The sequence below is a fragment of the Bubalus kerabau genome, chromosome 21 (genome assembly GCF_029407905.1).
Source record: "Bubalus kerabau isolate K-KA32 ecotype Philippines breed swamp buffalo chromosome 21, PCC_UOA_SB_1v2, whole genome shotgun sequence".
Taxonomy (NCBI): domain Eukaryota; kingdom Metazoa; phylum Chordata; class Mammalia; order Artiodactyla; family Bovidae; genus Bubalus; species Bubalus kerabau.
The window spans coordinates 60,746,208-61,025,709 of NC_073644.1; the positions used below are offsets into that span (position 1 = coordinate 60,746,208).

Sequence of the window (279,502 nt, forward strand, 5' to 3'; positions counted from 1 at the left end):
GAAGCCAATAATAGGGGGAAATATGGAATGGGGGAAGGGGCCATACCGGACGTGTCCATACTTTCCACTCATTTTCATACACTTAAAACGGCTCTAAAAATAGTCTGTAATTAGTAACAACATGCTGCTGGGGCCTGAGGCGTTCTCACTCCGGGCTGAGACACCTGTCTTCAGAGCATCTCCTCTTGCCCAATGGGGTCAGCGGGAGCCATTCCGCTCCAAGTTGGGCAGGACCCAGACTGGCAGGAAGGAGCCCACTTGCCACCCTGCCCCCATGCCGAGAACGAGCCCGAGGCGCTAGAACCCTGTGAGCTGTGTACCCCAGCCAGGATTTGTACGCATCTTCTAGAAAAATCCCACAAAGGGCAGGCAGCCCTTGGATTTAGAGAGCAAGGTAGAAAGCGCATTAACCTGGAAGCAGTGCTTATAAGAACTGGGAGAAAACACAGATGAAAATAGTTTGTGCTCCAGTAGACATATTAGGAAAGTACTAAATTACTAATCCTGGGGGAAGGCGAAATACAGCACAAATTCTGAAGAACAAGTGTCTGGGTGAATACATGCATCTTACACTTTGTATCTAAAGATGAGTTTAATTAAACAGAACGTTATAACGGGATGTGTGAGTGCTGATGGGAAATGGCCTGACGTTTCGAAAGCCCCCTCCAGCTACAACAGCATCGTCTCCGTCAGCGCGACAGCTCGACCCAGTGACGGAGTTCACGTTTCCTGTGGATGTAGCAGTTGGATGCGTCTGGAATCCTCGAGGTTAGAAGGCGGTTGGCAAGGGACAGGGCTGTGGGCAGAGTCTGCAGGGGAACAAGTCTGCCACACGGCAATCACGGCGATATACAGACAGACACATAACGTGAGGGCGTGCAAAGGCCACAGAGAGGACTTCTTTGAGACTGACAGTGGATCCAGTCTCCCCTAAGTCTGGTCGCCAAGCCGGCTCTGAAACCATCTCAGGGGAGACAGCAGGTGATGGTTTTGGAAGCAGCTCGGAGAACAGGCGGTAGGGAAAAAGACGGTCACGTCACGCTGCAGGCTGTGCGTTCTCTCCGGGGTGTTTTCCGATTTCTCCCCCACGAGGCTGTGTGCTGCCAGCCAGGGACCATCAGTTAATAGGAGACGTTAGCTTTTCTTTTCTGCCAGGCTCCCGGAGGCCGCCTTCTTCACGGCTGTGGCGCTGGGCTGAATCTTGCTCCGCCCGATGCTTGGCTTCTTCTGCTTCTGGCTGCTGCCCTGAAGCGACTCCAAGCCCAGCATTTCACAGTACTTGTTGCATTGGTGGAGGGCTTTAAACTGATCGATGAAGGTCATGGAACAGTTGCCTTTAAATCCTTTGTACCTGTGAGTTTGGGTGGAAGGAAACAATTCTTTTAAAAAAAATCAGGACCCTTCACCAGTATTAAAAGAAACATTTCAACGGGGAAACTCATGGTGTGCAGAAAATATATTTTATTTCTGTGTGCATGTGTACTGAGTCACTTCAGTCGTGTCCGACTCCTTGCGACCCCGTGGACTGCAGCCCGCCCCTCCTCGCCGTGGGATTCTGCAGGCAAACAGACTGGAGTGGGTTGCTGTGCCCACCCTCCCGGGGATCTTCCCAGTCCAGGGATCGAACCTGCGGCTCTTAAGTCTCCTGCACTGGCAGACAGGTTCTTTACCACTAGCGCCACCTGGGAAGCCCATATTTATTCCCACCCTAGGCCAGAATGGCCAACGGCTGACATGACTATTAATAGAAAAAAACAAAACCTGTGCAGTGAAGACTGCGAGCCGTTGGCGTGGGCAGTAAAGACCGAAGATTGTGACGAGACGGATGTCCTAGGGGCTGACTGTTCTGTTGTGTCAGCATCTTTAAGATTTTAATTGGACGATAATTGCTTTTCAATGGTGTGCTGGTTGCTGCCGTTGGGACACCAATCAGCCATGAGCATAGGCTTATCCCCCCTCCCTCCCACCCCCATCCCCTCCCCTCCAGCTCATCAGAGGGCAGGGAGCTGAGGTCACCGAGCTGAGCGGCAGCTTCCCACGAGCTCTTTCACAGGCGACAGTGTACGCATGTCCATGCTACGCTCTCTGTCTGTCCCACCCTCTCCTCCCCTGCTGTGTCCACAAGTCCATGCTCCATATCTGAGTCTCTCTACTCCTGCCCTGCAGTTAGGTTCATCAGTGCCATTTTTCCAGATTCCATACAGAGCCCTTTGCTTTTTAATCAAAGTGACCAGTGCTGGACCATCTCCATAAAAATCTGAAAATCTCTTGATGATCTGAATCATCCCTCCATCCCACCCAGAGGTTCTGAATGAAGCCATCTTGGAACTTGGGCTGGAAGAAATTCAATTTAGACCCTGGAGAAGGAAATGGCAAGCCGCTCCAGTATTCTTGCCTGCAGAATCCCATGGACAGAGAAGCCTGGCGGGCTACTGTCCATGGGGTCACAAGAGTCGGACACAACTTAGTGACTAAACCACCAACCAACTTGTCACTGAAGGAGTGCAGGCTGGGCGGCCAGCCCAAGGCAACAGAGCAAGTGGGTACGGCCCTCGGAGTCTCCCCGCTGCAGACAGGCACTCTCCTGCGATGCTGCGCCTTCTCCCCGGGAGGAGAAGAACCTGCGCCTTTGTGTCTGGTGGCTCCCAGAGGGACCATGCTAGCCTCCAGCCTGGGGTGGTCTTGGGGCTCTTCCTTTTAGCTGGGACATTTCATATTCAAATCAAAGACTATGCTCTCACAACTCGATCGTGGGGGGTGAGTGTCCTCCTGGATGGACAAGTCCCCAGGCCCCCACAGACCCCGAAGATCCAGCAAGAAAGTGGGCTGAAGGGCTGCTGAGAGGAGGATGAACGGAGAAAATCCACACAAACCACCCAGGGCAGTGCGTGACATGCAGAGGATGCTAGTCCATTGATGGCGGCCAGGCTGTGTTATAATCGTCAGTGTTCTGACTGGTGCAGCTGGTGGGGCTTTGTGTGGAGGCGATGCTGGAGCTGAGATGGAAAGATCTGAGATTTGCTGAGGGAGGCAGGGGCGTGGGTGGCATAGCAGACCATCAACAATTCGCAGGGCCCAGCGCAAACTGAGAACACGGGTTCCCTGGGCAGTAATTAAGACTTTGAAGATGGCAACAGCGGAACGTGTGTTAAATGAAGCTCGGCGCCCCTCTGAGTGCGGGGACTTGCACAACTGCACAGGCTGCCTGCCTAGGGAACTGGTCCTGCTGGGTGTGAGTGAGTTCTGGCCGAGTTTGATTAATCGGGCCAAACACAGATCGGCAGAAGGAAGCCTGCAAGGGCTGGCTTCGTGCTGAGTCTGTAGCTAATACGATTCAAGAAGCTGGGCCTCCTTCATTTGCCGGCAGAAACCATAAAGGGCAACAAACGTGAAATGAATGGGCTGGGATGGTGTGTTCTTCCCCAGGACATCCAAGCTGGGTTTTAAGCTGTTCAGGGCGTGAGAGGTTTCTTTTTATTTCTGAAGCTGAAGCATCAGTGAGTCGTTCCATCCAGCCTGCCCCTTCTTCTTCCCTGTGGGGGGACCGGTTCTTCCCCGCCTCGCTGGGGGCCCACAGTCTATTTTCTTGTGAAAAATGACTCAGTTTTTAAAAGCCAAGCTCCTCCATTGGAAGAAAAGTCAGCGCAAGACAGGTGCTGACTCTAGCCGGGTAGGAAAAAAAAAATGCCACTGCCAACCATGTCATCCGGCCTGAGTTTCCACGGCGCCTGAACATCCATCCCCTGGAGGGACGCAAGGCCCCCTGGGCCTCTGACTGTCAGATGGGATGCTTGTCTCATGCTGATAAACTGAGCTTCCCAAACTGGGATGATCAAAGCCAAGGGTAGCTTCCCTCGTTAAGCACGTTGGAAGCAAGTCACAGCCATCTGTCTAAGGCTGTCTCGAGGCTTGCTTGTAAACACTGACAACACCTACTCTCTGCAGAGAAGAATCACTAATTCATACCGTGACCTCCCAGAAAATTCGCTAGTCGCTTCAGCCCAACCTGGCAGCCAAGTGTGTGATGCTGTGTAACAAGCAAGCCCTTATAGCGATATAGTGGTTCCCACCTCTGAAATGGGAAATGGCTGAGTCTGAACAAAGGAGCTGGACTTCTGGGCAGCCCGGCTCTGTCGGCCTTCTAGAGCAGCCCCTGGGAGCCCAGCTATCTTCCCAGGAATGTCTACCCTTCTTTAGAGTCCTCGGGGAAAGTTGGAGTAGGAAGCAGAGACTGGGGCTGATTTTATTTGCAGAAGGCCACGTGCAGGCAGGGCACGACTCTAGAGTGAAAGCAGCTTTGCTCAATCAAAGAGCCCCTTACTCAGCCCCCAGAACCTTTCAAGCCCCAGCTTGAGTGCACGTCTGTGGAGCCTCCCTGGCCCTCTGACACCATGAGATGACATCTCTCCAAATTTTCCTTCTATCTCTGTGAGAACTACAACCAGTTCTCAGAATTCAGGGTATACCTTTCTGTGTACAGACTCTGATCTCTCCCAGGACACTAGTTTATGCTCAGAATACCTGTCCAGTGGAGGCTTTCCAATAAAGGTCCAGGGGACAGATGAATGGATGCTGGCCCCATCCTCAGAGCTAACTGACCTCAGCCCAGGGCGTCTCCAGATTGCATTGCTAAACTTCCCATTCTCTCTCCATCTAATTTTGGACCCTCACCTGGGCCTCCCAGGTAATAGAGGATGTCCCACCCCTAGCCATCTCAGTTCATCTATTTTTGCTGCCTAGCATCTGCAGGATTAAAAGCCTGTCTCCTTTCACAATTTGGTCTCTATCTCAGCCAGGGATGCTGGGCTTCTATTTGACCTCTTATTCTTTCAGATCTAGTTTTTTAGGAGAAAAATAAGCAAAATAAAAAAAATAAATAAGACTTAGTTGCTTAGGGGAAAAATAGGGCCACATTCTTTGTGTTTTTAGACTGCTGAACCCAGAGTTTTTCAAAGGACACAAGTTCAATCACTGCAAGGAGCTATACCCCCAAGAGGTAGGAAGTACAGGCTCTTCTGCGTGTGGTCCACCTGGCAGGCCATGTGCGCCAAACGCCCCCCTCGGCACTGGGGGGGCCACACCTCTCTCATCACGACAGCTCCCTTGTCAGGTCCCCGGGGCAGACACTCGCCACTGTTGTTCTTACTGGGTGGATGTAGTGGGGTAAACAGTATTCCCCAAGGTCATGTCCTTCCTAGAACCTCAGGATGGAGCTTTATTCAGAAACAGTGGCATCGCAGATGCCATTAAGATAAGGTCATTCTGGGGAAGAGCGGGACCTTGATGCAATATTCCTGGTGTCTACTGAGAAGATAGAGACACACTGGGAGAGCAGCAAAGGACAAGGCAGGCAGAGATGGGGGCCGCACGCCTACACGCCAAGGAATGCCAAGGACAGCAAGACTCGGGACCAAGGAGAGAGGAGGGGACACTCTCCCTCAGGGCTCCGGGAGAAACCAGCGCTGCCGAAGCCCTGATTCTCAACTTTCAGCCTTCAGAGCCGGGAAAGGACGCATTTCTATTGTTTTAAGCTCCCAGGTGTTTGGTTGACTCATTATAGAAGCCCAAGGAATCTAACACAAAGGAAACAATAACCACCTTGCATTTGAGAACTCTCTCACACATTTCTACTTTTAGACACCTTAGTCCTATTGAATTTTATTAACTGAATCTTTTTTATCCTTATCCTCAAATCAGTATAATTTTCTAGTCCGTCACTTTAACTCATCCATCTTCTCTCATGATCTCCAGGCATGGAACAATTAATTTATTCTGCTGAACACCATCCGATAGAGTCTTTTCTTAAATATCTTGCCCCTTGGACAGAAGTGGGGCATAAAGATCACTCAAGAGCCGTGTTCACGAGCTGGTTTGGATTCAGTAGGTCTGGGGTGGGGTCCGAAATCCCGTGTTTCTATTAATAACTAGCTCTGAACTCCCACTGATGCCATTGGTCCCTGTGGAGGAGCAAGGAGATCAACTAAAGTGCAAATGATCTCATATCGTCCTCAACTTCAGAAACGTCTTAAATTGGAACAGATCTCTTTCACTCCTGACATTTCATTCCTGATATTTCCTCATAAACATCACTGTCATGATCCACTTCCAGAAGAGCTAGGAAGCTGTTTGTTTCTGTGTCCTGCCTGTACCCCACACAGCGTCATCCCGCGCTTCACCATTTAGTAACGTGTTGGCCGTGGGTCTGTCACGAAGGGCTCTTACCATGTTGAGCTGTGTTCCCTGGACACCCACTTTGGCAAGAGTTTCTTTTTAATCATGAAGGATACTGAATTTTATCAAATGCCTTTTCTGCATCTATGATCGTGTGTCTTTTGTCTGACACTGACTCGTTTGCATATGTTGAGCCATGCTTGTGACCCTGGAATGACCCCAACTTGATCACAGTGCCTGATCCTCCTGACAGCTTGTGGGATTTGCTTGGCTAGCATTTTGTTGAGCGTTACACAGATTAGTTCAACACTTCCTATGTGTGGGAATCATGCTAGGCTGACTTCCTGCTTAAAAACAATTCCTCTTTCCTCTCATGTTGATTATGGATGGTGTGGCCTTCCAGGCTCATACCAAGTTGACAGCAGAGCCGGCTTCTCCAACTTAGCAGGACTTCCCTGTGCAATTTTCTGCCTCCAGACACCTGGAGACGGGAGAGGGGTGGAGCCAAGCTGCAGAAACCGCCAGCCCCGGCTGCAGGAAAGAAATCAAGGTTCTTGTCGGGCTTAATAAAGGACTCATCTGAAGACGATTTGGCGAGACAAGAAAAACCTACAGAGAATTCCCACAGGTTGGTAACCCCTTTAGAAGCCAGCCAGAGCTATTTATAACAGAGGCTTTAGTTTGAGAGCCTTTCTGAAGAAGGGTTTAATTTTTAAGGAACAGCTAGGAGGACATGATGGAGAAGGAAACGGCAAGCCGCTCCAGTGTTCTTGCCTGGAGAATCCCATGGACAGAGGAGCCTGGCGGGCTGCTGTCTATGGGGTCACATAGAGTCGGACACAACTGAAGCGACTTAGCAGCAGCAGGAGGACATGACACGCAGGCTGAGGATGTAGGGAGAGAACTGAAATAAACCCCAATTGGAGGCAGGGGAGCGTCTGTGTGTGAAATGAAACCAGGGCTGGATGTACAAACAGGCGGAACAGACTGTCGCCCGCGGGTAAAAGGAGGGACACCAGGGGGCGCCCACGGGAACCATCTACTGATGCCTGCCGCTCCATCAACACCCTCCGTGTCTTCATGAGTGTTCCTGTGCTTCTTCACTGGGCAACAGCTGCATGGCAGACACTGCAAGGGGTTAAACAGGATTAAATAAAGGGTCGTGGCTCTTTTCCAGAAAGCTGGCTATTTTGCATAGGAAACAGAAGTGTGAACAAATAAAAAAATATTATGCTGTGATAAAGGGCTACGTAAGGCAGGGATGTGATTTTCCGCCCATTGCCTGGTGGGTCCTAAGGCTGTTGCGGAGGACTAACAGCTCTGGCCTTCTCTGGTGAGGGGATGGGTGAAAGTTCAGAGAATGTTCTGAGCAAAAGCAGACATCCTGCGGAGATTTGAGGCCAGAGGCCACTCGTAGAAGGTCATAAGCCACACTGTGTTGTTCATCCTGTGAGGAGTCAGTGCTTCCCAAAGTATGTTCCTAGAGTCTCACAATATGCTTTAAAAAAAAATCTGTGGTGTAAATATTATGAAAAATGCCATATAATCTCTCCCCTTACCTCCTTGGGCACTCGAACTACACGTCAGCTCTTTAAAGACCCTGTGAAGGAAGTCTCACACTAAAGAAACTACCTTTATTTATCCAAGTCGGGGTTTCCCCAAATTATTTGACAATGGCAATCTGTGAAAAATGCTGCTGTAAAACTCCTGGTTTTTTTGAGGGTGCAGATGGGTGGCTCAGCTGGTAAAGAATCAGCCTGCAATGCGGGAGACTGGGGTTCGATCCCTGAGTCAAGAAGATTCCCTGGAGAAGGGAAAGGCTACCCACTCCAGTTTTCTTGGGCTTCGCTGGTGGCTCAGACTGTAAAGAATCTGCCTGCAATGCGGGAGACCTGGGTTCCATCCCTGGGTCTGGAAGATCCCCTGGAGGAGGGCATGGCAACCCACTCCAGTATTCTTGCCTGGAGAATCCCACGGACAGAGGAACCTGGTGGGCTATAATCCATGGGGTCACAAAGAGTCGGACACAACTGAGTGACTAAGCACAGCGCACACCCACGTGTAACAGAGCCGAACCGTTTCCCAAGCGTTGCATTCTGCACTGGTCTCCAAGCTGCCCTCTTCCCTCCGGACCTCAGCACCCACTCCCACAAACACCTCGTCCAGCCACCCTGTCCCCTGCCTGTCAGAGCCTCCGGAGGTCATTCCTGCTTCTCGTGGGCCGAGGGCCTCCCATGGCCTCCCAGCTGTCCCTGATCTCGTGGCCACACAGACGGGAAGGCCCCACACCCCTGGGAACACAGGCCGGCTGCTTTCCTCGGGGCCGCCCCGCACACCCGCTGCCCTTCTGGCGCCTCCGCAGCCTCCCTCGGGCCGCTGCTGGAGCAAAAGCCATGCTGCCTCCATGGAAACCAGCCCAGGCACTGTCTTCCCTGACACCCAACCCTGGCTAGGGGGAAAGCAGAACGCGCAGAGGGGAAAGGGGGCTATAGCCGTCCCCCGTCTGGTTCTCTGCTGCTGGTGGGGACGGCGAGCAGCCGCGCTCACGAGGTGCCTGCGCGGAAGGGCTTCGTGGGGCAGGCCCTGGAGCCCTCCAGGGTGGGGATCCTCTCCTCCCCACGTCCTCCGCTCGGCCCCATGTTCTGCAACTCGCCACCACCCCCCCCCCAGGTGCCTTCCCCACAGCCTTCAGACCCACTCACACCCCACGCCTCTTTCCAGCGGCAGCCTCCTCCTCCACCCCCAAAACTGGAGCCGCATCACTGCTGCTTGCTTAGACCTTCCAGGAGACACCGCGAGTTCCTTCCAGACAGTCCTGGTCTTCACCCAGCCCTATTGGCCCAGGCACTGTGACCCCAGCTCTCTTAGCCATCACCTCCTCCTTGTTCATCACAAGCATCCCCACTGATCTGCGGGGGTGATCTCGAGTCCAATCTCTCCAGATCTTTCCGTGCAGACTTGTCTTTGCATCTGGAAATGACGAGGAGCCTGGCTGTGTTCCTCTGGTCCTCAGTTGGGGGACTGGGCAGTGGGGTAACTAGCGAGCAGAGCTGGGGAGTGGGAGGAGCCCTCTGCTCCAATTCCGTGGTCCTTTACAAAGTTTTGGGGGGAGGCTGCTGGACTGCTAACATTATTCCCTCTCTGTGGATGGAGTCTAGGTCCTCCTAGCTGACTTCTCAGCCCAGGAGACTCTCAACACACACTAGGAGCACTGCTCGTGCTGACACTGGCAAAAAAAAAATTGTGAAAATAGGTGTTCCTGTCGGGCCTCCAGGCCACCTTGATGGCAAGGACTGGCCGAATAGGTCAGACGCTGGCCACCTAGCTCTGCTACATAAGGGCTTGATCAGATTTGAGACGGGATTCAGGCTGCTTTCCAGAGAAGGAGACCACGGTGGCAGGACCCGACGGCAAGCGTCTGGTATCCAGGGCGTGTGAAAGCGCCTTTATCAGGCCCCGTAGGCCTGGGAGGCTGGTCCTCTGAAGCCTGGCACTGGGGAGTCAGCTAGAACACCGGGATCTACAGCGACGCGGCCTGCTGCGCAGAGCACCGAGAAGCCAGGGGAGTCTGACCTGAGCCCCTTGTTCCTCCCCTCCTGGCAGACTCAGGCGTTGCATTAGACAGCGTGCCCACCACACGCACATATATGCAGCACATGATGTGCACACACACACAGCACATGGCCCCACACCCACGTGACCACACCCTCAAGACTGTTCTAAGCGTTTCTCCAGTATCAGAGCCCACCTCCTTTCGCCCACAAGTTCATTTCAGCCCTTCCTCCCCAGGTACCAGGGTGTCTCGGGATTGAGTATGGGTTAAGCACCCCCAGGTGGCGTCACCCCCAATGCAGGGCTCCCCAGGGGCTGCTCTTGGCTGGAGTGCTTTTTCTGGAACTCAGCTGACTGAGTGTGGGAGTCTGTGCTGATTTTTCAGGCTCATGGGGCGTCACACTGACACCAGGAGGGCCTGGTTCCCTAAGGGAACTGCCCTCACAGGGCGTCCGCCGTGATACGGGGGCCTTGTCCCCCCACGGCTGCCCCTCTGCAAGAACAAGCCGTTCATGATTCTGCCCAGCCCTGGCTCCCGGGTCAGGGACTCTGACACATGCTACGATCCTGTGGGCCTGACACTGGCCAACAGCCTGGTGGCCACAGAGAGGGAGTTGTCTGTGCCTATTTATAGCAACCCTAGTTTAATTCAAGGCTCACTGACTGGGAAGAAATCTGTCCAGGGTACTTTTCTTTGTCTTTCACCAACATGAAGCGGGCTTTGGGGCAGAGATTACAGAGGACAAAAGCTTGGCTCTGCCGCCCTCTGCTGGCTGGATGGCAATATTGCCTTCTCCCCAGAAACTGGGCGGACCGGGCCAGGTGTGCGTTTGCAGGACCCCCTGAGACAGATGCGGCTCTGTTCCCAACAGGTGTTGGTTTACACCGACTTTGATTTGATTAGGTTAAATTTCCGAGTCTTATATTACAGAATTAGACATTTTTCCTTCTCGCCCTTCAGAGAACTCTAAATGGCTGAGCAATTTTCAAATCAGAAATATGTTCGACTGTGGGGTTAGTATCTTTGGTCTTCCTAGAAGATGGATTATTATATGTTGAAGCAATCCGACTTGCCACACGTTGTAACATGAAGTTTTGGTACTCAACATTGCTGAAGGAGTGTGGGGGTATGAAGTATTCCAGAATATTCCACGCTTCAGTGTTAAGGACCATACCACCAGGTAAAGTCTCATTGGAATAAGTCGTGATGGTCCCCTATTTTCTTTTGTAATATTATAAGTGATATTAAAATAGTCTCACACCTCCTGGCAGTCTGGTGTTCTTTTCAACGTGATTAAAAGAACACAGGTAATGATGCCCACACGGAGCACTGCTTCTCAGGGTAGGGGTGCCCGTCCCCAGGCTTCAGTAGAGCAGGCAAACTGGCCGTCTCCGGCACGGATGCAGGAAGCCAGCCCTGGGGGCTTGCTAAGAATAAAGAGAAGGTGCCTGGCCACGTCTCCTGCTCTCTGGAGCCTTTGACACCCGCCAGGCTCCCCAGCCTTTCTCTCCCCTTTTTGAGATTGTGTCCCACACATCTCCTGTCTGTCTACGCTGTCTTTGTGCTTGAAACCCTTCCCCGAATCTCTCGCATTGACTGCCCAGGCTCCCTTCTGCAGCTCTGACTTTTCCTCGAGTTCCTTCAGCAGACTTTTGCCTCCTGGCCCTAGGGACCCCTTGCAGCCTGTGATCAGGCAGCCCCCTTTCCCTGCACCTCCTGCTCTGTCCTTGGGAAGAAAGAAGACGGGATGGACACAGCCCCCAGGGACCTCCAAAGAGACCTCCCAAACCCCACGCCTTGTACTCTGATCAGAGAACATTCCTCTTTTGTTAGTTTTTTCAAGCTGAGCTAAGAAACATTTCTTTAGAGAGAGAGAAAAAAAAAAGTGACTGCAAAAGTTTAAATAAAAGGTTTTTAAAGACACAATGGACAAGATGATCTAATACCCCTAATAGCTAATATTTCTCAGACATTTCAGAATTCCCTTCTCTCCCACCCCCTCTTCAGGGAGGAGACAATAAGTAACACTTAAGAGACAACATTTTGCACTGGGTGCCAGCTCTCGGCTCTAATGGGTGCTGGGCAGCTGTCCCAGGCCAGATAAGTCACATTAAAGCTGAGAACAAAACCTAAGGGATTGGATTTCTTTTTTAAATTACGAGAAAAAAAAAATATGGTCAAGGTTCCTGGAAGTTGTTAAGATGCTTTTTAAAAGACATCTTAAATCATCATTCTTATGCTTGTCTTAGTTTTTGAAACTTCTTGGGCAGGTTTCTTCTTTGTTTTGGTGGAAAGTGGCTGCAAATCATGGTATGGAATTCGCCTACTCTGAGGTCAGGCTGGGGCACGAGCTGAGGCAGGAGGCCAGTGTTTATCAAGCACGTGCTGAGCCTCAGGGACGGGATGCAGATGAGCTGGGGGATTCTCAGGACCAGCCTGGGTCCCCATCTGTGCCTCAGTGGCTTTGAGAACGTCAGGGCTCACGTCCACAGAGCCAGTGAGACAAGAACCCGGCACTTAAAGCAGGTCTGCGTGACACCTGGATCTGCCATATCCTACAAAGGACATGATGCCTGTGAAGGAAAGCTGTAACTTGGGAAATTCTTCTGAGGTCCAGGAAAATCTCTTCGTAAGTAAATAAATAGGGGCACCACGCATTTTCTAAGTGGGGAAACTTGCTCAGGACAAATAACTAGACAGGATGCTAGGATGGCAGGCATGAAATGATACCGTCCTGGACAAACCAGGATGCCCTGTCGCCCCTTTCATCACGTGGGCCAAATGTCTATGACGCCAAGAAGCAAGGTTACCAACAGGAGAATCAGAAGCAGGTGGCAGGACCAAGAGCTGAACCCAAGTCTTTTAATAAAAAATCCCTGCCCTCACTACATCATACCCACCACCCACGACATATGCTCTTGACAAGCCCACGGCCAGGACCCACATCCCTGACTCGTAGACACGGCTCTGGTCAGCAGCGGGGGTGCAGCATGGAGATCGTTCTACCGCAAAACGCTATTATCCTGAACAGGAACATGGTCAAGCTGCATCTTTGTTCTGAAGCCAGATCAAAAGCTTCTGCGTGGTTGCTGAGAACTTCATGAAGCAGACTTGTTGATCTGGAGGTTAGAAGAGTGTTCCCCTTTCTACTTTTCGCAAATCCCTTCTTCTCTCCATCCTTAGTATACTAATTGAAAATTGTACTTGTTAAAGGACTGCAGATGCCAGTGGTCTGAAATCACCAGAAAGCCCAAGTAAACACGTTGCTCCCAGCTGTAGGAGAGTAAGCTACGTCAATCATGCTGTTCTATCGTCTGTGTTTCTGACGCTTTGAGATCTGCAGCTTTGCAGGCAGGGGCGGCTCCCCCTGCCAGGGTCAGCCAATTCCTAGAGACAATGACTGGCCTTCTAGAACGGCTCGCATAGGCCAGTTAACCAACCTGCAGCCCACTCCCACCATCCACTCTACCTGGTCTCACACTCTGGGCCCCCTGCCCCAGTTACCACAGGGCAAGCAGCGGACAACGCCACTCAGCCCCACACCCCAGAGCCTCCCGGAAACTTACAGATGACTCAATTCCAAGCTCTCGCCCAGGTTTTCCCCTCCCCTCCTTCTGCCTGACTGACCCTTGGGCCTCCCTGTGGTGCTCCCCGCCATAGTCTGGCAAGCCCCTTCCTCTTAGGAACTGAGTAACAAACTCTTTTCAGTGGCGACTGTCTCCTGATCTGTCAGCTTCGTTATGCCTGAACCATAATAGAGCCTCCATTGTAAAACACAAGCCACCCCTTCTAAAACTCACTTGCCCCCACCCCATTTCCCCCTCCTTACAAATAATCCTAGTCCACGGGGACATCAGCAGTGGGAGAATGCCCGGCAGTTCCAACCCAGAGCTCTATTTTCACAAAGGAGCACAGATAGACAGCTTTCTCCTCACTGGTGGTCAAGCAAAGCAGAGAAAAGAGACCATTTTTTAAAGAGACACCCCAGTAAAACATGATCTTAGGGCCACCTGGGCACTGCTCACCCCATAGTAAGCAAAGCGATACCCGAAGTTAGGAAATCAACACCATTGATAACAACCAGAGTCATCAATCATAGCCCTTCCATAGTCATCTGCCCTTTAATCAACCACCACCATGGGAGTTTGGGAGCTGCCTAAAATACTCAGTATTTGGTGCAGAGTACAGGGTAAAATACAGGTTTCCCAGGTGGCACTAGTGATAAAGAACCCACCTGCCAATGCAGGAGACATAAGAGATGCGGGTTCCATCCCTGGGTTGGGAAGATCCCCTGGAGGAGGGCATGGCAACCCACTCCAGTATTCTTGCCTGGAGAATCCCATGGACAGAGGAGCCTGGCAGGCTTTGGTCCATAGGGTTGCAAAGAGTCAGACATGACTGAAGCAACTTAGCACACATGCAGGGAAAATACATTAAAAATATACAAGTTGAATTCACCACACTCAATTGCACAAATTTTTAAAAGAAGCTAATAGTCAAAATATTAAGTGTAGAAAAATGGAATATTCCTAGTGAAAAAAATTCCCAATAATGCTGGCGTTCCCCTCCGCCCATGGCACTCCTGCAGATCATTAATTTTGAAATATATTCAGAGTTCTTATTTGTTTCAAAGTTAGGAAACCACATGTGTCTCCTTGGGAGAATGAAGTCCATAAATATTTTAGGTATGTGAGAGAAGTGAACTGAATTCATCCCACGAGCATCTGTCATCCATGGTTGGGACACAGAATTGCCTCTGCCAGAAGGTGTTTGGAAACCCAGAGTTGAATGACAAGGCACTAGATTTTTTTTCTTTCTACTCACCCTTTAGCCTCTGTTGCTATGCCAACGTCGGTTAACTTCATGCCTACACCTACAGGAAGAGAGAGCAAAGACAGCACGTGTTACCTGGGGCTCCTCAGAAGAGAGGGACCACGCATTCACGGGGAGGGGCCATCCCAGCCCCGTCTTGTCCCTTCCTGCAGAAATGCTTCCCTTGTTTCCCTCAGCAGCAGTGGACAGCATCCCAGATGTGCCTCCAGCCTACGGGGCCACAATAGGGAAGGCGGGCTTTGGGGGCAGCCAGCCAAAGCATGCGCCCAGGGACGCTGTCCTCTGCCTGCCTGGCCCACCCCTCTGCTGGAGCAGGGGCCCGACACCGGCCCCGGAGATCTCTCCCCAGAGACACTCTGCTGTGGGCCTAGGTCTATTCCGTGCTCTTCAATGAGAGTGGAAGCCCTTGTCCAACAGGAAGTGGGCTGGGTGTGGCCTGGGCCGACCAAGTTCAACAGTGAAAGGGTTCAAGACCGGCATCTGTTCAGTTCAAGGCCAGGCTCCAGACCTACACCTTCCCATCTCCATAAAGACAGCGTCTGATTCAGGATCAAAGGTTTATCTGGGCCAGCTTTAGATCCAGGGAAAACGTCTTGAGTTATATGTGTACTTTTTAGCCACTGGACTGGAGATGCAGACATGTGTCGCCCATGGTCTAACCCTTTGATGCTTATCCTAGCTTCTATCCATTCAACCAGGGGTCCCCAACCTCCAGGCCACGGACCAGCACCTGCTGTCAGATCAGCGGTGGCATTAGATCAGAAAAAAAAGTGCACGATGAATATAATGCACCTGAATCATCCTGAAACCAGCGCCCACCCCCGCAACCCCTGGTCCATGGAAAATTGTCTTCCATGAAATTGGTCCCTGGTGCCAAAAAGGTTGGGGACTGCTGCATTAAAGCATCAGAAGTTGGGCGGGGTCGGGGGGCGGTGGCGCAGCAAACCAACGCCACAGCTCTGAGCATCCCACCCTGGGTCAGTGAAGAGCTCTGGGCAACCTTGTTAGAATCCTAAACACACAGGAACCTTCTTCCTCTCCCCCAACCCCCAGCAGGGGCAGCTGGGACAATGGCTCAGGAACCGGGGATTCAAACAGAATGAAAGTCCTGTTCTGTTGCGAGGAGGAAGAGAGCACGATTTCCACCTTCCATGGGGCGGGGTGGCGGGAGGTGCCTCTCTCTCAAGCACCATCTTGTCTGGAAGGCAGTCTTCTCTGATGCCCAGAGTGTGGGTGACCTACAGCCTTTCCAGAATCTCCTTTCCAGACCAGACACCAACTCTGTTCCTTCCTCTGTAGGATGGTGGCTGTGGGCACAGCTCCAGCTCCACGGACCTCTGCCGTAATCTCACCCACGCCACCTGATGGCAGGTCCTTTACAGCAGGGCATGGGGTCCACGGACCCTGGAGGGTTACAGTCCACAGGGTTGCAGAGTCGGACATGACTGAAGCGACTTGGCATGCACACGTGGGCTCCATGGTGCCATGCCACCTGGGTCTCGCCTTCTCGTATCTGGCCCCTGACTCGTCCCAGCCAGGCCAGGCTGTGGCTAGGGGAACCAACATTCCCAGCAAAAGCCGACCCTGAAGGTCAGGCCGGATGGCAACCTAGTTCCACGGTCTCTGTTCCTAGGAGTACTGCTCCCTGAGGCTCAGAAAAGCAACGGCTAAAGGCTTCAAGCTCTGATCCAGCAACACCTGCCTGAGCTGCAGTGGAGACACAGGCCGTGTGGCTGCTCCGGCTTGTCGGACAGACAGAAGCAAAGAGCCACGCTTTCCTGCAGGGCCCCCGGGAGCCGAGTTAGACACAGCACTTTGAGGGCGCCAGTAAGCATTCTAAAAGCCTCTTTCACTGCTGGCCACTAAAATGCGCCTCGTGCTTTCAAAGCTGTTAACAACAAGAACATACGTAGAAATGCTTCACATGGTTTTTGTCATAGGAACTGTACTTGGGAAGGAAAAACACTAAATTGCAAAAGCCCTCTCTGGACATTCTGTTTCGTAGAAAATGTTGTATTTAAAAATTACAGCTCTAAGCTGCAGAGAAGTCCAATTTTAAAGTCATTTGGCAAAAAGGTCCTTGAGCTTGGGAATTGCTTTTCCTCGAGTCTCACAATTACCAGCTGTCACCGACACTAGAAAAGCAGAATATGACTTTCAAAAAGAAACCTCTCACTCGGCTTAATGATTTGCCAGCAATTCAACCAAGGTTATTAAGGGTCTCTATAGGACGCTAATTTGGATTATGGTGTGCAGCTATTAAAGCATGTCGGGGATGACAGTCATCTACGGGTTGTTTCCGACAGAAGGCGGAAGAAGGCAGTATCACAAGAACCCAGAATTTGAGTCCTTGGTTATCAGGCTGACAGCTTCTTAGGAATCACAGTGGTCTCAGTGCGTGCGGGCCTTGGGGCCCAATGGCAGGCTCACCTTTCACCCCACAAACCTGCAGGACTTGCCACAATCCCATCAACACATGAAGGCAACCAGGGAGAAAATAAGAGTCTGAGAAAAAGCGATAATTGAGCTTGGGTTTGTTTGGGATTTTTTAAATCCTAATTCCAGAGTCTCAGCAAAACGATAAAACGTGGGACTCGCTTAGAGAATAGGTGTTACCCAGTGCCACAACAGAGATAATGGAAATCTTGCCCAGTAGCAGAGAGTAAAGCACCCTTATGAGACACCGTGCCAACACTTTAAACCACACATGTCACCATAAGGTGATATAAGGTTCCCCTGTAGCTGTTTACCGGTGCCTGGAAGCAAAATTAGCCATTCATGAGGCTCCCAGTGTTGCTTTTCAGTGTAACAACCGTATTCGACACAAAGTTAACTCGGAAGGAGAAAGACAGGTGAGTCTGAGTGGCACAGACAGTCTGGTTGAGACAGCTGTCTGTGAAGACCATGTTTTGAGTGCATGGCAGCAGCGTCTCTTCACGAGTGAGTGGTTAGGGCTGTCTTCAGCTTGCAGGTCAGCCTCCCCTGCAAGTCTGAACGCTGCCCTCCCCGGCTGGCCTCAGAGGAGCCCCTCACAGCAGCCTTCGACATTAAGGGATACTTGGGAAACCTTGCAAATTTGTAACTTTGAGTTTTCGTGGAGAGAGCTTGGGGTTCAGAAACAGTGTGCTGCAGCGGGGGGGGGGGGGGGGGGGGAGGAGAGGGTGGGGCAAGTTGAGAGAGTAGCGTTGACGCAGATACACTATCACGTGTCAGACAGTTAGTGGGAAGCTGCTCTATAACACAGGAAATGCAGCCTTGTCCTCTGATGACTTAGAGGGGCGGGAAGGAGGCTCGACAGGGAGGAGACACACGTATGCTTAGAGCGGATTCATGTGGCTGTCCAGCAGACACCAGCAACATTGTAAAGCAATTACTTTGATTTAAAAAATAAACAGGGATGCCTGGCACTCAAAATAAAAAAAGAAAGAGTGGGTTGGAGTCTGGGACCCCTCTTAGCAGCCGATTGACAGCCATAATTAGATGCTTAACTCCCAGCCTTTTTCCATCTGTAAAACGGGGATCATGATGTCTCTTTGGCAGGGCTATTAAGATGAAACAAAAACAGGGGAAAAGGAAGCAGGAAAAAACTGACGAACTCCAGGTTAGGTCTGTAGACTTATCACATTGTGCTGATGTCAGCCTCCTGGTTTCGACCGTGTTATAGCTATGCAAGGTGCTGTCATAGGTGAAGCCGGGTGAGGGATACCTGGAGACGCCTCTCCACAGTCTTGCAACTTCTCATCCCTATGGTTATTTCAAAAGATTTTAAAAATAGGGAACACCGTGTCAGTGCTGTGCTAAATGCCTTCCTCTCACGTAATCCTCACAGCCACCCCCTGTGGAAAGGGCTGAGACACAAAGGTGAGTGGCCCACTCACGGCTGGACGTGGGGGTGCCAGGGGCTCTCCTCACCACCAGGCTCCAGAGCTCGGGGTCCTTGTGTGTGACAATGTCTGACATTAGCAGGTACCCAGTTATAGGTCAGGTTTTTCCTAAAGCATTGTCATCTGGAAACGAAAAGGGAGGCCCCCATGGCCGAAGCTGCTGGGGCGGCAGCCCATTGTCCTCCCCGCGTGCGTGCGCATGGCTGTACCCCCACGTGCCTCCACCAGCCTCTCTTGGCCTGAGAGCCTTTCTTGGGTCACATGCCCTCGCTGCGCTCAGCACAGCTGGCCCACGTGCCAGTGGCAAACCCAGGGGAGTTCACACCCCCCCCCACAGCAGCCCTCTGCTGGTTACTAAGGGGAGCTGGTGTATAAACACACCTGCTCCTCAAGTGTGATCTTTGCTGAGAAGCTTGTCCTGCTCAGCCTCCCAGACTTTCCCCACCGGGCATCAGCTTCACAGTGGTGACTGGGTATCAGGCACCCTATTGACTTTCTTTCCCTTCGCCTGCCACACTTCCTCAATCTCCTACCAGCATTTCCTGGGGTCCCCTCCCAAATATTTGCACTCGAACATTTGTGTGAGACAGAAGATGAACTTGGCCTAAATAAAGGAATTGTTCTGCCCAATGTTTTGGAGGTAACCGCTAAGCTAAGAGTTAGAGAGGAGACTTCCCTGGTGGTCCGGTGGCTAAGGCTCCATGATCTCAATGCAGGGAGGCCTGGGTTCAATCCCTGATCAGGGAACTAGATCCCACACGGCATAACCAAGACCTAGTGCGACCAGATGACTTTTTTAAACTGTCCAAAGAGGCTGGAGACCGAGGTCATCCCACGGGCAAGCAGTGATGGGTCCCTAAACAAATCTCGGCTGAACATTTCTGGATGGCAGTGCTCCATGCACACCCCTCTCCCCCAGGAAGAGGCACTGACCCCCGGCTCCACCAGGAGGGGACACCTGGAAATTCCCACCTGGTCTCCCCTGGACCCTTCCCCAAGCGCTTCTTCCCTTTACTGATTTAAGTCTGTATCCTTTCACTGTAGTAAACCGTAATCACGAACATAATGGCTTTTCTGAGTTCCATGAGTCCTCCCAGAAAATCAGCGAGCTGCAGGCTGGTGGTCTTGGGGAAACCCCAAACTGCAACTTGTCTCAGGGCCTCTCTGTGAGAAATCTAATGATGACATCCCCATTTCACACCCCAAATGCATTCCCCAAGAGGTGGGTATAAATGGAAAAAGTGTTGTAAATTCACCAGGGGAGCTTGAAATCTCAAGCCCCCGTGAAAGACCCTTTCACCTATTATGAATGAATTCTTACATTTTAATTAATCTTTTGGTACGTGTGGATTTTCATATATACATGTATTCCTGATTTTGTGCCTATTGAGGATACAGAACACCAATTTTTGGTTACCTCTTGTAATGGGAAGGCATTATGAATAATTATAATTGGAATGAATTATTAAAGCGTATTTTGTTACTCAATTGGCTTGGTCATTGGGATGAATTATTAAAGCGTACTTTGTTACTCGATTGGCTTGGTCATTTCAGGCTCCTTTGTCACTGTTTCTCATGAGACATTAGTTAATACTTTCTGCTGGTAAAGATGCTGACAGTCTGCACCCAGGAGATCGCTCCCTCCGCTTCCCCTCCGCCCCCACGAACGTCCCAGACCATCCCTGGGGCCCGGCCAAGCTGCCCGTCTCACCCTGCATGTCCGTGACCAGCAGGCAGCCACTTGTTTTCTGGTAGACCCAGTGCTGGAAGGTGCAACACTTCTGCCCAGCCTCCGACTCTCTTCTCAAGAAGTTTATCTCCTTTCCATCCCTGATGGAATACTTCACGAATTCTCCAATCAGCTCTTCCTCCACGGTTGCGTATGGGATGTTATTCTCAGGTCGATGGATAAGGAAAATAGGAATGATCCTGTAAGGAAAGAGACCATGAGCAGGATTGTGTTGTCACGTAGGAATAAAGACGTGGGGACATTCTACCCAACCAGGAGGAGCAGCGGGCTGCAGGATAAACCCCCGGGTTCCATCAGATGTAGATTAAATATCTGCCAGTGATTATTTAATGGAAAAAAAAGGGGGGGGGTGTTCCTTTTATTTGTTCCTAGAGTTGATGAGAAACTCTTCCTCCAGATGGAGTTTAATTGCTCCTGTAGAAATGAATGTCTTTTTATAGCCATCGTTAGAGTCCATCAGTGACCCACTGGTCAGGTGACTGTACCTCCGTCCAGCCAGCATATATCCACCCTTCTATCCATCCTTCCTTTTATTCGGTCAGCAAATATTCACTCAGTGGCTTCTGTGTCAGTCTCCCTCCCAGACGTCCTTCTAGAAAACACTAAAGACGACACAAGCTCTGCTCTCCACGATCTTACATTTAAATGCAGGAGCCGGGCAGCAAACAGGTGCAGCGCGCTCTGTGCTCCACGAGGAACCAGAGCAGTGCGGAGGCCCGGCGCAGCCCAAGTGGGCTGTCGTTTTATTTGGGGAGGTCGGAGAAGGCCTCGAAAATAAGGAGCATTTGAGCAGAGAAGCCTGTAGGAGGTGGGGCTTGCGGGGGGAGCCATGAGGGCATCTCGGCAGGAACATTCCAAGTGGAAGGAACGACAGATGGAGAGGTTCTGGCTGGGGGCCTGGGTCGCGGGGTGCAGTTCAGACTGAGGGGCGGCATGTCTGGAGGGTGGTGGCGGCCGAGCAAGGAATGGGGGCGGGACTGGGGGGGCCTGGGCCACTTGGGAGACTCCGCCCTTCGTACTGAGCCGGGTGAGAAACATTGGAGGGTCTTGGAGGAGGAGGAGATCAAACTTGCATGCGACAGGGGCCACTCTGCACCCCTGGTGGCATGTGTGAGGATGGACAGGGCGGGGGAGGCAGCAGGGAGGCCACGCAGCTGCGATGCGGGGGTCAGCGGTCAGATCCTGCCCCTCCCACTGGCCCACCGCCCTAGGGAATCCACCCAAACCTGCCCCTCCCTCCTCCCACCTCCCCCCGCCTCACTCTACGCTGAGCACCCAGCTTCCTGGTTGGACCGGGAAAACAGAAACGCTGAGAGCGCTTCTAAAAGCTGCCACCACCACGCGCTCCCACCCCCAAGGACCAGCCCTTCTGGCTGCGACCCTCGCCCTCGCCCCACCGGCGCCCTGGACCCCAGCCCCTCCGCAAGGTTCGAGGACACGCCGACGGTGGGGCCCGCTCACTCCTGCGTCACCGTCCCTCTGCAGACTCCTTCCCGGTGGGCACGCTGTGGTGACTCCGCAGCCTGCAGACCCCGAAACCCACTCCTACCCCGACTCGCCATTCCCATCAAAACCCAAATCCGCCTACAACCCTTCCCCCTCCCATTCTCTCCTGAACCCAAAGCGGCCTTTCTGCTTAAGAAAACCTCAGTCTGGGGCACCACGTTGCCCAGCGGAGCAGTTCCCTTCTCAGCCCTCATCTGTCTTGTTCTCAGTGGCACTGAAGAGTTGATCTCACTTGTCTCTAAGACATTTTCCCCCGCCCTCCAGAAACTCACTTCCTTTCGGTTTCCTTTCTGCTTCCCTGGCTGCTTCCTGTCTGCTTTGCTGGTTCCTGGTTTCTCCCCATCCTTTACACCCTGGCACATCCTGGGACAGTTCTCCTTGCTTTGCAATCAATTCTCTAGTTTTAAATTCCCTTGCTTTAAATACAGTCCGCATTTACATCAGCAGCCCAGACCTCTCCCCTGAAATCCTGTCACGTCTCCAGCCAACTAACTCTCCATCTATATTTGATGTCTAAAAGGCATCTCAAATTTAACATGCAGAGACTGAACTACTTATTTACCCCAACTCCAACATCTGTAGAGTCTATTGGAAACTGTACCTTTGCATTCTTTCATGCATTCTTTCCATTCAACAAAAAAAAATCAACTGAGTAGCTTGTGGCCTGTGCAGAGTGATCCATCTGCCATACACCTACACGAGTCTTACCCTGCCTTCACCGTCTTCAAGGGGCTGCTTCGTCTGCCCAGTCTAAGTGAAAGTGGCTCAGTCGTGTCCAACTCTTTGCAACCCTATGGCCTATCCCAGCCCATCAGGCCCCTCTGTCCATGGAATTCTCCAGGCCAGAATACTGGAGTGGGTAGCCTTTCCCTTCTCCAGGGGGTCTTCTCAACCCAGGGATTGAAGCCAGGTCTCCTGCACTGCAGGCGGATTCTTTACCAGCTGAGCCACAATAAGTTCACGTCAGGCTTCTGTCCCTTTTTGCTTCCTCCACGTTGTTGTCTTTGTTTAGTCACTAAGTCGTGTCCAACTCTTGCGACTCCATGGACCGTAGGCCCCCAGGCTCCTCTGTCCATCAGATTCTCCAGGCAAGGTACTGGAGGGGGCTGCTATTCCCTTCTCCAGGGGATCGTTCTGCCCCAGGGATCAAACCCGCATCTTCTGTGTTGCAGGCGGACTCTCTATGGCTGAGCCATCACAGAAGCCCGGCTCCTTCTGTAAGTCTGATTAAACACACCTGGCCCCGGAAAGTCAGGCAAGCCTGTTCTCTCAAACTCCCCACGCCAGAGGCTAGTTCCACCGTCACTGCCCCCTTTTGGGGCTGTAGCAACCGCTTGCAGACCGGTCTCACCGCATCCAGCCTCTGGGCCTTGTCCCTGGACATCCATTGTCCCAGGTAGATAGCCGTAAGAGCCGCATCGACGCAGGACTTTCAGGGCAATGAAACTACTCTCTATGGTGCCATATGACGCATCAGTAGACAGTTGTCCACGCCCACAGAAGGCACAACCCCAATGTACGCTGTGGGCCTGCAGTGATGTTATGTCAATGCAGATTCATTGTGACAGATGTTCTGACCCGGTGAGGGGTGTGGATGGCGGGGGAGGCGATGGGGTGTGGAAATCTGTCCCCTCCATTCAATTTTGCTGTGAACCTAAAACTGTTCTGAAGATAAAATCTGTTAACAATGACGTGTCTGCTCTGTGGCTCAAGTTTGCCCTGCTAAAGCTCCTGGTTAACCCCTGCCTCCTCGTCACCCCCGAAGCCAAGAGAACATGTTCCAAGCTCATCAGCTGAGCATTTTAAGTCGTCTGCATTCTGGCCTCCTGGCTTCCCGCCTCTTAGCCTGCCCCCCCTTTTTTTTCTGCCTCCCAGCACACTAGATCTGCTGAACTTTTTCTGTCTCTTTGGAAACCTCCTTTCACGGCTCTTCATCTCTTTGGACGTGCTGCCCTCTTTGCTTGTGAGTCTCCACCCTTGCCCTTCATCTAGAGGACTCTGACTCATTCTTCAACACCCTCGTCTCGGAAGCCTTTCCAGACCCCCTCCCTCCTCCTCCTCCTCCTCCGTGTCCCCATAACTCCCTGCACTCGACGCACTGGGTTTTGTCCTGCATGCCTCACACTCCTGCTGGCTGTGAGGGGCAAGAACCTGCTTCATTTTCTTTTTATTCTTTAAGTGCCCATCACCTAGCTTGGAGCAAAGCCTGGCTCGTAGTAAATGCTCAGTGTCTGGGGGAAAAAAGAATATGTATACAGGACAAAGTTTGAGTCTTGGCACGGACATCTGGGGCCAGGTAATTCTTGGGCGGCGACTGTCCTGTGCATTACAGGATGGTTAGCAACGTCTCTGGCTGCTTCTCACCAGAGGCCCGGAGCAGCCCTCCTAGTCACGACTGATACAGGATACGACCTGACAATCAAAGGAGAAGTCATCTCATTAAAGTCTGACCCCAACAGATGCCATTTTCGAGGGCTTGAAAGCAGAAATTATGATAGCCACCCTGAGAAAGAGGTAAGAAGCTAATTGTTGATGTTTGTTAACATGAAGAATATGTTTAGTACAGATCGTCAGATGGGTAAACAAGCAGGAATGTGCATTAGGGACTTACACCTAACAACTATCAAGATGTTTAAAGGCTCAGAAGGGAGGCTTCTGGAAAGGTCTAAGTGACAAAAGAAAACAGTGATGGTGTGACAGTCGCCGCAGCACTGATGATGACTGGGCGGGGCGGCGGGGAGGCCGGGAGGCTGTGCTAGTGAACCACACGCGGGCCCCACGGCGAAGGCCTCGGAAAGTCAACCACACGCGGGCCGCACGGCGAAGGCCTCGGAAGCGCCCCGGGCTTCAGCCAGAATCTCTACAGGTAAGCATGTACAACAGTCCTGTGTGACGCCGTGACCAAAGCCAAGCTTAGGAGGAGTCATGTGGCCTGCAGGCGAGGCCCCCCCAGATGCCGTCACAGGCACCCTCCTCTCGTGTGGCCTGCAGGCGAGGCCTCCCCCAGATGCCGTCACAGGCACCGCCATCGTCCCCTCCTCTCTGGGGACAGGGCAGGTCCTCCCCCAGTGACGTGAGACTTCAGGTCTGTCTCTTACGAGGAAGGGGTCCCTGGGCAGGTCTGCACTCACACGGGGTTGTGGGGGGCTGCTCCCCCAGCGGTGAGAGCAGAGCTGGAAGGGTCTCCCAGAGCACCAAGGACACGTGGGCTCCACCCACGACCTGCCCTCTCCTGGGAGTCCAGCTGGAGGCTACTCCCAGGTGTCACCTCGAGTCAAAGATTGTAGAGAAAACGTTAGCAAAGTGGGAAGAAGGATACAACACTCAGGTGAGTTTTAAACACACAAAACATACCATTCCAAAGAAAACTTTCTGCAGGTGACTCGGTCTTTGGCAGGGTGCACTTTTACCCTCTTCTGCCATTTATGAGTGTTTCCTTAAAAAATAAAACACAACACGAGAAGCACACCTCCCCTCTCCCCGCCCAGTTTCAGATGGCAGAGCACTTCTCTCAGGAGCAGGATCTAGACCAGGACACCGTCCTGAGACACCACGTGGGCAACCCTTCCAACACGGATGCTGAGTACCAACCCCACGCTTGGGGAAGGACTGACGCTGAAGCTGAAATTCCAGTGCTTTGGCCACCTGATGCGAAGAACTGACTCATTTGAAAAGACCCTGATGCTGGGAGATTGAAGGTGAGAGGAGAAGGGGACGACAGAGGATGAGACGGTTGGATGGCATCACCAACTCAATGGACATGAGTTTGGGTAAACTCCGGGAGTTGGTGATGGCCAGGGAGGCCTGGCGTGCTACAGTCCATGGGGTTGCAAAGAGTCGGATACAACTGAACGACTGAACTATCCCTCCATATCCTGCCCTTGTCCATGAATGAGGTCAAACTCTCCCACAATAAGGAAAGGTATTTGGATTCCAGAATATGCACAGCCATTTCCAGAGCGGTGGCATATGTGCTGGAAGCCGATTAAGCCTGAGTCCTTCACCCTTTTCAAGCCCTGGATGCATCTTGATATTCATAATTGTGTTCTTTTCCTTAGAGAAGCCTGTATCAGTCAGTTCGCACAAAGCTTGGGTGTGTCCCTGCAGGAGGACACTTTGGTGCCACGCCTGGTGGACTCTTCCTCCTCAACCAGGAACTTAAGAGAACAGAGCAGCAAGAGGGGCTGGAGAAGAATGGGCTGAGCTCTACAGACAACCCAGACTACCTCAGTGCACTGAACAGAAAGCAATTGAAAGCGGTTTTCTTTGCAGTAAGTTCGTTTTCCTTGAAGTTGCTGAGGATTGCTTCCCAGGTGGCGCTAGTGGTAAAGGACCGGCCAGTGCAGGAGACGTGAGAGACACGGGTCCAATCATGGGTCAGGAAGATCCCCTGGAGGAGGGCACGGCAACCCACTCCAGAGTTCCTGCCTGGAGAATCCCATGGAGAGAGGAGCCTGAAGGGCTACCGTCCACGGGGTCTCAAAGGGTCCGGACATGACGGAAGTGACCCGGCAAGCATGCACGTATACTAAGCACACAGGCAAACCTTGAAGGGCAGCAAGCATGAGACTGTATGTGGTGTGCCCAACACACCTGCTCAGAAAGGGGATTTCTCTTCCGTTTTGTGAGTTCACAGAGATGACGCGGACAAGAAACAGGCCCTTCCTGCTTTCCCCTCTTCCCCGTTTGCACTGGTGTGTAGACGACTGCTCCGTCTGCAGTTTCCAAAGGGCGCTGGCACAGCCCCTTCTCTTCCCACGTGTGGTTTCAGCCAGATAAGAGATCGGTAAACACGAGCTCCAGACACTCCAGCATGCGCGTGGGCCAACAGATACTTGTCAGTGTAACTGACCTCAGTGGGTAAACTCTGCACCTCCGTGTAGTGCTCCACGGAGCAGGGACTACGCTCCTATGGCCCCGATTATCCAATTTGCTTTTCCCTGACGCACCACCGTCTTTATTTGTTGTATCATAGGACTAAGTTTTTCGCAATCTCCTGTTCTGTTTATGGTTTAGACAATGTAATACCCATGAGTAGATACATTTTCTATTTAACATGGTATACACGTTTATTCTTTGCAGCCAAAGATGGCCAAGCTCTATACAGTCAACAAAAACAAGACCAGGAGCTGACTGTGGCTCAGATCATGAACTCCTTATTGCCAAATTCAGACTTAAATTGAAGAAAGTAGGGAAAACCTCCAGACCATTCAGGTATGACCTAAATCAAATCCCTTCTGATTATACAGTGGAAGTGAGAAATAGATTTAAGGGACTAGATCTGATAGAGTGCCTGATGAACTGTGGACGGAGGTTCGTGACATTGTACAGGAGACAGGAATCAAGACCATCCCCATGGAAAAGAAATGCAAAAAAGCAAAATGGCTGTCTGAGGAGGCCTTACAAATAGCTGTGAAAAGAGAAGCGAAAAGCAAAGGAGAAAAGGAAAGATACAAGCATCTGAATGCAGAGTTCCAAAGAATGGCAAGAAGAGATAAGAAAGCCTTCTTCAGAGATCAATGCAAAGAAATAGAGGAAAACAACAGAATGGGAAAGACTAGAGATCTCTTCAAGAAAATTAGAGATACCAAGGGGACATTTCATGCAAAGATGGGCTCGATAAAGGACAGAAATGGTATGGACCTAACAGAAGCAGAAGATATTAAGAAGAGGTGGCAAGAATACACAGAAGAACTATACAAAAAAGATCTTCACGACCCAGATAATCACGATGGTGTGATCACTGACCTAGAGCCAGACATCCTGGAATGTGAAGTCAGGTGGGCCTTAGAAAGCATCACTACGAACAAAGCTAGTGGAGGTGATGGAATTCCAGTTGAGCTATTTCAAATCCTGAAAGATGATGCTGTGAAAGTGCTGCACTCAAGATGCCAGCAAATTTGGAAAACTCAGCAGTGGCCACAGGACTGGAAAAGGTCAGTTTTCATTCCAATCCCAAAGAAAGGCAATGCTAAAGAATGCTCAAACTACCACACAATTGCACTCATCTCACATGCTAGTAAAGTAATGCTCAAAATTCTCCAAGCCAGGCTTCAGCAATACATGAACCGTAAACTTCCTGATGTTCAAGCTGGTTTTAGAAAAGGCAGAGGAACCAGAGATCAAATTGCCAACATCCTCTGGATCATGGAAAAAGCAAGAGAGTTCCAGAAAAACATCTATTTCTGCTTTATTGACTATGCCAAAGCCTTTGACTATGTGGATCACAATAAACTGTGGAAAATTCTTCAAGAGATGGGAATACCAGACCACCTGACCTGCCTCTTGAGAAATCTGTATGCAGGTCAGGAAGCAACAGTTAGAACTGGACATGGAACAACATACTGGTTCCAAATAGGAAAAGGAGTACGTCAAGGCTGTATATTATCACCCTACTTATTTAACTTCTATGCAGAGTACATCATGAGAAACACTGGACTGGAAGAAACACAAGCTGGAATCAAGATTGCCGGGAGAAATATCAATAACCTCAGATATGCAGATGACACCATCCTTATGACAGAAAGTGAAGAGGAACTAAAAAGCCTCTTGATCAAAGTGAAAGTGGAGAGTGAAAAAGTTGGCTTAAAGCTCAACATTCAGAAAACAAAGATCATGGCATCCAGTCCCATCACTCCATGGGAAATAGATGGGGAAACAGTGTCAGACTATTTTTTTGGGCTCCAAAATCACTGCAGATGGTGATTGCAGCCATGAAATTAAAAGACGCTTACTCCTTGGAAGGAAAGTTATGACCAACCTAGATAGCATATTCAAAAGCAGAGACATTACTTTGCCAACAAAGGTCCATCTAGTCAAGGCTATGGTTTTTCCTGTGGTCATGTATGGATGTGGGAGTTGGACTGTGAAGAAGGCTGAGCGCGGAAGAATTGATGCTTTTGAACTGTGGTGTTGGAGAAGACTCTTGAGAGTCCCTTGGACTGCAAGGAGATCCAACCAGTCCATTCTGAAGGAGATCAGCCCTGGAATTTCTTTGGAGGGAATGATGCTGAAGCTGAAACTCCAGTACTTTGGCCACCACATGCAAAGAGTTGACTCATTGGAAAAGGCTCTGATGCTGGGAGGGATTGGGGGCAGGAGGAGAAGGGGACGACAGAGGATGAGATGGCTGGATGGCATCACTGACTCGATGGACGTGAGTCTCAGTGAATTCCAGGAGTTGGTGATGGACAGGGAGGCCTGGCGGGCTGCGATTCATGGGGTCGCAAAGAGTCGGACACGACTGAGCAACTGAACTGAACGCGTTTATTGAATTATTCCATACATCCATACACTTTAATATTTCTCAAGTATTTTTCTATAAGCCTCTGAGGGCCCCATGAAGGGCAGGGTGGCAGCTATGTGCGCCCTCTTGGAGCTTACGGACCCGCTGAAACATGCCCTGTTTCTCCCCAGCCTCTCATCCCTCCAGCCCGCCCATGTCCCCAAGTCAAAGCCAGGCCAACCCAAGGGGGAGACACTCACTCGGGCACTTCCCCGAAGCCTTCCAGAGGCTGGGCTTCCGCGGCGTAGATCTGCGCATAGTGTCTGGCGGTGTTCTGCACGTAGCATTCCTAGATCAGCCAAACACACAGGAAACCCCAGGGGTGAGAAGAAAGCCAGAGCACTGCCCAGTGAGACTCAGATTTCCCAATGTAGGTCGACTCAATGCATTTGCAAACCCACCCCGAGGTTGGGGGCGCAGAAGCATCATGAATGTAGCCTACAGTCGGTAGCTGCAGGAGCTCTGAGACCTGAAGGAGCCGTGCAGGTGACGGTCACGTGGTCTCCGGGCGAGGTGTCCCTGAACTATGACGTTTCTAGGACCCACGTGGCTGAAGTTCACCCTAAGCTAAGGGGACTGGTCCCCAGACAGGGTTTCAGATGAAGCGTGGGTGGGGATGGTTGGGTTTCCCATGAGTTCTTCCAACTAAGGTTCTTTTTTAAAAAGGTATAACAAGCTGTAAGTTACAAACACCTTGCCAAGATTGTTGGCTTAGGAAAAGCAAACCAGATTCTGCTTTCCTACTCTGTAGGGCTTTTCTAAGTGGGCATCTGGATGCTGGGGGATTTTCCATGACTGGACCAGACGGTACCTCAGATGGAAGGAATACTCCCTGAAAGCAAATTGAGGAGGATAGACTTGGAAGAGAAAGGAATGCGTGTGGCAGAATCTTGTGCTCAGAGGAGAGGGGCTGTCTTCACGAGCACCAAGCCCACAGGACCATTGCCACGTCTGAGATAACCGCCGATGATGTTTGAGAGCACCCAAGAGACCTGAGTCTGGCCTATTCATTTAATGGGTTAAAAAATTTAAGGGCCCCTGGTTTGTGAAAGAGCTACACCCAGATCTCCTGAAAGCTCGGCCAGCCCTGGCATTGAGTGAATTCATGGACAGGGCAGGGGTGATGTGGGGGAGAAGCCTGTGTTCCCCCCACCGCTCCCCTCTTGCCTCAAGGGTACCACCACCCAGCAACACAGGAAGGAACTTAGACTCGGCTCCATCTTCCTCCGTAGCTCATGGGCGGATACAGAACACGACTCAGGAAGGCAGGAGCCAGGACAAACGCTGACCCTTTGGACTGTACCCCAGCCCCCTTCCTCTTCCCTAAAACCAACCAGAAGCCTCCAGAAATTACCCTTGACTTTGGCTGTCCTTTCCTGGAGAAGGAAATGGCAAACCCCACTCCAGTATTCTTGCCTGGAGAACTCCATGGACAGAGGAGCCTGGCGGGCTGCAGTCCATGGGGTCACTTTAGGTGTCCTTTGGGAATCCTGGCATCTAAGGTTGCTTAGACACCCCACCCCCATATTCTGTGTCCAGGTAGATTCAAAGCCCCGGGGATTTGATGGGGCTTCCTAGGAAGCCTTCCTGGAAGTGATCCCAGCCCAGGTAGAAACTGGCGAGGCACCTCCGGACACAGGCAAGTCCCAACTGGCTGCAGCAGGCCAAGAATTCGCGGGGACAAGACCAAGGTTTGATCTCGCATTTGCCCTTGGTCTAGTAACCGCAGAGAAAGACACCCTTCTGGCGACACTCCCATCAAATTCTGAGTCGGACTTTCATCTCGGGTTACCTGCGTCCGTCTCCTACCTCGAGCGGCACCCTCAGGGCGGGTGGACCCACCTGCGCGGCGAGCCTGTAGTTCCTCTGGATGAGTTCGTCGTTGTTTCTGGTCCCGTAGGCGACGGCATTGTGCACCTTGAGCACGCAGGCGTGGCCGGGCTTGAAGACCGGCGTGAGGCCGCGCAGCACCTTGCTGCGGAAGGCTCTCCGGTGGACGCCTTCCCCGAAGTGCAGCTCCTCCGTGGCGATCTGGCCATGCAGGCGGCCCCCGAAGTAGCTGTCACGGAGGAAGTCCTCTCGGAAGATGAGCTGGCTGAATTCAATCTCTTCATATACTAGAACGCAACACAGCTTCCGTTGCACGGAAATACCCCCCACCCCTGCTCATTGGTTGAGGAGCATCCCCACACAGGCACAGCGACGGGCAAGGCTGACCCGCAGACGTAGGGAGCGGGAGCCCTGCTGGACTCCCAGCAGAGGCAGCGCTTGACGGGGAGGTGGGGGAGGTGGTCACTGAGGATGTAGAGCAAGGCAAGGTCCCCAGGGGACTGGAGGAGAGAGGGGCAAAGCTGGCAAGACCAGAAAAAGGACTGTAGACAGGTCTAGAAAGTGAAAACAGGATCAGGCCAGGTGATTAAAGGCAAGTGGAAAAGATGAGCGAAATGTGGGAGAGAGAACAAGAATTGACAAGATCTGCTAGCTCAGTGTTTCCCGGTTTTCTTTTTTCATTATTGCCTCCTTGCAAGGATTCTTTTTAGCCTTCCCACCCCCCTAATTTCTCCACATAAGATGTGACTGCCACAGAGGTGCTGTGTATCTGGTTATGTACTATATGTACGTCTGTGCTTTGTGAACAAAAATAAGTTTTTTGCCTCCCCAAAACCCAATTTTGTCTGCTTGTGGGTGTTACTGCCCCTTAAGAATGCCTGTGGTAGATTAAAGAAGTAGGCAGGTACAACCCAAAACAAGAAAAAAAAGAGTTCCCTCTGAAGAGAAGCTGAAACACAGTAGAATCATCTTGGATCTCTCTGTAAAAAGTTTTCTAGCAGCTGTATCATTCAGAGATGGCAATGGCACCCCACTCCTGTACTCTTGCTTGGAGAATCCCATGGACGGAGGAGCCTGGTAGGGTGCAGTCCATGGGGTCTCTAAGAGTTGGACACGACTAAGCGACTTCATTTTCATGCATTGGAGGAGGAAATGGCAACCCACTCCAGTGTTCTTGCCTGGAGAATCCCAGGGACAGGGGAGCCTGGTAGGCTGCCGTCTATGGGGTCGCACACAGTTGGACATGACTGAAGCGACTTAGCAGCAGCAGCAGCGTACAAGGATGGGGATGGGCAACTTCCCCTAAGAAAAAATACACGACAAGCACGAACTCCACCATGCTCAATAATCCTGTCCGTAACTTCCAGGAATGTCTACTTAGCCAGGAGAAACTATAAGAAAGATGCATCTTAGAACTTCTCTCTGAAGCCCTGTGTACTGTCATTAAGTCGTTCTAGCTCTGAGTCATTCCTTTTGGGCGCTCCCACCAGCTTGGTTTTATTAGATTTTTAGTTAGAGATCAACTTGTGAAATTATATGTGCCTCTTCTGGAGATTTAAACAAGGTGTCTAGGGGCGCTTCCTCCAGGTGAAGTCACTTGACGCTTCTTTATCAGAAGGTACACAGGAAGCAGAGGATGGTACGGCCTCCCCAGCCATAGAAATCAGACCCCTGGGTCACATGGAGAAGGTGACGTCTTCAGCGTCCAGGCTCCCACCCAATGGTGGCAGTCACAGCGCTACAGTTGCAGAGACCAGTACCTCAGCCCCACCAGGACCCCATTCCAGACTGGTAAAAGCCTTGAGAAGTGAGTCTCTGCAAGCCTAAATTAACGGGGTGAGAGCAAGAATCTGCGATGGGTAATGCCTACTGGTGCTAAGCAGCTTACGAGACAGAACCCCTTCTTCTGAAGGTCATTTTTCTGATAGGAGAAAGGGATATTCTTTTGCATATTTAGACTTCAGGGGGATGGAGACAGATGTAGGGAGAGGATTATAAACTTACACAAGCATATGACACACAGGTATGCAGCGTTTGAATAGTTTGTGAGGAGACTGCACTTAAGTCTGTTTTGGATAAGTCATAACATTTAATAGACCATTTAAGTCAAGATCCCAGCCCCTTGTCTTTAATTACTAGATGTTACTGCATCTTGATGTCTGTACTAGCTTGTTTTCAAAGATCTCAGGATTTTAGTTTGCTTAGGGGAAGAAAAAAATCAGTATACATAGTACAAACGGGCAGTGTAAACCTGGCCGCGGTGAGTGCCTGCATCACGGAGATTAGCAAACTGCAAATCGGGGCCTCCCCACCCCCCAGGCGGGTTGTGAGAAACTGGCCAGCAGATGACCTACTGCCGTGAGTACCTGTCCCCAAGAGGAGACGCGAGGCCGCGTGGCCTCGGCGAGCGGCCCCGGGGCAGCCGTTAGCTCGCTGCTGCAGCGGTGCATTAGTGCCGTAGGAAAGCGCAGAAGTCCACCTCGCACTTCTACTAAGATGCAAATGAATGGACTTACTCTCCCAGACATCTGACTCTCTGAGAATCTGCTCAGCGAGTGCAACTGCTAGTCCAATAGAAAAGAAAAAACAAGCAGAACCAAAATACACTGTGAAAGTGCCAGAGGCTGAAAAATCTCATGGAGATGGGCTGGATGCACAGCCGGTGCTTCACAGAGAAAGTTAAACCCCAACCCGCCCCCCCACCACCACATGGTCCCAAGATGGCACCGCTACAGTATGACCTTAACAACCACGCTGGACTCTTGTAGCCTGACCCATTCGTCGTAGGCCCTGCGATTAGGTTGAAACAGCTTATGAGTTTCCCTGGTTTCCCAGGCAATTCCTGAGCCCTCTCCTGCTTCGTCAGAAGAGCTAATGGACACTTGCTTCTGCCTTCGTCTCTAGAAGCTGTCTCATGGTTTAGGGTGCACCCACTTCCGCTGACGCTGGGCTCAGATTTGCTTACCTTTAACATCTGGGTGACTTGAGAGCTGTTTGAGAACTAGAAGACAGAAGAGAAAGCCTTCAGCACCAATGAGCATCCCAGAGCTGGCAGAGGCTAGTGGCTTTCACTGGAAATGGCAAAGCTGAGGTTTACCTTCGGCGGTGAGGTTAAACTCAGCGGTCACTCTCCCGTAACTGTTCTTGATGCAGCAGTAATAGACGCCCTGGTCCTTCTGACTGGCTTGAAGGATGGCCAAGCTCACCATGGAGTTGTCTCCTGCTCTGCAGTGGGGGACACGGACATGGACAAGCATCATTGCTCTGAAGTTGCACTTTTAGGCAAAGCAGCTTTATTACAATCATAGCCCAGTCGGATTTTTTCTGGAGTGATGTTATAGAAACAAAACTAGAGTTCAAGTCTTCCATAGCTGCATCTGGAGCAGTTTACAAAGATGTGTTCCAAGCAGACATTTAATTATACAGAACACTGATTTGCCTCACTTTTTATGAAAAAGGAAATGGCAACCCACTCCAGTATTCTTGCCTGGAGAATTCCATGGACAGAGGAGCCTGGCAGGCTACAGTCCATGGGGTTGCAAAGAGTTGGACACAACTGAGCGACTAACACTTTCACTTTCAGCTGACTTGTGACAAGACTAGGGGCTTAAGAACACTTGGGGAGCTGAACTGGGATCTCTTTTGGCAGAAGCTTGTGAGGATTAAGTTAGACTGGGTTCCATCAAACCAGGGGATCTGTTTCCAGAAGGAGCCACACCTCCTCAAGTGCGACAGACGAAGCCTGATTCACCAGCTCACTTGAGCGAGCGTTTACTGCTAGAGAGGGGCTAATTTAGGGCGGGTCACTCTACCCGGGGGATTCTCGGCAACGATGCACTCACTCATCTCCCCCCTCGTCTCCTCTAGTAAACCTGGGGCCCCAGATAGAAACTGGTATCCCCATCCTAGAGATGGCAGCTCTCCACCCTGGGAGATGCCACTTTTCCATAACCTCAGATTGGTTTTTTCTATTGATTTACCTTCTTAGCTTCGTCTGAGCTTTTTGTCAGGTTAATGGGAATTTATGAGGACAGCGAGTTGCACTGAGAGGCAGGAGAGCTCTTTAATCTTGGGACCACGGAACCTCAGAAGATGATTGACAGGTGTCCCTGCTTTTAGAGGATGAAAGGGGCTCATGGCTGCGGCAGGCCAGAGCCCTCTGCTCTCTTCCCTGTCCAGGTATCTGTCACTCTGAGGCAGGTGAGCGCCCTCTGCTCTCTTCCCTGCCCAGGTATCTGTCACTCCTCTTGGACACTGTGGGTGTGGAATTTCTGCTTCAACCTTCCTTTATTTCCTATGATTTACTCTTTTCCTTTAGAACCACATTGTGAAATAAACTGTGAAAAGTAGCCAGGGCGGATAATGCACCTTCTCTGCACTTGAGCTATCGATCTTGAATCTTTCGTCCACGAGATGGTAGAATCTTCATGAATCTCTGCAAACTGGCAGCTCAATTTTACATTTCCAGAGTGGTCAGGGGACATCTCAGCTTGGATCTTTTTCAGTAATACTGGAGCTGGAAAGGAGAAAACTTGTAGGTCGGAGTTCTTATGAGAAGTGCAGAAGAGCTTTTAGACTTTCCTGTTTTATCACATTTAATTCTCTCAAAGCCAAGAGACAGATCATTATTATCCTCCATTAATTGATGAGGAAAGCTAGTGTCTGAAGGGAGATGTCGCTTTCCTAAACAGATAGGAAATGAACAAGTCAGTCTAATCGAAAACTCCCTTTTCAGCCCTCCCAATCCTGTGGACAGAGGAGCCTGATGGGTTACAGTCCATGGGGTCGCAAAGAGTCAGACAGGACTTAGTGACTAACACACACACACCTTGGCATGCTCGGCAGACACAGAGAATTTGCTTTGAGAGTGTTAAGGAGCGATAAGCGCGCTTTTCAATTGTAAAAAGGTCTTGATGTAGTTAATCCCACCTGTCAGGCAACGTGGAATGGCTGCCTATTAAACACCGCCCTCTGAAATACATCTACTTTAAAGTGAAACAGAAAGTGACTCTTCCGTGATCATTAGGATTTTGTTTTCTAATTTTGACATGTGCCACCTTTTAAACAGTGTTGCTTCTAGTTTGGGAGAAATTATGTAAGTCCTAGAAATAATGATTAAGGAAGAAATTAAGACTCCATTTTGAAAATTTTTTTTCTGCTTTTAGAAATCAAAGAAGATGAAGCAATTGTAGAGTCTATTTACCACTAAACAAATGCTAAAAGACCCTTGGCTTTATTTGAAGATTCCTCAACCTCTTAATTTGTCAAGTTTCTGGTTTTGTAAATTTATTAAAGACAGCTAGTATAATTTGGATATGAACTCTTAAAAAAAAAAGTCCCACTTTTCGCTACCTAAAATTCCTTGAGCTCTGCAATGTACAAGGTGAAAAAGAACTTGAGATTGAAAAAAAAAAAAGCATGGGAAGGACGGCTGTCGACACCTAGTGTACAGAACCTGGCCAGACAAAGATGCTGCGAGATGACAGCCAGGTCAATGTCGGGCTGGGGACTGGGGAGCAGAATGAAACCTGGACCAGCCAAGCAGCATGGCTGAGTGCCAGGCGCAAAAGGCATCTCGGCAAAAGTTATTTGCTGGGGTCTTCCCTGGGGGTCCAGTGGTTAGGAATCAAGCCTACCAATGCAGGAGACACGGTTTGACCCCTGGTCTGGGAGGACCCCACGTGCGGAGGGGAAGCTGGGCCCTCGAGCCACAGTTGGTGTGTCATGTACCACGACGAAAAGATCCCCGCGCGACACAAACAGGCTTCCTCACGGTGCCACTGAGACCCAGCACAGCCAGATGAGGATTAAAAAACAAACAGTAAGTTATTTGTTGAATATTCATCCATCTTGCTCTTTGATCACAGTTGTCTTTGCTGAAGATATCCTAATGGATTTCAGTGATGTCCACTATCAATTAGCAGAACTGTCTGCCTGAATCAAATAGAAGCAATACAGAAACAAGTGCCAGGGGTTAGGTGACATTCAGGGCTCTTTGAATGTCACCTTTTAAAATCATGGATGATCATGTATGTCTAAAGGTAGATTATCTAATTCATTCAAGACAGACTTGATATTCTGTTTTTTGCTGAAACTGTTTTTAGTAGTGAACTTATAATCCTTAATGTATTTTTTATAAGTTATAACAGGAGTAGGAATGTTAATGGGCTTTCCTGATAGCTCAGCAGTAAAGAATCCACCTGCCAATGCAGGAGACACGGGTTTAATCCCTGGATGGGGAAGACCCCCTGGAGAAGGAAATGGCAAGCCACTCCAGTATTCTTGCCTGGGAAATCCCAAGGACAGAGGAGCCTGGTGGGTTACAGACCATGGGATCACAGAATCAGACACACGACTTAGCCATGACAATGTATATTAAATATCCATCCCTCTCAGGAAATTGTGATCTTGAAAAAAACCAAATCAGGGAGGAGAGCTTGGCACACCGGGTGAGTGTGTAATTACTCAGGGTAGCCACTGGGCAGCAGCATAGACCAGAGGAGGATGGCTAACGCCAAGTGGTCAGAACAACACAGCAGGTAGTGAGGTTGCCGGACACGTGGGGGGTGGTCTATTACACACCAAGTTCCACAATTACACAGCTGCGGTTGTGTTGTATAATCCACAGCCAAAAGTCATCGACACTGAGGCTGTTTGCTCCGTTGCCTCAGATTCCACTGCTGTGAAATCGTCAACGTGCCTCCCCTCTCTTGGCAACAGACTTGGCTTGGCTATATGTGTATTTAAAAGCTTATTTTTCTTCCCAGAAGTAATATGGGATGCTCAGGTAATGAGTTCTTCAATTAGAGAGTATCTCCGGGCACTAACAATATTACGGGAGAAAGATGAGATATACCGAGTCCTACAGATGACAAAACCCATCTCGCTTCATCTGGCCCGAGCTGGCCACCTTGTAGGTGCCCTGACCCCCGCTGTCAAGATCTTGGTCCAGGGTCTTGACCACGTCCGTCACCCCACCTGGGACATATTTCCTCCAGGACCCTTCATGGAGGATTTCCTGACACCTAAGTGTTCCTAAGTCTGCCAGCCCTGCCCACAGCCGGCTGTGGGTTCTGAAGACAGAAACCAGGGAGGGGGGTTCAGGGCAAGGCATAACATGGCCAGCTGAGCTGAATGAGGGCCACGGGGCTTTGGGAGAGGGCCCCCTTTTGTGTGGGAGGGATGGTGGGAGAGGGGGGGGAAACAGATGAAGGAGCTGAAACGAGGCCCAAGAGTGAAGCTGGGTTTATCTTCTGTGTATATTCTGGCCAAGTGTTGAAGGCAAATGATTGAGAAATCCCCTGGTGACCAAAGCTTTGGCTGCACTAAGCTTTGAGTATCAAGGTTTCCTCGGTTTGTCCTCTTTCAGTCATCCAAGTCATCCCTCACATTCAATATCGCCTCTTCGCCCCAAGGCTGTGCTTCCCGGGGCTGCAGCCCTTCGCCCTGGGGAGGCCGAGCAGCTTGAGATCAAACCCTCCGACAGCACCTGGTCAGTCCTCTCTCCCGCGGAGACAGACAATTCCAAACAAGTCAGCCATCTCCGCGGCCTCTGGGCTGAAACCACTTGATTCTTTAAAGCACAGTTCTACTCCTTAAATGTTTTGAAACTTATCACTAGAATGCGGTTGAATGCCTCTTGGGGAAGTTGTTTCATGTGTGGTCCCTTTCTGCAGCCGAGGCTGTGGGCCCCTCTGACACAGATCGGGAGTGAGGTCTCTGCTAAGAGGAGCCTCGCAGCGCTGTGCCCCAGTCCAGGGCCAGCGTGTTAGCTCGCCACCATCTCTTCTGACTTTTACCAGGTTTTGTGGGAAAGAGCTCGGAAAGAGGTGGCTGGGATCTTGGGTTATGGAATGGAGTTTGGCGTTGATGCAATTCCCCCAAGCAAAGCAGAGCTGACTGCAGTTACCAGGACTCTGAGCCCCCAGGGGTCTGAAACCTGGAACAGAGACCCTGGGGACTTCAGACTCAAAGGGCAGGGTGAGATGGAAAGAAGTTTTATACTTAAATTTGAAAGAAAACCCACACCACTTTTAATGCAAAAAAACGGTTACAAGGAGACTCCTAGATTGTACCTAAATGTTTTTCTGTAAATCCTGTTTAGCACGTCACGTGGTCTAATTATACCAGTTAGCTACACTGGTTGATGTTTTTAATTTTTAATCTTTTATTTGAGGTAACATCATAACGGGCAGAAAGTACACAGCCACTCACTATGCACGAAGATTTCTTCTCACAGGGCCGTGACGGATTCCACCCAAGCTACCTGTCCCAGAGGACAGAGCCTCCCGGCCACGGACACCCCAGCCGTCTTCTTCACCTTTTGACCTGCCCTGCCTTTGGAAGCGAGCACAGTGAAGAGCCTCAAGTGCAAGATACAGAATGTACGCTGCACCAGAACCTTTCCGTCTCTTAAAATTGGCATCTTCAATCTCCTTTCCATACAAAACTTTTCCCTCCCTCTCACCAAAACTCCAGCGTTTGGCTTCTCTGGTGGCTCAGTGGTAAAGATTATCCACCTGCCAATGCAGGAGACACAGGTTCAATCCCTGGTCCAGGAAGATGCCACAGAGCAGCTAGGCCCGCGGGCCGCAGCTACTGAGACCTGCAGTCCTCAGCAAGAGGAGCCGCTGCACCGAGAAGCCCGAGGGCCCACCTAGAGAAGAGCTCTCGCAGCAGAGACCTCGCCAGCCAAAAATAGATGAAAAAAAAGTAAAACGTGTGTTGTCACCTATAACTGGGTTCAGATGTAACTGTTCTATTAAAGTCAGAGACCTGAACTTGGACAACCAGCGTCCCTCTCCTCCTCTAAACCTAACGCCAACCTTCTGCCTTTCAACGGCTCCTGATGCTGACGTGCCACACAAGGGCTGAACACCTCTCTCACTGTGTCTGCAACACCTTCTTCCGTGGGAGTGAGTCAGTCTAGCAAACACCTCCCCTCCCATCTCAGCAATCTTCAGCTCCCATTCAGACCTCCTTCTAGATACACTGTGCTCTGAGCAAACTTGGTTTCCCAAACTTTGGAGTCTGGTTTTCCCCCTAGAAAGCCTTTTTAAACTTTCCCGCACCACAGAATTCCCATTCACCTCTTTGAGGGCCTCCAGTGTTAAAAGCACCAACGAGCTCCTTGGTGGCTCAGTGGTAAAGAAAGCTCCTGCCAACACAGGAGACACAAGAGATTTGGGTTTGATCCTTGGGTCAGGAAGATCCTCTGGTGTAGGAAATGGCAACCCACTCCATTATTCTTGCCTGGAGATTCCTATGGACAGAGGAGCCTGGCGGGCTGCAGTCCACGGGGTTGCAAAAGAGACAGACCCAACTTAGTGACTAAACCACCACCAAAACCATGACGTACCCAAGGGGACACGCCCATGTTGGTAAGAGTGGGACTGAAAGTTCAGTCCTCTTATATGATGTGATAAAGCCTCTTAGTACAAATCATTTGTTAACAACAAAGGAACAAGGCATTACAAAATTCACTGCCTCAAAGATATCCAAAGGCTATGCTAGAGATGGCATGAGCTTAATGTCAGTTACTAAAGTCCCCAAATTTCACGGCACTCCAACAGAAAACAACCACCTCGGGATCCCTGATGGCTGATACTGTGGTCCTTTCCTGGCCTCGGCGCTGAGCCCTGACACAACTGCACACTTAAAAAAAAGTTCGTTTTGGACCTTTTTAACAGAACAACTAGCTCCTCCTCCAGTCTTCCTGTTTTAGTAAACAGCAACCCCGTAACTTAACAGTAGCTCAGGCTAACACCATGGAGTCATCCTTGCCTTCTCTTTCTCTCACAGCCTCCATCCAATCTGTTAGCGGATCCTGTGGTTCCTACCTACAAAACATCTATAGAATGTCATCACTAGTCACTGCTATGCATTGCTACCATCTTGTTCCAAGTCATCTCTCACCTGGGTTACTGCAGTCTAATGCTTGTTTCTTTACTGTTTTTTGAAGGATAATTAAACAGGAAGCATCTTAACCGCGTGCTCCCTCAGTTAAGCCTACCTACAGGCAGCCTGGATCAGGGGTACTCCCAGTAGATCCCCTGGGAGCTCAGTAGAAATGCACTTTCTCCTGAACCAGAAACTCTAGGTCGGGCCCAGCTATCAGTCTTAACGGGCTTCCCAGGTAGCTCAGCTGGTTAAGAATCCACCTGCAATGCAGGAGACGTCCTGCATCGGGAAGTTTCCCTGGAGAAGGGATAGGATACCCACTCCAGTATTCATGGGCTTCCCTGGTGGCTCAGATGGTAAAGAATCTGCCTTCAATGTGAGAGATCTGGGTTTAATCCTTGGGTTGGGAAGATCCCCTGGAGGAGGGCATGGCAACCCACTCCAGTATTTTCTTGCCTGGAGAATCCCCATGGTCAGAGGAGCCTGGAGAGCTACAGTCCATGGGGTCCCAAAGAGTTGAACATGACTGAGCGATCTCTCTAAACAAGCCCCCTAGGGGAGCCCAAGGTCACTCACGTTTGAGACCCACCAGCCTACAGGTCAGACCACTTGGTCCCAGCATCCAATGCCTGCCCAGCAGACATGCACCCTAACTACAGGGGCGCAGGAGGACCCGCGAACTTGCCATCAAGGTCCACAAACGCAAACTACGATAGGAAGCAACACAGCCCTCACCTCTCCCTTCGCCTTGGCAAGGTGGCCTCTGGGGCTCTCCTTTCTCATCTGTGCGTGAGACCGACGTTTCAGGCTTACGACTCTCAAAGACCGAGTTCCTTCTCACCTTCTCCTTCTCTTCCAATCTCAGCCTCAGGGCGGCCACCCTGGACAGAATTTTCTTCTTTACCCCCTCAGCTAAGTGTCCACTTCCTGGGGTTTTTTGCTTCTCCTTGACCTCCTGTGACTTCATTGCTGCTGGCGGGGGTGGACGGCTAGCTTGGGCCGCCACGGGGCCAACCTTCTCCTCCTCCCCCGACTTTGTCCCATGGCCCAGGGTGGAGCCCTGTTGGTAGGGGTCCAGCAGCATCTTAGGAGCTTTCACTGACGCACGTTCTCCGGAAACAGACGCCAGGGGCCCCGCCGGGGAACCAGATGTGCCTGTGGGTTTGGTTTCCCCAGCGGGGGGCTCCTCTATCTCATGTTCCTCAATTCTGTGGCTTCTTGAAAAGTCTGTGATGCCTCTTCTTTCAGGAGAGGACGTAAAAGGCCCCCGGGTGAGACCACTGGAAGAGGGCGCTTGCTTCCACTCACTCTTCATAGCTCGCCTTTCCTCTGAGTCAGAAAAGGCATGCTTGTGGTTTCTGGGCTCCACGGAGCCCTCCTCACGGAGGTCATCACTCTGAGCTGTGAAGCTGTGAGTAGTGACTCCAACAGATGGGGGGGTCACCCTGGCAAGACCGCTAGAGAGAGCTAGGGCGGGGGAGACTAATGCTGCTCTGTTGCTTTTACTGCGTCCAGGCCCCCCTGAGCGCCTCTCCCTGTCTTCCTGTACTCGGCTTCTGGTGAGTCCCCCTGGCATCGCCTCCCCACCCCGCACAGGGCCTGGGACTGGCAAAATGGCAGAACGCATGTCCCCCTTTGCTCCGTCATGGTGACTTTGTCCTGCCTCCCATCCCACACAGTCCCCTTGGTTTTGGTTGGTGCCGTTTTCACTTGGAGGGGTTTCCCCACTTTGCTGGGGACACGGAACTTGCAAGATGGCAGGTTGGACTTCCAGTCTCTGGTCCAAGTGTCCACCCTTTGGTTTATTCTCCACTGCGATGGCCCCCATTGTGGACTCAGAAGGCTCTGGTGGTTCCACCCTGGCCCAGCCCACACTCATTTCATCAGTGGGGTCCACAGAGGACTCCAAGATGTTAGGGCAGGACAGGAGCTGCTTAAAGAAGGCGGGCCGATCCCTCTTGAGTCGGTTTTCATCTCGATTTTGGCTCACACGGTTAGCATTTTCCTTCCTTCCAGTTCTGAAAGCCTCTGGGAGCAAGCCTGTGACACAGACTTTCTTTCCCTCTACAGGGTCCACAGATGACTCCAGGAATCTGCGTTGGCTCAAATACTGGGAGGAAAGACAACTCCAACTTGCACAGCCAGCTCGTTCTTCCCTTTTATGGATTTTTCGGTTATTAGCAATTACTGGGCTATACTCTACCTGAGGATTGCAGGCTGATGCTGTCTTAGAGGGGCCCGGTTTAGGCACAGCAGCACCCGCCTTTAGAACATCAGGAATTGCCCGGATCCTGTCAGGAATGAGACCAGCGTCCATCCCCTTGAACCCAGAATCTGTCAGCTGTCCCAGTGGCCAGGTTTCTGAAACAGAAGCCTCTAGAGTTATGATCTTCAGCTTTTTACCTGCTTCCCAACATCCTGGACTGCTCTCTTTAGACTTGTCCAGAAGGACATTAGAGAGAGGGGGAGTTTGGCTCAGAGGCTGACAGTCATCTTTCATTGGAGATTCAGCCACCACAGACACACGAGTGCCCGAGCTCTGCCCTCTCCTCTCTGTGGAGCTGGCTGACGAGCAGTCTGAGGGCACCAAATTTGTTTCCACTTGTCCGACAGATGTCGTGGGCAAAGTTTCTTGGAAATTATCGTCAGAAGAACCCTGCTGGACCCTCTCTGCCGTTTCACTTCCTTTTTCTTGGAAATTCTCTTCAAGGGTCCTCGTGTTTGCTCTGTGCCCGGTCTGGCTCTTCTTTCTAGACAGGTTATTAATCTGAAGCGGGGAACTGCCACCAAAACCCTCTCCCTCTGGGAGTTGAGGAACTCGGACATGGATCCCAGGTCCACTGGGAGCCATGGGTCCTAGCTCTCTTGAAGATTTGATTGTGGAACCATTAAAAACATGAGCCAACTGTACACTGGAAGGAAGTCGAGAAGCATTTCCATCTGGTGCCCGAGGTGAACTCTCCTGAGAGCCACCTGCATGGCTGTCCCCAGCAACTGAAACAGTGAGGTATTTGGGTGGGTGGCCTTTTGGGGCAACGGAAAGAGTGGATGTGTTGCTATTCACCCCGGTCACCTCAGAACATTCAACGTTAGCAGTTAGTGTTGTGGGCTCCTCCTGAGGAAACTTCGCTACTGAACTATGACCTGCCGGTATGTCTGCCGAGTCCAGGGCACCAGGGCTGGAGTTCTCGTCACCGCCTTCTTTGGCCCAAAGGGAAGAGCTGCTCTCTGGAGATAGAGGCCATCTTTCCTCAAGGTCCCCTGAGTGGCTGGGGCTCAGCCTCTCCTGGCCAGCCTTTACTATGGAGGCCGACGTGGAGGCAGAACCCTCTATGTTGGCTAGATCCTCCCCGGTGGCACCTTTACTGGCTTTTTGTGAGATGTTCCAGGTGAAAGTGCTGATGAAAAGAGGGGAGTCGGGAGAGGTTCTCTCGCCACTGCTCCCGCACGTAGTCTGGGGAGGCTCAGGACCTCGTGTCTGAGAGAGAACGTCCAGAGTCTTGTCATCGGGAGGACATAAATCAGGTGGTTTGCTTTGACCTGCCAGCTCTAAGTCCAGGGAGCACATTTCTTGAGGCAAATGTTTACCAACTGGGGCTCCAACCGGAGAGCCCACGGTATCACACGCTTCCTGGCCACCTGCTTCAAGACGCTCCAGGCCACGCGTGGCTACTCCGTCCCCTGGCCCAGCGCACGTGGTCTCCCGGGCGGGGACAGTATGTGCAAATTCAGGGGACGCAGAGGCAGCCCGGGGCTGGGGGGGAGGCCCCGACAGCTCACAGGGGGACATGGCTTTACCGCTGGCTTCTGGGATGCTCAGCGCACGCCCCAGGTCCATGGCTTCACTGCTGGCTTCTGGGATGCTCAGCGCACACCCCAGGTCTCTTCCAGAACGTCCGAGCGTGTTGTCACCTTGGTTTTCTTCATGCCGTGCCCCTTGGGTACAGCCGTCTACCTCCGGGTGTTCGGCCAATAATGCACTTTCTTTGTCGATCCCTCCTAAGTTGGGGAGGGACTCTGTTGTGGTCCCAGGAAAAGTAGGCTCCTCCCCAGTAGGCTCCGAGAAAGCCGGCATGTGGCTGAGAGAGATTCGCTCCCTGACTGTTTCCTGAATTTGTACCTAGAAGATGAAAAGTGGTATTAATAGAACTGTTTCTGGGAGATCCACAATAGGCCTAACTGCAATCCCAAGACTGTTAATCCTCGATGACTCTAGTTAACAACGAGAGTAGAAGAAATAATTGAGATCTAAACAGTAATTCCCGAACTCTCTAGTCGTGAGACATCTTGAAGAAATGCAACTCTATGTTGCAAGAGATCCTGAAATTCCCCATTATAAGTAAAAGGCCACCTGACAATCAATTCTTTTTTCCTTCTCAGGAAAAAATATGGAATTTATGTTAAATTATTTGCTAAACTTTTGATTAAGTCACAAGAGTTCATGTGAATCTTTTCAGGAACTTCACATGATCGTAAGTAAAACATGCAGTGCCTGTAAAGTAGCAAAAAGGAATTTTTAGATTTTTTAATTGAAGGATAATTGCTTTATTGTGTTGGTTTCTACATCAACATGAATAAGCTCTAGGTCTATACACGCCCCCTGCCACAAAGAGCAATCTTTGTCCCCTGAGGCCAGCTTGCTGAATGATTACTGAGAAGGTGTGCCCTTGAACCCACCTCTAATGAGGCAGTGGTGTTATGACTGGTCTTCGGCACTGCCCATCATTCCTGCCCCAGGTAGGTTAAAAAGTCTTAAAATACTGCTTGCTGCCAGCAGTGATTCATCTTTCCTTGCCTTAAGGATACCTTAAGTTAAATTTTCATTTACCTCAGATTTTATTGGTGTAGAAGTGCTAACTGAACAAGAAATTCTGTATAGCTTCCCATGCTGTGAACTCCATGGGTGCTAGAACCATTCGTCGAGTCAAGAAACATTTAACAAACACCTCCAGTGTTGGTAAAGAATCTGCCTGCAATGCAGGAGGCCCTGGTTCGATTCTTAGGTCACGAAGATCCCCTGGAGAAGGGAAAAGCTACCCACTCCAGTATTCTGGCCTGGAGAATTCCGTGGACCGTATAGTCCATGGGGTTGCAAAGCGTTGGACTGAGCAACTTTCACCCCAGTGTGTTAGAAAGAACCCCAGGTGATGGGGACACGTGACAAGCAAAGCGTCCAGCCGCAGGGAGCGCCCACTCTGTGCTGAGACACAGGTTGTCCCTAGCAGGGGCTCTGTAATCACGTGAAGGAATCAGTATTGAACACCACACACCAGCTGAGTCAGATCTGCCCAACTTCACCCCGTTACACCTCTACGTTTGAAAGACTTTGGGCTTTTGTCTGCTTCTGTTCTGGGGACAACTATTTTAAGAGACTAACCACAAGCAGGGCCCACCGCTGGCTCACATCCTGGTGTTTCTAAAAAGCAGCAGTCTATACATTTTCCATTGTGATAAATGGAAGTGGGAAAATAAATAATTTCCAGTAAGCAAGCAAGGTTTCTTTTGAGGTGTCCAGGAGTGTGTGTTCATGTTTTCCCTCTATAATACCTATAACATGTAGAGAATGTTCTTTTCACTTACTAATTTGGTTCAGTTTCTGTGAGCTACAGCGCAAACCTTCTGAACGATTATGCATAGAAAGTGTGGGCAGCTTCCCGGTCATGATTTGAGATGTGTAGGGAGATTATTTTATTAAAAACACCAAGACCCTCTTCTGAGCCTTCCTCCCCTGCCGGAGTTTCCACCACCTATGTCAGCCCTTTATTTTAAGATCTTGCTATCATCACAACATCAGTGCCAGCCAGTTAGGGATGGACTAGATGCCATGTGTAGAATTCCCTGCCAGGCACCGGACAGTTTTTTCCAAAGGGCTCCAGTTTAAAAAGCCACTGTTCCCTGGGATGTTACCATACTTTCCTAGTTATTAGAGTTATAGGCGATAGCTAAGAGGCTAACGCCTGGGAAAAATGAACACAGGACAAGCAAGCTTTGACTAGGGTAGTCTGGTCACTGGCATGTTACAGCCATGGTGTGTCATGCCTTGATTTATGAAAGTCATGTTCCTACTTACTACCATACACTCGTGTTCCTCCCTCTACCTTTTAAAATAAAATCCTACTTTAAGATAGCCTAGTGAAGCCCCACATGTAAAGAAACATGGCAAATCCTTGACCATGTAAAATTCATCCACTTGAATATTTACTGAGCACTATAAACTATGTCAAAGCCTTTAGTCAAAGGATCACAATATTGTGGATCACAATAAACTGGGAAATTCTGAAAGAGATGGGAATACCAGACCACCTGACCTGCCTCTTGAGAAATTTGTATGCAGTTCAGGAAGCAACAGTTAGAACTGGACATGGAACAACAGACTGGTTCCAAATAGGAAAAGAAGTACGTCAAGGCTGTATATTGTCACCCTGTTTATTTAACTTCTATGCAGAGTACATCATGAGAAACGCTGGACTGGAAGAAACACAAGCTGGAATCAAGATTGCCGGGAGAAATATCAATCACCTCAGATATGCAGATGACACCACCCTTATGGCAGAAAGTGAAGAGGAACTAAAAAGCCTCTTGATGAAAGTGAAAGAGGAGAGTGAAAAAGTTGGCTTAAAGCTCAACGTTCAGAAAACGAAGATCATGGCATCCAGTCCCATCAATTCATGGGAAATAGATCGGGAAACAGTGTCAGACTTTATTTTTCTGGGCTCCAAAATCACTGCAGATGGTGACTGCAGCCATGAAATTAAAAAACGCTTACTCCTTGAAAGGAAAGGTATGACTAACCTAGACAGCATATTCAAAAGCAGAGACATTACTTTGCCAACAAAGGTTAGTCTAGTCAAGGCTATGGTTTTTCCTGTGGTCATGTATGGATGTGAGAGTTGGACTGTGAAGAAGGCTGAGCGCGGAAGAATTGATGCTTTTGAACTGTGGTGTTGGAGAAGACTCTTGAGAGTCCCTTGGACTGCAAGGAGATCCAACCAGTGCATTCTGATGGAGATCAGCCCTGGGATTTCTTTGGAAGGAATGATGCTAAAAACTCCAGTACTTTGGCCACCTTATGCGAAGAGTTGACTCATTGGAAAAGACTCTGATGCTGGGAGGGATTGGGGGCAGGAGGAGAAGGGGACGACAGAGGATGAGATGGCTGGATGGCATCACCGACTCAATGGATGTGAGTTTGAGTGAATTCCAGGAGTTGGTGATGGACAGGGAGGCCTGGTGTGCTGCAATTCATGGGGTCGCAAAGAGTCGGATACGGCTGAGCGACTGAACTGAACTGATATACCAAGCTGCTCTAGGCACTGGAGAAGCATCAGCGAATAAGGACTGCCGGGCTTTGGGACGTTAGGTTCAAGCAACCGGCCATACAAACTGGTCCCACTGCTGATGAACCATTTAGTCCACGTTGTAACCCATGGGATTTTTCTCAAAGTGGCACTTCTAAGAGCCCAATGCATACTTGCCGAGGCTCACAGCATCAGTTTCAAGGTCAGGCTCCTCGGAGGCCAGCTCAGAGAAAGGGAAACCACAGGCTCACACCTTTCGCATGAGTCAGACCTTTCAGGAGGCACTCTCTTGGTTAAATCATTATGAAAGACCTCCAGCGAACGATTCACCTGCTGCTCAGCTCTTCTCATCATGGAGTGAGCAGGGAGACTCGGGCAATTGTTAACGTAGGAAATTTGTTCTCATTCAGGTGAGGACAAGGGTTTCGGGCTCTCGTCGGAAACCCAGCATGGTGTGTGGACTCAGAGGGCTAGCCACCTCGGCTTCAGCTTAATCCCACATTGCGCACATGACCCCTCGTAACCGCGTTAGCCTCTCTGACCCTCGGTCTCTTCCTCTAAGGCTAACCACACACACGTCAGCACTCTCCTGTCAAGTGCCTGGCACCCACTGACACTCGCTTCCCTTATTCTGTGAGAAGACAGTCATGGCTGCAGCAGAAGACACAGCACCTCTAAGGAGCGGAGCAGTGCTCTACAGGCTTTATGCTGGCTTTCTCATTCGAGGGGTAAAATAAATCTGAGATACAGATGCTAGCATCTCTTCACTGATCTCAATACCCTGGGTCCAATCAGGAAACAGAAACCATACAGTAGGTCAGATAACGGAAGCTGAGTAGCAAGAGTTGTTAACGGCAATAGAGGAAGAGCTGGGAGATCTTGGAAAAGCCCACAGTGCCCTAAGGGAGGGACAACCCTGAGAAGGGACCGCTTGCAAGGGGCATAGACCGAGCCGGGAAAGGTGTAATCAGGCCACCAGGTAGCAGAGAATTTGCTGGTCTGGAACTGCTGGGCAAGCCATACCCCACTCCCTCCCATGGGCAGGCAGGGCGCCAGTGGTCAGAGGGAGTCGGGGGCACACAGGAGCAGTGGGCAGGTGGGCTACCCCTGGCGGGGACAGTGAGAGGGAATGACAGAGGCCTGCGTTGGGAGACAGTGCACGCTGGTGCGAGCAGGAGGGTTGGCCGTGCAGAGTGTGGTTTCGGAGTAGAGAGGATTGCAGGGCAGTTACATCCAGGCCAAGGCTACAAGGCCGCAGATGGACCAGGGTCTGGGTCCTGTGGCTGCAGCCGTCTCCCCAACCCATACTGCAGATGGGAAGCCTCCTCCCCCTCCCCTGCCTCCACTGTGAGCTTCACGTGGTGCTTACTTTAAAGAAGTAGGAGAATGAAACTGATCACCAAGCGTGTATTGAAGGCTGCTTCCAGACCTGAGAGGCAGTAACGGAGAACCAGCATGTGAGGTCACTGAGGTCAGGGGTTAGACGTCTGCCCCGGGCTCCCACAGTCAGTGACAGAACTCAGATTTTAAGCCAAGACTGACTGATTCTAGAAACTGTAGAGAAGTGACACTCAGTCGTGTCTGACTCTTTGACAACCTCCTGGACTTTAGCCTGCCAGGCTCTTCTATCCATGGAATTCTCCAGGCAAGAATATTGGAGTGGGTGGTCATTCCCTTCTCCAGATGTCGAACTTGGGTCGTGTGCATTGCGGGCAGATCCCTCACTGTCTGAGCCACCAGGGAAGCCCCAGCTGATTCTAAAGTCCTTTCCAACTCAGGTTTTCTAGCCAAGAGAAATTAAAGCAAACCCCACCCAAGGGTTGGGAATGCCCTCTAATTTAAACCCAGAACTTCTGAACTGCTGAGACACATCGAGTATGAGACTATAGTGGTCCTGCTTCTTATGACTGCTTACTTATCAGCTTCCTCACAAGCTCTAAGGGTAGGAATGGGTTGTTCTTTGCTGAATTTTCGGAACCTTAGCACCTAGTAGGGACTCTATTGTGGAATGAATGAACATGAATGAATTACAAGGAGGGGGAAGGGTAGACCAAACTTAGTAACACCCCCAAACCTAGTTTTAAAAGCAGCTTGAAAACTTACACCCTGCTTGCACAATAGCCTCCAATCCCATCTCTAGCCAACATGCTGGGTTCTATAAACACATTGTTTCCATCTGTTAGCCTTTCCAAAAAATTCTGCCTCCTAGGTGAGGCTCTGATTCCATGGAAGGTGTGTAGTCTCTTCACTCACCCCATGAAGTTCGGGGGTTATCTTCATTAGTGGGCGTGTCCTGGATGCCACAAAGGACATGACACTAATTTGAGTAACTAACAATAGAAGGTGGTATGAGATAAGATCCCTCTTCTCAGATAGCTTATAATCCAGCTGAAGAGACAAGATGTACAAAGGGAAAGATGAATAGCAATTCTTGACGAGTTGTGCCAATGGCCAAATGAATGGAATTTAAACAGTTCTGTTCCAGGAGTGGAAAAGTCATCACTGAATCCTCTTTCACTTGGAGAAGATTCCTGCAGTGCACAAACCAGAGGGTGCTGTCTTCCATATCAATTCTTAAGATAATTCTTGGATACTTCCAGTGCAATCAAGGAGACTTCTCTACTTCATTAGAGTGGGCAGATATGGTAGACACTTCTGGTTGACTAACAGCATGCTCAACCCCCTTTTCTCCCTTGCCACTTACAACTAAAGGAAGCTGGAAAACCACATGTCCTCCCAGTCTCCTGCGTAGCTAGAGGGGGCCCGGGGGTCAGTTCTGGCTAAGTAGTAAGGGGGATTCCAATAAGGAACTCTTAAGGAAGTTTTGCTTTTCTTATACAAGATACAGACCTGGTGGGTAACTTGCCTAACCCCTCCTTCTTCCTGTGATGATGATGCCTGGTGCTGAGATGATCACCTTGTAGTCATGAGGTAACCACAAGAATGAAAAGTCATACTCGAGCTGGTGGAGCAAAAAGGATGGACTTGGGAGGTGGCAGCTATCCTTAAGCCACTGGATCAACACTGAGCCCTTCTACCCCCCGACTTCTTGTGTAATGACAAGTCCTTATGTTTACAGCCACTGGTCATTGGTTATGCTATTAACTGCAGCTGAGAGCATTCCTAACTGATGCTAAAGGAAAGTATATGTCTGAAGGATGAAAGAAAAGGCACGTTAGGTTCACCTGGAGCCCTTCAGCAGGCACTGGGCAGCTTCAGGCAGGGATTAGTTTGAAGGACAGTGTCAAAAAGGGCATCGGGTGTAGCTCCTGGACTGCGTGTCTCGGGAGCTGGTCAAAGTGCCAGGGGATCAATAGGGCCTGGGGCAAGGTGAACTTGAAGTAGGAGGTGGGGGAAGAGGACGGGGAAATGTGAGAAGATGGATCAAAGGAGAGGCCATGGTTCTAAAGGCCACATGCACCCACCCAGAGCCAGGAGAGCTAAGCCCCTTAGATCTTTGCTTCAGCTGGGTGTTCCTGCCATAGGCAGCCATGTCCCCCCAGGCATGGTACAATTTCCTCTCTTTTTAGACGCTCCCTGAATGTTCTTTCCTCTTTATCTGGACTAGACACAAATAGCCCCATATCCTCCAACAGCTGTCTGCACATCAGTTTCCCCCTGCAGTTCCAGGAATTTTTAAATGGGAGCTTCCCCACTCCCCAGCCTCCTGGCTGGCTGCAGCCCCACCCACGGCTAACCTTTCCCAAGTTATCTGCTGAGCCCTCACTATGGGCCTGGCGTCATTTGTCATTCGATAGATCAAATCCATACCACCTGGGGACGTGGAACTGAAAATAGCCCGGGTCCCCTAGCCAAAGAAAGCTTAAAGGCAAACCAGAATATTTCAAGAACTTGAGTTTATTTTTAGGAGTTGCTGGGATGTCCAGAAAGGAGCTTCGCTTAAGGCTGTGAATGTGAAAACACAAGGTGGAGGTCCCACATCTGAAATCCCCAATCCTGGGGATTCTCTGGTGCTTCAGTGGTTAGGACTCCACGCTTTCACTGCTGAGGGCAAGGGTTTGCTCCCTGATTGGGGAACTAAGATCCCACAAGTCGCACAGCGTGGCCAAAAAATAAGATCTCCAGTCCTGAAACACCCTCTTCACTTGACCAGTTTTCATTCCAGATCCTCCTTGATGTTAGTTCAGTCGCCCTGTCGCGTCCGACTCTTTGCAACCCCGTGGACTGAGGAACACTAGGCTTCCCTCTCCTTCACTGTTCTCCCAGAGTTTGCTCAAGTTCACGTCCATTGAGTCGGTGATGCCATCCAACCATCTCACATCCCTCTGTCGTCCCCTTCTCCTGCCTTCAGACTCTCCCTGGAGACAGGAAATCTTCAGCCAGCTGTGGTTGCCACCCTACCCGATTTCTTGGGAAAGTCAGGTTTTTGAAATACCAATTTGATTTCCTGGGAGAGGACTGGTTTCCATGATGTACATACACCCTTTCCTAGAGCTTACAGGCTCTGTGCACAGAGCTATCTTTGTCTGGTAACATGGTGTGAGCCAGAGCACAAGCCAGGAGCTTGCGTTTTTGTGCATCTCAGGTGATGGAAGCAACAGCACCACCACCACTAATGATGCTCACCAAGCCCTGTGTAGCCCTTAACCCTCAGTAGGCACTGCTCTAAGCACTTTTACATTAAAACATTTAATGTTTGCAAAATGACACAGAAATGTGTGCCTTTAAGACTTAGGACTGGGTCATGTTAAAGAGAAATATACCAGTTATTCTAACACATGAGACCATTCTGTGGTAAACTCCAAGCATCAGTTCAGTTTGTGACCCCATGGACTGCAGCAGCCAGGCCTCCCTGTCCATCACCAACTCCCGGAGTTCACTCAAACTCATGTCCATTGAGTCAGTGATGCCATCCAACCATCTCATCCCTCTGTCATCCCCTTTTCTCACCTTCAATCTTTCCCAGCATCAGGGTCTTTTCAAATGAGTCAGTTCTTCAAATCAGGTGGCCAAAGCATTGGAATTTCAGCTTCAGCATTAGGCCTTCCCAAAGCATAATGGCCCAGAAAAGCAACTGTCTTCCTTCCCCATGGACAGTTTTGTTTTGCTGCATCTGACAGTTTGTTGGGAGATGAGAGCTTTGATTTTCACATACCCATGCGTATGTGCTAAGTTGCTTTGGTTGTATCTGACTTTGCGACCCCATGGACTGTAGCCCACACCAGACTCCTCTGTCCATGGGATTCTCCAAGGCAAGAATATTGGAGTGGGTTGCCATGCCCACCTCCCAGGGATCTTCCTGACCCAGGGATTGAACCCATGTCTCCTGTGGCTCCTGCATTGCAGGCGGATTCTTTACCGCTGAGCCACTGGAGAAGAAGCCCTTCACATACGCAACTAGAATACACACAAACATACGCAGAGTCAGGAAGGCTAATGATTTTTCTTGCATGCTACCAAGCATCTCTGGACACTTGGGTGTTCTGCTACGTGCCAAACAGCCTGACATTTGAGGTGAGAGGAAAGGGGAGCAGGGTGACGGATGGAGCAAGCGGGCCTCGGAAAACCCAGGTGTCGTCCTGGAAGCACTCCCTCATGGGCAATGGTTCTGGCGAAGTCACTGGCTCTGAGGCGGTTTCTTCCACAGTAAAATGAGAGGGCTGGAGTGTATCTCCTGGCCCCCGCTCTCCTTGGTGTCCCATGACCTGCTGCCATGGAAACAATACAAACGTTGAAGTGGGGCTTAAACCTCACCTTCCACTTGAAGCTACGTTTTCCCTTTGACTCCTAAGGCTTCTAAGATCTGCCTCAACTAGGAGGGTTGATTAGGGGAAAGGACACATACATAGACTGAGTCAGGATGAGCCAGTGAGGGCCCCCAGCGGATCAGGGGAGAGAGAGTGGGCTGGAGAATGCCCCCCAGCCCAATTCCCAGCTCGTGTCTGGCTTCACTCACTTCTGCTTCTCCTTCCTCTACGTACCAAGTGCCCCATCTTTTCGGGGGGCTGCACTGTGTCAGGACACGGGCCCCCAGTTGGTCCTGCAGTGTTGTGGAGGCTCACAGCGCTGGTCCATGCCAATGAAAATCATCACGGCCACACAAGGCAAGACCAGCAGCTGACAGCCTCTGCACTGAATAGTCCTCACTGGGGTTGAGAAACATTTTGGTTTCTTTCACCCAGGAAGCCTCCTTTCCCCTCAACTTAGTTTTGCAAAGAATTAAGAGCTTCCAGACCCACTTGAGCTCCTTGATTCCCCTCCCCCAGCCCCCTCAGAGGCCACGGAGTGAATCCCAGCTGTGGGTTTTTGGTGTGGTGGTATTTACTTCCCACAGGTCGAAGCTTCTCTGCAGATCTCGGATTGGATAACGAGGAGGGAAAAATGAAACCTTAGGTTCTAGGAGAGCATGCAAGTCAATCTCTTTACAGTTTCTAGCACCTGTGAGCAAAACCAAAACCAAAGTAGTAGCAGTTACCGTACTGCCCTGACAATACGTGGTACGAAGCCAGTTCTTGTAAACTTTAGAAACAGGAAATACTTGTCACATGGTTGCTACACTACTTGCCTACTCAGCGAAGCTTCAAAGTGTACACGGGTGGTGTTCCTTCGGCACTTGGAAAATCTGAACATCAACACGTAGATAGGCAGGTTGCCTGTCATGGATGGCCATCACCAAAGATGAGAAAATGCCAGGACTGGGGTTTGAAGAGCCCCTTATTAGGCCTTGTATTTCAGGTAAGCAGGACCGCTGTTATGTCCTTAGGTTTAGCTTCTGGCTAAACAAGAAATATCCACCAAAAGAGTACAGGTCTAGGAGGGAACCATTACCTAAGCCCGCAGTAAGTTACCCCATCAGATTCAGAGATAGCTTCTTCAGGAGAAGCAAAGTTCCCTGGACAGTGAGATCCATGAGAGGAGGACAGGGTTAGTCTTATTATGGAGCAAGGCTCATAGTAGGCTCTCAAAAGAGAGCCTCAAAAGACAGGGCAGAGGACTAGACATCCAGTCTGCTCTTAGTTCCATGTCCCTTTGCTGACAGAGGCAGGGAGTGTCCATCCCTTCGGAGTCTGGTTCCCTACTTGTGACGAGACATTGATCTACCTGATAACCTCCCCGAGGATCCTGTGCTTTCATTAATGTTTAGTTGCTAAGTCGTATCCAGCTCTTTGTGACCCCATGGAAATCCCGCCAGGCTCCTCTGTCCACGGGATTTCCCAGGCAAGAATACTGGAGTGGGGCGCCACTGCCTCCTGCAGGGATCTTCCGAACCTGGGTCTCCTGCATTAGCAGGTGGATTCTTTACCACCGAGTCACCTGGGAAGCCCTTAGTTACTATGCTCTTTTCCATTAAACTCACTCTTCACTGCTAGTGACTTGGTGTGTTGGCCTCAATCTTCTTTAGGTCTAAATGGAAGCCACCTGTTCTGAGTGGAAAGCGGTGTCTTGTTTATCCTTGACAAATGAGGTTCCCCATATAACCTCTACCTCCAGAGGACATTAGTATAGTTGCACCAGGGGAACCAGGTACCAAAGGTGGGGGTGGGTCCAGCTGACGGGGCTGTGAAGTTCAAATATGCAGCCAGAGGGTTAAGTTTAAACACCCGTGCTTTAAAGATGAAGGGACGCAAAGGCAGGTTGGGAGTAGGGAGGGGTGTCGTGCAGATTAGAAATTCATGAATCTTTTGATGGAGCAGTCAAAAACCGCCTTTCTCCTTGTAGATAGAAAGGAAAAGAATGATTCACTGAAAAGCTCCTGGAAAGTTGAAGTTACCAGAGGAAAGACTTTTAAAAACAATCTGGGACTGCACGCAGTGATTTGGAGCTAAGGTGAAAAAAAAAATGCTGAGATGGCATTTGCATTCACAGTGGTTTGAAGACTCACACATAATTTCTCATAAGTGTGAGTAAATGTGTTCCCACTATCTTCTCCTCTGGCACTGATCTTACCTCCCTGGCCACGTGTGGGGTTCAGGGGATGCTGCTGCTGCTGCTAAGTCGCTTCAGTCGTGTCCGACTCTGTGCGACCCCAGAGACGGCAGCCCACCAGGCTGCCCTGTCCCTAGGATTCTCCAGGCAAGAACACTGGAGTGGGTTGCCATTTCCTTCTCCAATGCATGAAAGTGAAAAGTGAAAGTGAAGTTGCTCAGTCGTGTCCGACTCTTAGCGACCCCATGGCCTGCAGCCTTCCAGGCTCCTTCTTCCATGGGATTTTCCAGGCAAGAGTACTGGAGTGGGGTGCCATTGCCTTCTCTGGTTCAAGGATGAGTAGGAAACAATTATCTCACTAAGCAGGCCCTCACAGTCACTTCAACCCTTCAGGTTCTGCTCACCTGTACAGGCTGACTGGTCTCCAACGCTGGGCTAGGCAAGTATCTTTGAAAGACTCACCCTCAAGCATGGCTAGGAGCCTCTGGAGCCCAGGGGCCTTTGAAGAGGCCCCCTAATGTCAGGGCTTCTGCCTGAAGCCGGCTCTGCAGCCACTGGGCAGGCTTTAGTAACACCCTGGAGCCCTCTCCCAGCCTTGGACCAAATGGAAACAATAAGGTTTTTTGCAGCAAAAAAAAAAAAAAAAATGGGGAGAGTGGAAGCTGGGTCATACTAGTAGGTGATGGGGGTGGCTGACTAGGCTTGTCCCAAAAGGGAAGTAGAAAAAACAGCCCCTGTCCACAGTTTCCCTTAGTTTGTTCTAACACAATCCTGAAAGTCAGGAGACGTGAAATTGGGGTGATGTGCCCATGAGCCCTGACCATCAGCTTTTTTGTTCCAGCACCTGAGGGCTAGTACCCTCATCCACACACTTACACGCTCCCAATTTCTGATTGTGCAGAAATAAGACTCTAAGAAGAAAGGAACTTAGAAATCTCTCAAAAGTCTGACTTTAAAGATTATTGCCCTGCTTAAACAAAAGTTAACACCTGTTTCTCCTGTTTGCTTTCCTCAATACAACCCTAATCACCATCCCCACATCACTGCCAAAGCGTGGCCCGCCCCGAGTCCCGAACTGCTCTGAAAGAAGACGGAGGCAAAAATAGACGAGAATTTTTTCCTCTAGTAAGTTCCCTGTACAACTAGGGATTTTCCCTACGACTTCGGAAACAAGTTATCGCAAGCTGGATGACTTAAGAGAACACACATTTCCTCCCCACCCTCTTAGTTCTGAAGCTGGAGTCTGGAACCAGAGTGTTTCTAGGGCAAAGCTCCCTCCAAGGGCTCTAGGGAGGAACTTTTGTCTTTTGACCTCAACTAATGAGGTCTGCAAGCACTCTGGTTGCTTTCATGTTCTCAGATTCCAGGTGGGTGTAGAAATTGGGTGGGGGACACTTTTCAACCCACTTCTTCCCCAGCCTTCCCTGCTGGCCCTCCCTCCCCGGAGCCCGCCCTCAACACTCAGCAGCAGCGCTTCCTCACTTGGCTAGACGTGTGGCTTAGAGTGAGGAATGGAGACGCTGAGAGGGAGGAGGCTCTAGCAACAGCAGAGAGGCTGGTTTTCTTCAGGAGGCTACTCTTATTTCTGTGGCAAAAGCGAAGTCTGTCAGGAAGGGAAAAGTACAGCAGAGAGTCTACCCCCTTGTCACTGCTCTTGCTACTGAGGCAAATTCTCTTCCCCAAGCCTGGCAACCAAAACACCGAGACCCCCCAAATGCTTCTAGAAAAGAGGGTTTCTGCGTGAGATAACTAAGTGAGGCAGCCACAGGAGGAGACACAGAGTTGCCTGCACAGAAGCCAGAAAGTGAAGTCGCTCAGTCGTGTCCGACTCCCTGCGACCCCATGGGCTGCAGCCCACTAGGCTCCTCTGTCCATGGGGATTCTCCAAGCAAGAATACTGGAGTGAGTTGCCATTTCCTTTTCCAGAGGATCTTCCTAACCCAGGGAAGAAGCTAGGGGCCTATGGGTATTTATGGGATTGAAACCTGGAGGTTTCTCTGAGTCTGAGGCTTGGCGAGGGTGGGGAAACCTGATTGGAAATAAGAAAAAGGTGAGGTAATGGTTCTCTCCACGTCCCAAAATGGAGGCTGTTAGCGCGATCTGATGGTGGAGTTTCAGTCTTCTAAGTCAAAAGGTCACTGAGCCGGCCACTCGCTCATGCCCAGTTGCAGGGGCAGGGGGTGCCTAACCAGTCTCCATCAGCCCAGCTCCAACCAGACCCAGCTGACTCCAAGTGCCTGGAGAACAGCCCAGGCAGCCGTGCTGCTTGGAGGTCGTGGAAGTCTCGTGGAAACAATGAAAACAACCTTGATGGGTGAAGGGGGGTGCAGTGGACTTGACTGAGGCTTATGAGTCTATCCACCCTCCTGAAGGCTGCTGTCCCAGGGCCCAGACCCCATGACCAGCGTCAACCACTCCAGACTGCTTTTGGAGGGGGCACCACTCAATGCCTGAGCTGCAGGCTCGTCCACCTGTGAAGGAGCGGCAGTGATGGCAGAGTCCCGTATGTTTGTAGTCCGATTGAGACCCCGAACTAGAGCCTTAGAAGCTGAGCGCATAAACTGTTCTCATGATGGTTATTTTCCCACACAACACCATCAGTTTGATGGTAAATGTGAAAGCACTTGTTTTTAAACCATCACTTAAAAAAAGCCCGAAATCTCTAGGCAGTATCAAAATACCTGTGCTGACTCAGAAAGATAATTTTCAAGCATCAGCAGAAAGGGGAACTTACAGAATTTGCAGTTTTAACCTCCTGCCCCGCCCCCACTCTCAGCTCTGTAAATACAGTGGAGACAATGCATTGAAGTGGGTGGGGGAATGTGAGTCTCTGTCTTGCCTCTGTAACTAGATTTAATTCAGTTCGACAGGTAATATTGGCAGGCACTGTGTGTGTTCTTGGCATTTATAGATGAATTAGACCCAGGGTCTGTTTCCACCTACCTCACAGAGCAACAACCCAGCTGGGCAAACAAACAGCTGAAATATACAGTAAAGGCTAGCAAGAGACTAGGAGTGAAATTTTATTGGAGAGATGAATTTTTTTTCAGGGAGAGGAGAAGGGACAAGTGAAGCAGGGAAAGATCCAGAACTTGTAGCCTGTGTGTTTACATTTATGAATTCCTTCATTCCTTTGTTCAACAAAGAGTTTGGAGAGTTCTTTATGTGCCAGGCCTCACCCTAGCTCCTGGGGAAAGATTATCACCAGGAAAGATTGTGTATTCCTAGAACCTGAATTCTGTGTGAGGAAGGAGTCATGTATGGATGTGAGAGTTGGACCATAAAGAAGGCTGAGCGCTGTAGAATTGATGCTTTTGAACTGTGGTGCTGGAGAAGACTCTTGAGAGTCCCTTGGACAGCAAGGAGATCAAACCAGTCAATCCTTAAGGAAATCAACTTTGAATATTCATTGGAAGGACTGGTGCTGAAGCTGAAGCTCCAGTATTTGGCCACCTGATGCAAAGAGCTGACTCATTGGAAAAGACCCTGATGCTGGCAAGGAAAGGCAAGGAGGCAAGAGGAGAAGGGGGCAACAGAGAATGAGATGGTTGGATGACATCACTGACACAATGGACATGAATTTGAGCAAACTCAGGGAGATGTTGAAGGACAGGGAAGCTTGGTGTGCTGCAGTTGATGGGGTCACAAAGAGTCGGACATGACTGGGGAACAGAACAACAACAGGGAGGCAAAATCCAGGAGGTTGGCAGATGTCCTACAAGGAGAGAAGGTGGAGGAAACAGCACAAACAAAGGCACTGGGGTGGCCGAGTGTCCATTTATATGGAATGACCAGGATGTGGGGTGTATGCAAAGGGAAGGGCAGGAGCAGGGAGACAGGTGAAAGAGCCCACGGTCTGGTTCTGGAGACCCCAGCACATGGCATAGAGTTACTTTTATAGCAAGAGGGTCCATTCAAGGTTGTCAGGAGCCAGGAAAGTGATGCTGTCATTGGTTTAAACAAGGCAATGGTATTCCCAGATTTAGGATTTAGGAAGATTGTTGCAGTAACATGGACAGTATCTTACAAGAGAAGAACAGTGGCCCAAGGAGTCTGTTGCAATGACCCAGAGAAAATTACGAAGCCTGGGCTACAGTGGTGGCTGAAGGATGGAGTGTGTTGTGGGTGGAATCATGTCCTCCAGAAAGATATGTTCAAGTTCTAACCCCTGGCACCTGTACATATGACCTTATTTGTTAATAAAACCTTTGCAGATATGATTAAGTTCAGATGAGGTCATACTGGATTAGAATGGAACTTTATAAGAAGAGGGACATTTGGACCCAGAGACACGCAGGGAAAATGCCACATGACCATATAGGCAGAGATGGAGTGATGCAGCTATAAGGACAGCTTGTAGCCATCGGAAGCCTGGCGAGAGGCAGGGAAGGACTGCTCCCTCAGAGAGTGTCTCCAGGGAGAACCAGCCTTGCCAACACCTTGACTTCAGACCTCTGACCTTCAGATCCATGAAAGAATAAGAATCTGTTGTTTTTAGCCCCGCAAGGTGATAACTTGTTATGGCAGCCCTCGGAAACCGGAAGGGAGAGGAAGATTCCAACTCAGGAGCCACTGTAGAGGGAAAAGTAACAGAAATCGGGGACTGGCCAGATGCAGGGAGTGAAGATTAGGAGGGCAGCATGACCATTCCTGGATTCCCAGCATGAGGAGCTGCATTCTACACGCTTGTGGGACTGACACGCCTGCTCACGGGAATGCTTGATACGCTAAGTAGGTGCTTAACAGACATGCATTAAATACGTGTGGGCAAGGATGTGGAGAACACTTGTTGGTGGGAACGTAAGTGGTTTTAGCCACCGTGGAAAACAGTATGAAGTTTCCTCAAAAAAATTAAAAATAGAACTACTGTAGAATCCAGTCAGTCCATTTCTGGGTGTTTATCTGAAGAAAACAAAAACACTAATTCACAAAGATACATGCACCCCAGTGTTCATAGCAGCATTACTTACAATAGCTAAGATATAAAAGCAACCTAAGAGCCCATCAACATATGAATGCATAGAGAAGAGGTGGTTTATATATATATATATATAGTGGAATAGTACTCAGCCATAAAAAGGAATGAAATTGCCATTTGCAAGAACATAGACAGACTGGGGAGGTATTATTCTTAGTGGAATATGCAAGACAAAGACAAATACTTAATGTTTTCACTTATTTGTGGAATCCAAGAAATAAACAAATGAGCAAATACAACAAAACAGAAACAGGCTTACAGAGAGAACAAACTAGTGTTTCCCAAGGAGAGAGGGGTAGTCTGTAAAAGTCACTCAGTCGTATCCAACTCTTTGCGACCCCAAGGACTATAGCCTTTCCCTTCTCCAGGGGATCTTCCCAACCCAGGGATCAAACTCAGTTTCTGCATTGCAGGTGGATTCTTTACCAGCTGAGCCACAAGGGAAGCCCAAGAAGGGGCCCTAAAAAAGGGGAGGGGCAAAATAGGTGAAGGGGACTGAGAGGCACAAACTCCTGGGTATAAAATAGCTAAGTTACAAGGATGTGACACACAGCACAGGGAACATAGTCAACGTCTTATAATAACTTGGTATGGAATATGATCTATAAAAATAGCAAATGACTATATTGTATACCCAAAACTAAAATAATATTGTGAGTCAACAATATTTCAATAAAAAAAATAAACATGAGTTCACTCAGGTACCATCTCTGGGCTCTGTCAGAGCCACTATGCGACTTAGTTATTTGTGTGGAAGTTGTGCGTGGAGGTAGGGTGAAGGCAGTGTGGCTGGAGCTGCCAGGAGGAGCACAGGAGGTTTGGAACCATGGTGGTATGTCTGCCCCTCTGATGGCAGGTCCTGGGGAGGAACACGACATCACAGTGGAGTGGGGTGAGGTGGACCCCATGCTTCATCTCTGTGTCCCACAGGCCACACCCTGACCTCTGCTCTTCTAGCCCTGATCAGAAGACAGACTGCAACATCTCAGACTGCTGTTCCTCCCACTTGGTCTGGGGCCCGTCCCCTGCAGCCTACTTCATCTCTTGAGGATCCTGCCTGGGGTCCTCAGGACCCATATCCCTGCTGCCTCTGCTGGTTCTTTGGATCAGTCCCAGGCCAAGAAGCTTCTCTGCCTCCCTTTTCCCAGAAGACTCTCCAAGGATCTGGCTGGGGGGTCGGTGGAAGGTTTAGAAACCTGGTCCATCACGCACGGGCAGAACACCAGCTCCACACACGATGCAGGGCCTGTGGGTGCAATCTTAGCAGGTGATGTGTCAAGAGGATGGAAACGTGGAAATGCCCCAAGAAATTAGGAGGTTTGAGCTGATCTGGGCGGTTTTGCAGAGAAGATATTCAAAATCCAGGAAGCAAGGTGTCATCAGACGGGCCCTAGGAGAAGCCGGCTGCTGCTTCTCCTGTTTCGTCTCTGCCTTCAGGATTCCCGCGCTTGCCCCTCGCAATGAGGGTAAACTGAGAAGCGAGACTGGGGTGTGAGGGTGCGCAAGGGGTGGAGGCAAGTTGCTCGCGCTCAGGGCCCCTCCTGCCGCCTTGTGGCTTTGACTTACTCTGAGTTCAGATCTGTTAGTGTCTTTTCAAGCCAACCCTCAGTGTTTCTGGGTCCTCTGAAAAGCTCAGCACAGTAACAGTGACGGACATGGAATGAGCGTATTCAGCCGTTGAAAATAGTCTTGTCCTCCTGAAGTCTCTGGGCTGACCCTCCAACCCCGTGAGTCCCTGTGAGAGCGGGGCTGCCACCCAAAAACTTGAGATGGGGAGACGGAGGGACACAGCTGGCCCCTGACGGAGGTGGGACACCCCTCGCTCCCCTTCCCATCACCGTGCTGTTGCAGGGATTTTACTCCACGGCTGCTTTTCTCCTTGTGTAACATCCTCTGTGCTGTCTCTGCAGTTGGACACATGGAGAGGTTACCCTCCACTGTCTCGGTGAGGGAAAAGCAAAACCAGCCTGTATTCTAGATTCTGAGCTCCTGGGCATTAAAATGCCTAAAATGTCAGGGTTAGAGTGTTTTCAGAACAGTTAGAAGATCCAGAGAGGCCAGACCCCATTCCCAAAGCGCCAGCCCTCCCTCTCTTTCCTGCTGTGTCTGTCTCTATAGCACCATAGCTGCTGATGATACAGGCATGTCTACTTCTTCTCTGTCCCCCCACGGGAAGGTGAGCACCCTGGGATGGAGTGTGGAGTGCTTGGCTTTGCTCACCTTTGCATCCCTGCCACATAGAATGGGGTCTAGCAGAGGGTGGGGGTTCATTCAATATTTGCTGGATAAACAGACTATTTTGAGCAGAGATAGACTTCCCCTAATGAGAAGGAATGCTGCTGGTCAGGAAACAAAGGAGAGGACAGAGGTACCTGGGGCGTCTCCGCTGAGGTCCAGACATGGAGTTAGCATATTAGCAAATGTGGAATTAGCACATTAGCTAATATGGAATTAGCATTGTTGTTGAGTTGCTCAGTCGTATCCAACCTTTGCGACCGTGTGGACTGAAGCACGCCAGGCTTCCCTGTCCTTCACCATCTCCTGGAGTCGGTGATGCCATCCAACCATCTCGTCCTCTCTTGTCCCTTCTCCTCCTACCTTCAATTTTTCCCAGCATCAGGGTCTTTTCCAATGAGTTGGCTCTTACTCATATGGAATATGGAATTAGCACATTAGCTTCCAAGAGGGAAAGGCCGTGCTCCTGAGGGAAGCAGCAGGAGCACCAGAGGACTGGGCAGTGTGGGGTCTCCCACGATGGGCCAACAGGTGCCTGGTGTGCAGAAAGGGCAGGAGCCACCAGACCGGAGTCCATGTGGGCCAGGATAATGGTCCCCAGCCAGCAGTGACCTCAGTGGATCAGGAGCACCGGGATGGCATATGGGCTGATGTCACAACCCTGCAGAACAGCGAGGAGGACTCCACAGACCAGGGAGGACGTCTCCCGCCATCTGCAAATGTGCTGTCGAAATGACAGAGTTACAGTCATTTTCTTAGCAACCCACTCCAGGATTCTTGCCTGGAGAATCCCATGGACACGGGAGATTGGCGGGCTGTGGTGCAGATTAGTCGGACACAACTAAAGCGACTTAGCATGCACGCACAGGCATTTTCTTCCACCCACATGTCCGGGCGGATTCCAGCCACCCACATGTGAGGCCCCTGGCTTCTGTTGCACACACGTACTGTTCTCCTTCTGTTAGTGACGTGAAGAGAGGTGGAGGGTTGGGGAAGGTGCATGTGGTTATTGTATATATGTGTGAAGCAAATGAACTTTAGACTAGTGGGGGCTTTTTTGTGGGGGGGTGGGTGGGCAGGCAGGTGGAAGTATCCAAAGCTATTTTGAGCACAGCAGGAACATCGTGCTATTTGCCCAGCATTGGCTGGGTGTCTTTCCACTCCACAGTCTCCAGACCAACCTTCCTAATATTTTCATCTATACACACCAGGTTCCAGCCAGACTGGACCCTAATATGTCCCCTGAGCTGTTAATGCTCTCCTATTGGCACTCTTAAGTATGGCTAATTATGCAGGAAGTTTATGTGTTCAGGAAAAACTGGTTAGATCAGAGTCTCTTTCTGATGCGTGCATGCTCAGTTGCATCTGACTCTTTGCAACCCCATGGACTGTAGCCCACCAGGCTCCTCTGTCCATGGGATTTTCCAGGCAAGAATACTGGAGTGTGTTGCCATTTCCTTCTCCAGAGAGCCTCTTTTTAGTAATTAGATTCACTCACTATGGGCTTCCCTAGTGGCTCAGTTGGTAAAGAATCTGCCTGCAAGGCAGGAGACCCAGGTTTGATCCCTGGGTGGGGAAGATCCCTGGAGGAGGAAATGGCAACTCACTCCAGTATTCTTGCCTGGAGAATCCCATGGACAGAGGAGCCTGGCGGGCTACAGTCTATGGGGTCACAAAGAGTCGGATACGACTGAGTGACTAACACTTCCACTTCCACTTCACTCAATATATGGACTCTAAAGTAATTCACCTGAATTCCTTTAACATATACTTGAAACTTCACATTTCCGGGAGCATGGCAGTGAGCAGAGGCCAGGGGACTAGCAGTGAGCTTTGAATCCCATCAGGGCACCACGAGGGCTGAGGACAACCAGTTACTGATTACCATGATTTTTTCCCCTCTCTGTTAACGTGTGATATCACAAAAGAACAAAGATAAGCACCATGGAATTCAGACCCATGCCCAGTTGTCTAAAGAGAAGGAATCTCACCTATGAGTTTGTAAAGCACCATTTTTACCAGTATTTTCTACCCATTGAATTGTTCCTAGAGTCTACCAGCTGTGGAGAAGTCCCCACAGGCCAAGTGGTAAGGGTTACATCAGTTATAATCTGGTGGGAGCTGAAGCCAGCCTTGTCTATACGTTATGGAGGATGGGAAGGATATGGCTGTATCCCAAAGAAGCTTCATCGCAATCGTGATGCTGAATGCCCAGGTTAGAAGCAAACATCTGATTCCTGATAAATGGAATACTTCCTGCCATATCAGTAAACAATGGACATCACAGTCCTCAGCGATTGCAGCCACCAGCGGGTGGTGAGCTGGTGAGCACCAAGGAAACAAACGCAGGATGTGAGGTGAGAATCAAAGACATGATGTCAGTGAGCCCAGACGGTAGTATCTTCCGATACATGTGAAACCATTAAATTCCTTAACTTGACATCTAGTTTTCTTTTAAACAGTCATCTTTTGTTCCTACTACCTGATCTTTGTTGCAAAACTCCTATATATCCTAGCTCCCCCCTCCCAGTCCCCAACTCAGAGCAGTTCTCTTAGGGTTACTTGAGAGGCTGCCTCCTGGGTTTGAAGTCCTAAAAATTCCCACCTAATTGAAACTCCAATTCTTTGGCCACCTCATGCGAAGAGTTGACTCATTGGAAAAGACTCTGATGCTGGGAGGGATTGGGGGCAGGAGGAGAAGGGGACGACAGAGGATGAGATGGCTGGATGGCATCACTGACTCGATGGACGTGAATCTGAGTGAACTCCGGGAGCTGGTGATGGACTGGGAGGCCTGGCGTGCTGCGATTCATGGGGTCGCAAAGAGTTGGACACGACTGAGCGACTGAACTGAACTGAACTGAATAAAAACCCAAGTGCTGCAGCAGTAGAGAATCTGCCTGCCAATTTAAGAGGTGCAAGAGATACAAGCTTGATCCTTGGGTCAGGAAGATCCCCTGGAGAAGGAAAAGGCAACCCACTCCAGTATTCTTACCTGGAGAATTCCATGTACAGAAGAGCCTGGCTGGCTACAGTTCATGGGGTTGCAAAGAGTCAGATACGATCACAACTCAACTTTTAGGTTGTGAATATTTTTTAGTCAACATCCCCTTGATACGCTGGCCCCTGTATATATTCTAACTATGAATAAGAATGCTATGGGCTTATTATTTTTTTTACAACTATTTTTAAACCAATTATTTATTTGAATGGGTAATACACACACACAGCACAAAATGCACAAGGTATCCAGTGAAAGGGTGTGGGGTGACAGACGAGTCTTCCTCCTACCCTTCACCCAGTCGCCAGCCAGGGGCAACCACCATCATCAGAGTTTATTTCAGTTCTAAAGAGAGTGAAGGGACTCAGCCCTACACGGAATTAGGAAGCTGTGTAACATCACAATTAGGACCTGGACTCAGGCAGATTCTGTTCCGAGCCAGGCTGCACCACATCCTGACCCAGAGCCCAGACACCAGCAGGATTTGTCCCCTTGGATTGTTGAGATAATTAAGTGCACAAAGCACTGCGGTCTTAGCACAGCCCCCGGCGCGCATTTACACTCCATAAGCGTGGGCTATTCTAGGCGCTGATCAGGCGACCGAGCGTGGATGAGCGTGGAACGGACAAGCAAGACACGCTGACTACTCTCCGGGGATAGCCTTCAGCCCTTGTCACCTTAAGTGTGGTCCCCGGTAATCCCTGGGAGTTTGCTAGAAATTCAGGAGCGCATACCCTTCCCCAGACCTGCCCGATGAGAAGCAGCTGTCATGGGCTCCACGGGTGACCTGCACAGGTGTGACAGTCTGAGAAGCTCTGTCCTACACAAGCCCAGGGTCCTTGAGAGAACGGGCTGTGACCTCTGCCTCTGGGAAGCCAGAGATGCTGTTTCTCCACCTTCAGACAGGAGTCCCTTAGAAGTCTCAGGATGAAAATGCAGGACAAAAACACGCTTAAGGGAAAAGCTTCTTCCCCTCCCACTCCCCAGCTTTCTATTGCACGTTTGACTTCCCAGGCCCGATCACCTGTGACCTCCAGTGCGGCTGGAATGTGTCCTCTTTTGTCCTGCCACTTGACAGCAACCCGATAGGGGGCTGGGGGCAGGTGGCATGTTGTTTTCAAAGTGATAGAGGAGACGCAGTGGAGCCTGCCCAACAAGCTGCAGGGCTGCCAGGATGCCAACTGGGGCGCCAAGGTCCTGGCAGTGGAGGGTTGTCTTAGGGCTTGTCACTAGAAACCAGGTCCGCGTGGGGTGAGAGATGGGAGGCTGGAGGGGCTCAGGAGCTGACAATCGCTGCTGTCTGCCACGTGTTTCGACCCTTAGCTAAGAGTACATGACATGCAGGAAGCAGCCCTTGCCTTTAAAATATTATTGCGTACTCTGATGAGCTTCCCTGGTGGCTCAGCGTAAGGAATCTGCTTGCCAATCCAGGAGGTGCGGGTTCGATCCCTGGGTTGGGAAGACCCCCTGGAGAAGGAAATGGCAACCCACTCCAGTATTCTTGCCTAAAGAATCCCACGGACAGAGGACTGGTAGGCTACAGTCCCGGGGTCACAAAAGTGACAGACACGACTGAGTGACTACACAACAACATACGATGATGGGGAATATGTGTCATTATACATTTGTCAAAATCCATGGGATGTACACCACCAAGGGTAACCCTAATGTCAACTGTGGACTTAGGGTATTAACAATATGTCAGTGCAAGTTCACCATTATAACAAACATGCCGCTCTGCGTGGGGGATGTTGGCAGTGGGGGAGGGGCAGGGGCAAAAGGGAAACCTCAGTACCTTCGTCTCAATTTTGCTCTGAACCCAAAACCGTTCTAAAAAAGAACTTACAACTCTTTGTTGGATCAGCTATAGACGAGAAAAGAAAACCAAGGTTGAGGCTTGGGGCAGCATGTTTTTTAAAAAATCACTGTTACAACAGAAATAATTTAGAGCTAGGTTGTCCAATCGAGAAGACTTCAGTTCGGTTCAGTCGCTCAGTCATGTCCGACTCTTTGCAACCCCATGGACTGCAGCACGCCAGGCCTCCCTGTCCATCACCAACTCCTGGAGTTTACTCAAACTCATGTCCATTGTGTCCGTGATGCCATCCAACCATCTCATCCTCTGTCATCGCCTTCTCCTCCTGCCTTCTATCTTTCCCAGCACCAGGGTCTTTTCAAATGAGTCAGTTCTTCACATCAGGTGGCCAAAGTATTGAAGTTTCAGCTTCAACATCTGTCCTTCCAATGAATATTCAGGACTGATTTCCTTTGGGATGGACTGGTTGGATCTCCTCGGCGTCCAAGGGACTCTCAAGAGTCTTCTCCAATGCCACAGTTCAAAAGCATCAATTCTTCAGCACTCAGCTTTCTTTAGGAGAAGGAAATGGCAACCCCAGTGTTCTTGCTTGGAGAATCCCAGGGACGGCGGAGCCTGGTGGGCTGCCGTCTATGGGGTCGCACAGAGTTGGACACAACTGAAGAGACTTAGCAGCAGCAGCAGCTTTATTTATAGTCCAATTCTCACATCCGTACATGACTGCTGGAAAAACCATAGCTTTGAATAGACGGACCTTTGTTGGCAAAGTAATGTCTCTGTGTTTTAATATGCTGTCTAGGTTGGTCATAGCTTTTCTTCCAAGGAGTAAGCGTCTTTTAATTTCATGGCTGCAGTCACCATCTGCAGTGGTTTTGAAGCCCAAGAAAATAAAGTCAGCCACTGTTTCCACTGTTTCTCCATCTATTTGCCATAAAGTGATGGGACCAGATGCCACGATCATAGTTTTCTGAATGTTGAGTTTTTTAATTTATTTATTTTAATTGGAGGCTAGTTACTTTACAATATTGTAGTGGTTTTTGCCATACATTGACATGAATCAGCCATGGGTGTACATGTGTTCCCCATCCTGAACCCCACCTCTCACCTCTCTCCCCATCCCATCCCTCAGGGTCATCCCAGTTTTAAGCCAACTTTTTCACTCTTCCCTTTCACTTTCATCAAGAGGCTCTTTAGTTCTTTGCTTTCTGCCATAAGGGTGGTGTCATCTGCATATCTGAGGTTATTGATATTTCTCCTGGCAATCTTGATTCTAGCTTGTGCTCCATCCAGCCTGGCATTTTGCATGATGTACTCTGCATATAAGTTAAATAAGCAGGGTGACAATATACAGCCTTGATGTACTCCTTTCCTGATTTGGAACCAGTATGATGTTCCATGTCCAGTTATAACTGTTGCTTCCTGACCTGCATACAGATTTCTCGGGAGGCAGGTCAGGTGATCTGGTATTCCCATCTCTTTCAGAATTTTCCACAGTTTGTTGTGGTCCACACAAAGTCCTTGGCATAGTCAATAAAGCAGAAGTAGATATTTTTATGAAACTCTCTTGCTTTTTTGATGATCCAGTGGATGTTGGCAATTTGATCTCTGGTTCCTCTGCCTTTTCTAAATCCAGCATGAACATCTGTAAGTTCACGGTTCACATATTGTTGAAGCCTGGCTTGGAGAATTTTGAGTATTACTTTACTAGCGTGTGAGATGAGTGCAATTGTACAGTAGTTTGAGCATTCTTTGGCATTGCCTTTCTTTGGGATTGGAATGAAAAATGACCCTTTCCAGTCCTGTGGCCACTGCTGAGTTTTCCAAATTTGCTGGCATATCGAGTGTAGCACTTTCACAGCATCATCTTTTAGGATTTGAAACAGCTCAACTGGAATTCCATCACCTCTCTCCTAGCTTTGTTCATAGTGATGCTTCCTAAGGCCCACTTGACTTTGCATTCTAGGATGTCTGGCTCTAGGTGAGTGATCACACCATCGTGATTATCTGGGTTGTGAAGATCTTTTTGTATAGTTCTTCTGTGTATTCTCGTCACCTCTTCTTAATACCTTCTGCTTCTGGTAGGTCCATACTATTTCTGTCCTTTATTGAGCCCATCTTTGCATGAAATGTTCCCTTGGTATCTCTAATTTTTTTGAAGAGATCTCTAGACTTTTCCATTCTATTGTTTTCCTCTATTTCTTTGCATTGATCACTGAGGAAGGCTTTCTTATCTCTCCTTGCTATTCTTTGGAACTCTGAATTCAAATGGGTATATCTTTCCTTTTCTCCTTTGCCTTTTGCTTCTCTTGTGTTCACAGCTATTTGTAAGGCCTCCTCAAACAACCATTTTGCCTTTTCGCATTTCTTTTTCTTGGGGATGGTCTTGATCCCTGCCTCCTGTACAATGTCATGAACCTCCGTTCATGGTTCTTCAGTCACTCTATCAGATCTAACCCCTTGAATTTGTTTCTCACTTCCACTGTATAATTGTAAGGAATTTGATTTAGGTCATACCTGAATGGTCAAGTGGTTTCCCCTACTTTCTTCAATTAAGTCTGAATTCGGCAATAAGGACTTCAGCCCTATGTGACTAGTGAGCACTTGAAACATGCGTGGTGCCACTGAGAGACTGAATTTAAATTTTTATTCAGTCAATTTATTAACACATGTAACAATGTTTAAATGATACATGACTCCATTAGGAAAAAAATTAAGTGGGTTCAGAACCATCTGGATTATATGAGTCTACTCCTTCGACGGTTAATATCATGAAATCTCAATACAGATCAAGTATTTCCAATGAAGAGTGTCCAAATTGGGTATAAAATACACACCAGATTTTGAAGACTTATTACCAAAAAAAGTAAGGTATTTCATTAACAACTTTCATATGGTTTGTATATTATAATATTTTTGTTATACCAAGTTAATAATATATAATATTGAAGTTTATATTATTAAAGTTCACCTGTGTCTTTAAACTTTAAAAAAATGTGGCTTCCAAAAAAATTTTTTTAATTACATTTGTGGCTTACCCACAAACACTACTGGTGGGAATGGAAAATGGTGCAGCTGCTTTGAAAAACAGTATGAGGTTTCCTCAAAATGTTAGACATAGTTACCCAGCAATTCTACTTTTAGCTATCTACCCAAGAGAACTGAAAACATATGTCCACACAAAAACGTCTATACAAATGTTCATAGCAGCATTACCCATAATAACTACAAAGCGGAAATAGCCCAAATGCCTATCAACTGATGAATGGACAAAAATAAGTGCAGTAGATTCATACAATGTAATATTACTCAGCCACGAAAAGAAGTACTGAGAGATGCTCTAACAATGGATGACCCTTAAGAACATTATACCAAGTGAAAAAGGTAGACCAAACCCCACCTATTGTATGATTCCATTTAGAGCAGGCATCAGAGAGATCGTGGTTCAGTTTTAGACCGCCACAATAAAGCAAGTCGTATCAATTTTTGGTTTCCTAGTGCACATAAAAGTTATGTTTACACTATTAAGTGTGTGATAATATTATATCTTTTAAAAATGCATAAACGACAGTTAAAAAAAAACTTCATTGCTAAAAAATGCCAACCATCATCTGAGACTTCCAGAGTCATAGTAGAGACAACAAAGATCCCTGATTACAGATCGCCATAAAAAATATAATAATGATGAAAACATTTGGAACATTGTAAGAATTACCAAAATGTGGCACAGAGACATAAAGGGAGCAACTGCTGTTGAGGAAATCATGTTAACAGACTTGCGTGATGCTGGGCTGCCACAAACCTTTGATTTTTCAAAATAGAATGCAGTGTCTGCAAAACATGATAGAGGCAATAATAAAACATAATAAAACAAGGTTCACCTGCACGTGAAATGTGCAGAATAGGCAAATGTATAGAGACAGAAATTAGAGTTTGCAAAGGGATGGGGGACAGGAGAACAGGAAGTGGTACAGGGTTTCTTGGGGGGATGATGAAAGTATTCTGGAACTAAATAGAGGAAATGGTGGCACAGTCTGTGAACATACTTGTCACATATGTGGCTTGCATGAAATCTCTATTGGACGGCACTGATTTAAATGAAATTGGGGACTTCCCTGGTGGTCCAGTGGCTGAGACTCCACACTCCCAATGCAGGGGGCCCCGGGTTCGATTCTTGGTCAGGAAACTAGAGCTCACGTGCCACAACTAAGGATCTGGTGAAGCCAAATAAACAGATAAAATTTTTAAAAGATAAATGAAATGACAGCTTCTTGGGGGGAATCAGAAGATTTGGATTGGCATATTTGCACTATTGATATTATATATAAAATAGATAATTAATAAGGACCTACTGTACAGCACAGGGAACACTACACAATGCTCTGGGGTGAACTAAATGGGAAGGAAATCCAAAAAAGAGGGGATATATGTGTATAAATATAGCTGATTCACATTGCTGTACAGTAGAAACCTAACATTGTAAAGCAACTATACTCCAATAAAACTGTAAAAAAATTAAAGTAAATGAAATAACAGCTTCTTTCCCAGCTGTCACTAGTGAGGAGACAGAATTTACCCAGAGCTAATCAACACATGGAGTGAGTTTTGTTACACCCCGCCCTACCCCCCAGGGGATATTTGGCACTGTCTAGAGACATTCTTGGTTGCTAACTGGGGTAGAGATGACAGGTAGAGATTGCTACTGGCCAGAGATGCTGCTAAAAACATTCTGCAATGCATGCGTGGCTGCCCAGGATAAAGAATTATCTAGTCCAAATGTCAGTAGCATCGAGTTGGGAAACTGCACCAGCAGTTGCTCAGAGTTTCCCAGCCTCCTTTGCACCATCTCAGCCTCTCGGACTGCCCTGAGGTCAAAAGGTATGTTCTGGGCATGCTCTTCCCAGGTTGCTTTCTCCTGGAGTCCAGCCACTTCACAGGCATTCTCAGGCTGGAAGTTCCTCTGGACACCATGGAGACACCTGAGGCACCCTAATTCTCATGTGGATTAGTTGTGGAGTCCATGACTCTATCCTTTCTCCCTGAGGCTTCCTGAATTCCAAAATGTTATGTGCATCCTCAGTCGCTTCAGTCGTGTCCAGCTCTGTGCGACCCCATGGACTGTAGCCCACCAGGCTCCTCTGCCCGTGGAATTCTCCAGGCAAGAAGACTGGAGTGGGTTGCCATTTCCTCCGCTAGGGGATCTTCCCGACACAGGGATCAAACCCGCATCTCCTGCATCTCCTGCATTGCAGGCAGATTCTTTACTGCTGAATAACTGGGGAAACTCCCCAAAGTGTTATATTTTATTTTTATTTTATTATTATTATTTTAGGCATGCAGCTTACAGGATCTTAGTTCCTTGACCAGAGATCAAACCCTGGCCCCCAGCACGAGAAGCAAGTCCTAACCACTGGACTGCCGGGGAGGTTCCAACATACTTGCTTTAAATGAAGCTGGTCTCTCTCTTCTTGCTTTCTCTCCCGTGTCAGATTTCTAAGCCAAAGACAACTAGGATTTGCAAAGTCATGTCATAAATTGGCTCCTGCTCAGATATCTGAAGTGAAAATCTGAAGAAGAATATCGTGACTCGCTTGGAGGTACTTTATTTTAAAATTATCCTTTCTGTCTGCATTAGTTTCTTATGGCTGCTTTAACTACCACAAACTCAAGTCACTTGAAATGACACAGAATTTATTATCTTACAGTTCTGAAAGTCAAAAGTCCGACGTGGATCTCACTGGGCTAAAATCATGGTGTCGGCAGGGCTGCGTTCCTTCTGGAAGCTCCAGAGGAAAAACTCTGCCTTTTCCAGCTTTTGAAGGTTTGCCTGCGTTCCTTGACTCGTGGCCCCTTCCTCCACCTTCCAAGCCAGCAGCACAGCATCTCCAAGCTCTCTCTGACTCTCCTCCCTCCATTGCTCACTTAGAAGGACTTCCGTGATCACATTTGGACCCCTGGGAAGCCCAGGGTGGGCTGTCAAATGTATGTGCAAAGGGCATACACTGTTCCGGGTTGGTCTGGAGGGCATAGACGGCTCACGTGCTATGGACCCATCTACACTCTGCCTTTGGCACTCTGTGTTATGCTTTGAGATGCCCATCATTTGAACAGGTCGCATTTATTTAGCTGTTTCCAAATAAGTCTTTCCTTAGACAAACAATTCTGAGAAACACATTATGGTCCATGTCTCCCTGGGTCTGCGTGAAGGCTCTTCTCACGAGTTAAAAGATATCCTCAGATTACATTCTTTCTGGCAATGAACACATTTCTCCACGATCTGAGTATCTTGATGTTATCATCTTTTAATTTTTTTGTCTATCTGGATGATACTTTTAAAATTTTATATTTTCCTAATTACTCACAAGGTTGGACAGCTTCTCATATGTTTTTTAGTGAAAGTTACTCAGTCGTGTCTGACTCCTTGTGACCCCATTGACATCCATAGAATTCTCCAGGCCAGAATACTGGACTGGGTAGCCTTTCCCTTCTCCAGGGGATCTTCCCAACCCAGGGATCAAACCCAGGTCTCCCGCATTTCGGGTGGATTCTTTACCAGCTGAGCCACAAGGGAAGCCCAAGAATATTGGAGTGGGTAGTCTATCCCTTCTCCAGCGGATCTTCCCAACGCAAGAATTGAACCAGGTCTCCTGAATTGCAGGTGGATTCTTTACCAGCTGAGCTAGTAACTTTTATATTCCCTCTTCTATGAACTTCATATTTATTTACTTTTACCTATTTTAAATTCAGTTTTTAAGGGTACTTATCTGTTTTTATATACCATGAAAATTAATACTTGTCTATGATATATATGTTCTACATATATTTCCCAGCGTGTCATTTTCATTTAATTTGATTTACAATATTTTTTGTTATATAAATTTGAAATAATCAAAACGATCATGTTTTCTTCATTTTTGTTGTTGTTGATGTTCTTTACATTCCCAAATCTTATGGCTTTCAAGGTCATAAGAATAGTTTCCAATACTTTTTCCAGTAGTTTACAGTTTGCGTTTTTTATTTTTAACTCAGGAATCCATTTAGTGTTTATTTGAGGCCCACTGGTCTTATTTTTTTGTCCACACAGATGGCTAATTGTGTCTGCTTTAAAGATTTTGCTTCCTTCCTAAAACATGACAGGTTATTTCTATCATAAACCAAATTCCAGTATATTCTTAGGTCTCATTCTGTTTTCTCTACTCAGTTTGGTTTATTTATTTATCTATTTGGGGCTGTTGTTGTTTAATCACTAAGTCATGTCCAACTCTTTCATGACCCCATGGACTGTAGCCCGCCAGGCTCCTCTGTCTATGGGATTCTCCAGGCAAGAATACTGGAATGGGTTGTCATTTCCTCCCCAAGGGGAATCTTCCCGACCCAGGGATTGAACCCATGTCTCCTGCATTGGCAAGCAGACTGCTTGCCACTGAGCCACCAGGGAAGCCCTGGTTTGGAGCTACTCCCACACTGTTTTGGTTACCTTAGCTTTAGTGTCCATATTGATAGATGGTTGGTTGACCCGTTTCAGTAAAGCAAGTTCGTTTTCAGTCATTGCAAAAAAAAGACCAATAACGCACGTCTCAGGCACTCAGCTCCCACTCGAGGCAGCGATGAGAGATTTACTGCCAGGGCTAAAACCCACCCTCGGAGCCAAAGGACCCCCTTTGCCCGCCTCCACTGCTGCCATCCGAATTCTTGTCCCGGCACCACGCCTCAAAATAAAACGCAGCTGTAGATGGCACACCTGTTTTGGATTTAGTTACAATAAATCAGGATCTGTATTTATTTCAGTGGCCGGACAGGTGAAGCCCAAGCTGCATTTATAGTAAGCCAACTAGAAAGCAGAAGAAAATCCAGATCGTGAAGCTCTTTCCTCTTAGGGTGAAGGGGTTACAGTTGACAAGGCCTAAACTTCCTGTGTTTCAAACGCCTGTGATTCTTTACAGAAATGCCTCAAGTTGTAGCGCTCACACGAGGTCTCAGTCTAATTGACCCGTGGCTTAAAACCTTTTGCTCATGAGAGTCACCTGCTGCTGCTGCTGCTAAGTCGCTTCAGTCATGTCCGACTCTGTGCGACCCCATAGACGGCAGCCCAACAGGCTCCGCCGTCCCTGGGAGACCTAGAGAGCTTATTAAAGGTGTGGATACCAAAACTCTGGGGTAAAATTCAGAGCTCTTTAAACATGTACCTTAGCACTCCCCCGGCAGTCCATTGGTTAAGACTTGGCCTTCCAATGAAAGGTGTGTGGGTTTGATCCCTGGTTGGGGAGCTAAGATCCTACGTGCCTCATAGCCAAAACTCCAAAACATAAAACAGAAGCAATATTATAATAAATTCAATAAAGACTCTAAAAATGGTCAACATCAAAAAAAATCTTAAAAAAAAAATTCACCTTAGCAGCACAGATCACCTAGGCCCTCACATGGATGCAGTGCCCTGAGGACTCAGAGCCCCCACTTTGGGGTGCAAGAGGTGTCTCTGTGTTACAACACATGTTCTGTAATGAGGCAGCCTAATGCATTCATGGGCGTGCGTTGGTTCTTGGGAAATTTTGCCTAGGCTAAGGGCACAGCAACCCACTCCAGTCTTCTTGCCTAGAGAATCCCATGAACAGAGGAGCCTGGTGGGCTACTTGAAAAGAGTCAGACATGACTGAAACGACTTAGCAGGCCCAGCAAGAACCCCTGAATAGCTGAAGTAAATCACAGCCAACATGAGCGGGAAAGGGAATAGCCTATAACTCAGCTTTTGCCTTGGCAGCAGGCACCCTTTCTGGTTGTATTTTAATAAAATTAAAAGTGTGGCCTAGGGGAACAGAGGAGGGGACAGAGAAGTTGGGGTTGGGAGCTGCAAACTGCTTCATACAGAATGGATAAACAAGGTCATACTTGTTTATCATAGAACTATATTCAGTATCTTGAGATAAACCATAATGGAAAAGAATATAATAAAGAATCTATCTATATATTTATCTATATATATAACTGAATCATTTTGCTGTAGAGCAGAAATCAACACAACATTGCAAATCAACTCTGCGTGCGTGCTAAGTTGCCTCAGTCACGTCCGACTCTATGTGACCCCATGGACTGTAGCCCACCAGGCTCCTCTGTCCATGGGATTCTCCAGGCAAGAATACTGGAGTGGGCTGCCATGCCCTCCTCCAGGGGATCTTGCTGACCTAGGAGGTCGAACTTGCAACTTTTACATCTCCTGTATTGAGAGGCGGGTTCTTTACCACTAACACCACCTTATACTCTAATTTAAAAAATAAATAAAATTTGAAAAAAAAAGAAATCTGCCCAGCGTTCCTGCCTCCTAAGAGGCACGCTCCAGGCCTGGGCATCTGGAGGCAGGTGGCACTTCCCAGGCTCAACCTCACAGACAGCCCCACAGAGACCCACTGCTGGCTTCCCGTCTCAGCCTCCATCTGCTCTCATTCAGGGCTGCCAGCACGTCCACCCAGTGACCTCATAAACATGTAATCTCTGCCGTGGCTGCCATTGGCCGACCTGGGCCGCCTCCCTGGGTAGTCCACATGAACTTCTTGGGTCCGCTTTTTGCTTTTGTCTCTAGTTTTCAAATGGCCTATTTCTGAAGTAAAATGCAGGGAGTACTATTTTCCCCAGAAGGCCTGATATTTTATGTGATTTTCTAGAATGTGGAGTGTTGCAGGAATGCATTTACTATTTAGTTCAGTTCAGTTTAGTCCTCAGTCGTGTCCGACTCTTTGCAACCCCATGGACTGTAGGCTTTCCTGTCTATCAACTCCTGGAGCTTGCTCAAACTCATGTCCATTGAGTCAGTGATCCCATCCAACCATCTCATCCTCTGTCACCCTCTTCTCCTCCTGCCTTCGATCTTTCCCAGCATCAGTATCTTTCCCAATGAGTCAGTTCTTCATATCAAGTAGCCAAAGTATTGGAATTTCAGCTTCAACATCAGTCCTTCCAATGAACACCCAGGACTGATCTCCTTTAGGATGGACTGGTTGGATCTCCTTGCTGTCCAAGAGACTCTCAAGAGTCTTCTCCAACACCACAGTTCAAAAGCATCAATTCTTCAGTGCTCAGCTCTCTTTATAGTCCAACTCTCACATCCATACATGACCACTGGAAAAACTATAGCCTTGAGTAGATGGACCTTAGTTGGCAAAGTAACATCTCTGCTTTTTAATATGCTGTCTAGGTTGGTCATAACTTTTCTCCCAAGCAGCAAGCGTCTTCTAATTTCATGACTGAAGTCATCATCTGCAGTGATTTTGGAGTCCAAGAAAATAAAATCTTTCACTGTTTCCATTGTTTCCCCATCTATTTGCCATGAAGTGATGGGACTGGATGCTGTGATTTTTTGTTTCCTGAATGTTGAGCATTAAGCCAACTTTTTCACTCTCCTCTTTCACTTTCACCAAGAGACTCTTTATTTCTTCTTTACTTTCTGCCATAAGTGTGGTGCCATCTGCATATCTGAGGTTACTGATATTTCTCCCAGCAATCTTGATTCCAGCTTGTGCTTCATTCAGCCTGGCCTTTTGCATGATGTACTCTGCATATAAGTTAAATAAGCAGGGTGACAATATACAGCCTTGACATACTCCTTTCCCTATTTGAAACCAGTCTGCTGTTCCATGTCCAGTTCCAACTATCATTTCTTGACCTGCATACAGATTTCTCAGGAGGCAGGTCAGGTGGTCTGGTATTCCCATCTCTTTAAGAATTTTCCACAATTTGTTGTGATCCACGCAGTCAAAGGTTTTGGCATAGTCAATAAAGCTGAGGTAGATGTTTTTCTGGACTTGCTTTTTTGATGATCCAACGGATGTTGGCAATTTGATCTCTGGTTCCTCTGCCTTTTCTAAATCCAGCATGAACATCTGGAAATTCACAGTTCGCATAATGTTGAAGCCTGACTTGGAGAATTTTGAGCATTAGTTTACTAGCGTGTGAGATGAGTGCAATTGTGCGGTAGTTTGAGCATTCTTTGGCATTGCCTTTCTTTGGGATTGGAATGAAAACTGACCTTTTCCAGTCCTGTGGCCACTGCTGAGTTTTCCAAATTTGCTGGCATATTGAGCACAGCACTTTCACAGCATCATCTTTTAGGATTTGAAATAGCTCAAGTGGAATTCCATCATCTCCACTAGCTTTGTTCATAGTAATGCTTCCTAAGGCCCACTTAGGGACTATTTTTTTTTTTCATAGTATATAGGACCTTTTTTTTTTTTTTTCTTTTATGCTGTATATTATACAGTTCGTGGAATTCTCCAGGCTAGAATACTGGAGTGGGTAGCCTTTCCCTTCTCCATGGGATCTTCCCAACCCAGGGATTGAACCCGGGTCTCCTGCACTGCAGGCAGATCCTTTACCATCTGAGTCACCATGGAAGCCCAAAGCACTCCTCAAAGCCAAATGTGCAAAACTTCCCAAACAAGGTCATGGTCACTGTTTGGTGGTCTGCTGCCCATCTGATCCCCTGGAGCTTTCTGAGTCCTGGCTAAACCCTTACATCTGAGAAGTATGCTCAGCAAACCAATGAGATGCATTGAAAACAGCAATGCCTGCAGCCGGCGTGATCAACAGAAAGGGCCCAGTTCTTCACAACAATGCCCAACTGCACGTCACACAACTAACGCTCCAAAAGTTGAACAAATTGGGCTATGAAGTTTTGTCTCATCCACCGTATTCACCTGACCTGTCACCAGCCACCACTCCTTCCACCATGCTGACAACCTTTTGCAGGCAAAACGCGTCCACCACCAGCAGGAGGCAGACACGCTTTCCCAGCGTTTGTCGAACCCCGAAGCAGGGTTTACACTACTGGGAAAACAAACTTATTTCTCGGCAAAAGTGTGTTGATTGTAATGGTTCCTATTTTGATTAATAAAGACGTGTTTGAACCTAGCTATAATGATTTAAAATTCATGGTCTGAAATTACACTTACTTTTGTCCAACACCAGAGAACACCCACTGCCCCAATTTGAAAAGTAGTACTGACTGACCTGGGGCTTTGTTCCTTGGCTAAGATGGAGGGAAATCAGGGCAAGGGGCTCCAGAATCCCTGGCGGGGGGTGGGGGTGGGGGAGGCGTGCAAACACCCTTCATGAGGGGTGCAAACTCTCATGAAAGGTAGCCCCATTCTGCCAGTCTGGGGCCTGGAGCCCACCCGCATGACACTGGCATTCCACTCCCCAAAGGCCTTCAACCACCAAAATTGGGATCTCTGAGGGTGGGACTTAGGCACCTGATATTTACAGCTAAGATTCCCAACCTCAGAGGTACAGAGAATCACTTGGGAGCTTTCAAAACCCTCGGTGCCCAAGCCACACTGCAGACAAATCACATCGGAATCTTGGGGTGGTGGGGAACCGGGGATGGTACTCAGGCATCAGATGGTTTAAGGTCCACAGGCTTGAGACGCATTGCCTTAGGGTCTTTTCTAACCTGGGAAAGATCTTTCCTTGCAGACCAAGACTTTTGGATCTTTAGCGTGCTTATGAATTCCCAAGAATTGGGTTAAAATTGCAGATTCTGATTCAGCAAGACTGGGGTGGGGCTTAAGATTCTATATTCTGACAAACAGGTCTGCAGACCACACGGTGAGTAGCAAGGCTGTAGGTACTTAGGAGCATCCGTGGATTACTTAACAAAGACTTGAGTCCAAGACCTGCAGTGAGCCATGATCTTGTAGGTCTGGGATGGTAATGGTTTTTGGCAGAAGGGGCAGAGTGGGCTTTGTGATCAAAAACGAAACAAACGTTTGTGTGACTCCCTGAGTCAACCATGGAGTGGTGCTGACAAGAGGCGTGGCAGCCATGTGCTGAGAGATGAGTGATTATAAGCTTCTGTCCTTCCCATCATCAGCAGAGGGCTGGCTTATCCACCTCCCTGAGTCAGAGTTAGCAGTTGTTGTTTGGCGGGGGCGGGGGCGGGCACATATTTTATTATGTAACTAAATGCAAATCTCAGATTGTTCTGTCCCAGATATGAAAACTACATGGCAGGCAAGTTTAGATGATCCGCTTATATTTTCTCTATGCTTTAAAAAAACTCACTGGAGACCTACTACCTGCCCTGTCACTGGGTGGCCATGCATGTGGCAAGCTGCCATATAGTTGGTGTGTAAATTACACAGCCTGCCTAACTACTGGACTGAACTTAGATGAAGGTGAGGTTTCTTATCACATTTATTACATGAGCCCACACAAGTCATTCCCAGGTGGCGCTAGTGGTAAAGAACCTACCTATGGATGCAGGAGATGTAAGAGGCTAGGGTCCAATCCCTGAGTCAGGAAGATCCCCTGGAGGAGGGCATGGCAACCCACTCCAGTATTCTTGCCTGGAGAATCCCATGAACAGAGGAGCCTGGCGAGCTAAAATCCATAGGGTTGCAAAAGAGTTGGACACGACTTAAGTGACTTAGCGTGCGTGCACACAAGTGACACATTTCTGTAGATCCTAATACACACACACACACACACACACACACACAAGTGTAAGTAAAAAGGGAAAATCTGAGCAAGATCAGCAGATGGTATCAATGCATCTTGGTTGTGAAAATTATACCAGAGTTTTGCCAAACGTTAGCCTCAGGGGAAGCTGGCCACAGTGTATAGTGGTCTCTCTGTCTTATTTCTTACATCTATGCATGGGCAATTATTAAAAATTTCAATTAAGGAAAAGCATAAAACATCTTGTAGCCAGCCCTTAAGGTTTTTAATATGGGGAGATAAGTAACAAAACAAAAAAATGATAATACTTATTAAATGTTAACTGTATAACAGGTACTGTGCCGAGCATTTTACATGCATGGCTCTATCTTTTCTTCTTAATATTTACTTACTTATTTATTTGGCTGTGCCAGGTGTTAGTTGTAGCATGTGGGATCTCGTTCCCCAACGAGGGATAGAACCAGTCTCCTGCACCGTGAGCATGGCATCCAGGCCACTAGACCCCCAGGTGAAGGTGAAGTCACTCAGTCGTGTCCGACTCTTTGTGACCCCGTGGACTGTAGCCTACCAGCCTCTTCCATCCATGGGATTTTCCAGGCAAGAATACTGTAGTGGGTTGCCATTTCCTTCTCCAGGAGATCTTCCCGATCCAGGGATTGAACCTGGGTCTCCTGCATTGTAGACAGACACTTTACCATCTGAGCCACCAGGGAAGTCCCTATATGAAAGTTTTAATTTGCACAGCACTCTGTGAGGTGGTGGTTGTTATTATTACTGTTGTTATTATTGCTATCATTTTGTTTCAAATGAGGAGACTGGGGCTGGGAGAACTTAACTAGTTTTTCCCAGGTCACACAGTCAGGAACCAAACATGGCTCCAGAGCCCACTACATTATACGAAGAATGCAGACAAGAATGTTGTTTCTCTGGAAGGAGAAATCACAGTTAAAGATGAGGAATGTGCTTCAGGGAAGTGCAATTTGAAGGAGCCTGCACCTTGGCCTTGAAGGACCAGGTGAACTGAGCTGGCAACAAGCCAATCGAGGGCACTCCAGACCTAAAGATGGAAGAAAACACTGCCTGTATGAGAAACTGCCTCCTTTTCCAGATGAGGAAACCAGTGTGCACGTCTGCTTCACCTCTCAGGTAGACAGAGGCATAATCATGGAAGGCCCCGAATGCTTGGGGATATGGTGAGGTCTTCCTGGATCCAGTTAGCAGTGAGTGAGAGCTGGTAAGACACCACTAAGGCCAAGGCTGTATCTGAATCACCGGCATTCGCAAGGCAAGCCAAGTGCAAGGTGTGGCCAGCTTGGCATAAACCAATCAATTCCCAATGATGGGGCGTCCCCGATGGCTCAGTGGGTAAAGAATCCTGCAATGCAGGAGACACAGGAGATGTGGATTTGATCCCTGGGTCGGGAAGATCCCCTGGAGTAGGAAAATGGCAGCCCACTCCAGTATCCTTGCCTGAAAAATCCCATGGATAAGGAGGCTGGCGGGCTATAACACAAAAGGTCACAGAGTTGGACATAACTAAACGACTAAGCTCAGCATGAATCTATCCCCAGGGCCAGAAGAGCAGCAGACAGCAATTTCCTAGTGGAAGGTTGGTATGTGAAGGGAATCAAGGAATGTACTTAGGAAGATGAAGACCACAAATTGTTGAGATCAGTGATTATTAGAATCATACTTGACAATACCTGGAATTCACGGCAAAAGCAATTCTAAAAAGAAAGTTTACAGCAATACCTCAGGAAACAAAAATCTCAAATAAACAACCTAAACTTAAACCTAAAGCCACTAGAGGAAGAAGACCAAAAAAGCCCTAAAGTTAATAGAAGGAAAGAAATCATAAAGATCGGAGCCGTAACATGTATCAGAGCGTGTATCATAAAGATACGTGAAACAGAGGCAAAGACAGCAATAGCAAAGATCAGAAATTAAAAGCTTGTTCTTTGAGAAGAATAAACAAAAGTGATAAACCTCTAGCCAGACTCATTAATAAAAAAAAGATAGAGGACTCAATCTAGCAACCTAGTACCATGTGGCTACTTACTCATTCAGTTATTGAGCGCATATTATATGACTAGTATGATCCCAAGGACTTGGGACATATTACTGAACGAAACGGTGACCAGCCTGCCTACCATCATGGAGCTCACCTTCTAAGCTTAGTGCTGTATCCTGGTCAGGAAGATTCTTAATTATCAGAACCTAAGAATGCATTTCCATACTGTGTACTTGAGATCCCATCTCTTTAGAGAAATACAAATCTCTCTGGGGTGAGGCTGGGCAACTCTGCAGAAGAACAGACACAGCACTTCTGATTTAAAAGCAAGGATGATCTTACCCCAGTATGGCTACGGGGAAACTTAAGATGGGCAGACTGGCAGGCCTCGCCTCTGAGTTGGATCAAGAAAGCAAGATCAGAACCAAGGTGAAGGATTGGCAGTGCAATCCTTGAAGATGATTCAAGTTAGCCTGGGGTACCCTCTCTGTTTTCCACTCCCAAACTGGGATTAATTTAGGAATCTTCCATAAATGTAGACACTGGGGGCTTTCCAATCTTAGCCTGGGCAAATACTACTCCAAGACAGATCAGAACAAGATGGCCTTGCTTTGTAAGAGTGGGAAAGGAAGACAGGAAATAAGGACCCCTGGAGATGGTTTAGTTTACATGTCAGCCTTGTGCTGTAACATAGAATTAGAGACATGGAATTTTTCTCAGAAGCTAAAAGCAACACACAGATGAAGAGAACACCCTAAAAGATAAGATGCTGGTTACTGTTTCTACTGCTGGGCACCTTAAAGGTAAGTGAGTCAGGCAAGAGTCAAGAATGGGCAAATTTACTAATATTACCCCCAACCAAGAATTTTTAGCCATTTCAAATTTTAAGTTCTCACGAGCCTCAGACGTCTGAGAATAAATATTTTAAATGTCTTTTGACTTAGTTATGGGAGGATTCACCCCCATAACTTGGGCTTTTTTTTAAGCAACATTATAAAAAGTTTGATTTGGTTTTCAATGACCCTCTAATGCTTTTGTATCATGTTTGCAATATTTAGCCATTTGATATACACCTGGCTATGTTGTGCACATGTGTAAGAAGCACAGACATCCACAATTAGGGAGTAACTTTTTGCATGGGTAAAAGAAATCTGTGCTCACTATACCACTATCCCTGTGGCATAATTTTCCTGCTTTAGTCAAAATTTTTCTACAGCACAAAACTGTTTTTGAATATACAGCTTCTACTCATGTTGACACTTGAGTGAGAGACTGGCTCTGCTACAGAGAACAGCAAAGTGAGAAATGGTCCCTCCACCTGCAGAGTGCAAGCTATCTAAAAAGTCATATTCATCGTTCTGAGATAATTGCCTTGGTCATGCCTGAAAACACAGATGGGACCTTGAGTTGAGAGCGTGCAAGGTGGGTGTGCATTCATGAATGTGTGAGTGTGTAAGCAAGAGTGACCTAAGAAGTTCAATATAGACAACAGGGTCCCAGAGACGGCCCATTTTATTTCGCTGCATTGCCAGGAAACAAGAGAACTTGCTGGTCCCCAGAGTTCTCCATCTCAGAATTGAGCTTAGAGCACAAGCTGAGGATGAGAGAGGGGGCTCCCTCCTTCAATGCCTCTCAGCTCTGGGCAGCTGAGGGAGCTAGGAATTGCCTTGCACAGCAATGGGTCTAAAACTAGCCTTGTCAATAGCCCCTTCCCCTCCACTGACTTTTGGGAGGCCACTGGGCAACACCTCCCCCTTCACACACAGCGCTTAATAACTGAAATAATTTGCCCAGTGAAATGCTCAGTGTGGATGCCAAACAGCTGTGAAAAGGCACCCAGCTGAGCAAGGCAGAGTAGTTTATGAGCAGAAAAGGACATGCTGTGTCTACTGACATGGAGAAATGAACGCTGCATCTTAATTTTATATTACTCTTTGGCCAAAACCCCTCCTTAAATGTATCTCAGGCCTGAGTCTGTGGTCACTGCTGTGTTAAACAACCACATAGGGTAAAGCTGGCACTCCTGCAAAAGAGTAGAGTAAATGTGGCCCTCACATGGCTAATTTGGCTAGTGGAACAGAAAAATCTGCTCAGGGAAGAAAAACAGCCTCACATCTGGAGATTTTTTCAGATTGGCTATTTTATGAGTGGGCCTTTAGAAATCATCAGTGCATTAAATTTTTACTTTTTCCCAAAGTGAATTCAACAACTGAATGCACTTGGGAATATTTAGTTTTCTTTGGAGTATTATCTAGTCTTCTATAAAAACAATACTAAGTTCCTACTACAGAGTTGGGAGAAGGGAAAGCAGAGGCTGAGTAAAAATAATGATAAATAACTTTTCTTGGGTATTTACAGAAATCAAATCTTGGCCATAATACAGCATCAGTTCAAAGCCCGCTTAAAACCCTGTACACTTAAAAATATAATAAATTCATATATCACATAACATCCTTAGTATATTAATTTTTCCATCTCTTTCAAATATACCCCCAAATCAGTAACAGGGTAAAACTTTTTTTTTTTAATTCCTGCAGTGTTTTCTTTGCCTCTTTTACACTATGTGGTCTAAGAAAAATAAAACAGAGATTCATTCAAAAATCTACTTAGATTTTTGAGCACAGCAAAGTCTACTTTCTCTACTTTCTCCAGCATCATTAAGCAAATTCTGTAAATCTTTTAGACACACCAAAATCTCTCATTCATTCTATGAATTCTGATAAAAGCCAGCACTTACAAGTTTCAAAAGTGTCCTGGAAAATCACCAAAAAGAATGTTTTGGTTTCTTTTAAAGACTATACCCAAAACATTTGCTTGAAAACTTTCTGAATAGTGACATTGCCTGATAAAACCCATGCAGTAGACAAAATATCAGATTTCTTTTTCCAGCTGTCCAGAATCCCATTAGTGCCTCTTACTTCTATCTGTCTTTTGCTATAATTAGGATGGCTTAGGGTTTATCTGGGCCTTTTTTCAAAACCAGATTTCCTTCCCAGCAGCAGCCCCTGTCATTCACAAGTCCCCTGGTGGTACTGGGAGAATTATTTTGATGTACACTGTGGTATAGCAATTGTGAATGTGGAGGGAAAGGAAATACACACATGCACACACACACAAATACATTTGAGCTTATAAATTGTAAAAGAGGAGTTTTACCTGAGGATGATCACTCCAGCCTGAAACCTTGCACGTTTCAAATACGTCCGTAACCCACACCCCTTCTCTCTGGAACTGCAAGGTCTCCTCCTTGGAGAGCAAGCCAGGTGGAGTCTGCAGGGTTTTCGCTTCTGGCTCTGCTTGGGTTGGAACCTCAGGGCCTCCTGCAGGAAACTGGGGCTTCAGATCAGTCCCTTTTGCTCTGGCATGGGAGCTGGCTCTTCTGTCACTCGGGGTTAGTGGGTGCTTAACAGGTCCCTTGGGACAGAGGCGATCCAGGGAGGCTTCCGCTGTCCTTTCTTCCAGGCTGGAATTCAGCCTCTTGGCTTTTCCCTTAATTCCCAGTCGCCACGTCCTGGCAGGTTTCTCAGAGCCCCGCTGGCTCCATCCGTCTTTTCCCCCTACTCTTCTCTCGGCCCTGGTCTCCAGACACCGGCTCATCCCTGGCTGTCCTGACTCACCAGACAAGTGCTTCCCCTCTGTCCCTGTCACCGCTTTATCCATGTTTAGCAGGTTGTCACCAGAGAATTCCTTTCCGGCCTGGTGGCTGTCTCTGGTTTCTCCTTGAATTCCTGGATAACCGTCTTCAGCAGCCTCCAAGGCAACGGGTGGTTTATACCTGCCCGGGTCTGTCACCGTAGCCGGTCCATCCTGCTGAAGTCCCAGGGGCAGGGGCATCCCCTCTCGCAAGGATGAGGCTCTGTGCGTGGAGGCCCGGCTGCTCCTTCCCCCCACTTCTTGGGGTGGTGAGTGATGACCACAGAGGCCAGCGGTGGCATCCATGGGCCCCGTGTCATCCGACACCGGGGGCCTGCAACCCAATTCACTGAAGAAATGCGCACACCCACCCAGGCTACACTCACTGAATTCCATCTCTTCGTCATCGCTTTCTAATAAAAAAACATGCTCCGTCCCCTGCAGGTTCCTTTGCCAGATTGCATTAGAGTAATCTGTCATAACGTCGGAACATTCCAGATACTCCAGGTCATCATCTGAAAACTCCTCGGTGCAGGTTAGGGTTATCTCTGGGCAAAGTTCATAGTCACTGTCAGAATCTGTGCTGGAAGCCGGGGGGCTGACGGGCCTGGTACCTGGAGGAGCGGACGAGTCTTCCCGTGTCAGGACCAGGCTGAAGCTGATGTACTTCTGGACTCTGGCATTTTGGTGACTAGAGTTCAAGGCTTCCTCGTTAGGGCCCTCAGGGTCTAAGGCACCATCTGTTAACCTTGGTACTTCGGAATGTACGGCCCTGCAGCCACACACATCTTGTTTATCAGGAGCATCACTTGAACTAGGAAAACGCAACCCGTCCGCAACGCCCTCTGTGTTAGCAGCACCACCAGCCTCTTCCGTTTGCCTCGTGTCTTTAACCGCCAAGGGGTTGTCAGAGCCAGATGCGCCAGGGTCACGGTCGGCCGATACCTGGAGTGAATGAGCACCGCTGGATTTGGAGGAGGGGGCGTCAGCTGACGTAGGAGGCCCCGAGGAGATACCTTCTCCTTCCTTATAAGGATGCTCTTTCTCATCAGTGTGGTTTGGGCTCTCCTGCTCATACGTCTCCGTTTCGTGTTTCCAACCTGTGTGCCCGTCATCTTTTGGGTTGGGAGAGAGTGGTTGGTCCTCTGACGGGCACTGCACTTCAATGGAAGCAGAGCAGCAGATCATCCCAAAACAGTTCCGAGCAGAGACTTGATAAACAGCAGTGTCATTTTGGGTACAGCTAGGATGAAGAGAGGAGACATGTAAGTTTGCATGCTGACATGCCTTGCATCCTGGCACACACAGACAATGACCGTGGTTTTCCTGCACACTCAAGATCTGGGGTCCCCCTGGGAAGGGGTTTGTGGTCAGAGGCAACGGGCTGAGATGCTCAGCATTTTCCCTTAAGACTTTCGCAGTCTTACCCCAAATCGAAAATGCTGAGAATAACTCAGATGAATGGGGAAACCGTTTCTAGTTTCTTCTTCTCTCTTTTATTTTAAGTCATGTTATGTTATAGAAACTTGAAGCAGCATTACTTTCTGAAGGAATGCATAGTACACAAAAAACTAAAGCACTCTAAATCTTATAGTGGACTACTATAAGACTGTGCTAAGAAAACATGGTTCTTGCCAGGAGTCTGTAAAGCTAACACCATACTAGGACTATGTGCATGAAGAACAGTGCCCTTTCCTCTTTAATTTAACATGACTATAAAGTCTAAACCACAGCCACGAACCCCTCTGGCTGGAAACCAATGTCCACATGCCATCCTGACCAGTACCCGCCCAGTGTTTGGCTCTGGCTCAGCAGGGAAGAAACTGAATCCTGGATCACGCCAGGCCTGCTCTCCCTGCTCCAGAAAGGATGGTGCTGGGGGCCCCTCCCTTTCTTGACTGGAGCCACATGGCGCCTGGAGCCTGACTTGCTTTGCTGACCTTTCCCCTTAGAACACTTCTCCAGGCTCTGCAGTCTCAATAAACACGTGTTGTACCTGCTCTATTTTTTTAATACTAAGTTTTATTTGTTTATTAATACTTAGCAGCGCCAGGTCTTAGTTAAGGCATATAGGATCTTTGATCTTTGCTGCAACATGAGGGATCTTTACTTGCAGCATGTGGGATGGCGGGCTGCAGTCCGTAGGGTCACAGAGAGTCGGACACGACTAAGTGACTTGGCACGCACACATGCACGTGTGCACACATGGGATCTAGTTTCCCCACCAGGGATCAAACCCGGGCCCCCTGCACTGGGAGCACCGAGTCTTAGCCACTGGAACACCAGGGACGTCCCTATACTTGCTTTTGAATTTGCACTTTTATTTATCTCACTTGACCTCATCGTAACACTGCTGGTGTATTATGTACTATCCATCTTCAGAAAGCAGAAGCTGAGGGTCTGGCTCAGGCTCAGAGGTGATGGTCAGATTGTTAGTGACTCATGCATGTAAGAGATGCACAAATGTCTCCCCCAGGAGGGTCAGTGTTAGATGTTTACAGCTGTGGGACACAGTCTTCCTTATCCTCTCTCTTCCTTACTGGAGGGCCCTCTATGTCTCTTGACCTCATATGTGCTCATAAGCCTTCAACTGTCGGGTACCCACTCACATAGGCCTCATCTTCAGAAAGCACAAACTAATTTCAACTGCATTAATGCTTTGTTTTTTTGGCAACTTGATTCTCAAGTAGAAGACACTTGAGATGGCCGAGGTTGGCCAGGCCTGATCCATAGCCAATCTCTGGATTTGCTATGGACAATAGCATGGGGAGAATGAAATTTAGGGCAACTTTCTGGGGGAATCAGTAGCTGCTCCTGTCTATTTCACAAGATTATTCTGAGGTTCAAATGACAAAATCAGGGTGAAAGGACTTTGTGAAGCAGAAACTTTATGCCATATATACTCTACAAGAAAGCAAAAGTGATAAAATGATAATTACATGATGTGATAAGAGTGTTAGCTGACATTGCTATGGCAGTCATATTGTAATATAAAGGTGTCAGATCAATACATTGTACACCTTCAACTTACATGGTGTTCAGTGTCAAATAGAACTCAATTTAAAACGAGGAGGGGAGACTTCCCTGGTGGTCAAGTGGCTAAGACTTTGTGGTCTCAATACAGGGGCCTGGGTTCAATCCCTGGTCAGGGTCATACGCTGCAACAAAGATCAAAGATTCCACATGCTGCAACTAAAATCTGGCACAAATAAATAATTTTTTTAAAAAAAGGATGGGGCAGCACTAAGACCAGGTTTTCTGTGGTTCTTAAGAAGTCTGCAGAAACTATCAGGATGACTTGTAAAGTCTTACATCAGATTCAAATTCTTGAATCAAAATCTGTGGCTAGGGACTTCCCTGTGGAACGATGGCCAAAACTCTACACTCCCCCATGCAGGGGGTGAGGGTTTGATCCCTTCCTGGGGAACTAGATTCCACATGCCACAAGTAAAGCTCCTGCACACCACAGCGGAAACCTGGCACAGTAAATAAACAAACAAATATTGAAAAAAAAAAATCTGTGGGTAGAGGGCCTAAGAATTTACTTTTCAAGTTCCCAAACATATTCTGCTACGAACTGTCCTTGGCCTACCCTCAAAGACATCCTCCTCCTCATCATTAGTTAGGCTGAGGTCTCCTCAATTGAAGCTGAGAGGAGCATGGAGAGAAACAGACTTTTGCATGACTTTCACATGGCCCACGTCATTCCCCTCATGCATCTTTCTGATGCATTCTTGGAGATTTGGCCTCAGTTGAGAGCTTAAATGGGGCTTCCCCAGTGGTTCAGTGGTAAAGAATCCACCTGCAATGCAGGAGATCCAAGAGACTCAGGTTCAATCCCTGGGTCGGGAAGATCCCCTGGAGGAGGGCATGGCAACCCACTCTAGGTATTCTTGCCTGGAGAATCCCACGGAGAGGAGCCTGGCGGGCTTCAGTCCATAAGGTCGAAAAGAGTCAGGACTGAAGCTACTGAGCATGCACGCAAGAGAGCTTAAACAGAGTATAAAACAGCCCCCAGGGGCTTCCGGAAAAGCCCAAGTAATTCTGATTTCCTCTTCTATCCAGGCCATGATCCATCTGCTGAACAAACCAGCTACCCTGAAGGTACTATGATTCATGTAGGAAGAAGAGAAAGGAAGAGGAAAAAATGACCCTGAGAGGCACAAAGGACAGGTAAGAAAGGAATAGAGAGAACAGAGGCAATTCACAAAACTCAAGAAGGGAAAACACAACAAATGTTAGAAAAATATGGAGAAAATCAATGGATTCTGTGCATTTAATTTCTGAATGATGAAATTAACAGATATGGGAATGTTATGATTTAGTAATGTCAGATTTTATGGAACATGTGTTTTAGCTGATATAAGATTTTACAAGTCATCCTGAGTACATTAAAGAGGAAGAGGAACTGGATTAAGTATAATTAACTCCTCACTGTCTAATGAATGCCTTTGAGAGAGTTATGGTTTGTGGTTGGCATGTCCTAGATAATTATCTCTCAGCATCCTAACGAGGAGGTGGAGAAAATCCGGCAAGAAACCCAGCCTTGTTGAATGCCTCCTCTATTAAACAGTATGCTGGCTGCTCCCTGTCTGCAAAACTAAGGCTCAAAGGAGTCATTTCCCCCAAAGTGACAAAGTTGGTAAGTGGCAGAGCTTAGAGAGGAAACCAGAGTCTCTGACTCTTATGCCTGGCTCTGTGTGTCCTGTTAGAAAATGCACATTCAGAGGAGGGAAATGACAGGGTGCAGAGAAAGATCACATCTGCAAGTAAAGGGTTTCTTTTCTGAGTTTGCATCTTCATGGGTAAACTGACGACAAGAGTGTGAACCAATATAACGGTAAGAGCTGACGGGGAGTCAAGGAGGGACTTCCCCAGTAGGTCCAGTGGTTAAAACTCCAAGCTTCCAACGCAGGGGGCTCAGGTTCAATCCCTGGTTGAGGAATTAAGATCCCACATGCTGCTCAGTGTGGCCAAATGAATAAATAAAATTTTCCAAATTAAAAAAAAGAGATGGGGGAGACATCATGTCCAGCCCTGAAATGACTAAAAATCTCCCGGAGAGGTGTTGTAAGCTTCTCAGAGGCGTTTACAGTCAGTTCTGTGCCAAGTTGCATGGTGCATTCCAGAAGGGCAAAGGGAATTCAAAGCAGGGACCTCAGTGGTAGCCGTTGAAATGGCATGAACACAGGGTTGGGGTTTAGAATCTTGGCAAAGTGCTGGCAGAGTGGCCTGCCTGTGGACCCCACGGTGATTTGACAGGAATTCAAAACCATTCGGGAAGAAATTCCCTGAACAATTAATTGCGCTGTCCTTGCATACCTGCATACCTCTCCTTTTGGCTGAAGAAGACAGCAGCCTTCCTCCACCTTGCTGTGAAAATCTTGCCTGAATACTCTTAGGTTCTTTCTAAATGAATCACTTCCATATTAGAGAAAAAGGGATGCATGAGACCTTAAGTAAATGGGGCTTCTTCTGAGCTTGAACTATTTGGTTTAAACCAAAGGTTCTCAAACATTTTGGCAGCAGGACCCTTTAAACTCTCAAAAATAATTGAGGAGTCAACAGATGTTTGTTTATAGGGGTAATATCCACCAATGTTGACCATATTAAAGTTATGGAAAAATTGAAAACATTTGTTTATTCCTTCAAAAAGAACAAAAATTGCCTTATTACAAGTTTGCATAAATGACATATTTTTATGAAAAATACCAGGACAGCACCAGAGAGGAAAAAAACATTTTTTTTTTTTTTGCAAAACAAAGTAACATTGTGCATGCTAAGTTGCTTCAGTCGTGTCCAGCTTTTGAACACTGGAAGAGTGGTATTGCTTTACATTTTTTTCATTTAGCTTGTGGCTTAATAGAAGATGGCTGGATTTTTGTATCTGCTTCTGTTTTCAATGGGATGCACTACAGTGTTCGGGTTGAAGTATATGAAGAAAATCTGGCCTCACACAGATACGTTGTTGGAAAAGGAACCAGCATTTTAATGGTCTTTTTAATATGGTTTCAGATAACCTCTTTGATACCACACAAAGATTAGTTGCAATGTGGAATCCAAAACACGATCAATGAATTTTTCATACATGTTACACAGAATCTGTTGGTCTGCACTGCATTTTACATGGATCTTTAACCCACGTGTGATTTTGTATCATATATTGGTCATTTGGAAAAACTTTGTTCATGAGATCTTCCTAATATTAATATGGTTCAATATACAATGTTTTTAAGAATTAACATTCATTAATATTACTCTTACCCTTGTCAGAACAGCCTTGAAGTATTGGGAAACTATCAAGCTTATAAAGAGATACAAGTTTTCCAAACTTCTAAATTAAGGAAATAATATGAATATTCACTTATAACAATGTGAGTCAGTTCTGTGCTAAACGGCATAGAAGTAGAAGATGAAAAGCATCAGCAAAAACTGTGACATAAAGGACCCCTAAAAGTTTCCTCCTTTACAAAAAGAAGGCAGATTTGTCTGAATCAACTTTTTCCGAGCTCTCAACACCAGTCAAGGGCAAAGTAGGTAGCATTTGTTCAAGAAAAATGGCTGACTCCCAGCAAGAAGAGTGAGTTTTTTGCAATTTAATTCACCCTAGCCCTCTCCCCTATCCCCAGTTGCATGGTAGTCTCAAGAACCAAGAGCCTACAGTCAGTGAAAATCTGCAGCCCAGTAACCGCCCCCTTCCCAGGGAATCAGTATTATGACCCGTCTGGTGCTGACCTGGACGACCTCACCCACGAGACTGTCTTTACATGACAGAGCTCAACCAATATGAGCAACACTTTTCCTGAGAGCATTTTTGTCCAAAAATTCAGAGCCAATACTTTCACATCGCGGCTGCCTGCGGCAGGGGGTAACAACTATGGCGAACACAGGGGAACCGACATGTCGCATTGGGAAGGAGGAGGTTGGTTGCCGTTGATGCTGGCGGTGGGGGTGGCTGAGGGCAGGCAGGAGGCTGGGGTACGCTAATTCTAGAAGTTCCTTGGGATTCCACCTACTTGGGATGGTTTTGAGTCCTGTGAACAAGTGTCATAAATGTGAGTAAGAACTAAGAACCCAGGAAAAGGATCCACAGGACAGTGATGCTATAAAATAAGAACATGAAGACAAGGAGTTGGGGAACAGAATGTATCAAGTCCAATAAAAGACATGGAGTCATTTTTTTCTTTAGCTGTTGGTGCAATAGACCAATCCAAACGGATGCACTTTTAAATCCCTCCACTTCTGTCACCATGATTCGCATCATCCCCGAAGGGTGTCGTGCTTTCAAATGCATTATTTCATATATTTATCTTTTCATGATTGTTGTTATTATTGTTGTTTAGTCGCTAAGTCATACCCAACTCTTTTGCAATCCCAGGGATTGTAGCCCACCAGGCTCCTCTCTCCATGGGATTTTCCAGGCAAGAATACTGGAGTGGATTGCCATTCTCCTCTCCAGGGGATCTCTCCCACCCAGGGATCGAACCTGGGTCTCTTAGGTCTCCTGCATTGCGGGCGGATTCTTCACCACTCAGCCACCTGGGAAGCCCTTATTCATGACCACAGTGGCACAAATAAGATAAGTTGCATCTGTGTGGAATGCGAAGCAGATGACCCCACTCCTGTTGCTGCTCGTTTCCTTCTGTCTCCTGGATGTCATTTGCCCACTCCCCCAAAAAGTTCTCACCATCATTAAAAATGCTGAAACTCAAACTGTGAGATGTGGCCAGGTGCCCTGAAGGCAGAGCTGGTAGGAGAATAAGCTGAAACTGTTGGCTAGAGGTAAGATTTGGAACCCTCTCTGAATTTCAGATATGACTCTATTACTCATTCCATGTTCCAGTGGAAGAAAACAAGATCTGGGAACGCGCTGTCTCCCCAGCCCCCCCTAGCCTGCCTGTGCAGCAGTGGGGGAGGCTGGGCTCAGTGCATACTTACATGATGACGTCCTTGTCCTTCCCGCAGTCAGAGCACAGGTGAAGGTCATAATATTTTCTGACACTAAGTGTCTGTATTTTATGACTTGCCTAACTGCTATTGTCCATTTTATAAACTGACTTACTCAGAATAACTAAAGGAGTAAGCAAGGCTTGCGTTTCCTTTCCATGCCCCAAAGCTACGTTCATTACGGAGATGGAAGAATTCTAACACTACAAACACACAGAATTTCTTGATATTTTCTGCAAGAAGCTAGATGTATTTTAAAATTGATAAAGATATTCCTTGTACATGCACTGATTTATCTAGTTACTTATCCAACAGATGTGCTGAACCAGACATCTGGAGAGATGAAGGGGGCTTTGGTTTGTGCTGCTCCAGGGGCCCCTCTTGTGCTTGTCCCCTCTTGTGCTCACTATTACAGAGCTGGCCCCTGGAACCTGCATTTCCCCCTCTCCCAGGGCCACTGGTTCTCTGCTGCACTTGACCCAAAGAAGGCAGGGGACAGGGCTTCCCAGGTGGCACAGTGGTAAAGAATCCACCTGCCAATGTGGGAGGCACAGGAGACACGGGGGCTGGAAAGATCCTCTGGAATAGGACATGGCAACCCACCCCAGTATTCTTGCCTGGAAAACCCCATGGACAGAGGAGCCTGACGGGCTACAGTCCATGGGGTTGCAAAGAGTCGGACACAACTGAGCATGTACACACACACACAACACATACACATACACACGTACATGCACACACACAGGCAGAAGGTGGGGCTGACCCAGGCCAATTAGGAGCAGGAGGAGTTACCGACCAGGAGGTGGAATCCAGATCATGAATGACTTTGCATCCCAGACTGAGGGGTTTGGACTTCAAGCTCCAGTTCTTCAGGAAGTAGATGAGAGTGCTCATTTTGGGAGGAGTGGAAATCGTTCTGTGAGAGGCTCACCATGTTGCACAGGGTACCAGAGTGAGGCTGAGAGGCCCCGCTCTCCTGAGGCCTCCGGCTAAGCAGGAACATCCCATCCTCCCCTAAGTCCTGTTTGACCTAAAAGCGCATACACCCGGCACACGGCATGGCACTTGAAAAAGGAGACAGAATATGGATGGCATGAAACCTGCTTCCTTCCCTGGGGGAGCTAGCAATTTGGCCAAGAGATGACTCTCAGGTATTAAACAGGGAGCAGGACATGATTTGCAAACTTCAGAGTCATCGAATTCTCAAAGGCACTGTGGAGGCAGGGAGTGCTTGTGCCGGACAGGAAGGGAGAGGTCAGGGTGGCTTGGATCTCGGGAAACAGAGCCAGGAGCGGGTAACCTGAGCCCAGTGGGGAGGATTAGACTTGGCTGGACAGGGAGGAGGGGCGGGCACTCCAGGCAGATGTATAGGAGCGAGACCCAGCAGGTCATGGGTGAGGGTCAGTGAAGAGACGAACTGTGTGGGGAGGAGGCCCTGAAGGGTGGGTGTCGGGGGCTGGAAGGCACGGAACTCTGCTCAGGAGCGAACTGCCGGGGCAAGTCTGCCGTCCCTCTCCATTCAAGTGCAATTCTGAGCAGATGGGAGAGGCGGGCTGCAAAGTGAGTATAGCGCGTTGTGCGTAGGGGCAGACTTGGCGGCCAGCCCGCCTGGGTTCACACGCCGTCCGCCCGCCATGTGATGGTGGACAATCACTGGATCTGCATTGGGGCTGACATGAGGTTATGGAGCTAATTCCTGGAAAGGGCTTAAAGCAGGGCCCGGAACACACGAAGCTCTAAATCGGTGGTTCTCAGCCCTGCCCTGGAATCTCCTGCAGTGCTTTATAAAAACTGCCAGTGCCAGAGGAGTCTTAGGGCAGGGAGACCATTCTGCAGGATGCGATATTGGTGGGCAGGTGTCATCAGGCATTTTCCCAAATCCATGGGATGTGCAACACCGAGAGAGAGAGAGTGAGCTCTGATGCAAACTGCGGACTTGGGCTGGTAACGGTGTGTCCGAGAGTCTCACCAGTAGTGACAAATGCCCTGCTCTTGGTGGGGGATGCAGACCGTGGAGAGTCTGCACTGGAGGCGAGGGGCGGTATGGAAACTGCTTTCGGCTCCATTTTGCTGTGAACCTAACAGTGCTCTAAAAAATAAAACCTGTTTGAAAGAGCGGAAAATATTACCCGTGCCAGGGCCCCACCAAAACAAAACAAAACAAAAAACCAGTTAAGCAGCATCTCAGTGATGGGCTGTGCTGCTGGCATTTTTCGGCCTCCCAGGTGACTGAGACGGGCAGTCAGGGCTCAGTAGGCGCTGAGCTAAAAGAACATCAGCTTGGGGACCTGGTGAAGCAGGTAGGGGAGTCGCTCAGTGGACGGCAGAGGAGGGTTAGGGCTAGGCCGGGCATTCAGGGGGTGGCTTCCTGGCTCTCATTTGGCACAAAAGTGCTGAGCATGTGGCAGCTTTTTGAACCTCTAGGATCAAATGCAGACCAACCAGATATTCTGTGAACAAGACATGAGCACACTGGTTTCAGAAAGGAAACCATCTCATGGCCTTACTCCCAACAGGCTTAGTTAACAGACGACAGACCCCTCTTCTCAAAAGAAAATTCAAGGGTAGCTGGAAACCATCACCACCGGCCTCACCAACAGGCCACCAAGCTGGCACAGTGTCCCAGAACGTCTCCAGAAATCTCAAAGGACATGGTGACAACAGCAAGACTTCTAGATTAAATTGCAAATCCATCTATGAATGATATGGCCTCTTGAGAGCAGGACAGAAAACCAGGCAACCCTGGACCCTGGTTCGGAGGACCCAGTGCTCTTTCACAGAAGTCAGTTAGCTTAGAATTCTGAAGGACTAACACTGTTATTTCATTTAAACACCCAGCATGCTCCAAGACAAACCTGGATTTTTCTCATCCAAACCTGCTTTCCGTCTCACAAAAATGTGCAATTCTGTTCTACCAGTTGTTGGGGCCATGCACCCTGGAGTTGGTCCTCCACTCCCTCCTAGCATCCGGTCAAACAGCAAAATATCCAGTCGTGTCAGATGGATCCAGAAGCTAGTGGCTTCCTGCCTCCTTCTCCAGGACCACCATGGACCAGTTTTGTTGGTCTGTCTAATGTGTGACTCTCTCTCTCTTGACCCTATTCCATGAGATCACGGGCTTTGCTGCTGCTGCTGCTGCTGCTGCTGCTAAGTCGCTTCAGTCATGTCCAACTCTGTGCGACCCCAGAGACGGCAGCCCACCAGGCTCCCCCATCCCTGGGATTCTCCAGGCAAGAATGCTGGAGTGGGTTGCCATTTCCTTCTCCAATGCGTGAAAGTGAAAAGTGAAAGGGAAGTCGCCCAATCGCATCCAACTCTTAGCGACCCCATGGACTGCAACCTACCAGGCTCCTCCATCCATGGGATTTTCCAGGCAAGAGCACTGGACTGCTGCTACCACGGGTTAAAGCCACTGCAGCCGGAGTGAAACAAAAGGGGTCAACCAGCTTCCTTGGGAGAAAAAAGTGAAGGAAAAATATGAATGGGACATTTGAACAGACAGTGGAAACTGTGATTTTATGCCTGTCTGCTGTCAGTTAATTTCAAACCTTCAGAAATAGAAGTTGGAGTAGTGACAGTCAAAAATCCTAAATTCAGGATTCTTACAGAAGCAGAGACTGACGCCACCTTGTTATCCCAGCAGCGAGAGATTCAACATTGTAGTCACTTTACAGCGATGCCGCTGGCATGTGTGTTTGTCAGGGCAGACAACGTTACAGAGGCCCTTGGTTTGGGGAATAAAGAAAAAAAACCCTTTCTCCTCCTGCCTCTGAAGTGGTTAGGACTCTCTACAAATAAAAACAGTGCTTAGGAAAATTTAAACAAAGAAAAGAAAAGCAAGATCTTCCTGGACCCAGGGATCAAACCTGGATCTCCTGCAATGGTAGCACATTCTTCACCGTCTGAGCCACCAGGGAAGCCCCAGCTCTTGGACAACCCCCAGCATAGGATAGGCCTTCCATGAATCCTTTTTTTTTTTTAAGTCCTTATTGAATTTGGTACAATATTGCTTCTGCTTTTTTCCCCCAATGTTTTGTGGTTTGGGCCATGATTTTGGTTTAAGATCCTGGATCAGGGATCGAACATGCAACCCCTGCAGTGGAAGGTCAAGTCTCAACCACTGGACTTTCAGGGATGTCTGTGAATCCTTATTTTTAAAGGAAGTCCTCACAATCACTTCTTTTTGAGTTCTACTCCAGCAAGTGTGTTAGTAGACTTGTTTTGGAGAACAGCCCTAGCAGAATGAGATGCAGTGGGGGACAGGACACGCTTCTTGGATAATCCTAGCTTTGGCCCTAACCAGTTGTTAGGAACTTGGATGGGTCCCATGATCACTCTGGGTCTTGGGTCTATAAAGGAACTGGACTGGACGAGTTGCATTTGACCAATTAAATCAGCATTGCTTGGGAGTATCACCTAAATATCAGTGTTTTTCATGAGTTCTCTAGGGGTGAGGTATAGCCAGGGGCCAGATAATCCATAGAACAGGGCCTCTCACACATTAATCACCTGGGATCTTGTTAAAAGGCAGCATCTGATTTGCCAGGCCAGGGTCTGGGACTCTGGCATTCTAACGAGCTTCCAGGGGAAATCAACTTTGAGTGACAAGGCCTTGGAGTCACTTCCAGCTCTATGACTCCACCGTGTCTATGAAGAGTGAATGTCCCTTTATTAAATCCTCAGAAAAATATCAGTTGTCACTTGACTGGCGTCTCCATTTGAGCTGAGTTTGTAGGAAATGCCGAGCAGATGCCCCTGTGAAATTTAGTGGCTGTTTAAATTGGTTTTGCCTTTTTTGTTGTTCATTTATTTTTTTTAATTGGAGTATAATTGTTTTACAATATTGTGATAGCTTCTGCTGTACAACAACCTGAATCAGCTGTAAGCGTAAATACATCCTCTCTCTCTGGAGCCCCCCGCCCACCCCTCTAGGTCGTCACAGGGCACCAGGCTGAGCTCCCTGTGCTTACAGCAGCTTCCCACCAGCTAGCTCTTTATCCATGGGCTTCCCTGGTGGCCCAGAGGTAAAGAACCTGCCTGCCAATACAGGAGACATGGGTTCTACCCCTGGGTCAGGAAGATCCCCTGGAGAAGGAAATGGCAACCCACTCCAGTATTCCTGCCTGGAGAATCCCGTGGACAGATGAGCCTGGTGGGCTACAGTCCACAGGGTTGCAAAAGAGTCGGACATGACTTGACAACTGAACAACGAGTGTATACATGTCAATCCGAGTCTCCCAGTTCCTTCCACCCTCTCCTTCCCCCAACTGTGTCCACAAGTTCATTCTCTGTGTCTGCATCTCTATTCCTACCCTGCAGGTAGCTCATCAGGACCATTTTTCTAGATTCCATGCATATGCATTTATATACGGTATTTGTTTTTCTTTTTCTGACTTATTTCACTCTGTATGACAGACTCTAGGTTCATCCACATCACTATCATTGACCCAATTTCATTCCTTTTTATGGCTGAGTTGGTTTTGCTTTTTTAAAAAAATTAGTTGCTCGACCCAGGCAGGAGGAAATAGTGCAAAAACAGACCGGAGAACTTCTCTCTCAAAAGCAGCCTAGGAGACTGTGGTCAGGGAAGGAACCGTTCACAATGTGATTTCTTCTCTTTGCCTGCTGCTCTCTTGTCGGAGTCTTGGTACCAGCTGCCTCCCCCTTGGTCCTCTTCCCTGGCCCATCTGCCTTGCTCCCATATCGCCCGGCGCCTGCTGGGTGAGCCAGACCGGCAGTTGGCAGCAGACAGGAAAGTGGGGAGTTGGCACAGTGCCCGGGGGAGCAGCCCCTCACTGGGGGAGCAGTAGGCAGGAGTGGCAAGGAAGAAGCGTCCCACAGCTGGGGCAGCAGTCCAGGGAACCGGGAATGACAAGGCCAGAGAAGTGCGGCCACAGAGTGACCAGAAGCTCAGGCTCCCACAGCTTAGTGGGTGACCAGAGCCTCTGGCGTGGTGGCCTGGTCCTATGGCTCCCACAGGAAGCCTCTTAACAGTCCCTATCTTCATACCCCCTTAAACAGCACAGCCCCTAAAGGACCGGCAGGATGACCACCAAGAAGCCACCATGATTCAAATCCTTCCCCCGAAACTAAGAAGGCTGTCCGGGGAATGGCTCTGTGGGGAGAAAAAATTGAACTGACAAAGACAGAGGAACAGGAGAAACACATACAAAGTTTATTTAACTCGTACATGTACGTGGAGCCTTCACAAAAGAGTGATGATTCAGAGAAGTGACCAGAACAAGAAGCTTTTATACTGTGTAGACACAGAAATGTAAATTTGTGCAAAGGACTGACAAGACAGAAGGTTTGAGCTGTGGGCAGTAAATGGTGAGGAGGTCATGGGGAGATACGTGTGACTTTCACGAGGTTTGTTTGTACAGAGTTCTTGCCCCAGTTTCCCCATTTCTGGTGATAAGAAGGCCTTCCCTCCTCCGGGTACAGGGAATGCACCTTTCACAGGGGAGTTTTTTTAATAGGACCTCTTTCTGGGAAGAACGGTGATGGGGGAAGGTCAGAATGATCTTTCTGCTTCTTCCATTTTTTAAAAATTCCTTCAACTTAAGATCTTTCATATGCCAAGGTATCATATTTAGGGGTGGCGCATCCTGCATGCCATCAGCTCTTTCCCCTCCCCTCAGATGAAGATTCAGTAAAGAACATAACAAATGCACCATATGCATTGTGTGATTCATCCCACAGAGCTCACTGTCCTGGGTGCTGGGGGTTCAGCAGGGAACAGATCAGACAAGTTTCTGCTGCCATGGAACCTACCTTCAAGCTGGGGGAAAACTATGACAAACAAAAATATAAATAAATACATATCAGGACTGGAAATAACCCGACGTGTCCAAGTATAAGATAACAAATTCTGGGAGATCCAAACTATGAAACTCGGAAACCAAAAACCTCCTTTTTTGCTCAGCCAAAAAAGGAGGGAACCACTGATACACCAAACGACACGGATGATTCTCAAAATAATTACGTGGCATGAAAGAAGCCAGATACAAAAGAGTACATGCTCCATGATCTCATTTAATTATAAAAATTCTAGAAAAGATTAAGAGAGTCTCCAGGGACCAAAAGCTTGTTGTGTGAGGATTGGGGGGGGGGGTGCGGCACAAAGAGGGCCAGAAAGTGGGGGTGCAAAGGGGCCAGAGAGGTCCCTTAGGAGACTAAACGTGTCCATTCTCTTGGCAGTGGTGATGGTGCCATGGCTGCGTGCGCGTGTCAGAGCGCACCAAACTCAACACTTCAAACGTGAGGAGCACACTGTGTGTCTGTTACACCTATGCAAAGCTGATAAATGTGTGCGTGCGTGTGTGTGTGTGTGTGTGTGTGCCCATACGTACATACATTACATCATGTGCTACGTGAAGACTGAAGCAAGATAAGGAAGGCAGGACATGCTGGGGGCAGGTGGTGCTATTTTAGATGGCAGGTCAGAGAAGGTCTCAGGTGATTGAGACCTGAAGGCAGTAAGAGAACTAGCCACGGGGTTATCTGGGGAGAGAACATTCCAGAAGAAGAAAGAGCAAGGACAAGGGTCTTGTGGGAGCACCCTAGGCCTGAGTAACACTGGAGCTCAGGGATGGCTCAGAATTTAGTTAACAATCAATTCTGAACCGAATCATTGCCCCAAGCTTCACGTACAGTCTTTCATCTGTTCTGCCTACCTGGGGAGAGTGCATGCCTTTGGCTAGGCTTCTTAACATTTATATAAGCCCTGGTCATTCTAAACCAGTTCTGGAATCACACTAAGATTCTCATTCAAGAATTCCAAGGGCTTCCCTGGTGGCTGAGTGGTAAAAAATCCACCTGCCAATGCAGGAGACACAGGTTCAATCCCTGATCCAGGAAGATCCCACATGCCAAGGAGCAACTAAGCTCATGCACCACAAGTACTGAGCCTGTGCTCTGGAGCCTGTGCTCTGCAACAGGAAAATCCACTGCAGTGAGAAGCCTGAGCACCACAGCGAGAGAGCAGGCCTGCAGCAGCCCCCACTCGCCACAGCCAGAGAAAAGTCCGTGCAGCAACGAAGACCCAGCACAGCCAAAAAATCAATATATTAAATTATTAAAAAAAAATAATTTCGAGATCTGTTTGGCCCCCATCTTCTCTGAAATGGGAAGGTAACCTAATCCCACTTTTAAACTCTTGACTAAGAGTGACTAACAGTATCTAACAAAACACAGAAGACCCTGAAAAAGTGAATATTTACCTGGCATTTGCTCAGTACCAGGCACTGTTCTAAAAACCTTCTATGTATTATCTCAGGACATCTTCCCCCAGCCTTGCAAGGTAGATACTGTTATTATTCCCACTTTACCCTTTATGGGGCTTCCCTGGTGGCTCAGAGGGTAAAGTGTCTGCCTGCAATGCAGGAGACCTGGGTTCAATCCCTGGGTCAGGAAGATCCCCTAGAGAAGGAAATGGCAACCCACTCAAGTACTCTTGCCTGAAAAATCCCATGGACAGAGAAACCTGGTAGACTACAGTCCATGGGATCGCAAAGAGTCGGACACGACTGAGCGACTTCACTTTCTTTCTTTCTTTCTTTCTTTTCTTTTACCCTTTATAGATACAGACACGCTCAATCAAGAAGTAGGGCTAACAGTTGAACCTGGGAGGTTATGACTCTGAAGCCAGCCCTTGTTAAGTACCCACTCATGGCTTGCAGAGTGCTGCAAATCTCTGATTCTTAACCAGCGGTCCCACATATACCCCTACTGGCCTGGTCCAGGCCTGACCCTGTGCATGGCTGGGACACCTTCCAAATTTGGAGCAGTGCTATAGACTGAATTGTGTCCCCTTCAAATTTATGTGTTAAAGCCCTAACTCCCAATATGATGGTGTTTGGTAAGAGGGCTTTTGAGAGGTGATTAAGCTTAGGTAACATCATGAGGGTGGGGCCCCCGCAACAGAATTAGTGCCTTCACAAGAAGAGATAGCAGAGAGCCTGTCCTCCCCCAACCACTTTCTCTCTCTTTGCCATGTGAGGAGACAGCAAGAAGGCAGCCATCAGCAAGCCCAGAAGAGGGTCCTCACCTGAACCCCACCCTGCTGGCACCCTGACCTCAGGCCTCTAGAACCATGAGAAATAAACTCCTATTGATTAAGCCTCCCAGTCTGTGGTATTTTTGAGCTCATACAGTCAAGGTCAACAGATCATGCCAGATCCAAACACCTCTTATGTATCGAGCTCATTCCTAGGTTCAAGGGTGGCTCAGATGTGGTTTGGAAGGGATCCTGGGAGGGTCCAGTGTATCAGGCTTCCCCACCCACATGCGTGGGACTCAGCCTGAGGCCTGGGCTGATGGCTCAGGAGCTGAGAGGTTGAAGGTGCTGGGATTGGTCCAGCCTTATAGGATTCAGAGAAAGTGAACCAGTGCCTGGGTTTTGGAGCAGGGAAACCAGGCAGTCAGGAGTGATAGAGTCTGAGGCAGAGGTCCAAGGCAAGCAGGGAATTCTAAGACAGTGAAAGGTAGAGGGTGGTGGGGAGGGCAGGAGAGGCTTCCAGGGATGATGAAGCAAAAGTGGAGGTAAATTTCATGGGAGACCTTTGGCAGGGAGAAAACAGGGCTGGGCTGGTCAGGACAGAAATATGTTCCCAATCAAACTATGTTCTTAGTCCCGTCTCTCCCTGCGTCTCCCCTCAGGGCTGAAGCAAAACCTTTCTGGGACTCACAAGACCTGATTCAGTTCCAGTTGCCCTAACTCGCTGTTATTAAAAAAAAAATTTTTTTTATATTATTTATTTATTTGGCTGTACTGGGTCTAAGTTGCAGCAAGCAGGATCTTCAATCTTCACTGAGGCATGCAAAGATCTTTAGTTTCTGCACGTGGGATCTTTTTTTAGTTGTGGTATGTGGAATTTTAGTTCTGGTTCCTTGACCAGGCATGGACCCCCTGCATTACAAGGCAGAGGCTTAGCCCCTGGACCACCAGGGATGTCCCTCAGGGAATGTCTCTATGAGGTTCACCTTGAAAGAGGATGTCAACATTGGTCAGGTGATTGCTAGTGCTGGAATTTCTGCATTAGCCAGACTCTCCATCTTTCCAGTTCTTAGAAATTCACCCCATGATTCTGGGATTACAAAGGAAGAGTGAACCCCAGTTGGCCCATGAACTTCCCTCATGTTACTGGTCTTCTCCAAGTTCTCAGAAGGTGTCAGTGGAGGGGACTTTCCAGAGCCATTCAGCGTGTGTCCAGTTTCCAGTTCACCTTTCTCTGGGTGTCCCACCATCTGGGGAGGGACTGTTGGACTGGTCTGTCACCTGAGAGTCATGGATCTGCCCTGAGAGCCAGCACCGTGGTGGGAGCAACCGCTCAGGTCCTGTCCTAGGAAAGGATGAGCGGGCACTCAAGAAAGGCCGAGCGCCCAGCGGCCCCGTCACCATCCACCCCGCTGAGACGCTCACCTCTGAAGGTAAAACCGCAAAGTGAAGACGGGCAGCAGGTTATCAGCACGGCCTTACCATCCCGGGGACCAAATGGGTGCTTCTCATTAGACCCTTGTGACTCACTTAAGAACTGTTCCTGGCAGTGGTCAGAGGAACAGCCATGAAGCACAGCGGCTGAATTCATTCAGGAAGAATGCTGCAGGAGCCCGCCCTGGCTCCATGCTCGGACACAGAGCCGTCCTGGTGCCCGAAGCACTAGCACTCATCTTTAAGATTTGTGACACCTACTTAAGCTCACGGGAACACAAAGTTCACAAAATGTTTCCAACCTCGGATGAAATGCCTTTCCCTCTTAGCCAAATTGCAGCAAGCTTCAGTCATCTTTATTTCCACCCAATGAGTCCTTGATCAAACATGTTAATTACATTTTCTTCTCCAAGAGGGAAACAGCAGATGGGGGAAACGCTGCCAAACGTAGCTGCCTTTCTTACATCTAAATTGCCCTCTTTTTAATCAGTTCCAAAATCATAGTTCAAGGTCTGCCTGCCAATGTAGGAGACACAAGGGATGCGGGTTCAATCCCTGGGTCAGGAAGATCCCCTGGAGGAGGAAATGGCAACCCACTCCAATATTCTTGCCTGAAAAATCCTACGGACAGAGGAGTCTGGCAGGCTACAGTCCAAAGGGTCACAGAGTTGGACACAACTGAGCATGAGCATGGCTTGGTGTGTTGGGGAATATATTCAAATTGCACAAAGTAACAATTATTAAAGAGTATTCTAAATTCTTGTTGATTTAATCCCTGGGTCAACCCTTTAAAGCCGACACTATCTTTACCCCTATTTTATAAGTGAGGAAATGGTGACCCAGAGAGCTTAAGCAACTTGCCCAAAATGATATGGCTTGTAAGAGGCAGATCTGGGATTTAAATCCATATTCAGTTTTGGATTCAAATCCTTGCTTTCAATGGTGGATACAATCTCCTGTCCTTTGCAAGTGAAGTTGATGGTGACCCTTCTACTTTTAGCAGGATGTGTTCCTTGAGGTGTTTCTTCCAAAAATAAAGATATTCTCATTTTTTAATTAAATACTTTGCTATTTTTGACTGCCTCGAGTCTTAGTTTCCAGCATGCAGGGTCTTTCCTTGTGGAGCATAGGCTTCTCTGTAGCTGTGGTGCAGACTCTAGGGCATGTAGTAGTTGTGGGTATGGGCTCAGGTGCCTGAGGCATGTGGGATCTTAGTTCCCCAACCAAGGATCCAAGCCATGTCCCCTATTTTGGAAGGCAGGTTCTTAAGCACAGGATCACCAGGAAAGTCCCCAGAATGGAGGTATTCTTAACCGACTGACCTCTTCTCATTTGCCCAGCCACATTCACAACCAACAACTCATGTTTCTGAGATGTCTGAGAAAGAATTTGGGTTTCCCTGGGTATAGAGATAGGCTGAGGGCCCCTCGAGGGCCAAAGTTGGACTCAGACAACAAGCACTTATGAACAACCCTCTGCCAGCTACAAACCAGTGTGGCTTCAGGAATTTAACAGTGCTCCAAGACTCCTAGCATCTGTCCAACCAGATGTGAGGAAAAACTGAGAAGACCCAGACTTCACTGAAGTCACAGATTCAGATTCACAGATTCCACCTTTTAAAAACCATCCAAACAGAGTGTGTAGTGTCAATATATGATAAAAACAGCTTCAGTCCTGTGTTTGGATTATAGTTCTCTTGTTAAAAATCCATTTTCTTCTTGTCTTTGAAAATTCTCAACTGATTCTAACACTTTCAAAACTATGCATATAAAATTATTCTGGCTCTAAGCACACTTGGGAGAAGGCAGTGGCACCCCACTCCAGTACTCTTGCCTGGAAAATCCTGTGGACGGGGGAGCCTGGTGGGCTGCAGTCCATGGGGTTGCTGGGAGTTGGATACAACTGAGCGACTTGACTTTCACTTTTCACTTTCATGCACTGGAGAAGGAAATGGCAACCCACTCCAGTGTTCTTGCCTGGAGAATCCCAGGGATGGCAGAGCCTGGTGGGCTGCTGTCTATGGGGTCGCACTGAGTCGGACACGACTGAAGCGACTTAGCAGCAGCAGCAGCAAGCACACTTGGCTAGAGAAAGTAATTCTTTCAGATTAATTTTGGGAATACAAGACTTTCAGGGAGTGTTAACTGCTAACTAAAAACAAATTTGCTGCAGTGCCCTGTACACTCCACTGATCGTTTTGCATAAATCATCTCAATACATCATCACAAACACTCATTTTACAGATGAAGAAACTGAAGCTCCGAGAAGTTAACTGACTTGCTTAAGGTCACATAATTCACAAGCAGCAAAGCTTATTATTAAACTCCTGCCTTCCAAGACTGGAGACATAATGAGATGTGGGTTTGATCCCTGGGTCAGGAAGAGCCCCTGGAGCAGGGGATGGCAACCCACGCCAGTATTCTTGCCTGGAGAATCCCATGGACAGAGGAGCCTAGTAGGCTAAAGTCCACAGGGTCACAAAGAGTCAGGCACAACTGAAGCAACATAGCATGAGATATAGTAGACTGCAAAATGTGGCCACTGATTCCTTTCACTCGGTTATGGACATCCTGGCACAGTGTGACATTTCTACTCTACTGTTCAAGAAGTGGCATTTCTCTTCCTGCATCTTGACTCTGGTCTGGCCCCGTGACTTGCTTTGGTCCAGAGAATGTGGTGGGGGTGGTGTTGGGATGGAGCTCAACAAGAACGTTTCCTGGAGCTTTCTCCATATTGCTCCCCTGAGATCCACATATAGGAAGCCAGTTGTAGCCAACTGAGGATCAGAGTCCACACGGAGGAGAAGTGAGGAGGCCCAGTCAACAGCCAGCATCAACTGCCAGACCTCCTGGTGAAGCCACCTTGGACCTCCCAGCCCAGCCAAGCCTCAGACTGACTCAAGTCCACAAGTGAGCATGAGTGACCCAGGCAGTATCAGCCACTGCCAGCCCACAGAATTGGGAGAACTAACAAGCTGCTGCTGCTTCAGGGCACTCTGTTTTTGGACGGTTGATGACACCATTTCTCAGCCTCAGCACTACTGGCGTTATAGAATGGGTGGTAGGTACTTCGTTGCGGGGCATTGCCCTGAGCAATATCGAACATTCAGCAGCATCCTTGGCCACTATCCAAAGGATGCCGGAAGCACCCCCTCCCAGCTGTGACAATCAAAAACGCCTCCAGACGTGGCCAGATGTTCCCTGGGGTCAAAAAACATAAGTGACTCGGGAAACCCTCAGATAGATTTTTTCTTCCCTTCAAAATCTTAAGCAATCAATACCCAGCTTAGGGCAGAGTTGGAAAATGTTCTTTGCCCCTGGACCCACTGACGCCTCCCAGGTGGCCTGGATGAACTCAGCTGTTATCTTGGGAACAGCACTCTGGTTATCAGAAGAAAAAAAAAAAGGTCAGTCCTATACTAAGTAGGTGAAGGGCAGCATTTTTTAAAGAATACTCAGACATATCACGTATTAATGTCCTAGAGTGGACATAACAAACCACCATACAGAGAACAGCATAAAACAACAAAAATGTGTTCCTTCACTGTTCTGGCGGCTGGGAAGTCCAAAATCACAGTGTCAGCAGGGCCACGCTGAAGGGATGCCCCTCTGAAGGCTCAGGAATGATCTCCCCTCGCCCCTCCCACCTTGGGGGGCCACTGGCAGGCCTGGGATTTCCCTTCTCACAGCGGCACCACACGGATGTCCGCCTGTCTTCACCCAGCCGTTTCCCTCTGTCTGTGTCTCTGTTTTCTCTCTTTATAAAGATATCAGTCAGAGCCCATATTCATCTAAGTATGATCTTATCTTGAATAAGTACATCTGCAAAGACCCTACTTTTGGGCTTCCCTAGTGGCTCAGTGGTCATGAATCCACCTGCCAATGCAGGAGACATGGGTTCGATCCCAGTCCAGGAAGATCCCACGTGCCTCAGAGCAACCGAGCCCGTGTGCCACGACTACTGAGCCTGTGGCTAGAGGCTGTGCTCCACAACAGGAGAAGCCACCGCAAGGAGAAGCCCGAGTGCTGCAACCAGACAGTAAAGCCAGTGCAGCAACGAAGACCCAGCCCAGCTGAAAATAAATGAATAAATAAAGAGCCCTGAGCGCCTGGTATTGGGGGCAGGGGGCGGGGGGGAAGACCCTATTTCCAAACAAGGTCACACTCTGAGGTTCCAGGTGAACATGAATATGGGGGACCCCAGTCAACCCACACATATATGAGCAATGATTGTGGTGAGTGCGGTTCTCCTGGCCACTGTCCCACCAGGTCGTCTACAGGGTCCGCCTCCAGACCAGCCAACTCCAGGGCTGAGCCGACGAGAGAGCGAGCGGGGGTGCTTCCCGTCCCTCTGACTGGGGCTCCTGCCCTGGCCTCCGCCCTCCCCTCCCTCCTGCTTCACTCTTAACCTAGACTCGCCTTCATCACCACTGGACGGGACCGTGACCATCGAAAGAGGCCTCCATGCTGCGGAGACGAGCGTCTCTCTCTAGGTGTGGGTTCCTAGACACATTGTCATCTGTTGCTTCACTGCTTGTCTAAACTCTATTCATAAGAGACCACAGTCCCCAGTTTGTATATATATTGCGACTTGCTTTCATGATGAGGTAGAAGACATCTATTTGCATTTTCTTCCCCTCCTCCCAACCACTACATCTTTATTTTTTATTTTTTTAAAGATTTTTGAAGTCCATTTTTAAAGTCCTTATTGAATTGGTTACAATACTGCTTCTGTTTCATATTTTGGTTTTTTGGCCACGAGGCATGAGGGTGGGATCTTCGTTCCCCAACCAGGGATCAAAACCGCACCCCTTGCATTAGAAGGCAAACTCTTAACCGCAGGACCACCAGGGAAGTCCAACCCTTATATCTTGGGGGGAAAATGCTTTCGTGCTACAGTGCGAGCTATACGGTTATTAGTGACGCTTCTCTCTCCCAACACTTTCTTGGCTTTCCATGTCTTTTGTCTGCCAAGCACACTTGACCTGTGGTAATGGAAAGGTCACAACAGCACTGATCAATCTCTCCAGATAGCCTTGTTTGCCATAAATACACGGTCTCAGGGGATTAGAGTGGTACGACGAGAATGCAGGAAGAATGCGGGGAGAAGTACTACCCGGTTGAGGAAAGAGGGAAGACGAGAACGCGGATAAACACAGCAGCAGGGCTCGCAGCCTCACAGCAGAAGTGCAGATGGGACACTAAGCCAGGAAAAGCCCTTAGGAAACAGAAACAGGAGCTCTCAAATATCTAAGAACTCTTTAGACCGAGAGACTAAACTCAGGTAGGTAAAGTATTTTTCTTTGGGAAACTATACACTAATCTGGTGATTTATGGTACATTGATAATGGCAAAAAAATTCAAGATTAATATGGTTACTAACAACTAACTTTCAGTCTTTGAAAGGCATTTGCACAAAATCCTATTCATTTTCCTAACAAGCACGTAACATATGGGTAGAAGTCAAACTACTTTACAGATGAATATTTTCAGATTAAAGCATTTTGCATTTTGGACAACACACTGGAATCACCTGGACTGGGGACTGACTTTGTCAAGAGTGAAGGACAACTGTTGGTGGGTTTATTGCCCTGCTCGTGGGCAGCTACAGCTCAGAACTCCGAGTGTAGGACACCAGAACTTTTAAAGATTATTAGTGTCCAACGTATTTACCATTAAGCAGAAAAAAAAAAAAATGGAGCCACATCTATTATCATATTGTTGTTGTTCAGTCACTCAGTCAGGTCTGACTCTTGTGACCCTGTGGACTGCAGCACACCAGGCCTCCCTGTCCTGCACCATCATATCGCCCTACTATTATTCGTCTGCATTAGGACTGAATACTGTTCCCAGCTGGGGGGCTACCTTTCAAATGGCAGGAACTTGGAAAGAGTGCATTCAGTTCAATTCAGTTCAGTTCAGTCGCTCAGTCCTGTCCAACTCTTTGCAACCCCATGAACCGCAGCACACCAGGCCTCCCTGTCTATCACCAACTCCCAGAGTCTACCCAAACTCATGTCCATCGAGTTGGTGATGCCATCCAACCATCTCATCCCCTTCTCCTCCTGCCCTCAATCTTTCCCAGCATCAGGGTCTTTTCAAATGAGTCAGCTCTTTGCATCAATCAGGTGGCCAAAGTATTGGAGTTTCAGCTTCAACATCAGTCCTTCCAATGAACACCCAGGACTGATTTCCTTTAGGATGGACCGGTTGGATCTCCTTGCAGTCCAAGGGACTCTCAAGAGTCTTCTCCAACACCACAGTTCAAAAGCATCAATTCTTTGGCGCTCAGCCTTCTTCACAGTCCAACTCTCACATCCATACATGACTACTGGAAAAACCATAGTCTTGACTAGATGGACCTTTGTTGGCAAAGTAACATCTCTGCTTTTTAATATGCTGTTTAGGTTTGTCATAACTTTCCTTCCAAGGAGTAAGCATCTTTTAATTTCATGGCTGCAATCACCATCTGCAGTGATTTTGGAGCCCAGAAAAATAAAGTCAGCCATTGTTTCCACTGTTTCCCCATCTATTTCCCATGAAGTGATGGGACTAGATGCCATGATGTTAGTTTTCTGAATGTTGAGCTTTAAGCCAACTTTTTCAGGCTCCTCTCTCACTTTCATTGAGAGGCTCTTTACTTCCTCTTCACTTTCTGCCATCAGGCTGGCGTCATCTGCATGTCTGAGGTCATTGCTATTTCTCCCGGCAGTCTTGGTTCCAGCCTGTGCTTGCTCCAGCCCAGCGTTTCTCATGATGTACTCTGTGTATAAGTTAAATAAGCAGGGCGACAATATACAGCCTTGACGTACTCCTTTTCCTATTTGGAACCAGTCTGTTGTTCCATGTCCAGTTCTATTAAACTTTTCATTTTTAGGGTGAATCACTGCCCTACTGAACTTCAGAGCAGAAAATGAGAGCCCTGACCTTTACGTAGCACTAGCTCCCTTGCTAACTTTCTCTTTCCTGCGTCGTGTCTCTCCCATTGTAACCCACCCATCTGCCCCTGGGTTTCAGCATGGCTACCCCTCAACTCCTAACACCCCACAAAATGTTTGGTTTGTCTATATTCCTCAGCCTGTACAAACAACAGTTAGCAAATCTCAATTCCTAAATGTTATTCCTTCAGTAAAAGAATACACATTAAGCTTCTCTTCTGGTTATAAAGTAAGTATAATATTTTAGTTTAGTGTAGACCCAAATTAATCAATCAAGAAATATGTGTTGAGTGCCCAGAGGCACAAAGGTAGGAGTGGAATACATACGAAGTACAGTGTGTAGGCCCTCAAGGATCTTACTATCTAGACCAGGGGCTGGCTAACTATGGTCCACGGGCCAAATCTGGCCCCCAACTGCTTCTACAAATAAAGTTTTATTGGGACAACCATGATTCTTTGGGGGATTTTTGTTTGTTTGTTTCATTTTTTTGGTCTATGGCTGCTTTGGCATCATAGATGGCAGAGTTGAGGAGTTGTGATAGAGACTGTCTGGGCTTCAAAGCCAGAAGTATTTATTATCTGGCCCTTTATAGATAAAGTTTGCCCATGCTGATATAAACAAACTAATAATCACAACTGCAAATATATATAGGATAGACACATAGATGTATTAATATGAAACAGTGAGGGTTCCTACCATTAGGAGGTGCTCAGCCTACTGAGCAATCATCAGTCCTGAGCAGGAAATAAGCACCCAACGGGAGGTCTATGCAAAGGAGAAGAGGATGTTTGAGGATGTTTGAGGCTGGACAGATCCATGTGCAACAGAACTGCCCACGAGTCATACAGGCAGCAGGCTTCCCTGGTAGCTCAGCTGGTAAAGAATCCGTTTGCAGTGAGGGAGACTCCGGTTTGATTCCTGGGTCGGGAAGATCCTCTGAAGAAGGGACAGGCTACCCACTCCAGTCTTCTTGCCTGGAGAATCACCATGAACAGAGAAGCCTGGCGGGCTAGAGTCCATGGGGTCGCAAAGAGTTGGAGACGACTGAGCGACTAAGCACAGCACAGCACAGCACAGCACAGCGGTAGATTCTAAGTTGACTGAGGTAACGAGGAGGGTGAGAAGAGCCTTGACAGAGTTGGAATGAAGAGGCAGGAAGCCCCGTCCGTGGCTGCGGGGCAGTGGTGGCAGGCGGGCTGCCTCCCAGTGCTTGGGTCGAGAGGGGAGATGGCTTGGCTTGTTCACCGCTTGTCTTCCTTGACGGATTTGAGGTTTTCTGAGCAATGTCCACGCTGTTCGCCTCGACGCGAGCATTACACTACGTGCCTGCCATAGAGTAGCTGCGTGATGCATATCATTTACTGTGTGTGTTAGTCACTCGGTCGTGTCCGACTCTCTGTGACCCCACAGACGGTATAGCCTGCCAGGCTCCTCTGTCCATGGAATTCTCCAGGCAAGAATACTGGAGTGGATTGCCATTCCCTTCTCCAGAGGAACTTCCCAACCCAGGGATTGAACCCTGGTCTCCTGCCTCAAAGGCAGATTCTTTACCATTTGAGCTACAGGGAAGTTTGAATATCATTTAAAAATTAAATAATAAACGTGAGGCTTTCAAGGGCTAAAGTCTCTCTTGGTAAATGTCACGCTACACTTGAAACGATGGGTTTATTTCCAGATATCTTTTGATGTTGATTTCTAACCTAATTTCACAGTGATAAGAAAACAGACTCTGTATGATTTCATTATCTTTGGACCATGAAATTTTTACATGTTACAAATTTACATTGTTTTATGTCCCTGGATATATTATTCCTGTGTCTCCTGGTTTATAGTCTATGGGAACTTGAATAGAATTTGTATCCTGCTGTTGTGTGAAAACTATATAAATCTTCATTATGTTGAATTGGTTCATAGTGGTTTTCAGGTCTACTATATCCTTCTATTTTTCTATCTGTTCATTCTATTAATTTTTGAGAGTTTGACATTGAAACCCCCAACTAAAAATCTTAATTTATTTACTTAAAAAATAACTGTAATACACAGTCAAACTATATATAACTTTGTTCTGTACTTTCCAAGTTTCCTATAAATGTGTTATCATACTTTCATAATTTAGAAAAACTTTTAAAGAAATATTAATTTTTTAAAAATTAAATAATGAACAAATAAACGGATGATCTGAATACAAGGTTAGATAGGCTGCAGGCCAGTTGAGTCAAGCATTTCAATCATGGTAAAGTGACCTCTGACCTTGCTTGAAACAAAAACAAAGATCAGAGAGTAAGAAAGCTTATATTGAGCAACTACTATATATATATTTTATATATATATATATAATGCCTTTTACAAGCATTACATCATTTCATGCATTCAGCCACCCTTTGGCAGATGAAAAAGCTGAGTTTCAGAGAGGTAAAGTAACTGGCCAAGGTCACACAGCCCGAAAATGGCAGAGCTAAAATGCAAACCCAAGGCTTCACTTTGCTGTTTTCAGCTCCAAGGCTACTCACACCTACGCCTCTCAGTCATTTTCATGCCACGCCCACAGACCTCGGTCTCCTCAGAGCCACTCTAAGGGACATGAGACTGATTTGGCTGCACTGGGGAACAAGAGCCACCCAGCTTCAACCAGAGGAGTTCTCCTTTTCTCCACTTCACCTTCGACATTTCCTGATTTCACCCCAAGCACACAGTTCTTGTGGGAACGAAAAAGAATGAGAAACCAGTGTGCTGGGCCATGCCACTTCCTCAAACCAGGCCAGCAGGTCCGGTTTCCAGCCTCAACTCCACCACCAACTTGCTGCGGGATCCGGGCCCATCACTTCTTCCTTTCATTCTTACACAAGAAATGCTGGATGACAGATAATGAAATCCCACAGTGCTTCTTTACTTTCCAGAGAGGACAAGACTTTTAAAAGAGCTTATTCAATCAGTGAAAATGGCTGGGCCACCTTGAGGGAAATTCTAGATGAGTTGTAATGTACCATCCATGGCAGCAATTAGAGGAGGGTAATGAGTTACCAGGCAGAGTTGAGCAGTCATTGCTGGAGGCCGTGGCTGATGGCTGTAGCATCTAACGGGACTCAAAAGGCAAACACGAGCCAGTCTTTTGACCTTACCTGATAGAAACCAGCACTCGGCAGAACATGGGGAGCTTTGTCAACAGTCCTCGAGGCACATCCACTTACCAATAGAGGTGTAATACGTGAACATACTGATTCTCGAAGAATTCGTAGCTGGAGACACTGCCACATTCATCTATGGTTCGACCATTCTTATACCAAGTTACCTCTGGCTTGGGCTGGCCTGATGATAAAGAAATAAGAATATTCTTACTAGGTGAAGTATCTTTGGAAAAGCATAAAGCTATGAATAAGAATGGATGATAAACAATGGGGATAAGCATGATGGACATGTCATTGGGGAACCAGAAAAGCTTCTTCTCGTAGATAAAAACACATCCTTCAATAAGCGCTCTTGGGCATGTTACGTGCCTAAGAGGATGCTGAGCTGGAGTGGGGGCGGGGGAGCACACAAAATGAAAAGTGCTGCTCCTCATCTCAAGAAGCTATTAAGGGGCTTCCCTGGTGGCTCAGGGACAAGGCGTGTGCCTGCCAATGCGGGAGACACGGGCTCAAGCCCTGGTCCAGGAACACCCCACGTGCCTCGGAGCGACAAGCCCACGCACCACAACTACTGAGGCTGTGCTCTATAGGCCGGGAGTTGCAGCTACTGAGCCCACGGGTCACAGCTCCTGAAGCCCATGCACCCTGGAGCCCGTGCTTCACAACAAGAGAAGCCACAGTGATGAGGAGCCTGCACACGGCAGCTAGAGAGGAGCCCCTGCTCGCTGCAGCCAGAGAAAAGCCTGTGCAGCGACGAAGACCCAGAACAGCCATAAATTAATAAATAAATAACTTTCTAAAAGACTGAGTGCTCCTAACTACTATTTTTTTTTTAAAGAAGCTATTAAGAAAAATTATCTACAACTTTAGAAATATGGCGAAAATGTGGATGGTATCTCGCTTCAGTGTCACATGGGACAAAGGTCTGTCTCAGAGTTGTCTAGGGGAAATGCCCTCTGCTTCATCGATGATTACTATTGATTACAATCCCCAGACTTGAAGTTACATATAAACTTTTGAATTTGTATTCAACAGAGATGCAAATAATCTCCACATAGAAGACATGATAACCCCATAAACTACAGTTTATGGCCCTGTAGGACATGAACCAACGTTCTAACTTAGCAATCTTATCCTAACATTCATTTAAGTTGCCTATGAACACCCAATTCCTCAAATGCACTTTGACCAGGCCTTGATATTTTCTGGTTCCCTGTTCATTCAAAGAATTGAGAGACCTCTGTGGCCCAGTGGTTCAGAGTTCCCCTTCCAAAGCAGGGGGTACAGGTTTGATCCCTGGTCAGGGAACTAAGATCACACATGCCTCTTGGACCAAAAAAAACAAAACATAAAACAGAAGTAATATTGTAACAAATTCAGTAAAGACTTTTAAAAAAAATGTTTCACTTTAAAAAAAATGAAATAGTGGAAGAATAGTTCCTAAAAAAAGGAAAACGAATGGAATAAAATCTTTGATGTTCACTCCATATTTGCATGGGAATCACTTTATCTTTTTGAAAATTATACCTTAATGGTGCTCAGAATTGATTGTATGTTGTGGTATGAAAAAGCAAAGAACAAAATAGATGAGCTAAAACCATGTCTTCCTGAGGACGAAGGAGTCTGGAGTGTAGGTTTCCCAGGCTGGTGCCGTGACGACGTGTGGCTGATGTTATCACAGAAATGGACCTGCACTTTCCCCCTCAGAAGGGGTTCACCCTTCCCCTGGTGATCGTTAACCGAATAGACTGCTAATCGGCTAATCTGGTAAACCTCCTCAGGAATTCCATTCACCCTGTGGAATTTTTTCCCCCTTGTGACAGACAGGGCAGGAAGGTTTCCAGTGTGTACCAGAGCTTCTCACTAGCTCCCATGTCATCGAAAACATATAAAATGTGTCACCTATACTGGAGGGCTTTCCTGGTGGCTCAGAGGTTAAAGCGTCTGCCTCCAATGCTGGAGACTTGGGTTCAATCCCTGCGTCGGGAAGATCCCCTGGAGAAGGAAATTGTAAACCACTCCAGTACTCTTGCCTGGAGAATCCCATGGATCGAGAAGCCTGGTAGGCTACAGTCCATGGGGTCGCAGAGAGTCGGACATGACTGAGCGACTTCACCTTCACCATCACCTTCATACTGGAGGAAAACCTGGTATTTGGAAGCAATACCTTCTCACCAGGGAAGCCCTCCTCTCTCTCTGTGTCTCCTCTAACTTGGGGTCTCCCAGCTGTGCTCCCCACCTCCTCTTCCTCCAGGCAGGCAGACCGACTAGGTGTTGGTCCCTGGCGCAGGCAGAGGACAAACCTCCCTGCACGCAGGGACATATCTCCAGCAGCTGCTTGGCTGAGTCTCTCAAACAAATGACTAAACCACCAAAATAAAAAAATGAGCTTCCCTGAAAAGCCATCAAGGAAGCTGCTGATCATATTTCATTTCTGCCTGTTCTTATCAGACTTGTGTTCCCCTTTGGGTCAGCTTTACCCAGTTTCTTCTTAGGAAGCATTTAATCGCTCCTCCCTGGTGTGTTCCTGAATTTATGGAAGCCATGACAGCAAGTATGCACAAGCTGAGCCTGGGTGACTCATTCTGATCTCTCGGGCTCCAGTGTTTCATTTCAGGCATAATCAGGGCTGATTGAATCCCCCGGCTTCCTACTGGCTGACTGTTTTTTTCCCTTCATGTGGTACAGAACTGAATAATTGGCCCCAGAGGAGACTTGCGCAGGGAAGTGGTATCTTGTACCTAGTGGGTGGTTCTCTTTTCACCCTCTACTTGCTGGAAACCTCACCAGAAAATCTTATCCTTGTTTTTTAAGCCTACCTGCAGGTTGCTTATTGAGAGCCACCTGCAGAACATTTCACAAGTATCTGGCTTATGTGTGTGGGGACCGGTATCCAACATTAGGGCCCATCCAAACCCTGGGCTTTCTAGGGAGACAGGGGGCTACTCTGAAGGCTCAATAGTGAGCCTGAGCCCGTCTCTCTATCTGGATGGCTGTGGACAAACATCAAGAAAGAGGGGGTGCTGTCCTCTCGGCTTGGGGAGTCAGGTGCACAGTCCTACACCCAAAGATCCAGACTGGAAGGTGAGATTTTATTGCAACTTCTGCTAAGGAAGCAGAGCCATTTTAGAGACTGATTCTTCTCCCCTCTGGACCTAGAAAAAGGGATAAAGGGATGAAGAGTTTTCTTTCATCCTCTAGACAAGACCACCAGTGCCTCCATATTTTCAAGGGTAGACATAATCCAAGAAAGAGAAGAAAACAACTCACAAGGTACCAAATACTGCTTCCCTATCCAACAACTTTCCTTCTATTTTCTTTTAATACCAAATCCTGGGGACTTCCCTGATGGTCCAGTGCTTAAGACTCCATGCTGCCAGTGGGCATGGGTTCGATCCCTGGTCGGTAACTAAGATCCCACATGCCATGTGGTAGAGCCCAAAGATAAACAAATAAGTGATAAATGCCTTTTCCCAGGGTGAAAGTTGTGGACCAGCTCTGGTTATTTATTCTCCAGGCAGGGGGAATTCCAGCTCCCTGATCTCGCTCTCCCTCCACTGGGCGTGTTTGTCTTGGTTTTAACCTTTTCACTGCTGACCAGCAGAGCTGAAAAAGGCAAACAGTAGGGAGACGAATTTAGCCTAGGTGGGGATATCAGTAAAAGGTGATGAAGAAGAGTTAGGTACATTGTCTAAAGTGAAGTTATTCATGCCCTTCCCATGCGCCGCAGGAAATTTGAGTGGATTATCTGGGGAAAAAAAAAAACCAGGTGTGGGAGTTGCCTAAAACCAAGTGTGGGAGTTGCCTAAACAGGACATAGAGAAGGATCACCAAAATGTATCCAGAAAGGTACTCGAAGAGATCTTCTAGAAAGAGAAGTCACAGAGGATTTAATTCCTCAATCAGTTACTCAGAACTAAACTTCCCAGGTGATGTTTTTAACAGTGCCCTTGTGAGCCAAAGAAACCTGGTCTGCACAGAGATTTCAGAGGGTGAAGAGCTAGAGATGCTTACCCGATATTATGCAACGAAGCACGGTGTCGGACTTCTCAGGAACTTTCTGGGAAAGCAACGTAGACAAAAAACAAAGTGCGCGCCTCTGGGGCCCTCCTGAGTCTGCCATCCTTTCATGCCACATGAGCCTGAAAAATAACAATCCCCAACATCACCATCCATCCTGGGACATCTCTGACATTTCTCAGGAATTCCAGAAGCCCCATCACCCTGTGAGTGGTCCTCAGGGAGAGAAGAAATGAGGTCCCTTGGCCTGCGGAAGATAGGGTGTTGCGGTCATGCTGGTTGGGGGTCCTTGGGTGGGCTCTCTCACCGGCCACTGGTGACATTAGGGCCGGAAATGTTGTAATGGGGGCGGGGACGGGCCTGGGCATTCGCAGCATTCCTGGTTTCCACCCACTAGATGCCAGGTGCGCCCTCCCCCAGGTGGTCACAGTCGAAATCTGCAGAGGTTGCCAGTGCCCCAGGGAGCGCAGAAGCAGTTTCAACCTCGCTTCCTGGTGGATGACAGGGCAGCCACAGCCCAGCCAGACAGAGGGAAAACTGAGGTTACAGCCAGTGCCACCTCTTTCAAAGTTGTTTCCTACTGGACTCAGGAAGTGTGTGCATCTGGGACTTCCCTGGTGGTCCAGTGGCTAAGACTCCACTCTTCCAATGCAGGGGGCCCCGGGTTCAATCCCCGCTTGGAGGAATTAGATCCCACAAGCTGCAACTAAGAGTTCACATGCCCAGCTAAAGATCCCGCATGCCAAAATGAAGACCTGGCGCAGCCAAACAAATACATTAAAAAAAAAAATGAAGTCAAGAAAGATGACAATTAAAAAAACAAAACAGTGTTCATGCATGTTTGCCTCCCAAAAGAGGAGTTGACTCAACACAAAGGAATCACCAGGTGGGACATGTTTCTTCCAGGAGAAACCAGGAAACTACCATTCCTTCCGAGCAGCAGGCAGGGGCCCCGGGGAGGGCAGCAAGTGGGCTGGCATTTCTGAGCAAGCATGGATTCATCAGTACAAGTCGGCATTCAATGCTTGGTTAGTCACCAGGTATGTTATGTCACTTAATCTCCTTTAAGTGACCTAAAAGGTTATTAATACCACCTACATCTTCTGTGTGTGTGTGTGTCAGTCAGTCGTGTCTGACTCTCTGCAACCCCGTGGACTGTAGCCCGCCAGGCTCCTTTGTCCTTGGGATTCTCCAGGCAAGACTACTGGGGTAGGTTGCCATTTCCTTCTCCATCTTACAGATGAGGAACCCGAGACTCAGGCTCAGCAACGTGTTCAAGACCACACGGTTGCAGCAGTCACTCCCCTGGGACCCCCGTCACAGCCACACGGGCTGACGTCTTCAGTGTGAGAGACGACGCTGGAGCCGTGCAGCGCACATTTCAAGGCAGCCATAAAACAACCAGTCTGTCTGCACCCAAGAACCCGCCCCACCCTGTCCTCTGGGCACGGTGCTAGCATCCCGCTGCCAAATCTATCCTGCATGGAGGACCCCACGCTTGGAAATAACAATTCGCTCTATACAAACAGTAGACATTTAGAGACAGAGTCTTCCACATAAATATATTTTGTGTATTTATCTCTGGTGTGATAAATTTTCCAAAGATGAGAACTGTGAAACTTACATATTTTAGATCTCCACCTAGTATATTGATTTGGACATGGCATATAATTAGGGTCATCCAAGAAAAGCAGTGGACTAGAGTCAGAAGTTTTAGTTCTAACCTTTCCGTTTGTCACTTCTGAGTGGCAACATAGCATAGGTGGGTGAGAATTTTAGAGCCAGATACCTTGGGTTCAAATTCTGACTCCACCTCTTCCTAACTCAATAAGTATGTCACGACTACCTCGGTTTCCTCATCTGTAAAATGGAGGCATAATTGTTGTATACACTTCAGAGGGTGTTGTGAAGATTAAGTGAGTTATTGCCTACAAAGCACTTAATCCTCTAAGGATTAGAATAATGTATGTAAATAGTCTAAGGAAGAATTTGTTATATAATTGGTTTTCAAGATGGTAATCAGTAGACTTTAAGGAAAGACTTCACTCGTCTCATCAATTTTCTTTTCTGCTGTGGGTTACCATGATGATTTTTTTAAAAGTGATATACCAATTAAGGTCTAAAGATTTCTCCTGGTATAATATTCACCTGTAATAGTAATTTACAAAACAAGACTATTCCCATTCCCAGGCAGGCACTGCTGTGGATGGAGAGGGAAGAAAGGACAAAATCAGACCATTAAGATTTGAAATTCTCAAGGCAAGAATACTGGAATGGGTAACTATTCCCTTTTCCAAGGGAGTCCTCCCGAGCCGGGGCTTGAACCCAGGTCTCCTGCATTGCAGGCAGATTCTTTACTGTCTGAGCCACAGGAAAGCCCATTAAGAGTTGGGGTGATGTCAAAGACCTTATGTGCCACCCATGATTTCTAAACCAGGTGACGGCTCCCTGACAGCAAAGCCCCACAGCTTACAACACTTGACAAACACGCTATTTGACTCACATAATTGGTTCAGTCACCATGTGTCCCAGCCATGGGGCACTGACTGTTAAGGAAAGGACAGTTAAGTCAGGCCGTGGGTCATGTTTCCTCACTTCTCTGAAGGTGAGAACCCTTGAAGACAGATTTATCATTCTCTGCTAGAGATGGACAACTAATGAATTACTGAAATTAGCAGAGGGGGCCAGGGTGCGGTTCACAGACAGCCTTGGAGCGATCAGATGGCAGCTGGAATGAACACAAGATTTGCATGTTTCTGTTATTTTAGCTGTGTTGTCCAGAGTAAGTTGCTTTCTTTTTTAAAATTTTTGCTTACCTTTAATTAGACAGAGTCTAAATACAGACACTTGTATTCTATAAAATATACAAAAAAAATGGTTTCCCACAAACTCTATCCTCCATCTCAGAACTTTCCCAAGAGGAAGAACTTGCTTTCCTTTCAGGCGTTTTTCTATCCATTTACATGTATAGTCGTCTAGACACTGCTGCTGCTGTTGCTGCTAAGTCGCTTCAGTCGTGTCCGACTCTGTGCGACCCCATAGACTGCAGCCCACCAGGCTCCTCCATCCATGGGATTCTCCAGGCAAGAACACTGGAGTGGGTTGCCATTTCCTTCTCCAATGCCTGAAAGTGAAAAGTGAAAGTGAAGTCACTCAGTCGTGTCCAACTCTTAGCGACCCCATGGACTGCAGCCTACCAGGCTCCTCCATCCATGGGATTTTCCAGGCAAGAGTACTGGAGTGGGGTGCCATTGCCTTCTCCGAGTCATCTAGACACTACACACACACACAAATACATATATAATCTTATTGTATGTACGGCATTAAATTGTACATATTTGCCATGCAGTTAGCTTACCTTACATCAAGTTTCAGCAGTCTTACACGGTCAATTCAATCCACCATGGATTGCATCTTTTTTTTTTAATGCTTGATGATATCAGTATTGCATAAAATAGCAATACCATGTTTAGTCTGTCTGTTCTTGTGCTGATGATGAGTAGCTTGGCTGGAGTTTTTCAGACTTACAAATTGTCTCAAAAAACATCCTGGTACATGCTTCCTTGGGCTCCCCCAGTGGTTCACCAGTAAAGAATCTGCCTGCAAGGCAGGAGACTCAGATTTGATCTCTGGGTCAGGAAGATCCCCTGGAGGAGGAAATGTTACCCCACTCCAGTATTATTGTCTGGGAAATCCCATGGACAGATGAGCCTGGTGGGCTACAGTCCATGGGGTCACAAAAAGTCAGACACAACTGAGTGCCTAAACAACAATAGCAACATGCCTCCTCGGGCATGTAAGTGGCTCTCTAGACTAAATACAAGAAATGAAGTTGCTGGACAAGAATATTTACATATTCCATTTTGATAGATAGGCCAGGATAGGCAGCACCCTTAACAGAACAGGAGAAGGATGTGGTGATGAAGGGCCCAGGTTTCTGGGTTCAAATCTTAGCTCTGCCACATACAAGCTTAACTTCTCTTTTTCTCAGTTTTTTCCTCTGTAAAATAGCAGTAGCTATCTCATTTAGTTATTAGGAAAGCTGAGTAGGTACAAGCTCTTCTGAATTGCATACCAAAAACTAAGTATGAAGTGCTACCAAGAGCTTTGGGTTCAACATCAGCAAAATTATAAACATCATCCTCTCACACTGCTGGAGAACAGCTGGAGGTGATAGGAGGATTCTTTGAATGTTTAAAGCCCTTGACTGATGCCTAGCTTATTTTGGCTAGTCTGCCCCCACACAGGCAGCCGGTGGCATGGCTGCTGTCAGCAGGAAGGCTGAAGGGTTCAGGGAAGAGCTCTGAGCCTACATGCAGAGAGTGGGCACCCGGTTCTTCTGGGGCGGGCAGCAAAACCAGCTGTAAGAGCTTTCTCACTGGGACAGGAGGCGTCAGTCCCGATGACCCAGCCTAATCCAACAGCAGTTGGGTTCCTGAATCTGCCATCGTCAGTGACTCCTGATGTGGATGTCACACCCACAGTCACTCAATACCCAGTCCCACGTTAGGGAAAAGCACCCTTCCCAAAGATGGGTTCTGAGGACTTAGCCCAGTGGCTAAGACTCTGTGCTCCCAATTGCAGGGGGCCCAGGGTCAATCCCTGGTCAGGGAACTAGATCCCAGATGCCGCAACTAAGAAGAGCTCACACACCACAACAGAAACACCCTGTGTGCTGCGATAAAGGCCAAAGATCCCCTGTGCTTCAACTATGTCCTGGCACAGCCAGACAAAGGAAAGAACTATCTTTAAGCAGCCCGCAAAGATGGGCTCTAGAAATTTGGGGTGGGGAGAGGAGGAGGCCAACCAGACAGGGAGAGACAATTACAACATGTTTGGGGTACCTTCCGGGTGTCAGCCCCCAGGCTGGGCACTTCATACACACTGTCTCATTTAATCCTCACAGTTAAACTACCAGATGCGTTCTTTCTCCTTTCACAGATAATGACTTGGAAGCTTTGCTGTTGTTTAGTTGCTAAGTAGTATCTGACTCTTTTCCAGCCCCATGGACTGTAGCCCGCCAGGGTCCTCTGGCCATGGGATTTCCCAGGCAAGAATACTGGAGTGGGTTGCCACTTCCTTCTTTAAGGAATCTTCTCCACCCAGGGATTGAACCCACATCTCCTGCTTGGCAAGTGGATTCTTTACCACTGAGTCACCACCTGGGAAGTCCAAAAGAGTTGATGTAACAAACCTAACTCCTCAGTGACTGCAAGTGGCAGGACTGGGCTATGAGTCCAGATTTGTTGGAGCACAAGTGTTGTGCTCTTTCTTGGGTAAGATTTTCCAGGTTGTATGTGAGAAGTAGAGGCAATAAATTATAAAAAATAAGCCCATGAAAAGATGCTCAACATCACTACTCATTCAGGAAATACAAATTAAAACCACAATAAGATCGCATTTCACACCCACTAGGATGGCTATTACAAAGCAGAAAGTCAAATGTGGGTGGAGACTATGAAAGAAAAACAACCCTCAAACAGGGCTAGTGGGAATATAAAATGGTACAGATGCTTTGGAAAACAACTTGGAAGTTTCTTAAAAACTTAAAACATAAATTTACCAGAAGACCCAGAAATTCCATTCCTAGGCATCTATCTACCCAAGAGAAGTGAAAACATATGTCCACACAAAGACTTGCACACAAATATTCTTAGCAAGATTACTCATAATAATCAAAACTTGGAAATAACCTAAATGTCCATGGAAACAACCTAAATATACAACTAGTGAATTGATAGACAGATTGTGGTGCAGCCACACAATGAAACACTCTGGATAATAAAAAGGAGCAAACTAGGACACAGGGCACAACACAGATGAACCCCAGAAGAACTCTCATTATCCTCAGAAACAAGGCATCACATAGTGTATGATGCTCTTTATTCGAAATATCCTAAGAAAGCTATTGAGACCAAAAGTAGACTAGTGGTTGCTGGAGGTGGGGAGTGGGGAGAACACTGCTACTGCTGCTAGGTCACTTCAGTCGTGTCCAACTCTGTGCGACTCCCATAAACGGAAGCCCACCAGGCTCCCCCGTCCCTGGGATTCTCCAGGCAAGAACACTGGAGTGGGTTGCCATTTCCTTCTCCAATGCATGAAAGTGAAAAGTGAAAGGGAAGTCACTCAGTCGTGTCCGACTCTTTGCAACCCCATGGATTGCAGCCTACCAGGCAAGAGTACTGGAGTGGGGTGCCATTGCCTTCTCCAGGAGAGAACACTATTTAACAATAAGTGTGCGTGAGGAATCTTTTTTAATTTTTAATTTTATACTGAAGTATAGTTGATTAACAATGTTGTGATAGTTTCAGGTATACGTGTAGTAAAGTGATTCAGTTATGCATATACCTATTCTTTATCAAATTCTTTTCTCATTTAGGTTATTGCAGAATATTGAGCAGAGTTCCCTGTGCTATACAGTAGGTCCTTGTTGGTTATCCATTTTAAAATAGCAGTGTGTATCTGTCTGTCTCCAACTCCCTATCTTTACCCCCAACACTCCCCCTTGGTAACCATAAGTTCATTCCCTAAGTCTGTGAGTCTGTTTCTATTTTGTAAATAAGTTCACTTGTTAATAATAAGTTAATAATAGACAAGTTCATTTTTTTAACATTCCATATATAAGCAATATCATGTGATATTCGTCCTTCTCTAATTACTTCACTCAGTATGACAATCTCTAGGTCCATCCATGTTGCTGCAAATGGCACTATTTCATTCTTTTTAATGGCTTAATATTATTGCACGTGGGACTTTCCTGGTGGTCTAGTGTTTAAGATTTCCAGTGCCTTCCAGTGCAAAGGGTATGAGTTTAATCCCCAGTTGGGGAAATAAAATCCCACATGCCTTGAGGCCAAAAAAAACAAAACATAAAAACAGAAGCAATACTGTAACAAACGCAATAAAGACTTAAAAAAATGGTCCACATCAAAAGATCTTTAAAAAGATTCCATTATGTATGTGTGTGTATACACACACACACACACACACTCTACATCTTCATCCATTCCTCTGTTGGTGGACATTTAGGCTGCTTCCATGTCTTGGGTATTGTAAACAGTGCCGCAATGAACACTGGGGTGCATGTATCCTTTCAGACCATGTTTTTCCCTGGATATATGCCCAGGAGTGGGACTGCAGGATCATATGGTAGCTCTGTCTTTACTGTTTTAAGGAGTTGCCAACTGCTCTGCATAAGGAATCTTTGGTAGGCGAGAAAAATGGTTTAAAACTCGTCTATAACAATGGTTTTGCAACTTGATGAATTTAACAACATCACTGAATCGAACACTTAGAGTGAATCGCACAATGTATAAAACATCCCTCAATATAGTTAATTTTTAAAACAGAGATAAGAAGACAAACAAGCACTTAATAATATTCATTGTGGCATTGCTTGTGATAGGAAAAGACTGAAAATACCCTAAATGTCCATCAATAGTACCTAGTTACAGTATATCTACATGATGGAATTTTAAATGTCCAGCGGCAATGAGCATTAAAAAAAGAATAAGGCTTCTCTGGTGGTCAGGGGTAAACAATCCTCTTTGCAATGCAAGAGACACTGGTTCAATCCCTGGTCCAGGAAGATCCCACATGCCGTGGAGCAACTAAACTTGTGAACCACAGCAACTGAGCCCATGTCCTACAACTGCTGAAGCCCGAGGGTCCTGGAACCCAGGCTCCACAAGAGCAGCCACTGCAACGAGAGGCCCACGAACCACAACTAGAGAAAGCCCACATGCAGCAACGAAGACCCAGCGCAGCCAAAAAATAAAAATAAATAACTACGTAAACTTTTTTTTTCAAAGAATGAAGCAGTTCTGTATGTACTATTATGGAATAATCTCCAAAATACATTGTTGAATAAGATAAAGTATAGAAGAGAATGTGGAGTATTCTATCACTTGCATAGTGAAAAAAGGAAGAATAAGTATTATAATATGCTTATTTATACACACAATGATTTTAGAAATTACAAGGAATTCGTAATCTGGTTGCCCCTGGCGAAGAGGTCCGAGTACCTGGAGAAAGGAAGGGATGCAAATTGAGAACACTGCTGGTCTCTGCATTTCCTTTGGGATGGTTTAAATTTATGTACACATGCTCAAATGCTACGTCATGTCTGACTCTTGGCAACGCTTTGGACTGTAGCCCGACAGGTTCCTCTGTCCATGGGATTTCCCAGGCAAGAATACTGGAGTGGACTGCCATTTCCTCCTGCAGGGGATCTTCTCGACCCAGGGATTAAACACGTGTCTCCTGCATTACAGGCAGATTCTTTACCACTGAGCCCTCGGGAAAGCCCATTTTAAATGTATATATGTTACCTAATAAACAAATATAATGGCTTCCCTGGAATCTCAGATGGTAAAGAATCTGCCTGAAATGTGGGACACCCAGGTTAGATCCCTGGGTCGGGAAGATCCCTGGAGAAGGGAATGGCAACCCACTCCAATATTTTTGCCTGGAGACTCCCATGGACAGAGGAGTCTGGCGGGCTACAGTCCATAGGGTTGCAAAAAGTCTGACATGAATGAGCGACTAACACAAACACAATAAACAAATATAATTTAGCTGTTAAATATTAATAGTGAGCAACTCCAGGTGTCTGGGAGGGTGACTGGCACATAGATACATGAACACACTGAGCTGTAGCTGCTGTTTGCCCTCTCTGGATTTGTTCCAAACTTGTTTTTTCGATGGACTTTGTCTTCCCACTCCCCTCTCCTTAAAAAATCTGTGGTAGTTCAAAATCCGTTAAGGCAGTGTTAAAAAAAAAAACAAAAAAAAACAAAAACTTAAAGTTAGTGAGACCTGTAACAAAGTTGAATAACTCCTTTGATTTTATAATTGAAAAGAACCCCTGAAACACAGGCGGGTGAAATGACTTTTTCAAGGTCACACAGCTTGTTAGGGGACAGAGTTCAGGTTTCTAGATTCTGATACATCCCTCTGTCTTTCTTATCTTTGTCCTCCTCCCTCAGGATAAAAGGCAATGCCACAAACACACAGGGTGGGCTTCCCAGGTGGCGTTGGAGGTAAAGGACTCGCCTGCCAATGCAGGAGATGGAAGAGACGCAGATCGATCCCTGGGTCAGGAAGATCTCCTAGAGAAGGAAATGGCAACCTGCTCCAATATTCTTGCCTGGAGAATCCCATGGACAGAGGAGCCTGGCAGGCTACCCCAAAAGAGCCTGACTCTTTTGGGGTCCAAAAGAGTCAGACATGAATGAGACAACTTAGCACGTAGCACACATGACAGTGTTGTAAAGTGACAAACTTCAGTGACTTAACTGGCTAAAATCACTGTGGTTTGAAGTTGAATGAAGTGAACTGCTGCGTCCGACCTAGGCATGTGTCATCGAAGTCACTGCTGAGAACACGCATGGTGAAGAAAGCCCCTCTCCGGTTGGACCTCCACATTCTCCCAGGCTCCCTGAGTCCTCTAGCTCACCTTCCCTGCAACAAAAACCCCAGAGCAACCCCCAGAGTCATCCCTCTTTGGAGACTGTTTATTACAGATGGACCTAGAGGTGACATCCCGTGGAATCTGAGGCATCAGCCAGTGTCGGGGAGGACTTGGGAAATGTCCCACTCCCTGCCCTGTAATGGGCAAGAACAACACTGCCTCTGAGGTAATGAGCTGAGCCTGCATTAACTATGCTGAACAAACCACCTGTCAGCGAGCCAGGGCGGAGAAAACCATATGACTGGAGATGGGGGACAAGTGCTGTGGAGACTGTCAATATTATCTCAGCCACCTCCTTCCACCCTCCTCAACATAGCCAGTTAGAGGGGCTTAGGAGAAAACTTTCTATTTTTGCCTCTACTTGGTTTGTTTTCTGAAGAATTTTTAAAATCATTCTTTATCTTTCCCCCACCCCCCAAGTAAAGTGTGGCTTAGAGAGAAGGAGCTTCACACCCAATGGTTCATTCCATTCCAGAATAGAACCATTTTGTAGAAGGGCTTTCCAGGTGTCTCCATGGGAAAGAATCCACCTGCCAAGCAGGAGATGCAGGTCAGGAAGGTCCCCTGGAGAAGGAAATGATAACCCACTCCAGTGTTCCTGCCTGGGAAACCTCATGGACAGAGAAGCCTGGCAGACTCCAGTCCATGGGGTCACAAACAGTCAGACATGACTAAGTGACTGAGCACATCCTAAACCTTTGAAGCGTGAATGCTGCCCACTGCCAAACTTAAACTTAAGGGAGGAGATGGTATGACTTTAGAGGCCTTTCTTCAAAATGTCCAAAATCTCCCGAAGTGGCCACTTGCTTGTCTCGCTAACTTCATTGCCTCTCTCATCACTCAAACCTGCTGAGGGGTAAGCTAGACTGCCCCCTCCCTGCTCTGCAGGCTCGGATGGGTCTAAACTGATCAAGTACTCTTGCTGGGTGACTGGTTGCTAAGGTCTAAGCCAATCAGCACATGGGTTTCTGCAGAAAGTTCCACAGTTATCCAGTCAGTGGAAAGCTGAAGTCTTTTGCCCTGTTCTCTAACGAGGAAAAACAAAACATGCAGACCCCAAGGGAGGCTGATACCAGATGAGACTGAGAAAGCCAGCCTAAGGCTGAAACCAAAGCACACAAAACAGCAGAGTCTCCAGAAGTGCGGAGACCAGAGCTGGGGTCCCAACCACACTTCTTGGACTTCATAGTTGGGGGAGCAAGAAGAGCTGATTTTTAATTCCGATGTTCTGATTGTTGTTTTTGACTTTTGATGTTCTAGTAAGCACACAGATGCATCTGCACTTCCCCCTCCCTGGCCCATGGTGTTTGAAATCCCTACCATTAGCCCTCCATTCTCAAGATCTATGTGGACATGCCAGATTACAGACAGAAGTTAAGGATTTAAGATTAGATGGCTTAATCAAAGAATGCTTGTCTAAGAAAGTTCTAGGGACAACTAACCAAACCAACCTAATGCATTTCTGATTTCCATTGGCATCCTGTCTCTTTCTGCCCTTCATGTTTTGTTTGGGGGTTTTTCTGTTGCTGTTGTTATTGTTTCCTTTATAGAATGAGACCACCTTCCATCTCTGTATATTCAAATCCCACCAGTTTCAAACTCCATCTTAAGTGCTGGCTTGTCCTTGAAACCATCCTGCTAGCCTCAGCTGGAAAAAGCAGCCTCCTCCTAAGTGATAGAGCCCTAACCTAAGCAGGAAAAAGCAGCCCCTCCCAAGTAGTGGACTGCCCACCTCGGTGTGTCCTCCCCACGCACAGTCTTGCCAGCAGACATGCTCCGCTGCAGGCTGTTTGCCTGCAGGACGCCTGATGGGTTTATCTTTTGTGTTCTCCACAGCTGTTGCTTATTGTGGCTTAGCCTTCTGCATCTGAGAAGTAGGCAAGGTTAGTGTTTGAAAAGAACCAGGGCAGAAATTACAGGCTGAAGAAATGGCTAAAGTGGTTCTCAAAGTGCTGGTCCCTGGACCACACTATCAGCCTCACCTGGGAACTTACCAGAAGTGCAAATACTTGGGACCTTCAGAATCAGAAACTCTGGGGGAGGAACCCAGGAAAATGTGTCTGTACAAGCTCTCTAGATGCTGCTGCACTAAGAGTTTGAGAAGTTTGAGAACCACGGGACTAGAGGAGGGTCTTAAACTACTGACTGAGGAGTGAACGACCCTGGTTTTCTAAGAGCAGGATTGAAGACCAAGTGGCAATCAAGGTGAGCTGATTGCTGGGTGTCTACCAGCAATCAAGTGCTGGTAGCAGCCATGGAGGAAATGGCCCTGGGGGGCTAGGTGGTATGTACTCAGCAGTGGATGGTCCGGAACTGATGCTCTTCAACCTGTGTCCATCTCTTTGCCCTGATGTCCAAAGTCTCCTGGAGGGTGGTCAGGTGGGTGTACATGGGCGGAAACCTCAATGAAGGCTCCAAACACTTTTTAATGCTCTTTCTCTCACATAGTTGGACATTCATCCTTTCATTTTTACCTCCTAAGATGACATGATCACTTTCTTCCAAGCTTCTTTATGTTTCTGAATTTGGGGCAGAATTAAGTGTAAGTTAACAGGGTTCCTTACAAATCTATTGGTAACTCAAGCAAAGAATTTATCCAGAAACCCTGAGATGCCTGGACAAAAGCTGTGGGCTATCTCAGTCAAGACCACAAGGACTATGTATAAAATAGATAACCAATGAGAACCTGCTGTGTAGCACAGGGAACTCTACTTGATGCTCTATGGCAACCTACATGGGAAGGAAATCCCAAAAAAGAGGAAATATGTGTATATGTATAGTCAATTCACTTTGCTGTTCAGCAGAAATTAACACAACACTGTAAAACAACTATAATAAAAACTTAAGAAAAAGAGCAGGGGAAAATAATAAAGACATGGGTACAGCTCTTTGGAGCTGCCCCATGAGACCTGCTTGTGATTCTTGTCTGCTCCATCCCTCTGCAGCTGTCCCTCCCTCACTCGAAAATAAAGAAGCCCCTGCTCACTACGAACCTTCATCACTGATCTTGGAACCCCAGGCATGGCCCCTGAGATCGCCCCCACCCCCTACCAGCTACCGTCTCGACTGAGTCCCACAATGCAGGGTCATGTCTGCATTGAAATGACCGACCACTCTACAGTACCCATGTCTAGTCAAAAAAGGGAACCGATGCAAGACTCAGCTATAATCTTGGAGGGAAGATGGGTTTGTGCCTAAGTTTCCATACTAATCACAGACATCATCTTGTATACATAGATTTACCTTTACCTTCCATTCCTATGGATTCATGAAAACTCCCATTTAAATATGACACGGGGGGCGGGGGTTGGCGGCAAGAATACTGGAATGAGTTGCCATTCCCTTCTCCGGGAGATCTTACGGACCCAGGGATTGAACCCGGGTCTTCCGCATTGTAGGCAGACACTTTACCATCTGAGCCACCAGAGAAGCCAGTATGGCACTAATATGTATTAAACAGCACCATCAGATGAATCTTGACTTAGCTTTTTAGATAGCACATACCCTATCAACCATTTCCAGGCAAAAAATAATTTTTCTTATTGCAGATGCATTCTAAAATATAAACTTTTTTCTTTTGTTCTTGAATGTTTTCAAGTATAGAATTTTCTTCAAAATATATAAATGTCTATGTTGTTTTATCATTGCCCTGGTGTCAAACATGTGTCGTTTCTATTACTTTGATAGTTTATGTTAGGAAAGCATTCTGAAATTTTAGCAAAGAGAGAGTTGTTATTCAGTTGCTCAGTAGTGTCTGACTCTTTGCGACCCCATGGACTGCACCCCGTCAGGCTTCCCTGTCCTTCACCATGTCCCAGAGTTTTGGGTTTTTTTTTTTAACAGTATGAAAAAAAAGCAAAGAGAGAGAGAAGCTTTTTAATTAACCAAGGGGAGGAACTAGTCTTTGTGGATAAATTACGATTTGACAGACACTTTAGGTATATTTGCTCCTGTGATTCCCCCCATCAATCCTGTTAAAGTGGATGTTGTTATCGCCATTTACAGGTGAGAACACTGGAGTTCAGACTGGCTGGAAACTGTGCTAAAGTCGGGATCTGGTTCCAAACCCTGCCTCTGAGCCTGGGCTTGATTCCTCAGCTCCACTCTGCGTCCTGCACCTCCCTCCAGATTAGGACACTCGACAGCATCCTCCTCCCACAGGCTGATAGCTGCACATAAGTGTGTGTGGGGTGATGCAAAGTAAATTAAATTGGGAGAAGGTGTCTTTTCAAAGTGATGAAAATTAGGAATTCCACCCTACCTAAAAACCTTCCCCAATTGTTACTGCATGCTTTGCGAAGAACTTCAAAGGACAATGGAGTTTGGGAGATTAAATCCATTTAAATTTCTTTTAAATCTGGATTTCAAGATCTGATCATGCTTCTCGATCATCAGTGCCTTTTGCTACAGGATTTGTCCCTCCGTCCATTCAGAAGGCGGCTCACAACATCCAGGGTTTCGGCTCAGAAGCCCAACAGCAAAGGAACTGGTTCGATCTACCCTTGACTGACATTGCCAGTATAAAACGTTTCTGACCACTCCTGGTTAACTAGTCATCCGAAAATGAGGGCTACCTTTACCTGAGGAGAAGGCTGTGGAAGGGAAATAATTACAGCAATAGCAGCTCTAAATGCCGCTCTTATCTATTTTTAAATGCCTGCCAGATGTCTGTAACTGACACCCTTAATCAGTGCTTTGAGTTCAGATGTGTTTATCAGAATGTGACCGTGCTGCTGTTTCATCAGTCTTTCTGGGGTTGACTTTTTGCCTTCAATTTTCAAAAACATCCTAGTTAGCATCTCAAGTACAGTGTCATGCCAACAGTTAACAATACTGTTTTCTTTTCTTCCATTTTAGTTTTGTTTGCTTTATTTTTTTTTAACAATACGGTTTTGTGCACTTAAACATGTATTAAGACAGTAGATCTCAAATATTCTTACCCCAGTTTTTAAAAAGGAAAGAAAACCTTTTCAAAGACTCAGTGAATGTTTGCACTGGCCATTTTGAAATGCCTGAGGGCTATGCAGCAGCTTTCATTCCTGTCATCAGACAAGGGACCGCTGGGTCCCTTCTCAAAGTTATTCCCATAAAAGGAATAACTTTTGTCTGAAACACTCAAATATGTCAGGCAGAAGTACCGACGGGGGGCTGCGTCACCTGGGTCATTACCTCAGATTTTCACCGTATTTTTCTTTGCAAAACCTTCACAAATCATTCTTTTCATTCATCCTTAATGTTTATTTTTTTTCTAATTATTGAGATACCCATGAGGTGAAAGAATCTTTTAAAGTGGCTGTCAAGCCAAAATGGTCATTAAAAAATAATAATAATAGATTTGCAAAAGTGTCAGAATGGACAGAAATGAAAAAAAAGAGAAGGAGCTTTTGGCCACTTGAAAACCCTGCAGTGTACCCAAGCATGCTCTGTAGACCCTACTCATTTCATCCTGTTCTAGTTTCTAAGGAAACAGGGGGCTTAGTTCCCTTTTGCAGAAACTGTAAACAACGGCATATGTAAAGCACAGCCATTCCTTAGGTTAAAAACCAGAGCCTAGATACTTACTTTTCAATACTTTCTGTCCAGGAGGCATGTCAGGAGGGCCAGCTCAGCTGTGGGTCCCCAGACTGTGTGCCAGGCATTGAGTGGGTGTCCCTGTTCCCGGGACGGGGGACACGGAGAAGTGACAGGGTTCGGGGTCTTTTCCCAAGTTTTTCAAAGTACAGTTGGGTCTGCTTCCAGGAAAGCTCCTGTCTTCCTAAGAGGGAAAATTCCGTGCCCAGGGACGTTCTGGAAGAAGAGCATGTTTTTTTTTCCCCTGAATGAACTAGGTCATTGCTGAAGCTGGAGAATATTTTTTAGCATCACAGTGATGAAACTTGAGGGCTGTTTCTGCAGAAGGTGTGACCCTTGTTGACGCTGCTGGGGAGGCCCTGGCAGAGGGGCCTGGCGAAACGCAGCCCCGGGTGAGCTGATGAAACGCAGACGAGCTGTCCCTGATGGCTCGGAGACAGCCGCATTTGGCAGAGCCCGTGCCAGACCTCAGGTTCAGGTGCTCGTCTCAGAAAAGCAGGATCTCACTGCCTGATAAGGTGATTAAGGCCACAGCAGCATCGGCAGTTCTCCCACCAAGGCTATCAGGCACTTGAAACACACATAGGAAACCCAAAGGTGGGGGAGGGGCAGGGAGGAGGGCAGGTGAAAAATAAGAGTCATATGTTATTTATTTAGAACTGGCATCACCATCACTCTCTGAAGTTCTCTGAGAAAAGCAGAAGCCACAGGAAGGCAGGCTCCACCCTGCTCCCCCGGTGGTCCCCTCCTCGCTCCCAAACACCCCTTTCTGTCATACACACAAACACACACACTCACACCTGCACACACGTGCACATTCTCTGTCTACTTTGATTGCCAGAGTAAGAAGAAAAGAGAGGAAGACCAGAAGAAATCCAGAGAAGAATTGCCATGAGCCCTGGTTGGTTTGGTTTTTTTTTCCAAATTATCAAGAATCGTTCTTGCTGTCAAAGTGGGTTTTGTAACATGGGCATTTCTCTTCTTGAATTTTGTCCAGTTCCAAGAAAGAACACGGAAAAATCCAGAAGTATCGCTGTGTAACCACTTTGCCTCTTTGCAAAAGTATTTTAATGCACTGTACCTGGAAACTGACAGCTTAGATGGAAACCTTTTACGAGACTCACGGCTAAAATTAGCAGCTTCAAGTGGGTGACTTTGAAAGGGACACAACTGCAAATACTCACTCCCTACTAAGCGTTATAATCCTCAAAAGCGAATTGTTTTAACACAGCACAGCGTGTGTGTTGCTATACTTGGGTGGAATGTAACTTCTCACAAGATGAAAAATCGTCATCTAAATTATTAGGTATCAAGGGTACTGGTGATGTGCTCTGTTTATTTCACTTGTATTTCACTTCATTTGAGAAGAAAGATACTGAAAACTCAGGGACTTTAAAATAATGACTGTCTCTTGGGGAACACGTTTCCATGAAATGCAACAAAAAGTAGAAATCACCACATATTTGTGAATGTGGGTATCCACTGGTTTTATTTAAAGCCTGATCCTCTTCACAGCAGAAAGTCATTTCCAGATAAGAGGAGATAATGTTAAGGTGACAGTGAAGAGAGAAAGAGGTTGTGACGATAAAAAAGTAAAAGTATCACACACAGCATGACAGGATAAACCCAACAGAGTAGATAAATGTGATGTGATCTTGAAAGAAGAGTTGCCTGGGAATTCTTAAATGGAAAAGTTGACATTATGAAATTTAATTTTGGTCTTCACAAACAATTTGAAAGACAAGCTCCCTCAACTCCTACCATCCACCCCCTAGCAAAATAAATTTAAGGAACAGAGAATTTATACATAGGACTCCCTAGTGGCTCAGATGGGAAAGAATCTCCCTGCAACTCAGGTGACTCGAGTTCGATCCCTGGGTTGGGAAGATCCCCTGGAGAAGGGATTGGCTACCCACTCTAGTATTCTTGCCTGGATACACACACACACACATACACACACATAATGGATTAGCCATCTCATTAGCCTGCAGCCATCGAATTTCTGATGTTGGTATTAAACTCAGGCCGGGTCACTGTTCTGAATTTTTTATGATTATCTGAAGGAGAAAGAACAGAAGAAGGGATGTTGAAGAGAAAAAAAGGAAGGCATATATTTGTGTCTCTCGCATAGCATCAGAAATACATGAGTTTGTGATTAAAGACATAAGAATGTTTGGCATCATATCAAGTGAAGTAGTACGGAATAGATAAAATGGTTAAGTAAGCTCTTTAAAGCTGCAGGAGAAGGAAGAAAACTCTCTTCACGTGAGAGATTTTTCATCTAAGGAGCAGAGTTGGAAGTGTATTTTTTATCAGATGCCATTTAATTGCTTCTCTGAAAGGCTTTTGAGGCTGTTTTAGTTTCTTGGCATGTGGAATGAATGGGTGCCATGCGACGTACTGGCCACTCTGGGCTCACTGGGGAAGGGGATCTAGTCAGTTTCCAACACGTCTGAACATTTCAAGCAAATCCAGACGGTCCTTTAGCTGCTCTCTGCTCCCATAACTTGGGCTTGAATTGGTCCGTGAGGGGTTTGTCGCTCACCTTATCCCTCCTGGCACAGGAGGTCTTCAAATGCTCGCGTCTAACGGTCTGAGTGACGGATGCCCTTCCCAGCACAGCACATTCTTGGCTGAGCTTTGGTACCAACCACATGTCAGGTCAGATCAGATTTTCTGCCAGGGTCCTCGGGCCAAGCTGGAACTGAGCAGGTCAGTCCGGCTTGCAGGGAGTTGTGTAGGGAGAGTCCCCCCGCTGTGGAGAGCAGCACTTCATCCCCATCCAGGGCCCAGGGATTCTCAGAGCTTCTGCAGTATGTGCGGTTCCTTGTTCAGTGGACGTGACCCGAGTCAGGCCTTTGAGACCTGCATTCAGTTCCCTGTATATTAAAGGGCTGCTAGTCACTCACGGAGAAGGCAATGGCACCCCACTCCAGTACTCTTGCCTGGAAAATCCCATGGATGGAGGAGCCTGGTAGGCTGCAGTCCATGGGGTCGCTAAGAGTCGGGCACGACTGAGCGACTTCACTTTCACTTTTCACTTTCACACATTGGAGAAGGAAATGGCAACCCACTCCAGTGTTCTTGCCTGGAGAATCCCAGGGACAGAGGAGCCTTGTGGGCTGCCATCTATGGGGTCGCACAGAGTCGGACACGACTGAAGCGACTTAGCAGCAGCAGCAATCACTCAGGTCACTTGGGCTTCCCAGGGGGCTCTGCGGGTAAAGAATCTGCCTGCCAAGGAAGGAGATGCAGGTTCCATCCCTGGGTCAGGAAGATCCCCTGGAGGAGGAAAATGGCAACCCTCTCCAGTATTCTTATCTGGAAAATTCCTTGGATGGAGGAGCCTGGCAGTCTACAGTCCTGCAGTTGCAAAAGAGTCGGACACAACTGAGCAACTGAGTACACGCAGTCACTTAAGTAGGTCAACTCCACAAGTATTCCTTTCCCTCAAGTACAGAAGCGAAGGAACTAGTAATGTTCACAGAACACCTTACAGAAGCATTTAATCCAACTTCCCTGGCAGTTCAGTGGTTAAGACCCCATGCTTCCAATGCAGAGAGCACAGGTTTGATCCCTGATCGGGGAACAAGGATCCCACATGCCATGGGATGTGGTCAAAAATAATACATAAATAAATAAATAAAAATAGCATAAAATAATAGCAATGTATAAGACAAGGGGAAACTGTTACTATATTAGGAGTTTATGATTAACATGTACACATATCAATAACCTCAGATATGCAGATGACACCACCCTTATGGCAGAAAGTGAAGAGGAACTAAAAAGCCTCTTGATGAAAGTAAAAGAGGAGAGTGAAAAAGTTGGCTTAAAGCTCAACATTCAGAAAACTAAGATCATGGCATCTGGTTCCATCACTTCATGGGAAATAGATGGGGAAACAGTGGAAACAGTGTCAGACTTTATTTTTTGGGGCTCCAAAATCACTGCAGATGATGATTGCAGCCATGAAATTAAAAGACGCTTACTCCTCAGAAGGAAAGTTATGACCAACCTAGATAGCATATTGAAAAGCACAGACATTACTTTGCCAACAAAGGTCCATCTAGTCAAGGCTATGGTTTTTCCAGTGGTCATGTATGGATGTGAGAGTTGGACTGTGAAGAAAGCTGAGTGCTGAAGAATTGATGCTTTTGAACTGTCGTGTTGGAGGACTCTTGAGAGTCCCTTGGACAGCAAGGAGATCCAACCAGTCCATTCTAAAGGAGATCAGTCCTGGGTGTTCTTTGGAAGGACTGATGCTAAAGCTGAAACTCCAATACTTCGGCCACGTGATGTGAAGAGTTGACTCATTGGAAAAGACTCTGATGCTGGGAGGGATTGGGGGCAGGAGGAGAAGAGGACAAAAGAGGATGAGATGGCTGGGTGGCATCACCGACTCAATGGACATGAGTTTGAGTGAACTCTGGGAGTTGGTGATGGACAGAGAGGCCTAGTGTGCTGCAATTCATGGGGTCGCAAAGAGTTGGACACGACTGAGCAACTGAACTGAACTGAACTGAACTGAACACACTACTATATATAAAACAATCAACAAAGACCCACTCGATAGCACAGGGAACTCTACTCAATATTCTATGATAATCTAAATGGGAAAAGAATCTGAAAAAGAATAGATACATGTATATGTGTACCTGAAACTAACAAAGCATTATAAATCAACTATGTGCACAGTCATTCAGTCGTGTTTGACTGTTTGTGACCCCCTGGACTATAGTCCACCAGGCTTCTCTGTCCATGGAATTTCCCAAGCAGGAATACTGGAATGGGTTGCCATTTCCTTCTCCAGTAAATCAACTATATTCCAATATAAAATTTAAAAAAAATTTTTTTAAGAAGTATTTAATACATCTTGTTCCTAAAGTACCTAATACAGCTACCTAAAACCGCAAGAATCAAAACCAGGTTAAAATTCAATTTCACTGTGTATGACAGTCTAAGTACCCAAAAAAAAACCCCAAAAACCCAAGCCTCTACGATAAGATTTTAGCACAGTTATTCCTATGCTTCAGTTTCACTTCAAAACAGTCACCAAAAAAGTATTACAACTGTCAGAATAGGAGAATATATCAATTTTTACAAATTTATCGATTGAGCCTGAGGCCCAATTTCACAAATACTAAGTCAAATTAATTATTTGATTGGTGTATGGAAGTTTAAATTTTTAAAAATATTTGTGTATGGTATGTATATTAAGTATTTTACAAACGTTTCATTTTAAGGCTTTCCTTCTGATTATCAGAGTAAAATGTACTCATTACTAAAAATTTCTGATATTTTTATATAAAACATTTTAGATCTCCCACAACCCAAAGATAACCACCATTTTGGTGTATCTCCTTCTGCTCTTGTATTTTCTCTTTGTGCATTTTTTATGCTTTCTTTTCTCTTGTTTGTTTGTCGGGTTTTGTTACTTAACATGGGCCTGTCGTTCAGAATTCTTTAGCCTACATACCGTTCTGTCGGATGAATGTGTTATACTACTTTATGTGGCCAGTGTGCTAATCCTAGATACTTAGGTTGCTTATGCATTTCTGCTTTTATAAACCATGATGTGATACACATTGTTGTAAATAAATCTTTGGGCACATCACTCTAGTCTAAGGATAGGATGTTAAAAGTGGCACCGAGGGACTGATGTCGTGGCACATTGGAGGAAGCAGTTGCTGTTTCTCCGGGCCCTGGTCCTGAGGACGCGGTCCAGGTGGTCCCTGGCCTCTTCCTACCCACCCCTCTGCCCTCTGGCAGGTGGAGCAGTGCAGGCCTGGGTGAAGGAGTACCCCCTGGCAACTATGGGAACTATGGCTATCCTAATAGTGGGCATAGTGCCTGTGAAGAGGAGAATGAGAGACTCACGGAAAGTCTGAGAAACAAAGTAACTGTGATAAAATCTCTTTCCATTGAAACAGGGCATGAAGTTAAACATCAAAATAAATTATTAGTTGAAATGGACTCACGGTTTGATTCTACAACTGGATTTATAGGTAAAACTATGGGAAAACTGAAGCTTTTATCCAGAGGAAGCCAAACGAAGTTGCTGTGCTGTGATGCTATTCTCATTGTCTTTTTTGTCATTCACTGGATTATTAAACTGAGGTGGTACAAGTCAGTGTGAGTTTGGAATTTGTTCCAACTTAACAGCTTGGAGTACCACATCAGTAAAAAAAAAAATCAGCATCAAAACATTCCCAAATTTCAGCTACTATGGCTCTTCCCATCAAAGAGTGCTGAATCTTGTTTTATAAATCGATAATACAGTGCTCTTTGGATACTGTTTCTTAATGATTCACTTTTTGCCCCTATTTTCAGGGGTACTGAGATGTTCTGAGGTTCACCCTGGCCCTACCAATTTTTTCCTGTTTTTTGCTGTGAGATTAAAGAGCAGTTGTAAAATTCTGTTGTGACCATAAATGTAGGTTTCTGTTCCACATAAAGAACTTCGTGAGAGAGCAGTAATGCCTAGAGGGCCTGGTGCTGTGCTCTTGAGGTGGAGAGCAAATCTGTGATGGATGGGGAATGTGTTTTCCTGAATTGTCATCACCCCCATGTTGTACTCTTCTTTCCTCCTTTATTTCGTTTAAATTGTGGGCTGTTTTGTGTTTTTTTACCTACAATTTTCCTAATAATTTTTGATGATATGACTCTTCTTCCCCCTCTACCCAAGGACCTCAGTCTTTACTAAAACGTGTTCTTTTGGCATATTTCTAGTAGGATCCAAACAAATATGTACCAGTATAGTTGTCATTTTATGTTAACTTTATATATATATAACATTGACTTGGCTTATAATAGTTTTATGATTTTAGCCCCTTAGGCCATTTGGTTATCATTTATGACAGAATAATGTGAAGCTAAAGTAATTGCTAAGCTCTGAATGGAAATAAAATGTTCAGGAAAAGTAGTTGCCTCTGCTTTATTATGTGCTCAAAATAAATATTGGAAATACTCAGACATTGAACTTGGGGTTAAGGACACTGTTGTTTTAATCCAATGTATTTGTTTACAGGAAACAAAATGCAAAAATGGACTGCTAGGTAGATGTCAAAATGTTGTGAAATTGTCTGTATTGCTACTGTTTTGGAATTTGCTCATTTATGGGCTTCAAAAATAAAATTTTTAATAAAATTTTTTAAAAAGTGGCATCAAGGGATCAAAAGTTACAAAGATTTTAAGGTTTTGAAATATACTGCCAAACAAAACTCCATCAGTTGTACTGCATTTTGTCTCCACCAGCACGAGGGAGCCTGCCCATCTTACTTCGAGAGTAGTAACTCTTGGCACTGAACGCTATTACTGACGACGTTTCTGCCAATCTTAGAAGCAGAATTTCTTCGATTGCCAATGAGGTTAAGTAGTGTTTTACAAGTCCTTTGGACCTTCTTTCATGAGTTGAATTTTCAATTTCTGGGGTCAGCTTTGCTTGTTGAGTGTTTTCCTTTTGCACATATTAAAAACACTTCTTAAATAATTTGCTACAAATAAGCTCTATCTTCCAATTGGTGGTTTTGACACATAGACGTTATGAATTTGTGAAGTCTTGAAATGTAGAAGCTATGAATTTTTATTTAATAAAAGCTATGCAGGAAGGCGGAAAAGGGAGTTGGTTTTTTTTTTTTAAGAGTACAGGGTTTCAGTTTTGCAAGATGAAAGTTTTGAAGAGTTATTTGACAACAGTGTGAATATACTTACCACTACTACATTGCACACTTAAAAATGGTTAACGTGAAAATTTTTATGTTATTTTTTAACCACAATCTTTAAAAAGCAATCTTTTTCTTGTGGTTTCTTCCTTTGCTTATAAAGCCCTGTTTCTATGTGCACTTTTCCACTACCCCATACTACCCCATGGCAGAGTAGAGAGTAGTAATGCACACTTCATGGCAAATAGATGGGGAAACAGTGGAAACAGTGACAGACGTTATTTTCTTGGGCTGCAAAATCACTGTGGACGGTGACTGCAGCCATGAAATTAAAAGACACGTGCTTTTGGAAGAAAAGATGTGACAAACCTAGACAGCATATTAAAAAGCAGAGACGTTACTTTGCCTACAAAGGTCCATCTAGTCAAAGCTATGGTTTTTCCAGTAGTCATGTGTAGATGTGAGAACTGAACAGTAAAAAAGGCTGAGCACCAAAGAATTGATGCTTTCAAACTGTGCTGCTGGAGAAAACTCTTGAGAGTCCCCTGAACTGCAAGGAGATCAAACCAGTCCATCCTAAAGGAAATCAACCCCAAATATTCATTGGAAAGACTATTGATGAAGCTGAAACTCCAATACTTTGGTCACCTGATGTGAAGAGCTTACTCATTGGAAAAGACCCTGATGCTGCAGGGTCTGAAGGCAGGAGGAGAAGGGGACAACAGAGGATGAGATGGTTGGATGGCATCACCAACTCCATGGACATGAGTTTGAGCAAACTCCAGGAGATGGTGAAGGACAGGGTAGCCTGGTGTGGTACAGTCCATGGGGTTGCAAAGAGTCAGACATGACTGAGCTACTGAAGAACAACAACAACAGGATCAATTTGTGCCTTTTTCCTTAACCCAGATATCTAGGATTCTCAGTTTCCTTGGTGCTTTAGGGGCTTCCACCCTTCACAGCTAAGAGAGTGATACGGGTATAGGTACAATAGTAGGGTTTTGGTCTAAAGACTAGATATTTTTCTGCCATTAAAAAAAGAATGAAATGGGAATTAGGTCTTTCTACTATGACTCATGTGAAGAGTTGACTCATTGGAAAAAACTCTGATGCTGGGAGGGATTGGGGGCAGGAGGAGAAGGGGATGGCAGAGGATGAGATGGCTGGATGGCATCACCGACTCAATGGACATGAGTTTGAGTGAACTCCGGGGGTTGGTGATGGACAGAGAGGCCTAGTGTGCTGCAATTCATGGGGTCACAAAGAGTTGGACACGACTGAGCAACTGAACTGAACTGAACTGAACACACTACCATATATAAAACAATCAACAAAGACCTACTCGATAGCACAGGGAACTCTACTCAATATTCTATGATAATCTAAATGGGAAAAGAATCTGAAAAAGAATAGATACATGTATATGTGTACCTGAAAGGCCTGGTGTGCTGCAGTTCATGGGGTCACAAGGAGTCGGACACAACTGAGCAACTGAACTGAACTGAGCTGAACTATGACTCAATGAGGAGGCTAGAAAATCTTCTCACTCTAAAGCAACTATAAAGATAGACAATGTAGGCAGCCATTTTAATGCTCTGAAAATCACCATTTGATTGCTCATGTAACAATATGAGAAGCATTTATGGTTGAGAAAATCTCAACTTTGGGTACTAATAGCAAGTCTCTATGACATTCTTGTTGGTCATACAAGATGGACAGGGAGGCCTGGCATGCTGCAGTCCATGGGATCACAAAGAGTAGGACACAACTGAGCAAGTGAACTGAACTGAACTGATGACATTCTTGACTGGTTGTTGTTGCTCAGTTGCTAAGTCATGTCTGACTCTTTGCAACCCCATGGACTGCAGCACACCAGGCCTTCCTGTCCATCACCAAATCCTGGAGTTTACTTAAACTCATGTCCATTGAGTCAGTGATGCCATCCAACCATCTCATCCTCTGTTGTCCCCTTCTCCTGCCTTCAATCTTTCCCAACATCAGCGTCTTTTCCAATGAGTCACTTCTTCGCATCAGATGGCCAAAGTATTGGAGTTTCAGCTTCAACATCAGTCCTTCCAATGAATATTCAGGACTGATTTCCTTTAGGATGGACTGGTTGGATCTCCTTGCAGTCCAAGGGACTCTCAAGAGTCTTCTCCAACTCCAGCACACCAGTTCAAAAGCATCAAATTGTTGTTTTTTTCTGACACCAATATCACGATCCAGAAAAAAAAAATTGGGAAATTGAGTTTTATTAAAATTAAAAATTCCTTTGTTTTAAAGGATATCACTACACACCACAGACTGAGATAAAGTGCAAACCATTATATATATATATTTATATATGATAACATATTATGTATATTCTTTAATCTATATATATGTATACTTGAAATGTATATATTATTGAAATATCTCAAAACTCAACATTAGAAAGACAAATAACCCAACTAAAAAATGGACAAAAGTGTTGACTAGACATTGAACTAAATAAAATACACAAATGGCTAATAAGCACATGAAAGGATGCTCAGCACCATTAATCATTAAGGGATTAGACCATAATGAGATACCACTACATACCCGGTAGGATGGCTGTAATAAAAGAGACAGACAATACCACATACATTCACATGGATCTGAAAAAACTGGAACGCGGATACACTGCCAGTGGCATGGCCACTTTGGAAAACAGTTTGGCAGTTTCTTAAACCATATCATACCTGACCATACGACCGAGCAATTCCACTCCTAGAAATCTACCTATAAGAAATGAAAACACATATCCAAACAAAAACCTGTATGCCAAAAAGTGGAAACAGTCCAAGGAGCAGTCAACCAGTGAATGGATAAAACAAATTATAGTACATCCGTCCATACTATTCAGCAGTAAAAGCAAAAGGACCCAGATACATGCTACAACTCGGAAGAAAGGCAAAAACATTATGCTAAGTAAAGGACTAGATGCAGGGGCTGCCCTGGTGGACCAGTGGTGAAGAATCCGCCTGCCAGTGCCAGGGACACGGGTTTGATCCCTGAGATGCCACATGCCTGGGGGCAACTAAGCCCTGGGTCCGAATGACTGTGCCCGTGCTCTAGAGCCTGTGCTCTGCAATGAGAGAAGCTACCACAGTGAGAAACCCACACACTGCAACTGGAGTGGCCCCCACTCACCAAGATTAGAGAAAGCTCGAGGGGCAACAAAGACCCAGTACAGCCAAAAATCAGTAAATAAATAAATCTAAAAATTAGGTGCAAAAGGCCGTATAATGAATTGTGCTGTTTGTAAAATGAAATGTCCAGAAGAGACAAATTTATACAGAGAAAAAAGATGTCAGCAGTTACCTCGGCCCTGGGGCAGGCGGGAAGATAAGCTCCAAATGGACACGATGGAACTTAGGGAAATGATGAAATGCTCTGAAGCCAGATGGTGGTAAATGGCTGCACAACTATCAATATATTAAACACTGTTGAGTCATACACTAACATTCGGAGAATTTTATTTTATGTAATCTATATTTCAGTAAAACTTTTTAAAAATGTATAAGAAAACAGTTAATGGCTCCCTTGTCTATCCTTTAAAATTATTTTTGATTTGAATTTCATATTCTTTCCAGAATACTGAAGTATAATTTGTATAAAGTTTGCAAATCTTTTCTCGCATCCTGCAGGTTGCCTTTCCACTGCTTCCTTAGCTGTGCAAAAGCCTTTTAGTTCGACATAGTCTCACTTGGGTATTATTGCTTCTGTTGCTTGTGATTTTGGTGTCATATTCAAGGTATCATTGTCAAGATCAATGTCAAGAACCTTTTCCCCTCTGTTTTCTTCTAGTTTTATGGTTTCAGATGTTATTTACATTCAAATCTTTAATTCATTTGAGTTACTTTTTGTGTACAGTGAAAGTATCCAGTTTCATTCTTTTGCAGGTGGATATCCAGTTTCAGAGCAGTATTTATAGAAGAAACTTTCCTCATTGTGTGATCTTGGCACCTACTTGTAAAAATTTAGTTGACACTATACAGGCGGTTCTACTTCTGGACTCTCTATTCTCTTTCATTGGTCTCTGTTTTTATGACAGTACAATACTGCTTTGATTACTATTACTTTATAATAGAATTTGAAATAAGGCAGTATAATGCCTCCAGCTTTGTTCTTCTTTCTCAAGTTCACTGTGGCCATTCAGGGTTTTCTGTGATTCCCATATGAATTTTAGGATTACTTTTTCTGTTTGTGTAAAGAAGTCTTTGCAATTTTTATAGAGATTACATCAGAACTATAGATTGCTTTAGGTAAGTATGGACATCTCAACAATGTTAATTCTTCTGATCCATGAATACAGGATATCTTTCCATTTATTGTGTCTCCTCTGATTTCACTGGTGTTCTATAGTTCTCATGGTGCAAGCCTTTCACCCCCTCAGCTAAGTTTATTCCTAAGTACTTTATTCTCTTTGGTGCTATTGTAAATGGGACTGTTTCTCAATTTCCTTCTCACCTGGTGCCTTGTTTGGTATATAAAACTGACCTTTGTATGTTGATTTTGTAGCCAGCAACTTCATTGAATTCATTTATTCTAATGGTTTTTTTGTGGAGTCTTGAGGGTTTTCTACATATAAGATCATATCATCTGCAAACAGACACAATTTGTGCGTGTGTGTGTGTGTGTGTGTAACTTTTTATTTTATATTGGAATACAGTTGATTAACAATGTTGTGATAGTTTCAGGTGTGGAGCAAAGTGACTCGGTTATACATCAACACGTATCTATTCTTTCTCAAATTCTTTTCCCATTTAGGTTGTCACTCAACATGGAGCAGGGTTCCTGTGTTATATGGTAGGTCCTTGCTGGCTATCCATTTTAAATAGAGCAGTGTGTACACGTCAGTCCCCATCTCCCTAACTGTCCCTTCCCCCAATCCTTCCCCTCTGGTAAAAACAGAGATAATTTTACTCCCCCCGTTCCAATTTGGACTCCTTTTAATGACCTTCATAGTGACGAAAACCATAGAACCTATTTGGTAAACCTGTAACTTTGAATGGTTACTTTGGATTTCAGTTCCCATGAGTCCAAGAAGCAGACGCCTGGTGAATAAATCCTCCCGAACCTGATATTCCTCGTGACAGATATCCAGGGAGCCAAAGGCCTGGGACAAGAATTACCACCAGCCACCTCGTGTGACACTTGCTCAACTGACAGTGCCGCGATGCTGCTCTCAAACGTAACAAGACCCCACACGAGACCATCCTCCAACAAACGTGAAGGTGGAGGGGCACCGTGTGTGCCCCAAGGATCTCTGCAAAGGTCAGGGGGACAGCGCTCCTGAACACATGTTGCCTGCTGGTCAGGTAGCCTTGAAGACTTTAATGCCTCAAATTCTGCATTCATAACATTCTTATTTTTATTATTTTATTTTTGGCTGTGTTAGGTCTTCGTTGCTGCACAAGCTTTTTCTCTGGTTGCAGGGCATGGGCTTCTCATTGCGGGGGCTTCTCTTGTTGCAGAGTACAGGCTCTTAGGGCGCTCCAGCTTCAGCAGTTGTGGCTTGTGGGCTCAGCAGCTGCAGCTCCTGGTCTCTAGAGCCCAGACTCAATAGCTGCGGTGCAGGGACCTGGTTGTTCCACAGCATGTGGGACCTTCCCAGATCGGGATTGAAGCCGTGTCTCCTGCATTGGCAGGTGGGATTCTTTACCACTGAGCCATGAGGGAAGCCCAATAACATTCATTCTAGAACGCAGAAAAGCTAATCTGATCTTAAGTCAGGGTTTTGGCAAAATATGATGTTTCCTGTTCCTATCATTTAGTTTTCTAGTTATGCCATCAATTAAGAGGCCAATCGACTTTACCTAATTGATAAACAGCAGGAAAAGGGTAAGTTCCTTGCTGTTGTTCAGTCGCTAAGTCGTGTCCAACTCTTTTCCACCCCAGGGACTGCAGCACACTAGGCATCCCTGTGCTTCACTATGTCCCAGAGCTTGCTCATACTCATGTCCAATGAATCGGTGATGCCACCAAGCCATCTCATCCTCTGTCACCCCCTTCTCCTTTTGCCTTCAATCTTTCCCAGCGTAAGAGTCTTTTCCAATGAGTCAGTTCTTCACATCAGGTGGCCAAAGTATTGGAGCCTCATCTTCAGCATCAGTCCTTCTGATGAGGGTTGATTTCCTTTAGGATGGACTGGTTTGATCTCCTTGCTGTTCAAGTGACTCTCAAGTCTTCTCCAGCACCACAGTTTAAAAACATCAATTCTTCAGTGCTCAGCCTTCTTTATGGCCCAACTCTCACATCCATACATGACTACTGGAAAAACCATAGTTTTGACTATATGGACCTTTGTCAGCAAAGTGAGGTCTCTGCTTTTTAATACACTGTCTAGGTTTGTCATAACTTTTCTTCCAAGATAAGTTCCTTACCTGGAGCAAAACTTCACAAAGGCAGTATCTCCCCCAGCTCATAGCTTTCTGAAGCCCAATCTACCCACCATTGCCTCTCTCACTTTCTTGAACTTCAGAGTCCTACACAAACTCTATGCAATGAGATTCCTCTCTAGGTGTAAAAGATTTCTGTGGCTGAGTTCTGGGCTTCATTTTCCGGCATGTTTTCACTGCCTCCATGAGAGGATTTATGCCCACATCCCTTGAAAACATGGCCCTTCTTTCTCTTTGTTTTCTTGTAAGTTGTACAAACCTATCTTCCTGAAGTCAGAAAGAGAACCTCATACCAGGGTGAAAAATATCATCTCCACCTGCAGGTGTCTCTACGTGTGATCGTGACAGTAAAACAACCAGTTAGCATGTGTGTGTGTTACCCAAGCATTCTCCACATTCACTTACTTTATGAGTGTTCACTGGAGTCCATTTGTTTCTGTCCAACTCCCCCCACCCCTTAGTGATGGGACCATGGCCACAGCATACCAACCACCTCCTGCCAGGTCAGCCACTCTCACCACCACTTCCCAGCACCCCAGCTGCCCCCTGAGGCTGCCAGCAGAGAGCCATGGAACCAAACTTCTAGAAACACTGTTGCTGTTTTTCATGTCTCCCTTGCTTCTAGAATTTCTCATCATTAATTTGCTGCTGTTGTTTACTCACTAAGTCGTGTCCATCGCTTTTGCGACCCCATGGACTGTAGCCCGCAAGGCTCCTCTATCCATGTGATTCTCCAGGCAAGGATACCGGAGTGGGTTGCCATTTCCTTCTCCAGAGGATCTCCCCGACCCACGGATCGAACCCAAGTCTCCTGCATTGACAGGCGGCTTCTTTACCACTGAGACACCAGGAAAACTGCCCCTCCCCCACCCCTGCCCATCATTAATGGAATAAAGCTAATGAGAGGCTAATAAAACCTCTCAGCCTGACATCCCTGAGTCCTCTCTTGTGATGAAAGATGACCTAGAAGCAAATTCTGTGGGAAATGTAGGTCTTGTTTCAGGATTGTTCTGCTCCTGTGTAGTCAGGATGCCAACATTATCTTCAAACATTCAAGCTGCCCAGGTTCTTCGACTTTGTCCATTTCAGCCATACTTCAGCTTCATCAACTGGTAATGGGTATGGATCAGAGCTTAATCGATGACACAGACTGTCCAAGGCATGTATCATCAGTAGTTCCGAGACCTCCCAAGGCAAACATATTTTATACTGCTGAGAAGCTGGACCACCCAAGAGCTCCCTCCCAGGACCAGAACACCTTGACCCTTCAGTAGAAATGCTTCCCTGGACTCTGCTCCTCCCCCGTTGGCCCATCTCTTTATTTTCCCTCAAACACACTCTTTTATCATCTCTCCCACTGTAGCCTTGCTGACACCTTCCTTCCACCTCCTCCCAACCTTCCTCCTTCTCCCTCCTCTGAACTCAGGATATGTCACTCATTTGTTTTGAAATTCTGAATTCCTAGAATTCTTTTTTTTTTTTTTTTCCAGCTGTGCTGGGTCTTCGTTGCATCATGGGCTTTCCGCTCGTTGCAGCGAGTGAGGGCTACTCCTTTGTTGTGGTGCATGGGCTTCCCACTGCAGGGGCTTCTCTTGTTGCAGAGCACATGCTCCAGGATGTGCAGGCTCAGCAGCTGCAGCTCTCGGGCTCTAGAGCCCAGGCTTAATGGTTGTGGTGCCCGGGCTTAGCTGTTCTGTAGCACATGGGATCTTCCCGGACCAGGGATCGAACCTGTGTCTCCTGCACTGGCAGGTGGATTCTTTACCAGTGAGCCATCAGGGAAGCCCCTCAAATTCTTAAAGTTGGTGGTGATGGTCAAAGTTTTTTTTTTTTTAGCAAATCCTGGGCAGGAAGACATTCTCCTGAATTCTCTTCTTGTTTTAAGATTTTTTTTTTTTAAGCTACCTAAATCTTTGATACACTTGGAATTTGTTTTGGTGTAATGCATGAATCAAGGAAACAGTTTTTCCCATTTGTCTCAGCACCTATTTATTCAAATTTTCCCCAGTGATTCTTTTTAATATAAATTTATTTAATTGGAGGCTAATTACTTTACAATATTGTAGTGGTTTTGCCATACACTGACATGAATCCGCCACAGGTGCACATGTGTTTCTCATCCTGAACCCCCCTTCCACCTCCCTCCCCATCCCTTCCCTCTGGGTCATCCCAGTGCACCAGCCCCGAGTACCCGGTCTCATGCATCAGACCTGGACTGGCGTCCCCAGTGATTCAAAACGTCATCTTCATTATAATTTAAGTTCTCATCTATCTGGGGTCTCTTTTTATGGTTCTATATTCTGTTCCACTGATCTGCCTAGCCATGGAATGACATGAAACTGTTCTAGTACTTATGGCTTTTTAAATCTACTTTGATATTTGCTAGAGCTGGTCTTTTCTCACTATGCATGCTTTTCTCCTTGTTATTACCGTTTACTTTTCCATATGAACTCTATAATCATCTTGTCTGGTCCCCTTCCACCAAACCGCTATTGCTGACATCAGATCTGAATTTCAAAACTGATTCTGGCTACAGTGTGAAGAACAAGGGTATATGAGGGAAGACCAGTGTGAAATGCTATCACACAAGTTCATAAGAGAGGTGAGGGTCACCTGGACTAGGAGGGTGACAGCAGAGACGAAAGAAGACAGGATCAAGTGATACGGAAAAATTAAAATTGGCAGGACTTAGTGACAAAAGTAATTTGATAGTTTAGGAAGAGGTAGGTGGCTTAGGTGGTTTTCTAGTCTTGCCTGGACAATCCTGGGATTTACTCCATGTCTGTAGAGATCCAATCCGGAACAATCCAAGGATGCAATGTTAGTTTTGGGGTTGTCCTGAAAATCAGAGTGCTTTTGGAAAAGACTTGGAGTTCTTTGTAAGGAGATATCATGGGTTCAGACAAGATGCCCCAAAGTGAATTGCCTCCCCCAGCCAGTATCAGGTATCAGGAATGCTAAACCAGCTTCTAGAACATTTCACGGGCTGTGGGGGGTGTACCCATGACCTCAAACCACGTGGCTCTAAATGGCAATAGTGTATTCTGAGACATTCCATCACATCATATTTGCAGAGGCAACCTGTGGTTAGTGAAGAAAAAAATACTTCAAAAGTTTTCCTTTCTTCAGTTCCTCAAAAAGTGGTATTACTGTAAGTCTCCACTCCTAGATATATTATACCCAAAAGAATTACAAATGAGAACACAAAGAGACCCTTATATACCCATGTTCATAGCAGCGGTATTCACAACAACCCAAAGCTGTAAACAGCTCAAATGTCCATCATCAGATGAATGGACAAACAAATGTGCCAAATCCATACAATGGACTATGAAGCAGCCTTTGAAAGGAAGGAAATTCTGACACATGCTATAACACAGAGGGTCCAAGGAAGCACTATGGTGAAATAAGCCAGAAACAAATGGACAAATACAGGATTCCATTTATGCAAAGTACCTAGAATAGGCAAATTCATAGAAACAGAAATAGAGGTTACCAAGGAGCTGGAGGAAAGGGGAAACGGGGAGTTATTATTAAATGGATATAGAGTCTGTTTGGCATGATTAAAAGCTTCAGGGAATAAGTAGTGGTGATGGTTGTACAACGTTGACAATTTAATGCCACTTAACTGTACACTTGTTGCTGTCATTTCATCGTTAAGTCATGTCCAACTCTTTGCGACCCCATGGACTGTAGCCTGCCAGGCTTCTCTATCCATGGGATTTTCCAGGCGAGGATACTGGAGAGGGTTGCCATTTCCTTCTCCAGAGGATCTTCCCAACCCAGGGATTGAATCTACGTCTCCTGCGTTGGCAGGTGGATTCTTTACTGCTGAGCCACCAGGGGAGCCCTAATTGGACAATTAAAAGTGGCTAAAATGGTAAAAAATGTTATGTGTATTTTACCATATTTGAAACGGATAGAAAAAAATCACAGGAACTAACATAATATGGTAGGTCAATTATACTTTAAAAACAAATAAACAAGCAAACAAACTCATAGAAAAAAAGAGATTAGATCTGTGGATACCAGTAGTGGGGAATAGAGGGAAGAGAAACTGAAGGAAAGCAATCAAAGGGTAGGAACTTCCAGTTACAAGATAAATAAGTACTAGGAATATAGTGTACAACATGGTTAATGTAATTAACATTGTTGCATGTTACATATGAAAGTTGAGAGTAAATCCTAAGAGTTCTTATCAAGCAGAAAACTTTTTTTCCATTTCTTTAATTTTGTGTCTCTATGTGATGATGAATGTTCACTGAACTTATACTGATAATCATTTCATGATGTATGTAAGTCAAGTATTTGTGCTGCACACCTTAAATTCATAAATTTAGAATAGAAAGTCTTAAATTATACCTCAATAAACCTGGAAGGAAAAATGATTCACTTTATGTTGCATGTATTTTACCAAACTAAAAAAGAATATGTTTTTTTAAAGTTTCCTTTTCTTATGAAAGAATGTGCCATAACAGAGGGGCCTCCCCTCACCACTAAGACAAATTCTGACCACGTGATTACAGCTATATGTCATATTAGCTCTCAGAGACCCAGGTTTTGCAAAGTAGGCAACGCACTCTCTCACTCAAAACAATGCAAAATATTTTGGGAAACAAACTGTACTGCCTGTATCTCCGGAAATCCCCTCCCAAGTGGCTAACCACAAAGGGAGGAAACATAACTCGATGAAACCAAGTTTACAGTCAAAACCTAGAGTCCCTATTACTTCGTTCTGTACTAGAGCAAGGCAGTGCAAGCAGGCACTTGGGAACGATGTGACTGATTGCAGCGGTTAAGCTTGCTCTGCCCTGATCTTTCTTTATGCCATCATGTAGGCATAATCTTATTTCCAAATGTATTTTGAAGCAAATAGGTCTAAGGCATTCGACTAAACAGAAGCTATTTAAAACTCAGTTGGCAGATCACCTGAAAATTCAGTTAACAGAATTAGGCAGTGTCCTTTGAAGAGCTCTGAAGACAGCTGGGGATGAAACTGTATTACTGTTGGTAAAACTGATACTACAAATAACCGCTGAGCTAGATTACCAAGTTGCCAATGCTACTTCCATGCAAAAAAGGAGCGTGTATATATATATATATGTTTGTTCCAGAGGACGCCCTAAGAGGAATCTGTCATAAAATGCAGAAGCATATAAATGCAAGAACAGGGACATCCCTAATGATCCAGTGGTTAAGAATCCACCTTTCAATGCAGAGCACACAGGTTTGATCCTTGATCGGGGAACTAAGATCCCACATGCCATGGGGCAATCAGAGAGCCTGTGTGCTGCAACTAGAGAGAACCTGCTCACTGCAGCGAAGACCCACCACAGCCAAAATCATCATCATCATAAAATGAATAAACAAACATGTCTAATCCTCACAATGACTGTACAAGACATTCTTCCCATTTAAATAAATAAATAAATGCAAAAACAACCTATCCATTGAGTGAAGAGTACTATGTTTTCCAGAAGAAAAGAAAGGATAATTGATTAATACTGTACAAATAAGCAGATGGAAATTACTTATAGTGATAAAATTCTTGGGGAAATTCTACACAAGCGAATTTTTCTAACCACCTAGTCATAATGATATGAAAGAGTATGCAAAGCTCCAAGTGTTGGCTCAGTGACAGTAAATGACAGGTAGGAATAAAGGGAAATGCTTCTCAAGGGAGGAAAGTAATAAGCCTTCCAAGTCATTGCTATATATCATGAAGATGTGGGAGCTTTTACATCCGCAAGTTTATGGATATCAATGAGTTTGGGGAAATACCAAGTTAAGGAAGATAAGGGTAACAGGATGGTAAAGTGAAATTTTCAGCTGAGGCCCCTGAAGTCGACTTTAAGCTCTAAAGAGGTACAAGAATACTTAATAAAGGATTTATAAAGCAGATGACATAATTTTAGAAAGAACGATTACACACCTATTAGAATGACCAAAAATTGGAACATAGACAATACGAAGTTTTGGCCTGGTTGTGGGGCAACAGGAACTCTCATTCATTGGTGTCTTAGTGTGAGTTGCTCTGTTGTGTCTGACACCTTGCGAACCCCTGGACTGTAGCCCACCAGGCTCCTCTGTCCAAGAAATGGGACTGGGTTGCCATTTCCTACTCCAAGGGATCTTCCCGACCCAGGGATTGAACCCACATCTCTTTCATCTCTTGTGTTGGCAGGCAGATTCTTTTACCACTGCACCACCTGGGAAGCCCAAATCTGTAGAATGAATGTATAACATCCAGAGTGAATTTTTTAAAGTAAACTGTGAACTTTGGTGGAGAAGGCAATGGCACCCCCCACTCCAGTACTCTTGCCTGGAAAATCCCATGGATGGAGGAGCCTGGTAGGCTGCAGTCCATGGGGTCGCTAGGAGTCGGACCTGACTGAGCAACTTCACTTTCACTCATTGGAGAAGGAAATGGCAACCCACTCCAGTGTTCTTCCCTGGAGAATCCCAGGGACGGGGGAGCCTGGTGGGCTGCCGTCTATGGGGTCACACAGAGTCAGACACGACTGAAGTGACTTAGCAGTAGCAGTAGCAGTGAACTTTGGGATAATGATGATGCGGCAGTATAGGTTCATCAATTCTACCAAATGTGTCATTTTAATGAGTGATGTTGATAACGGGGGAAGCTATATACAAGTAGGTACAAGGGGTATATGGTGCTACATTTGAGATTCAACAGATGCAAAAAAAAAAAAAAAAAAGCCCTCAGATAAGGAACTTTCCTTGTCTGGCTAAAAGCAGTAACTTCTGGGAAATAAGGCTACCATAAATTCCTCTTCAGGGTGGACGTACACCCAACAAGGGAGAAGCCAAATAAAACCTAACCCAATTCCCTTCTCCAGAGAAGGAACAAGGAAGTGGTTGCCAGGGATGAGGGTGGAGCAGGTAAACAGCTGGAGCTCAGAAGACTTTTAGGGCAGTGAAAATACGGTGTATTATAACGATGGCTGTGTCCCTGTGTGTCACTGCGCGTGTGTGTGTGCCTCAGGAATAAGAAAGCCACTCAGACCTGCATAAACAAGCAGTGCCTCAAGAACAAGAAAGCCACTCAGACCTGTATAAACAAGCAGTGCCTCAAGAACAAGAAAGCCACTCAGACCTGCATAAACAAGCATTGTCGCAAACTTTCTCATCTCCCACCTCTTTTCCTAAAACCCATTTGTCTTTCCAAAGAAGCCTATTTGTTTGTTCTTCCCATAAGACTTTCTTCCACTCAGTTAGGTATATAATTCTTTAACCATTTAAGAGGCCAGGTATTTCCTTTGATGGTTCCCATGTGCATTGGAAACAAACCCTTTCTCCTGCTCATTCATTGTTTACCAGTGTAATTCACAGGCCCCAGGTACAGAACAGAAGAGGGTAGAAGGAAAGTTTTTCTCCCTTCCCCCACAGCAAAAAGGGAAAAATCTGTCAGCTCAGCCAACTGCAGTGCAGGAAAGGTGAGTGTGAGTTGGGCTTCGGGGACAACCACAAGCAAGGTGGGAGCGCCGCTTTCTCCATCTCTCATTGCTGCTTCACTCTCTTCCTCTGTGGACGGGTTCTTCCCCATAGCTGGCGGGGACACGGCTGTAGGAGGGCTGACTCATACTTCATAGGCTTGCCAACCGAGAGAGCCGGAGACCCTCTTCATCAAGTCGAAGGTCAGAGATCCCCAGGACTAGGCTTCCCTGGTGGCTCAGTGGTAGAGAATCAGCCCGCCAATGTAGGGGACACGGGTTCCACCCCTGGTCCAGGATGATCCCACATGCCTCGGAGCAACTAAGCCCAAGCACCACGACTACTGAGCCCGGGAGCCAAAACGACTGAGCCCACAGGCCCTGGAGCCTGTGCTCCCCAACGAGAGAGGCCACTGCAGTGAGAAACCCTCGCCCCTCGCCTGGAGAGCAGCCCCCTCTCTCCACGACTAGAGAAAAACCCTCGCAGCAGTGAAGACTCAGCACATCCAATAAATAAATAAATTAAATTATTTTTTAAAAGAGAGAGAAATCCCCAGGACTTAAAGCACCTATGGCTGCTCTGTCACTTCAGTCATTTCTGACTCTTCACAACCCCATGGACTGTAGCCCTCCAGGCTCCTCTGTCCATGAAATTCTCCAGCCAGGAATACTGGAATGTGCTGCCATTTCCTTCTTCATAAAGCAACTATACTCCAGTTAAAAAAATAAAATAAAAAATCCCCAGGACTGACCAATATTGGGGATCATACCTAGCTCCAGCCAATCATTAGGTAAATTAAGAAAGCCAATTGGTAAGAAACTGGGGGCTCCCATTGAACCATGTGCTGAAAAGCAGTATTTCTGAGAAGAGAGTGCCACTTCAGGAAGACAGAGCAGTCCTTCCAAAGAGCATGGTGAAGACCTCAGAAACACAGGCCACCTAGATGGCTCCCTTGGCATCCTGAATCCCCATCCCTTGGGCAGCCTGAGGACCTGGGCTTCTCCCCTAACATTGGGCTGGCAGGAGTGGATGGGGAGCAGCAGAATCCTGCCCTGAACCACAGCCAGTCACATGGAGTTTTTCAGCTTGTCAGTGCTCAGCTCCTGGAGGGCTGAACTCTTCTCCCTTCTGGGTCGCTTTATTCAGACCACTTCTGAACGGTGTCAATCAGCCCATGAGACACCCGCGTCTCTCCCGTATTTCTCCTAACATTTATCCGCACTCTGTACCCCTTCGACTCACAGTCACTTGTCTTTGAAACCCAGACCCCAAATGAGCTGTGCTGCACTCCTCCTTGGAGTAGATCTTGGTCCAGGAAGCTATCAAGGAGCGGGAATGGGAAGGGGTGAAGACCAGCCCTTGTCCCACCCTGGCCTGCCCACCACCAACCCTGTTTGCATATCCCGCTTCTGCTGAACCCCACTCTCCGCTGTTACCCGTGAAGGTGCCTCTGCCCTTGTGCAGACTGCATGCCACGCCCTGCAAAGCTTTACAGAGATAAATTTAGACATAAAACAGGAAGTAATTCTCTGTGTCGCTGAGAATGATCTAAGAGAAGTTATTTTAAAGCTGAAGTGTGGGGGTTTGGTTCTCAGACAGCGTGGATCAGACTCACCAGGAGGGCTCGTTCAGGTGATAGAACGGGGTCCACGCCATGAGTCTTCTTCAGTAGGTTTGGCGTGGGGCCCGAGAATTTGCATAGCTAAAAAGCGGATGCTATTGGGCCCAGGCCCACACTTTGAGAACTTCTATGGCAGAGGCTTAAGAAGAGAGAGAAACCGTCTTTAGGCCACAAGGCTCTCATGTGAAATTGCAGCTATTGGCCAAAGTCCGCTAAGGCGCTCTTTAGCGCTGACTCTGACGAGTGTCGTGTTCATCAGACAACCCCATCTGCACTTCTTCACGCTGTTCTCACTTGTCCTTGTTGTTCGGTCGCTAAGTCGCATCTGACTCTTAGTGACCCCACGGACTTCAGCAAGCCAGGCTTTCCTGTCCTTCACATCTCCCGGAGTCTGCTCAAACTCATGTGCCTTGAGTCGGTGATGCCATCCAACCATCTCATTCTCTGTCGCCCCCTTCTCCTTAACTATGAAATAATTATTGATTATCTTTACTAAGATACCATAAAATTTTCTAGGAGCCTCAGTGTTCCGATCTATATACAGATAGTATCTATATCTTTATATATTTATTGAAGTTTTCTAATAAAATTCATGAGTTGCTCAGTGAAAAGCTTAAATTATAGAATTTTTTAAAGATTCTATTGATGTGGATCATTTTTAAAGTTTTTATCGAATTTGTTACAACACTGCTTCTATGTTTTGATTTCCTGGCCACATGGCATGTGGGATCTTAGTTCCCCTAGCAGGGATCGAATCTGCCCAATGGACCGCCTGGACAGTTCCAGGGCGAAGGTCCCTTGATCGAGATACTCTTAACAGCCCTGGCTCTCTGGAATGTGGGCCAGATAGGTCAGCTCTGAGCCTCTCTTGGGGAGAGGGAGCAATCTAAGTGGGACCAGAGCTGGGCAGGGAGGCTAGTGCCCATGTTAGAAGCTGGGAGGAGCCAGATGCCTAAAAGAATAAAGAGCATTTCTCCCTCAGGAATGAGCCAAATAGTTGGACCTCTTTCTCCTGGACCCTCTGCTGGTTTGCTCTGTTCTCCTATTTTTAACATTCTGACTGTAAAGGAAAAGAGAAAGAATCAAGTAGCCATGAAGAAGTTGGCCCTCTGACTCATCAGAAGATCCTTTCCCACCATGCCCTTGGTTTCATCACTGTCGGAAACGGAAGTGCTAGTTCTCCAAAGGTGGAATGAAAGGCTGAGATCCTGGACTCTCCCAGAGTGGTGGGTCTCACCTTGGCTGCATATGAGAAACAGATGGGAAATTCAAGAACAAATTCTCAGGGACCAGGCAGCATCGCCAAGCCAATTAAATTGGAATTGTGGGTGTGAGACTCAGACCAATATATTTTAAAACTCCCCAGGTGAGTCTAATGTGTAGTCGAGGCTGGATACTACCACCCTGAAGACTAAAGCTGGCTGTGCAGTCAAATTACCTGAGGGACTTTTAGAACTACTGTTAAGGAAAAAAAAAAAAAAACCTATTGAAGACCTCAGACCAATTAAAATCAGATCTCTGAGGATTGTGGCCAGGTATCAGTATGTTTTTAAAGTTTCTCAGGTTTCTAAGTTTCCTTAGTGTGTATATGGTAAACCATATACAACATAAAGTTTACCATTTTAACCATTTTAAAGTAAATAATTCAGTGGGCTTCCCTCATAGCTCAATTGGTAAAGAATCCGCCTGCAATGCAGGAGACCCTTCCTGGGTTGGGAATATCCACTGGAGAAGGGATAGGCTACCCACTCCAGTATTCCTGGGCTTCCTTTGTGGCTCAGCTGGTAAAGAATCCACCTGCAATGCGGGAGACCTGGGTTTGATCCCTGGGTTAGGAAGATCCCCTGGAGAAGGGAGAAGCTACCCACTCTGGTATTCTGGCCTGGAGAATTCCATGGACTATAGCCCATGGAGTCACAAAGAATCGGACACGACTGAGCAACTTTCACTTGTCACTTGTCAATTCAGTGGCATTAAGTCCATTCACAACATTGTGCAACCATCACCACTATCCATTTCCAGAACTTTTTCAGCATCCTGAAGAGAAACTTGACATTCATTCAACAATAACTCCTCATTTCCCCAGCTCTGCTGACCTCTACAGTATTCTACTTTCTGTCTCTATGAATTTGCCTATTCAAGGGACCTTCTATAAATGGAATGATACAATATTTGTCCTTCTCTTTCTGGCGTATTTCACTTAACATAATGCTTTCTAGGTCCCTCCATATTAGAGCATGTGTCAGAAATCCCTCCTTTTTTAAGGCTACCTTACATTGCTTTGTATGTATGTGGCATGTTTTGCTTTTCCATTCATCTGTTAATGAACATTTGGGCTATATCCACATTTTGCTTCACTGTGAATAATGCTGCTACAAATATTGGTGTACAGGGATCTGTTTGAGTTGCTGCTTGCAATTCTTTTGGGTCTGTTCCAGAAGAGTGATTGCTGGGTCATATGATGATTCTATGTTTAACTTTTTGAGGAACTGTGATGCCCTTATGAGATTAAACGCAGCCAAACATGAGGAACACTGCTATGGCCAACAGTGTTCCTCATACAACCTAAGAGAGTACTGATTAGTATAATAGTTGGTAAATATTATTAGATTAATTTCTTCAGAAACTACATCACAGTCCAACGCGATTGTTAGTGTCACAAAGTCAAAAGACTTGGGTGGATTCACATAGCACCCTTTTGAAAACCCCAAAAAAGTGTCTCATGGCCATGAGAAACGTCACATCAATTGCAGTCCCTACCTTCCATCGAAATGCATGCCCGGTGATTTGCTAATGCTAATGATTGATGTATCAGCGCTTCTGATTTGCTTTGTAGATAGTAAATGATTGGGCTTCCCTGATGGCTCAGTGGTAAAGAATCTGCCTGCCGATACAGAAGTCATGCATTCAATTCCTGGTCTGGGAGGATCCCACCTGCCATGGAGCAACTAAGCTGCAACTATTGAGCCTGTGCTCTAGAGCCCGGGAACCACAACGACTGAGCCCACATGCTACAATTACTGAAACCCACATACCCTAGAACCATGCTCTGCCAGCAGAGAAGCCACTGCAGTGAGAAGCCTGTGCACCGCAACAAAGAGTGGCCCCTGCTCGCCGCAACTAGGGAAAAGCCCTCGCAGCAACGAAGACACAGCACAGCCAAAAATAAACAAAATTATACAGAAGCTAAATGACTGGCATTAGAGAGAGTAAATTAGACCTGATTCCAGACTTTTCCTATTGTAATGCCGTATCTATCTTGATACTTGGTATTATTGCTCAGATACATTTTCTTGACTAGGAAGGAGAAAGTGGCAATGTCTATGGGAGTGTGTTGTACATGGGAATGTCTTCCATCTCATATACAGTGCTGCTAAACTAGCTGCTGACAGCCTCTTAGGAATTCCTTTGTATGTGAGGAGTTTTTGTTTCTGTTTTCCCCTCTCTTAATGCTCCACATGGTACCTTCCCCTTCCTATTTTCAGCCTTCCTTCTTGCTGCCAACAGACTACTCACTCACCACTCCCTTTCTTTGCCATAAGCAGAGATTGTATTTAGTCAACCTTGTACTCTAAGCATGGGCTTCCCTGGTGGCACAGTGGTAAAGAATCCACCTGACAACGCAGGAGACACAGGTTCAGTGTCTCCTGGGTGGAGAAGATGCCCTGGAGAAGGAAATGGCAACCCACTCCAGTATTTTTGCCTGGGAAATCCCATAGACAAGAGGAGCTTGGTGGGTTACAGTACATGGGGTCACAAAGAGTCAGACATGACTTAGTGACTGAGCACGAATGCATGTACTCTAACCACTCTAAGAAAGAATTAACAAAGATGTAAAACGTAATGGGTATCCTAACTAGCTCATCTATCTGGGTTATCTCTGCCTTTGACTAAGGTATTTCGCAACTCTGAGAGATAGAAGTTGCAGAAAACTGATACTAATGCAAATAGTTCTTAATTATAAATAGATAAATTCTGTCGGGGAAGGTTCAATGGATTTCCCTCCTCCACTGTGGAAGAAGCTGCTTTGCATCTATTAAGCTAATACATTTCAACTCCCTGCTGAGTTTATATATTGTTTCCTTCATTCACGAATATGTTAAATAAAATCTTTGACTTGTGTTCATTGCACATTTGTTGAGAGTCATGGTTTTAAGTTTCTTATTTTTTTTAAAAACCCATCTTATCCAAAATCTGAAACACCCAAACACCAAGTGTTGGCCAGGTTTTATGAGGCAACAGGAGCTCTCATTCATTGCGGGTGGGATTGCAAAAGGATCTAGCCACTTTGGGAAACAGTCTGGAGTTTCTTACAAAACTAAACACACTCTTACCCAATGATCCAGCAATCACTCTCCTTGGTACTTAGAGGAGTTGAAAACTTATGTCCACATGAAACCTACACAGAGATCTTTACAGAAGTTTTATTCACAGTCGTCAAAACTTAGACACAACCAAAATGACCTTCAGTAAGTGAATGAATAAACAAACTGTGGTACATCTAGATGACAGAACATTATTTAGCACTAAAAAGAAATGAGCTACCAAGCCATGAAAAGACACAAAGGAACCTTAAATACACATTAAGTGAAAGAAGCCAATCTGAAAAGGCTGTATGATTCCAACTCTATGGACTATTCTGAAAAAGGGCAAAATAATGGAGACAGAATAAAGACCAGCGATTGCAAAGGTTTGGGAGGGAGAAGGGATGAATAAGCAGAGAGGATTTTTAGGACAGTAAAAAATACTCTGTATGACACCATAATGGTGCAAACATATCATTACACATTTGTCTAAACCCACAAAATATATAACACCAGGACTGAACCCTAATGTAAACTACGGACTGATTATTACATGTCAGTGTAGGTTCCTCAGTTGTGACAAGTGTACCATGCTCATGGGCCATATTGAGAATGAGGGAGGCTATGTATATGTGAGGACAGAAGATACATAAGATATCTTTGTACCTTCCTCTCAGTTTTGCTGTAAATCTAATACCGCTCTATTTAAAAAAATGCAGGCTTAATAAAAACAAAACAAAATGAAAACCATCCTTTAACAGTATTTGGGCCAGAACATGGCACAAGGCAGGTATCGAATAAATATTCGTGAATGAATGAATGTAGACAAGTGAATGTAGTCTCTGGCATGGATGTTTAATCATGTAGGAAGGCTATGGAATATTAACGCATACTTAGCTGCTATTCCAAAGCTGCAACTGAAATGGGAAAATCCCCCCAATCCTTTAGGAGATGGTGGCAAGAAGGGGCTGCAAGGAAAGTGGAGAAACTTGTGTCAGAGGGTAGACTGCATGGACTCAACACAGAGGATGAGTCAGAGGTCACAAAGGGTGCTGGGCATGGAATAAAGCCAGAGACGAGGAATGCCAGTTAAGTCTCCTTACCCTCTGTCATATATGGATCCCAGGACCTTTTGAAAATCTGTCCAGATATAAAATAATGGCATTCTGGCATTTTTGGCTAGAGTACACTCCCTAGTCAAATTGTGTAAAGGAAAAAAAAATTATGTCATCTTCCAGATCTGTGTTTCAAAGATGACATCAATGGATTTCTATAGAATGAAACCACAGGCTTCCTGCGAATTGTCTGGATTCACAAAGCCCTGAGTCACTTTCCACCACCGAGGAAGAGCTGCCAAGTACATCATCTGTAAAGGTGCGTGAATGTCCAAGAGGCACTGAAAAGTCAGATCCCCGCTCTGTTTTTCTCCTGTCTTTATAGAAATACAATGGCGGATACAGAAAAGGCAGTTGAATTACCGTTTACTATGTTTTTCCCAAAATTAACATGGCAACTTTGAGAGTACTATAAAACTGCATCTACTTCTCCTAGACACTTTCTACGCATACATATTATTTCTCATTTAATTCTCATAACAATTGTTTGAAACAAGTACTATTATCTTCTACTCTTTACAAATGTGGAAACTGAAGCTGAGAGGTTAAGTAATTTGCCTGAAGTCACACCGTTCATGACTGGCAGCATCAAAATTCAAATTCAGGGCTAACTCTAAAGGTCACATTCTTTTCTACTGTACCACCATGCCCCATAAGAGAACCCTAGGAGTGAAATTACATTAAAAAATATTAACATTTGATTGGGAGGTGGAAAAGATCAGTTATAAAATGTAATGTTAGTCCAAGGTACAGGTTGGAGGATGATGGATGGGGTGAATGCCCAGGATATAAACTTGTTAGGTGAAAAACAGGGCCCTGACTAGAGTGAAATGAGGGAGGCACTTGTCTTGGGGCAGAGAGGAGAAGCAGGGGAGGGGGTGGGAGGTTACAGACATTATCAGTACCCAGCTGGGCTGTATTGGATAAAATGTACTCAATCAGATTGGCGAGGTTATTCACAGGGTAATGAATAAGCAGGTGCACAAGCAAACACTTGCATGTAGCACACTTTTAAAAACTCCCTTGAATCTCAAGTTTAAAAGCCTAGAGGACTAAACCAATAATGATGAGATCAATAAAGACCAAAGAATTGATTTCCATAATTGGTACCTGCAAGTAATAGACTCTAATATTTTTTCACTGCTTGAGGACAAAACCAGAAGACACTAGAAGTAACTGGAAAAGTTTACCACGTCTAACTGAGTATGACACAAGCATTTGCACTTGTAAGAACAACAGCCAGCATTTATAATCTACTGCTTACTCAATGGACATGAGTTTGAGTCAACTCTGGGAGATAGTGAAGGACAGGAAAGCCTGGTGTGCTGCGGTCCATGGGGTCGCAAAGAGTCAGACACGACTTAGCGACTGAACAACGACAACATGCTAAGCAGAGTTAACTGATTTACATACATCAACTCCTTTAATTCTGGTAACAACTCTGTATATACTGTAGAGGAACAGCAATTAGCCAAGATGGTGATGGTCAGGCTCTCTTGCCCACATCCTCTCACTCTTCTCTCATGTTCTGTAAACATGACTTGGCATGGTTATGTAACAGCTGGCATCATTTATAGCAATGCCCACGGGCATCATGATGTACTTGCTTGGCCACATGCCACCTTTGTTCTGTATACTTACATAAGCACCACTTGGAACAGCCCGGGGAACTGTCCATGTCTGCTTCTGGCTGGGTCAGCCACTGCAAATAAAACATGTCTGCAGCTCCTATTGCTCCTTGTATTTTCTTCCAGCTTCCCTGATCACGCCTTGTATACCTGGGTTCAGGCAAAGAGTGAGACATACACTATTATACTTTCATTCCCATTTTAGCAGATGAGGCGAATTAAGTAACGTATTAAAAGTCATAAAACGAGAATCCAGCATGTCTTCTTGGATTCAAAGGTTGTAGCTTAGTCGTTATACCTCATTCTGAACCCTGAACCTACTCTGAATTTTAAAAAATCACTGGATAGTGACAACAGAATATGATGGAGACTGTATGGAGCAACCACGCTGACAAAGTAGAACCTGGGTGTCCAAATTACTGCTACGGGAAATCCTGCTGTCCCCGTGTGATGCAAGAGTTAATACCACAAGAAATTAGACCAGGAAGCCTGCTGTCTGGGAGCTACCTGGCTAGTCACATTTCATTAAGTTGCTTGCTCGCTTTTGTCCCAAACTACTCTCTAGTTTTCAATGGGGCAATGGCCTGGAAGTGAAGGAAAGCGCGTGCAGGTGTCCCCTACGTTTGTCCTTTCATCTATTCTGGAGCTTTCCAAGGAAGGGCATCCAAAGTTGCCTGCTTTGATTTGGGACGTTTGTGGGTGGCAGTCTGACTCGGAGGAAACCAGATGATCCCTGCTAAAAAATCACTTCCAAGATCTAACTAAATACACCACAGCCCTGGGTTTTTTTTTTGTTTGTTTTTGTTTTTAAGTCTAGGCAGAGATTTCAGACAATTTCCATTAAGTATCTGTCTGGATCTCTAGCCCTACTTCCCTCGGCATTGCCATACATATCTAAGCCGAAAACGAGGACGCCTTCGCTGAGGTGGCCCAGCGCGGGCGCCGGTGTCACCGAGTCAGCCGAGCGCGCCTCTGCAGGAGCAGCCGGCCGGGCGACGGAAAGCCGCGCGCTCGCTCCTTGACGTGAGGCATTCCTCCTCCGGTAGCCTTGGGAAGCCCCTACGCCGCAGGCTTCCTCGTCGTAGAGCCGCCCAGGCGTAGTTCCTCCGCCGCTTCCTCCTCCACCTGCCACGGCCCGGCCCTTCCCGCCCAGCCCCGACTCCACCTCCCCGGCGTTTGAAGGGCGCGCCTCCGCGGCGACGGAGCTGAGGAGGCGGTGCAGGGAGGCGGGGCGGAGGGCGGAGGCGGCGCGCGCACGCGCGCAGTGGGCGGCCCCGCCCCCGCCGAGGCCCCGCCCCCGGAGCGGGGGGCGCCGCTGGCCAGTAGGGCTCCCTCAGGCAAACCGGTCTCGGCGGGGCGGGCAGCGGCGCTTCCTCCTCAGAGCTCCGCTCAGCGCCCTCCGCCTCGTCCTTCCGCCCCTGCCTCCGCAGCGCTGCGGCGAGCGGAAGGCGCGCGATGCGGCCGGCGGGAGCCGCGGCCGGCTTGGGATCGCCGGCGCGGGACCTGTCGCTGTGCGGGGAGCTGCTGCAGGCCCCGCCGCCCCTGACCTCGTCTCCGCCGACGGCCGCGCCCTCGGGGCCGCCGCTCCCCGCGGCAGCCGGCGCGACCCTCAGCCGCCTTCCGGAGCCGCTGCTACGGAGGCTCAGCGGGAGCTTGGACCGAGCGCCCGAGGGCCGGGGATGGAGGAGGCTGGCCGAGGTGGCGGGGAGTCGGGGGCGCCTCCGGCTCAGGTGCGGCCCCGGGACCCCGGGGGCGGTGGCGGGGTCACGTGGGGCGGGCTGGGGCGGGGGGCGCCGCGGGCTGGGGCGGACGCGGCGAAGGAGGGCTGGGGAGCCGCGGGGCCGCGCGAGTGGTGCAGGGGCCGCCAATGGGAAGGGGTGGGGGAACTTGAGTTGCCTTCCAGACGGAGACTCGGGACCCACAGAGGTTCTAGGTTGGACTCCGGTCGTCCATACCCTTTTCCTACTCTCCTCCTCTTGAGCTGAAAGAGATCGGGGTTAACCAAGAATACCAGGAAAGGTGTTTGGGGACCATTACGTTAGGGCGGTCATTCCAGAGAACTTCAAATGCGCAGACCTAGATGAAGACCCGAGGAAAGTTAGGTAGGGTTCGTGCAGGTAGAGAGATTGCAAAGGTGAAGGGTTTGAGATGAAGGAATTCGTGAGGCTTTAAGATCGAGAGAAGAAGGATGGTGGAAAAGTCTGAAACTTAAACTCCCCGTCTTCCTCCAGCAAACCCATTTGATTTCACCGTGAACATTCAAGTATAAGTAAGACCGTTTTCTTGGAACTTAACTTCAGGCTCTCAAGACTCCTTTACACGCTTAAGAATTATTGAAGACCCCAAAGATGGAATGGGTTCTGTATGTTACATGCATACAAACATAGATGGATATTAATTTACCATATTAGAAATTAAAGTTCAGAATTTTTTAATATTTAAAAAGAAAATTTATTGCATGTTAACAGAAATTACATGTTTTTATGGAAAAACAAACTTTTCCAAGACGAAAAATGTTAGGGAAAGTGGCATTGTTTGGCACTTTGAAAATCTCTTGAATGTCTTATCTTAATCCCAGAGAACCAGCATCTTTTGTGAGCTCCTACATGCAGTCTGTCACAGGTCAGGTAACACTGGACACTCCGATGTGCGTTTCTGAGAGAATGAGTGAGAAAGATCAATAAGATCTCAGAAGTATTTTGAAAAATTTTGACCTTGGAGATCCTGTGAAAAGGGTCTTAGGAACTGCAGTAGGGTTTCCCAGAGCACACTTGGGAAGATCACTGTTATGATTTGGGTCTGCCTTTGAATCCCTTAGCAGTTTTTTAACTTCTCTCATGCCTAAACTTTGCCTGTACTGTAATTATTTGTACATGTCTATAAACTCCTCGAGAACGGGAACTGTTAGTTAATATTCTATGTGTTACGCATAGAACTTCTCTTAGACATTCTATAAATCTGAATTGAGAGAGGAAAATTCACGCAAAAACCCATGCGAAATTATGTTTTTTAAGTGCCCAATTTTGGCAGAAAGTTTCAGAAGATAAAAAAGATGTCAAACATTTAGCTCGTACTCATAAAGGCTTCGGCTTCCCTGGTAGCTGAGCTGGTAAAGAATCTGCCTGCAATGCAGGAGACCCTGGTTCAATTCCTGGGTCAGAAAGATCCTCTGGAGAAGGGATAGGCTACCCACTCCAGTATTCTTAGGATTCCTTTGTGGCTCAGCTGGTAAAGAATCTGCCTACAATGCAGGAGACCTGGGTTCAATCCCTGGATTGGGAAGATCCCCTCGAGAAGGGAACGGCTACCCAGTCCTATATTCTGCTGCTGCTGCTAAGTCGCTTCAGTCGTGTCCGACTCTATGCGACCCCAGAAATGGCAGCCCACCAGGCTCCCCCGTCCCTGGGATTCTCCAGGCAAGAACACTGGAGTGGGTTGCCATTTCCTTCTCCAATGCATGAAAGTGAAAAGTGAAAGTGAAGTCACTCAGTTGTGTCCGATTCCTAGCGACCCCATGGACTGCAGCCCACCAGGCTCCTCCGTCCATGGGATTTTCCAGGCAAGAGTACTGGAGTGGGGTGCCATTGCCTTCTCCGAAGGAAGCCTCTAGCCTTCCATAAAGGGTTCTCCGAAGTGAGCACTCCTCTATTTGGCTATGAAGGACAGAGAAGAACCTCAGTAAGGCCCTGCCCCGATGAAGCGACTGATAGAATCAAAAAGTGGTGCTTAGCTGACATCAAGCAGAGATGTTACTTTGCCAACAAATGTCCATCTAGTCAAGGCTATGGTTTTTCCAGTGGTCATGTATGGATGTAAGAGTTGGACTGTGAAGAAAGCTGAGCGCTGAAGAATTGATGCTTTTGAACTGTAGTGTTGGAGAAGACTCTTGAGAGTCCCTTGGACTGCAAGGAGATCAGCCCTGGGTGTTCTTTGGAAGGAATGATGCTAAAGCTGAAACTCCAGTACTTTGGCCACCTCATGCGAAGAGTTGACTCGTTGGGAAAGACTGATGCTGAGAGGAATTGGAGGCAGGAGGAAAAGGGGACGACAGAGGATGAGATGGCTGGATGGCATCACTGACTCGATGGACGTGAGTTTGAGTGAACTCCGGGAGTTGGTGATGGACAGGGAGGCCTGGCGTGCTGCTATTCATGGGGTCACAAAGAGTCAGACACGACTGAGCAACTGAACTGACTGACTGACTGACCTGACATCAGGTGTTCAGTTTTCCTCCCCAAGCCTTCAGTTGCCTACATCCGTGCTAAGGTTGCTTCAGTCGTGTTCAACTCTTTCTGATCCTCTGGACTGTAGTCCTCCAGGCTCCTCTGTCCATGGGATTTTCCAGGCAAGAACACTGGAGTGGGTTGCCATGCCCTCCTCCAGGGGATCTTCCTGACCAAGGAAACAAACCCTTGTCTCTTGTATCTCCTGCATGGCAGGTGGATTCTTTACTCCTAGTGCCACCTGGGAAGCCCAGGCCTTCAGTTAAATTTTGTTACATAATGGTATTCACTTTGTTTGAGAACTAATGGAAAAATCAGAGGCCACTTCTCTGGTGAAGGGAGGGTAGAGAGAGGACAGTTGCCCAGCCAGAGGAGACAAGCTGCAAAGGGCATAAATTTGTGGATGCTGGGGATTTCACAGTAGGAAGTCTGCTGGAGACAGATGGAGTTGGACCAGGCTTCCAGGATGGTGAAGGTTAGCTCAGAGTAGGTTAGTTGTGCTGGGGAAAGTGGAGGCCACCCTGAAGGTTGGAGAACTGGAGAACATTAAGCTCAGATACCTATTGAGATCAAAAGAATTAAACTGACTTAGCAAAAGGTTAGCCCGGAGAACTTAGGAAGCTGGGGAATAACAGCTTTTCTATTGGGAAATAGATGCTTTTTCTTTTTAAGAGTGAAAGAGTTATTTTCATTGTTGTTGTTTAGCCATTTTAAAGTTATTTTCATACCGATGGCAAAAGAGCATCTATGATTTTAATAGTAAAAATTCCTAAAGGCATTTCTCTCTAGTGTCAAACCCAGGAACTACAGTGAGTCTAGTCCAAACGGATAGCAGTTCCCGGAGGATGTGCAGTGCTTTCCTCAGAGTCGCTGGTTCACAGACATAGAACCCCAAAAGGTTGCCTGTTCTGTTTCTTTCACCTTTTTTCCTCTATACAACTTGCTTCAGACCAGATAAGAATTTAATAAATAAGCCACAAGAGTTCTTTCTCAACTGACCATCAGGAATGAAGAATGTTCCCAGATGGTTGTTAGTGATTCAGGATGAATCCTTGCATATAGTTTAGCTTCCCAAAGCCATGTACATATGGGCATGCCTTAAATATAAACCCAGCCCTAGTTCCAGTCCAGTGTTGACTTTTCAGAAATGCACAACGTGAACATTGTGAGTTATGTTATATTTGGAGGCAAGATGAGGACCCTGGTCTGGGAGACAGCATTTCAGATGGCTCTGAGAAACTGCTCCCAGGAGACGAGGGAAGGAGCTAGCTTATATAGAAGTTTTGCAACAAAGGGCAGGCAGTATGAACATGAAAAGATTATTGTAAATTAAAGACAACCAAATGTCCCAAGTTATGGAATTTAGCGCTTTCTTATCTATGGGAAGGCTTCCCTGGTGGCTCAGCAGTAAAGAGTCTGCCTGCCAATGCAGGAGACACAGGTTTGATCCCTGGATTGGGAAGATCCTCTGGACAAGGAAACAGCAATCCACTCTAGTATTCTTGCCAGGGAAATCCCATGGACAGAGGAGCCTGGCAGACTATAGTCCATGGGGTCCCGAAGAACCCATGACTTGGTGACTAAACAGCCACAGCAAGATGTATGGGAAGATGCAGGAGTCTGGATTCAGCCAAGTGATCCCTTTGATATGCGCCTCAGCTGCCTGGGACCAGTGTCCTGTGTTTTCCTCATCGTTAGCTTCCTTTCCTGCAGTCTGGTGGCTGCTAGATGGCAGGTATTCTTTCCTGAGTCCCCTCGGCTCACCAGCACACCCTCCTTGGTGGCTGCAATTGCTGATGGCAGTGACATCTGGAAATATCCCATTTCCCACCACACTCAGCTAATACTGAACGTTGTCTGCTGTCAGTGTAGATAAGCACGGGTTCTGAGCACCTTGCCCAAGCTAGTGAATCCTGTGGGAGACATGGAACATTCTAGCCCCCAAGTGGCAGAGCTCTCAGGAGGCTCTAATGCCGTGTAAACTCCCAAGAAGGAGGGAGCTTAGAAATGGGGCTGTGGGACGTGGACCAGGGAAGGCAGTCAGCCACTGCTTATTTGCCAAAAGTATGGAAAGGGCTCTTTCAGCTATAAAATCCTGCCCCGAGCACTTTATGACAGATTTCCTGCCTATCTCTTCGGTCTCTGCCTCTTCATCTCCGGGTTTTGGAATGCCTGAGGGTTCAGGCATTGTATCTCTTGATCCGCACTTCTTCATCTAGTCCGTGCCTACCTTGGTGTTACCCTTAAGTCTCATGGCTTTACAGATGTATATTTATGTTCACTGCTCTCACTTCACACCTCCAACCCGTGTCTTCGCCTTGAACTCCCACTGGTGATCTCCCAGTGCAGGTCGTACGTGCAGCGCTCCTCTTGAATGACTGATAGGCATCTTAAATGCAGCGCATCCAAAACTCAGCACACCCTTCGCCGTAAACCTTTCTCTCCTGCATCTCAGCGAAGGGCAGCTACATCCATCCAGGTGCTCAGGCCAAAACCTGCAGTCGTTCCTGACTCCACTTCTCCCTGCCTCATCCACTGGGTCAGCATGTGCCTTCTGCCGGCCCTCCAGTGTGTGTCTGGAACCCAAGGTTCTCTGTGACCACACTGGGCCAGGCCACTGTTCTCTCTCATCTGTGCTGTTCCAGCAGCCGTCTAACTTCTCCTCTTTCTTTGCTCCCCACCCCAGTCTATTATCCTCAGAGCACGAAGAATCCTTCTTTGAAAACATTAAATCAGGTCTCATCCTCCCTTCCTTCAGAGCCCTCCCATTGACTTCTCTGTCTCAGTAAAAACACTGTTTAACTCCCGGTTAGCTCTTGAGTTGGCCAAAAAGTTTGTTCCCATTTTTCTGGCAGATGTTACTGGAAAACCCCAATAATTTTTTGGCCAACCCAAAAACATCTTCCTGGCTCTGCCCTAGTCACACGTGCTTTCTTGCCCTTCCTTGAAGACTGTAGGGCCTTTGGACTTGCTGTTTGCTCAGCCTGAGATGTTTGCCTTTATCTCTTCACGTGTTTGCTTAAAACTCACCTTCTCACAGAGAATGACAAATAGCATATGATATCAGATATCACTTATATCTGGAATCTTAAAAAGTATAATACAAATGAACTTATTTACAAAAACAGAAGTAGACCCACAGACAAAGAAAATAAACTTACGGTTACCAAAGAAGAAAGGAGGGAAGGATAAATTAGGATTTGAGGATTTAAATATATACTATCATACAGAAAGTAGCTAATCTACAAGGAGCTCTTGTATAGCACAGGGAACTATACTCGATATCTTATATTAACCTATATTGGAGGAGAATGTAGAGAAAAGAAATATATATTTGTATATTTATGTATAATTGAATCTCTTTGCTGTACCTCTGAAACACAGCATTGTTAATGAATTATAAGCCACTGGTAATCCAGTGGTTAAGACTCCAGACTTCTAATGCAAGGGGCACAGGTTCAATCCCCGGTCAGGGAACTAAGGTTCCACATGGCCACACGTGTGGCCAAAAAACCACAACAAAAAATGAAAAGAACATACCCCAATATAAAATGAGAAGTTTTAAAGTGACAAAAAAAGTTTTTAATTTAAAATTATTCAAATGAACTTATTTACAAAACAGAAATAGACTCTCAGATGTAGAAAACAGACTTGTGGTTACCAAAAGGGAAAGGAAGGAGGAGTAAATTTGGAGTTTGGGATTAAAATATACACACTACTATATATAAAATAGATAACCAACAAGGACCTACTGTATAGCACAGGGAACTATACTCAGTCTCTTATAATAATGGAGGAGAATGTGAAAAGGAATATATATTTGTATAATTACATATAATTGAATCACTTATCTGAAACTAGCATAGTATTGTAAATCAACTATATTTCAATGAAAATTTTAAAAACAAATAACATTGATTACATTTTTTAAAAAAAGGTCACCTCAGTGAGGTCTCCAGATCACACTGTTTAAAATCATCTCCTCCATCCGCTCTAGCATTACCTGTCCCCTTGCTTTGCTTTGTTTTTCTCCAAAACACTTATGACCACAGGACGGATGAACACACAGACCTCTGTCCCTCTTCTCTAGAAAAATCTGGGAGGATGGGGGATTTTGTTTGCTGCTGTAGTCTCAATCCCTGGCAAAAATGGCCTGTTTTAGGTGATTAATAAGTAGTTATTGAATTAATGAATAAGCATTCTAAAGTATAAATGTACCAAGAAGAGAAGCAAATGACTGTAAAAGCAGTACTAAGGTTTGTACCCTGAACGGTGTAAAATATGTTCTATTTGATTACATATTTTTAAAAGTAAAATATAGTTTTATTTTAAAAAGAACAAGGTAAACCAAATGTGTCTGCATTAAACAATATAAAAAGTTCATTGAAAAAAAAAGTTCAGAGGTTTCCAATTCCACATTTCAACTAACCTTAAAGAAATTACAACTTGGTGCATTGGTAGTACCAAATAAAAATATCTATAATTATCTGAAAAAAAAATACAGAATTTTTTTTTAAGCAAAGTCTATTTGTTTCAGTAAGAAAACATTGTTTTTAATTAAATCAGATTAGGGCTGGTAGAAACCACTTCAAAGCATAGCCTTACAGGAATGTAACTAAAAAAAGGAAGGAAAGAAATATTGAGTATATATAGACCTCATCTTAGCTGATAGCTGGTGCCCATGTGGAAAAATCAGTAAAAGGAAAAGAGATAGAGCACCTTGTTTTTCTCCAATGCCTTTTGTATTGAAAGAGAAGTTGTCGTCTGCTTCAATGTGATTTTTCTTCATTTGGGTGGGGGGAAGTAAAATGGTTTTTAATTCTCTCCATAGCAATATAAAGATTAATTAAAGCATCATTTGGCTGCATTTGACAAGATGACATCTTTATTTCTTATATCAGATCTTGATAACCTTTATGAATCATAAAGTGTTACACATAAAGCATCCTTGTTTTTATAAATTTCATATTATAATTATTTGAAAAATTGGTAATACTTATGTTGAATCCAATACTAGTTCCTTATTTCAGGCATTACCTGGACTAGTACAAAAACACTTTACAAAATAGAGGATCGACAGGCATCTTCAGCTTTTGTTTTTGCAATCATCACAATTACCATTATTTCGTAAAAGAAAGGACACTTTGACACTTAAAAATAAGAAAGACAGTCTTAGAGTAAAAGACGGTCTTATTGTCCTTACTTTTATGATTTCACCATGGACTTCAGGTTGTGCCTCCAAAACTGGAAACAGTTGACCTGGAACATTATTGTTGACATTTTAACAAGGATTAGTTTTTAGTTTAGTTCAGTTGCTCAGTCATGTCCAATTCTTTGCGACCCCATGCATTGCTGCATGCCAGGCCTCCCTGTCCATCACCAACTCCCGGAGCTTGCTCAAACTCATGTCCATCGAGTCGGTGATGCCATCCAACCATCTCATCCTCTGCTGTCCCCTTTTCCTCCTGCCTTCAATCTTTCCCAGCATCAGGATCTTTTCCAATGAGTCAGTTCTTCCCATCAGGTGGCCAAATTATTGGAACTTCAGCTTCAGCATCAGGCCTTCCAATGAATATTCAGGACTGATTTCCTTTAGGATTGACTGGTTTGATCTCTTTGCAGTCCAAGGGACTCTGAAGAGTCTTCAGCACCACAGTTCAAAAGCATCAATTCTTCAGCACTCAGCTCTCTTTATGGTCCAACTCTCACATCCATACATGACTACTGGAAAAACCATAGCTTTGACTGGACAGACCTTTGTTGGCAAAGTAATGTCTCTGCTTTTTAATATGCTGTCTAGGTTGGTCATAGCTTTTCTTCCAAGGAGTAAGCATCTTTTAATTTCATGGCTGCAGTCACCATCTGCAGTAATTTTGGAGCCCAAGAAAATAAAGTCTGTTAGTTTCCATTGTTTCCCCATCTGTTTGCCATGAAATGATGGGACCAGATGCCATGATCTTAGTTTTCTGAATGTTGAGACTCTTTCTTTTCACTCTCCTCTTTCACTTTCATCAAGAGGCTTTTTAGTTCCTCTTCACTTTCTGCCATAAGGGTGGTGTCATCTGCATATCTGAAGTTATTGCTATTTCTCCTGGAAATCTTGATTCCAGCTTGTGCTTCTTCCAGCCCAGGGTTTCTCATGATGTACTCTGCATATAAGTTAAATAAGCAGGGTGACAATATACAGCCCTGACATACTCCTTTTCCTATTTGGAATCAGTCTGTTGTTCATGTCCAGTTCTAACTGTTGCTTCCTGACCTGCATTTAGATTTCTCAGGAGGCAGGTCAGGTGGTCTGGTATTCCTACCTCTTTCAGAATTTTCCACAGTTTATTGTGATCCACACAGTCAAAGGCTTTGACATAGTCAATAAAGCAGAAGCAGATGTTTTTCTGGATCTTTCTTGCTCTTTCTTTGATCCAGCAGATGTTGGCAATTTGATCTCTGGTTCCTCTGCCTTTTCTAAATCTAGCTTGAACATCTGGAAGTTCACATTTCTCGTACTGTTGAAGCCTGGCTTGGAGAAGTTTGAGCATTGTTTGCTAGTGTGTGAGATGAGTGCAATTGTGCGGTAGTTTGAACATTCTTTGGGATTGCCTTTCTTTGGGATTGGAATGAAAACTGACCTTTTCCAGTCCTGTGGCCACTGCTGAGTTTTCCAAATTTGCTGGCATCTTGAGTGCAGCATTTTCACAGCATCATCTTTTAGGATGTGAAATAGCTTAACATGGATATAGTATTAAATATACAAATTTTTAGCTAGAATGCTAGTGATAGTAAGCTTTAGAGGATACCTTCAGGTTACCAAAACAGTAGCTCCTCAAAAAAATTTTTTAAGGAAAAGCTAAAACAGTTTTAGAAATAAGCATAACTGAGAAATTAACCTTAGTATTCTTTTAATATTCCCATTTTTTTAATATAATAAGAGCTAAATTTTATTGAGTGTTTTTTTTTACTGTTTTGCAAGTCATTTATTACATTTTAGTTACAAGCTACATATTAATATCAGTCTAACCCAAAAGGCAAGCAAGCAAGAAAAAAATTATGGGCCACTGACCATGTGCCAGACCCCATGATTCGATGACCACAATCACACTCTGAGTTACGGTGAACATCACTTTCAAATAAGCAATCTTAGACTTTAAAACCACCTGCAGTTCTCAGGCCAGTAAGTCTTGGAGATGGGATTCAGAAGACCCACCAGGTTAGACCTCGCAGTCTCTGTAGAAAATCAGCTGCCCCTGCCACTTGCCTCCCAGTTTCACTGAGGGGTTGAGGGTGTCACCAGTCTAGTTTGAGATTAAAATGTAAAGGAAGAATCAAATAACTGGAATCTGAACTTTGTAATTCCCGAATTACACAGTTTTTGAACTGGAAAGGAATTTGGAGATTTTCTAGTCCAAGGGCCCTTCTTTATAGAGGAAGCAAATGAAACTCACAGAGGAAAACTGATCGATTCAATTGAGTGCTTATTATTTGGCACATACTGTGCTAAGTACTTTTTACATGGATTGCCTAAATTAATTCTAACAATCCTATGAGGTAGAATATTAGTGCTGAAGTTACTTTGGTTGGATGCATGTTTTCCTTTATGAAATAACCAACCTTACCACAGAATTATAAATCTTGGGTGACCATTATATTGTATAAAAGCTATGGTAGCCTTTTACTAAAACTGGTCAAAATGAATGTGGATTAAGAATATTTTAAGCCAAATGAAAGCTTGCTCACCTTGTCCCTGCCACAGCTGGGGTACCATGTTCATGTTTGACCCCGTCCATCCAGGGTTCCAGACATTTCAATTATGATTAAAATTCACTCAATAGTCTTTAAGTTATGAATGATTAATATGGGCCAGACAAAATTTTAGGTATTGAGGAATTAAGAAGACATATATTGGGTTGGCCAAAAAGTTTGTTTGGGTTTTTCCATAAGATGTTACAAGAGAGGGCGGCTGCTGGAAGCCCTGAGGCACAGGTGTTCTGGGTTGAGGGCCTTGCACTGAAGTTGGACCCAAGGAGGTGAAACGGAAGATGTTCGAGAATGGTGATCTCCATACAGAACTTCCTCATCTGTGTGGCCCTGCTGTGAGTCACCCCTTTTATCTTAAGGAAGTTGGGCAGTATAGGAAGACTGAACATCACATATGAATGAATGGAATGAAGAGCTTGGTTGCAGTTTCTACTCCTATCTGCAGATGAATAGGCCCAGGAAGATGTTAAGAGACTTTGATTGAGTGGATATAAAATTTCTACTTGTTAAGAACAAGTCAATTGACTCTGGTAACTGACCTTTATAGCTGAAAGATAAAAACTGTTTGGGAAGTACGAAGAGATATCTTATGGTCATCAGTTCAGTTCAGTTCAGTTCATTTCATTCGCTCAGTCGTGTCCAACTCTTTGCGACCCCCTGAATTGCAGCACGCCAGGCCTCCCTGTCCATCACCAACTCCCGGAGTTTACCCACACTCGTGACCATCAAGTCGGTGATGCCATCCAGCCATCTCATCCTCTGTCATCCCCTTCTCCTCCTGCCCCCAAGCCCTCCCAGCATCAGGGTCTTTTCCAATGAGTCAACTCTTCGCATCAGGTGGCCAAAGTATTGGGGTTTCAGCTTCAGCATTAGTCCTTCCAATGAACAGCCAGGACTGATCTCCTTTAGGATGGACTGGTTGGATCTCCTTGGAGTCCAAGGGACTTTCAAGAGTCTTCTCCAACACCACAGTTCAAAAGCATCAATTCTTCGGCGCTAAGCTTTCTTCACAGTCCAAAACCTCACATCCATACATGACCACTGGAAAAACTATAGCCTTGATTAGAAGGACCTTTGTTGGCAAAGTAATGTCTCTGCTTTTTAATATGCTATCTAGGTTGGTCATAACTTTCCTTCTGAGGAGTAAGCGTCTTTTAATTTCATGGCTGCAGTCACCATCTGCAGTGATTTTGGAGTCCCAAAAAATAAAGTCTGACACTGTTTCCCCATCTGTTTGCCATGAAGTGATGGGCCCAGATGGCATGATCTTAGTTTTCTGAATGTTGAGCTTTAAGCCAACGTTTTCACTCTCCTCTTTCACTTTCATCAAGAGGCTTTTTAGTTCTTCTTCACTTTCTGCCATAAGGGTGGTGTCATCTGCATATCTGAGGTTATTGAGATTTCTCCCTGCAATCTTGATTCCAGCTTGTGCTTCTTCCAGCCTAGGGTTTCTCATGATGTATTCTGCATATAAGTTAAATAAGCAGGCTGACAATATACAGCCTTGACATACCCCTTTTCCTATTTGGAATCAGTCTGTTGTTCATGTCCAGTTCTAGCTATTGCTTCCTGACCTGCATTCAGATTTCTCAGGAGGCAGGTCAGGTGGTCTGGTATTCCCATCTCTTTCAGAATTTTCCACAGTTTATTGTGATCCACACAGTCAAAGTCTTTGACATAGTCATTAAAGCAGAAGCAGGTGTTTTTCTGGAACTCTCTTGCATTTTCGATGATCCAGAGGATGTTGGCAATTTGATCTCTGGTTCCTCTGCCTTTTCTAAAACCAACTTGAACATGTGGAATTTCACAGTTCACGTATTGCTGAAGCCTGGCTTGGAGAATTTTGAGCATTACTTTGCTAGCGTGTGAGATGAGTGCAATTGTGCGGTAATTTGAGCATTCTTTGGCATTGCCTTTCTTTGGGACCGGAATGAAAACTGACCTTTTCCAGTCCTGTGGCCACTGCTGAGTTTTCCAAATTTGCTGGCATCTTGAGTGCAGCACTTTCACAGCATCATCTTTCAGGATTTGAAATAGCTCAACTAGAATTCCATCACCTCCACTAGCTTTGTTCGTAGTGATGCTTTCTAAGGCCCACTTGACTTCACATTCCACGATGTCAGGCTCTAGGTGAGTGATCACACCATCGTGATTATCTGGGTCATGAAGATCTTTTTTGTACAGTTCTTCTGTGTATTTCTGCCACCTCTTCTTAATATCTTCTGCTTCTGTTAGGTCCATACCACTTATGTCCTTTATCGAGCCCATCTTTGCATGAAATGTTCCCTTGGTATCTCTAATTTTCTTGAAGAGATCTCTAGTCTTTCCCATTCTGTTGTTTTCCTCTATTTCTTTGCATTGATCACTGAGGAAGGCTTTCTTATCTCTCCTTGCTATTCTTTGGAACTCTGCATTCAGATGCTTATATCTTTCCTTTTCTCCTTTGCTTTTGGCTTCTCTTCTTTTCACAGCTATTTGTAAGGCCTCCTCAGACAGCCATTTTGCTTTTTTGCATTTCTTTTTCTTGGGGAGGGTCTTGATCCCTGTCTCCTGTACAGTGTCACAAACCTCCGTCCATAGATCATCAGGCACTCTATCAGATCTAATCCCTTAAATCTATTTTTCACTTCCCCTGTTTAATCATAAAGGATTTGATTGAGGTCATACCTGAATGGTCTAGTGGTTTTCCCTACTTTCTTCAATCTAAGTCTGAATTTGGCAATAAGGAGTTCGTGATCTGAGACACAGTCAGCTCCTGGTCTTGTTTTTGTTGAATGTATAGAGCTTCTCCATCTTTGGCTGCAAAGAATGGTCATAATACTCCCTTATACCTGTGATATTCAGCCTTGACGAATGTTGGTGTAGTTATGCATGATGTCAAACTCCATTTTTCTAGCAAGTATTAATTATAAGGGAATTATGTCTACCACCCTCCCAGAAAAGGATATAGAACAACCCAAACGAACTTTTTGGCCAATCCAGTGTATGATAGGGTTTCTGTTTGCAAGTAGTACTTTTATCTAGTTGAGTAAAGAAGACATGGCAGCCCACTCCAGTATTCCTGCCTGGGAAATCCCATAGACAGAGGAGCCTGGTGGGATACGGTCCATGGGGTCGCAAAGAGTCAGAAGAGTCTTAGCAACTAAACAACAACAAAAAGAAGACATGCTTATGAAAGAAAAGTGCATGGCTTTAAGGCAAAATGTGTCCAATAGAGCAAGGGTCTGCCAACAACAGCCTGTGGGCCATATTCAGAGCACGGTCTGTTTTAGTATAGCTCATGAGCCAAGAACATTTTTTTATATTTAAAATATTATAAAACAAAAACAAGGTGCAGCAAAGACCCTGCTGCTGCTGCTGCTGCTGCTAAGTCACTTCAGTCGTGTCCGACTCTGTGCGACCCCATAGACTGCAGCCCACCAGGCTCCCCCGTCCCTGGGATTCTCCAGGCAAGAACACTGGAGTGGGTTGCCATTTCCTGCTCCAAAGCATGAAAGTGAAAAGTGAAAGTAAAGTCGCTCAGTCATGTCCGACTCTGTGTGACCCCATGGACGGCAGCCCACCAGGCTCCTCCATCCATGGGATTTTCCAGGCAAGAATACTGGAGTGGGGTGCCATCGCCTTCTCCTGGGGCCCATATAAAGCCTAAAATATTTACAACGTGGCATGTTACAGGAAAAGTTTGCCAACTTCTGCTGTACAAGGTGAGCATCATCAGGAGACTAAAGGGACGGCAGCCGTTTGTCCTGTAAACCATTTTCCACCACTCGACTGTTTATTCCCTGCCACACCCTCGATGGGGCCAAACGCATATAGCAGGCAGATCGCACTGAATAAAGGGTGCTGACCTGACTTAAATCTGTCATTGGCAGTTGTCTCGACTTGGAGCAGTGTTCTCTCAAGGTCCTGGAGCCTGAAGGCAGCCCCAGCCTGTGTTTACTGAAGCTGCTGGCTGAGAAGGGCTGTACGGTCATGGAGCTGAGCGACTTCCTGCAGGCCATGGAGCACACCGAGGTCCTTCAGCTTCTCAGCCCCCCAGGTAGGCCTTCCCCGTGAGCACGTTCTCCAGGAGGTCAAGGAGGCCAACTCAGAGGGAAGTGTCTCATTTGACCAGATGAATTGTGTGAAGTATTGTTGGAACATGTACACATATGGAGCCTCATTTATTCCCCTGGGTTGAGACTAAAGAACGCATAAAAAGCAAATACAATACAAAAACTTCAGTTGGATTGTTTTTCAAAAAAAAAAAACAGCTATAGAAGACATTTTGGGGACAGTTGAAACAACTTGAATACAACATACATGTTAGATATTAGAGAATTACTATGTGATGATGGTGGTGTCATTCTGTAGAAGAATGTCTTTATTCCAAGGAGGTGCATGTGAAAGTGTTGAGGGGTAAGGTTTCTATAACTTATGTTGAAATAGTGCAGCCAAGAAAGCAAATACACATGTATTTATTTATGTGTATGTATGTGAACGAGATAAAGTATGACAGGTGTTTATTGTTGAAGTTTTTTGCCAACCAGCATGGTGCTTTTGAAATGTTGAGTAACTCAACCAAATGAGTTACATTTTTTTTCCCCTGAATATACCAATATTGAGTGAAGTTGCTCATTTCCAAGGTCAGATGTGATGAATAGGAAACAGTCCTTCCTTTCCACAGCTGTGGGTGGAGTTGGTCAGTTACCATGACGTCAGCAGGAGGGACCATGTCATCCAGGTCATGGGACAGTAGCCACACTGCAGACCTTTCTCAGGGACGTGGGAAATTAGGGACACGTGGTATAGAGGCGTACTGTGAAGTACATGTACCAGAAACCTCAGTGCAGGTTGCCGTAATAAAGGGAGTATTTTGGTTCCATCAAAAAGTCTTGCAGCAATTTCGGCTTCAGGAAAGGCAGGGGGCAGCCCTGTTTCCAAGAAGGTGGAATTCGTCTCTGCCCTTCCTTTCCTGTCATTGACTTCCTCCCAGGACTGACTTTTTACATAGTCATAAGGTGTCTACTAGCTGTTCCTGGCATTTATCCTTGTCTCAGCAAAAATCATTGGATTCTCTAGCAAGTTAACTGATTTTGGTCATGTGCCCATCATCCCTGCACCTGTCACCACCGACGCGATGGAATGTGCCAGTTCACCTGGCGGAGAACCAGGAGGGAGTGGGTTAATCAGCTTGCCAGAAATTGTCTTGTCTCATGGATCACCAGACAAGACAAAACTGGGTGCTGCAGGGTGAGGATGGGGAACTGAGAACTCTACTACAATGGACCCTGGATTGTAAGCCAAGAAGCTTGGACTCTCAGGTTATCCCCTGCTTTTCCAGGCCAAGTGCAGGTGATGAAACAGCCTCCTATAAACACCTCCTCTGTGTTACCGACTATATCGAACGCTTGATGAGTGTTTCTCAGGGCCTTTTCTCAGAAGAGGCCTGGTTAGGAATAACTGGCTGCTAACGCAGGTCCCGTCTAGATGCAGATGCTCTCCGTCACCAAACAGTAAACCAGTCCTTCAGGTGACGTTCACTAATGTTTATATCCCCAGTGTCTCAGAAGTGCCCAGGCGTTGTGGTGATTGAAATCTACCAGCCTAGGGCACTCGGCTATAAAGTTCTGCTTTATAGAATACCAGGGCCTGTGAAAACTTAAGAAACTTCTGTGGGTATAAATATAACATCTCATTAGGTTTTTCAGCAATTGCACTTAATGACCCTGTCAAGTCTATAAAATGAGAGTAAGTGTTGTTTACCTCGCAGATTTGGGGGAGCTGCGGAGATGAGGCTGTGTTGACCTGTATGTAGGAGGCTGCACACTCATCTCATGGTTTGTCTTGTGATCGCTGGCCTGAGATTGAAGGTTTTCAGGTTTTCTGTGTGTGAATCGGGGTGGACTGAAATGGAGTCACATATTTATTTGTGTATATAGATATGCCTGAAAGTTTCAACTATTTTCTATTTTGATGTGATAAGCCAGCAGCAGCCAGTACAGCACCATCCTAATAAACCAGTCATCATCTTTGGAAAAATCTCTGTTTCTGCCCTTTGTGTTTCTCTCCAAGTAGTAAGATCAGCGCTCTGCCATCAGTATCGGCTTGTGCAAGTCATTCACATTTTAGGCCTATAGGCTTTTGCAGTTATACGCTGGGGCTTTTTCACATTTGAGGGGAGACTAGGAAAAAGAGAGCAGTTTCTGCATTACCAGTGAGGCACTATTTCTGTGCAGTTTTATGTTGGATTAGCCTTACATTAGAAATTGGTTGTTACTTGAATGTTCATTGTTGATTTAAGAGGAAATAGTTGGGAATCTAAAAAAACTCCGTAATTTACAGTTAGCTTTCCTCCTGAATCTTATGTGAATAATCTAAAACTTACTGTATTTACATGTGTTAGAATATAGAAATTTAAGAATTAAAGAAGAACTTGAATATTTCAATAGGGACATTGAGAATAAAAACCATTGTAATTAAGAATGCAAGCCCTGATAGAATCAGCTTAATGTGGGATTTTGTTCACTCAGTCAACCTTGCTGTACTCTAATACTTGTGCTATTCCAGGCATTGCGCGTGGTATTGTGAATTCAGAGATGACTAAGACAGGAGTTCTTGCGCGTTCAAAACTCATCATCTAGGAGGGAAGACAAACATGTAATTCATCAAATCCAGTGTAATCGTAAAACAAGTATAAATAAATCTCCAGTTTTTCCTTTTCAGTGTGTTCCTGAATCTTGGTGAAAATACAAAGTGGGAATATTCTAATATTTTCTCTTTTTTTGATAATGCAGTCTCATAAGAGGATATTAGTTCTTATTCCACAAAAAAATCTGATGACTTTTCTCTGATTGTCCTTATAGAGAGCTCTGGTTTGAGAGACCAAGATGCTGTAAAGCTCCAAATAGGCCTCTCAGGCCTAAATACAAGGAGAAGGGGAGACTTCAGGTTTATTTTAGTCTGAGTTTGCCATATTCTATTCCCGTTGTTTGTGGGAAGAAGCACAGATGGCCATAGGAGATGGCTATGGTACCGGACTTCTCGGATGTCTTTGTTTTGGTGGCCCAGACGTAGATGGGGAGGGCTCCCCCATCTCTTACTGCAACAGTTGCCTTGATGAGGAGCTAACTTCTGTGGTTGTTCATTTGAGGTCTAAGCCAAGGGTTACGCACGCCCAAATTCTTGTGCTCTATGGGCTCGGATACCTGATATATTTTGCAGAAGATTGTGATTTATCCTCTTCTGCCTTCCAGTTGGGTTTCTCCACAGCACATAGGTTGGCCAGCTTGCCTCTTAGACTAGTCTAGTCTGCACTTTATGTTAGAGAAATGGCTTTTGATTTTTATGAATGGACGGTGTCCATCCGCATTGTCCAGCTCTGACTCACTGTTTTCCTATTTTTATTCCTCTAGGCATTTCAGGGGAAATTGGAGAAGGGCAGGGACATTAAATGAATTCACTGAAACTGTTTTGAACCAGAAGTCTGTAATGATTTTTCAGACCTTTTTTTTTTTTTTTTTAATTAAAGGGTCAAAGATCCTGGTCTCAAAACAACCACGATTAGCATCTGTAGCCTTGGCAAACACAAATAAACCTAGATGTGCTATTTGAGATGTTTTTGTCTTGAGTGCAGAGGTATAAGCACCGTCCATTAGGGTTCTGTTTTAAGAGAACCCGTTTGAGTGCAGACTGATCAGCTCTATCAGCTAGGGTCATGCTCATCACGAGATTTGTTGCCAAGGAAGCCATGCTCTGACCTGGAATCGACTAAGCAGGGGCTGGAGGGTGGGGGACGTTTAGAGAGAATTATTGTGTCACACGGACTTCCCAGGTGGCGCTAGTGGTAAAGAACCTTCCTGGTGATGCAGGAGCGGTAAGAGACCTACGTAGGGTTGCAGTAGATGGACCCCAGGGCTCTTTCTGCTCCAGTTTTGTGATGCTGCCATTTTATTTCATTCTTACATAAAAGGAGCTTTGCCGCGGGTACATTTCAGCCATGCTGGCAGAGTCACGTGGTTTCACTGAGGTCTTTTCCATTCTTCCCCACTCCTTTTTCATGTCAATTCATTTTTCTTCTTTAATTCCCTGTCACATACTCATGGTTACGTTTCTGATATCAATTTTATTTTTTATTACTTTCATTGTCTGTAAGATAAGAGCAAAGATGGCTATTATTCCAGTTTCCAAGATACCTCTATTTCACGTTTTTATCTTCACAGTTCTGTGAAGGACCAAAGCAGGACTGTCCTTTACATCTAAATTTTAAATGTGAGCACACAGTTATGTGGAAAAGGAGATTATCGGAAGTTATCATTTGGCCAAAATCACAGTTGGTTTTGACAAAAGTAGGATCAGAACCTGGCCTGGACTCATTGTCATCTCCAATAATGCTAGGAAGATTCTAGATTGTTCGGGAAGCTTAACTACAGATTATCATACTCAATTCCCTCTTTGACCTACTGACCTCAGTTTTTTTCTTCTTGACAAGTTAAAAAGTACTCAGGTACTGCTGCTTCAGCTGCTGCTGCTAAGTCACTTCAGTCGTGTCTGACTGTGCGACCCCATAAACAGCAGCCCACCAGGCTCCCCCGTCCCTGGGATTCTCCAGGCAAGAACACTGGAGTGGGTTGCCATTTCCTTCTCCGATGCATGAAAGTGAAAAGTGAAAGTGAAGTCGCTCAGTCATGTCTGACTCTTCGCAACCCCATGGACTGTAGCCTACCAGGCTCCGCTGCCCATGGGATTTTCCAGGCAAGAGTACTGGAGTGGGGTGCCATTGCTTTCTCCACTCAGGTACTAGATCTTACTTATAAGGGACTCATCTTGTTTCATGAACAACAGAAATTCCTGAAAGCGGGATGTTAAGAAGGAAAAAGAGGAAAAACTGGAAGGAAGATTAAGAAAGTGGGGAAACAGAAGGGGAGTGCTGGTGAGGGCTGGGAGGGTGGGCTTCCATGCCAGGACACTGCAGGGAGCTGGTGGCGTGGCAGCATGAGCAGAGTGAGCTGGGAGACCAGGTTTAGCCGCAGCAGACACAAATGACAATTGACCTGTAGGAGGAAAGGGCATGGACACACACTGCTTGTGTAATGAGGGAAAATTGTTAAAGGAAGAGGGATGATGTTTATTGTGGGACTCTCTGGGGTGCTTTTCAGTAATAGCCTGCTGCTGCTGCTAAGTCACATCAGTCGTGTCTGACTCTGTGCGACCCCGTAGACGGAAGCCCACCAGGTTCCTCTGTCCCTGGGATTCTCCAGGCAAGAATACTGGAGTGGGTTGCCACTTCCTTCTCCAAGTAATAGCCTACAAACGCTCAAAATAAAACCTCGAAGGGAGGGTTTTAAATGGAAGGTGGTGGAAACGGTTTTTTTGGTTCATGGCCTCTGAAAATAGATGCACCGTAATGTACACAATAGATCTATTCCTGGAAAAGTTGTGAGTTGCATCAGCGTCAAGGGCTTTGTAAGAGAGAATAAGGCAAAGGGAGCCGATGAGGAATCCCTCTGTCAAGTCAAGAATCACCCCTGTTTATCTATGTAGCAATTCCAGCAGGGGTTTTATTGTTACATATCTTGAACCGGTTGTTCTACACAGGTGTGTGTGTTGAAAGCACAATCCTCGTGTGCCATCAGACCCAGTCAGATTGTCCCCACCTTACAGGAAATCAAGTAACTTCTTTGACTTCTTTGCAGATGTTATCTGAAAATAGGCTTGTTTGCCAGGAAACTGCGATCACCCTTTAAAATAGAGCTTTCATTTGTGTGCCTGTGAACACCCTCCCGAGAGCTCTGCGCCATCTCCCCTCCCGACTTTGTTTCAGCACCTTCTAGCGGGCACTGCACGAGGGTGGTTAGAGGTGACCACCGTTCCCTGTCATGCACGCACACACGACGTGGGAGGAAGGAAACATATGTGGTTGAAACATGGGAGGTATTGTGACTTCTCTCTTTACTCCTCACCCAGGGCGGTTTTCAAATCACACTTTGCCTTTCAGTTCTCAGTCTTTGAAGCAATAAATAATAAAGACATGTCTTTACTTGCTTCCTGAAGACTTAGACAACTAAAACTGTTGGCACAGGACCAGTGTATACACTGTGAGCTTGAATGTCTGTTAAAAGTTACTTAGTCTTGTCTCCCACAAAGGACGCTTCTGGAACATCCTGGTCACATGGCCTGCTTCGACTAAAGTTATTCATTGCTTTTTAAGACCCTCTAAAGAGAAAGATTTTCAGTTTCTTCTTTCTCCTCTCTTGTCTCTTTGTGTAATAGCAGGGAATCTTCACCAAGGTAAATTCTGAAGCACTGTTGTGGCGCAAGACACACTCCTTCCAGTAAGAGAGACTCGCTCTGGCGAATATAGGGTTAGCGTGGGAAACACATTAAGGATCCCCAGAACACTGGGACTTCCCTGCCAGTCCAGTGGTTGAGACTCTGCTCTCCAATGCAGGGAGTGCCCGCTTGGTCCCTGGTTGAGGAACTAAGATCTCACATGCTGTGCGCTCAGTTCTGTCCAACTCTTTGCGACCCCACGGACTGTAGCCCACCAGGCTCCTCTGTCCATGGACTTTTCCAGGCAAGAATACTGGAGTGAGTAGCCATTTCCTCCTCCAGGGGATTTTCCCAAACCAGGGATGGAACCTGCGTCTCCTGTGGCTCCTGAATTGGCAGGCAGGTTCTTTACCACTGAGAGCCACCTGGGAAGCCAGATTGCCCATGCTTCAGGGCCCCAAAAAAAGAATCACTGGAAAATGATGATGTGTGAGCTGACGAATGTATCCATTAACTTATTGTGGCAAGCATTTCACAATGTATAACTAGTAAACCATCGTGTTGTACCCCCTAAATATATGCAGTTTTTGTCCGCTATTCTTCAGTAAAGGTGGAAGGAAAAAGATCACTGGGATAATCAAAGGCTTAAAAGAGTTTTAAAGCCTAGGAAAACATAGGTTTGCATCCTGGTTCTGCCATTTTACAGTGAGAAAAAAATTAGTCCTGGGGAGGTTAAATAATTTACCCAAGGTAACTCGGATGACTTTATGGAAATGACTTAAGTTTATTTCTCCTCATTGTAACATTGATCTAATTACCATGGTTATTTTGAAGGTTAGAAATCAAAATGGCAGGCAGATATAAAGCAGCCAGAAAAGCGCTGCTGTAGTCATTTTTATTACTATAATACACATTTGTTCAGCAAATATGTGTTGAACACCCACTGTTCCACTGTGCCAAGCACTGTTCTAGGCATCAGGTGAACCGATGACTAAGACAAGAACCTCTGATTGAGTCTGTGAGACAGTAAGAAACGAGACTTCAGGTGATGGGTGCAGTGAAGCCCACAAAGCTGGGAGACTATCATAGAGAAAGAGGGTGGGGGCTTACCCATCAAGAGACCTTTCCCAGAACTGCTGAAGACCTGGATGTAAAAATTGTCTGCCATGAGACACTAGGGGTCAGGGGAGAAATCCGGCAGAGAACTGGGAAGCAAAAAGGCAGGAAAGAGCTTGTCTTCTGGAGGAAAGAAGTCTGCATCACTGGAGCGTGGTGGGCAAGGAGCCGGCAGGACGAGGGCAGAGGGGTCCATTCACAGAGGGCCTCGTCGGCCACATAAGGAGCTTGGGTCATATTCTAGGTGCAGTCGGAGGTCCAAAGAGGGTTTTTAATCAGGAGAGCTGTGGATCAATTTGTTTTAAAAAGATATTGAGCTGCTGTTTGGAAGTAAGGAAAGAACATTAGCAGATTGTGGCAACAGTCAGGAAGGACGGTGGCTTGGATTGAGATCACGGCGTGGGAGGTGGTGAGACGTGGGAAAGCCTAGCTGATAGGACTTGCAGCTGAATTACGCTTGAAGAAGGGAGTGTGCGGAGGGTCTGTTGTGAGTCACTGGAGGCCCGGGGCTGGCTGAGGCCTGGTCTGTCCTTCCTGAGACAGGGAAGACTGGGGGGTCTAGGAGGGGCGGAGGCTCTGTGTCCCGAGGGCTTGGGGACAGTACATCTGAGGTGCTATGAGGCACCCTCATTTTAAAGCCAATTTAGCTACAACGCCTAGATTTATAGTTCAAATTTATACTCGTTCCCTTCTGTTGTTTTTGCAACTTTTTTTCTTCCCTCTCTTATCATACTTAAACGTTGGAAATGAGAATCCTTGCGTCTTAAAGTTGTAAGTCGCTCCTGACAGATGAACAGTATATGCGAGCGTTAAAATACAGTGTGTGAATTTTCTGGCTTAAATAAGAGTGCTCATCCCATTTTCTGACTTCAACATATACTTTCCTACTAACATGGATAACAGAATTCAGGAAAGCTGTTACTTCAGCCATCCTGTGCCCAGTTGGCATCCACATAAAGGATGAATGAATATGAAAGCTTTTCCTTGGCAGGAGTTTAAAAATTTTTTTTTTTGAGAGGCTCTGCTGTATTTACTGATTTTCCAGGGTTTCTCCAGACCCTCAGATATGACAGGAATGCAATAAATGTTTACTCGTTTTGGATTTTGGTTTTATTCAATGTCTTTCCTGCATGGATTTCACATGCCTGTTTTGTCTTATATACTGTTCTTCCCCTTGAAAGTTTAGTACCTTTCATGTATTAAGATTGCTGTTCTTTAGGACTGTCTCCTCTTCAGTGGTAATCTTGTTTTGTTCGTTTGCATTACTGGGTTGTAGAAGAAAAAGATATGAGATCATGTTCAGGATATGTGAGGAAAAATAAAAATAGGTGTGGGAAATTATGTTGTATAAGTTTTAATGATTATTTCTCCTTTCTGAAAGCCAGCTGGTCTTCCCAGGTGGTGCTAGTGGTAAAGAAACCGCCTGCCAATGTAGGAGTCATGAGACATGGGTTTGATCCCTGGGTCTGGAAGATCCCCTGGAGGAGGGCATGGCAACCCACTCCAGTTTTCTTACCAGGAGAATCCCATTGCCAGAGGAGCCTAGCGGGCTACAGTCCATAGGGTCGCAAAGAGTTGGACACGACTGGAGCGATTTAGCACAAAAGCCAAGATTTATGTATCAAAACCCTGGCAAGTGTGAAATGTCCTAGCCTTGGTTCCTTTTGTGTCAGTTATCTGCTGCTGCATAACGAATTATCCAAGACCGAGAATTTTCAAATCACCATCCACTGATTATCTCGGAGTTTCTGAGGGCAGGAATCCAGGAGTGTTGAGCCACTGGTTTTGGCTCAGCGTCTCTCATGAGGTGACAGTCCGGCCATCAGCTGGGGCTGCAGCTATCTGAAGGTCCAAATAGGGCTTGGCGATCCTCTCTTCAGATGGTTCATGCACGTGGGTGCTGGCAGGAGGCCCGCGTTGCTTTCCTTACCGCCCAGGCCTCTGCAGAGCCGCGCAGGTGTCCCCGGGACTCTCAGCGGGCTTCCCCAGAGGGAGTGATTGAGAGAGAGGGAGGGGGAGGCGTTCCATTATTGACTCCAGGATTTTTGACAAGAAGCTCCTCTCAGAAGTTTTCCATGTTTGGGGAATTCCCTGGCGATCCAGTGGTTCGATCTCCAGACTTCCACTGCTGAGGCCCCAGGTCAGGGAACTAAGATCCCACAAGCCATGTGGCACACCCCCTACCCCGCAAAAAGAAAAAGTTTTCCAGGTTTTGATGCTGGTAGTCATTTCTCAGATGAGAAATGTTTGTGTCACATGTATCAAATTTTTATGGGGCTCTTCTGTTTCTCTGCCTTTTTGCTTACAGAATAGTTTTATTTTAATACTAAACCATAGCACTGGAATTCTTCCCCCCCACCCAGTGGACCAGTTTTTTTTTTTAAGTCTTTATTGAATCTGTCACAACATTGCTTCCGTTTTATGTTTCATCTTTTCTGGCCAGGAGCCACATGGGATCTCAGTTCCCCCAAGTAGGGGTCTAACGCACATGCCCTGGATTGCAGGGTAAAGCCTTAACCCCTGGACCTCCAGGGAATGTCTTTTGAAGACATTTCAATGGCATTTAAACTCGCACTTGTCTTACAGAAACCATGCCCCTACCTGAGTTGAAGTGCTGACCACACTACTTGTGATCAAGTAGTACCAGAGCTGGCACTGAGCGCACCCTGACTGCTCCCTCAGACAGTTACTAAAGGCACATCCTGATTTCAGAGGCGTTAGGACGTGGAAAAAATATTTCTCAGAACTGAAGAAATACAGTGAAAAGTTTTCTCCCCCAGTCGTCAGGGCTGAGGGGGATGTGGTCGATCAGTCTTCTGCAGGTGAGTTTCTTTCCTCCTGGTTTTACAGAGCCTGGAACTCACAGACTCACCATCTGATGGCGAAGAGATCTGAATAAGTGATTTATAGCAAGAATGAATATGCAGGTTATTTCCAAAATATTTCTGTTTTTGGTTTCAGAAACATAAACAAGGAAAGCCCCTCTTCTCTGATTCTATTTATATAACTTCTTTTTTCTTTCTTTTTTTTTTTAAGGAATAAAGATCACTGTAAACCCCGAATCCAAGGCAGTCTTGGCAGGACAGTTTGTGAAGCTGTGTTGCCGGGCAACTGGACATCCTTTTGTACAATATCAATGGTTCAAAATGAATAAAGAGGTAAATTTAATGTCTTTTAAATGTCTTTTAATTCCTCTGTCAAAAGAAGAGAGATTAATGCTGGGAAAGATTGAAGACATGAGGAGAAGGGGGCAACAGAGAATGAGATGGTTGGATGGCATCACCAACTCAATGGAGCTGAGTTTGAGCAATCTCCACGAGATAGTGAAAGACAGGGAAGCCTGGCGTGCTGCAGTCTGTGGGGTTGCACACAGCTGAGTGAACAACAACAAAAAAGAGAGAAAAAGAAAATTAGTTAACCTTACTGTCTTTAATATATTTATAGGAATTTTGTTAAAGGGCCTGATAGGTCCTTGTTAAAGGGTCAGTGTTATTACTGATGTATTCAATAATCGTTACTTTCTAAGCAGTAATAAGATCAGTTCTGTATTCTGAAAACTGTGGAAAATCAGGAGTACCTGGGGCAAAAATGTTAGCAAACGGGAAACATCACCAATACCTTCTGACATAGATATACAGAATTCTTTACAACAGATTGTTCCAATCATAATCTTTAAGAGGTTTTCAAAGCAGCATGAAAGGCAGTATTGTTTTAAGCATTCCACATAACTATTATATCAAAAGATTTAGGCTTTTATGGTAGTTTCTGAAGTAAAATTCAGGTTGGTAGAAAGAGACATTTGTTCCTTTCGTGAAAGGATTATATCCCTGAGCCACCGAACAAATAATTTAAATTTGCATATTGAAATTGTCTTTTCTTAAACAGTCTTTGAAAGGACTTCCCTGGTGGTCCGGTGGTTAAGACACCAGACTCCAAATGCGTGAGGTACAAGTTCAGTCCCTGGTCAGGAAACTAAGATCCCACATGCTGTGCAGTGAGGCCAATTTTAAAAGTAACGATGATAAAAAAGTCACTAAACATTCTTTGAGCCACTCCGCCGCTGGGGGTTTCTCAGTGGTCCGGCCACGTCAAGCTCCACTCTCGCGAGCTTCTCTCTTCTCCCTCATCCACCCGCCTCCTTGCCTGCCCTCCAGATGGCACCTTGAAACTCCATTATTCTTTGCAGCCTGTGAGTCACATAACCAAACTTTCTTCTCAACTCAACACTAAAACTCCATTTGCAAATCTGAATTTAAGCTCAAGAGTTGTTCCAAAATGACGTTCTTTCCTCTGATGGGGTCACCCTGTGCCTCAGAAGAAGCGTGGGGATTTGTACAGCTTTTAATATCCGTCGCTCACACCCGGGTGAGCCAGGGCAGCTGTGAACCGCAGCGATGGGACTGGGCGGGCACCGGTGGCAGACAGGCCTGTGCTGGGCGCTTGACTGTCAGGAGCCCCTCACATTCCTATCGCTGGGCGTTGAGCGCCTGACTGAGAGGACGCTTTACATGCCTAGGCTCTCAAGGGATGGTAACTGAAGTCACTTTTACCATAGCTTCTCAACTGCGGAGTGGCTTTCATTTCAGTGAATGCCTTTGAGGAAGAAATCATGGGCAGATCTTACTATGGTAAGTAGTGGGTTGGCCAAAGAGGTCGTTTGGGTTTTTCCATAAGGTGTCACAGGAAAACCCCAAGGAGCTGTTTGGCCACCCCGTACATCACGTGTGAACTGTGTCCTGATTTTGAGAAGGGGAGAAACTGAGGAGAAGAGGCGTGCCCACTGGATTTGAAGAGCTGTGATGGGTTCTAAGGCTCTCACAGTCGAGTTCTGTCTCAACCCTTAGATTCATAGTCTGTTACAGGAGGCATTCGTCTCACGACCACTTGTGGGGCACCTGTCCGGGTTCTAAGGCCTGGATGGTGAAGCCCGACACCCAAGGGCCCTGCCCCCTCCTCTGGGGACAGACAGGGAGCCAATGAGATAACTGTGAGTTAAGAGCTGTAGAAGATAAGCAGGGTGAGACCAAGGGAGACGACACTCAAGGTCTTAAACAGGAGAAGTAACGGGAGGCTTTATGTTCCTAAAACACCAGCATGCTGCTTCCTTTTAGTATGTGTTTATTTCTCTGCACTGGGTCTTAGTTGCAGCATGTGGGACCTAGTTCCCTTACCAGGGATCGGACCCAGGCCCCCCGCACTGGGAGAGCAGAGTCTTAGCCCCTGGACCACCAGGCAAGTCCCCCAACTTCGCTACTTAAATGGAAGCAAGAGCATAACAAAAAGACCAGTTACCTAATGCCTACACTAGACTGGAAATAGCAGTAGTGTGAGCTCGGACAGGGCAGGGGAGACAGAGCAGCGTGGGTGCGTTGCTTTATTTTAGAGACAGGGCTCATCAGATCTGGTGGGCTAAATGGGGAGCCCGAGGGGAGAGGCACAGAGCTCAAGGATGACCCTAGATGTTTCACTCCAGCCTCTGGGGACCTCTTATATACTGAGGTATTGGAGATTGGGAGAGGAAGAGATTCAGGGTGAAAAGTCAAGAGTGTGGTTTCAGACCCATGAAGTTTGACGTGCCTATTCATGTCTGAATGCATCTAAGTCAGCTTGGATACCCCCTGAGGCAACACTGAAAGTGTGTATAGCAGAGGAGGCAGCAGTAGAGAGACTAAGAAGAATTCGCAAGAGAAGACAGAGCATGACCAGGAGAGGATGGTCGGAAGCCCCTGGGAAACTATTTCAGGAAGAAAAGGGTGGTCAGCATTTCCAGTGCTGCTGAGAGGTGTACGGGTCCAGGGCAGGATGTGTAGGATTTTGTTTGTTTGTTTGTTTAAGATATAAAGGTACTAGAGGATGTTTTTGAGAGTGCTCTAATAAAAGAGATGCTAAAGTAGAGAAAATTGAAGGAGCAAGTCCAGAGGGGATCAAATTGTCAGAGAGGAAAATACTTTTCCTCTGCCGTCTCATGTTCTGTCCCTGGGAGCCAGTGAATCAACTGACAGAATACAGATTGAGAAGAGAAAATTTATTCATGTGGGAACTTACAAAAGCAGTAGTTCCATGCTGGGTTAAAGTTACAGAAAAGGGATGAGAAAGAAAGAGCCTCTACAGGAAGAAACATGGGTTTCTTTAGTAAATACGTACAGAGGGGTTTCTGGGAGAATAGAGAAGGAAATGGCAACCCACTCCAGTGTTCTTGCCTGGAGAATCCCAGGGACGGGGGAGCTTGGTGGGCTGCCGTCTATGGGGTTGCACAGAGTCGGACACGACTGAAGCGACTTAGCAGCAGCAGCAGCTGGAAGAGGAGAGATTCCTATCTGAAGTCAGTGGCTGAGAGGAGTGGGGTTGCTGGAGAGAGGAAGTACCCAGGACTGTTCTAGCAGGAAAGTAGACTAGGTGGGTTCGTGTGGGAGGGTGGGCAGGCAGTGCTCAGGGCAGTCTCCATCCCAGCTGTCAGATCCTGAGCAAAACGGTCTTGCTCTGGTGCTGGTTCTGAGAAGAGAGCGAGCTGAATTCAGTTGGTTGGGACTTGGAGGGGGGAATGTGTTAAAGTCCTTTGCAAGGGGGCCCCTGTATAAGGAGGCACCTAGTGAAACCTTGGCAATATGCCAGAGTTGGATGGTGGTGGTAAATTGATGGGAGCAGCTGAGATGACCCAAGCCCGGGAGGAAGGCTTGGGATGCCCCTGAATGGCCAGTCCTTCCTGTCACCAACACGCTTCCCATAGCTCTTCACTTCCCAGGCCTTAGGAGAAGTGTGCCGTCAAGGCCTCTACCCTCCGATAGAATTCTGCAGGTGAGAGACTGGGGTCTCAGGGTAAAACTTGCTCATATGCTCGCAGCTAATTTGATCAGAGCTGAGATGTGCAGCCAGGCCTGACTTTCCGTGATCTCTTTACTTCTTCATTGTATGGCTACTGAGCTCATAAATGTTGTGGTTCTCAAGCCTGTAAATACTAATGATCAAACAATTTTAAAGGACAGAATAGACACTTGACTGTTGGTGAGTTTTTGAACGATATATGGGATAGAGCTTAACTGTCTGGTTAACAGATTTGTAAAAGACTGGATCTCAATGACTTCAGTCCTAAATTATTCAACATGTTATCGTTTGCTTCTTAAGGAACAGAAATTTTAGAACGAGGAGAAAAAAGATACACTTTTCAAAGCTCCCAGGAAATCATACATTTTGCACAGCACAGTTTATAAGGTGTATTTTGATGAGTCATTCACTTTTATCCTCTTGTTGATTCTTTCACAGATTCCAAATGGAAACGCATCTGAACTTGTTTTTAACACAGTGCATGTAAAAGATGCAGGCTTTTATGTCTGTCGAGTTAATAATAATTTCACCTTTGAATTTAGCCAGTGGTCACAGCTGGATGTTTGCGATGTCACAGAAGTAACAGAAAGCTTCCAGAGTAAGTGATAAATTGGGTGCTGGGATGGGAATTGCCTCTTTTGAATTTTACTTTAAATGTTTGCTTTTAAATCATTTCAAAGTATCAAAGCCAGTACTCACCCAATATAATGTATATGTGCTTCCCCCGGTGTAATGTCACCAGTCGTTGAGATTCTATCCCATGTGCTTTGATTCTTTTTCTGTATGGATGGATGGACAGACAGACAGACAGACAAAGAGAGACATGCAGATGTTTGGGGATAAAATGACCTTTCTCAATCTGGCCCTGCTGCCTACCTCTGAAAACTTGCCACCTTTCATGGGTCTGAATGTTGTGGTCTCTGATTTTGGAGGAGAAAAGAAATCTAATGCAATCTTGGTCACTTTTGAGTTCCTTTCTATACTGTGTTTTTTTCTCCCAAACTATTTATTGTATTACTCCTAAAAAGTTGTGTCATGGAATAAAGTCCGTCTGTAGAGTTGATCCTGGCGTGGCAGGGCTTACAGTGTATCAGTCACTGCAATGCAGCCTTCCATCCAGCCAGTTTTCCACTCTTTGCCTGTCCGCTTTTTAGTTCAATAACCAGTATTGATCAAGGAAGAACCCCAAGGTCTTCTGAAGAGTAGCCATCAGGTATTATTTTATTTATTCACACACACAGTCAAGAACCATGTTTGTCGTTTTTGCCAGACAAACAGCATGAGGGAAACTTTTGTTACCAATTGTGTCTTCCATTCTTCTTCTCAGTTTAGCTTTTCCCACACCTGAATAAAGTCTCTAGAAATAGTCATGATTAATTAAGAGAGTGGTTTATATTTTTTTAGAATATTTCTGTGCATGTAATGAACTTTCATGTTTATGAATAGAATATTGTTCATTCAACAAATATTATTGATCACCTGCAATGTGCTAGACACAGAATTTCATTGTTACCACATCTCATTGACAAGCCCTCTTTCCTCAAGGCTCTTAAAGACTGACAGATGAGCCTTCAATAAAAAATGCTTTCTGATATCTGCCTTGGAAAGAAATGCTAGGGATAACCCATCCATATTTATTCAGTGCTAATTGCAAAACTCCTGATTTCAAGAAGGCAAGTTAAATCAAACAGCGGAACATAGAACTTTCTGTTTTTAACATGAATGTCACTCAAGATGTTAAGTCCTTTGCTCTACCAAACATGGCTAAGCACATTTAGAAACCATGTGAACTATTTTCCCCTCTTGAATATATAGTGCATGCTAATACTTTGAGAAGTTCTGCAGTAAAGAAATCTGTCTAACTTTGTTTAACCCAGAATGTTCTAAACTTATTTGTCCATAGCATCCTTTTATCCATAGAACATCTCTTAATATTTCTAAAAGTGCAACAGTTTTCTGAAATATCGTTTGGGAGATTCTATTAAAGATCGTGGGGAAAAAAAAATGTAGGATGAACTTGAAAGCATTTTTTTTTAATTTAAGTTTTAAAAGGTTTTTTTAACTTAAGAGCTTTTATGTTCATTGCTATTTTTCTTTTAATTTAAGGCAGTTGGGATGGCATCTCTGAATCCAAGTTGCAAATCTGTGTTGAACCAAAGTCCCAAAAGCTGATGCCTGGCAGCACGTTGATCTTACAGTGTGTGGCTGTCGGAAGCCCCATTCCTCAGTACCAGTGGTTCAAAAACGATTCACGATTAACACACGAGACAAAAAAGCTATACATGGTAGGAAGTTGGTCTCGGGGACATTTGGGGTGGTTAATATGGAAATAAATAGTATAATGAAAAATCACAGTGAATAGTGATTCATATTTGGGGTGTTTTCAAGTTTTTTTTTTTTTTCAAGATCTTTATTATCCAGTATTAATTGATTCTTATATTTACAAAAGGGCTAGAACACCATGCCAGCCCATATGTAAGTGCTTACCTGAAAGGTGTCAACTAGTATCGCATCAGACTCACTACCGTTAGATTCATTGTATTATTTGCTTGCTAATACTTGACCTAATGTAATGAATGGAAAAAATGGAGGAAAGTCTGCAATGTTCAGTTTTGTAGGGTTTAAAAAAATAATAATAATTTTCTCCAAGCCATTTTAAATTAAAATTAAAGAGTCAGTCAATATGTGCATGTTCTGATACTGATTTAGGTACCTTATGTGGATTTGGAGCATCAAGGAACCTACTGGTGTCGTGTATATAATGATCGAGAGAGTCAAGACAGCAAGAAAGTAGACGTCATCGTAGGTAAGCAGTACCACTCAGGGTTCTGACCAGTGGAGCTATATAAGATGAAGTATACTGAGCAGTGGAAATTTTATTCACCCGTTCTATTTAATGGTATGTTAAGCATCTGGAATTATTTTTGCTTAAATAGAAATTTGAGAGAATGCATCCTAAATTCATAATGAGGATTCACACATAAAGAACAGAAAAGAACCAAAAAAGATTATTTATTTAGATCTTTTTAGTTTTTTATAGTTTATATTAAACATTTATGGCAAAAAAAAAAAAGAAAATAAATAAATAAAATAAAAAAAAAAACACACACAAAAAAAAGAAAAAAAAAAGAAAAAACATTTATGGCAAAAAATGTATTCCGAGCTTTAGCTAAAAAAAACCCTGGGTTTAATGGAAAAAGGTTTTTAATAAAACATTATTAAAGAAACAAACATCACAGACATATGCAGAATGATTATTAATCAACAGTGCCACTTACGAAATACATAATTTGGGAGTTGGTTCTGTTTCAGCTTCATGCATGTAGTGATGTTGTTAATAGTAGGAGATACTGATGCAATTGATACGTATGTTGGTTTGCCAACATGTTTCTATGATATTTATCTCTGTTTGCTTGATGGCCGCCCTTCCTAAGATCATGAATCACAATGTATTCACATTTGTTTTCTCTGGAACAAGGAAGAACAGATGAGGCAGTGGAATGCACTGAAGGTAGCGTAATCCTTTGGTTTGAAAGCACGTATCCTGCATGCTGGTTCATCTTGGGATTGGTGGAGTGCCCTGGCCTGCCGAGTGCAGTGATGGAAAAAATACTAGCTATAAGAAAAGACTTTAATGCAAGGGGGCTGTATCTTAGTCTTCAAGGGTTCATAAATTGCTCCAGACACTATTCAATTGACACATTATTAAAATAACTAATTTCCAACAATATCTTATGGATAGTGAGCAGTGTGATTAATTCTTAATGTTCATTTTTGTCTTCATAAAATTTAAAAAAATACATGGCTATCCTGTCATGGATAGTTGTTTAGATTATTTTATCTATCTGTTTGCCATGATAAAATGCCTCTCAAATGCAAACGTAATTTCTATAACAGTTTCAGGACTGGAGATTTATTGTTTAATGCATTTTTTTATGTAATAATAAGTATTCTGTTTTAATATAAGTTTATAAGATCCATTCTTTGATGTTATAAGACTATAGATTAAGGTATCATGTCGCCTTTACCATACTACACAGAGAACTGAAAGTTATTTTAACATAAATTCCGAATTTTTTTTGATTAACCAAAGCCTTGTACATAAGTTGTAATGAATAAATTTTAAAACTTAAGTTACCTGCCCCTGGTGTGGTGTCACACTGTTTTGCAAAATGAGATTTGTGGATAGCAAAGTATTTTTTCAATTTCTGCCTCTTTAACCTATTATAAACATCTTTGGCTCTACTTGGGCAAAGTAAGAAAATAATGTCACCTCTTATGTTTCTTGGTTTCCCTGTCCTTTGTATTGCTATGGTGTCACTCTGAAGTTCTGAAATTACTATTTTCATCCCAATCATAGTTGCCGACAAGAATTCTCTAGCATAAGGGTGCACTGTAATCCTGTGGTCTGTGGGCCCTGCATGAGGGAATCTTTGTAAAGAGATCCTAAGCAGACTCCTCTTCCTTCTTTTTCACCTAATTGCATGATTTTTAAAATCCCCTAACGCTGCAGACCTCTAAGAAAAAGAGTGAACTAGCATCTCTGGTTTCAGGGCGATGCATGTCGGTTGCCTCCTAGCTGCTTTTTTACCTGCAAGAATCTCCCTACAATTTTGCAGCGGTGAACACGCTACTAGATAATAATTTTCAAATAAATCTGTTATGAAATTACTCCCAAAATTTCAGATGGAAAAATTAGATCCAACTTTTCTTTCTAAAAAAGTCTGCAGCGTTGAGGCATTTTGTAGTTGGTGGATGGGCACGCAGCAGCGATGTCCTACAACATACCTTATCTTTTTTTACCTGTAGAACCTGATGTGATCTGTTTCATTTTATGTGCTTTGTTACAGATCCCTGATTGGGACAGAGGGTAGGAGTTCAATAGGTGGGACTCAGGGTTTCTTTTTAAGGGCAGTGAAAACACTCTGCCAGTTGTAGTGGTGAATACATGCGTGCAGGTTTTAGATCATTTAGGAGGTCAGAGGAGGGGAGGCCCAGGATGGAATGAGAATACGACAAAAAACCTAAACCTGGACTTCTCAGGTGGTCCTGCGGTTAAGAACCCACCGGTCAATGCAGGGGACACAGGTCCAATCCCTGGTCCAGGGAGATCCCAGATGCCTTGGAGCAGCTCAGCCTGTGTGCCACGACTGCTGAGCCTTGCCCTAGAGCCCATGAGCCACACCAGAGAAAGCCCTTGCGCAGCAATGGACGAAGACACAGCACAGCCGGATGATAAGAATCTGAGCCTCACTGACTATGGGATGGAAGAACAGGTGCTGGCCTGAGTACCTGGGAAGGAGTGAACACAGAAGACGGAAGAAATTGTACATGACCCCATACTCTAGCAAATACCACTGTGTAGTTGGTTTTATATCACAGAAATTACTGCACATTTTATGAGTAGTATAGCATTTGTAATTTATTGTGAATGTTAACTTTTATCTTCATAAAATTTGTAAAGGAAAAATAGGTAACTGTAATGTCAGGTATTTGCTTAGATGATTCTCTCCCTCCATTAGCCAGAAGCTGTGTGCTGTGTGTAGTCACTCAGTCTTGTCTGACTCTTTGCAACCCTACAGACTGTAGCCCACCAGGCTCCTCTGTCCATGGAATTCTCCAGGCAAGAATACTGGAGTGGGTTGCCATGCCCTCCTCCAGGGGATCTTCCCAACCCAGCGATCGAACCCATGTCTCTAACATTGCAGGCAGATTCTTTACCATATGAGCCACCAAGGGGCTACAGGTTAACAATTCTGAAACCACAATACCTTTAAAAACACATTCCACCAGTCTAACATCAGATATATCCCGATTTAGAGACATTCTACAAAATACCTTACCTTATTGGTAATCCTCAAAGTGGTCAAGGTTATTAAAAACAAGGAAGGTCTGAGAAACTGTCACAGCAAAGAGAAGCACAAGGAAACACAAGTAAACGTGACGCGGTGTCCTGAACAGGGTCCTGGAACAAAAAAAGAACATTAATGGTTCATTAACTGTGACAAATATGCCTTCCTAACGTCAGAGGTTAAAAATAGGGAAAGTAGGTGGGTGTATGCAGAAACTCTGCACTGTCCTCGAAATAGTTCTGTACATCTTAAACTGTTCTAAACTCGTTTATTTTTAAAAATATCATTTGAGGTTTTTAATTAGTTTCAAGAAGTGTATAGTTGAGGCCATAGACAAACCTGTCTCTTGATTGTTTTTGTCCCCTAATTAGTCTGAACATCTACAAAACTTTGATCAAATTAACGATGAGTCTGTTTAGCTTTTTGTCATTTGATGAACATAGTAATAGCTTAGGAGTCCTAACTGATGTGTCTCCCCTCCTCACAGTGTGCATGACTTCTCATTTAACTGATGTCCACAACAGCATTCTCCCCTCCTCACAGTGTGCATGACTTCTCATTTAACTGATGTCCACAACAGCATTCTCCCCTCCTCACAGTGTGCATGACTTCTCATTTAACTGATGTCCACAACAGCATACTCCCCTCCTCACAGTGTGCATGACTTCTCATTTAACTGATGTCCACAACAGCATTCTCCCCTCCTCACAGTGTGCATGACTTCTCATTTAACTGATGTCCACAACAGCATTCTCCCCTCCTCACAGTGTGCATGACTTCTCATTTAACTGATGTCCACAACAGCATTCTCCCCTCCTCACAGTGTGCATGACTTCTCATTTAACTGATGTCCACAACAGCATACTCCCCTCCTCACAGTGTGCATGACTTCTCATTTAAGGCATTTTAAAAATTCTAACCTGAAAAAAAAAAAAATTCTAACCTGATAAAACATTGTAACATGATTTAATAGCACAGAGTCAACTTCTTTGATCAGTCTTCCTATATGCACTAAATTGGCAGTTAAATTATTTAAAGATTATTTTATCTGTTTTCTCTTATTTTATTTTAGATGAATTGACTAATCTTGGGCATCCTGGTGAGTAATGCAAACATAAAACACTCATTTTAGAGTTCCAGGTTATTGAATGCAGTAACTTAAGAAGACACTAGCAGTATTCTCTTGCTGTAGCAGTACTAGTGGGGGGTTTTCCCTTGATTGACATATCATAATTTAGGGTTGAAATCAGTACGTAACATGAAGTTCAATTTCATGCAAGTGAAAATATTAAAAAGACTCTAAATTGTAAGACTGTAGGGTAGAAAAATAAATATACTGAGGCAATATAAAATATCAGTGTATTTCTCTATCATTGTGAATGACTATAAATAAAGAAGGCAGCTAAATGGAGAAGTGCATGAAATTAATTTGAGAGCCGAGAAAGAGTGACAGGAGTTACACTTCTGAGCTCTCCAGACCCCTGGGTCCCCGTTCAGAGCTGCTCGGACATTGAACGTGTCTGAACCAGTTGGGGGGTGTCTGTATCTGAAGTAAAACCACTGTCAGTGGGGACTGTTGGCGCTCTGCAGACGAGTGGTTGGTCATTGGCCATGAAGAGACTGATAGTTGGCAGGAATATTCATCATTCTTTGGCCAATTTTGTGAGAACCGATTTCTGAACAAGTTAAGCTAAAGAGCAGGCTTGCCTGAGATGAAAGGCATAGTAATCGTGAAGGCAGAGGGCATGAGTCCGAAAGGCACTGAGGGAACCTCTGTTTGAAAATGAAACCTCGAGAGAGTGGGGTCAGACAGGAGCTACATCAGTTAGTATTTGTAGCGATCCCTCTTACTTCTTGATGTGTTATTTCTCGTTGTCACCCCATAACTAATTTCCTTAGTTTTGTGCCTGTTTCATTACTAAACATCTCTTTTTGTGAGCGATGGTTTGGCTGTGCTGATTACTATAAGCCCGTGAGACAAAGCAGAAGGGCCCTGTTACCAGGGTGTCATTCCTGCTGGGCCAGCCTCGAGCTCCAGGAAACCTCCGTGAGATTTGCTTCAGACACTCAAAACTAAGTGATGTTGGAATAGCCATCCTCGTCTTGTAGCTGATTGCTTCTCTTGACTTGGTTAGAATTCCCCTTTTCCTAAATGTGTCTGTTATTTCATGCTCTTCAGTGAGCATCATGAAAAGCTATTTCAGGAAAACTTTTGCATACCAACAGCACTAAGCTTCTGAAATTTCCCCGACCTTTTTCATTATATCCCTGCTCCCCAAGAATTAGAAACACCAAAGCATGTAAGAAAAAATTGAATATACTTTCAGTGGACTCTTAGAGCATATATATTATTAAAAATGCAAACATTTACCCTGTCTATAGCAAGAGACACATGACCATCTGAAGTCCATCTTCCCCAGCGTGTCTTCCTGCATGGTCCCTGAGAGTTGGAGGTATTTCATATTATGTATAGATGATGGCAAAGAGCATGACCATGGAATGATATCTCCTAGCTTGCTAACGCTGGGCAAGTGACTCAGTCTTTTTCTGTCTCAGACTCCTTACTTATATAATGGAGATAATAACAGTATATACCTCACAAAGTGTGGTTGTTAAAATCAGTTATATTTACAACACATGCAACAGTCCCAGGCCAGCATTCAGTAAATGTTAACCGTTCCTGCTGCTCTTCATGGCCACCAGCAACTGTTTTCAAGCTGTAATTTCTACCTAACATGTTAAAGAGAATCACCCTCAGCTGTAGCAATCTGTTACCAGAGCCATTCCCTGCCCCTGATTCCAGCTCCCATCCAGGTACAAGCTTTTAATCAGGAACCTGGAAACCTCAAAACCATGAACCAGCTGTAACCACTCTGCCTTTCGCTGTGCTGCCGATGGGACTGGCACTGTTTGCTCTAACCCCGGAGATGTGTCATGGGGACCAACTCGCTTATCTTTTTGTTTTTATCTTTCTGTAGATAATCAAGAGCAAACAGTTGACCAACCTTTGGGTAAGTAGAGCTTTAAAACGCTTGAAAATGAAAGTGTTAGTCACTCAGTTGTGTCCCCCTCTTTGTGACCCATGGACTATAACCCTCTGGGCGCCTCTGTCCATGGGATTCTCCAGGCAAGAATACTGGAGTGGGTAGCAGTTTCCTTCTCCAAGGGATCTTCCTGATCCAGGGATCTAACCCAGGTCTCCTACATTTCAGGCAGATTCTTTACCATCTAAGCCACCAGGAAAGCCCCGTAACCAAATATAATTGTAGCATACAACTCTTTTATGGGGATTATGAAGGGATTTGAGACTTTTAAAATTGACAACTTGTATAAATATTTGAATAACATGTTTTATTTTGGATATTTATAAAAGAAATTATAGAATAGGAGACTTTGAAAAGATTGAGGGACTTCCCTGGTGGTCCAGTGGCTAAGACTTCACGCTCCCAATGCAGAGGGCCTGGGTTCAATCCCTGGTCAGGGAACTAGATCCCACATGCTGCAACTGAAAGTTTTCTTGCTACTACTAAGACTCATCACAGCCAAATAAATACATTTTTTTAATAAGGTAAATAAAAAGATTGTGAATTCAAAAAATAAATAAATAGATAAAAAGATTATGAATTCAGTTTCTGAGACCAGGTCAGCTTCTGTGGAGTGATTTCTGGTTTGGCAATGTGCAAAAAAATAAACATAAAAGCAGAAAGAAGCATGTGTAGGTCACACAGAAGCGACTAATACTGTATCTTGGTGGGGTTAGAGGTTAGGAAAGCACCTGAGAGGTCGCTATAGCAGTTCTGCATGTTGAAGGATGAATAGGAGAAGGGCCTTCCAGACAGAGGAAACGTGAAATCCTAAAGAAAGGTCGTAGAGAAAGAAGACAGGGTGTCTGTTGTATTGGGGAAGTTGCGAGTAACACACCATGCCCGCAGGGCGGCAGTCCTCAGCCTTTTTGGCACCAGGGACCTGTTTCGTGGAAGACAGTTTTCCCATGGACTGGAGGTGGGGGCATGGTTTGGGGATGATTCAAGCACATTACGCTTATTATGCACTTCATTTCTATTATTATTACATCTGCTGCACCTCAGATCATCTGGCATTAGATCCTGGAGGTTGGGGACCCCTGCTCTAGAGCAGGAAGAGCAGGAACTTAGAGAAGCAGATTAAGACCAGGTCGTGAGGAGCCCCATTTCTCAGACAAGCCACTGGAAGGAAGCTCTGAAAGAGGGGTGAGCTTGTCCCTCCAAAAGACCAGTCTTGTATCAATGTATAGAAAATGAACTGGAAGGGAGACATTGTTTAAGTTAAGAGAAAAACTGAGAGTGTTGCAATAGTCCAGATAAAGAAATGATGAGACTCTAAGCCAGGCTAGTACCAAGTCAATGCAGAAGACAGAACAGGTTCAGGACACCTTGAGATGATGGGGTCGGTTGTCATCACCTCACTCTAGGGTACAAAAATACAGAGGTGTCACCATGCCTGCTCAGATTCTTACTTGGGCCACTAGGCAGGTGGTCATACAGCCCACTGAGTTAGAGAGCACAAGATCAAAAGCAAGATTCAAACCGCAGCGGACTCTTATTTTGGCCTAACCAGTTTGAGGTGTTTGTGTCTTGTCTAGGCAGAACACAGCAGGCATTTGCACACGTGGGTCTGGAACTCTAAGGAGAGGCCAGGCTCAGAGACACCGGCAGGAGCATCGTCAGCATGGAGGTGAAGGCTGACAGCACGGAGGGGAGCTTCCATGGGACTGTTCAGGCTGTGGAGAAAGGGCACTAACTGCGGGAGGGGTCCTGCACGGTGGCTTCAGACAGAATCAGCTGTCACTGATCAGACAGGTTTATAAGTTCTCTCAAAAATGGTAGCTTTAGAGTGACAGCTGTAGGCTGTGACTAAATAGTAGCTGTCCCCTTAAAGGGGCATATGGCCCCCTGTTTTCCTGTCCTGTAATATTCTCAGTCTACTTCACTCTCTCCTCTTCTCCCCCACCTGTGGTCTCACCAGGTAATTTACTTTCTTTGCACGGTGGCTGAGTCCCCACACCAGAAGCTCTCAGGATTTCTTAAAGTTTAGACCCAGAACTGGCAGAGTGTCCCACTATATTATGCTCAGACAGGGTCACAGGGCAGCCCAGACTCAGATCCAGGGACGGGGGCAGAGTGAGGGGCCACACTGCCTAAGGAGGCCATGAGGGGCTACCCTCGGGGGCCGTCGCTCACCACAGCTAGAAGGGCAGCCGGGACTAGAGTACCAATGGCTTTGTCACCAGACTAAGGAGCTTGGGCTTTATTTTGAAGGATGTAGAAAGACGAAGATCTGACGCATGGGACCAACAAGGACTGTCTGTTCACTCACTCAGATTTGGTGTCAGGGCTCAGTCACCAGTAGATGGCCAGAGGCTCTTTAATTAACAGATGCTGACGGAGCGCTCAGTGTTACCAGGTCCTTCTCCAGCTGCTAATAAACATTAACTCATTTTTGGATGAAACGAGTAGCACACTATTAGAATAATCAGATGTGGAATTGATGGTGTAACTTGTACCAGTGTTTAAGCAATACATTTCATTAAGCTTTAGAAGATGTCTAGGATCATACAGTGAAAATATCTTTCTGAAGTGGTTTTATTCTGTTGCTTAATCAGCTGGTGGCTGTGTTCCCTTTTTCCAGTGAATGGTATGTGTTCAAGAAGTTGTGGGTGGCTCTTACAGTAAATGTTTTTCTACAGAAAGTTTCATTTATTTTTAATCACTTGAAAACCCATCATAAGTTGCTTATATAGTTGTTATTTTGAAGTTTTCTTTGATTCCTCACTCTTATCTCCTCAACTTCAAATTTTACTGTTTCTTTCTCTGTCATGTCTCTGACTTTTTCTTTCCCTTTCTACTACTAATTCCTGGAACCAGACTTTGTCATCTCCTATTTCAGCCACCGCAGTCTACTTCTCTGTTCTAAATCCACCCCAGTTCAACTATCGTTCAGGAACTGTTTTGCAAGTAGAGTGGGCAAGGTAAGTTACTGACCCATCATCTCTGTTACCAAACTCAAGAAGATGCCTCAAGACATTTTAGGAACTAAGCATTAAAATTATCATTGGTTAAGACTCTGCACTTTCAATGCAGGAGGGGCAGCTTCGATCCCTGGTCGGGGAATGAAGATCCCATATTATCACTGGGGAAAAGTTTTTGAAGAGATATGGTCAATTATTGATATATAGATTTTAGGCCCGATGGTTCTCAAGTAGCTAAACCCTTGCATCTATGTACTGTACCAAGTGTCCCTTCCAAACAGATGACAAAAGCAGTGATCTTAGCAGGAGCAGCCTGTATGCTTAGTCTAACAACTGTTTCCTCCCCTCGAAAGACCCCAGTGATTTTTTTCAGTTACATATCTCATAACTTTTTTCTGCCAGTAGAACTTAATGTAGGATATATACTAAATTGTCATAATATCCCACCAAGAAATCTGCTGTGCAACACAGACTCTTTACTCTGAGAATCTCACTGGGAAGCCCCTGGTTGGGGCTACAAAGATGAAAGGCCGGAACCCCAGGCTCCAGCTCCCCTCACTGAGGAGCAGGTTGAACTGAGTCTGAGTCCATCAGTATATTAAGATTGGTTCTGAACTCTGATAGGGTTAATGGGCTCAGAAAACAATGCTCTGAAATATTTCTGTGGATTAGCCACCTAATGTCTTGGTATATAGTGGGTAAATTAGTGTAACAGTACATTTCTAGTTTATTTAAGAAGAAACTTAAAAAAAAAAGGAAATACAGGTGATAATAAATCTTATACTGCCTCCTAATTGAAATCCACCCTGAGTATTCTTAACTTTTTTTTTTTTTTTTGAGTTTTAAAATGAAAGACAGTAGAGGCTTTATGACTGAATTTGCCTATTAAAATAGTCTTGAAAAGTGGCCTTTTCTTTGGAATAGAAGAAATTATCATTTGTACCAGACTTAAAGTCACTTTTATTGAATCAGAAATGTGGCTTAAATGTTGTTTAATTTTTTTCTTAATGTGTGCACTCAAAAGAACAGGCATTTTGCAAGGTATCTCTGAAAATGTGAATATAGAACAAAGATACCAGACCAGGGGAATTCTCTGGCAGTCCAGTAGTTAGGACTCCACACTTTCACTGCTGAGGGCCCGGGGTTCAGTCCCTGGTTGGGGAACTAAGAATGTGCAAACTGCATGGTGAAGCCAAAAAAAAAAAAGTATTTGAGTCTTCTCACAAAGTGGGGTATTTTGCCACTTTGAGGGAGTCACTGTCTTTGAGTTGGTTCTAATTTTTCTCCAGACCTTGTTTAACCCTTGACCTTAGTGTGGAAAAGGAAGAAATTCCAAAGAGATTTTTGGTGACATTCAGTTCAGTTCAGTTCAGTTCAGTCGCTCACTCGGGTCTGACTCTTTGCGACCCCCTGAATCGCAGCACACCAGGCCTGCCTGTCCATCACCAACTCCCGGAGTTCACTCAAACTCACGTCCATTGAGTCAGTGATGCCATCCAGCCATCTCCTCCTCTGTCGTCCCCTTCTCCTCCTGCCCCCAATCCCTCCCAGCATCAGAGTCTTTTCCAATGAGTCAACTCTTCACATGAGGTGGCCAAAGTACTGGAGTTTTTAGCATCATTCCTTCCAAAGAAATCCCAGGGCTGATCTCCTTCAGAATGGACTGGTTGGATCTCCTTGCAGTCCAAGGGATTCTCAAGAGAATTCTCCAACACCACAGTTCAAAAGCATCAATTCTTCAGTGCTCAGCTTTCTTCACAGTCCAATTCTCACATCCATACATGACCACTGGAAAAACCATAGCCTTGACTAGACGGACCTTTGTTGGCAAACTAATGTCTCTGCTTTTCAATATGCTATCTAGGTTGGTCATAACTTTCCTTCCAAGGAGTAAGCGTCTTTTAATTTCATGGCTGCAGTCCCCATCTGCAGTGATTTTGGAGCCCCAAAAAATAAAGTCTGACACTGTTTCCACTGTTTCCCCATCTATTTCCCATGAAGCGATGGGACCAGATGCCATGATCTTCGTTTTCTGAATGTTGAGCTTTAAGCCAACTTTTTCACTCTCCACTTTCACTTTCATCAAGAGGCTTTTGAGTTCCTCTTCACTTTCTGCCATAAGTGTGGTGTCATCTGCATATCTGAGGTTATTGATATTTCTCTCGGCAGTCTTGATTCCAGCTTGTGCTTCTTCCAGCCTAGCGTTTCTCATGATGTGCTCTGCATATAAGTTAAATAAGCAGAGTGACAATATACAGCCTTGATGTACTCCTTTTCCTATTTGGAACCAGTCTGTTGTTCCATGTCCAATTCTAACTGTTGCTTCCTGACCTACATACAGGTTTCTCAAGAGGCAGGTCAGGTGGTCTGGTTTCCTACCTCTTTCAGAATTTTCCACAGTTTGTGGTGATCCACACAATCAAAGGCTTTGGCATAGTCAATAAAGCAGAAATAGATGTTTTTCTGGAACTCTCTTGCTTTTTTCGATGATCCAGCAGATGTTGGCAATTTGATCTCTGGTTCCTCTTCCTTTTCTAAAACCAGCTTGAACATCTGGAAGTTCACAGTTCACATATTGCTGAAGCCTGGCTTGGAGAATTTTGAGCATTACTTTACTAGCATGTAAGATGAGTGCAATTGTGTGGTAGTTTGAACATTCTTTGGCATTGCCTTTCTTTGGGATTGGAATGAAAACTGACCTTTTCCAGTCCTGTGGCCACTGCTGAGTTTTCCAAATTTGCTGGCATCTTGAGTGCAGCACTTTCACAGCATCATCTTTCAGGATTTGAAATAGCTCAACTGGAATTCCATCACCTCTACTAGCTTTGTTCATAGTGATGCTTTCTAAGGCCCACTTGACTTCACATTCCAAGATGTCAGGCTCTAGGTGAGTGATCACACCATCGTGATTATCTGGGTCATGAAGATCTTTTTTGTACAGTTCTTCTGTGTATTCTTGCCACCTCTTCTTAATATCTTCTGCTTCTGTTAGGTCCATACCATTTCTGTCCTTTATCGAGCCCATCTTTGCATGAAATGTCCCCTTGGTATCTCTAATTTTCTTGAAGAGATTCAAGAGGGTATGACTAGGGCTGCCGCACCCTCCTGTTACACCTTCTCCACTGCTTCCTGCTGTTTCCATCACAGATGTAGACCCCAGTGTGTGCTGGACACATCCTGCTGCCAGCCCTCGAGAGAAACCTCAGATTTCTTGTATCACGAACAGTCTCAGGTCTACTTTTAACTCCACCCCCTCTAGCAAGAGTACAGTTCTGAAGACCTCTTAAGCACTAGACTATGCTCAGCCTTCCACAACTCTTTTGGACAAGCTGTATACCAAATAAAACAAGCTGATATATTTAAAGGCACAGGTGTGCATCTTTTTAGGCTTCCCAGGTGATTCAGTAGTTAAAGAATCGCCTGCCGATGCAGGAGATGTGGGTTTGATCCCTGGGTCAGGAAGATCACCCAGAGGAGGAAATGGCAACCGACTCTAGTATTCTTGCCTGGAGAAACCCGTGGACAGAGGAGTCTGGCGTGGCTGCAGGCGATGGGGTCGCAAAGATTCAGACATGACTGAGCACGCAACACGTGGATCTTTTTGCCCCTTACGACAGAAAAGCTCTTTGTATGAGACCACGTCTTTAGCAAAGCCTCAGTTTACTAACGGAGAAGGCAATGGCACCCCACTCCAGTACTCTTGCCTGGAAAATCCCATGGACAGAGGAGCCTGGTAGGCTGCAGTCCATGGGGTCGCTAGGAGTCAGACACAACTGAGCAACTTCACTTTCACTTTTCACTTTCATGCATTGGAGAAGGAAATGGCAACCCACTCCAATGTTCTTGCCTGGAGAATCCCAGGAACGGTGGAGCCTGGTGGGCTGCCGTCTATGGGGTCGCACAGAGTCGGACACGACTGAAGCGACTTAGCAGCAGCAGCAGCAGCAGTTCACTAAGGTCAGAAAATGAACTGCTAAGATAGTCATACAAAAACTCCACACCGCCCTGAGGCAGCCACATCTCATCCAAATGGGAGGTTTTTTTTAAAAAAGAAGCAAAGAGGAGACAGTACAGCAAGAGAAAATAGAGAATGCAGTGTTTGTTAAGCTCTGCTCTCTGTCTTTGGTTTCCCCTCACCTGCTCTGATGGGAACTCTTCTCGTCCCTCGTTTCGGTATTCCTTTTGTTTCTGGCCTCTTCCGTTTTGTTTCTGGCCTCTTCTGTTATCAGTAGAACAGAACTTAATTTGATAGGAACCCAATTCCAAACATTCTTTATTTAAATTTGCTCTAAAAGTCTATACTGAGCATTCTTTCCTTCTGTTATAAATCAGTAAAAGTATTACTGTAATGTTAGTTACTGTTCTGCTTCATGTACAGCTAATATCCTTTGCCTGATTTTCCAAAGCATCAATTAAGTTGAATTTCAGTTGTTTGACTCACCAGTTTCTGTATTCCTCAGTAGAGTGCATTGGTCTACTACATAAAGTGATAGCCTAGCTCTAAAATGAAATGAAATGATGAAATCTTATTTGTAAAGCCTTCTTTTTATTGAGTTTTGTTTTTAAACTTTATATCCTCCTTTAAATGTCTCCCCCTCCTCCTCTTTTTTTTTTTTTTAACAGCAAAGGACAAGGTTGCTCTTTTGATAGGAAATATGAATTATTGGGAGCATCCCAAGCTTAAAGCTCCTTTGGTGGATGTGTATGAATTGACCAACTTGTTAAGACAGCTAGATTTCAAAGTCGTCTCACTGTTGGATCTTACTGAATATGAGATGCGTAACGCCGTGGATGAATTTTTACTGCTTTTAGACAAAGGAGTCTATGGTAAGATACTTACCATCTTCGCTTTTGTTAATTATCCCCTTGTCTTTTTGTTGTACAAGTTAAGTTGAGAATTGAAAAAGAGAAAGGCATGGCAAATGGACTGTTGAAAAGTTTTATTCTTGTAATAGAAGATGGATTTGATCTTCATTCCTTAGTTCCATGTGACTAATTAACTTGATGTCTTTAGTTTCATGTCTCAAAACAGTGTTGTTCTTAGTAGAATTCTCAACCTATCTTACTTGATTTTGTTTCCTTGACTACAAGAGCTACAGTAAAGTTCATTGACCAGATAGCAAATTGTATATTCATATATGTAAAATACTAATATGCATGTGTGTGTGTGGAGTATAAAAAGTTGTACCCGAATGTACATTCCACATGTTTTCTTCCGTTTTCTAACTATTGCGTGGTATTTTCTGGCCTTTTAGTGGGAACTAAAATTTAACAAGGAAATATTGATGAGTGTGACATATGAGAACAATCAGTAAACTAAAGTTCTACCCAGATACAGTTAAAGATGAAAGTGTTAATTGCTCAGTTGTGTCCGACTCTTTGCGACGCAATGGACTATAGCCCTCCAGGCTCCTCTGTCCATGAACTTCTCCAGTCAAGAGTACTGGAATGGGTAGCCATTTCCTTCTCCAGAGGATCTTCCCGACCCAGGGATCGAACCCAGGTCTGCAGCATTGCAGGCAGATTGTTTACCCTCTGAGCCACCAGGGAAGCCCAGGTTAAAGATGGACCTCCACAAGAATACTAACAGTAAATTTTTTTTAATGTTTTTTCTCATTCTTTCATTTAAATATATTAAGAACACCACATTTATGGTAAAGATTTTTTAAAGAGAGAGTATGCTGTCAGTAATAAGCCATTTCTTTGGTGATTTTCTTTTAATGGGCATAGCCACAAGTATGGGAAGCCAGCTGTCACTCTCAGCCTCATTTCTCAGAGTTGTGCTCCCTGCGATGCTGTGTAATAACATCCAGCTGCCAGGAAAGTAACATTTCCAGACCTGCTGTCAGGATGCCATGCTAAACCAAGTTGATTTGGCTTCTATATCTTTCCAGTTACTTTACTTCAATAATTCCTTTATTTAGCCTTTTTACTTCTAATTAGACTAATATGATGAGGCAAACTTAATAGAATTGCTTAAAGGTTCTCAAAGTAGAAGTTTTTTTTTTAATTAAATAAACAAAGATGAATAATTTTTAATGATAAAAGGTACAATTCACAAAGAAGATAGACATCATTAGACACCTAACAACAAAGAAACAAAGATACTCAAAGTAGAATTTTTAATGGAAGAAAAAACTAATTTCTTTCAAGATTTAGCACATTACTATATATAGGATGGGAGGAAATCTTAAAATCTCAGTAAGTTTTAAATGAATTTCTTCTTAAGTAATAAGGATTACAGTTGCTACGCAAGTGAATCAGCAAAGTAAATATCTCAGATTTGGGACTTCAACATTATTCTGATGTTTTAATAATGTAATCTTAATTCATGAGCATATAAAGTAATGACTCTGAGAATCCATTTTTCTTATGAAAACAATAGAATATACAATACAAATGTGCCCCTGTGGTACTTGGTTTATAGTTTTAGTCTCTAATAAGGTGGTTAGTTGATTAATTTTATATTACATAATTTATCTCAGTTGTTAAGTGCATAGATGGTTTAAACAGGAAAAGGCTTCTAAAACTTTCCCAGAGGTAATGAGGTGCAAGGAAAAAATATTTACCAATTTGGGTTTTGAGATTGGTGAAGTATTTTAAGAGTTAGGGAATTATATGAAGAATTATGAATTTGATTATTTATTGTAATTTCTTATTAGCATTATTACCTTGGCTTTAAATTCTTTTTAGCTTTTTAAATCAAAACTTAAAAATAAAATCAAAACTTTTAATTGCCCCTGGAAACTTGAGAACCAGAAATATTAAAAGTTCTAGTAAGAAGAGTTTATCTTATGCTGAAGCTTTGCCCCAAAATAAAAACATCAGCTTGAAATATAGAGTAAAGAGGCCCGGGTTCGATCCCAAGTCAGGGAACTAGATCCCACATAACACAACAAAGATTCAGTGCAGCCAAATAAAAATAAATATATTTTTTAAAAAAGCTAGAAAAATGTTTAAATACGACTGATTCATGTCTTAACAGGGTGGTTGCATTATATTTTGAAGTATTGTGAATATCCCAAACACCAGACACATCTGCTTCAATGTAAGTGTGGCAGAGGCTCAGAGGGCATAGGCATGTTCCCTGGGCTGTGCCCTCACGTCCAGCTGGCAGCCCCGGGGACCAGGAGTACTTTGGGGGGCAGGGGAGGCAGAGCTAGAGCCACAGGAGTTTCAGAAGAGCAATGTCAGCGTGGAAAGCATGGGCACTGAAGTTTATGCCCTTCTGTATTATACTGCCCTTGGGTTTGTGAAGGAAATAAAAATTAGCAGAACAGAACATATGTAATTCAGTTTTTAAACATATATAAGCACTAAAAACACAAGCTAAAAACAGGAATAACTGACCTATTTGTTACCTATTCTTGAAGATAAATAAGGATAAAGATTTCAGTTATATAGATAAGCTGCTGCTGCTGCTGCTAAGTCGCTTCAGTCGTGTCCAACTCTGTGCGACCCCATAGACGGCAGCCCACCAGGCTCCCCCATCCCTGGAATGCTCCAGGCAAGAACACTGGAGTAGGTTGCCATTTCCTTCTCCAACGCATGAAAGTGAAAAGTGAAAGTGAATTCGCTCAGTTGTGTCCGACTCTCAGCGACCCCATGGACTGCAGCCTACCAGGATCCTCCATCCATGGGATTTTCTAGGCAAGAGTACTGGAGTGGGGTGCCATCGCCTTCTCCGATATAGATAAGCTACGATGGAGTAAGTCCCTGGCTTAGTGTCCGCCCCACCTAACACTTCTCTACATTCATCACTTGCTGCAGCTGAGCTGTGCTTCAATAGAAAAGAAGGTTCAAGGAACCTGGCTAGAATAGGGCCAAAGCCTCACTCACGCTGGAACCGCCCGCATCAGTGTAGCTCAGGGGTTAAGCAGCAGGCCCAAGAGTCACCAACCCCGGACTCAACGCTCTGGCTTTTCTGCTCACTCGCTGTGTCTGTGACCAAGTTACTTCACTTTCCTAAGCCAGAAAGGATGTATACAATGGATAGACAAGTTAATGCGGTTGTTACGGGACAAGTAAGATAAAATAACCACCCATGTATCTGGCATTAAAGCCTCGAAATACCGTAGCCATTGTTGTCGTGGTTTGCTGAATTCAGATTTTCCTTCACAAATAGGGGATTTGGGTAACATTCCACTTCAGGCCTCAATAGAGAAATCAGCTTTTCTCTCTTATGTATTAAGGTTCAGCCTAAGATTTCATCAGGGAAAAAAAGGAGTTTTTAAAGAGATGGTATGGTGAGATCATGGAAAAACCAGTACACCAACATTTTTTATTTTCTGAGAGAAACGTTAGCTCAAAAGCCAGCAGAAGGTTGTAAGCAGACAGTGTAACCTGGCGCAGCAGCTGATCCAGCTGGCAGCTTGCTTCTGGGAGGGCCCCTTATTAGCCTGTGAAGTGGGTGAACTGTCGCACGCCTCCGTGTCTCAGCTTCCTCATCTGTAGGGCGGCAGCGACGACATCTGCTGCCTCACTATGAGGCACGTGTGGTGAGGCGCCTGTGAGCTTGCTGAGGTAAAGCGCGGGCTTCGGCAGCGCCTGATGCGTGCAGTGACCGCTCTGCAGGTCGCTGGTGGTGGCGACGCTCTCGTTCCAATAAAAGCCCTGTGCCAAGTGCCCGGCAGCACCACCCAAGCAGGAAAGCCTTCCATTTACGCAATTGTGTTCTCTGTAGACAAAAAATAAATCTCTCTGACAGACTGTATCCTTGGAAATCATATTCCCAAGAAATAAAATTCCTGAAAGATCTATTTTATAAGGTTTTATTTCTAACCCCATTGAATTCTTTGACATTTTAAAAGAGATCCGTTTTGTCCTTCTATCCTTGAGTAATAAGAGTGGTTTAAATGTACAAATAGTACTAGAGATGGAACTTTTAAAATACAGTGATTTGGCCTAGTTATTTTACATAAAAATGCTTACCCTCCTACAGTATAATTTGTGTGCAGACTTTGATACAAAATGCTTATTACATTTGTCATGAATTGCTCTGTGGTAGACCAACGGTATTTTGTTGTCAGTGCCTTTTCAGTGATGGCAGACCTGGGCATACAGCACTGAAACACTGGACCATACCTAGCTTTTCCTGCATGAGGGAGGCTAAACCCTCCCTCCCATGAAGTTGCTTTTGCTCCCAAGTCAAGCCTTGGCTAAAGCCAGATGAGTTAAATGACACAATGGGAGCCCGCCAGGCTCCTCTGGCCACGGGATTCTCCAGGCAAGAATACTGGAGTGGGTAGCCATTCCCTTCTGCAGGGCATCTTCTCAACCCAGGGATCGAACCTGGGTCTCCTGCCTTGCAGGCAGATTCTTTACCATCTGAGGAAATTTATAAGCCCCCTAATATAATGGGACGGGGAAAACGCTGTGTATGCAATACAAATACCTATCAGCTATATGATTTTAAGCAAATTATTTGTTTTAAAATTTTATTTTCTCACCTAAAAGTAGGTCATTTAAAAATTGTTACAGGTTAAAATCTGATCATGTTTATGAAGGCACCTTGAAAATCATGAAAATGCCATGCAGATATAAAATTTCTTTATTACAGTTACTTTTATCAAAGAAACTGTGCCTGCATAGAACTGTGAAGTGCCCGCGTGTGACCTGAAGAGTCAAGGCTGCTGTAGGGTTTCCCAGCGGGGTGGGCCTGAAGTGTGTTCGGAAGCTGGAGACCAGGTGATAACTTGCCCAGTGTCTGAACCTGAGATCAGCCCGAGCCTTGGCACAGATTTGGGTAGATGGGAAGAGAGCGTGACTTGAGCAGGGCCATGGAGATTGCAAATAAGCGTATCTTGCTCTGGAAGCAGGAAAGAGATGGACAGGGAGTGGAGTCAGATTTTGAATATTGGACAGTGTAAATCTTGCACTTTTAAAGTACATGGGTCTTTTCCTCATTTTATAAACATTTTTCTTGAACTGTAGTTTATTTCCCACGTTGCGTTAGTTTCTGCTGTGCAGTGATGATTGGCTCTGTGTACACAGACCCCGTCCCTGCCAGACCTCCCCCCAGCCCCGCGGTCCCACCGCTCCAGGTCACCGCACAGCCCCAAACTGAGCTCCCCGCTCCGCGCTGCATAGCAGGTCCCAGTTCAGTGATTTTCAGTGTCCACACAAAGCCGTTCAGTCAGCTAACTCCAGAACGTTGTCATCAGCCCCCAGACCCCGTAGCCACTCGCTGTCCCTCCTCATTCCTGCTGACCCCAGACTCTGACAGCAGCAAACCGCTCGCTGCCTCTGGGTTTGTCTCCCGAGGACTCTGCTAGGAATGGAGTCACTCCATGCCAGTCCTTCTGGGTCTGGCTTCAGTCACTTCTGGCACAGTGCATCCAAGCTTCCTCTGTGTTGTAGCGTTACTTTTATGACTAATTAATCATCCATTGTGTGGATAGAGAACGTTTATTCATTGATCAGCAAATGGACATTTAACCATTCTCCACTATTTAGATACTAGAACTAGTGCCACTGTGAACATGTGTGTGTACATTCTTGTGTGGACACGTGTTTTCAGTTCTCCTGGATATTTACCTTGGCGTGGCATTTCTGGGTCATAGAATGCTAAGTTTTGCTGAGGAACCGCCTGATTGCAGAGGGCTTGCGCTACCGTATGTTCCTGCCAGAAGCAAACGAGGTTCCCCCTCCCTCTTCACCTTTGCCTGCCTTTGCTCTCGCCTTTGTGGTCACAGCCTCCTGATGAGTGTGAAGGGGCATCACACCGTTTTGTTCTGCATTTCCCTAATGGTTGCTAATATTGAGCATCTCCTCCTGTGCCTGTTTGCCATTTGTATGTTGTCTTTGGAGAAATGTGTATTCAAGTCTGTTGCACATTTTTAAATTGTCTTTTTCTTGTTGAAGAGTTCTTCATACATTCTGAATACAAAGTGTCCTTGTAGATATATAATTTGTCCTCACAAATACTTATCTGTCTATGTGGACATGTTCTCCCATTCTGTGAGTTATCTTTTCACTTACTCGATTTTCATTGATTCACTAATTAAACCCACTGTGCGCCGTGACTCTCGAAACACGTTGCTTCACAGCAATATTAACCCCTCCCAGGCTGCTCTCCTGTCTGTAAGCTGTCATGCCAGGCCAGGCCTTGTGGGTCTCTGTGCCCGCTGCCTATAAGGCGCCTCCCTTCCTCCCTGCCTTGCCAGACTGTTCCCTTTCTCTCAGGACCATCCGTTGTCGCTTCCCCTCACGCTGGTGCTCCCCTCAGCACTTTATGCATCTCGTACAGTGTTGCTCTAATCCCATGATGTGTGCTATTTAATTACACGCCGGCTTTTCTGTGTGTGACTGATAGCGTGAGCGTGCCTGAATGAGCTGCAAGACCCTCAGGGCCAGGAGCTCTGTGTTCATTTCTTTTTCATCGTCCCTGCCACGTACATGATGATGAGCGCCCACAATGAACAAACCAGTGTGTGTCCATTTTGTCACTTTTTTACCCAGAATGATACGTATGAAAGAACCATTTTTCTTATTTAAGTAGGAATTCAGGAAAAGTTGACAACCTGGATCCTGCCCTGTGGAACCAAGGAAGCAAGTTTTCTTTCCTGCTGAAAACCACGTTCTTGCTGGGAGTTGGGGGCTGCAGCTGTGAAGAATTAGCTTTTTTTTTCTCCTTCTAAATGCCTTTTTACTGTTTACTGTAGAATACACATAAAGAAGTCATCACTTCAGACTGTTGACGGAGAAGAATCAGTGGGCACCAGAGTGCCGGCCTAGGGGACTATGTTCACAAGTATTCCTAGCAAATAGGAATGTCAAACGTTTTTATAAGGAAGCCCACACTGAGTTTTTTTTAAGAACAAAAACCAACTTCTTTTCAAGAAGGTGTTTAGAGTTGTTTGGTGTGATTTTTTATAGTACCATTTCTCAGTAAAGAAATAATAACTCATCTGTGAACACTAAAACTAACACAGATTTTTAGATTAATTCAGACTATAGAAAGTAAATGATATTTATACCTGCATAACAATGGCACCCCACTCCAGTACTCTGGCCTGGAAAATCCCATGGGTGGAGGAGCCTGGTGGGCTGCAGTCCATGGGGTCGCTAAGAGTCGGACACGACTGAGTGATTTCACTTTCACTTTTCTCTTTCATGCATTGGAGAAGGAAATGGCAACCCACTCCAGTGTTCTTGCCTGGAGAATCCCAGGGACGGGGGAGCCTGGTGGGCTGCCGTCTATGGGGTCACACAGAGTTGGACACGACTGAAGCGACTTAGCAGCAGCAGCAGCAACAAAAAAATAGCAATCCACGAAATGAGATTTCCCTTCTCTGCCTAGAAAAAGATACATGGGTATTTTTCTAACCCCCTAATATTACAAGGAAATGCTGTGGAATCTCTTACACCTGGCATGGCAGTGGCTGTTCCCCTGAACTGTGTTTATTCTTTCATCGGTTAAACACTCACTGAACTCCTGCTGTGTGCCAGGAACACACAGATGAAGGTGAGACTGCCCTGCCCGGAGAAGCCCTGCTTTCAGAGACCACAGATGAGCCACAGGAGTCCTCAGCCTTGTTTGTTTTTAAACATCCTGAGGTGAAATTGCATTCCGCGTTATACTGTTGGTTATAGATGTGTCATTTTCATGAATTAAAATACACTTCAGAGGAGCATCTTTTTTAAAATTTCTTACATATAAGGTAATGGTTGAATTATCGTATGATAATCACTGTTGTACAGCAAAGTGACTCAGTTACATGTATATATGTGTGTGCGTGTGCTTTCTTTTCCATGTTCTTTTCCATGTGGTTTATCACGGGTCACTGAATACAGTTCTCTGTGCTGTCAGGAGACCTTGCTGTTTTTCCATCCCGTATAGACCAGTTTGTATCTGTTAATCGCAAACTCCCAGTCCAGCCCCTCACACACAGCCCAGCCCCTTGGCAACCACCAGTCTAGTCTCTGCGTCCATGTTTCTGTTTCATAGGTAGGATCATTTATGTCACATTTTAGATTCCACATACAAGTGATACCATCTGGTATTTCTCTTTCTGACTTGCTTCTCTAGTTGCACAGGATAGCATCCTGATGTTGGTTTAAAATTCAGTACTTACACGAAGAGTGTTGCCAAAATAATTTTCAAGGCAAATTCAGTTAACACTTGAACATGTTCATAGTTGCATCTCTCTTAAATAAGTATGCATTCATGTCAAGAAAGTAAGTCGTGGTTTTGTTTTAAAGACTGCTACCTGCTCAGATTGCAGTTTCTCCTTTCTTGCTCTTCAGGGCTGTTGTATTACGCAGGACATGGATATGAGAACTTCGGGAACAGCTTTATGGTCCCTGTGGATGCTCCAAATCCGTATAGGTCTGAAAACTGTCTGTGTGTACAGAATATACTGAAACTGATGCAAGAAAAGGAAACGGGACTCAACGTGTTCCTGCTGGACATGTGCAGAAAAAGGTAGACTCCAGTCTCCACACGGAGGCTTGTTGATGGCAGTTAAACATCAACCTCGACAAGCTAAATCTGATGGCAAACCCAGGAAGCCTTCGAACACTTAGAGTTGCTGAATTTTAGATTGTAGAGTGGGACTGATTAAGAAGAAAACTAGAAAATAGGTTTTCTCTGTGTGTTTTCAACTTTTTCCTGCCTGCTGTAGAATAGAAGTGGTGAGCAAAGGGACATGGGTACTAACTCATATAGCCCCTCAGACTGCCTTTAGAACATCTTCTACAATCCCTGCAGCTATTCCTCCAGGAATTAGCAGACTCAAAACTCAAAAGAGTGGGGGCCCTTAGCATCTTTTTGCTTGCTCAGTTTTTACCAATCAAAATCCAGTGCCCGAGTTCAAGTGTAACTCCAGTTTTAAAAGCTAACAAGAAAAAAGGGGTGATTCTCTGCTGTCTCAGTCGTTGGGGAGTCCTGGATTACATTTGGTAAATACATAGCTGACTAGATGATTGAAAGTGATAGGTTCAAAGTTCCTTTTGTGTTACAGAATAGTATATTTTTTCACTGTATTATTATTTGTGCTCTTTTAAGAATGCCATTTTAACTTTTTGTATTTGTACCTGTCCTTTTGTCTTCTGCCTTTTAAATAGAAACGACTATGACGACACCATCCCAATCCTGGACGCCCTGAGAGTCACTGCCAACATCGTCTTTGGATACGCCACGTGAGACTTCGGTGTTGGGGATTCCGTCATTCTTTGATGACTTTTTTTTTAATACAACAGGGTTTTTCTGTGTGTGTGTGTGTGTGTGTGTGTGTGTGTTACTGTCCTGGCTCTTCGATGTTGCACAAGCTTTTCCCTAGTTGTGGCAAGTGGGGGCCACTCTCTAATTGTGCTGCGTGGGCTTCCCATAGTGGAGCCTTCTCGTTGCAGAGCACGGGCTCTGGGGCTCAGGAGTTGCGGCTCCGGGCTCAAGTGTGCAGGCTTAGGACTTGCGGCGCACACCCTTAGTTGCTCTGCAGCATGTGGGATCTTCCCAGATCAAGAATCAAACCCGTGTCTCCTGCCTCGGCAAGTGAATTGTTTACCACTGAGCCATCAAGGAAGCCCAATGACTTCTTTTTGATTGTAGATTAGAAGCCCAGAAATATCCATAGCCATCTAGGCATAAATTTGCCTCGATATTCTTAATACAAAATTTTAAATAATTGACCTCAGCACTTTAGAGCTTGGCATCTTTTTTCTAAGCCCCAAAGCACTTAATTCTTGCTTAAAGGTCAATTCTTTAATTAAAATGCCCTGTGAGGGGCAGGGTAGTACATGAGACTCATTAGTTTTTATAGGAGCCTTGTGGGGCAAGTGTTTGCTTTTATTTTAATGTCTTTCTTTGCAGGTGTCAAGGAGCAGAAGCTTTTGAAATACAGCATTCTGGGTTGGCAAATGGAATCTTCATGAAGTTTTTAAAGGATAGGTTATTAGAAGAAAAGAAAATTACTGTGTTACTGGATGAAGTTGCAGAAGGTAAAATAAAAACTAAAGAGAAAGCTACTTATGGTTCTCTTGAGTATTTTAATCCTACAGTCATGATGTGGGTTTGGAATTAGTATCTATTTCATAGAACAATGAAATAGTTTATATAACGTTCATACGACTGCTTCTTTCCTCATTGGCTTAGCTGTATGCATTAGTGCAGCATTACTTTGACCTGCAAGGCTGAGCCCAGACACGATTGTGAAATAAATGAGGCTTAATCCTCAAAACTCTTTACCTTGTTTCAATACTTAGTGCCTGATGCCACCCAGTCTGCTTATTTGGAAAAAAGAGAAAAAAAGTTGTCCAATGAGTATTTTCTTTCAGGGTCAAACAGATGAAACTATAGAAATTTCGAGGCCCTGTGGGAAAAGGCTGGGTTCTTTTTTTTTTGTTTGTTTTTTTCTTTGACGAATTTGGGAGTTTGAAACCCTGCTTGAAGGACGGGACCCTGGCGGTCTGCCCCGCGCGTGTCTGCCGTCCCTGCTGCTCTCTGCTTTGCCGCCTGGCGGTGCTGTGCTCATGTCGCTCCCTGAGAAGCACCTGTTACCCCCGCAGATGGACGCGTCTCTTTTTAACACCATTAGTCGCTCAGCCGTGTCCGACTCTTTGCCATCCCATGGGCTGTAGCCCTCCAGGCTCCTCTGTCCGTGGAATTCTCCTGGAAAGAATACTGGAGTGGGTTGCCATCCCCTTTTTCAGGGGATGTTCCTGACCCAGGACTCGAGCCCAGGTCTCCTGCATTGCAGGCAGACTCTTTACCATCTGAGCCACCAGGGAAGCTCGTAAGTCATATTAAAAAGAAGGCAGTTCTTTTGGAAACTGGCTCCCTAGAAAATGGAGCTTCATGGATATTCCAGAGATGGCATCTGAATGTTTCACGACCCGCTCATTAGTCACATTCATTTATTTTCATGTTTTTATCAGTGTAGATCCCTTAGCTGGATCATTTGACTTCACTACTTTCCCCTTTAATGTAGTCAGCCAGGGCCCTGACCCTCCTTCTTCAACCAAAGAAGTTCTGCTTTTATCTGTTTTACATATTGTGTGGGCTTCTATTTAAAGTTCTCATTTGAAGACAAAGTTCCGGTGCCTAAGAAAAAAGCCTTTGGAGTGTCAGTTATTTTCAAAGTGAGATCTGCGAACATGCTCCCAAGACTCTAAAATGTTTTATTCTAATTTTAATCTATCACTATCTTAAAACTTAATAAAAAGCACCAGTTCACCCACCTGTTCTGTCAATAAATGGCATCCCAGTATATTTGAACTTCTGGATTATATTTTTATTTATATGTTATTATACATTTGAACTTTGAACTCTTCAGGATAATTTATTCTGAATACTTTTAAGTTTTCAAAGACCATAGGCCGAACAGTTGAGGAGAAAAACCACCTTTCCAGTTTCAATTATGTGCCAGTGAAACAAAAGAGGAAATAAATTGGTTGCTATTATTAGGTTCCTGCTGTCAATCTGTGACCCCAGATTTTGGGTTTTGTACTTGAAACGGCATTATTAAATTGCTTGAAACTGCAAGATAAATTCTTTCCTATGTAGTTCTGGCAATATGGCATTTAAGGTACCCGAATGCCATCTTGCTCTATAAAACTCCACGATCTGCTAGAAAAAAATATTTATTCAATTAGTGATGTACTTTTTACTAAGTCCCTTGGAACATACTTCTGACGGTTTTTATTATGAGTTAGATGTTCAGCATGAATCTCAGACTTTGACAGTAACCTATATCCAGTTATATGTTCCCTCTATCTCTTTCCTTGCTCCCCCTTTCATGGGGTTCAGTTCAGTTCAGTCGCTCAGTCATGTCCGACTCTTTGCGACCCCATAGACTGCAGCACGCCAGGCCTCCCTGTCCATCACCAACTCCCACAGTTTACTGAAACTCATGTCCATGGAGTCAGTGATGCCATCCAACCATCTCATCCTCTGCCATCCCCTTCTCCTGCCGTCAATCTTTTCCAACATCAGGGTCTTTTCAAATTAGTCAGTTCTTCACATCAGGTGGCCGAAGTATTGGAGTTTCAGCTTCAACATCAGTCCTTCCAATGAACACTAAGGACTGATCTCCTTTAGGATGGACTGGTTGGATCTCCTTGCAGTCCAAGGGATTCTCAAGAGACTTCTCCAACACCACAGTTCAAAAGCATCAATTCTTCAGTGCTCAGCTTTCTTTATAGTCCAACTCTCACATCCATACATGACTACTAGACAAACCATACCCTTGACTAGATGGACCTTTGTTGGCAAAGTAACATCTCTGCTTTTTAATATGCTATCTAGGTTGGTCATAACTTCTTCCAAGGAGCAAGCATCTTTTTAATTTCATGGCTGCAGTTACCATCTGTAGTGATTTTGGAGCCCAAGAAAATAAGGTCTGTCACTGTTTCCACTGTTTCCCCATCTATTTCCCATGAAGTGATGGGACCAGATGCCATGATCTTCGTTTTCTGAATGTTGAGCTTTAAGCCAACTTTTTTACTCTCCATTTTCACCTTCATCAAGAGGCTTTTTAGTTCCTCTTCACTTTCTGCCAGAAGGGTGGTGTCATCTGCATATCTGAGGTTATTGATATTTCTCCCAGCAATCTTGATTCCAGTGTGCTTCATCCAGCCTAGCGTTTCTCATGATGTACTCTGCATATAAGTTAAATAAGCAGGCTGACAATATACAGCCTTGACATACTCCTTTTCCTATTTGGAACCAGTTTGTTATTCCATGTCCCATTCTAACTGTTGCTTCCTGACCTGCATACAGATTTCTCAAGAGTCAGGTCAGGTGGTCTGCTATTCCAGTCTCTTTCAGAATTTTCCACAGTTTGTTGTGATCCACACAGTCAAAGGCTTTGGCATAGTAAGTAAAACAGAACCAGATGTTTTTTTGGAACTCTCGCTTTTTCGAGAATCCAGAGGATGTTGGCAATTTGATCTCTGGTTCCTCTGCTTTTCTAAAACCAGCTTGAACATCTGGAAGTTCACGGTTCACATACTGTTGAAGCCTGGCTTGGAGAATTTTGAGCATTACTTTACTAGCATGTGCATCCTTCTAAATCTTATCATTCCCTTGATTTGCTTCTATAATAGTTTTAATTGAGTTTATGTATATCTGCAAAAAGTAGGAATATTTTAATTTGTGTGCTTAGTTGCTCAGTTATGTCTGATTCTTTGTGATCCCATGGACTGGGGTCCACCAGGCTCCTCTGTCCATGGGGATTCTCCAGGCAAGAATACTAAAATGGGTTGCCAGGCCCTCCTCCAGGGGATCTTCCTAACCCAGGGATTGAACCCATGTCTCCCGCATTGCAGGCAGATTCTTTACCATCTGAACAACTAGGGAAGCCCTTATTTTAATTTAGTTGTTTTGTAACTTCCCTCTGTCTCTCTGACCTTACTGTTATTCATGAAAGACAAACATTTGGAATCTCTTTCTGAGTAAAAGGGATCAAGTCTTAAGAGTTTTATATCTGTTTTCCCAGATAAGAAACTACTTTCCAAGACCAGATGTTATTAATTTATTTTTATTAATAATATTTACAGAAATAGGATGAATTTCAGAGAAGGCAATGGCAACCCAATCCAGTACTCTTGCTTGGAAAATCCCATGGACGGAGGAGCCTGGTAGGCTGCAGTCCATGGGGTCGCTAGGAGTCAGACACAACTGAGCGACTTCACTTTCACTTTTCACTTTCATGCATTGGAGAAGGAAATGGCAACCCACTCCAGTTTTCTTGCCTGGAGTATCCCAGGGACGGGAAAGTCTGTTGGGTGCCGTCTATGGGGTCACCCAGGGTCTGACGTGACTTAGCAGGATGAATTTGTTGTAATGTATCCATGCAAAAGAATGTAATATGGTTTTATAAATTTAAATTGAGATTTGTCAGTATTCATGTCTTAAATTATGTTGCATGAAAATAGTGTATTAGAAAAGCACGTGTATAACATTTTTAGTAAGTTCAAAACCTAAAACATTGACATATACTATTAATACTTACATGAGTAAAAATTACAATATGTGTAAGAATATACACAGTACTTTGGTTACTTTGAGTTGGGGAGACAGTAATGGTGTTTTAACATTGATTTAACACGTTATTTCTTTTCTAAAAAAGAAATCTGAGATAAAGACACCACGATATTTTAACTTTCTCTTAGCTGTGTAGTCATTTGTTTATTAACTGAACGTATTTCTCCACAGAGTACACATAAAATTATCATGACTGCTCTTACAGTAAAGTAATATACTTTCACTTCTTTGTGAACTTCAAGGCTTAGCGTATTAGGGACTCATGAATAGAATTATAGAAGGTAAAAGCTAGAAAGGGGCCTTTAGAAGTGAGCTGGTCCAGTATTTTTATCTGTTTCCTCACACCATATCCTTAGCACTTAGAACCATGCCTGGCACATAGTAGGTTCTTGGTAGGTGTCTGGAGTGAGTAAGTGATGTTGAGAATATAACCTCATTTGTAGGAGGGTTCTTGGCCAAAATGAAAGGATGTGGTCTTAAACATTATATTCATGTCTTATCTTTTAGATATGGGTAAATGTCACCTTACCAAAGGCAAGCAGGCTCTAGAGATTCGAAGTAGCTTATCTGAGAAGAGAGCCCTCACTGACCCAATCCAGGGAGCAGCACATTCCGCGGAGTCTCTGGTGCGAAACCTCCAGTGGGCCAAGGCGCACGGTACCATGAGATCTTCTTATGCTCTCTCTCCGTTATGTGTTCATGTAAAACCATGAAGTCGTCTTTCCCTCTGAATTCACAGATTTCCTCCAGACTTTGCTGTGAATATGTTTTAGCCTAGTGAGTGGGATCTTAGTTCCCTAACCAGGGATTGAACCCAGGTGCTCGGCAGTGAAAGCAGAGTCCAAACCACTGGGCCTCCAGGGAATTCCCTGCAACATTTTTAAGCAACAGAAATAGCTCTAATAGTATTTTGCCCCATAAATAATATTTGTTTGTTGCTTATCATCAGAAAACTCACCAAAAATTCTTTAATTATTTATATAAGTTTTTATTGTTCTTTTTTAGAGCTTCCAGAAAGTATGTGTCTTAAATTTCAGTGTGGTGTTCAGATTCAATTAGGATTTGCAGCCGAGTTTTCCAACGTCATGATAATCTATACGAGTATAGTCCACAAACCACCCGATATATTAATGTGCGATGCCTATGTTACTGACTTTCCACTTGTAAGTCTCTACTTTTTTCTTTTATTTATAATGGTATAGCCTCACTAAAGACTAAATTTTTGAAAACTTAAAAGTTTATGATTAAATATAAAGGAAGTATGTATACATATATTACATATATAAAAATATTTGTATTTAATACTCATAATATTTAAAAACTAATCGCCAAAATACCTTAAATATGTTAAATTTAGGAGTGTCTTAAGTTCACCCAGGAAATAAGCCTTTAATTTCTCTTACCCTAAATAGTATTTCACATATAAAGGAATAAAACGTGCTACACATACGTCCAGAATTAATCTCTTCTTAAAAACTTGCCCCAAAATAGTTACTACAACAGCGGGAGTCGTACTTGTCAAACTATAGTAGTGTATTGGAATAGAAACCTAGCTCTTTCCAAACACTTAGATATGATATTCATTTTGTTTTGGCCTAAAGGAGCCACCAGACAAAATCCCTTTTCCTGCACCATTGCGGTAAATTGAGCCATAAGCACGGAGTAAGGCACATACCCCAGAACATCTCCCTCGCTTCTGATCCAGGCTTCCTGGAGGGCGGTGCCCAGTGTGAGAGCCTGCGGCCTGCACTGATCCCAGAACTAGACGGATCCTTCCCGCAGTCCTGGCAGCCCAGGCCCAGGATGGGGCCGGCGGAGCCTGAAGGCTGCTCTCGAGTCACAGCACAGATCGCTTGCTCTTGGCAGCAGTTGGCTGCAAAAGAAGAAAAAGGAGGGGAGGGGAAGCTGCCTTTGGCACGTCCATTTATTCCTGTTAAATATACGAGTCACATAAATCCACCTGCACCTTCCCCACAGTGATGACTAAGCGGGGAGGGAGTCCAGGAGCCACACGCTCATGGGGCAAACTTAAAGGAAACTTGGGGACGCTTCTTCAGAGTGCTTGCAGAAAGTTTGAAAGGAACTGTCCTTCCAGAGCTAACTTCTTAAGTGTATCGGTGAGGAATTTAGAATTCTGTTCATTATTATGATTCTAGAATGTTATCTCCATTGTTTCTTTAGCCCTGGGTAGGGTTTACCTACTCAGATCACAGTTCATTGGAGAGCAGCACCTGTTAAGATGTTTCATGGTCACAGGTGATGTTGTGACTTTCATTGATTTCATTAATAACGCTTTCTGGTTTTCACAGGATCTAGATATTGATCCCAAAGATGCAAATAAAGGGACCCCTGAAGAGACCGGCAGCTATTTAGTATCAAAGGAGCTTCCCAAGCACTGCCTGTACACTAGACTCAGCTCACTGCAGAAATTAAAGGTTACTACTTTTCCTATTTATAACTGGGCTCATAACTGGTGGCTCAGACGGTAGAGAATCCACCTGCAATGCAGAAGACCTAGGTTCAGTCCCTGGGTGGGGAAGATGCCCTGGAGGAGGGCATGGCAACCCACTCCAGTATTCTTGGCTGGAGAATCCCACGGACAGAGGAGTCTGGCGGGCTACAGTCCACGGGGCCGCAGAGAGCGACTGAGCAGAAGGACAACTTCATGAAAGTGAAAATGCATTTGTGCCTGTGAACCATGTACTGGGCCAGAGATGTGCTGCTTCATCGCATATTAAGTTGAAGCAGAGAGAACGGCTTTACTGCAAGTCTCATCAGTGACCTTTTTCGCATTTTGTATTCTGTTCTTAATAATGGCCCGAGGATTTGTGAGAATGCATGTCATTACCCTCCATGTTATTAAAAAGTTAGAGACACAGAGCATAGTCTACTTGTAAATACCTTAGCATTTTCAAATAAGCATTTCCCAGCTCGATGACTTTCTGCAAAACATAACAAATTAGAATGGGAATTTATTTTGATCTATTTTCATTTCTTGTTGACCTTATGCATGAGAAACTACATGATTTTCATGGTCTATAGGGTTGAGCTTTGCAATAGAACCATATTCTTGCCAGACTCGAGTTTTATTTAGAGCTACACGACCCTGGGAGGCCTTAGCCAAACCCTGGGGCGTGAAGTGAGCACTGACAGGCACACCAGGACGGCAGTCATAAACCTGCCCCGGCCTGTTCCCGGCTGGTCGGCCGACACGCGCCTTGTGTCTCTGAACTTCTGTCCATTCTCCGATTCAGGTATACGTCTCCACTTGTGGTTGTGGGTTATTACTTCATAATATTTTAAAAACAGCTAAATTTTTCACCTGGATATGAAGCTGATTTTTTTGGGCGGGGGCGCCGTGCTGGGTCTTCATGGCCGCACGTGGGCGTTCCGCTCGTCGCGGGGGGTCTTCAGGCCGCACATAGGCGTTCCGCTAGTCGCGGGGGGTCTTCAGGCCACACGTGGGCGTTCCGCTAGTCGCGGGGGGTCTTCGGGCCGCACATGGGCATTCTGGTAGTCGCCGGGGGTCTTCGGGCCACACGTAGGCGTTCCGCTAGTCGCGGGGGTGTCTTCGGGCCGCACGTGGGCGTTCCGCTAGTCGTGGGGGGGGGGGGAGTTTCGGGCCCCACATGGGCATCCCGCCAGTTGCGGGGAGCGGGGCTGCTCCTGGTTGCATTGCTCAGGCTTCTCACTAGGCTGGCATCTCTTGTGGCGGAGCACAGGCTCTAGGCGCACGGGCTTCAGCAGTTGCAGCTCAGAGCTTCAGCGACTGCTGCCCGCGGGCTTGGTGGTTGCGACCCGCAGGCTCTAGAGCGTGGGCTCAGTAGTTGCGGGCACAGGCTTGTTTGCTGCTCGGCACGTGGGATCGTCCCTGAACAGGGATCGAACCAGCATCCCCTGCACAGGCAGGCAGACTCCCATCCACTGCACCACCAGGGAAGTCCCATAAAGCCGATTATTGTTTCATTAAAAGATATTCCCCGTCTCCAGTAATAGGGAAAGACAGTTTTCCAAGCCCCGCTGCTTGAAAAAATCTCTCTTCACTGTTCATCAGGAACGTAATACAAGATCTCTGTGATTCTGTCTATACTAATTCAGTATATGGAATGAGGAAAGTGGAAGCTGGTTCTAGCTAGTCTTTCTTAGTATAAGGAAAACGTAAAGGCTACCTTGAGGGTCTGGAACCTGGGAAAGGAGAGTGAGACTGGCTTTTTATGGCTGCTGTTTGGTTTTGTCTGGATGTGTGTGTGAATGGTATTCTAAGACTGATCCACTCTCCTGGTGGATGAAAATGACAAAGCTCATCTCTTCTCCTTCCCAGGAGCATCTGGTCTTCACAGTCTGTCTGTCGTATCAGTACTCAGGACTGGAAGACACCGTAGAGGAAAAGCAGGAGGTGAACGTGGGAAAACCTCTCATTGCTAAACTCGACATTCACCGGGGCTCGGGGAGGAAGACGTGCTTCCAGACTTGCGTCATGTGTAACGGCCCTTACCCCAGCTCTGCCGCCAGCGCCGCGGGGGCGGCCCGCTACCGCCCACCTCAGGACTCCTTCTCTGGCGCTTACCACTCCCACCTCAGTAACTCGAGCAACGTGATGCAATCAGATGGCTGTCGCTGCAGTCGGACTGCGGACGCCTTCGTTTCAAGTCATCACACCCACCATTACTCCTGTCAGTTTGGCAGAAGCAACGTGCCAGTAGAGACGACGGATGAAATTCCATTCACTTTCTCTGATGGGCTTAGAATTTCTGAAAAGTGACTTCTTTGTTCTTGAAAGTTCTCATAATTAATAGATGTCTCACCCAACAGTACTTACATAAAGTGAGATATTAGGGGGAAAGCAAATAGATACACATGTAGCAAGAGAAAATTAGTTAACAGGCATTTCATGGCAAACTCAGGACTTTGAGATGTTGGAATTATTTAACTACAGACCTCCTCTTAAGATTTTGTGGATGGGTTAATTTGTTCTGTAAGTATGAAGTATGGACGTGTATATGTTTATGTACATAACAGTGTTTTCATCTTGACCACTCTGAAGTATGAACAGTGGGAACGGCATTACTATAGAATAAGTCATTGTATTTTTAGAACCAGGAAAAGGACCTTGGTGATGATCAGGCTTCACCTAATTTTTGTCAGTGGGAGAAACGCACCGAGGTGTCTTCTGTGAGTTGGAGCTGAGGCCGCCAGGTTTCTACTGCAGTGTTCATTCCACTACACGTCGCCTTCCTGACAGCTTCTGAGACAGGCACGATTTCTATAGATAGACTCAAAGACGTGTAAATAAGAATGTCTGTGTATAATCTAGGAGCGCATGAACTTTAGTTTGTGATTACAGGACTTGGCTACAAATACTAGTTAGGTTTGTATATAAATCTTTGTAGAACGGGCTGAAATGTCTTATTTCTTACTTCTTAAGGTCATGAAAGCACATGAGAAGTAATAAAATGTTTTTCTATGGTAAAGCTTTAGGCAGCAGGATAATATTGCTACTGGATAATCTTGATAGCTGTTTACCTGAATCTTATACACCCTGGACCTGACTTCCTTGACAACATGTATTTTCTCATTGAATTTTACTGGCCTTAGGAGATAATCACCTTTGGTTCTACAAAAAGCAAGTTTAAGAAGCAGCTGGCAGTAAAAAGAAAAGGTTGAATTAGTAATTTTAAGACATCCCCAAAGAAAATTGCAGGGCTAGATGTCTTCACTGCTCTATTCTATAGACATTTAGAGAAGGCACACCAATCCTTTGTAAACTCCTCCCAAAAGTAGAAGAGGAGAGAACACTCTCTGTGACCCCATGGACAGCAGCACACCGGGCCTCCCTGTCCTTCACCATCTCCCGGAGCCTGCTTAAACTCATGTCCATTGAGTCGGTGATGCCACCCAGCCATCTCATCCTCTGTCGTCCCCTTCTCCTCCTGCCCCCAATCCCTCCCAGCATCAGGGTCCTTTCCAATGAGTCGGCTCTTCACATCAGGTGGCCAGCATATTGGAACTTCAGCATCAGCATCAGTCCTTCCAAAGAATGTTCAAAGTTGATTTCCTTTAGGATTGACTGGTTTGATCTCCTTGCTGTCCAAGGGACTCTCAAGAGTCTTCTCCAACATAACAATTCAAAAGCATACCGTAATACAAAATCAAAGACATCACAGGAAAACTGTAGAGTATTAGCTATTATGACTATAGACACAAAAAAATCACCAAAACCCTAGTAAACTAAGTCTAGCAACATATAAAAAGGATCATACACCATGAGCAAGTGAGATATATCCCAGGAATGCAAGCTTGGCTTAACGAGTCATATATAAATTACCTTGTTATTCACCATAGTAATATTCTGCAGTGTCACTGTGAATACTAAATTAGCAAATACAGAGCCATTGCTCCTGGGGGGAGTGTGTGTGTGTTTTACACACATACATATCTCAAATAGACTATAACCTTAACTCCTAAAAACAATTTATCCTGATAGATCTGTTTTGCTGTATTAAAAAAATGAGGTCCAGAAGTACTAACTGACTTGGCTGAGGCCCCCTGGCTAACGGGCCAGCGTGGGGACCCAGACCCATCGGGCGGGCCCAGAGGCAGAGCTCGCCCTGCGCTGCCTGCATCCTCTGGCCATGTCTGCAGGGGAGCTGAAACAAGAAGGCGGGGCGCGGCCTCGTTTCTCCTCAGCTGAGAACATGCACGTCGGGGAGATCAACTCGTCAACCGTCTGCATACGTCCATGAATGGTCATCAAAAGGCTGCAAGTATTGACTTGGGGATTATAAACAAACTATAAGTAAGTAAATTGGCAAATTCACACAGAATCATGAGTGAGGATCCTGTTCATAAAGAGAAAAGTGACCATTACATATTACTTTGTTTAACTTTTTATCGTGTATTGGGGTATAGCCGATTAACAATAAATTAAAACTGGATTTTACACTTTGGGGTCACCTGACCTTGTTGTGGTCCCAGGAAATAACCTCGTTTCAGGGCACGCAGTGGCATTCCCACCAGGAAGATGAAGTGTGCCTGTTGGGGACGGCCAGGTGAGCCCTCCCTGGAAGCACACCCACAGGGACGGGTGAAGAGATTGTAAGCATGTTAGGAACCAGGGGAGACTCTGATGAATCTGGGATCCAGGCTGAACTGACCCAGACACCCACCTCATTAGCCAACACTGCCGGCGAGCTGGACACTTCAAGCCCAGAGTCCAGTCAACAGCCACGTCTGCTGCCAGCAAACTCTCTGATGGAGGGTCTTAAGCAGTCGGAACCCCAGTCGGCCTGAGGCTCGCCTTGCTGGTCTGAGAGCCATCCTAGCCGCTGTCTACTGACTCCACACATCTCAGGCCTGACCCATGAAGTGTCCGTGTCTTAAAGTGACCCTCAGGACCAGCTTTCCCCTCGGTGTTAGGCCCTGGACCCTGTTGGCAGATGTCACCAACACGGCTGACTGGGGCCCAAGCCGGGGCTGCAGGAACTGTAATGGTGGTGAGACCTCAGCGCTGCTTTATCTGCTGACTCAGACGGACGTCCCCAAAGACTGCAGTGAGGAAGGAGAAGGACTTTCACAGTGTCCTGCCCACCTGAGCTGCGTGGCCAGCCTCCTGCTGATGACCGATGGGTGGACAGAGGCCTCTTTGCGGCTGGGCCATGGGCAGCCTGCTTCCAAAATGGAAGGCTCGGCCGGCACCACCTGGGAGCTAGCTTTCTGACCACACGCCTGCGGTCTCGGGGCCCCAGTTAGCCTGGGGCCGGGCTCCCGAGACCTCGTCCCAGAAGCTGCAGCCCCAGGGACGACAGCGGGGCCGTGAGGGGACGGAAGGGCCCTCGTAGGCCCCAGGCCCCCAGGTTTCACGTCTGGTCCAGAGGATGCGAGCATGCCCAAGGTCGACGCTGAGCCCAGCTTCAGATGCCCGGGGCACCTAGGTGGGAAGACCAGGGGTCTCCAGAGTCCTAAATCAGCCCGATTCCTAAATCAGCCCAGGGGGAGGTCTCCAGAGTCCTAAATCAGCCTGTGGGGAGGACTTCAGAGAGACCCCGTGCCTCAGGCACAGGTGCCAGCAGGCTCGGCCGACCCCGGACGAGTCCACCACACGCCCTGTGTCTGCTTCCAGGGCCACCTTGGGCCACTGCTGCCCTCGTGGGTGAGCAGCCGGGAGCCAGGGGAGAAGCCGTCAGGCCCCTGCCGCCCCAGCCCTCCCTGAGCTCAGCTAGCTTCCTTAGTGCAGGGCCCGGGTGCACCCTGTGGGTGCCGCTCACAAGAGGACCAGAAAGGTGGCTCCTTGGAGCCCCCCACCCTCAGCCTCCGCCCGTGGCGCCTGGGCATGGACTGAGCTGCCTGGGCATCTGCTGCCACCCCGTGCGGGCTGGTGACCGCGGGCGTGCTGCCAGCGGCTGCCCACCGACAGGCTGCCCCCTGCCCTGAGGCAGCGCCCACACTGGCGCCCACGGGCCTGAAGTCCAGGACGCCAGGCACGTGGCGAGGGGCAGGTGGCTCTGCGGGAGGACAGAGGTGTCCTCCCCACGCTGCGCGTTCTGCATCCTCTCCGTGACGATGCTGGTGACGAGGCTTGCTCCGGGATTACAGGGCTTAAGCTGAGAATACAATCCCACCTTCCTCCATAAAACTGCAGATTTCCTTAGCCACTCTGATGCTTCTAGCAGCAGCAGCCTTCCTGGTAGAGACGTGATCCTACGAAGAAGAGGCAACATGAAATTAAAAGGCTTAGACTCAAGAGGACAGCGCCCCTGGGTTCAAAGCCCAGCTCTGCAGCCCTCTCATCTCTTAAGCCTCACTTTTCCCCCAAGTACCATCTGCCACAGGGCTCCTTGTTCTTGTTGCTCAGTTGTATCCGACTCTTAGCGACCCCATGGACTGAAGCACGCCAGGCCTCCCTGTCCATCACCAACTCCCGGAGTTCACTCAAACTCATGTCCATCGAGTCGGTGATGCCATCCAGCCATCTCATCCTCTGTCGTCCCCTTCTCCTCCTGCCTTCAATCTTTCCCAGCATCAGGGTCTTTTTCAGTGAGTCGGTTCTTCACATCAGGTGGCCAGAGTATTGGAGTTTCAGCATCAGTCCTTCCATTGAATACTCAGGGGTACTAGTAAGCATTAGGTAAGGCCACCCAATAAAAGCATGAGCAGACACATAGTAAAAACAAAACATAGATCACCCACCAGGTTATTAAACTGCAGAGAAAAGAAAGGTGTAGTGGGCTGAATAGCGCCCCCCACCCCAAGGCAATGGCAGCCCACTCCAGTTTTCTTGCCTGGAGAATCCCAGGGACGTGGGAGCCTGGTGGGCTGCCTCTATGGGGTCGCACAGAGTCAGACACGACTGAAGCGACTTAGCAGCAGCAGCCAAGATATCTCTTAATCCCCCAGAACCTGTGACTGCAACCTTATTTGGAAATATTGTCTTAGCAGATATAACTAAGCATCTGGAGGGAATTCCCTGGTGGTCCAGCGATTAGGGCTCTGTGCTTTCACTGCTAAGGAAAAGCACAATCCTTTGTGCTCAATCCCTGGTGGGGAACTAAGATCCTGCAAGCCGCGTGGTGCAGCCGAAAAAATTTTTTAATAAAATAGGCAAAAACAAAACAAAACAAAAAAAGGATCTGGACGCGAGATCATCCTGGATGAGGGCGGTCCCTACCCCAGTGGCAAGTGTCTGTGCGTATAAGAGGCGGAAAAGAAGACAAGGCACAGTAGAGGCCGTGTGAAGGTGGAGGCGGGCACGCGCGGCACAGCCGCAAGCTGAGCGCGCGCCCCCTACAAGCTGAAGAGGCAAGGAAGGCGTGCCCTGCAGACTCTCCCACGGGAGAATGGCCCCGCCAAGACCTCACTTTCTGCCCATTGACACGTTTGGATTTCTGGCCTCCAGAACTTGGAGACAATAAACTTCCGTTGTTTCATGTCGCCAAGCTGGTGAAAGCGGGATGTGACAGCCCTAGGAACCAGCACAGGATGGCAGCTCGCGGGTGAGGCACCTCCGAGTCCAGCCCCGAGCGGCCTGGGAAGGACACGGAGGAGAGCGGGCGGAGCCGGCCGAGCGGCCGCTTCCCCGCTGCCGTTAGCCTCCTGCGCCGCCTCCTGGCCCCAAGGCAGACGCGCGCCCCCGCCGGTCCAGACACTCAGTCTCCAGAGAAACGGCAGAACGGAGGGGACCTCAACATTTAAAACAGAAGCTTGTCTCCAGGGAGGTCCCTGGTGGCCCGGTGGTTCCGATTTGGCGCCTTGGCCGTCGTGGCCTGGGTTCAGCCCCTCGTCGGGGACCTGAGATCCCACAAGCCGCACGGCGTGACCCAGAAAAGTTTCTCAGGATTTTAAACCACGCGTTCTTTCCCCTCGTCCTGAATAACACAGCCAGCTCTCTATCCCGTGTCTCGCTCTCTCACGCTCTGTCCTCTCCCACTGCTCCGTACGTTCAGCTCCAGCTCCGCCGTGATGACCCAGCTTTCCTCTCGCTTCCTTGACCCGCTCCTCCGGGACGGAGGGCCGTTCCTGGTAGCCCAACCACGCACCTCCCTGGGGTCCCCTCGACCTTGTCACACAGAAATGAACTCAAACCTTCCCCCGCTGATCACAAACTCCTGTCAGCTCACTTCAACCTAATCGGATCCAAAACACACGAACAGCTCGTGGGGAAGATCCCCCTGGAGAAGCAAAGGAGCAGACGGGCTACAGCCTATGAGGTCGCAAGAGTAGGACAGACTTAAGTGACTAACCCTCCCCAGCAGGGGAGCAGCTGACGCTCAGGGCCAGGAGGGGAGAGCCGGGGCGGCTCGCTGGTGGTGATGTCCGCTGCAGCCTCAGAGGACGGCTCGGACCCCAGTGAGAAACTCTGGGCCTGAGCAGCAGGGGCCAGCTGGCCTGAAGGGGTTGGGGGCCCCCTTTCAGGACTCCGGGTCTGCACCATCCTCCGGGGCCTGCCTGGCTTTCTGGACCAGGCCTTACCTTGTGTTTTGTTGAGTTCTGGGTGGGTTCAGTTCAGTTCAGTCGCTCAGTCGTGTCCGACTCTTTGTGACCCCATGGACTGCAGCACCCCAGGCCTCCCTGTCCATCACCAACTCCCGAAGCTTGCTCAAAGTCATGTCCATCGAGTCGGTGATGCCATCCAACCACCTCATCCTCTGTCATCCCCTTCTCCTGCCCTCAAGCTTTCCCAGCATCAGGGTCTTTTCCAATGAGTCAGCTCTTCGCATCAGGTGGCCAAAGTGTTGGAGCTTCAGCTTCAGCATCAGTCCTTCCAGTGGTGGGTATGCACCGGGAGCCCAGCAGAGGGCAGCACAGGCTCGTTTGTCCTTCACTCTGCGTGGGTTTTTTACAACCTGGGAGCTTGCTTCCCGCTGCAGCCCAGGGCACAGGGAAGGCCGGAGCTTCGGGAAGGGCCCTGGAGCAGCGGTGTTCGCAGCCACTCAGCCAAGCCACGAAGAGGCCTTGCCAGTGGCCACTGCCCCTCCTGACCCCTCACCGCTTGACTCTGGTGCTGCAGTCCGTGGGGTCGAAAAAGCCAGACACGCCTGAAGCCACCTAGCACTCACATAACTGGGATCAAATATACCTAAACCTAAAAAAAAAAAAAAAAAACACAAATATACCTAAACCTGTGCATTCCCGTCTAAACCATTTCAAGAGCACCATTCAGTACCATCCAGTGTGCACAGAATGCTCCCACTCTAGAGTTTGTGATTTTTCATAGACAGAACCCGAGGCACAGATATGGTGAAATTCAGAGAAAAGGCTGAGACCTGGAGATTGCTTTAGTTGAGAAAAATAAAGGAGGAATTCCAAGGTGGGCCCCAAAGGTTTCTCAGGCTATGGTGCGCCTACAAACTTTCCACACCCCTCTGCCTCGAGGGGCTGGGTGGGGGTTTCCTGTCCACTTCAGTCACATCTGCCCCCAGCCTTCCCCAGACACTAGCCGGACAAAACCTGCAACTCAACTGGGAGTAGTAGGGAGCACCCCAAAGGGATCCCTGCTCACATTCAGAAACAGGACCAAAGGTTATTCAAAGTGAAAGAAAGTGAAAGTGAAAGTCGCTCAGTTGTGTCCGACTCTTTGCGACCCCATGGACTATGCAGTCTACGGAAATCTCCAGGCCAGAATACTGCAGTGGGTAGCCATTCCCTTCTCCAGGGGATCTTCCCAACCCAGGGACCAAACCCAGGTTTCCCACATTGCAGGCAGATTCTTTACCAGCTGAGCCACAAGGGAAGCCCAAAGGTTATTCAAAATCCTCTCAAATATCACTCTGAAAATAATCTGTACAGTATGTAAATGGAGTGTCAATGGGAAGTGATGATAATTGTGCCCCAAAACATTTTAGACTTCGCTGGTGGCTCAGTGATAAAGAATTAGCCTGTCAGTGCAAGAGACAAGGGTTCAATCCCTGGATCGGGAAGATCCCCTGGAGAAGGAAGTGGCAACCCAGTCCCATATTCTTGCCTGGAAAATCCCTGGGACAGAGGAGCCTGGCAGGCTACAGTCCATGGGGTCGCAAGACACGACTTGGCAACTAAAACAGCAAAACATTTTAAGCGATAAAATGCATTCAGGTTATTTGGCCTTTAATGAGCTCCAAATCTGAGCAAGACAGAACTTGAATCCCTAATAATAACAATAGCTAGTACTTAGGCAGGTCCTATGAGCCTGGCACAATGTCAGCTGCTTTTCTCATTCAGGCTTTTGTGATGGATGGGGGTGTTGTGTCCTTTTAGAGAGGAGGAAACTGGAGCCCCCAGGACTGCTGGACTTGCTCAAGGTCACAGAGGAAGAAAATGGTGGAGCCTGAATTTGGACCCTTCAGACCAGCTCCAGGTAACTGGCTAGTGACCACAGCTTTGCCTGACTTGCCAGGGGCTGAAGTGCAGTGTCTAAGAGAGAACTGCAGGAATTCTGGCTCAGGGGAGCCGAGAAGCCTGGGGAAGGGTGAGTTTCCCATCTTTGAACAAGGTCAGAGCCACCACCGGTTCCAATTGCCCTTAATCTGTCCATCTGGATTGGTAAATTCGCACATAAAAAACATTAACAGGGGCATTCACGCACATGCTTACCAGCCAGACCACCTCTTTCCAACACATGCCCTCCATTCCGCCTTAGTGCAAAAAGAAAAGGAAAAAAAAAAAAAGTTGACAAAAGCACCTCAGAACTTCCAGAATGCTTGAACCCTCCAGCAGGAAGACCTCCCGAGGCCTGGCCCTTCCTCCCTTTCACACTTGCCTTTGCTGCCAGCTCTTGAAGGCATCTGAACTGAGAGCATCTGGCGAGCAGGTCGTGTCATCCCTTGATCTGAAAGAGCCAAAAGAAAAAGTAGAACAAGAAACACCGAATGAGTTTCTGAACTGATTTGCCTGTACTTCATTTGTTTTTGCTTTAATACATTTTGGTTCTTTTATTTTAAACTAGTGGTAGGTGGTGGGATAAAAAGGTTTGAAAGTATTCACCTGCGCCAGGCAGCTGAGCAAACGATGAGTTTACTTCACCTCTCTTTCTATCTGACCGTCCCCCTCGACCTGCGCCCACTTCACTGTCACAGGCGCCGGCGGCGTGGAAGGACCTGTCAGCCACTCTAACTGGTGACGACCTACGTCTATTTATTCCCTCATCACCCAGCTACACTCACAGACCAAAACCTACAGCCTTCAGTGCCCAGGAGGTGGCTGGTTTGCAGCCGAGGCGTTTATGAACGCGCTGTTTCCATTTCCCTTGTTATCCGCTCATTATCTTTTGTAATCGAGGTCTGCTTTCATGTGTAGGTACAAGTACGTGATATTTGAATGTGCTTTGAGATAAGTGTTTCAACAGATATTGGGTAGTAAAAAAAATAATTGGAACAATAAAAGCCCCGCCTGCTGTCTCCCGGGGGGCCGTGTCTGCCTCTGATCCTTTGAATATTTATCTTGCGACATCCCTGGCAGTCCAATGGTTAAGACTCCGTGGAAGGCTGGACTTTAAAGGCTCACCCTGCTTTCTGGAGGCAGACATGTGTACAACTTTAGGGTCTCACCACCCCTAGCTCAGGAGAGCCCCAGCGGTGACCTCCCTTGCCCCCAAGGTGGGGAACATGTGGAGAAGCACAGGTCCCATCTTCATATTGCAGAACTGCAAGGGCAACTCGCACGTGAAATGGTCCACACTCCTTGGACTTAGAGAAACAGATGTTATGGAAAGATTTCTATATGATAGAGGTTTCTCTTTGAAATGTCACTGAGTCTCTCTGCCCTGATTTCTCAGTGTGGGAGGCAGAACAATGGCTCCCAGAGGTGTCCAAGTCCCCAGGACCTGGGAATGCTGCCTCACATGGCAGAGGTATTTTGCAAACGCAGTTAACCACCTTGAGATGGAGAGATGATCCTGCATTACCCCAGAGAGCCGATGGCATCACCAGGATCCTTATAGCAGGAATGTGGGGAGAGCTAGTTCAGTTCAGTCACTCAGTCATGTTCAACTCTTTGCGACCCCATGGACTGCAGCACACAAGGCCTCCCTGTCCATCACCAACTCCTGGAGTTTACTCAAACTCACGTCCATAGAGTCCATGATGCCATCCAATCATCTCATCCTCTGAGATGAGATTGTCCTCCTGCCTTCAATCTTTCCCAGCATCAGGGTCTTTTCAAATGAGTCAGTTCTTTGCATCAGGTGGCAAAAGTATTGGAACTTCAGCTTCAACATCAGTCCTTCCAATGAATATTCAGGACTGATTTCCTTTAGGATGGACTGGTTAGATCTCCTTGCAGTCCAAGGGATTCTCAAGAGTCTTCTCCAACACCACAGTTCAAAAGCATCAATTCTTCAGTGCTCAGCTTTCTTTATAGTCCAACTCTTATATCCATACGTGACTACTGGAAAAACCATAGCCTTGACTAGACGGACCTTTGTTAGCAAAGTAATGTCTCTGCCTTTTAATATGCTGTCTAGGTTGGTCATAACTTTCCTTCCAAGGAATAAGCGTCTTTTAATTTCATGGCTGCAGTCACCATCTGCAGTGATTTTGGAGCTCCCCAAATAAGATCTGTCAGTTTCCATCTATTTGCCATGAAGTGATGGGACCAGATGCTATGATCTTAGTTTTCTGAATGTTGAGCTTTAAGCCAACTTTTTCACTCTCCTCTTTCACTTTCATCAAGAGGCTCTTTAGTTCTTCTTCACTTTCTGACATAATGGTGGTGTCATCTGCATGTCTGAGGTTATTGATATTTCTCTCAGCAATCTTGATTCCAGCTTGTGCTTCATCCAGCCCAGCATTTCTCATGGTGTACTCTGCATATAAGTTAAGTAAGCCAGGTGACAGTATACAGCCTTGATGTACTCCTTTCCCTATTTGGAACCAGTCTGTTGTTCCAAGTCCAGTTCTAACTGTTGCTTCCTGATCTACATACAGATTTCTCAAGAGAAATCTGGAGAGCTAGAGAAGAAAGGAAAAGCTCATGTGATGATGGAAGCAGAGACTGGAGGGGTGCTCCTTGAAAGTGGAGGAAGGGGCAACAAGCCAAGGAACCTAAGCGGCCAACAGAAGCTGAAAAGGCAAGGACACAGACCCTCCCCCAAAACCTCCTGCAAGCCCCCCAGGTGCCCCTTACATTGCTCCTCTCTGCATCGCTTGGTTCTCACTCTCAGCTGCTTTCACCTGTAATCAAATGTTGGGGAGGAGAAGGGACAAACAAGAACCCTCCTGCATTCTCCTCCCTTATTACCCTGCTCCTGGCTCATCCACAATTATTTTTCAGAGCTTTATTCCTTCCCCACCTTGGGGCAAATAAAGTGTGTCCCTTACCTAGAACTTAAGTGCAAATCCAGGTTGTTTACAGGGGAGTTTTACGGCTCCAGACTCGGGGTTGGCAGGTTGAGAACGGCTTGTTCCTTGCCCCGCCCTGACTTTACTGCCATATTACTCAGATTAACGGTTCATCCGTGTTCCCTTTTTTGGCCAGTCACTTCCAAGGGATTTTGTGAAGATTCACAAGCTAGCATTTACAAAGCACTCTTTGAACTCCTACATAAATAAAAAATCTCACAGTTGGAAATCCCGATGCCTTTTAATGAGTCCTTTTAAAATCCCAAAGCATTTAAAAATTCATGTTGCTCCCGAGAAATAACTTTTAGTTCCTATACATAAATGGAGTTCCAGACATATCAGATACATTCAGAGCTGCTGTTACAGAACAATTAGGAGGTACAGGCAGTGAGTTAAGCTCAGTGTATGCACAATCTCATTGATTTTTGGATAAGATAAAGATAAGACAAAGATCACTTGTGACCTGGGCTGTCTGAGTTCCTAAAAGGAAAACAAAGCCCCACAGGTATGTCTGCATTCACCCTGATGTCATCAGCTCGCATGCACAGTGCCTCTACAGGATAGGAATTTGGAGAGGCAAATGGATGGCTTTTCTTTTAATTGTATCGAGGGGAGACAGGCCATTACTGGAGAGACCAAGCTTAAGTCAGAGAAGCAGAAACTGACGATATGGACAGTGCAGGGTTCTCTGCTCTTGCTGCAGCGTACAGATAAAATGCACGGTGGCTGGAATCAATTCCTGAAATCAAGACTGTCTTCACCGATCCCCGTTCCTTAAGCCTGCTGCTTCTTTCCCAAGTAAGGACGAAGCAAGGGACTCAAGATACCAAGGACAAGGCGTTCTGTTTGGGAGCTGTTTTCTAGGTATTTTCTGCTCACCCTGACAACCCCCAGGAATGCTACCCAAGTCTTCTCAGAAGGACGTTTAGGGCTCGGTTCATTTTCCAAGAAAAGGACAAGCGGGCCATGGGGCACTTTCGACTGCCCCATGTAGATTACGTACAGAGTAGCATAACTGTGTCTTCTTCAGTGGAGGTTTAGAGGTGTCTTGTTTGTAACTCTTGCCTGGTGGCTTAGACGGTAAAGCGTCTGCCTACAATGCGGGAGACCTGGGTTCAATCCCTGGGTCGGGAGGATCTCCTGGAGAAGGCAATGGCAACCCACTCCAGTACTCTTGCCTGGAAAATCCCATGGACGAAGGAGCTTGGTGCAGGCTACTGTCCATGGGGTCGCAAAGAGTCAGACACGACTGAGCGACTTCACTCTCTCACTCACTCATGCCTATATACTCTTCTTTTGGACTTCCCTGGTGGCTCAGACGGTAAAGCGTCTGCCTACAATGCGGGACACCTGGGTTCAATCCCTGGGTCAGGAAGATCTCCTGGAGAAGGAAATGGCAACCCACTCCAGTACTCTTGCCTGGAAAATCCCATGGACGAAGGAGCTTGGTGCAGGCTACTGTCTATGGGGTCGCAAAGAGTCCGGCCGGACTGAGCAACTTCACTTCACTTTGTTTGTAAATAGCCACCAGGGGGCACTGTTATTCTCTTTAAATACTGTGGGGGGAGGGGGAGGGTGGGAGTCTGCATATAGGGTGTGTCTGTGGCATCTGTGCACACACGTGTGTTGGTGGTTTGGTCTCTCAGTCGTGTCCGACTCTCGAGACTCCACGGACTATAGCCTGCCAGACTCCTCTGTCCATGGGATTCTCCAGGCAAGAATACTGGAGTGGGTTGCCAGGAGTGAGATACAACTTCCCTCGTGTCCATTCACCTCCATTCAGCCAGGCAGCCAACTCTTCCCTTGTTAAGTCGATACCCTTTTGCAACCCCATGGACTCTATCCTGCCAGGCTCCTCTGTCCATGAGATTTCCCGGGCAAGAATACGGGAGTGGGCTGCCATTTCTTTCTCCAGGGGATCTTCCCGACCCAGGGATCGAACCCACATCTCCTTCATTGGCAGCGGGTTCTTTATCTCTGAGCCACCAGGGAAGCCCAACCCCTCCTTAACCCCCATCCTCCACCCACACCCCTTCATCTGTCATCCCTCTTTCCCCTTCTTGGTCAAAAAAGGAGCAGAGAGCAGCAAGAAAACCCACCAAGATCATGAAACCAACATCGAATCAAAGATACTCCCCAGGGCGCCTGGGAAGAACACCGAGATGCCTGCCTCTCTCCTTTGTCGCGCGTTCTCTTTCCTCCCCAGCCCCTCATGCTGACGCGTCACTGCCCTGCAGGGAGATGGTCACCCTGGTGTTTTCCTGCTTGTGGGCATCTTCCTTTGGAAAGCGGACTCTAGAGAGAGGAAAGACCTCAGAAGAATGATTCTTTAATGTTGGCTCTTCGGATGCTTTCATATCAGACCATCTGGATCTAGAGGATACTCTGTAGGGAGCCTTCATTTTTTTTGAAAATCACAAGAGCGTGGGAACAGCCATCTCCTCTGCCTTCCCAGCCTCGCCGGAGAACCTGGGGGCACAAGAAGCCCTGCTCAAGCTGCAAAGCGCCCCAGGGTCACTGCTCTTCTTTCTCCACCTGCTCAGGAGGCACTAAAAGCCGCGCACCGGAGGACTGCCTCCAGCTGATTTCAAAGGCGTTGACATAACGGACTTCTCTCCACAGAACAAACCTCCGGGGACTCGTGCTAAGCAAACCATTTACAATACTGTCACGACCGCTGGAGAGACAGCGAACGCTTGGGACAGAGCTTGTGTGATGCTGAGCGCTTTGAGTTCAAACCCGGACGGCACCGTCTAACTGGCTGGGTGACCCTGAGCCGGTTCCTGAACCTGCCTGAGCGTCCATCTCTGTGAATCAAGGTTAATAAACCTTGCACTAGTTTATGGCAAGCATGGAGATAACAGAGGTTCATTCCCATGGCCAGAAGGTCAAAGGCAATATTACTATTGCTTTACTACTGTCCACTGTGCACCAGGCCCTGAGCTCCAAGTTCAGCACACATAAACTGTCTCAATCTTCACAGCAACCCTACCTGCAGAAGTTGGAAGTGAAGGGCTGGGGACTGAGGTGCTGGCGGGTTTAAGAAAGATGCTGGCTGGTCTAGGGGTCCCATTCCTCCCTGTGAAAAACGAATCTTTTTATCTGGCTGTGGGTCAGGGAAGTGTGGGGCTTCCCTGGTGGCTCAGTTGGTAAAGAATCCGCCTATAATGTAGGAGACTTGGGTTCGATCCCTGGGTTGGGAAGATCCCCTGGAGAAGGGAAGGGCTACACACTCCAGTATTCTGGCCTGGAGAAGTCCATTGGGTGGCAAAGAGTTGGACACGACTGAGGGACTTTCAGTTCACTTCAGGGGAGTAGGTTCCATGTGGGTTTACATGCTCCGTGCTAATGGATCCTAAGTATTCTTGGTGATGCTCCAACAACAAAAAGCTGCTTCGTGAAAGGGTGACAGAGCCCCCTCCATGTGACACTCCACAGCATGACTTTTCCCAGGTTGAAACAACAGTCCCTAAGGAAATGGCCTTGTGGGAGTCCCTTAAAACAGCAAGGGGTACCTGCAGAAGACATCAATAGTATTTTTGAGAATGTAAAGTGTGTGAAATACACTAGCATCTTTCTCCCCGGGTGTGGTCAGGAAAAGTGGTCCCTTTTGCAGCAGCTATGTTTCTAGATCTGAAAGTTCACATCGTTCAGTACCAAGACACCTAAACATCAGTAGGGACAGAAGCTCTCTAAAGCGGGTGGCCTCTCCGGTTCACAAAGTTTGCCAATGTCTCTAGGCCTGGATGGCTTTATCAACTCCCCTCAAGGCCATCAGGACTTTTATTTTCCTGACAGAAAACTGAGGCTAGAAAGAAGATGGGAGGCTTTTCGTCTTTGCAACGGGGTGTGTGTATGCATGTCTGAGTGTGTGCATGTCTGTGTGTGCGCACATGTCTGTGTGTGCGCGCGTGTCTGTGTGTGTGCGTGTCTGTGTGTGCGCATGTCTGTGTGTGCGCGCGGGCGTGAGAGAAGGAAATAAAAGACAGGTGGCGAGAAGCAACGTGGGGAGAGAGAATGAGGCAGCGGGGGAGAAAGGACCCGGCAAAACGGGAGAGGAGGTGGAGCGGGGCGGGCGGAAGCCTGCGGATCTCGCGGCCGAGGGGACTCCGGTGGGAGAAGCCATTAAGAGGCCCTGGAAACAGAAACGCTGAGAAGGATGCTTAGTCGTTTCGACAGGCTGGTCAGAAAATGCCCAGCGCGAGCTCGGAGGCGGGAGGCCAGGAGCAGCCGCCGGCAGCGGGGCGCGCCTCCTCACCAGAGGGAAGGCTCACCCCAGGCTCCTGCCGCCTCCTCCCCTGGCGGCCCGGCCCCACCGCGTTTCGGCGCGGAAACCACCAGCCCGGCTGCGCCCACGGGCCGCTCTGCGGCCTCCTCCGTCCAGGGAGGGCCCGAGGCGCCGCACCGCCCGCTGGAAGCGGGTGCCCAGGGTGCCCGGGGGCGCCCTCCGCCCCGGGGGAGGTCAGGCCCGGAGAGGCCGCCGCTCCCCCTTCCCGGCCGGGGCCCCGCGCGGGGGAGCCGGGCCAGGCCCCGTTGCTGAGGGAACCGGCGGCAGGCCCAGCCCCCTTCCCGCAGAAGCGGCCGGAGGGGCCTGCGGAGGACGGAACTGCCCTCATCTCCAGGCTCCAGAGGCGGCCGGGAGCCCGGCCAGCGCGAGGTGGCCGTGCCCCTTTGGCCCCGCGGCGGGAGGGCCACGCACGGCCTCGTCCTAACGGCTCCCTTCACTTGACCCCCACCAGGCCTCTCCTCAACCACAGACCCCCCAAAAGCCAGGCCCCAGCCCCAGGACACGGGGTGAGCCGGGGGGCCGCGAAGGTGCCCCTCTGACCCCCAGGGCACCTGCACGAAGGGGACACCGGCGGCCCCGGTGAGACACGCGCTTTTGTTTGGTTCCGACTCACTGTGCACGTGGATCATGCGGCTCACCTCTGCCTGCAGCCGAGACGCGGGGAGAACGCACAGTGTGCCTCCACCGTGGCCGCCGCCCTTCGCGCTCTGCCCCGCAGTGGGGCTGCAGCTCTGCAGGGAGGAGCGGCCCACACCCCGCGGGGCCTTCCTCAGAGGGTGCAGTGCGGGGTGCTCGCCCCGAAACTGCTCATTAGGGGACATGAGTCGCTGTTTAACGGAGAAGGCAATGGCACCCTACTTCAGTGTTCTTGCCTGGAGAATCTCAGGGATGGGGGAGCCTGGTGGGCTGCCGTTGGGGTCGCACAGAGTCGGACACGACTGAGCGACTTCACTTTCACTTTCATGCATTGGAGAAGGAAATGGCAACCCACTCCAGTGTTCTTGCCTGGAGAATCCCAGGGACGGTGGATCCCGGTGGGCTGCCGTCTATGGGGTCGCACAGAGTCCCACACGACTGAAGCGACTCAGCAGCAGCAGCAGCAGCAGTCGCTGTTTACAACTATCCATGCGGGTGCCGCACCCTATCCTACCACCCCTTACAAGTTCAGATTCAGTGAGTCTGGGCTGGAACTCTGGGAAGGACGTTTGTAAGTGCTCAGGTGATTTTCATGGTTCTCTGAGCAGACAGGCACTGGTGGCCGGTGGAGATGGGCCAGCCCCAAGCCCAGCAGGGCTGCCTGGCCTGTGCGAGCTGACCCTGCCAACAGAGACCTGGGACAACACCATTCTCTTTGACTTGAGTAGTGTTCTTTCTGTCATATTCCTTTTTCTGCTTAAAAATTTTTGTTTTAAAAGTAATGCTCATCCTATTTAGGAAATTTATATAGAAAGGAATAAAGAAAAACATTCTGTTGCTAAGTGGCACCCAACTCTTGGTGACCTCATAGACTGTAGCCCCCAGGCTCCTCTGTCCATGGGATTTCCCAGGCAAGAATACTGGAGTGGGTTGCCATTTCCTTCAAATTACCTATAAACCCTCATCACCCCGAGTTATGCACTGTTAACATTTTGAGTTATTTTCCATCTATTTTCACATATTTACAAAAAAGGTCAGACAGTACATAGTTTTATGCCTTCTTTTCATTCATTTGTAACCTGAGTAAGAAAGGCCGGGGCTTCTTAGACACAGCTGGATGAAGTGTGAGTGGGCGATTTTTTTTTTTAGCAGGCTGCTTGGCAATGACTATCAAGAATATTTTTAAATGTTCGCCTTTCAGCCCACTATTCCATGTCTAGTCATCTCTCTTCAAAGGATGATCAGATGCATGCAAAAACTTTTTTAGAGACTTTCATTTTAGTGTTACTTAAAATAGCCAAAATTATCAACCTCATCAATGTACAAAATTACAGGGATAGGTTAATAAATTGTGGTTATTCATGAGACGGAAAATTCTGTAATCATTAAAAATCACATTTTCAAAGCATGTGTACTGGCTGTGATCATCCTTCTCTCCCACAGTCCCCCTACGTTGGTTTTCCAGTCTTGCAGGGAGAGCCCGCCCCTGACTCGACTGCAAGCCCTTTGGATGCAACAGAGCCAGCATCTCCCCTTTCCTGATTGTTCACAGCATTTATTCTCAGTACCCAACATTTTGGCAGTTCGTTCTTTTTATTGTTTCTTAATATATATGTGTGTGTGCATGCTAATTCACTTTAGTTATGTCCTACTCTGTGCGACCCTATGGACGTAGCCCACCAGGCTCCTCTGTCTATGGGATTCTCCAGGCAAGAATACAGGAGTGGGTTGCCATGCCCTTCTCCATATATATATATATATGGGCTTCCCAGGTGGTGCTAGTCATAAAGAATCCACCTACCAATGCAAGAGACATGAGAGACCTGGGTTCCATCCCTGGGATGGGAAGATCCCCTGGAGAAGGAAATGGCAACCCACTCCAGTCTTCTTGCCTGAAATTCCATGGACAGAGGAGCCTGGCAGACTACAGTCCAAAGGATCACAGAGTCAGACACAGCTGAGTAACTAAGCACACACACACATATATATATACTTTTTTTTTTTTTTTTTGACTATGCTAGGTCTTCATTGCTGTGTGGTAATTTTTAGAACTTCAAGCCCAGTAGGCAGCACCTCAAGTAACCCTGAGAGAAGGTCAGGTAGTCTGAACATCAAAAGATTATTGTTAATTAAGGAAAATCAGACATCTCAAGTTAAGGAATGTATTGCTTTTCTATATGTGAAAAGATGCAAGAGGCTGGGCTTGCTGAAACCCTTCCTTTCATCTGTATCTCAGCTGCCTGGGGCCAGTGTCCTGTGATTTGATAGTTCTGTGATTTGATAGTTCACATCCTTAGTTCCTTACTCACCACAGGGAGTGGTGGCTGCTCATGGCAGCAACCGCCTGATAGAAGGCATTGTCCTTCCTGGGCTCAGAAACACATGTACAGGACCAGAATCCCTGATGGCTGTGGCGTCCTTGTTTATGATATGGTGGGAAATACTCCATTTCACATGGGCACTAATGGGCTCCAATGTCTGCTGGGTTCTTAAGAGAAAAGAAGCAGAAATCACCAGTCCCTTTAAATTCCAGGCCTGGAACAAACTGAAAAAGTCCCTCAGTTGCGTCCAGTTCTTTGTGACCCCATGGACTATACAGTCCATGGAATTCTCCAGTCCAGAATACTGGAGAGAGTAGCCTTTCCCTTCTCCAGGGGATCGTCCCAACCCAGGAATCGAACCGGGGTCTCCCACATTGCAGGCAGATTTTTGACCGACTAAGCTGCAACTGGCAGAACATAATTTCCACCATTTTCTATTTGTCAAAGCAGTGAGAGGCCAGCGCAGATTCAAGGAAGCAAAAAACTAGACTACACCCCTCCAAGAGGAAGTGGCCTAAGTATAGAAGGAAGGAAGGAACAGATGGGAACCACCTTCTGAGACAAGTTACCACTGAAGGGTCTTTGCAATCCCTTATCTTATCCAATAGGGCCTCCCAGTTAGCACTAGTGGTAAAGAACCCACCTGCCAATGAAGAGATGTAAGAGACGTGGGTTCGATCCCTGGGTTGGGAAGATCCCCTGGAGGAGGGCATGGCAACCCACTCCAGTCTTCTTGCCTGGGGAGTCAGCAAGGGAAATGTGTGTGTATGCATGCTCAGTTATGTCTGACTCTTTGCGACCCCATGGACTATAGCCCACTAGGCTCCTCTGTCCATGGGATTCTCCAGGCAGAAATACGGAGTGGGTAGCCATTTCCTATTCCAGGGGATCTTCCTGACCTAGGGATCGAACCCCTGTCTCCTGCATCTCCTGATTGGCAGGCGGAAGAGATGCTCAAGGAATATTTAACAGTTCCTGAACTCTTAAGGCCTGTGACATTCCTCTGTCACAGGATCGCTTGGATTGCAGTCTTGAATTGTGAATTGATTTCCCCCTGTGCTCTGATAAGCAATGGTATTCCAACAGGAAGCTCTTTGAAGGCAAGGCTCCTACTAGCTACAAGATGCACTTTTGTATCCCCCCACACACACAGGTATTTATACATAGTATACCCCACAAATGTGGGGTTCAGTTCAGTCAACACTTTGCAACCCCATGAACTGCAGCATGCCAGACTTCCCTGTCCATCACCAGCTCCTGGAGCTTACTCAAACTCATGTCCATCAAGTCAGTGATGCCATCCAACCACCTCATCCTCTGTCGTCCCCTTCTCCTCCTGCCTTCAAGTGTAGGGTACTTGATTTATTTTCTTTCCTCTGACAGCCCTACCCCTGGGAAGGGAGCATAAAGAAGTGCTTTCACTGAATTTTTGTACCCCCAGAGGGCACGCTGGGCTCCAAGGAAAGCTTGAAACAGCCCCTTTGTTTCCCGAGGTGGGGGTGGCGGGGGAAGCAGAGCCTTCCAGAGAGGGAAGTGCCATGAAGAGGCTGCGGCCTAGAGGGCGTGAGGAGGAAATTCCATTCTAGACCCTCATTTCCGAAACTGCTCTGTGATTAGCTGGGCTTTGTGCCGGCTGGTCCAGAGGCAGAGAGAGGCCAGAGCAGAGGTCATAAAAGCACCAGGAAAATACAAATGCAGGCCCCTTTACGGCCCCTGACAGGAGGTTCAAGGATTTGCCATGTTGTCTGTTTATCTCTCAGACTGAAGCCTATTATCCCAATCACTTTTTTAAAGAAGTTTTACTAGTGATTGTATGTTAAGTTCATTTCTTCTCAAAAACGGGCCTCTACACACATTTTTTTTTCCTTTGGTTCCAAGGACTCAAGGCCCGGCTCTGAAGCAGGGAGGGCAGCCCTGGGGTCACAGGTCAGAGGTCAGGGGCCTGCTGATTGTTCCCAAATGCACTTCGTTGTAGCCATAGATTTGAACTTTGCATTGTTGCTGGGGCCCCTGGGCGGGGACAGGGGTGTGGGGCTCCCGGGGAGGAGAGAGCCTGAGGGAGGTGGCCGTCTCTCCAGTTCAAAGGCAGCCGCCAACTCAGGCAACTCTTCACTTGGCTCATGGTTTTAATCTTTGAGTCAGTCTTGAACCCCGTCCCTGAGGAGCTCCCCTGGGTGGGAGGTAGGGGTGGGGTGGGGATGGACGCTCCTTTAGCTCAGAGCTGCCAGCCTTGAGGACTGACGGTAGCCTTGGAGCCGGAAAACCCTCAGGATTAGCAGCAGAGGCTGACAGTTCCCTGGGTTGCTTTCTGGAAGCCCTGAGTGTCTGCGCACAGTGCTGGTAAAGTATGCTGCTTGCCCAGAACCAACCAAGGGCTCCTCCTCGCCCAGCCCAGGCAGGACTCTGTAGAGTGTGGCTGAGGCAGGGCACTGGGGTTTAGATGAGCCCAGGCTCTGGCCTTACCCAAGGGTAGTGTTTGCTTAATAGTGCAAGTCGAAACGGATGTGAATCCCCTCAAACAAGCATCTCCACCGATACCTAAAAACTTACGATAAATATGAGGTGCGTTTACATTTATTGACTTTGAGGGTATGTTAACACATATGGTTAAATGCAAAAAGCAAGCTACAGAGTAATATAGTATACGGCCCCATCTATGAGGTGCACACACACAAAATGTGGGAGAATTCACGTATTGAAATGTTGGTAGTAGTATCCCTGACTGATAAGATTTCCAATTATTTTTTTTCCTTCTATTTTTCGGCATTTAGAATTTACACTATACATGTTCCTTAGGTGGTTTTTTCAAAGGGAAAGATCTAGCATTTGTGAATCATTTCTTTAGTTCAAAGTTTTTCAGTGTGATCTCAAAAAACCAACATCAAACTCAGAAAACTTGCTGAAAAGGAAGATCCCTGGGTATAGCTCAGAGCTAGTAGGTCAGAATCTGGGGGTGGGGGGTAACCTGAAAAACAGCATTTTAAACACCCTCTCCAGGCAATTCTAAGGTCATCGAAGCCACCTGTGTGATGTTTGCTCTCTTTAAAGTTTCTGGTGCCACTCTGAGCCGTCTCAGGTGGGACCACTCAGCCCCTTGGCCCTGGTGGGCCCTTCCCCCTCTCTCCCTCCTTTCTCTGGGAACCAGAAATAGCCCGTCAGCCCGGACCAGCAGCCCTGGTCCCGCCCCTTCCCTTGACAAACAGTCCTCAGGCAGAGCTTCCTGCCATTTTCAGATTCTCTCCCTTCCCCTTGCTCTTGGTGTTGTTCGGTGGGTCGGTCGTGTCTGACTCTTTGTGACCCCATGGGCTTCCCTGGCTCTAGTCTTCCCTTTGCGTCACTAGCTTGTTTCTGGCTAGAACTGATAGCACATGGTGATTTGCATAATTGTGTCTGTCAAGGAATACCAAAGCTGCAAACCAACTTAAGCTGCGCCAGTGGGCATCGGGAGAGTAGAAGGATCATAGACATGTGATCCTAGGCTATCCAACCTCTCCAAGCCTCAGTTTCCCTAGCTGTAAAATGGGGCTAGTCAGACCTACCTCTAAGAGTTGTTGCAAGATTTAAAACTAAAATCATACAAATATGCAAAGCATCTGGGGCATGGGAGGTTTCCAATGAAGGCAGTTATTACATTTGAAACAAAGGACTCACAAAGAGTCTGAAACAGCAATTCTCAAACTCCTCAGGGAGGTTAGTAATAACGAAGCTTATTAAGTCTTCCCCTCAGGTATTCCAAATTAGTCCCGCCAAGGGGAGGCCCTGGGGAACTGATATTAATACTAACAGGTAACCCAGGTGTTCTGATCACACTTTACAGGTGATCCCTGACTATACTTTCAGAAACACAGTCTAAGAGTTTCACCAGTAAAACAGGTTTTAAATAAGTACAACTACTGAATTCCCCTACTTAGGCAGTTCACACTTGAGCAGTCCATCATCCATTCTCCCTGGAGGAGGGCATAGCATTCCACTCCATTATTCTTGCCTGGAGAATCCCATGGACAGAGGAGCCTAACAGGCTACAGTCCATGGGGTTGCAAAGAGTCGGACACAACTGAGCAACTAAGCACAGCACAGCATCCATTCTGCCCGTCGCAGGCTGGTGACGGTCTGTCTGATCTAAGCTGGGCTCAGCCGGCATGGTTCCGGTTCTGCCCTGGGCTCTGGGTCCAGGCCTGCTCCATTTGTCTTTCATCTTTCTCAGACCAGCTGCTACTCAAGCCTGTACTTCTCAACTCATATCTGCCAACATTCCCCTGGCCAGACTAGCACGCAGCCATACCCAGCATCAGTGGGGAGAGGGGCAAATATATTCTACCTCAGAAGCACGAGTGAAAAATAAACACGTTTCTCTAAACCAAATCTAGCCAGCAGCCTCTTTTTGTACTGTCCACAAGCTAAAAATGGCTTTCACATTTTTTAGGAGTTGTAAAGAAAAACAAAGTAAATAGGAACAGAAAACGCACGCGGTCCGCAAAGCTTAAAATATTTACTACCTGACTCTTTTAAGGAAAAAGTTTGTTGATCTCTGTTGTAAGCTATCAAAACGTGCAAGTTTTTTTTTTTTCTTGTTGTTATAGAGCATAACTGCACAAACAAGTGAGCAATTTCATATTTTTGTTTCTGTTTGTTCTTAAAGTGAACAGGGATTTGAAGCTGTTTCTAAGCAGGAACCATAAGGGAGGAAGAAGGAAACCACTGAAAAAAATAAGAAAGGAAAGTTAATTAAAGGAGAGTGGCCTTGGAAGAGAAGGGCCAGGCTTTTCTCTAAGAATCCAGTCCAGAGGAGAGGAGGGTGGGGTGAGGGGGTGGGAGCAGATGTGAAGTGTTTGTCAAGGAGAAAGAGAGGACTAGAGACAATTATCCAGGGCCCACAGTATCCAGCTACTGGGTGTCAGGATGGGCAAAAGAGAATCCTGGCGTCCTTGTAGCAGAGCGCTGGGGGCGTTTCTAGGGGACCTTCCAAGGATTGTCCGAGTCCATTCATTGTGCACTTTGTATGGGTTTTGATGGACTAAGCTATTTAACAGCTCTGTAGGGATAGAAGTTAAGTTGCAGAGAACTGACAACATATTTTTTTTTCCTATTCATGACAATACAAAGGAATTGTGTCCCAAGGAGAATAAAAATCTCTGTAAGTCAAATTTTCATTTGAGCTAGTTTGAACATCTTACTGATATGCACATTAACCAATGAGTTAAATAAAATTTGACCTTTGTTTATTTCATAGTTGCATGAAAGATAATTTTGCCATTGAAAGAAAAGATCTTTTACCAATATCTAAGCAATCTCCAACAAACGTTCGTCCAGTCAAGGCTATGGTTTTTCCTGTGGTCATGTATGGATGTGAGAGTTGGACTGTGAAGAAGGCTGAGCGCCGAAGAATTGATGCTTTTGAACTGTGGTGTTGGAGAAGAGTCTTGAGAATCCCTTGGATTGCAAGGAGATCCAACCAGCCCATTCTGAAGGAGATCAGCCCTGGGATTTCTTTGGAAGGAATGATGCTAAAGCTGAAACCCCAGTACTTTGGCCACCTCATTCAAAGAGTTGACTCATTGGAAAAGACTCTGATGCTGGGAGGGATTGGGGGCAGGAGGAGAAGGGGACGACAGAGGATGAGATGGCTGGATGGCATCACTGACTCGATGGACGTGAGTCTGAGTGAACTCCGGGAGCTGGTGATGGACAGGGAGGCCTGGCGTGCTGCGATTCATGGGGTCGCGAAGAGTCAGACACGACTGAGCGACTGAACTGAACTGAACTGAAGGAATCTCATTTGACAGTCACTACAGCCGTGTGGCAGAGAAGGCGATGGCACCCCGGTCCAGTCCTCTTGCCTGGAAAATCCCGTGGACGGAGAGCCTGGTGGGCTGCAGTCCATGGGGTCATGAAGAGTCTGACACAACTGAGCGACTTCACTTTCACTTTTCACTTTCATGCATTGAAGAAGGAAATGGCAACCCACTCCAGTGTTCTTGCCTGGAGAATCCCAGGGACGGGGTGGCCCTCGTGGGCCGCCGTCTCTGGGGTCGCACAGAGCTGGGCACGACTGAAGCGACGCAGCAGCAGCAGCAGCAGCCCCGTGCAGCCATTACTGCTGCTGTTGTTACGCATCCTTTTGAGGACGATATCTTTGAGAAACCAAGAGCTTAAGATAAGGAGTTCCCTGGTGGTCTAGTGGTTAAGATTTGGCACTTTCACTGTGGAGGCCTGGGTTCAATCCCTGGTCAGGGAGTGGCTGGCCAAAAAACAAACAAACAAAAATAAATGTGGCAGTCTGGATCAGATGGGAATTTGGGGGAGAATGGATACATGTATATGTATGGCTGAGTCCCTTCGCTGTCCTCCTGGGACAATGTCCATCACAACATTGTTAATTGGCTATACCCCAGTACAAAATTAAAACAAAAAAAAAACAGCTTCAGATCACACAAGCAGAGAGTGATATCTATTCCCATCCACGGTGGGCAAACCAGCAATGAGTTAAGATAACAACCCCTTAATCCTACCCAGCATTGGTCACACTAGAGACCTTGGGCATGCCCAACTCCAGTCCGGAGGTCCCAGGAGGTCAACCTGCCTTGACCTGCCTAGGGATCTGGTCCTCGAAAGGTTGTCACACCTCAACCTGCTCGGGGATCCACCAGTCCCAGGGGTCCCAGGAGGTCATCACGCCTCGACCTGCCCGGGGATTCGATCTCTGGGAGGCTGTCACACCTCAGCCTGCATGGGGATCTGCACCCTGACCTGGGGACGCCTGGCTTTCAGGTTGCAACAGTACTGGGTAGGATAAGCTTCAGAAAGACTCTCCCCTAAGGAAGTCCACCCATGGAAAATGAAGGAGGCCTATTAGTTTTTTCTTTTCCTTTTCCTCCCTGTCATGACTGTCTTTCAGATGGGAAATAACCACTCTACTTCCCGGCAGACACCCTTGAGATGCATTCTTGATAACTGGAAGCTGTTTGATCCTCTAGCTCTGAGGAGGAGTCACTTAAAATTCTTTTGTGCCACATATTGCGTGGCCACAATATCCACTGGGAGACGAGGAACACTGAGCTGAGGATGGGACTTTAAATTACAATACCATCCTGCAGCTAGAATTATTCTACGAAAGACAAGGGAAATGGACAGAGATCCCCTATGTCCAAATTTTCTTTCGACTAAGAGATATGCCTGGAAAATCCCATGGATGGAGGAGCCTGGTAGGCTGCAGTCCATGGGGTCGCTAGGAGTCGGACACAAATGAGCAACTTCACTTTCACTTTTCACTTTTATGCATTGGAGAAGGAAATGGCAACCCACTCCAGTGTTCTTGCCTGGAGAATCCCAGGGACGGGGGAGCCTGGTGGGCTGCCGTCTATGGGGTCGCACAGAGTTGGACACGACTGAAGCGACTTAGCAGCAGCAGCAGCAAGAGACATGAAGGAACTTTGTCTTAAGTATGGGATTGTTGTATGCCCTAAATGTGAGCCCACTAGGCAGATGGTGTTAGTCATAGGCAACCAAGAGGAGGAACGCCCACCGTGAAGGCTCACCTCCCATGCCCCCAAAGAGGCTGGAGCCTCCCATAGCTCCCGAATTATCTAGCGCTTCTTCCTTGTATCCAAACGTGCCCCCATACCCCAGAGCACCCCCTCCACAAAAGCCAGCTCGAGTATGTCCCTTAGTTGAAACTGGAGGAGAATTCAGACCAATCCAGGTCCATAAGCCCTTCTCCCTCTTAGAACTAAGACCGATCAAACAAGACCTGGGAAGCTATACAGATGACCCAGGCAGATATATAGATACGTTCCAACATATTACCTTGGCCTTTGACTTGATGTGGAAGGACATAATGGTCATATGTAGTCAAACTTTATCTGACCCTGAACATACTGGGGTCTTAAAGGAAGCCCAAAGGTATGCAATGGGGCTTCACATGTCCAGTGATAGATACCCAGTAGGGGAAACTGCAGTCCCCTCCTCCAGTCCTAACTGGAATTATAATGACCCTGAGCACGTCTGGGAAAGGGATCATTTTCTAATCTGTGTGAAGGCAGGACTGAAAGCAGCCCAACAAAAAGTAATTAGCTATGCCTGGGTCTCAGCAATAACTCAGGAGCCCAATGAGAACCCCATTGCCTTTCTGGAAAGGCTAAAAGAGGCCCTCCAAAAGTTTACCAACCTGGACTTAGACTCTTATGAGGGACGGGTGATTTTAAAGGACAAATTCCTGTCCAGTGTGCATCAGACGTCAGAATTAAGTTACAGCAGCTACAGCAGCAGGACCCTGCTGCCCCTTTAGATGAGATGGTCCAGACAGCCACCAATACCTTTTATAACAGAGAACAGGAGACGGAGGCCAAGGCCCAGGAGGAGAGAAAGAAAGAGACAAGGCATGCCCAGATGCTGGCCGCCCTCCAGAGAAACCCTATGGCAAACCCCGAGTCCTTGAGGGACAAGGCACAAGACAGATGCCTGATCTGTAGACAGGCGGGGCATTGGGCCAAAGAGTGTCCAAACCGTGACAAGTCTCCTAGAACGGCTTGCCACAAATGCCATCAACTGGGACACTGGGCGGCACTCTGCCCTCGGGACCCAAGAGCCTCAAGGTCAAGTGCCAAGCCTACCCTCACGATGGTTCAAGAGGACTGAAGCGGCCGCTCCAGCCAGCCCGCCTGTCACAGACAACCATCACGGGGCTGGAGCCGAGGGTGCAGCTGGTGTGGCAGGTAGGTCCGAGAATTTCTTGCTTGACACGGGGGCTACCTACTCTGTCTTGATCTCCAGTTCGGAGCCTTCTCCTCCCAAACCTGTACCATTTTGGGTGCTACAGGAAAAGCAACTACTAAAGGATTCACCCGAGCACTTCTTTGTTGCTGGGATGGACAAATATTTTCCCACCAGTTTCTGGTGGTCCCTGAGTGTCCTAACCCCTTATTGGGAAAAGATATACTCACTAAACTGGGGACCACCCTTGTGATGGGATATTTTTCAGCCCCTAGAGCTCTACAGCGCCTGGTTACTACTGAAGAACCCATTATACCTTCAATAGAGAGGGACCAAAAACTATGGGAAGACAAAATTAACCCCCAGGTGTGGGACCAGGGGATTCCTGGACGAGCCCACCAAGCTGAACCAGTCATCATTGTCCTCTGAGATCCTACTCGGTTTCCCAACCGGAAACAATATCCCCTCAAAAGAGAGCCTCGGGAGGGGCTCTCTTTTTATTTATTTATTAAAGGGACTACAGCCTTTAATAGATAAATTCCTTGCTTGTGGGCTATTGGTCCCCACCAGTTCGCCATGTAACACCCCAATCCTCTCAGTAAAGAAAAAGGACAGAACCTGGCAAATTGTTCAAGATCTCCGGGTCATAAATAAAGCTGTAGTCCCCCTCCATCCCACAGTACCCAATCCCTATGTAATCTTGGGAGAAATCCCACCCAGTGCCAAGTGGCTTACAGTCTTGGATCTCAAAGATGCATTTTTTTGCATACCACTGGCTAAAGAATCCCAATATCTTTTTGCCTTTGAGTGGGAGGCCCCCGCAGAAAAACACCAACAGATGACTTGGACAGTATTACCTCAGGGGTTTAGAGATAGCCCCCACTTGTTTGGACAGGCCCCTAGCCGGGATCTCCTAGATCTGGACCTGGGACCTAATGGGAAAATATTACAATATGTAGATGACCCATTAATCTGCTCTCCAGATGAGGAAAATGCCCAACAACATGCAATTCAGGTTCTAAACTTCTTGGCAGAAAGCGGATATAAAGTCTCTCGTGCTAAGGCACAGATGGTCGAGACAAAGGTCACTTACCTGGGAGTTCAGATTACACACGGGTCTAGGAGGCTGTCCTCTGATCAGGTACAAGGAATCCTCCAGTTGCCCTCCCCCACGACGCGAAAACAACTGCGAGCTTTCCTAGAGCTAACTGGGTGTTGTAGAATCTGGATACCCAACTATGGTCTAATTGCCCAGCCCTTATATGAAAGCTTAAAGGGATGGGATGATTCAATCCCACTGATGTGGGGAACTCCTCAAAAGAAGGCAGAGGCTACACTAAAATAGGCCTTAACTGAGGCACCTGCCTTGAGGTTGCCAGACCCAGAAAAAGCATTCCAACTTTATGTTCATGAAAGAGAGGGAATAGCCTTGGGAGTGTTAACTCAAAGGTTGGGATCTGAGCCCCAGCCTGTAGCTTACTTGTCCAAGAGGCTCGATCCAACTGCCCGAGACTGGCCCCCCTGCCTTCGAAATCTTGCAGCTATTGCAATCATGATAGAAGATGCTTTAAAACTCTCCTTTGGGGGCAAACTAACTATTTTTACCAACCACCAAGTAAAGCAACTCCTAAATGGGAGAGGCCATTTATGGATGTCTGATCAAAGAATCCTCAGATATCAAGTAGTGCTGAGGGAAAATCCAGGCCTCACTATATCCCCTTGTGAGGTTCTTAACCCAGCCACCCTCCTGCCTACCCCCGAGGGCTCTCTCCCCTTTCACTCTTGTCTAGAAACCTTGGACCACTGGAAAAAAAACCCCGAGAGGGATTGTCGGAAGATCGTCTGACCAATCCTGAGGAAATCTGGTACACTGATGGAAGCAGCTTTGTCTTAGATGGAAAAGGAAGAGCAGGGTATGCAGTAGTCTCCAATTTTGAGACCATAGAGGCTAAGCCTCTGCCACCAGTTACTTTAGCCAAACTGGCTGAGCTCATAGCCCTGACTCGAAGTTTAGAGCTGGGAAAAAGAAAAAGAGTAGCCATTTACACTGACTCCAAGTCTGCCTTTCTGGTGCTACATCCACATGCGGCTGTTTGGAAAGAAAGGGGCCACTTGACCCCCCGAGGGTCCCCAATCAAACATGGTGACCAAATCCTTAGGCTCTTGGAGGCAGTCCATCTGCCCGCTGAGGTCTCAGTCTCCCACTGTAAAGGACATCAAAAAGGGAGCACGGAAGTGGCACGAGGGAACCAAGCAGCTGATGAGGCAGCTAGGAGAGCAGCGTTACAGAACCATGACCTAATAGGGGTGGCCACCTTAGTTCCACAGACTGATTTGCCAGAAACCCCTTCATATACTGAAGGTGAGACTCTTAAAGCTAAGAGTGAGGGCTTTCAAGAAGATAATACGGGGTGGTTCCAAAAGGAGGGACTCCTTTTTCTGCCTGGGAACCTCCAATGGAAGTTGGTTAACTCCTTACATGCCACCACTCATTTAGGGGAGAAGGCCCTCCAAAAATTACTAGAAAGGTCCTTCAGAGGAACAGGCCTCCAAACAACTATAAGACAGGTGGTCTCCTCTTGTCCCAGTTGCCAATTAAACAACCCCCAAGGAGCTCAAAGACCCCAGCTGGCCCAGCCCATCCAACGACATGGGACCTACCCAGGAGAGGACTGGGAGATGGACTTCACCCAGATGCCAGTTTCTCAAGGGTATAAATACCTATTAGTTATGATAGATACATTCACAGGCTGGATTGAAGGCTTTCCCACCCGGACTGAGAAGGCTGAGGAGGTGGTAAAAAAACTGCTCCACGAAATCATTCCGAGATTTGGTCTGCCCGGGTCATTACAAAGTGACAATGGCTCATCATTTACTTCTAAGGTCACCCAAGGAGTCTCGAGAGCATTGGGCATTACTTATTATCTCCATTGTGCCTGGAGGCCTCATCTTCAGGAAAAGTAGAAAGAGCCAACACAGCTTGACAGAGACTGTACTCCAAAACAGACAGGAGATAGATCTTCTGATCCCTGAACAAGGAGGGACTTGAGCCATCCTGGCGATGTGGATTTAAAATTGGCTAATGCCCCTACTAGTCCTTATTATGCCGTATTGATGCTGCTTATGATTGCTCCATGTATTATCAATCGTCTAACCTGTTTTGTCTCTGACCAGGTCAACAAGCTACAATATGCAGTGCCAGTTCAACAAAGATATAAAACTACAGCCGACCACGGAAAATATCACTCACCCTCAGAGACACCGCTATGAGGACTCTGAGGCCTGACACTAGCAAGGGGGGGGAGGCCCGATACACCTCGCCATCCCAGTTCAGCAGGAAGTAGCCAGAAAGACCTCGACGCCCCTATTCCTAAAGAATTGGGCCTCCCATCTCTTGAGGGGGGCATGTTAGGTAGTTAGAATAGGGAAAAAGAGTCCAAAATGGCAGTGGCTAAAAGACAAGAATGAGAAAAGCCCGCGAAAATAGAATAGAGGAAGGTCAAAGGAAGGTCCGAGGACGAGGACCGTAGTGAGGACTTCAGGTAGAACAGCACTTCTGATTAAGCCCAATTTGCATAGGGCAGGCCCCGGGGGAAGAAAAAAACATATAAAAAGAGGAGCCAAAGGGCTCTCTCTCTCTCTTCCTTTCCCTCTCCCTCTCTCTCTCCACCCCCCACCCCTCCCCACGTGCGTGCGCTCTCGTCTCTTCTCTTCTCCACTCTCTTCTCTTAGCGTCTTTGGATTGGCATGCCCTCACGCTTTGAGGATGGATTCTCCTGCTATCTTCTAAATAAAATAGAGCTGTAACACTGATTTGTCTAAGAGCTATAACATGGTTTGTCCAAGACCCGAGAGCTGTGACGCGCCGAGGGCTTTAATGTCTGTCGCTCCAAATCTTTGTTGTGACGAGACAAAACCGAGGACAATACACTCGCCTGACAAGATCACAGAAGCAGAGAGTGACAGAGTCAAGGCTGGAACTTGGGGAGTCTTCTGACTCCAAATCTTCTATTCTTTCCTCTGTTAAGTTTTTTTAAAATGACAGCTTATCACAGTATTTGCTCATCATTGTTGAGCATAAGAACCATGATTAGAGAACAAATGGACCTAACGCTCCTATGTACCTGTCAGCTCAGGTGCAAACGCTGGGGAAGGAGACAAGGGTGTGCTTGCTCTGCCTAGGGCGGACAGCATTTGAAGTCAACAAGACTGCAGATGAGCATCAGCGCCAACGGGAAGCTGGGATCTGATTTTTTTCTTCCCTAATGTATCATCCACCAAAAGTTCCCCAAAGCTGAAAGTCTCAGAAGTACTTTCCAAAGTCTTATTGTTCTGCTTCTACCTCATATAAACCCTCCCCCCAGGGATACTGGCATTTCCAGTGGTTTCACTCTCAAGGGTTCTGCATTTTTCCCAGTGTGATCTCTCTTTTCCCACGGGATGCTCCACATGGGATGAACACCTGTTGTGGATGAGCATTGCTAGAAAGCAGGCCCTTTACACATGTCACCTCCACGACACCCTGTAATCTCTAGAGTCATTCGGGCAGCAAATATGTATTATGGAAGGAAGATAATGTTACTGATACAAATACGAAAATAAGCAAAACAAAACAGAATCTTGACCTCAAGCAGTTGAGTCCAGTGGAGGGCCTTTCAGGCAAGCATGTGCCACTCAGGTTTGGTGGGACCTTGAGAAACCCTTTTCTGTGTGTTTGAGGGCATCACAGAGTGTAATAGTGCTAGAGTTTGCTCTGAGACTTGAAGAAGAAGAAGGCTGCCTAGGACTTCCCTGGTGGTCCAGTGGTTAAGAATCTGCCTGCCAATGCAGGGGACATAGGTTTGTTCCCTGATCCAAGAAGATCGATCCCACATGTCTCAAAGCAGCTAAGCCCATGTGCCACAAGTATTGAGCCTGTGTTCCAGAACGTGGGAACCACAATCTACTGAGCTCTTGAGCCACAAGTACTGAAGCCCACATGCCCGGGAGCCCCTGCTCCACGACAACAGAAGCCACCGCAGCGAGAAGCAAGCCTGAGGACCGCTACGTGAGAGCAGTCCCTGCTCACAACTAGAGAAGAGCCCCCAGAGCAGTGAAGACCCAGCACAGCCCAAAATAAATAAGGAAATAAATAAAAAACACTTTACCTGTTAAAAAAACAAAGGTTGCCTAGGAGACAGGAGGAGGTGTCCAGAAGCTTCTAGATGGAGAGAATGCTTTCTCAAAGGAGAAGAAAGGGCACAAGGAGAAAACAGCTCAGAGTGGCTGCAGCTCTCAGTATGGAGGGAAGAATTCCAAACATGAAACCAGACAGGTGGTCAGGAACAAGACGTGGCAGGCCACGATGCGGACACTTCCCTGCAGGAGACAAACGAGTGAACCATTGCAGCAAGGCTGAGCACGCGTCCTGCACGACAGTACACACAGGCTGCCATCACAGGAGGGCAAGGGCGCCGTCAAGAAGCTAATCATGCCACAATGAGTGAATCAGCACCACGTCCATCCTCAATTTCCCTCCTGTGCCCAAACCCCAAGACAGGTTCCATGGTACTTGTCTTAGTGTGTTCAGGTCTTAGTGTGTTCAGGATGCCATAGAAAATACCACTGACTGGGCGGCTTACAAGCAACCGCCACTGGGGATCCCCTGGTGGCCCAGGGCTTGGGACTCTGTGCTTTCAATGCCCGGGTCCCAGGTTTAATCTCTGGTTGAGGAACTAAGGTTCATGTCCCACAAGCTGTGCAGTGCGGCCAAGACAACATGAACAAAAACAAACAAACAAACAAAAAAACCTGCACACATTTATTTCTCAAAGTTCTGGAGGCTGGAAAGTCCAAACTTAAGGCCCCAGAAGATGCAATGTCTGGCGACGGCCCACTCCTTCAGAGACCTTCATCTTTCTCTTGTGTCCTCACGCGGCAAAAAGCATAAAGGAAACTATTTCGGGTCTCCTTAGAAAGGCACCAATCCCACTTTCGAGGGCTCCACCTTCATGGTCTAATCACCCCTCAAGCCCCACCTCCTGCTACCATCACCTTGGGGGTTAGGATTTCAGCATATGAGTTTGAGGGGGACACAAACATTCAACCAATAGCCATACTGAAGACAGATACTTAAGGCTTCCCAGGGGGCGCAGTGGTAAAGAATCCACCTGCCAATGCAGGAGACACAAGAAACACATGTTTGATCCCTGGGTCAGGAAGATCCCCTAGAGTCTGTAGGATCTCAAAGAGTCAGACACGACTGAGTGTGCACCCACAGAAAACTCAGTATCTGATAGTAACTTATAATGGAAAAGAACTGAAAAACTATATATAAACTCAAGACAGATACGTAAGTGAGTGGAAGCTGACAGATGGGTCTGGGCAATTGAACCTCTTTTTCGTCACTGGAATCTCCAGTTCTTCACCTTTTAGGTTGGGAAGGAAGAGGGCAAATGTTCAGTGAATCTGAAGGAGACACACAGCTATGGGCAAAGCAAGCTGCTGATGTGGCAAAAGCCAGGGGATGCCTTCCCAGTCATTTGTCAAGGTCATTCGAGATGTTAATTGCCAGGAGGCAAATGACACCCTTGAAGTGCGTTTCTTCTGGGGACCGCACAGGCCACAATTAGTAAGCATTAGTTCCCCTCCCCCTCCCCATCAGCCACTGCCCACCCCACCTGACCCCCCGCCTCCCACCCTTCTGAGAGCGGAGGAGCTGCAGGAGGTGCATCTTCCTCACTAACACGCTCATCCGATGGGGTCTTGGGGAAAAGTCTGCAGAGATAAGAAGAGAAGGAATGAATCTGTCCCCAAGACAGGACCTGCCTCAGCTGGCTGACAGCTTAATCTCCCCTGGGTTCCCGAATGTTCCTTTTATTTTCCTGTGTTGCCATTTTATAAAGTACTGTTGAAAAAGAAACAGAATTTTGGATAAGTGGGCACTAGCAGCATTTTTTACAGCAAAATAGAGATGGTCTATGAACGCAATAGCGGGCAGTCCATTAATTTTTAGCAAAAACGGCCTTTTGGTCCCTATATCTTTCCCTTAACTAAATTCTCGCTGCTTTTTTTAAATTTTTTATTTTGTATTGGGATGTAGCTGATTAGTAGACAACGTTGTGATAGTTCCAGGTGAACAGCAAAGAGACTCAGCCATACGTACACGTGCATCCATTCTCCCCCAAACTCCCCTCCCACCCAACCTGCCACACGACCGTGAGCAGAGAGTTCCATGTGCTCCACAGTCGGCCCTTCTGGATTGTCTTCCCATTGCTTCTGACAGCAAAAAGAGGGGGGAATTTGCTCTCATGTGCATCCCCAGCCCTCCACAGAGCATCTTTGGGGCGCCAGGACTGCCTAAATGTTGGGGCTTGTATTATAACTGGAGCCGCTCACAGCATTCCTGATCTCAGGCCTTACCATAATAGCCCAGAGTCCCCTCTTCCCAGAACATCTCAGCAGTGATCTTTCAGAGACTTTTCCATGCCCCGCTTTAATCCCGCATTGCTTCTTTAATTTTTAATTTTTGGCTGTGCTGGGTCTCTGCTGCGCCCCTGGGGCCTCATGGCTGCGCCCCTGGGGCCTCATGGCTGCGCCCCTGGGGCCTCATGGCTGTGCCCCTGGGGCCTCATGGCTGCGCCCCTGGGGCCTCATGGCTGGGCATGGGCTTTCTCTCGTTGTGGTTCTATTGCAGCGGCTTCTCTTGTTGTGGAACATGGGCTCTAGAGCACGTGGGCTTCAGTAGCTGCTGCCCGTTGGCTCTTGAGCCCGGGCTCAGTAGTCGTGGTGCATGGGCTTAGTTGCCCCCCCGCCCACCTCCCTGCCCCCGCATGTGGAATTTTCCCTGCCAGGGACCGAACCCGTATCGCCTGCACTGGCAGGCAGGCTCTTCACCTCTGGGCCACCAGAAAAGTCCAGTTCTGCATTTCTTTGCACCAGCCTGCCTGCCTGTGTCGTCCCCACAGGATGAAAGATTTTGAAGGCAGCAGATATGTCTCTGTTGTAGCCAGCTCGGTGCCCAACACCCACCGGTCGTATCGGTTTCCACTGCTGCACGACAAGTGCCACATAGGTGCGGAACAGCCCCTGGTCACTAACTCGCAGTTCTGCAGGTCAGGTGCGACCTAGTGCTTCGCTCTGGGCATCGCAAGACTGAAAACAAAATGTCAGCTGAGCTGGGCTCTGGGGAGGAAGTCACTTCTAAGTTCTTTCGGCTTGTTGGCCAAACTCACCTCCTGTGGCTAGAGGACTCCGGTGCCTGTTCCCTTGCTGGCTGTCTGCTGAGGCTGCTCTTTCGGTCCTTGCGTGGGATCTCTCCATCTTCGAGCTAACAAAGGGGCATCAGCTCCTTACCCTGTCAGTCTCTCTGACCTCTCCTTTTGTCCTCAGCCCGCTGAGGCTCTCTGCTTTCAAGGGGTTCGTGTTACTCAGTTAGGCCCATCCGCATAATATGCCTGTTGATTAACCGTAACTCAAGCGATTAATAACCTTAACGACATCTGCGGACTCCCTTTTTGCCGTGTAACGTGACACGGGCAGCGCACGCTATTGCATTATGTTCCCGACCCTGGGATTAGACAGGACATCTTGTGGGCGGGTGGATGGGACGGTGGAGGGGGTGGGGCCCAGACCCTGGGATTAGACAGGACATCTTGGTGGGCGGGGGGATGGGACGGTGGAGGGGGTGGGGGGACGTGGCACATTTCAAGGTCCCTCCTGCCGCGAAGGCTTACCGCAGGAGCAGGAACTGGTGAGGGTAGTAGGGTCTTACCCCATCCAGTCTCCACCCCCATCCTAAGCACAGCAACCTCTGGCCTGGCCTCTCCCAATATGGGCAGCTCACACACGTGGTGGGGGGAACTGAACGTCCCCAGCAACCACAGCTGATCACTTCTAACAAGTCCAGGGCTTGTATAACTGACAAGTTCGTAGCCACACTCAGAGACTTTGCTCTCCTAAACTGAGACTAAACATGGTTCATGATTGTTCAGCGTTGCTAACAGGCCCATTTCTCCTCCCCTAAACTCATCCCCTAGAGCCTGGAGCTGCACTTGATTGGGGTCCTTGCTTGAAAGTGAAACGTTTCCGTTCACTTCTCAACCCTTAGTTGCTCAGTCTTTCCTTTTAGTGACCAGAGCTCTCCGTGCTCCCTGATCTGATCTGATCTCCCTCGGATTCTCTAATCTGTGCCTCAGGCTCCGTCCCGCCCTTCTTTCTTCTGCAGCTCAGGAAGCCTTTTTTCTCCTCCACTGCAGATATGAGCATCTCCCACTCTCCGCCCAACGTGCTGTTTCCTGTTTCTCCCGCCAGACCGTGCCATAGAGTGCACGTGCTCAGTTTTGTCCGTCTCTTTGCGACCCCACTAACTGTAGCCCGCCAGGCTCCTCTGTCCATGGAACTTTCCAGGCAAGGATACTGCAGTGGGTTCCCATTTGCTACTCCAGGGGATCTTCCCAACCCAGGGATCGAACCCGTGTCTCTGGTGTCTCTGGCATTGGCAGGTGGATTCTTTACGACTGAGCCACCTGGGAAGCCCATAAGAAAGTTTGCTCTGAGCCGAAGCTGCTCATGTCTGGGAGAAGCTGCTCTTGGCGGTGCTGCCTGGCACATGGCAGCAATCAGTATATGCCTGATAACTGAACGCACGCGTGACTGAATGAACTGGTGACTTTGAATCCCCGTGGATCCCCAACACCCAGGGTCTAATGCCTGATGATCCGAAGTGGAGCTGATATAATAATAATAGAAATAGAAAGCACAATAAATGTAATGCCCTTGCATCATCCCAAACCATCCTCCCCACCCCCAGCCACAGTCCATGGAAACATCGTCTTCCACGGAACCGGTCCCTGGGGCCCGCTGACGTGTGCCTTTCCGCTCTCCTCTCACTCTGGTGTCAGCACTGCAGGCTGCTTTCTGGTCCTCGGATCCTCCACCCGTTCACGTTGCCTCACAAACACAACACAAGTGCGAATAGGATAACATCTTCTCCTGGGTTGTTGAAGAATCTGTGCTCAGAGGATCATCTAGGCATTTCCCCCTTGGGATAGGTTTTGCCAGTCCAAAGGTGGTTTTAGAATTCAACATTTGGGAGTACAAGCTGTTGAACTGAATCGTTATGAATCCAGGTCTGCCACTCCAAGAGCGATAGGGTTCCCTTCTTTTGTGAAATACAGCATTCTCATTGTTTTTCACCAAAAGAGACACTTAAATTTGCTTCCCACCGAGTCTGAAGCTGGTGCCTAACGTGGCTGAAAACGTTCTGGAGCCCAGGGAGGAAATCCAACGCTCTGGAGCTGCCGAGCTGAATGGGGGCCTTGTTTCCAAGGGCATTCTCCTTTGTCCGCCTGGGCTCTCAAATAACATGTTTGGACACAAAGCCTCTTAGGTAGAAATTACTACACTTTGCAGGCGTTCCTAACATGGAGCGAGGCTTATTATTTCAAAGTCTTTTTTCAAGCTTAGACTTCAGTGAAGACTTGCAGCTGAGTCCCAACCCTCGTTTGAAAATAGTATGTTTATGAGTATTCTTGTTAATTTGTTTTTTTTTCCAGGTTTCCTCTTTGGAAGAGAGCCATCCTGCCTTGAAATTTTCCAGGGAGGATTTCATTTTCTTCCCATTGAGGTCATTCTGTTAACCTCCTGGAGATATTTATCTTCAAGAATTTAAAGCCTCTCTGTGTAAAGGGAGCTTAGAGAAAACTGAGAGAGCCTAGGAAAGTCAGAATCTTTGGGGAATTGAGGGAAAGAAAGGCTATTTTCCCAATGATTATTCTTCTCTAACCAGTAGATTGAGTGGTTCTTTAGTTATAGGGGCAGGCTTGGGACAAAGGTCCTGGGAAATTAGGAATCATAACCTCTGTATTTGAGAATCAGTCTGCAGTCCTCACACACCAATTGTTTTATGTTACATTTTCTAATCTTCTCTATTCCTGATGCTCCAGCATCTGGGGAGATAGACTGGAGAGAGACTCCCCTCCTAGGGCTAGCCACTTCTAAGATAGCAAATGACTCACCTGGGAGGGCTCCTTTCATATGCAAACTAACCAACCCTGTCCATCCAAGCACCTCCTCCAAGTGGCTCTTAGAGTCCAGGAGGCAATGTTTCTCATCCCAGAGCCAGGTACCAGAGAGACGGCCCCTATGTTACAGAGCCCATGGAATTGTTCCGACTAGGGAGTCCAAAAGCCCTCTGCCCTGCTTACCCTAGGGCTTCCCAGGTGGCTCAGTGATAAAGAATCCACCTGTCAGTGCAGGAGATGTGGAATCGCTCTCTGGGTCTGGAAGATCCCCTGGAAGAGGAAGTACTCCAGTACTCGTGCCTGGAAATCCCATGGGCGGAGGAGCAGGGCGGGCTACAGTCCATGGGGTCGCAAAGAGCGGGCCACAGTGCGAGACTGCGCATGCCCAGCCTGCTCGCCTTGCAGCCGCCACGCCTTCCCGGGGAGCCCCCACGAGTCTCTCCCCCACGCCCCCACTTCACTCTTCTGCCGCCGACCAGTCCCAGAGCTGCCCTGTGTGGCCCTGAGTGGCTTCCTGTTTCTGTTTTGAGGGCATTTGAATAAGAAATTATCTTTTCTTTTTAAAAATATTTGTCTGTGCCGGGTCTTGGTTGCGGCCAGTGCGATATGATAGCTGCGAAATGTGGGATCTAATTCCCTGACCAGGAATCGAACCTGCGTCCCCTGCCCTGGGATCTTGGAGTCTTAGCCATTTGACCACCACGGAAGTGCCCAGACTATGTTTTCAATGATAGTCATCTCCCCTTCTTTTGACCTCCTGAGTAATAAGAACATCTACATTTTTAAAAACACCAACACTGCTCTCAGACACACTTCTGGGAAGTAAGAAAGAGAAGGAAGACTAAAACCCATGACTTCCACTTTAACCCAGAAGACAGACAGACAGAGAATTTGAGAAGGAGAAGGGTAGGTGGCCAACATTTTCTTGTTGTTGTTCAGTTGCTCAGTTGTGTCTGACGCTTCGTGACCCCATGAACGGCAGCATACCCGGCTTCCCTGTCCCTCACCACCTCCCTGAGTTTGCGCAAGTTCATGTCCATTGCATCCGTGATGCCATGCAACCATCTCATCCTGCGATGCCCTCTTCTCCTTCTACCCTCAATCATTCTCGGCATCAGGGTCTTTTCCAATGAGTTGGCTGTTCAAATTAGGTGACAAAAATATTGGAGCTTCAGCTTCAGCATCAGTCCTTCCAGTGATTATTCAGGGTTGATTTTCTTTTAGATTGACTGGTTTGATCTCCTTGCTGGGTAACATTTTCTTACTCTGAACCTTTTCCAGGTCAGCTTTATCAAGAGCTTGCAAAGTGATACTATGCCAACCTCATTTTGCTGATGGGCAATTAAGACCCAGAGAAGTTAATAAATTGTCCAAGGCCACAAAGCCACACTAAGGCCAAGATTAAAATTCAGCTTTGTTTCATTAATACTCAACGTTAACGTCAATCCAACCACAATCTCTTTGTCCCAGCCCATGTCACTTACACCTCCTACTTCGTGTGGGAGCTTCTCTGGGTTCTCTTACAAAATAGCTTTGCTATCCAGTAAATCCCCTAAAATATGAGAGACAAAAGTTTATGGTACCATGCTTCCTTCTGAAGATACTTTAAACAATCCATCAGTGCTTTTTCCTGAGTATCTACAATATCCTCTCCTCTGGGCTATGTGTAATGGGAAAGGAGGACAGTCCTGAACACGACGAGACTGAAAATGGGGGCTTTGCAATCTAAGCTGGGATATAGAACTACCTCAGGGGAAGCAGGATCAGATAATACAGGTGAGTGTTTAGTCAGATGCCAGATGGTGTGGCATAAAATATACAAGCAGGAATTGTGGAGGAGACCATTGAGGACTTCCTGGAATAGACAGAACTCAATGAGGACCTTGACAGCTGGGGAGCAGTTCGGTAAAGAGAAAGATCAGGGATTTCCCTGGTGGTCCGGTGGTTAAGAATCCACCTGCCAATGCAGGGGGCATGGGTTTGATCCCTGGTCCAGGAAGACCCCACGTGCCTTGGAGCAACTAAGCCCACGTGCCAGAACTACTGAAGCTGGAGCTCCTGGAGCCCATTCTCCAGGCCAAGAGAGGCCACCACAATGAGAAGGCCGTGCCCCACATCTAGAGAGTGAGCCCAGCTTGCGCAACTAGAAAAAGCCTGCGTGAAGGAACGACGACTCAGCATAGCCAGAAATACATAAATGTTTTAAAAGAAAAATACCACAGGATTTATTTTAGACAGTATGGCAGTTCTGCAAAGACTTAAAAACAGGATTATTACATATCCAGTGATTTCACTTCTGATTATATATTGATCTAATTTTTGGTTATGAATCTAAAAGAACTGGAAGCAGAGACTCAAAAAGTTATTTGTACATCCATGTTCATAGCAGTATTATTCACGATAGCCAAAAAAGTGGAAGCAACCCAAGTGTTCATCAAAGGATAAATGTGATATATATATTTATATAGGATTATTATTATATATATATAGAGAGAATTATCATTCAGGAAAGGAATCCTGATACATTCTCGAACACGGATGAAGCTTAAGGACATTTGCTAAGTGAATAAGTCAGTCACAAAAAAGACAAATATTGTATGATTCCATTTATATGGGCTATGTAGATAAATCTAATTCACAGAGACAGAAAATGAAATGGGAATAGGGAGAGAGAAAATGGAAAGCTATTGTTTATAGGTACAAAGTTTTTATTTGGGATGACGAAAAAGTTCTGGAAATATTGGTGACAATTAGTCAACACTGTGACCATACTTAAGGCCCCTGAATTGTACATTTAAAACAATAAAAATGGTCAATTTTATGTTTTATTTCCCATGATAAAATAATTAATTAAAAAGTTTTGCTCTATCCCTTTAAGTGCCAAACCTTGGACATATTTGTTTTTAATGGAGAATTTCTCCAACATATGATGCACACCCCTGTTTTCTTAAACACAGCATGCCAGTCATAACCTAAACATCTCCTGTGGGTCAACAGCTAGAATGAAACGTAGCCAGACCTCTAAAGTTACTAGCCCTAAGTTGGTTCAATAAGTTATGTAATGTGGTCACGCTGCTTGGCTGTCTGTTGCTTTTGTCTGTTTTTATAGTTTTTCTCTGTGTCCTCTGTAGTTTCCAGCATCCATCAGATCAGCATTTCCTTTCAAAGTTGCTTTTTTATTTTTGAAATCCGCTGTGCGTGGAGAAAGCAGAGAAGCAAGTGTGTTCCTGTGAGATGTAACATGCCCCTCGGAAGGAGGGGGTCTTCCAAGCCACTCCAAACCTCCAAATACTGATGATCCTCTTCTTCTGGGAGTTTCACAAATGTTTCAGACTCAACATGATCAAAACCAGAATCAGGACCTTGCCTCTGAAGCTTACTTTTTCTGCAGTGCTCCCCAGCTCCATCATCACAACGCCACAAAAATGAATGCTGTTCTCCCATGTCCAGGTGATTCTCTTGATCTCTCCTTGCTTCTGAAACTCCAGGTCAGGCCCCCAAAACTACTGCAATAGCTCAGCTGGTGGCCCAACCTGGAACCACCAGGGTCCTTGCCTCCTTGCACCTCACAGCTGCAAACTATATCCCTTCCTTGATCCTGAGACTAGAGTTTTCTTTCAAAAACGTACAGTGGGCTCTCAGTAGGCATGGCTCTGACATCCACAGATCTAACCAACCTGGGTCTGTAAACCTAGGAGCACACGATCCGAGGTTGGTTGAATCTGTGGATTGGAAGCACGAATACAGAACTGCCGATATGGAAGGCCAGCTAGGAGACTTGCGCATCCTCAGGTTGGATGTTCGCCACCAGTCCTGGTACTCACCCCCCACCTCCCGGCCCTCCTAACTGTCCCCAGTGGGAGGCAACTGTATCTGTAAAGTCACTTGATGCCTAGAAAGCCCTGATGACTCCTCATTGCGATAGAAGTCCAAACTTACCTCACAATCTGACCCCGATGTATTTTTCCAGCTTACCTTATCTGACTCTCTGCCCCACAAACCCGTATGTGATACGAGTCATTACCGTGACTCTAGTGTTCCACAGGCATAATTCCAAACAAATAATTTTCACTCTGTAGCACATCTTTATGAAATTGCACGCTCCTCAGTCCCAATTCAAATACCACCTCGGTTGATCCCACACGAACCTCTTCCCCAAACTCTCTCTCTACCCTAAATTAATCACTCCCTCCTCCATGTTTGCTGGTACCTTAAACGATCTCTGCATTAAGAACTGGTTGTTTGCTCAGAAGGAGGACGCAGGCAGAATGAACACTTGGAGTGTCATATTCAGCACAGTGAATTCTGGTGAATTGCCCGTCTCTCCTGCTACAAGACAATGTCATATTTCGATGCCTTTCCCGGTGCCCAGCACAGTGTCTCCAATAAAAAGACACTCCGTAACTGTTAGCTACATTGAAATGAATTGTTGAGAATGCAATCCACAGTAATCACCTGAATTGGGAATTTCCAGAAAAATGGAGAGAAGAGGATATCTCTTGAGTTGGAGTCAGTGATAAACTTACTCTAATTCATATTTGTGAACATGGAGATCCTGTCAGCACTGCAAGTCTAACTGATGAACCGGGGTGATATTTTGAGGCAGAAAAAACACCCATGCTCCTTGCCTATTATGGACATGCCCTTTCCCACACATACCACCCACTTTGTGCTTGTCCCGAGTAGGATAACACACAGTGTCAGTAAACTTAAAACTTCCTCTCCGTGAGCTTTCCTACATTTACATCGTCATCAGGTGCAGGGAACAGCAAATATTTAAGAAAGCAAAATATTCTGTGCGTATCTCTATTGGAACCCTCATCACTTTGGATTATGGTTGTTACTGGTTAAAATTTCTTTCTCACCAGCCTGATTCAGTTCCTTAAGACCAGGGTCATTGTTTCTGCCACGTGTTGAGTGCTCAACATACATTTTATCAAATTATTGCATGGATGGATGGATGGACAAATGAATGGATAGGTATTTTACTTCCTCAACAGTTGACGTAGCCCCAGTTCTGGGCTAAACAGGAAGGATTGCTGTTGTTGTTTAGTCACTAAGTTGTGTCCAACTTTTTTGGACCCCCACGTGCTTTAGCCCACCAGGTTCCTCTTTCCATGGGATTTCACGGGCAAGAATACTGGAGTGGGTTGCCATTTCCTTCTCCAGGGAATCTTCCCGACCCAGGGATTGAACATACATCTTCTGCTTATCAGGCAGATTCTTTACCACTGAGCCACCAAGGAAGCCAAACAGAAAGAATCAGATCAGATCAGTCGCTCAGTCGTGTCCGACTCTTTGCGACCCCATGAATCGCAGCACACCAGGCCTCCCTGTCCATCACCAACTCCCGGAGTTCATTCAGACTCACGTCCATCGAGTCAGTGATGCCATCCAGCCATCTCATCCTCTGGTGTCCCCTTCTCCTCTTGCCCCCAATCCCTCCCAGCATCAGAGTCTTTTCCAATGAGTCAGCTCTTCGCATGAGGTGGCCAAAGTACTAAAGTTTCAGCTTTCGCATCATTCCTTCCAAAGAAATCCCAGGGCTGATCTCCTTCAGAATGGACTGGTTGGATCTCCTTGCAGTCCAAGGGACTCTCAAGAGTCTTCTCCAACACTACAGTTCAAAAGCATCAATTCTTCGGCACTCAGCTTTCTTCACAGTCCAACTCTCACATCCATACATGACCACAGGAAAAACCATAGCCTTGACTAGACGGACCTTTGTTGGCAAAGTAATGTCTCTGCTTTTGAATATGCTATCTAGGTTGGTCATAACTTTCCTTCCAAGGAATAAGCGTCTTTTAATTTCATGGCTGCAGTCACCATCTGCAGTGATTTTGGAGCCCAGAAAAATAAAGTCTGACACTGTTTCCCCTGTTTCCCCGTCTATTTCCCATGAAGTGATGGGACCAGATGCCATGATCTTCGTTTTCTGAATGTTGAGCTTTAAGCCAACTTTTTCACTCTCCACTTTCACTTTCATCAAGAGGCTTTTGAGTTCCTCTTCACTTTCTGCCAGAAGGGTGGTGTCATCTGCATATCTGAGGTTATTGATATTTCTGCTGGCAATCTTGATTCCAGCTTGTGTTTCTTCCAGCCCAGCGTTTCTCATGATGTACTCTGCATATAAGTTAAATAAGCAGGGTGACAATATACAGCCTTGACGAACTCCTTTTCCTATTTGGAACCAGTCTGTTGTTCCATGTCCAGTTCTAACTGTTGCTTCCTGACCTGCATACACATTTCTCAAGAGGCAGATCAGGTGGTCTGGTATTCCCATCTCTTGAAGAATTTTCCACAGTTTATTGTGATCCACACAGTCAAAGGCTTTGGCATAGTCAATAAAGCAGAAATAGATGCTTTTCTGGAACTCTCTTGCTTTTTCCATGATCCAGCAGATGTTGGCAATTTGATCGCTGGTTCCTCTGCCTTTTCTAAAACCAGCTTGAACATCAGGAAGTTTACGGTTCACATATTGCTGAAGCCTGGCTTGGAGAAATTTGAGCATTACTTTACTAGTGTGTGAGATGAGTGCAATTGTGTGGTAGTTTGAGCATTCTTTGGCATTGCCTTTCTTTGGGATTGGAATGAAAACTGACCTTTTCCAGTCCTGTGGCCACTGCTGAGTTTTCCAAATTTGCTGGCATCTTGAGTGCAACACTTTCACAGCATCATCTTTCAGGATTTGAAATAGCTCAACTAGAATTCCATCACCTCCACTAGCTTTGTTCGTAGTGATGCTTTCTAAGGCCCACTTGACTTCACATTCCAGGATGTCTGGCTCTAGGTCAGTGATCACACCATCATGATTATCTGGGTCGTGAAGATCTTTTTTGTACAGTTCTTCTGTGTATTCTTGCCATCTCTTCTTAATATCTTCTGCTTCTCTTAGGTTCATACCATTTCTGTCCTTTATCGAGCCCATCTTTGCATGAAATGTTCCTTTGGTATCTCTGATTTTCTTGAAGAGATCCCTAGTCTTTCCCATTCTGTTGTTTTCCCCTACTTCTTTGCATTGATTGCTGAAGAAGGTTTTCTTATCTCTTCTTGCTATTCTTTGGAACTCTGCATTCAGATGTTTATATCTTTCCTTTTCTCCTTTGCTTTTGGCTTCTCTTCTTTTCACAGCTATTTGTAAGGCCTCCCCAGACAGCCATTTTGCTTTTTTGCATTTCTTTTCCATGGGGATGGTCTTGCTCCCTGTCTCCTATACAATGTCACGCACCTCATTCCATAGCTCATCAGGCCTCTAACAGAAAGAATGGGCCTCCCCCAAAACTGAGTCTTTGATTCTTTTCTCACAGTTACCTCCCTCATGCATCTTTCTCTTAAATTACATTAGCCTTTGAGGGTGGAAGGAAAAGAGAGGAAGAGATCATTTTGCTCAATAGTTTTACCTGTTCTTTCCCAAGCAGCATTGTGGATGAGTATTTCCAAACTTTTACTTAATTTGTATATTTTTTGAAAAGTAATATACTCACAGGTATAAGATTCAAATGGTTGAAAATTATACAAGTGAAAAGTTATAGCCAGTTCCCACCCCTGGTGTAGTCACTGATCCACTTTCTTGGATATACTTGTAGAGATAGTTTTAGCTTATAAAAGCACATCCATATATATATATATATTTTTTTTTTTTTCCTTCCTTAAGCAAATAGAAGCATATCATATATCAGCTTTCCTTAACTTTGGCTGTACTGTGGAATTATTCGAGGGAACTTTCCAGAACACATAAATCAGCATCTCCTGGGGAGAGAGCCAGGCATTAGTATTTTTAAAAACTCCTTGGGTGATCTCACTGAGCATCCAGACCCAAGAGGCACTGCACACGCTTGGCTCTGCAGCCTGCTTTTGTCTCTAAATTATGTCTTCAAAGGTCCTCCAGTACCAGCGCATGAGAATATAGCTCATTGTTTTCCGCTGGATAGATGAAAGATGAAGGGCATTTATGAGCCTCAGGTAGGTTCTGAATTTCACTCTGAAAACAGTGCCTCCCAAAAAATGCTGTCACGTTATATACAAATGAACAGTTCTGCCACAAACACCCTGTTCTGTCTGTCATTTTGCACGACACGTATACAGAAAGTATATGACGTACACACACGTAGCATAAAGTCCTGCAAGCAATGTTTCTGAATCAAAGAACAAAAACACTTGTGGTTTTGCTAAATATTTCAAGCTGAATGCTTGCTAGATGTTACTAAATGCTCTGTGAGGCTTAATTATTAACCCAGGTTCACAAAGAGTTTTTAAAGTGGAAAAGCGCGATTGCATTTTAGAGACACGTATGCCAGGACGTAATTACTGTACTTGGGCTTGCATTTCAAAAAGTGACGAGGAATTGGAGAAGCAGGTCCTTTGTCACAGGCAGGGTGACTGGTATCTTTTCTGATAGGGATGGCCGGCCGCCCTGTCTCTTGTTCTTTCTTGCCATTAAAGAGTTCTGTTCTCAGAAAGAAGACAATATGTGCTCTTTGATGTGGCTCAGAAAAAAGAGAGCAACACCACATTTTAAAATGCTTTGTAGAACAGCCTCCAGAAGCATTTCTTTAGAAGAAAGAGCCCGCAGACTGAGCTTCGGCTCAAACGAGAGAAGTCTTTCAAACACTTGGAGAATCTCTGACTCCGGAGGAATTCTCTCCTTTAAAGAAAAACACAAAAGCAAATAATGGAAAATGCAGACACGATGGGAATAACTTTCCAACCAAAGGGAATCTTTACTTTGAGGATGCCAGAAGCTGGAGATAGTAAATCAAGCGCTGAATCGAAACACCCTCTTCCTGTACGAAGGCTTGCATTCCCAGGAGCAAGGAGCAGACACCGTTCTGGAAGTTTCCTCATTTTTCACACAGTGGAAGTTTCTGCTTCATAACTCTCATCCCTTCTGCTTCCTTCTGTACTCCTACATTCTCCTCCTTCTCCTCTGAGAAAGACAGACAGACGCAGAAAGAGTCAGAGACAGATATGGAGTTACAGAGGGAAGCAGAGACAGATTTTCTTTCTGTTATGACAGGTTTAAATAATAGCTCTCAAGACCTGCTGAGAGAAATGGACCATAATAAGAAGAGGTCATTTTCCTCTCGAATGAGTTTTATGGTATTCCTATATTTCTTGAAGAAATTCAAGCATCAGTCTTTGAATAGCTTATCACTGGAGAGAAAGCAATAGAAATTGACTCAAGATCTCATAAGGCAAAAAGTACGGGGTTATTTGGATGATAGGGCTTCCCCCATGGTTCAGTGGGTGAAGAATCCGCCTGCAATGCAGCAGACACTAGAGATGGGGGATCTACCCCTGGGTCAGGGAGATCCCCCTGGAGAAGGAACTGGCAACCCACTCCAGTATTCTTGCCTGGAGAATCCCATGGACAGAGGAGACTGGCAGGCTACAGTCCAAAGGGTTGCAAAGAGTCAGACATGACTGAGCGACTAAGCACACACACATTTGAATGATGCTGGGAAGTTCCCAGAAGCGAAAACTGGAAGCAGAGCTGGTCTGGAAGTGCAGTGGCAGGGATTCCTAATAGCTTCTGCTGGAGATCTTGTTGTCAGATGATGCTTTTCAAATTCTGAGGAAGAATAACCTGATTGGTTAGGCTTCACCACCTGCCCCCCCTTCCTCTGGTCTCTACAGCTGGATCTGACACCAGAAAGGGGTGCGGGAAGTTGGGAAATCTGCTAGGAGGGCTGTCATAGCTCCCCCAAAACCCAGTGATTGAGGCCCATGAATATCTGATCTAGGGTAAACAGAAATGCTACACTGAGATGCCATCGCAGCTTCTGACTTTGCTCTTCATGAAAATAGGTAGAAGTCTGATTAGGATTAGGAAGAGACAAAAGGTTTTCAAAAAAAGTCCCTTGTGAGACTGAGGGGATATTGGACTTGTTTCTGTCTTCTGGACAATGCCTAGCATTTTTTTTTTAAGTAGGCATTTAAAAGCTGTGTGCCATATGGGGCACCCATATTCACGGCAGCAGTATTCACAGCAGCTAAAAAGCAAGAAACAACTCAAGCATCCATCGATGGATAAACGGATAACCACAGTGTGCTATATGCATACAGTGGACAAGCCTTCAAAAGAAGGGAAACTCTGACACATACCAGGACGTGGATGAACCATGAGGGTGTTACACTTGGTGAAATCAGCCAGTCACAAAAGGACAAATATTGTACAATTCCACTTACATGAAGTACCTTAAGTAGTCAGAGTCACAGAGACAGAGAGAATGATGGTTGCCAGGCACCAGGAGGAGGGGGAGCGAGGACTTGTTTAATGGGCACAGAGCTTCGGTTCTGCCAGAAGGAAGGAGTTCTAGAGGTGCAGGGCGGTGATGGTTGTACAGCAGTGTGCTTGTGCTTTTACTGCCACTGACTGTGCTCCAAAATGACTAAGACAGTCAATGGCACGCTACGTATGTTGTTAGCTGCACGGTCGTGTCTGACTCTTTGCGACCCCATGGACTGTAGCCTGCCAGGCTCCTCTGTACATGGGGTTTCCCAGGCAAGAAAGCTGAAGTGGGTTGCCATGTCCTCCTCCAGGGGATCTTCCCAACCCAGGGATCAAACCCAGGTCTTCTACATTGCAGGCAGATTCTTTACAGTCTGAGTCACCAGGGAAGACCTATGTTATGCATCGCTTACCACAATTGGAAGAAAGAAAAAAGCAGTGTCTGAGAGTAGAGACGCCAAAGCAGAAGTGAAAAGGGTTAAAAAAGAAGGTGATATTATAGGACATTTCTAAACAGGCTCCCTTTTCCATGGCTTTCTGCAATGGGTCGGCTTGGCTGGTTCCAAGTGTTGTACTTAATCTTTCTTTTAATTTAAAGAATAAAAAAAATTCCTGAGTTCTAAAGGCAAATTTCAAAACCAGTGAAGAACTTCTGTTTTATATACGCTATAAGTCTCGCTGCTAATCCGAACCTCCTGGGTGGACACGGGCTTTCTTTACTGGATTGTTCTGCAGAGCTCTGGGAAAAAAATTAAAACTTTATGACCAA

The 279,502-nt window shown here is 46.4% G+C and overlaps 3 protein-coding genes and 2 long non-coding RNA genes across 13 annotated transcripts; 3 read left to right on the forward strand and 2 right to left on the reverse strand.

Annotated features, from left to right (window-relative positions):
- Positions 1-456: 456 nt before the first annotated feature.
- Positions 457-134,648, reverse strand: ALPK2 (alpha kinase 2). Of its 3 annotated transcripts, XM_055559363.1 has the most exons (14): positions 134,511-134,648; positions 119,471-119,598; positions 115,520-115,637; positions 86,538-88,257; positions 41,448-44,832; positions 35,181-35,328; positions 33,910-34,037; positions 33,778-33,813; positions 30,825-31,099; positions 29,183-29,271; positions 20,153-20,370; positions 14,549-14,597; positions 13,554-13,658; positions 12,825-12,956 (listed from the first exon to the last, which is right to left on the reverse strand). In XM_055559363.1, exons 2-13 carry the CDS (start codon positions 119,592-119,594, stop codon positions 13,562-13,564), a joined length of 6,387 nt encoding a protein of 2,128 aa, XP_055415338.1. In that variant the 5' UTR covers positions 119,595-119,598; positions 134,511-134,648; the 3' UTR covers positions 12,825-12,956; positions 13,554-13,561. The 3 variants fall into 3 exon arrangements, 2 of the variants coding, with proteins under 2 accessions (XP_055415337.1, XP_055415338.1); XM_055559362.1 differs by lacking the exons at positions 12,825-12,956; positions 13,554-13,658 and adding an exon at positions 457-1,351; XR_008706643.1 differs by lacking the exons at positions 12,825-12,956; positions 13,554-13,658; positions 14,549-14,597; positions 20,153-20,370; positions 29,183-29,271 and having other exon boundaries at positions 30,997-31,099; positions 33,910-34,032.
- LOC129636104 (uncharacterized) lies at positions 83,994-134,534 on the forward strand. 4 transcript variants are annotated; one of them, XR_008706648.1, is made up of 5 exons: positions 84,657-84,803; positions 87,459-88,279; positions 91,080-91,187; positions 128,464-131,153; positions 132,954-134,534. It is a non-coding gene; the product is annotated as an uncharacterized LOC129636104 (long non-coding RNA). The 4 variants fall into 4 exon arrangements; XR_008706647.1 differs by lacking the exons at positions 84,657-84,803; positions 128,464-131,153 and adding an exon at positions 83,994-84,184; XR_008706646.1 differs by lacking the exon at positions 128,464-131,153.
- A 5,533-nt stretch (positions 134,649-140,181) lies between the features above and the next one.
- Positions 140,182-141,532, forward strand: LOC129636044 (BET1 homolog; the record flags this gene model as incomplete). Its single annotated transcript, XM_055559313.1, has 1 exon — positions 140,182-141,532. A coding segment is annotated over one exon (477 nt), but the record flags the coding sequence as incomplete, so codon positions are not given.
- Positions 141,533-166,050: 24,518 nt separating this feature from the next.
- On the forward strand, positions 166,051-231,207 carry MALT1 (MALT1 paracaspase). 4 transcript variants are annotated; one of them, XM_055559681.1, is made up of 18 exons: positions 166,051-166,458; positions 180,576-180,742; positions 191,107-191,228; positions 195,331-195,490; positions 196,999-197,177; positions 197,602-197,698; positions 198,371-198,403; positions 201,817-201,843; positions 203,723-203,755; positions 211,375-211,578; positions 213,737-213,799; positions 220,000-220,177; positions 220,819-220,893; positions 221,564-221,691; positions 226,244-226,393; positions 226,742-226,899; positions 228,046-228,171; positions 230,058-231,207. In XM_055559681.1, the coding sequence occupies exons 1-18, from the start codon at positions 166,184-166,186 to the stop codon at positions 230,496-230,498; spliced, it is 2,616 nt and encodes an 871-aa protein (XP_055415656.1). In that variant the 5' UTR covers positions 166,051-166,183; the 3' UTR covers positions 230,499-231,207. The 4 variants fall into 4 exon arrangements, with proteins under 4 accessions (XP_055415656.1, XP_055415657.1, XP_055415658.1 ...); XM_055559682.1 differs by lacking the exon at positions 198,371-198,403; XM_055559683.1 differs by lacking the exon at positions 213,737-213,799 and having other exon boundaries at positions 166,054-166,458.
- LOC129636273 (uncharacterized) lies at positions 198,340-203,252 on the reverse strand. Its single transcript, XR_008706846.1, has 3 exons — positions 203,116-203,252; positions 200,736-200,857; positions 198,340-198,477 (listed from the first exon to the last, which is right to left on the reverse strand). It is a non-coding gene; the product is annotated as an uncharacterized LOC129636273 (long non-coding RNA).
- Positions 231,208-279,502: the final 48,295 nt, after the last annotated feature.

What these genes read in the sequence shown, in the direction of transcription:
- ALPK2 (XM_055559362.1), bottom strand. Translation starts at nt 119,594, where the DNA reads ATGTGGCATGAAAGGATGGCAGACTCAGGAGGGCCCCAGAGGCGCGCA. An exon ending in CACGTATTACACCTCTATTG is followed by an intron (nt 88,258 to 115,519) that starts GTAAGTGGATGT and finishes TCTTCATCCTAG; the next exon opens with CTGTACCCAAAATGACACTG. An exon ending in AAGTCACCCAGATGTTAAAG is followed by an intron (nt 31,100 to 33,777) that starts GTAAGCAAATCT and finishes GTTGCGTTCTAG; the next exon opens with TATATGAAGAGATTGAATTC.
- MALT1 (XM_055559681.1), top strand. Translation starts at nt 166,184, where the DNA reads ATGCGGCCGGCGGGAGCCGCGGCCGGCTTGGGATCGCCGGCGCGGGAC. An exon ending in GGTTCAAAATGAATAAAGAG is followed by an intron (nt 191,229 to 195,330) that starts GTAAATTTAATG and finishes ATTCTTTCACAG; the next exon opens with ATTCCAAATGGAAACGCATC. An exon ending in GGCAGTGGAATGCACTGAAG is followed by an intron (nt 198,404 to 201,816) that starts GTAGCGTAATCC and finishes ATTTTATTTTAG; the next exon opens with ATGAATTGACTAATCTTGGG.